The sequence below is a fragment of the Dromaius novaehollandiae genome, chromosome 21 (assembly GCF_036370855.1).
Source record: "Dromaius novaehollandiae isolate bDroNov1 chromosome 21, bDroNov1.hap1, whole genome shotgun sequence".
NCBI lineage: Eukaryota > Metazoa > Chordata > Aves > Casuariiformes > Dromaiidae > Dromaius > Dromaius novaehollandiae.
In genome coordinates this window covers 3,446,295-3,734,652 of record NC_088118.1, presented here as the reverse complement: position 1 = coordinate 3,734,652, position 288,358 = coordinate 3,446,295, and the positions used below count along the sequence as shown (strand labels likewise).

The 288,358-nt window shown below is 47.5% G+C and overlaps 1 protein-coding gene across 3 annotated transcripts; it reads left to right on the top strand.

The window, feature by feature from the left end:
• The first annotated feature begins 158,668 nt into the window (after positions 1-158,668).
• Positions 158,669-269,481, top strand: NECTIN1 (nectin cell adhesion molecule 1). 3 transcript variants are annotated; one of them, XM_064524257.1, is made up of 9 exons: positions 158,669-159,579; positions 208,392-208,742; positions 209,461-209,763; positions 210,192-210,309; positions 214,575-214,726; positions 248,708-248,855; positions 251,143-251,230; positions 251,745-251,855; positions 266,809-269,481. In XM_064524257.1, exons 1-9 carry the CDS (start codon positions 159,498-159,500, stop codon positions 267,025-267,027), a joined length of 1,572 nt encoding a protein of 523 aa, XP_064380327.1. In that variant the 5' UTR covers positions 158,669-159,497; the 3' UTR covers positions 267,028-269,481. The 3 variants fall into 3 exon arrangements, with proteins under 3 accessions (XP_064380327.1, XP_064380328.1, XP_025963985.1); XM_064524258.1 differs by lacking the exon at positions 266,809-269,481 and adding an exon at positions 257,561-257,716 and having other exon boundaries at positions 158,670-159,579; XM_026108200.2 differs by lacking the exons at positions 248,708-248,855; positions 251,143-251,230; positions 251,745-251,855; positions 266,809-269,481 and adding an exon at positions 224,376-231,865 and having other exon boundaries at positions 158,678-159,579.
• The last annotated feature ends 18,877 nt before the right edge of the window (positions 269,482-288,358 follow it).

Below are 288,358 nucleotides of genomic sequence, written 5' to 3'. Positions count from 1 at the left end.
ATGTCCTTGATCTATTTTGCTCTCTTCCCTCAGGTTGATGTAGCTTGGGAGCTTTTGGTCTTTTGTCGTGAAAGTTTAGAGTGTATTATGCCAGCATGCGAGTATCCCCAGGGCATGTTTCCAAGATTTGCTGTGTATAGAGGCGAGACTGTCAAGATGCTTGTGGACACCCCTATTACATGACTGTGTAGTTGCAAGGGAGTGTGTCTGATGAGCAAGGTGATTGTGTCCAGCCCTGTGTCCTTTATTATATCAGTGTTAGCTGAAAATTAACATTGATCATATCCAGGTGGTGCCTTCTTCTAACACTCATTCTATTCACAAGAGTGATCAGACTATCTCAGAGAGATGTACAAATAGGTATGAAAGAGGAACTTCTTCCATGGTAAAGGGAGAGAACTGTTTAATGCCTTTCCTAATTATTCTGTGATTCAACAAGCATAGAGATGTATACTACAATGGACTGAGGCCTCCAAGTCTAATTTGCAGCTTAATGAAGTCCTTTTTAGGAGAAAGAAGAAATCAAATGGGGAGTCTTGGACGTGTAATAATGATTTTTTTCAGCTTGAACGCAGCGCCTGGTGCAGCAGGAGGACCAGAACGCTCAGGCAGTGCTGCAGGGCCGCAGTGCTCTGAGGGCTAAACGTCAGCGGGCTGTGCAGTACAAAAGGGACCGAGCCACGGCGAGTCCCAAGCAAAGGATACTACAGAGCAAGTGGGAAGGCAGCGGTGAGACATTCCAGGCTGCTCTTCAGTCTTGCAAAGGGGTTGTACCCAGCCCTGCAAGACAGGAGATTGCAGGCAGGTGTCTGGTCCCTCACAGGAGACAGGGCGATAAATCCTTCCTGCCACTGACTGCTCTCCTGCACTTCACTGGCTCATTTTGACAGGGAGAGAATTGAATATTGTCACTAACAGACGGGGAAGAAATTATAAGGTTCACTTAGAAGGCAGTAGAAAGGGGATTTTCAATTTCCCTTTAGAATCACGACATAATAATTCTTTCAAAGTGGTTTCAGTGGGGAAGCTTGAGCCAAAGGGGACTGAGAGCGTTTCAGTATCTAGCTGTGCAACGGGGGCAGGTGCCCGTGCTCTGTCTGAGAAGCGGTGAGACCCCAGGAGGCAGAGAAGGACTTTAGGGAAACATATGGGTTTGTGCATGTTTTAACACCTACAAATTCCAGCTAAAACCATAGCCTCTTTGTACCGAAGCACGTTACAAATGGGTAAGGAAGAGACCCCCCTTCCCTTGAGGGGTTCATGCTGGCCTAGGGGAGGCAGAAGTCATACAGCCGCTCAGGGAACTAAGCCTGAAGACATGACCAAGGCCAGAGAGACAATCTGTGGCAGTACCAAGAACTGATCCCAGGCTGGGCCCAAGTTAAGGGTGAATGTAAAATCAGGTTTCTTCATTGTGTGTATTTACATATCTATTCTATAAAAGCCTGCATATGGGTGTGCGCTAGCACATTAGCAGACAGTAAGGAGGATGCCCGTGACGGGATTAAAGTCGCGAAGTTCTGCCATCAGCTCCCGTTGGAACCTCACATGAAATGACTGGGATTGCAGGGGCATTCCTGGAAAGCTGGAACAGGTATTAGGCATGTGCGCAAGCAGTGATAGGGGCCTGTGAGTCAACATAGATTGGTATGCATGAATGAAGACAGGACTCCTAAAGAGAGAATGAACACATGCACATGCCAGAGCTATGGAGTCACCAGTGGACTAGGCACATAAGCAAAGTATGGCTTTGTATAATGCTAAGCAAAGTAATCACAGGCTTTCTCAGTTAACTCGGTTTTCCTATTCTTCTCGCCATCACCTTGTAAATAGCCTCATGCTGGCCTCAGCTGGATATCCAGGGAGATGATTGATGCAATCAACTTGTACATAATTAGCGCCCAAAGCAATGAGGGTAGTCTCCTGGTGTTTTATTGGGATCTAATAATGATACATACATCATATATAAATAGAGACACATGCATACACATTTTTACACACATATATTTGTAGTTATTCCCATGGTTTGGTGATTACAAGAGCTGTGAATAGTCCTGAAGGCTGTGTTTTGCTGTTGTATTAGGGGTTGTGAGGGGATGCCAAGGGCTGATTGCTTCTGCAATGCAACAGTTCCTTTTTGGATCACACAGGCTACACAAAAACTTATGAATTGTTACTGAAATCCATTGTGCAGATCCCAGCTCCTCTCATTTTATTTATTTATTTATTTATTTATTTGGGGGGGGAGTAATATGGACAAGGCTTCATTTGCTAAAGCCAAGAGTGATGCCACAGAGATCAATGGCATAACGATTAATTTTGTGAAGCTCAGGATCTGATTCCCAATCTTTTGTCTGAATTACTCTATTGATCTGTGGAAAAAATGGATTGCAATTAAAAATACGAGACAATTAAGTGCTATGTAATTAGCACTAAGCCTCAACAAACATGACTTAAGGGCAAAGGGTACAACTCAGTAATCAGCTTTTATTCTTATTTTTTAAAAGGATATAAACCCTTATTCTTCAGTGGTCATGCTGGCTTCTAATTGGTGTGCGTTAGGAAGAAGCATCTCCTATGGGAAAAGAGGTCTTCTAATTATCTGCTTGTGACTTCCTTTTTAGCATCTGGAGTCATTTACTGTGGGTGGTAGATACTGCTCTGGTAGACCAATGGCTTGATCCTCTAAGGCTATTTCTCCGGGAAAACAGCCAGGCTTGAATACCAATTATCCCATTAGAAATCTCAAATAATTCCATTGACTTTAATAGGAATGGTTACACTTGGAATAACTTCATAAAGTGGGCTCACGTAGCCTGAAATGTACACTGAAGATGGTGCATTTTTGTTCCAACTAGAAGGACCTCTAAACCAGCACCGCTGAGAGCAGCATGCATGTTCAGGGCTGTTCTGCCCAGAGGACAGGGAGGACTTGGAAAACCCTTTTGAGGTAGTATGACGAGAACACTCCTCCATAGAAAACCCAGTCCAAATTCATTTAGATGGTTCCAGAAATCCCTTCCCTGTCACAAATCCTTAATGGTCTTGCCAAACGCAGAGAAGGAAAAAGTAAGGAAAAGGGGAAGGGCAATCAGATTTTTTTTTACTTTGCAAATAAGAGCAATAGAGCTATAAAAATCAAAGATAACAGAAAATCACTTGTAGCTAGTATAATCTTTGGAAAGCACTGGGAGGCTATAACATCTAAAGAACATGGGGCAAAATTGTATATAGGTCTTTATTTCCAATATACGAGCACCTCTAAGTTTGATAGCTCATTGTTAGCTAATCTGTGGCCATAGGTCACTCTCTGAAATCTTCATTTATGTCAGGTAGTGCCACACATCATTGATTTCAATTAAAGAGATGCTTATTAAGAAGATTTAGTGTATTGGATTCTAAGACTAGCACAAAGGCCATTTTTGAATCTATGTCATCATAATGATCCAGGAAGCTGGAATAACTCATCGCATCACTGTGCAATTTTTATTAGATGCTTGCTACAGTTTTCAGTGTTAACAGTTTGCTTAGGACATTACGGCTCTACTGCAGATCTAAGGGCCTGGGACCCATGTGGAAAATGATGTGAAGCTTGCAAAGGCTTCTGCATTAGAAGAGATTAAAAATATTAAGACTGGATTAGTTTAGGAAGGAGATGAATAGAAGGTGACATGATAGAGACATGCAAGGTAATAAATGGCACAGAGAAGATCAGCTAGAGGCTCCCAGTTTTTTCATACTACAAGAATCCAATTAAATTAAAAGGCTATTCATTTAAAAGTGATAGAAGGAAATACTCTTTCTACATGCAGTGCAATTAGGCAGTGGAACTCAGGGGTATGAGGTTATTACTGAGGCAGAGAAGTTAAGGACTGCCCCAAATGAGAGAGCATTTATAGAGACAGAATAAGTATCTACCTTTAAATCTTTAGAATAGAAAATAAAGAGGGGATATAGAGTCTCACTCATCAGGATACAAATCAAGTGCAAAGGACTTGATAGAAAGCTCAGGGAAACTGGCCTAAAGACTCCCTTTCACTCCAGAGGAACTTGTTCCTGTCGATAGCTGCTTGGGGGGGGGGGGGACTGGAATATCCTCATATAATTTCGTTACTAGCCCTACTGGGAATGATACACTTTCCATCCTCTGAAATTGTAGTCCTGGCTTAGGCTGCTGAAGGTCCTCAAACAAAGCAACCATCAGTTTGATAGAGTTTGGTGACAGCAATGGAGAAAAAGTACCCCTAATTCCGTTTTTGAAAGAACAATTTCAGAGTCACAGAGAAATGATAGAATTTTATGCATTTTTCTGGAAAAAATGACTAATTTTAATAAATCACATACCATGTTTTAAAGCAAACCTTTAGGAGGCATGTTCTTTAAGATCAGCAGCAAAGAGAGCACCCAGTTAACAAGTTTATGTGATGCCTCTTGTCTACCATATACTTGGGCTATGCAATGAGCAGTCACCAACACACCAGCTCCAATAATGATGCAATATTACTTCATCATAGTCATTGTTATTGATTTGCACGGCAGCAAATGCCATCCAGATTAGGCTCCTATTATGCTAGGAATTGCATATACACATGGTAAGATAAGAGCTGCTAAAAAGCACTTGTGATCTCAATTTAAATTAAGCTCAACAGGTAAAAGCAATAAACAAATGTAGGTAATAAAAGAAAATGGATAAGAGCTCTGAAGATAAGAAGTGCCCAGAAGACCTTCATGTTTGCTTTCTGTAAGAACAGTAGTAAATGAATTTCCTGGAAAGGCGTCTTAGACATTGTATTTTAAGTGAAACAAATTCTGAGTTTCATAATCATAAACATTTATACAGGGAATCTGATGCTATGATTTATGCTTATCCAATCAGGGATTTAAAATATGTTGTGAAACCGCAGACAGGAATCAAAGCTGCTCCAAATACACTTCCCAGGCACTCATAACTGACAAGCTTTAGGCCAAGATTTATCAGTAGGAATTATTTTTGAATATCATGTTGCCAATAAACATGTTTCAGAAAGTTGCAATCATGGAGTATTCACAGAAAGCAAAGTGGATGAAGTTGTCACCAAAAATTCATTTTGAGTAAAATGAATGTGACGATGATGAATGGAACTGTTTTACATTCGAAAATGTCATTCTTTCAAAATCAAAATATGTGTTGAAATTGTACTAATTTTGGTGGGGGGAATAAAATAATATCGACAATGATGAGATGTCTTGGTCTGTCATTTTTAGAAAAATAGATTGTGATGTTTCTTTGTAACATGATTTAAACTCTAAATTTTCACCTGATAACATAAAATATAAATACCAGCACTGAAACTGCCATTTTGATTTTGTCAACTGATCAAGTTCCACCTAAAAATCAGATATGTATATATTTTTTTTATCTGCTACTGTTATGAGGAGCTTTTTCTCAATGTGCTCCTTATAAACACCTTCTCATGTCAGAGCTAGGTGGGTTCATGGCCTATTTATACCCATCTTTTAGGTCCTCTTTTGGCTTAAATGGCAAAACATGCTATTTTCATAGGCTGAGACCTATGAAAACTCATGTCCGGAACAAAGTGTTCTTCCCTAGAGCTGGCCACAGGAGACAATCCATTTTGTGATATTTTTTGCTTAGAAAATTGAAAGACTTTGAAACACATCTTCCTTCCTCCTTCCCATTCTGAAATTTGGATATGTTACAGCATTTCAAATTGACAAAATCAAAGCTGCTTGTTGCAGGCCTGGGTTGAATGCTTACCTTGCTCGTGCTGGACATCTCCTGCTGCTTAGAGAAGTCTGGTACCCGAGGCGGTCTGCAGCCTCTTACTGCTCATTGAAGGCACACAACACTGCAGAAACTACATCATTGCTCCTGCTGGATAGCTTATTTGGCCAAAGTGCTTTGGTGCCCTTTTGTACGACAGAGAAACTCATTTGCCTCAGTCCCTGATATTAAAAACCCGTAACTGGGGAATCCCACTCTCCTCTTTTTTTATTTTTCACTCCATTTCTGAGCTTCTCCCTCCAGTCCTCCCAGTAATTAGCTGCCATCGTCCATGATGTGTGGATGCACAGTCACCTAGAGCCCACGAAAGGAGCTTTTGACAACAGGTCTGAGACAAGCCACTCTAGAAGTGACAAAAATGTAGAACCCTGCTGAGCTAAATGCGACACGAAAAGGGCAAAGCTAAATCAGCTCAGCAGACCCCCCTCCCCTCCGCGCTGCTCTGAGTACACTGCCCAGATGCAGAGACCAGGGCTAGCCTGCTGTTACTGCTCTGTTTTGAACAACAAGACTTTTAATTTAGCACCCGGGGGGCAGAGGGAAAAGGTCTGTGCCTGATGAAATTTCTTGTCTCTGATCCCATCTGTGGCCATCAAGAGCTCATTTAGCATCTCTGAACACAGTGTCTGTCTGGAAGGTGTCACACGGCCAGCAAACAAAGTCATTCCTAAGTGGCTTAACTGTACCGAGAGCTCAGGAGGGAAAACCTCTTGTGCCTTTACCCTGCACCTCTAGATCAAAATATAGGGCTGAGGGTGTAAGGTACCGTCCTTCCTGCTCTCCACTACATAAGCAATGTACTGCTTTAACCCATTAAACCAAAAAGTCATTAACCCCCCAAAAAACATTAAACCCAAAGTCATTTCTAGCAAAGGGAGAAGGATGTCTTACGCATAGAGTTACTGGGACCGCAGACCTCTGCGAAGGCATGCTTTAACTTTCGCACAGTCCGTTGTAGCATCTCTGCCAAAACTGCATTACCCACCCTCTTTCACAGGTCTGTTTAGGGCTGCATCCAGCCCTTTTTTTGTCAGACTCTTTTGCATTTACAGCAGGACAAATAAGAACTGAATCCGTTTCTTCTAGGTGTGTGCTCGATACAGACCATAACTGCAGAATTTCTTTTGCGGCCGTGCCAAAACACAAGGGAGATTGACCAACAGATTTGGGCCAGATGCCAGTCGAAACAAGAACGTCTGTGAAGTGCTACTCTGCATGTTTTAGTGTCTCGTAAGTGCAAGAAGGCACTTTTGAATTAAGCCCACTTGCCGAGCTTGAGGTATGGAAAGACAGCGTGTGGAGCACACCAGCTGACCAGGATTTCCTTTGCAACCTTCGCCCCTGCTCCCCTGTGTGGGCAAGCCATTGCCTCCCTCTCTGCCGCCATTCTCCACCTTGCATATGAAGATTATAGCTCTTGATTCACAGTGAGATTTGGAGAGCAGTAAAATGAAATATTGGAGCTAAATGTTGCAAAAGAAAAGCAAAAGTCTGGCAGTCATCAAGTAAAGCATCCCCTGAGAGGCTTATGTGCACATGCATGCCTGTGATCAGGGACTCGTAAACACGGTGAGGAGTGCGAATGATTGACAGGAGCCACTCAAAAACTACATGCCAGGCTCAGCGCAGAGGTGCTGCTGAGAAGGCAGCGGTGGCTGTGTGCGGCGCTACGTAAGGAAACCGCGGCAAAGGTGTGAATTCCACCCACGCGTGCTGGAGAGCTGCTCATCTCTGCGCAAAATAGGCTCTAAATGCTGTGAATTGCCCAATTCCCAATTTACTTCTGAAAGTTATTGAAGAGAGGAAGAAAAACAAAGGAGCATCTGTGCTGGCAAGACATACTGGGACCAGACACTGAACATTATTTTAGTGCAGTGTAAACCCCTTCCCCCCGATTCTTGCAATTCACAAGAATCTTCAAACAGCCAAAGGGAAGGAAATAGAAGCATTTAGCAACACCTTAGTTGCTGTGTTTTTCCCCAACAGCTGCCTGAGCGAGGTTTTTATCATCCCGAGGTCACAGCTGACTAGCTGCCCTAACGTCATCAGCACATAACACGGTAGCTAAACAAGAGGACACATCGTGTTTCACTAGTGAAGAGACTGCAGGCTCAGTTCTCATCTCTTCGCCTATCAGAAAAGCTTTGGCAAATCCACTCCTCTAGGGGATTATTTCTAGAGCTGTCTAGGCAGTTTCCACCAGAAAACTGCACAGAGGAAATGAAGTAGCCCTTCCAGGTGGGAAACACTCAGATTGAATATTTTCATTTTGATTCTCTCATCTCAGATGTTTCTCTAGAACTGTTCTCCTGAGGCCAAAAAGATCTTAGTTTTGACTTTTTCTTTTGATTCAAGGCATTTCCTCTCCTCAAAAGTATGGAATGTTTCACAGCATTGGATTTCATTTTTTCCAGCTTGCTCAGTTGACTCAACAAAGATCACAGAAAGTTTCCTGTTAGCTCATCCTGAGACTGCTACAGGATATCACCTGCACTCCTAACAGAAGAGCAGCTCTTCTAGAAAAACAAACATCCACCTAGCCCACTCCTACTCCCTCGAAGTGGTCACTGGCAGATGTCCAGGGAAGAATACAAAAACGGGACGGTCTGACTGTACCGCTTTCCCCACCCTCCCAGCTTCCCAGGCTGTGACTGCAGGACTTTGCTGCTAGATGAGGGAGCTCAGGCATGTTTTCTAACTCCTGATGGGAGTGTGCAGTCAGTGGAGTGGTAGCGAGGTGTACACCCTCCCTTTCCCACGGTCTGGTTTCCACGGCAAATAAAGCCCAGTGTGGGCCAGGGAAGAGCTGCAGTTTCTCCAGCAGGAGACCAAGTTGAGTGATCAGGGAGGCAGGATGCATGGCTGCATACTCCAGTGGCTCACGCTAGCTGCAGCTTTAGGGACGTCCCTTGTGTGACACCGAGATTTCAAATCCTATTCTGATGGTTCCTTGGGATTCGCATAACATTCTGCTTTGATGGCAGCACAAGACCCACGAGGGTCTCAGCACTGCCTGAACTTTCCATAGCAGCTACATCTTGAAAAACTCTCCAGCAAAATAAATAGAGAGCCAAGAATCTATATTGGCTGACTGGATTTCAGCAGAGAGCTTCATGAGACTTGACAGACTTAGGCAAAATGCTAGAAAGGGCACTTTAACTTGCTACATCTCCATATAGGCCTTTTTTGCTAAGGACTCAGGTGGAAGTCTCCTGTAGTGTTCTCCTGCGGTGGCCAGGCTGTTCAGTGTGAGATGCTGGTGCTGCTCTGCCAGGCCTGTTGCCTCAACGAGCTTGTGAGCTCTGAACCAATGGAGATGGGAACAGCTAAACCCGCAGGAGTCGGGGCCGGGAGGTGAGAGAGGCTCATCCTGCACATCTGCACTGCTGAGCAGCTCGGGGAGCTGGGACACGGCCTCGTTAGTTAATAATGTCACTCCTCTTTGCCTGATCCAAAAGCACCACCTCTTGGCTGTGGCTGTGAAAGGCTCTGTTCAGTCAGTGGCATGGGCATACCAGGACTGGTGGGCAGAGACACTCAGCTTGGTTACTGTGGATAAAGTGGGCTCTCCTGTAGGGTCCTGAAGAAATCCACAGGCTCTCCAATATCCCAGGGGGACCCTGTTCCCATCACTGCCCTGGGGGAGCAACACCCTGGGAGCACCTCTCCTATGCTGCAAAATCAGTGTTTTGCTGTCTCTGCAATGGCTGTTTGGAGGGAGGAGGTGTCCTCTCCAAACCAACACAGGCTGAGCATGCTGTGTTCTCCTTAAAACTAGTCAGTTAATAACGTGCTCAGAACTGGCCGTCTGCACCCTTAAGCTCATAACAGAATGTAAATGGCTAGGGCTTTAAACAGAGACCCTGCCTTGGCCTGAAGGGAATTCCTGGTTCAGACAGTGGAGTTATTCCTCTGAATATCTTCATCCAGCTATTTCCCTGTTAAGACAGAGCTGGCCAGCCTCTATAGTAGCCTTAAAGCTCTCATTTCTTGCTTGCCCTAACTTCACCTTCACCCCGGTTCTTTTATGCTGGGAGAAGTATAAGGAGACAAGGAGAGGTAAGGCCAGGTCTCTCACACCAGCTCAGTCCCTTAGTCTCGCTGGGTTTCCACGCAGTCTTGTGACAAAGTCTCATTCTTGCTTCCCCTTGCAACCTGGGCATATGTCAGCTCTTGAACGGTCTCACAAAGCTGAATTGTTGCTGCCTGGCCCACTGGGTGGTCGACAGGAGGACAGCAGAGCAGTTGCCCCCACAATAAGATTCCTCACTTAGGAACATCATTTTTCCCCATTCCCTTTTCCCTGTTCTACATCCTGACTGCTCCATTGCATCCAGACTTAGAACAGAGTCTCCACTCAGTCCAAGGGAAAGGAGGGGGAAAAAAAAAAACCCACACATCATTCAGCCTACAAGGACCCAACAAGCAAGCAGGATTTATCAGAAGAAAACCAGGTGGGAAACTATGATCAAAATGCAAGACACTAAGACAAGCAAAAAATTCACAGTCAAAAAGGCATGGTTATATCTAAGTGATAATAAGTAGCTATAAACTTTCCATGAATATATTTAGGCTGAGAATGAAAAGGTTTCTAACCGGAGTGATGAAGCTTGGGGCGGGGAAGCAACACACGCAACCTGCACAACCTGATTACTTTTAAGGTGGAGTCTGAGCAAGATATTTGATTATACTTTCACGAGAGCCCTGAAAATGGAAAAGAACTGCAGAGAGGAGATGGGGAGAAAGAAAATGGAGACAGAAGAATGCTCTTAGATCATTTTAGATGAAGGAACATCATTTTCTATAGTCGTATTATACTCAAGATTATATACTAAGGTACAAAATGTCCCAAAATTTCAGGCTGAGGCATTTACAGTCCTCGGTTAGAGATACATGGATGTTAAAAACCACATAAATTTTCATTTGCCAGTGGTCCAAGTCTGGACTCCTGGGTTTTCCACCCAGTTTTGATCTCCTCCTCTCTCAAGCCCTGTAATATCACACTGCTGTAATATGTTCTGGAAAACAGACTTTTTTTCTTTTTTCTTTTTTTCTTAAATATTTCAGGTGGTCCTTCCCTTCCTTCCAGCAGTGGGAAGAGAGAGAAGGGGATCTGCAAAGCTAATTGGGTTTTGAGAACCTGGGAAGTGAGAAGCTGCAGATAAGAAAATGAAAAGTCCTATCACTTTACTTGGAGCATCAAAAGTAGCTGGAGCTGGGCATGAACATCTTCACCCCCTGTCAGCCAGCCAGGGAACTGCATCTGAAACCCAGCCTGACACCAAAGAAACAGTAGCAATGACCTCTCCATTTTTCTATTGCTCATTTCAGTCCATCACTGTCACTGGAGCTGTCTGCTGCCTTCCCACCCTGTCTGCAGTAATACTGCTGCGGCCTCAAAAGCAGCCCTGTCACCTGCGAAGGGTGGGAATTCCAGGCGTGAGGGACTTGGACTTCTAAGTCACAAATTCTTTCCCTGCTGTCCTTTGTGAGCGACTTCCAGTTGTCCAGCATGTCTCATTTCTCTTTTCTCACTCGCCTCCAACCCTCTCAGAAGCTACTGATAGGGAATTTCCTTTTGGTAAAAAGAGAGAAATCACCTTCTTCCTTCCCATCTCTGAGCCTCCTGTACAGCTTAATTAGGCTCATTCTGCACCTGTCTGCATGACACAAAGTAAATTAATGGAACCAACAGTCACTTCCAACTTCCATGTGGCCTGTGGGAGTCTCCAATTACTTCCACTATTGGGCCATGTCAGGGAAAAGAATAAAGGACTTTAATTATTGACCCTGCTGTGCTGCGCAATGGCAAGAAGATGGATATTTGGCTGCATCACATGATCAGCACAGGATCCTGATAGGACAATTTGGAAGGGAATGCAGTAAGAGTTGTCAGGATCAAATAAATTCTGAGTGCTGAGCCTTCCAGCAACCCACAAAAATCACAGGTCTGTCTGTGCTGGCAAATGAGCAAAGGCAGCATGATAAACAGTACCACTGAAGTTCACAGGACAGCTACTGATGCATGTTTCTGAGCACTTGCACCACTACATCCTAAAATAGAGCATCTTAGTATCCACAGACACACCTGTTAACACAAAACCTCCAATTTCACTTTCCTTGCTTTAATCCTACCTAACTCCACCGACCTTGCTGAACGTAAGCTATTGCATGACCCGGAAGACAAGGAGAGAGAAGAGAGATTATGTGCAAGAAAGAACATGGAAGTCAATGTATTTCAAAGATGTTTTCCTAGAGTAGAATACTTTTTCATCAACAGAGAGAAGGAGAAAAAAAAAGCCAGGGAAAATAAGAGCAAAAGGTTTCTTACATTTCTGAAGAATCATAAACAGTGGTGCTGCGCAGGAAAATTTTCACAACAGAAATAATGTTTGACAGTGAAAATTTCTTTAGAACCACATCTTTACACATTCTAAAAAATGGCTGTGAACACTCCTAATCTCATGTGGGTGCACACTCACTTGAGGAATGATTTCAATAAAACCACTTTAAAAAATGACATATCTCATAGGAGAAGCAAAACAAACCAACCCACAGCAAAGCTTCCATTCACTGTTAGACACAGAGGTTAAAATTCACGCTCTTGCAAATTCTAACACAAAAACCTCATGTCATCTAGCTGCCAAGGTTCCTGCACTGCTTTAGACTGCATCACTCCAAGGCCACAGTTTGTACCTAGGCCCTATGCTAACCTTTGGCACACACATTTTTCTCTCTCTCTCTCTCTTTTTTTTAGCACCACACTTCTCAAATGAAAACGCTTAGCACCAATGAGCTAAGTATGTCATGAGGTTTATAAATAGACCAAGCTTTCAAGTCATAGTTTGCAGTAAAGAATTCACTGTTTCATATAAAAGAGATGACACATTCGTTACCTACATTTTTATGGGGGTATGCAATGAAATTTTATAGAAAGTATCTGGCTTCTGATGAAGCAAACCCCCCAAAAAGAGGATTTGTCATATTTCTGTTAATGCAGGTTTATATTCCTATCAAACAGGAGATGGGTCTCAGGCTTAGCTGTAGCCAAGCTAGCTACTCCCCAGCAACAGCAGAATCGCATTCTGCAGGAAACCAATGAAACCAGGTCTTCACGGACCTGTATCGCATACCTGCCGCTGTCGTGTTTCACATCTCCCAGCAATGCGTCACACCCAGTTAGGATAGAAAGTGTGTGGGCTGAACTCCATATGGAAGAATGCTAGGAATTTAGGGAGATTTGAAACATTTATTTGTAGCTGAACTTAGCCAGAAGTCAACTTTTTCTATTATCTTCACAGGAAGGATCTGTAACTTTCATCAGGAAAAAATACAGTGTAAAGAAACCTCATAATCTGCTCCTTCTCCCTATTTCAGCTCATTTCCTTATGTCAGTTCATAATATCAGATACAGCATCCAGCTTCCTCCACAGCTGTTGGGGCATTTAAAACCGAGACCCACTATAGGCTCTGTAGTTATGAAATAGCTAGACCAGGAGGACAACTTCATCCGTCAGATCGAGTTTCACAGGCTGTAGAACGAATAGCCCTTTTTCTTTACTATGTCATTCTCCTGCTCTAGGTCTGGCCACCATCTCCTCTGAGATCTCTGAAGGACGGTGGGAGCTAGAAGGGGTGCCCATCTTCCCAAATACCTCATGGTAGGAAAGCTGGATGCCATTCCTAGAGTCTGTGTCTCAGTTCTTTTTTCCCTTCTCAAATGGATATAAAACCTCTCTTAATGTTTTTAAGACATACAAAAACAAAGCTTAAAATGATATGTAGGTGTGTATGACGTATGAAGGACAACTTCACTCAATCCTACAGCTGAATAATGGATCCTTGGATAATTAGTTTCTGATATTTTTAAACAGATGGGTCCCTCTGGCTGAGGGCAACTATAAGGCTGAAATCAATCCTGAACAAGTATTATATTAATTTCCAAGATCCTTGTCTCTGTGGACAAAAACCCACTGTCTTCCTGTGAACATTGCAATGATGAGAACATTAATATTAGATAATTATGACTTTGAAAGATTAAATGAAAAATGGTGATGATGAGGAAAAGGCATTACGCTAAATAAAACTCCTGCCTGTGTAGGCTGTTAAGACTCAGCTGTTGACAGATTCCGACTGAAATAGTAAAGCCAAGAAGGGAGAGGTGGCGTTCCACTCTGCCAAAGTGGCTAAGGTACAACCCCGAGGAAAGGACTCCCAGGGAAACAGAGTTATTCAGACAGAAAAGATGCCTTTATTGATCTATAGTAAAAATGCATAGCCCATTTCTATAATGCTTTTCATCCTGAGAGCTTTTCATCTTTTCAGTGCATGCTCAGGGTTTTGATTTGCCCGATTATGCTTGCAACAATAACAGCACAGAGCACTTCCACAGCCTTTCATTGAAGGATCTCAAAAGCTTGGGGGAGAACCTCTGTTTAACCTGTGATGTGGACAGCTCTTCTTATCTACCATCAGAGAGACGGAGTTGTACAGCACTGGGGTGCAGGTGGGCAAGCCTTGAAGATAAACACTCAGAGTCTGAAACCACAAACAAGAACCAGCCTAGTCACCAAGGATCAGGAGCTGAAGGAAGAATCAGTGAGGGAAGCATCAGAAAATGGCACTGGAGCAAGCTGTGTGGTAGGAAACAGACTGGTTACAGCCATCGGACTCTCCAGCTCTCCGCCCAAAAAGCAGCTATTGTCTCACTATTGTCTTGAATGGAGGTACTGTCGGTCACCCACCCATGTCAGGCATGCCCAGGAACAGGAGGAAAATCCTGCTTGTCCACCAGACCACAGCTGGAGCTGGGCAGAGCTCCTATCCAGACCAGAAACCCTAGTAAGGATAGATCAGAGCTCAGGAAAGTGAAGATGTAATTCCCTGGGTCATTCCCAGGACGTTCCTTCCTTGCAGCAGCTACCATACGCCCTATTCTCCTGGCCAAACTGGTGTCACTACATGGATGGCTTCCCATCCTAGGGCGCATGGCTACTCCCCAGCACCCCAAAATACTGCAGCCTTACACATCCTTGACATCATCATATTCTTTCCTTACAAATGCAGATTTTTTCCTCTCTCTCACTGAATACCCCCAAACTAGGTAGGAACAGTCACTTGAAAGAGGCGGAGACCAACCTGTTCATGCCTGTGTCCTTTGCTGAAGGCTAGCACGGGGCATAATTTTAATTGCTTGCCCAGCCCCATTCCTGGGCGTGAAAGAGGCATGTTTTCTTCCTACCTCCTTTTATTTTGCTTGCTCCAAAGGAATTTTATGAATCTAAAGCCTTGCCACTGTGTAACAAAGAGCAATCCTCTCAGAGCAAAATCTGACAGGCACTGAAGGTTTCTTAATGGATGTATTATTTCAAACGTTCCTTTCTGTTTGATATCTGGCAAGCAGAGGAAAATGTGATTAGAGGATGCTGGGGATGCTGTATAGCTAGCCTTCCTCTCTACCTCTCCTATTCAGACTATTTCCTCCCTGTTGGTGACCCTTTGAATCCGGCTCTGAGCTGGCCCTGAACTGGAATTTCTCACGCTTTGATGAGAAAGGTAGAAGGGTTTGTGTGCCTTTTCTTTTCCTTTAAAAAAAATTGTTCCCAAATAAGGCTCAAAAAATCCTTTAAGCCATTCCCTTTTATCTAATTTTATATGGAATTTAAGGATTTGTCTTTTTTCCCCACCTCCCCCTTGCTTCCTTTTTGATTGAATTACATCAGGAGCTGAGAGTCACAGAATATACATCCTAGCCATAAGAAAACTCCTGTTACGCTCTGAATTTAAAGCACCCATATCGCACATCAGCAATGATTTCAGTGGCAATAGCTCTGGGTAAGTATACAAGCATCTCTTTCACTACCATTATCACTGAGATTTTGATGTAGAGTTGGACTGTAAGCTGGTAAGATGTTGTGTTTTTTCCAGCTGTAAGCAGGGACTAAAGTCCAGCCTTATCCAGCTATCAGCCATGCCTTCACTTATGCCCTGCCCTGCTTCATCTCGAAAACTGTTTGTAGCAGACCGCTTAATAGCCTCATGGTTTGGGCAAACCTCCTCACTTTTCTCCCTTGAGTGACATTGTGTCGACAGTTCATCAAATCACTGATTTTAATAATTAGGACAGGATGATCTAGCAGTTAACAAGCATGGTACCTGTTTGTGAAGCCGTCAGCTTCCTTATCCTTCATTCCACCTTCGTTTTACCCCCCAGCTTGCAGCAAAGGCTGCAAGCAGATCGCTCTCCCCTCCTTCCCCCCGCAGAAGCATGGGATTCAGGAGCTCTGGGATGCTCTGGTAACTGACAGGAGGGAGTTTCCCCAGCTATTCCAGCCTCTGTACTTTATTAATAGAAATAAATCAGAATGTCAGAGAAAATTTAGAGAAAATGCAACACAAGAAAAACTTGTGAACTCGGATACTTTGAGGACTTGATTGAATGTGTCCTAGACTTCAAATTTCATGGCCCTGAAAAACTCCTATTGATTTTGATAGCATGGATCAGGTCCTGACGCACATTGATTTCCATTATCGTTCTCTCTCCTTCTGTTCTGCCACTAACACCCATTCTCTTGGGATGCAACAATCCTATTTTTAACATATTGCTTTCTCTGCGGGGGAGAGAGCTTCATTAGCAGTCTCAAAAGGTGGGAGGAAAACAAGTTAGCTCTGGGAGATATGGTTGGGCCAGATCTATCCCTCACGTAAATTCAGTTAGCTCAATGCATTCGTGCATTCTAGAAGCAAATCTGGATTTGACCTATTTTCACGTGGGTTACATGTTTTCTAGTTTAATGCTGAGCAAAGTAGAACTACCTACCAGATAAGCCACTAGCCTGTAATGAGACTGAGACCAAAGGTCAGCAGTTGGCTGTTTGGAGAGTGTGGACATAGTTTCTCTTACTTGTCCTAGATGAAGATGCTCCTAAGATTTGCTGCTGTGTAAAGCAGAACATTTCTTGTCGTTTTTCCTGCATGGGATGCTGGCAGAGCTCCTAACCAAAGCTGCAGGGGGCTCGGAGATGACTGGCAGGGAGGGCTGAACCGCAGCAAAATGGGACTGCAAGAGGAGACCCTTCCCCTCCATGGCAGCACCAGACCGACATCCCCAGCATGGTGCTAGAAGGTACTCTGCCACTTGGAGCCCTACCGGCCAGTTATCCTGACAAAGCAGCATATTCCCTACCATAATGCTGCCCTGATGCTTTCTGCAGGATTAGGCCTGCAAGTGCTTGTGTTCTGACCTCATTCTCTCTCCCAAAAGCAGCTTCCAGGTGCCAGAAAGGCTTTTTCCTTGGACCTAAGGGCCCTGCTGAACTTTTAATCTACAATCTGATATTCCACAAACTTTGTTCCTCTATTATTGAGCAAGAAATCCAAAATACAAAACCCTAAGGAAAAAACAACAGATGGACATGCAGCCAGAAAAATAGGTGGATGAAAGGGCAGATCAAGAAACAACTTTTTATCCTTATTCTCAAGATCTAGAGAAGGAGAAGGAAGTGGCAAAACAAGGAAAATAACCATTATTTGCCTCCTCTCCTTTAGGTAATTCCTCCCCCACCCCCAAAAAGGTGACATAATGCTTCAAAGAAAGGAAGGAAAATTGCAAAGCCAAAAGAGCAGATTTTCTCCATTAAGCTTATTGATGATCTCAGCAGACCAGAGCAAGATCAGAGGGAAAGAGAGAGAACCTGCAGCTAATTAGAGAAACAACCGAGTGCAAGACACATATTGGAAAGTGAGACAAAAGCCTGAGATAAATGGGGAGGAAGCTACAGCCAAATCACACCAGTGCAAAGCCTTCAGCACTCAGTAGACTGCAGGGAGCGAACAGCCTTCAGTCTATGGGCCACAGCGGGGTGGCAGTAAGCTAAATTTGATCTGAATGTCTGTCCTGGACAAGATATACCTGCAATGTGTCTCTAGCAGCAAACATGCCAAATTCCCACAGGGCTCCCATTCACCAAAGCTAGAGGTTGATCCAGAGCTCACCAGTATCACTCATTCACTCTCCCCAGATCTCAGTACTCCTTAATCAGCCACCACCTCCTAGCTCAATAACCAAGCCTTTAGGGGAGTCCAGACATACAGGGTCCTCGATGCCCAGCAGCACCCGCCGTCTGCACTCACAGGTGCACTGCCAGGAGAGTGTGGCTGTGACCATGCCCTGCAGCTCTGTTTTGCTGCTATGGTCATTGGAGCATATTTCTTGATTTGCAGAGGTGCTAAGCAACCTGTGTAGCTCAGCAGGAACTGCTGTCACATCTGAAAAATCAGAACAAGAAACATTGGCTCACACCAGTGTGCTGGGTGCTGTACAAATCAATGGATCAATAGAACAAGATTAGTTCTGGGAGCACAGGTACGCCAATGTGTTCACAACTCCTGGCTACTAATAAATACATGCACGTCCCTTTTTATAAACAAATACACTCTCTTACGTGCAGATGCTCTTACACATGGATAAGCCTGCACAAATGCTCATATAAATTCAAATTAGGAAGATACTTTATTGACATGACAAGCCCTACAAGCACTGCCAAAACCTAAGAGGAGAAACCTGTCAGAGGCAGATACGATTCAGCAGGCAGCTAGAACGTACAAGGCACGGGACAGGGAGAGATGCAGCATGAAATAAGTAGGGAAAGCGATCCTGCATCACCTGCTACGCCAAGGCAAGCTGGAGTACAGGGACTGCATGCAGGGCAAGGTTGTGCTCCTGCACCATGAGGGGTGCATACGGGGACAGCAAATGGCACCCTGTCCTGACGGCGCTGTTGCAGGAACAAGCTGCGTGTACTGCTGAGACCCTGGCTAGCAGAATATAGACTCAGCCCAACCCTGTGCCTCCTCAGGCCCATGCAGTCTCACTCCCCTGATGTGTCCCTAGCATCTGCTCCCTGCCTCAGTGAACCTGCTATGGCAGAAACTCTTTCTTTTTGCCAGCATGCTTTTGGGAATGTTCTTTCCTCTCTTCCACGTGACATGTGCTGTCCCTTCCCTTCCCTGAGGTCTGTTTCCTTCTCAGTTATCACACATTCTTGTCTCCTCTCATTGCCTCACCTCTACAGCTTTTCGGACAGCAGTGGGTGGGAGGGAGCCAGAGTCTTTCAGCATCCCAGCAGAGCTGTTGGAGACAAGTCATCGGTGCGTTCTGCACACACTGGAAGGTCTGCAACCTGTTGAGACCTATGCTTAGGGAGAACACAGGTACAAAGCTGCAGGTCCTAAGAGATGTGGGTGGAAACTTAGCTGGGAAGAGTCCAGCACCTCAGAAAGTGAATCATGCAGAGATCTGAAGTTGGAATGGTATTTCCCCCCAGGTTATGAGGGTGCAGCTGATGGAGATGGCTGTGGTTGGGAAGGAATTTTCCCCAGCGGGACCTTGGCAAAGACTAAGCTTCAGGAAGGAAGACAGAGAGATACATGTTCCTCTTGAACACAAAAGCAAGAATTCAGTGAATGCGCTGCTCGACTTTTGGAAACATTCCTCTAACAATCCTCAAGCCCTTACAAACACTAATTTTGATTCCTCCCTGTGGTTGCGGTTCCTTGCTGTTAGCCTTCTGAGGTCCAGGAGATCTGGGATCCACTTCCAACTCTAACATAAATGTGCAGGGAAACTCTGAGCAAATGTCTTCTCTCAAGGCGCTTCAGCTGACCCTGGCATCGGTTCCACAATAACAGGCAAATGATTGAGCTAGTTCAGGCTGTGGGTCCATCTACCCCCTTGTTCATCCCAAATAGGGCTGCTAGCATATACTGAAGGAAAGAGCATAAGATACAAACAATTATTCTACAGATTAGGGAAATTCAGAGCCAAGGAACAACAATGCCAAGAGACTTAGTTTCGCATCTCCAGATAAAAGCCAAACTGTGGAAGAGCCAAGTTAAATATTTCTGTCTGCTGCATGCACATTGACCTGTTGTTCTGCTCTTTTAAGAGATCTCTGAGAAATCTCTCTGCTTACAGGAAAACCTAAGTTAAAAAAATTTCAGGTTTTGATAAACCATTAAAACAAAAGCTACTTTCTATTCCAAATGTTCACAATAGCTGTCTCCACAGGTGACTGCTAAGTAGACCTCTACTAAGAAAGCACATTTCATTTGCATAAAATGATCAATTCTGCAAATAAATCTAGGATATTTATGAGTTCTGGGATTTCCTTCTTCTTTCCTCCTCCCACAGCGAGTTTGCTGTGCATCTCCTCCAGCTATTGATTGAACTGTGAAGCATGGTCTTAGTCCCTGGACCGGGCAGCCAATATTTCCCTCGTGGCTTCCCCCATGCTCCTTTTCTTCCAGAGCGCTGGGGGACATTTGTCCTTCTGGCAGCTCGGCCCCTAGCGGCACCCAGCACACGGTGCTGCCAGTGCGCTCCACGAAAACAACGGACAAATAGGACCCCTGAGGCATGGAGATCTGTGTATATATGTATATACACACACACACCTAGCTCATGTCATTCATCTGTCTCCTGGGGTGGAGAATAGAAAGTATTTAAAACAGCGCACACAGACTACAAAAGGGGTTAGGCCAAGAAACCAAGGGGAATACAACATCCATTTGAAAGCGCAAAGGAAATTTTAATTAGGTGGCAAGATGCAATTACTCACGTTGGAGTTTTGCCAGCTAATTAATATCCATTCAAAATACCACAGGTCTGGCTGGACAAAAAGGTTTGGGACCTCTACTTTATATCAGTGAGGGCACACAGTTACCCTGCTCGAAGGACATAGTATGGAAAGCTAGGTGGAAAGGTAGACAGGCCGACGTCCCACCCTTGCGCAAGCAGTGCTGTTGGAAAGGTGGGAGGACAAGCAAACGAGGCCAGTTCTCTCCTGAACAAGCGCAGGCAGCACTGTCTCTGCTGTCCATGCTCCAGTGTGACGGAGCAAGGAAAGAGTCAAGCGACAGAGTGCAAAACCTATTCCCTCTCCAAGGACAAAAGGCTAAAAATCCCTGCTGGGCCAAATTCTTGACTTCAGCATGCAGCAACCCTGCCTGATGCTAGAAGTCTTTCCATCTGTCTCCACTCCCTGACTCTAGCCCTGTGTCCTGACCCATGCCCTGCTATGCCTCCACCCAGAGCCCCTCTGCACAACAGAGTACTGGAAGAGCTTTTCTGAAGCAGACTTATCCCAGCTTAGCCACATCAGGACAGCAGTAGAAAAGGATATGATATTGAAGGGAACAACATCCACTTCCATTTGCCCTGTAAAGGTAGCCTTGACACAAAAGGCAGGGGGGAAAAAAAAAAAAAACCCACAGAATCCAGACTCCCAGCCCACCTCTGGCCCCATGGGAAGGTTTGAGTTAAAGGAGCTTGCATTGCGTTGGCTGATTGCAATTATACCATCCGCTGTCTGACTGGAAATAAAATGAAATTGCAACAGAGTTCCAGCTTTAATTGAAATTTCCTGGGATCTGTTATTACATGGCAGCGATTGTTCTGCAGCACTAATGAGCCTTTGCTCAGATGATTATCCAAGTGTCTCTCCAGTCGCTATTTCATTATTGTATTATTAATGATCAGATAGGATTGTCACAGCTGAGATGAAACTTGAACATCACACAACAGACAGAGCAGTATGTGCAGCAGAGCACACAAATATGTGACTGCTCTGACATACATTCCCCTGCTGTACTGTCAGTGCTGGTACATGAAACACATTAAGTGCATATTAATTCCCGTGGGGTGGGGAGGGGATTTGTGTGTGTGTTTCATTTTCTTCTTTGTTTGGTGCACTGCACTATTAAATCTCTATGGACTCTGCCACGCAGGTGAGCAGGTAACTGTTTGTGTCCAGCTGTATGTGGACTGTTAGGAAGGTCGGTGCACTCTAGCCTTTACCTTTCAAGGAGTAATTTTGTCTGTTCTTTCTCAGTTTGGTTATTTCACAGTTACAATGCTAAGATTAAAATGGGAGCCCATGAGGAGTTTTGTCATTCAGTTAAATGAGGACAGTAACCTTTGCCTTATGTTATTGGTATCAGTGGCCTCCTCGCACGCCTCTGAGCCTCGAGCTGGATTTCATGGCCTGGCCTGGCCACTGGAAGAGTTTTATTTTGGGGAGCTGCTTAACCCAGACACTATTCTGTTGCTTTGAAGAAATTCAGACCTCTCACTCAACATGGATTGCCCAGTACTGAGCCCTGCGTGAAATCAGGCAGGATCCTGCAAGCTATCAGCTTGGTGCGAGGCCAGGCCAAGACTGGGAGCTGCTAACTTTGGCAAGAAGCGATTCAGAAGATTTGGCAGAGCAGAAAAAGAACCAGCCAACTACAGCCCTAGCTGCTTTGGGAAGCAGCTTTCTCCTGCCTCCAGAAACAGAGCTACACAGAGTGATGTTCCTGAAAGGGCATAGCTACATCTGCAGTTACGTGCGTCAAGGTTAGTGCTGTCCCACTGCTAGTTCACCGATAGACACACCAAGCACACGAGTGACCCAGCTGCACTGCCAGTGGAAGGTTTCTCCACCTCTGAATGCCACGAGTCACAAAATCATCATTCACAGAAAAGCCTGTAACAGTGCTGTCAGTATAAGCTTACAAACTCAGGTTAGCGTTGACTTAAAGATTTCCCTATGCTTGAAAGGCTTATTTCCCTTCCTAAATAGTGGTAAATTCCACATCTCTGCTTTCAAATAGCCCATTGCTACAAAACACCAGCCCATCCAAACCTCATGGCTCAGCATCACTTTATTACTAAATGGCCAGAACATTTCAAGCAGGCCAAAGGATTTCTCAGCTTCCAGCAGCGGCTGCGTGTGTCCCAGAGCTAATGCAACTCCTTGAAACACACAATCCTTTTCAGCCTGGACCAGAATCCAGGGGTTCTGCATTTTTCTTTCTGTTTCACACCCTCCTTATTGTGTAAGGCTGGGCAAATCACTTCTCTGTACTTCAGTTACTTCAAATGTAAAATGGGACAAGAAGTACAATCCCAGAGCTGGGCGAAATTTCAGCTTTTTGTGAAATGTAGCCAGAAATAGAAAAGGAATAGTTTTATCACAGCAGGAAATATTTGCAAAAATCAAGGTGAGTTTAGGGAATAGTTTCAGTCAATAAAAGTATCTGCAAAAAATCAAAATAGCCAAACTTACTTATTTTTGTCACTACAAATAATTTTGATTTTTATTCCAAAATTATTTTTTGTCGCTGTTTATAGTTTAGCAAAATGCGTTAACCCATGAATGAAAGATAATTGTTCCTTTGAGGCTGGCTGAGTGCTTGAGCTGCTATAAATTTTCTGTGGGGACTTTGTTGCCCAAAATCCTAAGCGTGTGTTAGTAAATGGACAAAGAATTGTATTCCACTAATGTTTAGTTTCGCCATTAAAAAAATCCAATATGTGAACTGCCTTCTTCACTTGGGAGTGCAAAAAGTTTTGGGATCTTCATGGAGGAAAATATGCTGGATAAGTGCTAGGTATTGTTCTTAATGCTGATAAACAATCTATATGTCCAGGATACATTTTCTTGAAATCCTAACAGATTCTTGCTCTTTCTTTTTGTTCTTTCTCAGAAACACACCACATGATTAGATCATTATGGGCTATCAATTTGTCATATTTCAGCAATTTTTTTCCCGTAAGGATCTGAGATAAGAAATCACTAAAAAGGTCTAAAACTAGAGAAAAATCATTTTACAAAAACAATTGCTCCATTTTAATGTCAAAACACGTAACACTTCTCCTTTGAAAGAACATTAAAAAAAAAATCACATCCCCCTTAGCAGCAATGATTTCCCCCTGTGATTTTTGCTCCTTGTGGTTGCAGCTATCTTTCTCAGAAATAGCAGCAAGGTCTTAATTTCTGTGGCAGTTGCCATCATGTTGAGAGCCCCCCAGTTAAATGAACCCCCCAGTTCAAAGTATTGCAGCCCTGTATGTTTAATGTAAATACACACCTATGGCTGATAATGTGGCTGGGATTACAGGGCAGACAAATAAGAAGCTCCATGGTAGCAAGGAGCTTGGCACAGGCAAGTGAGTCAAGGGTTTTCCCAACTTCTCATGCAAGCCTGGACTGAGCTCTGGGCTGTGGCAACTACGCTGCATGCAGTGTCTGAGCCAGTTTGGATATGTCCATCCAAGCATCACCCCACTCAGCTGCCAAGTACTTACGCTGGTAGCAGTGGAAAAGAGCGGTGGGACTAGTTCAGTGTGAAATAAAGAGGTGGCAATGAGGCACCACTACATTAAATTGCTGGCCCAGACATTGACTTCCGTGAGAGGAAAGCAGCCCTGATCCATATCCTCATCTATACGTTCTTCTGCACGTTCTCCAGCAGCACCAGCTTTTCCCTGAACCCCCAGGCCATTAACATGCCACACTAGCAGGTCAAGGAGGACAAAATGTCCCTGTAGCTCCCAGCTGCCCCACTAGAAAGGATGAGCTGATTATGTTCCACATTCAATCACAGCAAATAATCAAACTGTAATTAAGAGCCTTCTCTCTCACCCCTCTGTCAAGACTTTTCCTCTTCTCCCCTCCCATCCCATCCCCCACCAAACCTTCCAGCATGGAGTCACTTTAATGAGATTTCTCAGTAACAAATGACCAGTTTGTAATAATTATATTTTCTTCAGCAATTGCTGTAAAAATGATTTAAAGCAGAGAACGCTCCAATTTATTAAGCATCAAATTTTCTGCAGTGAACTTTTAACTATGAAAAGAGCCTCCGAGACCGAGGGAGCTCACCTCCCCCACTCTGGGCTTTGCCATAGCCCTGAAATATTGATGGTTTGTAGATGAAAAAGTAACTATGGAAATTTGACCCCTTTATGAAAATAAATGAATCCCGCAGCACCCAGAGCCCAGCTGCATTCTCTACTCTTTCATCAAGCCTTATAGCAGCATGGCAAGGGAAGCGGAGGAAGAAGTTTTATGGTGAAGACAAACCTGTCCTCAACTGACTCCAGCCCCATGTTTTGCTAGTCCATTTTAAGAAATGAATCTGCCTTTGTATCAAGGAGGAAAAGCTGTTCCCTGCAAAGAGGAAGCTCTAACTGCTGTGCAACTTTCAGGCTATAGGGGAAAGTCCAAAGCCAAAGGGATTCCGTTTCTCAGCTGTGGCACATCTGGGCTTGGTGAGTTTGCAGAGATGCCAAGAACACAATAGTCATCCTGAATAAATCCTAGCTTGGGGCTCCTAGCTCTCAAAGTACCAAAAAGCTGCTCCAGCTATGCTCTGATGTGCTCGTAGCTCAGCAACTTACTTTAGGGAAAAGCCTTTAAGATGGGGATTTACTTACTTTTTATTGTGGGAGACTGGTTTGGCTAGTCAGGCCACAGGGAAAGGCATGTAAGGACAGGTCATATTGTGGTCTTGCAGGAGAGGGAGAGCGCACCAATCTAGACAGCGTCTCTGAAGAGTTAACCTCCATATTGACAACACATTTAGTTGCAGATGTAACCATCCACAGCCAAAGGGGTTACTCTGTCCACTGAGGTTCAGGGACTTTTGATGGTCTTTGCTTTCCCACGGGCCTGCCAGCCTGCTGAGGTCCACCTTAGCATTAAGATAGAACTCTTAGGTCCAGAGCCCCCCTGAATAACTTGAACTAACTACCATCTGGACTTTAAAAGCAGTTGGGACAGAGCATCTGGAGGAGGCCTAGAAATGATGTTCTGATACTAATGCTTCATTTGAAAAGCACTTTACTGGCCCCAGTAAATCACAGCACTTGAATTCTGCAATTGTTTCTATTTTAGAGGGAGATCATAGATAAATTCAGGCAAACTCATGCAGAAATTTTCAAAGAGAGCTCGAGTCCAAAATTCTTAGTCTATGGCACTGTCTCTGTGGCTCACTCTGCCAGAGCTCAGAAAAAAAGCAGGAGTCCTGGTTCTCCATCTTATCCATCAAACACAAAGCTCTCTTACATTTGCCTGAGTGCCCATCTCCATTAGACCTTGATGTGGCTTGCATCCTAAGACTTTTCCCAGCATAGCTGGCTTTTTTTCACTTTTATTATGGCAGATTATTTATATCACAAAGGCAGAGTCACCCAGCTGTGAGGTGATAATAAAAACATCACTAATGCTAAAGAAATTGATCCCACATCATTAGTTTCCCCGTATCTCTCCTTTTGAGTCAGCAGTGTGTCCTGCATTTTTTGGACCTTTGATATGAGAGATGTGCAGAGAAGATCGTGGGGATTTTAGTATAATCACCAAGCACCATACAGGCATGAGAAAGCAGACATAGTAGTTGTCTGTTACTTATCAGAGGATGCATAGAGTATAAGATTTGAGTATACTACTGGCCTTGACACAGACTGGCAGAGTCCTGTGGGGTATAGCTTCTTGGTGTCTCAGTATCCTTACTGCTGTAGAATATCTGAACATCTATCTGAGAAAAAAGAGTGCTGAAAGTGGAAGCATCTGATGGGCTGATATTAAAGATACTAATTTAGGTATCCAGAGTTCAAGATTCAGTCCTCAGCTTGCCACAGATTCCCTAATTAGTGAAAATTTAATCCCAGTGTATGGGAGAATGGAGAATGACAGTGGTAGAGAGGATGAAGATCTTTCCCTCAGTTTTGTCTGGTTTTCCAGTGAAGTATTCATGACCATCTTTTATTAGCAGCTCCCACAAAACCCTGTGCAACCAGGCTATGTTTGTCTTAAGGACCTCTTGGGGCTGCTGCGATCTGCCAATAGCAAAAGAATGGAACATTGGTAGCTGACATTGAGATCCCAGTGGAAAAGGTGCCAAACAGAAAAACAGGAAGCCGATTATGGAAACAAATGAAACTGAAACTTGGAGAAAAGATCTGGAGAGAGGACAGGTGAGCCTTTCTTTCTGACTCATTTCATAAAGCCAGCAAGGAATGTTTTGATACGCTTGGGAGATGTCATGTCTCTAAAAACAGCAACTGAAGTCAACTGCAATGTCCTGATACCTTCCGATAGAGGTGCAAATTGTCCATTTGTTAGACTGCAAGGTTCTTACTCTGGTCCCAGCTCTCCTAAAGTTTGGGGTCAATCAATTCTAACACACATTTGAAATTTTTCCACAGCATGAGCAAATACTGTGTTTTAAGAACTGCTAAAATTTTTTTCCAGCTAAGTTGGGCCTACCTAGGACCCTTTTCAGTTTAGCCATCTGGGAAATGCAGGGTAGTTCACTGGTTAAAAGCTGCTAAGTCTCACTGTTAGCTGCTACTGTTATCTGAATAATACCCTAATCTTCTTGTTCAGGATGTGAGCCTGAGTGCAGGGAGCCTAAAAAGAAGTGGTAGAAGAATGAGACAATCAAGTCCATGCCATGAGATAAGAATATTTCTTCATAAGTAATTATGGTAAAAAGAAAAAGGCAATATTTCCTCCTTTTTTCTACTTAGCTCATTCAGAGGAAAGAAAGTGCATAATATCTGCCCTAATGCAGTACGCAAGTAGCTTCAGAGGACTCCCACATGAAGGTTTGCCTCAAGTTTTCTCATGTGTCACTTCAAGTTTTGGCAAAGTCCTTATGTTGTGCCATTTGGTTTTGCCCATCTCTGCATTTCAGAACAACTCCAAGAATGAAAAAAGCCAGTTTTCTGTAGCATATCAGCAATTGCTGAAACAGCTCTCAGCATGGAGTTCATTGAAATGCAGACCGCCTCGCTCTTTCTTTTACCTTCAGCTGAACAGAAAAGAAAATGGCTTCTACTAGCTGATTGACCTTTCTGCTGAACAGGTTGTCTTGCTCCAGAGCTACGATCCGTGACCCTGAGTGGTGTGGAAGGCCACGGACAATTATAACCCAACAGGGCCATCACTGCAGAAACAAGAGAGTGTTGGATAGTTGGTGCTGGTTTCATATTTAAAGTGGCAAGTGATATTCACTGCAATTTTTTCTTCCACTTTCTACCTCCTTGTCTTGCAAGGAGGAGAGAATGGACATATATGCTAGGTTTCCTTAGTTAGAACAAGGGGCAACATGGGGAGACAGTAGGAGACTGAACAAGTCAGGCTTATGGGGGAAGAGATTATCCTAATGAGACCTAATTCTATTATATGAAATATGATGAACAATCAATGTGCAATCATGCTGACAGGGAGTGGTTAAAGATTTTTGTCTTTGGTATGCATGAAAAAACAGATTTTCTATACTTAACAGAGAAAGCAAAAACAAATATGAAAGAAAAGAAGAAAGATAAAATGGGAGCTGTGTCCTTGCATACGGTAAATTGGCATTACTTGACTGTTGTCTGATTAATACCAGTGAAAGACATGGCCAAGAGAGTTTTAACCAGCACATTGTTTATCAACGGCTGTTGAAATTGAGCGCCTTGTTTCAAAGCGCACTTGTTACATGAATCTCCAGCACGCCTACAAAAGGCTGTTAATTTAATTAATTATCCCTGGTAAATGGACCCCTAAGGGCTCCCAGAAGTAACATGCATCTTGGCAAGGAAACAAAACAACTGACAGGAGCATCTGCCTTGCAGAAAATTACAGTGCCCACCTAGTGACATTAAGCAACAGAGACGAAGCCAAGTCTCCTTGCTCCTTCCTCAGGAGGGCGAGGTGCCCGTCGTGGATCCCCAGCAGACCTCCGGACTTGTCTGAGGGGAGATACCCGTGTCTGAGGTCAGGATGCACTTCCTTCAGCTAGAGGTTTCTATTGTCCTGGAAATAAGAATGGTACTAAACCTATTACCCCTTTTTCCTGGCACACTGCGTTACTATGAGAGCAGCTGGAGCGCTAGGCAGGACTGGTTTCAGAAGCAACTTTTGCAAACCCCCAAATTCAGGGTCAGGTTTTCAGCTAGCAAGAAAAAATGTCATTCTGTGGCTTCAGTGGCTCTTACTGACAGTTTGTCACATGATCTGTTTTCATTCTGCCAAGGGCCAAATTTTTCTAGTCAAGTGCACACAGAGGTGCATATCGCTGTCTGCCCTTAAATTACACACTTGGACATCTATTTGTGAAGGCACATCTAGAATTTGCACATGCACACTAACCCTGTGCATAGGCACACACACACTTAAAGACCTGGTTTCATGTGTACAGTTTGCAGATGTCTGTGCACAGTGACCTCCTACCTACTCCATCAGGTAAATGCTCAGCCATTCGATTTTTGCTTTAGAAGCTAATGAGACCATTTTTAACTCACTCGCATTCAGGAAAAGGGACATGGCTGCCTGATGATTTCCACCAAATTGACTAAAACAAGGCATAACTTTTTCCTCTGCTATTTGCAATTGAAGTACAAGCTTTGTAACCAGAGTAAATCAACTGCGGCCCAGTCTCTTTAGCAAACCTTTGCCAATATTCAGCAGCTGAAGGTCACACTCAGAAGATCTTAGGAAGGTCATACCACACATTATCTGCAAAGATCTTGTGTCCCGTATTTGGAGGACAGTCTCGTATATCACTTAAGGAGCCTATTTTATCACTGCTTTTCTTCCTCACATGCCATCCACACACTTCTGCAACTTTCACCTCTAAGGAAAGTGGAAAGGCAATAGCATAAGTCTGTCCTGCCAACATTTTAACACATTGCTGTTCTATGTTATTGCACAGAGGCCAAAGAAGAAAGTGATCCTGACCTGAATGTTACTATCACTCAGGCATTTTTAGTAATCCTTTCCTATTTCTGAGTACACTTATTTAAAATATATGCACTCACCAGCCACGCTACAACTCCATGGCTGCAGTGGAACTTTAATGACTAGAAAAAGACCAACTGCAAATGACTGATTATTTTTAGCTTAAAAAGTAAGAGGACAAACAAACAAACAAACAAACAAAAAAAAGAGCAGGGATAATGCATCATGAAATGTACTTTGTTCATTTATTTGACAACTGCAGTCTAGTTGTAATTAATTATGATAATACTTCATGGCATACCAGTTAATGCTCTGTAGTATAATTTGTTAAAGTCTTGGTAACATGAGGCCTCCCCTCCAGCCTTTTGCTGCTAAATCTCTATTATGTGGTAGGGAAAAGCTTGACATTTGGGGGGGCGAGAATTATGGAGGGCACTGTAGAAGGGAGGATACAAATTAAAAATTTGCTTTGGGAAATCTGTCAGGGTTATATGCACGAAGATACATTTTTTGGCAGCTTTGCATTTGACTTTCCTTAAGACAGTTTGGAGGGTCTGCACAAATCACTGACGCTATATCGAGAGGGGCTTCCATTGCCCTTTCTTGTGGCCATGGTATTGAGCTGTAGTTCAGGATTGGCAGTCAGTGCCCAGATCCGACTCCCTGGCTAACTCTGAGGTCTCAGGATAACAGCAGGCTTCAGCATTTTGTTCTCCGATCCCCACTGCTGACTGCTATCATGGCAATAGCCTGGCCAGTGTTTCCACCGCACGCAGATTTGGGTGCAGCAGACTCTGCCTTCCCTTGTGGACACAGACCGAGCCCCTGCTAAAACCCGGTGTGCCAGAAGCCAACCCCAGAGAGCGTCTATGCATGAGCAGCGCAGACAGCAGCTGCACGATGAGCTGGAAGCAGCCTCAAGCCTCCTTTGTTGCCAACAGCATCGGACGGAGCCTGCCAGCGTGAACCAAGCTGAGAAACTGCACAGGAGCTCAATTGCCCATGTGCTCCCTCAGCTACCACCAGCCCCGGGCACTGGGCAGCCAACATATTTTTCATGGCAGTACTTCTCCCTGCAAAAGCATCCAGATCGCAGTGGGAGCCTCTAGGTGCTAGCATAAAACAAACAATAAATAATTGTGTCTGTCACAGAGCGTGAGCAGCATGTACAGCATTGTAGACAGCTGCGATAGTTTTACACATTTGTCCTTCAGGCCTACAGAGGTTGGGCAACTCTTTCATAGGCTGAAAATATATTGGCTTCACACTAAATATCGTTTTTCCTTTTAAATCTGGCCAGACCAGTTCTTGTATAGAAACCAGTAACTGTCATGTTCATTTTACCTAAAAGTGTAACGGCTCTTTGGACAGATTCCAGTATAATGACAGATCCATTCCTTCCAGTCTGGGCTACAGCTTGTTTGCTCGCTTTCCTCTCCCTCCTCTCCTCACACAGCCACTTCCTCATGGAGGGAGCCTTAACGACCTCTTCCTTTCCCAACACTTCTGTCCAAACCTGGCTATCAGACTCTGCTCAAGGAGACGTGGAAGTAACCAAAACACCAGCATCTGGCTTCTGTGTTTCTTGTGACACCCCATCTTGTGGAAGGGCAGAGGTCTAGAGGTTAGAGGTTGCATGTTATCCTGAACACTAACGTAGCCCTTGATGGGATGGGATGGGGGAAAGGTTTAAAAAACAAAGAACAGAGAAAGATCACCTCTCGGGGTGGCTCTGGACAAGTCTCTAATCCCAGGGAATTCTCCTGCTGCTGTGAAGTTCAACAGGAGAGTTAAGAACATCACTGTAAACAAGTTTTCCTCCTCTAGGGAATTTTACAGCATTTCAGAAGCTCCCTCACTCTGCTCGTGCCCCCCCACCACCCCAATTAATGGTTTTGTCTGCATCAAATCAGGTAGGATAAAGCTTCAGCCTATTCTCTGAAACTAAGTTAGACCATTTTAGATGAATCCAGGGCAATTTGTATTCATTTACTGGTGATTTGCCAGGTTGCACCCATTCAACATCTGGCCTTGCAGACATCTGCAGAAGGATTTGCTCCTTCTCTGCCTGGCCTAGTGGCCTTGACTGACAAGGGCGAGTCTCCAACTTCAGCGGTCCCGGCAGCACCTTTCTCTGTTGCTATAGTTTTAAAGTGAGATGAGGGCTGCTTTTCAGGCACCTGTGCCTGGCACACAGAGATGTCGATTCAGGTTAGCTGCGGGTGAAAATGCTTCCCTGGAGCATTCACAGTTTGTCCCTGGAGTTTTCTGCAGGGCAGCTCAGCAGGGAGGCAAAGCACGCACCCGGCCACCGTGAGGTCCAGCCTCTCCGTCTTCCAAAGAAACCAGCTAGCGATTAACTGCTTCCCAGGCAGAAGAGACACAGGGATACGAATAAAGAGACCCTGGCTGTTAGACTATAAGAGCAATTGGAAATTACTGATAAGCCATGGGATTCAGAGAAATCTGTGATCGGTAACTGAGCATATAACAACTGTATCACCAGAGGAGCTCCCAGAGCGCCCATCTCTCCTCTTCCTCGCACCACTGCAGACGCCCACAGTGCCTGTCAGCTGCTGTGCTGAGGCTAAGGGAAAGCAAGTTTATTGTCTCTATTAGGATCTGGATGGAGATTTACACCTCCCTTACACATAATCTTACTTCACTGGCTCTGTGGGCAGCTTGCCTGCTCCCCACAGGCAGGGCCTGTCCACCTCCAGGGAAGGGGCAATCTCCCACGCAGACAGAAGCAGAAAGCTGGGGGTGAGGGTTAATAAATGTATTATTCTTGCATCTCTCAAGAAAGCAGGGCATCATAAGTGCCTTTTTGTTGAAAGGACACAGAGGCAGGCCTGTCTTCAGAAAATTTCAACTCCCTGCAAGAGCCTGCACCTGGTCAATATACCGAACTATATTACCCTAAAGAGGAATCCACAGGTCCAGGCAAGATCTTCAGTGAAAAACCAGGCAATAGACAAAACTACCTGCCACAGGGACTACAGAATAATCTAGACTATTTTGGCCAAGACACAAAGAGCTATCTTGAACCTACACATGGGTGATGCACTGAATGGAGAGCTGCACTCAAACCTTTCAGATATAGTATCTTATCCTCTAAATTATGCCTCTGCATCCTGAAACCCTGGTTGTAAACACTAAGCATTATGATTACTCTTACAGAGGTGCTCATTGTAATGAGCTTCCCAATCTTCTCTGGCACATGCCCACCAATAATTATGTTTATGGAGGACCTATTATTACTTTCATGGATCCAAGGAGAAACTTTTCCTGGAACCTTAGCTGCAGTACAGACATATGAGAGGAATTTGCTGAATGACCAGTTCAGTAACCCTTGTTTAATTACCAAAGTCTTTAATGACCCTGCTAATGAACTGCATCCTTGAGAGAGCCATTAACTACACAGCAACCTCAGGAGACACCCTCTGCTCATCAGGTCACGCAAAGCCCAGGACAAATTCAAACACAAAGAGACTAAACAAAATAAAATAATAAAGAAAAATCCAAATCCAACAAGTTTATTGTGCAATGCTTAGTCTGAAACACTGGCTGTTATTTTTAGGATTGCAACAGGAAGTAGCATCCTATCGTAGTCTCTTCTTATGAGATATGGAGTGGCCTTATGTAAGACCCTGATGTTCTTTTTCCTCAACACACTCCCTCCTCCTTCTCTTGCCTGAGTTTTTTGGATGTCTCTCATGATGCGCCTGCAGCAGCAGTCATTAATGAGGACCTGGTTTCAGTCTGAAACTTAAGCTGTTCCCATAACACAAGTAATAATAAATACAGGTAGATTTTAGTGTAGGAGAATTATCAGGTTTCAGCAGCTGTAACAATCTCTGAATTATCAGGTGAAAGCCTTATGGAAAAGCAATTAGGTAATAGCAGACTTGTATCAGAATCATCAGAGACTTCTCATAGTGTGCTAGAATATCAGGACCAAGAATGAATTTGATTGGATTAAATAAAAGAACAGATCTAACCTTCTCGTGATCTCCTAAGCAGAGCTGAAGCTTTAAAGGGCTTTGAAAAAGCAATCACAACATTTTGTTTCAAGATTTTCTTCATTCCTTCCTAGTTTTACAATAAAAAGGAGAAACAGGAATCACCTCTGTTTCTGTTCTCTCCCAAACACCTTTTGCTCAGCTCATTTTCCAGGAATTCACAAGAAAAAGCTTCAGACCCCAGCTCCAAATGCCACCAATAAATGCAACAAGGTGAGAAATGGGCCTTACCATTGTTGATGATGCTTTGACATGCAACAGTAGATGGGAATATGCTTCTTGCCCATTTGCAGGGTGCCCAGAGCCTTACAGACAACTGTGTTGTTGGAGGATATATGCTGTACCCCACAATCTGTATAAGCTGAAAGAAGCCTATGAGAACCACCTGATGTAACAGATGATGAGAATGAATTCCACATGCAAGGGTGGCTCATGTAAATATGGGCTTTAGCACAGCTGTGAAACATGACCATCCAAATGAAGAGCCAGAGAGAAACAGCAAGTCTGTAACTGAGCAGCTGTGTTGAACACCTGTCCATTTAGTGCCATAAGTTTTGTTCAGTGCTCCTTTTCCTTTGCCACATGTTTTTTGTTCAGCTCCCTATATCTTTAAGAGGACCCATCACTCCTTGGAAAAAAAACATTATGAGAAAGAGTGGTCCAGAAGGAGACAGCAGGAAGGTAGCTGAGACTGGGTCAGAAAGGGACTTTCCTGTGGAATTTGTTTGCATGAAGGAATGGAAAAGAGCAATGAAGAATGAAATTAGTTGTGTAGGGTTGAGAAAGATGAGAGAGCAGAGGTAAACAGGAGATAAATTGTACTGGGCCTTGAAGATAAGGACAAACCCATCAATACTCAGTGACCATCCAGGGACCCTGAAAATACTGCAATCATTTTGAGAAAGGGCTTATCAAAATAAAGAGAAGAGGAAGTTCTCTCCCTTTCTGTGCTGTGAAACCATCCTCTGTCACCTCTATGTATTCTGATCCCTCCTCTTCCTCCCTCCCCTTGACTTGGCAGGCTGTGCTGGAGATGAGTCTGGAAAGTGATCCAGTGGATGACTAATGCTCTAAACATTGATTTTTGGTTAAAAATTACACATTGTCTGTGGCTTTGGGGAAAGGATTCCTCATGCAAACAGTGAAACTGGTCTCTCTCTAAGTGGCCCCTGGGAAGACTGGGAGAGGTGGGTAGCTTGGCAGCTTATATTGCACTCTGCAGAGGGTGTGCAGAGTTAATCCTTCCTGATCTATCTGGAAGAGACAGGGACAAGCAGAGTGACAAGCATATCAGGCCTGGGCTTTTTGTAACAACCCAGCTTCTGCACAATTAGTGGCCAATATACAGAGAGGGCTGGATCCTGAGGCATATCAAAGGCATCTAGAACTAAAGCCAATTAAGACTCCACTGCAGCTTCACCATTTCCTGCCCATCCCAGTGCCAAGGAAATTCTCTGGCATAATTTAGTGCAGCTTCAAGGCTGTTGCTTTTTACCTTTAGCTGCAATGACCTCCAATAGTGTCATTCCCAAAGCAGAATGATGAGTCAGGAAACAATATATAATATTTGTTTGATGCAGATCATCCTCTGTGAAACATTCATAATACAAACCCAAAGCCATGGGAAACCTGGCTGTCTAATGTGGGAAATTTGCAAAAGACAACATGGATCTGGCTGTTCTTCTGCTGCAAGAAAGACAGAAAGCCTTTGGAAAGCAGGTTTTGCTTCTTATTTTTAAAGTAAACAATTGTCAGCAGAGTAGTCAGTGAAATGCACAACACCCCCCCAAAAAGGGTGGAGGGAAAGGAATGGAAAATCAACAGAAGTGAGGCAGTGAATGCACAAACCACCACACAATTTCCTTGTGAAGGCAGCAAAGCTTGAAAGTTGCAGAAAGTAGGTTAAATTTGCATGAAGATAACCTGCAGGACAGCATTGGAGGTAACATCTAATAACCTTAGATAAGCCAAAACATGTGCAAACTTAATTTGCATCTTTTTTTTATTTTGATGCCTTCCCTCTTGTTATTTCCATGCACCTGTGATGATTAATATCAAAGGAAATTATTGCATCTTTTTCTCCTGATGTTCAAACCAAGCAATTTCGGTGCCTGTCAGTCAAGAATAAGGAAGGGCAAGGGGTGAGGTCAGCTATCTCCCACACCCAAGCCCCTTTTCTATTTACACTAATACAAGGAAGAGCTGAACATATAGAGAACACACAGGAAATGTCCCCTCTGTTCATAGACTTTTGTATTAAAGGTAGGACCTGCATATTTATCCTCCCTTCCTGCCGCTGAACTTTAGAGGTACACTAGCTTAGAGGCAGTCACGTTTGGCCGTGGGGCGTAATGATGATTGTCATAGCTTTGGGATCCCAAACATCCACTGATCTTTCCCCCGGGTGCATATGTCTCTTTCCTCCCTTAACTAAAAGCATTAACACACTTCGGAACTGAGAATCAAAAATAATAAGAAGAGACAAAGTTTTTCCTCCAAGCTTCAGAGAAAAAGCAAGTAATTTACCAAACATTACTTACAACAAGGGTTTTATAAAATGACTTGTGCTCTGCCTGCTTTTTTTGATTGTTTCTTCCTCCCTCTCTCCCTTATTTATCTGCCACTGATTGACAGCTCTGTGATAATAAAGTCTCCCAGTTGGCAGGCATTTTTCATAATGTTTCATCTGTGGCATTGCAAACTGGATGGCCCCTCTATATCCATCCTCCAATTTCTCTCTCTTCCTGATTGCTTCTAGGAATGATGGCGGCAAAGACAGCAAAAATCAAAGAGAGTGCCTCTGCACACACTATGTGCCTGGTGTGGCAATAAGGTTCAAGAGCTTCCTAACCTCCAAATCCTCCAATGAATGCTTCCATGATGATAGCGCAATAGAGTAGAAAACTCAGATTAATGCAGAGAACAAATGACCATTTTGCTGAAAGTATGAGATGTGTTTCTTAATCCACACCAGCTCACTTATAGGGTGGGCACACTAGGCACTACCATCCCCACAGTACCCAGTGTGGACCAGCAATGCCAGAACAGAGGCAGCTCTAGAGCAGAGCATGGCTAGGTCATACCAGGAGCTTGGTGCATCATTTCTTAGGGAATCCCAGAGATTTAGACATTCAAGTATCAGACTAATTTAAATCAAAACTGATTGGAGCTGAGAAGATAACCATATAATTTCTATTGTGGGCAAAACAGCAATACTTTTTCAGCTTTGATCTCAATAAAAAAGTTTGCCTTTGTTGTGCAATCACAGCCTAAAACATAAATTCAAAAGAGGCTCAAAATAAGCCCATATTTTTGTAAGAGCAATTTGCATAGACACTATGTTTTCCATGTTTACTTTGTTTGCCAAAATTGGAAGTGAAAGCCAGAGCAGCAGGATGGGAGACACTCCCCTGGTTGGAATTACTTCCACTTTCCTTGGGGTTTCTTACTGACAGTGTAAATTTGGGGCTTGTTAACACATTACAAGACATCAAGCATCACACAGCTTTTGTTTTTCAATCTGCTAGTTTCTGTTGCTTAGCTGTGGTGACAGTCTAAATCTGAGCAGGAGGGGGGAAGCCTTTTCAGTGGGAATGCTAGCTGCCAGTCTATGCCGGTCTTGCTTTCTGTTTCCAAAAAGGGAAGAAAAAGGTTCTTTCCTAAATAATTAGAAGTTACCAAGACCATCAGGTTTGGAAGCTGGGATGGGACTGCAGAGAGGTCATTTGGCTCAGGAAAATCTCTAGTAACCAGAAGGGGAGAGCAGGAACTTAGGCTGCCCGTCCTGACTTCCAGGCTCAGTTGCCTAGTTTGAAACAGAGCCAACGAGATATTTCAGCCAGCAACTTTGAATCACCTCTTCAAAACGATTAAGCTTTTAATACCTCAGTAGAAATTAGGCACCTAAATGTCTCTGAGGATCAGAGCCTGGTATAGCTGGATGAGGTTCGCAAAGAGATTTCTGTGCCTCAGGATGTGGACAATGTCTGATGAGACTCAGAGCATGCACGTCCCAAGCTGCCAAACCCAGCCTGGTACTTTAGCTTCCCATCAAGAAAATTGGAGAGAATAGTACTCCCTTGTCTTATGAGGGTGGAGTGAGGAGAAAGACATTAAAGGTTGTGCGATGCTCACCTAATACACCCCTAGGGAGCACATAAGTGAGATTTTTCTTGAGTATTTTAACAGAGCATAGCTCTACTGACTTCAGTGGAGGATAGTGCAAAATGGAGCCAATTTGCACAGCCCAAGGATCTAGCTCTTGATGCTTATCCAAAGCTTCTAGGACTACAAATGAAGGCTGCAGGTATCACAGGCACATCCTGCTGTATGCTGCTATGAAGTACAATGCATAATAATATCAGTGAAGTTTCTGGCACCACTGCCTTCAAGGTAAGTAGCACATCATGAGCATTTTCTTTCTGGCAATGGATAATATAACGAGTAATAACTCTTCTGCTCATGGTCTTGGAGAGAACTGCAAAGTGCAGAAGCCCTTAGCAGGTGGAATAAATAATAGAGAAATTCAGAGTAAGTTCAATCCAGCCTCAAATCAGGTCCTATAGCCTATAGCCTACCTCACCTCTGTTGTCAGGGCAGTTTTCCCACCACATGACCTGCTGGGATGTTACATGGCCAAGAGAGCTGTATGAGACCTCAGAGCTCACTGTGCATCTCAAATGTAATCAGATTCCAGCTTTTTTACAATCAGAGCCTGCAGCCTCTACGGTCCCTAATCAAGGCAAATGCTCATTTTTCAATGTCTCACAATAGGTTAAGGCATTTTTTATCACCTTACCCCTCCATAAAACCCATCCCCTAATGCCAGCCTCATTCCCAGACTTTCATCAGCCCAATATGACCTGCTTGTATGATTAGCACTTCACGCTTCACAAGAAGTGACCTAGATCTTTCTTGGCCATTGCCAGCAAGACTCCTAGTACCCACCAATTCCCTGCACAAACTGCAGCTGGGCTTTCAGAGAGCTGCAGCCCACTATCAGGGGTCAAGGACAGAGGTCCAGATATTTCATATGACTGCAGGCTTGCATTTGCTGTGGGTTTGTAACTTCTTAGACTGATCAGGAAAAAAAGGCAAGGCAGGGTCAGCCAAGAAACCTAAATTCTTATGTGACACTGCTAAGCATGAGGCTGGCTAAAGAACATTATCTTCATTCCCAGGCAATGTGAAGCTCGTTTGCATGGTAGGTATAGCTAAATATTCAAAAGGAGAAAACAAGATCAACTCTTCAGTCTTGCAGTTAGAGACTAACACGGAAAACGTGAGTTCCAGCATTTTCACGTTCAGCAGGATCTCACACTAAATCCCGCATGTTATAACAAAATGCCTTAACCCTCGAGCTGTTAGAGGGAGAGGGAAGACAGGAAGAAATGGATTGGATGAAAACTTGGACCTCAGAAAGTGTCATCTAAACAGAACATTTCTGCAAAAAGTTACTACCAGTCGGCGCTCTTAGCCAACTGCGAGACATTAAGTAGATGCCTGATTCAGCGCTGAGTAGAAGTAGCATATGCATCCAAAGCTGGGACCAGCAGGGGAGATATGCTGCAGCTGGATAAGAGAAGGTTGCACTGGCTAATTACTAAGTAATCGGATCCAGCGTAGTAGTTTCTGAGTGGTTACCAATTTACCCTGCATAGAAGGTTTCCCCTGAGGTATCTCCTGCTCATATTGGAGATTACTTGATTGGAAGCTTTCCAGTTAAGCAAAATAAAAGCAGCTGCTGATTCAACTTCTAAAAAAAAGTCTGAAACAGCATCAAGGGCCCAGCATGTGGTTGGTGGTAGCAGGGAAAAAAGAAAGTCCATTCAAGCTCAAATACAAGGCTGGAAGGAACTTCAGAGGAAACACTAAAAGCTTAATCATCTGAAGCCCACCCTGCCCCTTTTCTGGCAAGGACCATTGTGACAGCTGTACCTCCTGGAAAGTATTCCATGCTCAGAGAAGGCATGGCTTAAAATCATCCATAATTTATATGCAAAAAGGTTAAAAAAAAAACAACGTACAAAATAAAATAAACCAGAGCAAAAATGACAGCTGGGAAAAAATGGAGACAATGTGATACATTTCCAGGCACTGTTGGAAAGTTCTTCCCTCTTAAGAGGAACTTCAGATCACCGCTTGAATAGGGTGAGTGAGAAGAAATGTAGCAAGCCTGGAACAAAACTGCTTCCTGAGAGCTGTCAATCTGCAGGCTGCAATGTTGGTGTGAGCTTCATATCAGAGAGACAGGACTCCTGGAGCAACCATTTTAGTGCAAAGCTAATATTCAAGCATGCTGGGGGCAGGTCCTCCTCCTGGAGAGGATCTCTACAGGGACAGAAAGGAGCTGAACTCCAGGAAACATGAATCTGTCTGGGAAATGTGGGGTGGATGGAGAACAAGATGGGACCGATCTCCAGCTGACCAGACTTTAGTGCTCACATCTTCATTCTAAAGCTGCTCTGGACTTGATAGAAATATGGACAGGATTTGGTTTAAGTATTGTGGAAAACTTGGAAAGGGTCTAATATCAAACTCAAATGGATTCAGGTTATAAATATAGGAGATAATGGGAAGGAACAAGTTGGTACATATGCTGTTTTACATGACACACATTTAATAAGATGCACGGCTTTTACTAACTCTCTTGCTCTGAAGGGTGAAGTCCCCCATCCGTTTAAACTTAGCTGCTGCTTCCGCCTTAAGACCCAGTGCGTGTGGCAGGCACGTCTAGATAAATATATATGTTCTGTCTCTGCAGCAGCCTGAAGCTCCCTGTCCCAAGTCAGCACACGCAGAGGAGCCCAAATGTATCAAGTGGCTCGGCTCTGGGCTGGCACAACACGAGGTAACAGCATTTCTCAGACAAGCAGACAAGGGCTGGGGAATTTTAATATCTTCTTCCCCTACAAGTAATTTCCAATGTTTATGCTCTGCGGAGCTCCTTACGAGTGTCAGAGCAGAACAAATGTCAGTTTTAATGGACTTGCTAAATCATAAAAACCACTTGCAAAATTGCATCTGATTAAAACATGAAAACGTTCCATTATTCACAGAGAGATTCCAGGCAGCTTCAACAGTGACAGGAGTGGCGATCTGAAGAGAAATCTTGGCCCAAAGGATTTTACCTCAGTAACGAAAAGCAGTGCTATAATGTACTCTAGCCAAATACAGAGGCATTTTCCTGGAGAGACTGAACAAAGCTTAGCATTCATCATTTCATCGTTAATTCTTGTAGCAACATATAACAACGTGTGACACAATGTGCATTACAATATGCATCTCAGCAGCCTGCATTGTCGTTGGTAATATTCAAATACTTCTGAGATGCAGATCACAGTTCCCTTTGGGAGCAGGCCAGCTCTGGAACAGGCCAAAGTACTTGCTTTCTAAGGAGACTGTCGCTAACAGACTTTCCTATTATTTATCCCCATTTTAACCTGTCCATGTCAACCAAACCCACCTCTTCTTCCATATGGAAGGAGAGTAAAAATGGAAAGTTTTTTTCCATATGGACAAAGCAGATGTGGCAACAGACTATATATTATAAAAAGGGGCTGCTTTAGAGCGTAAATAGCACTAAAACCAGAAAGGATACCCATCAAAATTATGATCTTATACCATTTGCTGGCAAGAACATAGAGGCTTAGTTCTAACTATACTCTCTAGATGGTGATGCAGAGTAATTATGCTTTAGTTTACTAAGCATGTAACCTTTGGTAACAATATATTCTGAAAAGTGACAGCAAGTGACTTAGCCAGACATGCCACATCTAGATAGCTGCCTATATCCTAGATGTCAAACAATACATCAATCAACCTTTTACTGTTAAGCTGTTATTTAATTTCCAAGGGATTCAGAAAGAGTGTTCTCCCCTCACCTCTTCCCAAAAACATACATACATATGTATCTTTTTTACTGAAGAAGGCAGTTTCAAGGAAAGAGGTAGGAAAGGAGCCAAATTTATTTATTTATTTTTTGAAATGCAAAAATGTAGCTTTTAAAAACATTTCATTTCAACAGGATCCAAGCTTTCCATTGTTCATGTCTCAAAACAGCAGGCTATCTTCTGGCTTCCCAACAGCATTTCTGTGATATAACTGATGTACACATTGTTTTCTAAGAGAGTAGAAGAGCCTGAATAACCCCAAAATGAAGTGGCTTGCTCGAGTTGGACTTTTCCCTTGTGGGTGCAGATACACCCTCCCATACCCATGTTGGGCCTGTCAAGTCTCAGGACTGTGACAAGGGATGCAGGGCTACCTGCTGCATAGAGGACTACCTGCTGGACTGACTGATGCTGATGCGAAGGCCGAGGTGGGGTGGGCTTTTAATGCCTCCACTTAAATCCGTAGATAGGGAACCCTTCTTGGACTCTGCTACAGCGTCCATGTAGATACCAGAAATGTCTACTGCAATCTCTACTGTACAGAGAAACTGCCCTGTAACTAATCACCCCGTAAAGAATCAAGGCCAGGTGTTGTTGTATGGATAACTTCATTATCACAAAGGTGCTTTGAAATAGCTAGAAGAAAGCTCTCAGATAACAGTAAAAATCAGACTGTTAATCAATGCTGCTGCAGGATTTTCCCCTTATGCCAGTGTCAGAGAGACACTGAAGTTCAAGTTAGGCAAATTTCCTGCCATGGTGCAGTGCAGGTTTCATGTAAAGGTTAATAACTCCTAATACATTATGTGAACTCAGCATTTCTCCTTAATCTCAGATTGACAGACTGCCCTTTTTGCCATGAACACATTTCTTCCTCCCTTCCTTCCCATTACTAATCAGTTTTATCAACACAGCCTCAGGTGAAGAATGGCTGTCAAGATATGTAGACTACAAGACAGAAATTCTTGTTTAATCCAAATGATAACAGTCAACAAAATCCTATTAATAAACTACAGAAATCCAGCCAGTGCTCAGAATCACAGCTGATGTAAACTCAAATAGCAATGTCAATTTACACCAGAAGAGAACCTGGCCTTGTGAGTTTATAAATCTCAATACTCTTTAAAAACCAAAACACTAAATCATTTTGCCTGAGAGATGAAAATATCAATTATATTGCTGTATATCCTTCCATTCTTCACTATAACCATTGATTTGTGCCTCCCTATTTCATCCTAGGATTTTCAAACACAGTGACAAATTTATGGCTCCATTCTATACAGAGGAAAGCTGAGGATCTTGTGAATTGTCCATGGTCATTCAGCTGTGGGAGAACAGAATCCAACTTTCCATGCTCCTATTCTCATGCTTTTCCCAACAGAGCACAAGCGCCATTCACATCAACCTGAATAACTTATCCTTTATAGCCTGCGAGCTCAGTTAGCAGTGTTGAGGGGGCTCATTTGCACAGTCAAACTACCTGACAGTGTCTTGGCAAGTCTGAAAAGAGACCCTGTATCTCTTCCTGAGTTTTGACAGATGCCAGCATAATGAGTAATCCTCTGGATTCCCTACCATGAATAGCTCCAAGAGAAGAAAATTCATTGTATTATCACACAGTTCTCTAGACATTAAACTTAATCTTTTGCTGTTACCTGATAAACAGTTTCTTCTCAATTTTAGGCAGTTTGGTGTTGGGACAGAGGAAAAGCGGCTGAGTGATTCATGTTGACTGCAAGACCTTTCCTCTCCTGTTACAGACTGGGACATGAGTACCCCGAATGCTGTCAAGCTTGTTCTCCAAAAGGTCACTGAAGAGCTCTTGCTTCACAGTAGACATATGCTGGTTTCACGGTGATTAATAAGTGTACATTTCCAGCCTTAAGTCTGCTGGTGCCAGGCATTCAGCTGACTTCAGGCGTTGCAAGAATCATGTATTCGTGTTCCAATATCCTGCACAGCATTCGGCCGCGTGGCGAAGACAAGCCCTCCGCTCTCTCAGGCGCACGCCGCGGACAGCGTAGGTTTCCTTCTCAAAGGACACTGGCAAAGAGCTGGAGGACCAGGCTGGTTCTGTAAAGACTGCCGTAGAGCACCCATGGCTGCAGTTAATTAGAAGTTTATATATAAAGTGCTTAGTTCTCACACAGTATTTGTCATCCTGAGAGTTGAAGTGATCACCATAATCAAACCTTGTTTAAAGCATAAGTAAGTGATTGGCTTAAGGCCATACAGAGCTTCAGGGGAGGGCAAGGATTAGATCAAGGTCTTTGATGGAAGATAGCACTGAAAATATTAAACTTCCTCCCTACTTAAGTTTTTCCTTCTAATCCTTCTCTGGATCTGCAATCAGTAGAGGACTCTTTTCTGTGTAACAGTTCTTAGCTTCCCGCTAATTTGTTAATGTAAACATGGTGACGAATGACTTTTTGGTTCTTCCTTTCTGATCCGAGAGGTACATACACTGTGCAGACACCCCCAAATCTAGGACAGCAGGTGAATGACTGGCATAGAGAATTCTCCTATATCTCCAAGCAATGTCAGGAAGATGTTTAAGAGGACAAGACTGGGGTAAGTGTAGATCCTTCCATGGTAATGCAAACATTCAAAAGAGCCAAAACAAACCAAAAAGGTAATCTCATCCAATCGTGAGCACAAAACTGTATGGAAATGCTCTTGTTCATCAGCTTGTCCAGCTCTTAATTTAGGGCAGGGGTCCCCAACTGTTTCTTTACATTGGTATGCACCTTTTCCCGAGGAAGGAAGGCCAGTCAACCTTCCTCGTCTGCCAACACCTCCTCTGTAAGATGCTGCTTCTCAGGTTAGAGGACACATTTCTCTTTCTGTGGTGGGAACACAGCAAAGCGACCTCTCACCCCTCAGATTCTCAAGACCGTCAAACCGGCACCTGACTGTGCGGGAGTAGATTCACTTCAGTACAGCATTAGTTAAAAAAAAAGAAAAAAAAAGCACAGGACAACAACTAACAGCCCTTCCCCAACTTATATATATTATCTATTGCAGAGCTACAGCTCTTCGCTTTGCTTTACACCGAACATGGAACAATCAGAGCTAAAAGCACAAGTCTTTCCCGGCAGAGCTAAGCAACCTCTCAGCTCTCTTGGTGACTCCTCCATGTTAGTCAGATGAGATGACATTTCCTAGAAACTGGATTACTCCTCCTTGATACAGAGATTCTCAACTATTGCAAAAAAAAATGTTATTCTTGTGACCCTAGTGTGTGGTGTCAGCTTACCCAGCTGAGAAGTTGTCCTGTTGCATAGGTTATCTTCAAAATACTGGTTTTCTTATGTTTACAAGCACTGAAACACAGTTCATGAGCAAATCAAAGTGAATCACCGCATTACATACACAGTTTCATTGTTTTCCCCACACACTGCATTCTGTATGGAAAGTTTAAGGCAACACTTATTTAAAATATCTCTCACTGTTAAGATCACTCACTGCAGTGGCTAGGGAACAGAATCTTAAAAGGTGCATTGCATAACATGTTACAAAAGGAAAATGTACAATCCATACAAAAAGAAAGAGCAGAAACTGCTTTGCTCTTTCAGGGCTACAGAGGTACCTAGCAAGATATGGAAAACCACTTTTGATTTGGAAGCTCCTGGGCTCTACACAGCAAGCAGCACCTTGAATTCTTGGCACAGTTTTAGGTTAGAATCAGAAAATAAGAAGCCAGAAAAAAAAAAGCAAAGAAGTTTTCCTGTGGAAAGGGGATCACAGCAAATGTATCATGACAAAGAGCTGTGGAAGGATTATCTTTGAGTGAGCACGGGTTGAAACCTGCACTGCTCCTATTTATGCCACAGTGTGATACTCTTGAAGTCGTGGCCACCTCATGTCGATTCTCCTGATGTCCTGGCTGGTGTGTGGTGTGACAGGAGCTTCTTCATGTGTGCTACAGGCCCTTGTCAAAGGCTGGCTCATCACTGCCTTTATAAACCCATTTGTTTCTGAGATTTCAGCACAAACTCTGGAGGCAGGAGTGTCTCCTTGCAGGAGAGCTCAGCAATGACTGCAGTGAGATAGAACTGAGAGCCAGCACAGGGCTTAGACATTGCTCACGTCCCAGCTAGCGACTGCAGGGGATGTGCCAAGAAACCTTTCACAAAAGGAATGACATAACCTCCATGAACATCTCAAAGATAAAAATCACTCAAGGACATACCTAAGGCAGCTTCGAAAGGGACTATAGCCAGAAGCGACAACAGAACCTAGTGGACAATAATTATCATTTCTCTCATTCCATAAAGTTTACAAGTCAATAGCTTTTCAGCTCAAGCTGCAGAGATTCATTACTAGAGATAATATTGACTGAAACTGCAAAAAATGAGAGACTTCTAAAGATGCAAAAAATTAATTATATGAGTAACTGCACTGCAGAAGGCATCAACAGTTTTCATTTTAACTTCCTGCCCTCAGTTCCCCAGAACTGAGGTTAATTTTGAGCCAAAGCATTTCAAAGCTCAATTCTTCTGCAGAAAAGCCTGATGGAAACTAATTGATCTGAGAGAAATTCAAGCATGAAACAGAAAATGCCTTTCTCCCTATGTATTACTCACGCTTTGTAGTAAGAGAACCTCTAAATGAGTAGTGGGAACTTCTGGTTTATCTCATTTGCACAGATTTGCCAAGTTTTAACTCACAAGCTAGGCTGTTTTTTTTCCCTGAATGGTCTGCAGCTGCAAAAAAAAAAAAAAAAGGATAGAGACAATCTCACAGGTTTCTGGTGGCAACTGACCTAAAGTGATAGAACTAAAGGTTGTGTAGAGGGAGAACCTTTTATCCAGTGGTCCAGCTAAGAGAAGTGTTTTCTAGAAATCACCACTCAAGTCAACATAGCTAATTCATGGCACCCAAGGATTGGACCTTTCCTTTTCCACCTCTCTGTAAGTGCCATCAGGGTAGGTAGGATGAAGTGACATTTTGGGGCTCAGGGAGAAATCTGGAACAATAGCTCGGTGCCTTCCACCAGGTACTGCTGATCAGAGCTGTGGCCTGCACTTGTGCTTTCCTCCAACCTCTTTTTGTTTTGTTTTGTTTTTTTCCTTTAGTCTACAGCATAGAAACAGGCAAGGAAAACAGATATAAATGTCTACAACGTGACTAGATTATGCTGCAGAGCTGAGGAGATGTGGGAAAGAGAGAGAGAGGGGAAGATGCACTGGTAACTCTTAATAGAGACCACAGCCGATAAACAGTAAGGAACAGAGAAATCTGTGCTTACTTCTCACAGCCTTGTTTATGCTAACAAAGGCTGGGTAATGAATTACTGGTAAGTGGCCTCCTTTAGTGGGAAATTATTCAAGCAAGCAGGTGCGGCTTAACAAACATTTATCTTCTTCAGGCTGCAACGCGCTCAAGGAGATGCAGTAAAGGGAAAATAAGACAGCAGCTACCTGTCCAGACGCTCGCAGTGGAGTGCCAGGAGGTGACACTGCACAGAGCAGAGAGACAGATGGGTGCATATGGGAGCGTGCGGTGCGGGGGAAAGGGAAGGATGCAGGTGCTTAAGCATCCATCTCACTAGGCACAGGAGACAGCTCTGGGATTCAGCATCCTAAGCAGTAAAAGCCTCAGAGCCTTGCTGGCCCCCATGAAGCTTATTTTGGCACTCTGAGAAGCCCATCCCTAGATTTCCTGAAGGACAGGAGAGTTTGAAGCACCAGGCTATGACTCAGGGGATCTGAGGTCTCTGTACCACAGCCCATGCGCGTGACTTTTAGCAAGCCACATAAGGCCTGGCTAGGATAGTTTTGTGATCACATCTTTCTGGGGTGCTCGCTCTGCCTTAGTTCCTCTGTTTGCTAAGCAGGGGAAATAGCTTTGCCCATAGAGGCAGCTAAATCCCATTTGTGCTTACAGAAGGTTCAGATACTAACACAGCACTCGTCATTTCAGTTCCTAGATGGATAAATACTCTCGTTGCCTCTCTAAGCAGTCACAAGGATTTGTATCTTCCTTTGTTACATCCCTTCCAGTCACAGTATAATTAAATCCAATGTTGCTTTAAGTCTCAGGGAGCAAAGAAAAATTCAAGAGATTAATCAGAATATTTTTCAAAAAGAGTTCTAAAAATATTCTAAAATAGACTAGAAACACAGATGAGTGGCATCCTCGTTTATTACTGAGCCAAGCTTTGGATACAGCAATCAATTGACTTGATAGATAATACAAATCCTCTGCCTCTCCTATTTCTTTCTAGAAGCTCTCATTCAGAGCCAGAACAAGACACAATTCTCTCTATCATTGTCTCTCTCACTTGCTAGAGTTTATTTTTGGATGTGTGTTTTCAGCAGTCACTCAAGGGGTGTGCTGTTGTCATGATTTTGAATTAGGTTTTTCCTTTCTTGCTGTCCCTATCCTGTAATAAATTTTTTTTTGAGCACGTGCCTCCCAGGATACTGTCCAATTCTTTCTTTCCTGAAGCCTATGAGAATTTTATTGATGCCTTCAGGGCAGTCATGATCTAATTGCGGACATGCAATAGAAATTTCCCATATGGTTCTCAAGACTCTTTCACACAAGCCTGGTTCTCCATGAGATGTAGCTTGATGCTTACAAAGCAGTTGCAGCCGTTTAAGAAGCCTTTCAGCTGTTTGCTCCCGGCCCTTCTGCCCTGACATAACTGATCACCTTTCAGCACAGAGTAAAACAGGTTCATCTACACCATCTTTAGGAGCAACTTCATGAGCTTCTTTGCAAGCTCATGTTCTGACTGTATCCTTGAAGGCTCTTGTCGCAATGGCGTAAGTCTGCTGCCTGGGCAGAACGTACGCCTGATTTACGGCAGGAGCACAAGAACAAACCCGGGCACTCTCGTCATTTGCAGCTGGGCCAACTGCGCCGCGCAGAAGGATGTAAATATTCCCACTGGAGCAACCAGAGATCTGATCCAGGCAAATTTCATTGCTTAGATCACTGTCACTTTAGCTGCTACCAAGAATATTTATTACAAATATATAAAGCAATAAAATAAGACACTTGCTTTTCATGGCGTAAAAGACCTTGGAAAGACATGACGGGGTGACAAAAGAAGGGCAGTTGCCTCCGTGCGTCTTATGTGAATTTCTGCTCCGGTTCAAAAATACTAACTGCCGATAAACACCAGATGCCCTTTGCTCACTGCAGGGCAGCAGTTCTGTGGAGCCCAGACTGCCAAACCTAGTGCCGCCGTGATGTCCTCTCCACACCTGCACACGCACTTTAGGTCCTGAGCATTTCTGTCCACAGAGAGGCCTCGGCTTTGACAAGCACCATCAGGAAGCAATTCACAGTCAGAAAGGAATTCAAATCTCCCGATGGATCTGACTGTTCACATGGCTGGAACATAGCCCCCAGGGGAGGAAATGCATTCAGAAATTAAGAAATAAACAAAACAGTGCAAGCTCCAGAGGAACCTGGCCTGCAATAGATTGCCTGGACACACTACAAGCAAGGGGAATGTAAGATGGGCAATGTGCCTGCAAGATGGAAATTAGATGGGGGAAGAGGTAGGTAGCACTGGAGGAAGGAAAGGATATTAAAAACAGAGCATCATGATTCAATGCCAAAACTATTAGAAAAGTGAAGGAAATATGCTAGAAAGCAGCATAATCCATATCAGTCACTGGATGCTGTTCCACTGGGGAAGACTGGAGGTGCCAAGGTTGAAAAGCCTGCCATTCATTATTTTTGATTTAGTGCTGCACAGACAAGAAGAGCTTGCATGATGCATTGGTTGTATATTCTTCTATTGATCTTTCAGACTCAGTTTTCTAAACTTACCATCCATCACCCCCACCAGCCCGGCTCAAATTCCCCTGGAGAGGAGGCTAAAGAGAAGTAACTGTCCTGTCTCTCAGGGCCACAATCCAAATGGTTTATGAGAACCAAGGACATACGTGAACTCAGGTTGATCCACTGTCTTTATGACGGATTGGCAGCATTTGCAGATATTAGTTTCCCCCTGCCAGGGTGGCACTTCTGAAGGGCAAAAGAAGCCTTGAGGAAGCTGTGCTCCTGAGCCAGTCTAGGTGAGATAAGCTCTAATGATAGAGGAGGGAGAATTCATCTCCAGATCATGCACTGTTCACTCTACCAGCATGTAACTCCGCCACCATGGAATATAGCTCCAAAAAAACATCCCCCAAATAGATATATATGTATGTATATTTATATTTATAGAGCATTGGAACCATGTTTTTCTGATCTTAAAGTAATTTCTTAACTCTCAGATGTTAGGATAAGACTTAACATGGAGGATAAATTAGCTCTCATCTTTTGAGGGCTTTGCAGACTTTACCCAGAAAAATTGAAAAACAGTCTTTACTAGAGAAAATGTGGCATCTCCCACAGTTCAGCTTTCATTATGGGCTTCCTGTTTGGTCTGTGGAGAGAGAAAGGCCTTTTCAGAGCATCAGTGGCAAAATGAGGTGGTGTGAATAGGTCTGCATATTCAATAGGTGTATTTCGCTAACCATAACCCCTTTGCCCTATCCTAAGAAAGAAAAACTCCCAAAGTTAGTACAAGACAAAACTCATCAAGAGCAGTGGCAGTTTTGTCCCAAGCAAGGACTAGGAAAGAAAACATTAGATTAATTCTTTCAGAATTCATATCCCAAATGTCCAGCTATCATTTACTTTTGCTATACTCTGCAAAAAGTCTCACAAAAGCACTGATGGCTCTGACAGACATAGCCTTGAATCCATCTCCTTAGGTCTTACAGAAACTCTACGAGGATCTTTACAAAAATTCTCACAAAGCTTCTCCCTGGCTCCTTAGTTGTAAGAGGTGCAGGTGTTAAGAACACAAAGCATTATTCATTTCCTCCCTTTCTGACATTTCAGGTATAAAAAAGGAAGCCAGGTATGAAGGCAATGTGTAGATTAAGAGCATTCTATGTGTGCTCAATAAGAGAGGGGAAAAAAAAGAAAAGTTGTACAGTATTAGACGATCTGCGGTTGCCCTCACACTGCAAAAAACAGCATTAAAAGACAGAGAGAGTTTAAAAACCCGTAAATGGCTCCAAGGGAACCCTGCTCACTGGGGAAAGAAAAGCATTACTGTCTGAGAGGTTACATGCCAGGAAATATCCAAGTTTTGAAAGAAGGTGAAGTTTTTTCTTCAGACAGAGGTCTTTAGGCAACTACACAGGCTGGGTCATGGTTCTGGTTTCTCTGTACATGGATTAGTTAATTGGCCTGCAACAGACCCTACCATGGCCAGCAGAGCATTCGCTTGGCAAGCATCCTAAACAAACACCTTGAAGCTAAGGCGAGCACCAAACAAGAAGAAAAGCAAGCAGATGCTATATGTGCTTTGCGATGCATTGGCCCAGAAACACATGGTGGGTTCAGGATGCAAGCTCATCCAAAACACAGCCAGAAATAACCTTGTCTGGAAGAACAGCCATGACACAAGCTTTAGGTTTAGAAAAAAAGATCTGTTTACCTCCAACCCAGCAGCTCTACTATTTACCAATTACTGAGAGGTAGCTCAGAGTAGCAGTGCTTGCTGGCTTGACTATTATGTTTGAATATTTCAGGGCCTGCTAACGGGAGATAAATTCATGTGTGGGAAATTGGATGCAATTAGAGTCATTTTAGCAATAGTTCAGAATAGAACTGACCTTTGCTTTCACATGCAGGAGTTCAACAGAGATATGTTTACTGTTTTTTCTTTCTTTTAATTTATTGTGGAATGAAGCTTTTGCGCTTGCAAGCACCAGAACAATAACCGATCTAAGCAAACAAAGACATAGTGTGAAGTGGAGTTTAGAGAATAGTCTAGGATTTAAAATTCCTAAATTCTAGTCTCATCTTTGTCATCAACTCAATGTGACAGTAATTTCACTTTTTATGACTCTCTTTACCTATCTTTACATCTTGGCTGACTCAACAGTCCTTTGTAGCTCCTGGCTATACTCTTCTTACTATTTGACAGTCCCCTTATTTTGTGTTGACATCTTCGCAGTACTTGCAGGCAATTATCAGAGTTTCCACTGAGAATCTACTTTACCAAGTCAGCTGAGAAGTCTAACGGGAAATCAAACCTCTCAAATGGGGAAGGTCCTTTATCAGGATAAAGATTTGGGGTCTTTCCTTCCAAGCCTGCTTCATACAGCTGATGAAGCATACTCTACTACAGTGAGCCAGCACAAAGTGATGCTTAGATGCTATTTGAAAGGCTTGTACTAGACTTAACCGGCAGTTGCATTTCATGGGTGACTTTTCTAACTAACATAGTCATAAATGAATCGTGTTGCCTGAAGCTGGTCAGAATTGGACAGAGGTCAAAAGCAACTCTCTTTGCATTTCCAGGCTATTATTTCCTTTTCCCATCTCCTCTGCTGTTTTGTGCACCCAGCAGTGGAAAGATGCCTCCCTAGTCATCTGCCTAACCTCAGGGTCTGTGGCTATCAGTCAAAACTCTTGGAAGTCTGGCATCGTGGGCTTAATACACAAAATGGTTATTTTAAACACAGACTGATGGCTTTTCTCCTAGATAATGATGATTGATTCTGTTTTCCATCCTTTGTCAAGGCTCAGCACATGTCTAGAATTTTAACTAGTCCTTCTTCTGATGCTTCCATACGTCCATCTGTTCCTCTGGATCGCTCTCATTCTCCTGCTTTAAATAATGAACTTTCCTACACTCAGAACAATCTATTAATAAATAACAATCTCAGAGATTACACAAGCTAATTAATAGTAAAACAGCATCAGGAATTGAAGTGATAGATGCCACTGAATGGGAGAAGTGTGGGAGGCAGTGGAGCTCCCATCCTATACATGCAGGATTAGCAGAAGTCTCTGCAATAGCTGAGGGGCAAAGTAGTGCAAACGGCATCATAAACAAACTCGTAGTAATTAAGCATGCACATACGTGCATACACACATGTGCGTGCAAATTATGCCCGAGCATTGTAAAGGAGGCATCAATACCAACACACACAAAATGTGAGAAGAAGCATGGTATTTGTAGATACAGTTAAGACACAGCAAAGAGAAAGTATAGCTCATCTAGCACAGAGAATACAGGGACACTGACAAGTCATCTCTGAGGTGTTTTCTTTCTTCAGCTCACTGTTTGACTGTAGCACTACTATCCTGGCAAATGAGATGGAGGATCTCCTTTTCAACTGCAGCAAGTAAGAAAAGTGGAAGTCAGGCCAGTCCAGCCTCAGTATGTGCAGTCTTCTTTTCCTTTCCTTGTTGTAGAAATGGCCCCCTAAATATATCTCCCCTCCAATACATTTCCCTGCTCTGATTATTCCACTTTATTCTACTACTGTCCTCCAACCGAGATCTAGACCCCATGGAAGACGTAACGTCAAAACATAGTCTGCATGCACAGTTGGCAGTTTGTGTAAAGGAGAAAAAAGATGAAAGAAAGATAAGATTAACAACTCTAAACTAGAAAAGAGCAATTCGAGCCCTGGAGCATAGAGGCCCAACTCCTCAAAGGGGCACAGATGTCTTCAGGGAAATGCAAAGTCTTAGAGAAATCAATTGTTTGAGATTGCCTAGGAAAACATGGGAACCGGACCCAGGTATCTTGGTCCAGCCACAAGACCCACCCTGTGATCTCTTTCATGCTTGCAGTTTAGCCCAGGCCGAGCTGTTTCACTTGCCTCGCTTCCCTCCATCTTCAAAAGAGACAAAAGCTCTCACGTAGGTAATTGTAGTACAATCACTTGCTGTGTTGTTTTGCCTCTCCCTCATCTCTAAAATAGATGGGTCCTGCTGCCACTCACTTTCCCTCCTCAGCCTCAAGCAGAGAGACCAAGGGCCAAATAGGCACCAGCAGGAGGGCAGCCAAACTAAACTGTGTTTAGGGGAAGGAAGGTGGAAATCACTGTGGATGTGGATTGAATAGTTCACCACAATCCTAAACTCTTTGGAAGGGAAAAACAGAAGTTGCAGAAACCTCTCAGATGGCAGTGAGTGAAGGCAGGACCAATACTAAATTAAGCGCTATTGAACACAGAGAAGAGTGAAGGCAATGCTCTTCATAAGACAGCAATCTTGCTAGGCACTGCAAGAAATCATTTTCGAGCAGGGTAGCTAAGAACTTCCTAGAGCTACTCTGTCCTTTCTCCTATCTCCTCTCCCTGCAGCTGTTCTTCTGCTCCCATTTGCACTGATACAACAAAAGGGAACCGACTGGCATGGCACCATCCCAGGCAAGGCCTGTTCACTTTCCTGCTTCCCTCCTTTTCTGCTTCCCACGCATGAAGTGAATGATGAGAAATAGGAAGAGAGAAAGATGAAGAGGGGATGTGGGATTCATGCCATCTCATTTTAGCTAATTGAGTCAATGGAGCTAACTGAGTTAACTAGCGTCAATGAAAAGGGACAGAAATCTCCATGGGGTGACTGAGCCCATCTGTGGTCTGGAAGTAGTTGCCACTGTTTGGCAACGCAGGGAGATTAAGTTTCTAACATAAACAGCTCTATTGGATCAAAGGAGAGTACTCACACTTCCTCGCTTTGCGTACTGATGCTCTGCAGGGGTATACATCTCTCCACAATTTTCAGAGTATACAGTACTCTTCCCTCCATCCTTCAGACATTTAGGAATGGGTCTAAGCCTTTGACTGGGCTGAATTTTTGCACGTTTAAAGTTAAGGTCATGGTTGAATATTTTGCTGACTGGTCTACCAATATCTTAGTTTACTGTTTGTCATCTTAGTTCCTTTTCTTTTTGGTCTTCATTCTTCTGTCTTCTCCTTTCCCTTTTATTTCACAGTCTAGCTCTTGTGGTTTTTTTTTCATTTCTCCTCCTCTCTGCCCTTCATAATGACTTAATCTGGCAGGCAGCGTGACAAGTGAATGAATCGAACACAGAGTTTTTCTGCACTCCAGATTCATTTGAAGATTTCGCCCAGATGCAGCTCTAAAGCCCCAGATTCAATTTCCCTTTGACATAATAACAGAATTAGTCTCATGTTGTCATACATAAATTACTTGCAACCCTGGTGTCAGGAGAGAAAGAAAGAGGAAAAAAAAAGGGGAAGAGAAAGATTCCAAAGAAGGTGTGACTCTGACAAGCAACAACAGAATAACAATAGGAGACCATAGGTGACATCTATCATATCTGACAAACAAGGAGAAAGCCATCTCTGTATCAAACATAAGAATTATTTACCTTCTTCTCTTGGCCCTTGAGCCATTAAACCTTATACTGAGGATTTCTATGTCTTGCAAAGGACACAAAAAGTCTAAATAACCCTCAGATTGAAAAATACTGTATCTGACTTTTAGGTTGTCCCCCCCCCCTTTTTTTTTTAATACAAGATACCATTCAAAGAAATAATCCTACTGCCTTTAGCAGCTAGGGGAAAGAGACTTCTCCTAAGAAAGTCATCAGAGATCAGAAGTAGGCAATGCCCTTCCCAGCCTCCTGAGCTAGTCTAAAGACCTTGGCTGCTCCCAGACAGAGGCTCACCCAGCTCTCTTTTTCTGGTGGCCTGTTGGCTGGGAGGCCAGGACACTACAAGCAAAAATGTCTCCTCAGTGCAGACTCCAAGCCTCCTGCACACAACCCCTTAGAAATTGCCTGTGCACTTCACACCAGGGTAAAGGAGGATTGGCTCAGCCTAGGACACAATGGTCTAACTCCCACTCTTTGCTGCCTAGCAGCCACAGAAAAGGAAAAGACAGGCAGAGCCATGCTTGCTGGTGACAGAAATATCCTATTCTCTCTGGTTTGGACTGGCAGTGTCAAACAGGTGCACAAAGCTCATCTCTTCCTGCTTTTTTTTTTCCCTGAATTTTTATATATATATATATTCCTCCTATTCTGCTCAAGAGGCTCTCAGTTTGGCTTCATTACCACACTTTGTACTCCAGAGCAGAAGAGGCTTAACCTTTTGCATATTGCATTACAATTTTCCTATCATCATAGTATTAAGGGGTACTTTTGTCACTTCTCTGTTCTCTGCCAAAAAATAAAAATAGCTTTTGGTCAAAATGCTTTTTTTGATCAAAAATGGAGCTCTGCCTAGACAAATCTGCAGTGAAACAAGATGGCATCCTTGTCCATGTTAAAAGGGACAACACAGATCCCTCAGCACTGCAGCTAGGGAAAAGGCTGTGAAGCCAACAGTGCTGACAAACTGTCCTGATCTTGATGATGGATTAGAATTACTGCAATGTGATAGCCATTGCTCCTCACCATTTTATTTGCCTAACCTGCAAGAGTCAGCAGCCCACTGTTTGCTGAGTTAGTGCTGAAGGGAAATACTCACGCTGTTCCCTCCCTCTTAAATGGCTGATACTTGCCTTCTGTCTAGGGAGCATGGCAAGGAAGGTGACTGGTCAGAGAGGAGGTCCATCTAGTCTGGTGATCTGTCTTAGACTGAAATTCCAGAAAGTTACTACCTGCTGTTAAAAAAACAAAAAAAACAAAAAACAAAAAACACCCCACTTTCTTTTACCTGCTTAAAACTGACCTCTTACTATTTTAAATAAGTGCCTCACTAGTTCCAAAATTGTTGGGTTTGATGAATAATAACTTGCTTTATTTACTGTCCTCCCATTTTTTGTAAATCTCTATCATAACACCCCTCAGCCTTCTCCTTGTCTCCCTTTCTCAAGGAAAAGATACTGAATTCAGAAAAGGTACAAGGCAGGGCAGCTGGAATGATAGCTGGTATATAGGTGAAATGGCACAGCTTATTACTGGTGTACAGGTGGAGAAAGTTAACAGAAAGGAGACTCAAATAGAGCTGTTCTGCCTTAGCTCAGTTTCCTACCGGAATGAGGCATCCAAGGGTAAAATACATTCAGAAAATAAGACTTTATATGCTTTTTTAAGTTATGGTTGCAACTACATTCCAATGAAGTTCCGGCCTGTAGATTTTAGGAGGCTGGCAGAAATATAAAACCACTGAGACTATATAATTTGTTGAGAGGAGGACTACAGGGTTCAAATGCAGGCTGATTTATAGACTTTGGCCTTGAGGCTACTAATTTGAATTCAGCCCAGAGGTTGTACTGTGTAATGGATGCTTGGTAGCATTTGCGGTATGCTTGTGCTGGGTTTGGCCAGGCCCTGCTGGACAGGCTCGGTCATCTGGAAAGCCTACCTCCACGACAGATGACTTTAGCGGATTTGCCAAGGACTGGCGGCTGTGCTGCGGGGGACAGAACACCCACATCCTTATACAAAACAGAAGAGTAGCAAACCAACAAAAACACCTCTGTGCATCTGCCCTGTCCTTTCATTTTTTGTCTGCTGCCTGCACTGAGGGAAAGTGGCAGGCGCTATGGCTCTAAAGCTGCAGCGAGATAGGCCCTGCGAGAGCGGCCTGGCCCTCGCTGCAATGCCGCACTCATCAGGGAGAGTTTCCTCACCCTAATGGACAGGAGAATTGACTCCGAAAGGCTCATCCGTCACCTCCGTGCTCTCCATAGCAGAGGACAAAGCCCGGCAGTACTCCAGCTGGAAGAATAAAGCCAGCCATTGACATAGCTCCTTGTCACACAAAGAAACACAGAGCATAAAATATTAGCAGATATGCTCTCTGTTTTATAACACAAGGAAGGCAGGTGTTGGGGGGCAGCGGTAAAGACTAACTGCTGACTGGAAGGTCTGGGTGACTGGTGACTCTGTCAGAGGACATGCTGTCAGCTCGTAGTGGATTAAATCTGCCACTCAGACCCGCCTGTCAGAAAGATATTGCTCAGGGTGGAGCTCACCCGCTCCTGCACCATCTCACCTGGCTAGCGAGGCACCCCGGGAAATGCCTGCCGGGCACTGATGGCACGGGAGGGCATCCAGAGCGCACACTGTGACAAAGCACATCTTTGGATTCATCTGACCCTTCATTTCAAAGGCTGTCTCTATTCTGTCATGACAAGGAGGAACTGGCCACTCATCATTTTTAATAGCTGATTATCTGAATTTTCAGGTACGTGTGCAAAATTATTGACCTATAGGATGAAGGAAGGAAGGAAGTTGAGAGAAGAAAATCACTTAGTTGCTATCCAAACACAGGCATCAGGGTCAGAAATGACAAACAGACAGACAGAGAGTGTTTTAAAAGTCAGAGCTTCTGGAAAATCTATGACATTTAATACAGCTCTATGAACTGCCTTAATAAAAGGCTAAATCTTAGACAATGAATAGGTACCTCACAGGTGATACTAGTTCTGGCCTTCTTCAAGCATTCTTCATTTTCCATTTCTTCTCTGTCTTTTGGGGTCAGACACCAAGAGTTGCATCTACCGATAACTTAAGCATTCATGATTCCCACAGTTAAGCTTTTTGTTCTCGCTAGCACTAATGCACACAATGTTCTTCCAGACTTAAGACAGATTTGGAACATAGACATTAGCCAGATTCTGAAGCCTGAGTGCTTGGACAAAGTCAGATAAGAAGATATGGGGATGCTCTTGTCAAAATTATTCACAAGAATTGTAGGTTATTTTTTCTTCATTAGTTGAAAGTCCAGGCTGGACCAAATATGGGAGCAAGCAGAGGATAAGCAAGAGAGTAAACATGACAGGTTAAAAAAACCTCCTTGCTAGAGGACTGCAAGCTGCCTACATCCATGCAACTCTTAAAGATTGTGTGCAACACTCTTTAGGTATAGTCAGTGTTTTTAGAATTGGCGGTACAAACACTTGCAACTGCAGACAGTGCCAACCACAAAGAGCACCCGGAACAATGTTGGTGATTGAACAGTGAATTTTGCCCAGTTTTTTTATGCCTGCCTCACTTCGCTGATGTACGATCATACTTTAGTGATGTATGTTAGGTCACGCACATCGCTGCTGTACGTCATTCAAACGTCGCTGTATGCCAGCTGAAGGCATACGACACAGTAGAAGCCTGAATTCTCTGTAATAGCACAGTCATTTGAAACTCAAAATCACATCTAGCTCCTCACCTAGCAGGCAGCTCCTAGTACTAAAACAGGCTGGCTCTACAGAGCCAGCTTTGAATTTTTAGGGAATTTTGGCAACATTATGTCCTTGATTAGGTAGCTTGCGCCCCTCTCTTTTGCTCTTTCAGCAATAAATTGGCAGTTCCAAGTTGAATATAGAAGGTGAAATGTGGAAGATTCTCAGCAGAAGGCTCTTGACTGAGCAATTCAAAGCAAAGCTGTGAGCACCTGTAGGCTGGGCTGGGGCAAAAAATCATGCTGTTATACTATAGCTATCAGTCTACTTTGAAGCCTTCCAATTAACTCCACTTCCTAGTGATGGGCAGCTGACAAGATGCTCAAGAAACCCCGAAAGCCCCAGCACTTGAGCATCACTCCTCGTGGGTCAGGTAAGGAGGGCTATTTCTATCTGATGCGAAGAGGGCAGCAAAAAGGGCCTGACACTTTTCTCCTGCCAAACCACCCTTTTCTTGGCTGTGTAAATATTGGATGCTAAATGACCCCCCTAAATGATACAGGGAGCCCCTGAGTTTATTAAAGCCTGAGGGAGGATGTCCAGATCTCAGTCATCTGCAGAGTGATAAGTATGAGCCTCTGGGATGCTGAACTTCAAACTGAAGCCAGGTTTTATTTGTCTGTTGACAGAGCGGAGGGGTTTGCTGGCCTTTCTAACCTGCCTCAGAGACAGTAAAGGTCTCTTTAATCTAGCAGACAAAGGCATAACAAGAACTGGTGGCTTAAAGCTGAAGCTAAAGCAATTCAGGCTGGAAGTAGGACGTGCTCTATTTATTTATTTTTTCCAACAGAAAATGAAATAAACCATTGGAGCAGCTGGCCTAGGGGATGCAGTGGATTCTGCGTCCCTCAATGTTTTCAGCCAAAACTGCCTGTCTCCATCTTAAACACAAAAAACAAATAAAGCAACCCCAAATCTCTCTTACTCAAGGAAAAAAATTATAGGCTAGATAAGGGAATAATTGATACATGTTTCCTGCCATGGCTATACCAGCAGGCCAGAGTATGTGATCCTGATGTCCTTTTTGCTCTTAAAAATCTGCAGAAAAATTAACTGATCTTTGGATCACCCACTGTTTTGGCTTAGGACCAGCTTGGAAAATCAAGGTTAGCAAATCTGAGCTATCAAATAAACAGCATTTGCTGCGAGTCCCGTAACGTGCACAGCCTGGGGAACTCTGAGTGGTTATTAAGTCTTGTGATGTTCCTGGCTGAAATCGTGGCATATGCTTGGGCTGATTTTAGGTCCGAGTCTTCCCCTACCTCCCATTCAACACAACTGGCACACACATGGGCTGCCCGTCTGGATGTGGAACATGTAGTATTTTGATGATTTATTATCTTGGCATAAGAAAGAGGCAGCTGCAGGTCTCCTCCTGGCCTCATCTCATAGAAAGCTTTTATACCCCAACTCCACCTCAACTCAGTGCGGGTGGTGGGTGCATCTCCCTGTCCCATCATGCCACCCCAAGGCAGCACTGCCTTGCTGGTTGCTGAGACAGGTGCAGCTGACTGACAAGGTCCTTTTCCGCTGTATCTGAGCCCTTCTTCCAGAACAGCCTTTATCACAACCAGCCCTCCTTTCCCTATCTCTGCTGATGGGCACAACATCCCTGGGCAAATCATCCTTTCATTTTTGGTTCTGCCTGGCTTGCAGCCACTGTGGCTAACAGGGCTGTGGAGGGAGAGGCACACATGGTCTCGGGGTCCACTCTGTATAGCTTAAGACATAATGCACTTAAACAGCAGCAAGACTGATTTAGGCTGGACATTAGGAAGCACTACATAATAGGGAGGAGAACTAAGCACTGGAACAAATTGTCCAGGGTGGGGGTGAAATCCATTGCTGGAGGGTTTTCTGTACAGTTTCACAAATCAGGAAGAGTTTAGATAGCATTGCTAGCCCAGAGTCCGCTTGCAAATCTCAAATCATGGGAAGTTATCAGAAATTCAGATAATGCTCTGAACAGGAAGGACTAAGGTGACTTTGAAATCGACCTTTCTTAAGCATCTGGTACTGTGTGAAAAACCCAACTCCCCTGTTTCCTTCCAGAAGTCCCTCTCAGCAGAAGGGAAGGAACTTTCCATAGAAGAGCCTGAGAACTCTCTCTCCCTCCTCCTTCTCCCTTCCCTGAATAACGTCAGCCATTGACCTTTTCGAACACGGTGCTTGCTGTAAAATATTTCATTACAGTTATCACCAGTACCACTGGAGGAAGGGGCTGGGGAGAAGTCTCCAGTCTGCTAGCACATCAGATAAAGGGCTCTATGGTTGCAACAATCTACAAGGAAATGTTATGACTCTCTCTGGCATTTAAAATTAATATAGTTATTAAGAGATATATTGTTTTACAGCATAATAGATTTTTAACAAGGTGAATGCCATGCACCCCCTGCCTCAGAAGAGAGGGAGGAAAAGGGAGTAGTGAGGGTCTCCATGCACCTATGTGTTCATGCAACATCTCTTGAAAAAAAGGGCAACTAAGGTTTAAGGACCAGTTGCACCCCTCAGTGAAACTATAGTTTTATTTGCTTATGTCACTTCCACAGTATTACCCCTCCAAATGCATACAAAGGTCCCTGAAGGGCCGAGAAACAGGACAGATTTAGCCCAAGGATGCTGCCATCATAGTGTGGTGATAGGCTGGCAATGGACTCTTCCAGGGCTGATAAGCCATAGTTTCATCTGTGCTTTCAGTCCTTCTCTGCTGCCCTGGTTTCCTCAGCTGTTCACATGGCATCTCAGCAGAACAGTACTTGCTTGTCTCAAAGGTTTCTGCCTACGGCTCCAAAAAGCATCCCTGGAGCTAGGGCATGGAGATGAGGAGCCTGAATTGATTTGACTTTGCTAAACTTTATGGCTGTATTTAACAACAAGATGATTTGTTTATAGAATAAACCAATAAATCAAGAAGTGAAAGAGACTTACTTTGCTACAGGCTGGACGGCTGCTGAAACATTCTTCTCAAAGCCCCCAGATGAAATTCTGCTAACCCAGGCATAGTCCATTTACAACAACGTCTGTAAAAAACACCACAGATTGTATTGCTTCTTCCAAGGGCCGCAAAAGTGACCTTTTTTTGAGTGGCTAGCAACAGAAACTGTCTGCACTCTGAGTATGCCTCATTCAGGGCGGTGAACTCGCCCCTCATTTACATCAGTTTAGATTAGAATTAGTTTGCTACAAACCAGATGCTCTCAAGCTAGGGTGTAATTATGTTCCTTCTTATGTAGTTAGGCTGCAACACTAGAATATTGTGTAACAGTTGTATGGTGGAGGCAGTGCAGCAGAATAGCTAAAACACTGTCTAGCAGGGCATGAAGGGTAATTTTGGGGCAAACTACTGAGCACCAAAACCCTGAAATCTTACTTTCTAGACACACTGGATGCTTTTAGCTATTGGAATGCAGTTTCTTGGATTGTGACCATTTAACCAGGCAATTTGCCTCACACAATAACAGTAACTACATTATTTACAGCATCACAAATCTTTACCTCATCTGCAATCTAGACCAGCAAGGGACATGGATCATCAGCTAAATCATTAATAAAAATATTGAATAGCTGTGGCCCAAAACAATCCGTCCCTGGGGAACCTGCTTGAAACAACCCTCTTCATTGATGTTGTTCCTTGAACAACTGCATTTTGAGTTCTGTCACTGAGCCAGGCTCTCATCCATCTAGCATGTGCCCTATTAATTCCACCTCGTGAAAGTTTTTCTTAATCAGAATGTCAGGTGATACCAAGTCAGATGCCTTGGAGGAAACCAAGGATATGCTACCAACACTGTTGCCTTTATCAGCCAGATCTGTACTCCTGTCAAAAAAAGACAACAGGTTTGTTCGACAAGACCTACCTTGGAGAAAACTCTGCTGACTCACATTAATTATATTTTTAGCCTCTAATTTGTTTGTACTGAAGTACCGGATCAGCCATTCTACTATTTAACTCAGGTTTGACCTCGGACCAGTGCATCTCTCACCATCTGGGTTGCCTCTGTTTACCGCTTTTTAAATCTTGCAGATCTCAGGGGTATTTAGAAGTATATTTCAGAGCAAAGACTGCAAAGTGTTCCCACCTCCAGCTAGACCAGGAGCTGTATAACTACGTCAACACGTGCTGTGCTCAAACATATGTAGCTTGTCTTTCAAAAGGCCTTATTAGCTAATGCAGCTAGACGGCTTCTCGACACCGGAGCTGGCTTGCATCCAGCCAGATCAGAACAAGGGCAGAATGAGCTCATGTCTGTCTGTACCTATCCATGTAGATGTTCCCAGAAAGGGGGGAGAATCTAAGTTAAAACCTTGGTTCCTAAGTAGCTTTTAACACCTCCATTTTTCACACCTCTGGGAGCAGACTACAGCCATATGTATACACCCGCTATCAGCTCTGCCTTGAGCTGGACAGGAAAACGTTGTTTGCCAGATCATCCAGGTACCCTGACCCACAAACCATTCATGAAAAAATCAGTATTGGGACATTATAAAGCAGGTGACACACTCAACTATCTTTTAAGTATGAGAAGCAAGCAATTTTGATTCTTTTTGTCCCTACATTGTGTACGCAAGACACTTGGGCAAGCAGTCAAACCTAACCTCACCTTAGATGTGTAATGAGGGGGAGAGAAAGATGCATTTAAATTCAAACGACTTCTGAAGTCTCCTGTGCTGCTCTTGCTCCTCCATAAAATAGATATTGCTCCGCTACAAAACCCAGGGCAAAGCTCTGATTAGAAGATCCGAAGAAGCCTCCCAGACAAAAGCCAAGAAAGCTGGAAAGATACGTCATTTCCAGACTATGCCTTAGAAGGATATAGCTTCCCTTTTGAGAGTGTAATCCAGCAGAGCAGGTAAACCTGTGGTTAAATTTCAGCATAATCCTTCAGAAAGAGGTGGGACTGTTCACCTCTCCAAAGTTAAAGATGTAGTTGTTGGCATTACTGGATCTGAGACGGTGACAGTTCTGCGCGTCCCTCATCCTCCCCTATCCGAGCAATATCTCCTCCAGCCTAGATGCTGCTCAAGCATTGAGGCATACAAGACTGCAGTGCTGCTCTCGCCCAGGACAGTAAAGCAATGCACCTCTTCGCTTTGCAGGCAAGAGACACTCCAAAAGTCTTTGCAAAAAGAGGGGATAAATAAGCTCTGAGTGACACAGTTTTTAACAACAAAATCATTCTATGGATGGACTGTGTAATGAGTTCCAGTCAGAGCAAGTTATGGAGGAATAATTTTCTAGTACCTGGAGCTAGCAACTGCTTCCATGGATGCTTTTTATTCCTAGGTTGTAAATTGATTTTATGCATCATTTATCAATGGAGGCCAGGCTATATAATAGGTATATTTTAATATTTATACCTCTCCACCCTCCTGCTCAGCAAACAAATGGGAACAATAGGACATGGTTGGTGTTACAAGTCACTGGGATATCTCCCCCTGCTCTTAGGTAAGGGTGATGAAAGTCTGCAAATGACAGATAAACCCAGAGAAATTTGATTATGTGATGCATAAAGAATGACTCCTGTGTTACTGAAGAGGATTAAAGAAGTGCTGAGGGCCTAAGTTCTGTGCTGCATTTCTATACGTCGTCTTTATAAACCAAAGGCACCAGCATCTGCAGAGGAGGAAAAAAAAAAAAAAAAACCACTGTGTCAATAAGGCAACATATCTGCAGCACAGAGCCAGCAATCATTGCATTTCCCCAGGATCGTGTTGTCTTGAGGCACTGGGGGAATATGTCTGCGCCAGCTAGGCTATTGCATTGTAATGACTTCTCCAGATCACGGTAAACCAAAAGGAGCTGAATGCAGTCAGTAGGAAAGATATACCCCTTTGGGTGGAGCGTGTGATTTCTGCTCTCCAGGCAAGACTGGGATAGCCTGCTGGTGTGACAATAGTGTAGGGTGGAAAGGTAGGGAGCAAACTGCCCTTGCTTCTCCTCAAAGCAGTGACCTGTCCCTCCTTTAGTGCTCACCCATTTATGGCTTTTCAGTTTCAACGGTTTACCTGCTGGGAAGCAGCTATTCTGAACGTTTTCCGAAACACTTCATGCCTCTGTTTATTTTCATCAAAACTGTAAGTAAAACCTCTGACAAGCTTCTTCATTCATGCTTGGGCTATCAGTTGTTTTACAGTGTACTCAAATAGGTCTCCAGCTGAAAGGTCTTGTGCTCTACCCCACTGCTCCAGGGATGAAACATTAATATTCAGCAGAGAAACTGGGAAAATACATTTACTCTCTTCTCGCAGCTAATACTGTTCTTCAGGCAGCTCCTTAATCTGTGGACACTGTGCTCTTTTACTTCCAGAAAGGAGATGAATACCCTGAGCTCTCACACTGGTTCTGCTTCAGAAAGCCAACACCTAATTCACGGTTGTGCAAGCCAGAGTCATGTTCACAGGCTGCGTACAAACCCCCTTTTCTGTCCCTTGGTAGAAGGCTGTACCCCTCCAGAGCCATAAACCGAGGGAATTACACTCCGCTGCTTCTGACTGCAATAATTATCTCCCTATTACTGATGTTGATTAGATGAAATATACTCTCTGCTGTGTTAAATACTGTATTTGTTTATAGATGTAGGTACAATCAGGCAGTATCACAACCTCAGCCAACTATAGCAAAGTAGGAGCAGCTAAAACATGTACCTGCCTTCTCCTTCCCACACACTCATAAAATATCGCAGTTAATAACAATGCTGTGTTAACATTTTGCAGCCACATTTAGCTGTGTACCTAGAGGCTCCTTTCTAGCTCCTGGATGGCAGCTAGCCTTGGAAAAGGAGCAGAGAGAGGAGTGAGGCAACTTGTCCGAAAACCATACAGCGAACCACAGCTACTGAACCCTTCTTCCTTCTGCTTTAGCCAGGAGCCCAAATGCCCTTTGAAGAACACACAGGAGATCAGAAATTGCACCTTGCAGGCCAAAGTGCAGAGCCAAGACTTGTTGTTATATCACTATAGCTTAATACATTACTGTGCGTCAGCCAAGTGTGCTTTTAGCTTGCAGCAAATGCAGCGAGCGAGGCTTAACATCACTCTAATTCCTTAAAAAATTAGCCACTAACTTATCAGCCTTTGCAACTGGCGATTGTGAAAGCTGTGAGCTTGATGTGGAAGTGGAGTGAAGGCTGTAGAGCGGAGGACAGCAATGGTTAACCAGTCAAGTAAACAACCACGGTTTGAAAGCATATCATAACTTCATTGTCTATTGCCAATAAAGGAGAACATCAGAGAAAATTGAATTGAAAGGACAAGGCATAACGTGGGTAATGGGATGTGCTCATCACAATCTCAGGCTCCAGGTAATAAGTATCTGACAAATACTCTGGAGGATCTGAGCACTGAGCACTGCAAGCGGGAGGCAGAAATAAACACGCTGAACAGTTCTCCTTAGTGGTGGGAGGAAGCCACAAAGACCCTGAGGCTCTGCTGGTTTTGGAGGCCAGCCTGAAAGTGCTTCTCCCTCTCTCTTTCCCATTCTTCCTCTTCGCTCGCGCTCTTCTCGTGTTATTCCTTCACTGATTTTAGTGAAAATCTCCCAGTTCCTATTACTTTGCAGGCCTTTGGATAGCAACAAGGCTTTGCCTATTCTCTTACCTTCAGATCTTAACATCCTGTCTCCTCACAGATGCTATCTTCGCAATGTCTAAGTGGGTGAAACCTGTTCATTGGTTTTTACAATGAGATAGATTCAAAGTTACCAGCTAATTAGACCACAGATAAATTCAACAGCATTTGCCTGGAATCATCAGTGGTAGTAAAACAGTAAAAGGCCAGATATGACAGATGGAGCTTACTCAAGATTATGCAACATCAAACTTTCTTTTACTTCTGGTAGTCCCTTCTGGAGATTTCAGAGGTACAGTCAGTGAAACAGCTACTCAGAGCTGCAGCGCTCCTTTGCTGGTTTCAAAAGTCAATGATGGAAGAGGCACAGTAAAGTACAGCAATCCATCCTGAAGTGTGATAGCAAACTGTAATTTCCAAGTAATAGGCTACTCCACACACCTGCTGTTGCCCAACCAAGGAAAACTGATTATTGTTGCCTGCCAAAGGGAAATGACTGTCAGAGGCATGAGCTCAGCACCCCTGACCCCCCAAACGTTTTCTGTGGCCAGATGTATTAACAAAAAAACAATCCAGCGATGAGAAGCAAAAGGTACTTGGAGATCCCATCAGTTCTTTCTTTTTAATGATTTAACTATCAGTGGGGATGCTGCTTTTTCAGATTACCCCATTGCCAGAAAGAAGGAAAGGACAGAAAAACAGGTGTAATTTAATCTATCAGTACAATAGCTAAATACTTAAATGCATCATTGGAAACAGAGTTACAAAAGAAAACCACAGGACAAGACAATACAAAGTTAGGTGATCTCAAGCATCCACATTCTCCCTTGTGGATGCAGCTTGCTCAGGGGTATCTGGAGGAAATAGTATTTCCAAAGCTCCAGACTGCACAGTGCTTCAGAACACGTGCTGGGAGAAGGCCTGCAGCTTTGCCCGCATCAGCTACCCAGAGAGGGCTGTCCTTCAGAGGCAGAGACACCTCTTGAAACCAGGACATCCCCTCACTATCCCCTGGAGCACCTCCTGGTTAGATGGGGGCATGGGAGAGAGCACAAAGCCATGGCGGTGAAGCAGGAATAAGCAGGACAAGCATTAACAAAAGCAGTAAAGAGAGACTTTGTTGGCAGTGAGAGAAGGAAGAGTCAATGGAAGCTGAGAGGAAGCTAGCTGGGCACGGTTTAAGTCAGGGAGACAGTCTGGAGGTTGAACAAGGCTGGTTTCGGAAGCAACGCAGTTTTAGCAGGCTATCCTAAAAAGCTTGAATTGTCAGGCTGGAACAACTTCCTGCCTTCCTTCCCTTCCCCACAGCAGCTTCCAAGGTCACTCCACAGAGTTGTTAAGCATGAGGAGCCTCCAAACTTATTTGACTTGACATGTCAATTTGCTCCTACCAGGCCAAAGGCCAATGTCTTGGAGGAGCTGCAGTCCCTGGTGGTGTTGAGACTAGCCAGAAAAGGAGCACCAGAGTTGCAGCTATGCCCTGAGCGACACCAGCCTGACAAATGCCATTGCAATGAAACTAGAACGCTGCAAAGCCAGAAAGGAGAGCTAGAAAGACACAGCCCTGTCCCTCCAGGAGCACAAAGAGTTTAGTTAGAAAAAAAGCATTTAACCATTCCGTTAAAAGAAAAGCCACAGTGCTGGCAAAGGAAGCTGGACTTGAAAATGGATCTTTTTCTTTTGATCCCCTTCAGCAACCAAGCTGATACGTGGATCAAAGTCAAATTTTTTTTCAAACGTGAGGTGGAATTTGATGAGCTTGGTTTTGCGCCTGCACCGCTGCAGCTGCATGACAGTGTGCTCTATGCATAACCTTGTCAGTCTGTGCACTTGACTCGGGCACTCTTGCAGAAAGAATGAGAGATGAAGATACTAGATGGAAAGCAGCAGGTCTAGTCTTGGTTCCCAGCTCTGCCACAAAGTCCTGCATGATTATAGGTAAGTCGCTTAATTCCCCTTGGCCCCTGTTCTACCCTTAAGGCAAAAATCAGCATTGTTGTTTTCTCTATGCTGTCCCTGGGTCAGGAGCTGTTTGTTCTTGTTTGAATACAGTGCTTAGCATGATGGAGGACTGGTATCCACCAGAGCCTGGGGCACTAGTGGAACAGAAGTAACCATAGCGATCGAGGCTAGAGCATGTATAAAGCTGTAGCTGGAATTATTGCTCCTTAAAAATATGGCAAAATGGGAGATCAAAGTCACAGGTGAAATCCTTTAAGTAGGACTGTGAAGAATCGCAGGAGACTGCCTGTAGACCTTCAAGGCTTTGTATTTCTCTAGCTTGTGTGGGGCCTTTACATATCACTGGAAGGAAACGTAAATAGCTTTTTTGGCCTAACTGCAACAGTTCGGTCTTTGAGGTCCTGATTTCACAGGTGCCCCAGACAGGCGTTCCTGCGTAATCCTCTGTCCACATTGCGTTCCCTGGCTCCTTTCAGTACTTTAGCTTCAGCTTTTGGCTCTTTGGTCCACATGGAGCATCAGTTCTCCAGGGTCACTGAATGTCATAAAGAGACAGCTAGGTTTGACGGGACAGTTAGAAAGACCAAGAGTTAGCAGACAGAGGGAGAACAAAGATACAAGGAGACTTCGCATGTGTCTGGGACGTTTCTCAGAGATGTACACCCAGTAACCTGACACGTGGAGCTGGGCTCTGGTCCCAGGAGCAACTGTAGATATCCCTTAGTATTTAGTCAGAAACATGCCTGGAGATCTGGTGTAGGGACAAAAGATACCCTGTTCCGCTTTCTCAGTCAAAGGAAAGGAGCGCCTGAAAGACTTCACTGCCCATGCCCCCAGCTGTCTTCCTCAGAGCCAGAGTCCCAGACACACCTCCTGGTGATTAGTGTCATGGGCAGATACCAAACGATGCACGGCTTAACAAGCAGCGGAGAGTGGGGGTTGTGTCCTGATTCTGCCTCTTTCCCGCAGAGGTCTCCATCCCTCCTGCTTTGCCTCCTTGCAGCATGAATTGAAAGGGACAGCAGAAAAAAGCAGCAGGCTTCCCAGCCCCCTCTCCATCCTCTGCCCTCCACATCCACTTCTTCCCCTTACTATTCCCTCCCCATGACCCCAAGCAATGCCACGTCTCTGACATGAGCTCAAATCCATCCCTTGACACCTCTGGCCAAACACATGACCTCACGTCTGCAGTACCCAGACCAACCTGGCACCCAAATGCTGTGATTAAGTTCTGCTCTTCCAGCCCCCACTGTCCCATTCCAATCCCGTTAAGCTCCTATTAGCCTCAGCTGCCGCTTTAGCCCTCAGGCTCTGTGGTTCCCTGGCAGCACTGAAGCCCCTTCTCTTGTGAATGGACTGTTTGGAAGCTAAGTCAATGAATCACTCAGATCAGTTAACATCATGACGACAAAGAAATATCCTGATACATAAATATACATATCTGTGCTCCTTTCTCCAGGGCATTCTGTATCATGAGGTGGCAGATCCCTGCACAGTCTCTCAGCTCTTAACCGAATGGGACAAACAGCTTGGTCTCATGTTTTGTTTGGTTTCTCTTCCACTGCCACTTTTCTAGCATCTCATCAGTGCTGTGCAAAATGCGCAAAGCTAAATAGGCCCTGATAACTCCCAGTCTGCCAGCCAGGGGGTGGTTCCTCTCCTTGCTGCGCCTGCCTCCAGAGATGCACTTGTATGGGGAAGCGATTTTGCTCCTGGATGCGGAAACCGTACCCCTGCCTTGAAAGTTCCAGCTAGCTGCCTGCCCATGCATTTGGTATCTGTCAGCCCACCCTCTGATCGGGTCACTCATCAGCAGGACTGCTACCTGCCTCCTGTTTGCCGGGCACCAGAAAGGGGTAAAAAGGAGAGAGGAGACCCCTGCATCCTTGCGCGCTGATTCAAGGTGCTGCTCTGAAGGAGAAGACAGCAGTTCCAGAGAGGGAACAGAACAGCGCCCTGCACTCCAGCCTTTGCTCTCTCTGTGCCCCAGCCTGACGCCAAGCAGGAAGCAGTCTGTATTGAAAACATTCACTACTACATTCAGCAGACTTTGTTACCATCTTAGTAAGCTGAGGGAGGGGTGGGTACAGAAGGTAGATTAGACATGCTGCCTCCGTACCAGAAGTTGGCCTGTAGTGCAGCGCCGAGCAGAATCTTAAATGCCTTTAAGCTACTGACCGAAAAATCACCTCTTCCATCGCAGGAACGCAACTATTTCTGGGGTAGAGCCTGGCAACCACCTAGCAGGGAAATGATGCTGTGATTTAGAGCTGTGTCTCCTTTTGATGCTATGGTGAATGCCAGTCAGAAACCCTTTGTGAGCACTAAAGCTCACAATGTGTATGTGTCTGTGCGGTTGCAGAGAAAGACGCTTGCTACCTCTTGATTGCAGGGCAGAACCTCTGTGTCTGTTCGCTACATGAGGAATCCCTGATAGCCTCATTCAACAAGCCCGCAGGAAAGAAATGAGGTTGAACCTTGTATTTATTGATTATGGTTTCTCTAGACCTTTAGTAACACCAAATGCTTGCTTCTCACCCCATCCCTATATCTTTTTTTCTTTCTATTTTTCCCCTTGAACTGAGCTGCCAGAAGTCATTTTTCTCAGCTCATAAACACATTTCCATTTAGGAAAAGAAAGTAACCTTTTCTGCAGAATTGCTTCACCCTTAGCCACGAGAGCTCCTATTCTTCTTTTTGCACAGACAAGAATCTCCCCAGGGTAAGCAGGAGCTGCAGGCAGGGAAAGGGGGCTTCCCGTACATTGCAGCTTCCTCCTCCGCTTCAAAACGCAGCCTGGTGTGTCACTCCGCTCACACTGCATTTTGATGCTCTTTTATTAATACTAAGTGATCATTTATTGAAAAATCATTACTGTGAAATGGTCAGTGATGTTGAGAAATGCATACAGAAATATGCAGTCTTTATTTTAAATACCATATGCGAAGTGGTATTATTCAGCTTCAGATGGAGAACTGAGGCACAAAGGTATTAAGAAACTGATCTATGGTGAAAACAGGGAATTTGTGTCAAAGCTACACACACATTCCCTCTCTGAACCTGTCTCCTTTCTACTCTCTCTATTGCTCTTTTCTGATGGCCTAATTGGCTATCAAAGACAGCATGTTTTGGATCTTTAAGTATTTATTCATATATTTAGCATCCTCTCTCCCAGGTAAAACTCAAACTTTTTCACAGTGCATCTTTTTTGATAGAGAAAAACATAGTACAGACCATTTTAAAGATTGTGCACAAAAGATGTTCTCTTTTATTGCATGGAAAATTGGGATTGCCATATATATCTTTCTTCCCTGCATCAGCCAGACTAAAGGAATGGAAGGAGCTGCCTGCCTCTATTCCACCACTACTTACTTCCACACAGGAAAGTCTTAAGCTCTGCATCCTTGATTCTTTGTCTTCTGTTGAGAGACAGTGATAAAATGCATTCATTACCTCCTCTTCAGTAGATGGAAAATGAGGGGAAAGTGGTTGTTTATTACATGTTGAGAAATACCAAACCCTTTTAACTTGTACTTTAAAAAAAAAAGGTAAAAAGGTAATTTTCCAGGAAGCTCCTGTCACTATCTGAAAGGAAAGAGAGAGTAAAAAAGAAACTGCTTTTATTATCAGCTTTATTTATGGTTACTTCATAACTACACAGACAAGTACATTAGTTGCTCAGCCACTTCTCTGCTGCCTTTGTAAAGGCAAAGGAGCAATCAAATGTACATGTTTGCTAAAAGCTGAACTCAGTCAGCCAGTGGTGGTTTTCGTGTGTCTGACTTGGGAAAATGGAACTGCAAAGCAGAGAGTTAATGGAGATTTACATGATGCCGGCACATTAGGCAGCAGGCTTTAGAGAGAGGGCGACTAAGGAGGAAAAAGAGAAAATGAGTTTTATAGAATTTCCTGCCTCTTTCTAGGCTTATGTTGGTTCTAAACCTGTCAAAGGAGAATGTCTTGCTGAGACAGGATGCAGAGATAGGCCTGCAGCACTGCCAGCCATAGAAAGAGAGCTGAAGCATCAGCCACACTTGCCTGTGCCATAGTTCAGGCTTGCAGTCTCTAGAGCCAAGTGGATGGAGGAAGCAGGATGGTTACAGACAGAAGAGATGTTGTTCCCAAATATGATCGACAGCCTCATTTCTCCTGACGGGCAGAGCTGTGGAGAAGAATCTGGCCAGTCAATTATCAGACACAGGCCAAAAGAAGTGGGCTTTGGATTCAGATCCAGAGCATTACAGTAGACTTGCTTCATAACGCTTCAGAAAAGGACACCAGCATAAGGCTAAGAGGTTAGTTCCTCCTGATACTTTCAAAGACCAGGATGAAAAGAGCTGGAAAACTGGGGCCCTTCCCACAAGAAATCACATACAGGGCCAAGACACTGTGAAGGATTTGGGGAGCCAAGGAGCTGGTTCCAATTTAATAACCCTGTCTCAGGTATTTACTATAAAAGTAGTGCTTAGCTTCCATGTGAGCAAATGCTAGAGGAGAAGACTTCCAAAAGAGAAAGACAACAAGCCTGTGTATCACTGTCCTCCTTCAGTACCGTTTATCTTTTTCCACATAGATATCTATGTACATAAAATTTATCTCACACAGTACACAGCCCACTTAACTGGTGCCAGAAAAACCTCCTAGCTGATACTACAGACGCATTTGTCCAGACAAGTGTGTAACATCGTACAGGGAGAGCAAGGGATGGGGGTAGGAGGGAAGGGGCACAGAGGGACAAGGTAATATTCCTTTCTGACCTCATTGAGAAGTCTAAGCCATGGCATTTGGCGTGGAGAGTTGATCCACTTAAATAAATCCAGAGGGATTTTTTTTGGTGTTTGATATAGATTTTTTGATCATCCTGTACACACACACTATGATACAGCACAAAGCTTTCTCGCTACCGGGCACAGACAGTTCTTAATTAACTGGCTTAACTGCGTAGTTATTTATACTGCACACAATGATCTCTGGATCCAGTGCTGTATCACTAGGGTACTGTTGGCTTTCAATCGCAAGTACTTAAAGAGATTGGAGGTCTTTTACACACTCCTGTTAAAGGTGAATAACAATACATCCCATGAACTTTATAGCAGCCAAGAGAAGAGGGGAAAAGCAAAATGGCTATGAAAATATCTGCTTCTAGTAATTCAGAATAGAGTCAGTACTAGCCCAAATATTCTGCTATGAGGCAGGGTGTTAATGTACTGTTAACCCACCACAGAACAAGCAAAGCAGGGTGAAATCAGGAGACTGATGGGGTGGTACAGCTCTGAAGGGAGTTAGGAGCAAGAGTAGTCCGGAAAACGTGTGGAAAGAGAAAAGAGGAGTGTCAGGACCTCTGAGACTGAGGCAATATCCTGTTCATAGTATAAAAGCTGAGATTTGTGTTACTGCCTGCTTGGTTCCCCCCACCCCCCTTTTAGCAAGTTTTGCAAACATCCTCCAGCAAAGAACTGGTAGCTGTCCTGCACCTTCCTGGCCCTTGCACCTACCTCAGAAGAAAATGCAGGTTTTTGTAGCAGGTATCATATGCTGAGAGAAGACTGCAACAGGTTGCTACTGCGTGGGTCACCTGGTTAATGTATCACTTCCCACCACAATCTGCTTGACACTTGTTTACTCAAGCACGGTAAGAGCCAAGCTGTTCCCTTGCACACGCTCCATCTGGCCTGCATAGCTGCAGACATGAGGTTTGGGGAAGGAAAAAGAGAAGTGCCCTCTAGCAGCTTGCAGGAAGGCATGGGGCATGGTGATCTCCCTTTGGTCTGGAGGAGTGGATGCAGGGGAAGCTGGAGAAGGAAAGAGATGGTGCAGGGGTACATGTATATGTGTATTTGCAAAGGGGCCTCTTCACAGAGCAAAAAAACTATCCCGGGCGTTTATTAGCAGGTGGGTGGTGCTTTGTACCAATTCTCCCATCCAGTTCAACTAGGAAGGTTAATAGGTGCTGAGTTGACTCCATAATAAGGTTAGCCTGTGGGAGTATTAATGGAATAACTATCCTGGCTTTCCCCCAAGAGTCAGCTGCTCTGCTGACTTGGACATAGTCTTGGGACACCAAATAGGATGTCATTTGCACCCTCCAGGGCAAAAAAAGTGGTCCAGGTTCTGTGTTTGTACAGCACCTGGCACTGCTGAAAAGCAGTGAGCAATGAAAGTCTGAGTACCATCTCCTCAGATGAAAACTGAGGCTAGATTATTTCTGCTTCTCATTTTGTCGCAAGTAACATTTCTTTCTCTGTGCTTTGGCTTTATTTTGTTCATAAATTGCTGCGTCTCATTACAGTACAGGTGAGTGCAATGCCTGGCTGAGTGGCACCCTGACCCCGGCAGGGACTCTCAGTGCTGCTGGAATACAAATGCACGGAGACACTGGCAGGGCCACTGTTTCTCCACACCGCTACGCTGTTACCCTCAGTGGGACGACTGCTGCAGCAGGAGAGCTTTCAGGGACAGATGATGCATCAAAGGAAGGTTGCATGGAGAGGGAGGGAATATTACCTACCAAACATTACATCACTTGTCTTGTTAGTGACAATAGTATATTGTGGCATTCAGCACCAGAGATCATAGTGGCAGTTATAGATAAAAGAGAATATACAGCTACCCAGCTGCAAAACTATGCACAGAGCTCCCCATCTGCCACACAGTCCTGCCCTTGCTGCCAGCCTCCCTGGCCTGACAGCACATGGATTGGCATTGAGCACAGAGAACACGGGTCCAGGGTGGGGCGGTTAAAGGCCCGCCATCAAGCCTAACAGCACCAAGGAGGCTGCCTTTATCGGTGGAAAGCACTGATAAAAGGTTTAGGCAGGATGGATGAGGAAAAAAAAGTGCACATTGTCATGAAGCCCCGCAAAGCACTGCAGACCCATCTGTCTCTGACACAAGCAGGTACACTGGGCGCTAAGGAGTCTGCAGTTAGGTGTTTTTCCTCTGCTGATTGATAGCATTTCCAGAGGATTATTAACTGCACTGGACTTTAACACATTGGGGTGATCTATGAAGCAGTAGCAGCTTTAAAGTGTTTGGTACTCCAGCCATGGATTATAGAAAAGAGTAAAAATTGAAGCAGTCACTCAGAGCATCGCCATCTGTCAAGGGGTGTGTGTGCGCACGCATACAGGGTACGTGTGTGAGCACGTCAGCGTGTACAAGGGAGCAGCAGAGGAAGGGCAGCTGGCTGGTGCAATGCATCACTTCCCTTAAAAATGAGGACACTTCAATTTGTTTCCAGAAGTCCCAGCTGCTCACACAATTGAGAAATAGGGTGACCAGGCTCAGGAAACCAAAACGAGGAGGAGAGCTGGGTGATGACAGCAGCAGCAGACATTTTCAGAATAGAGATGTCAAAGGAAGGCCCTGCCCAGGACATGCTGTCTCACAGGCTGAGGGCAGGAGAACCTCAACCTGAAGAAAGGCAATCCTTATTTTCCACTTTCCATAGGAAAGCCAGCACATGGCTAATCCTCATTTTTGGCAGCCAGCTGGCTTCCACTCCCAACTACATGGCATGACATTTGCAGAGAGCTGGTGTGCTGAGAGCAAGACATGGTAACTGGGCAGAGAAGCTAGTGTTACAGCCTGAGGTTCAAGTATTTCCCAAGGAGGGCCTGACCTGCCACTTAGCTCTGTTCTGAAAACAAATCCAGAGTCATGACCCTTGACCATGAAAAGAGCATGACTTGGGGCACTGTAATCACAACATCACCTTAAAGATGAATTAATCTTGTTATTAAACAGTTCTTGCTTCTGGTTTATGATCTACTGCAACACAATACAGTCACATTTCCAAGATTTTCTTTCTTTGCAGTGCCCTATATTTACCATAGCATAAAGGAGTAGAGAGTCAGCTGCACTCCTACTCAGTACTGGTGCTACTTGACTAGTTGCAAAAGACTGGATCCACACACCAAATTCCCTCCCACTCTTTCCCCCAGCTGAAAATATTTGCCAAATATAGCACTAATGTATGAATCATTTCAAGCAAACTGAAACTGTATTCCATGTTTATTTATGGAATATTCATCCACTAATAAACACTGCCCTGTTCCAGCTTCAGAGACCTAATTAAATCATGGGCAAAATGGGAAAAAAGCCACTCTTCTATCAGGAACTGAGCTGACCTCAACTCAATTCTTCACTGATAACCATCATCTAGAAATGATACTAGTCATTAATGCCCTGTTGCTAAACTCAGCACCCATGAGGGAAAAGATGCTGCATATCCCAACTGAAGCCTCTACATCCTGCTTTTCAAAACTTTTTCCCTGACTGATGATTTTCTCAAGATGCTTTTTTTTTTTTTTTTTTTTTTAATCTATTGGCTGCATTCATAGATCAGAACTTAGTTGAGCAGGTACAAATTTCCCCTCCCTCCTCCACCTCTCCCAAAGAGCCAAAAACTGTAAGAAATCAAGAGCGTGGGTTCAACTGTTCAAGAAGATGTGGGCAAGCCATGAAGCAAACTGATGGGAGCCCAAAGCAGTGTTATGAAAGGCGACAGCTACTGCTGTTGGACAGCATTTGAAAATGTGAGTAATCATCAAGGTGTCATTTGTATTCTCATTTCTCTGATCAAAGCAGGAAAGCAGTGGACAGCAAAACATCGGCGTCTGCAGGGGAAATATGCAAAGGTGCCAAAGAAACCACAGTGCTGACTGTTAGGAATCCAAAGCACTCCCCAGCTGTCAAAAGAAATTTAACTGTTTATGGCCTCCTGATCCTGTGAGCCATTAAAAAACAAACAAACAACAGCTGCTTCCTTCTCCTTCTTGGTATCTAGCAGGACTGGGCTTGCTCATTATTAATTCTATTTGGCATTTATATCACAGGGGTACAAGAAGCCCGATTCCAGGCCTTGTGCTAGATACTTTACACTCTTGGAACAAAAAAGTGCTTACTAACCCAACACGCTTACAGGGGCCGTTACGTGATGCAATTCATCTAGACATTTTTACACATCCAAAAGAAATCAATGCAGAAAATACATCATCTCTGTCCAGGTGGAGAAAGCGAGACACAGCAAAAGATCGGTGCCACTGCAAAGATTCATGCTTTCCTGGGGTTGGGGGAGAACAGATCCTAAAGGCTCCTGTGAGGGGGCAATCAGAGGGTTGAGGGGGTGAAATAGGGAAGAGCAGCCCTGAGGAGATCAGGCTGCATTTCTGACATTTTCTTCAGTAAAGCTAGCAATTACATGTGGGAAGGGGCACAGAAAGCCAATGGATCATTAAAGGCTCTCTCTGAGCTGGAGCCCACCTCTGATTGGGATGTGGCCACCTGATTCCCATAGGCTGCTTTGGAAATGTCATCCTCAGCCACTGTGAAATGAAAAGGCCAAAAGAGAATTTCAGAAGCCCGAGGCTCAACATGAGCACAGGGAGTTGTTGCTGCCTGCGCTTGCAAAGGATTTTGCCCTAAGAGGGGTAGTCTAATCTGTTCCATGGGGGCAACGAGCCTCTCCATCATTTTCCTGTCTGTTCTCCTATTCCTTCCTTCCTTGTCTGAGGAAAGGAAGACAATTTGTGTTCTGCCCAGAGATGCACAAACCCCGTTCCCCTCTGCTTCTCTCAGTCATGAGCACAAAATATTTAATCAGGGATTAACTGAGACTGCCACATTGTCCTTGTCCCAAGGAATGAGAACAGTTGCCAAATGAGAGTAATGAAAAAGAAAAAAAAAAAAGAGTATTGATGTGGCAGGGGGAAAAATCCCAGGTGCTGCCCAGAAGGAAGATGACTCCCCTGCACAAAAGCTCATTAGTCCATCTCCCCCCAGCTGGGATCCACCCCTGCAATGGAGCCGCAGAGCCTTGTGCCCACTGCAGCGCTCCAGCTGTGTCCCTGACTGAGCCTCCTGAGCAGCCCAAGAGGGGACAGTCCTTGAGGATCTGCCCCAGTTTCCCTGCCAAGCCAGCGGAGGCAGGCACAGGACTTTGGCATCAGCGTGCGCTAACACGAGCATCTGTGCAATGCTGGGGGAGGGACGGAGCCACTCTGCCTGCATTTTCACTCAGGCAACACAGTCCTGCCTGTGGGACACTGCAGCATCTCGCCGCACATGAGCGCATATCACACCAGCCATGAGACAGAACCAGCCTGAGTTTATGTTACACTGCAGCAGCCATGCCCGGGACGCCTGCAAAGCTGGGGATCCAGAACAAAAGCTGGCAGCATGCGGCAAGCTGAAATACGAGCTGAACTGCAGGACACAACCTTTTTACCCTACCCAGCAGAAGGGTTTTTGATCTGTCCCTAGTTAATTCCAGTTATCACACAGATGTGCGGTGGGAGAAGAATAAAGTAATCCGGTTTTATTGGATGGCCGTGGGTGTGAGTGAGCAGCAACACATCTCCCTCCTTTAAAATCATGCCACTCTGACACACACAGGCAGCATCCCTCCAATGTAACAAATGTCCCTTCGGGAAGGAAAAGATGAAAAAGAACTCTTTAGTGAAACTCCCCCTCTTTGGTCCCCTCCCTCCCCACAGTGAAGTCAGTCTTTGTCCGACTAAGCATTGCTGCACGATCTCCTCCTCTTCTTGACCCATAGCCATGCTTGGGGGAGTTTCTCCACTACTTTCTTCTGAGTCAGTTAAAAAAAGTCTTGGGAATATTCATCATTCTGACATACCCCTTTCCCAGAGCCTCTGTACAAAGCCTCCATCCATCTTCTCTGCTCTGAACCGCTCTCCTCTGCAGCCTGGGGGGTGGTCTAGGCATATATTACTTAAGGGGGAAAAGTGAGGCAGGCTCCCCTTAATTTGTCATTTGAGTAAGGGGACAGAGAGAGAAGTTAGGTCCCCTACTGGGACAGGCACATGGAGAGCTCTGCTTTCAGCTGATCAATCTATCTGCATCTCAGCACAGAGAAGCAAATTAACATCTCCTTTTCTCTCCCCCCCCCCCCCCCCCCCCCCGCCACCTTTAATGGCCCTCAGGCTGTTGCCTGGCCAGCTACATACCCATGCTTGTTTATCGCCTCTCCCCTGCTCGCCTGCCTCTTTGGAGAGAAGGTGCTGTATAATGGCTCTCCAGAATGGCTTTCTTACCCTAATGGAAAGCTACTTAGGAAATAAGCACAGCAGATGCTAAAGAGAAGCCTTCACGCTGCCCAGCTAAGACACCCATGACAGGTTGGTTTCTGGGGGCACACCTTCTACTCGGTAGAGACGAACAGCCCACATTTAGATCCTCTGAATTAGACTCCCTGTTTGGCTTTGTCCAAGCACCATACATGCACACCAACAGCATGGCAAGCAGAGGCTGGTCTCACCCTTTACATGGACACCAGAGCAGATGGTGCTGATACCTCAGTAAGGTTCAAAGAGGGCAGGAAAAAACACATGGGTGGGGATTTCTTGACTTTTTTTTTCCCCTCTGCTTCTTACCTTCTCTACCCTAGCAGAGAAGGCTCAGACAGAGCCTATGTAGTCATCTTGTCCTACAAGCTCTGCCTGAACTAGCACAGGACAGGAGCCTGCTGCAAACGCTTCCCTGTGGAGTTAGGCTTGTTCAGGGAGCTTGCAGGGCATCGTGTATCACAGTAACAGACATCTGCAGCCAGAACGGCAGGCTCTTTAAACCAGGCTGGAAAAAAGGCTGTTAACCTGCTCTGATCCTTAAGTTCTCAGAGCCTTCCTTACCATTTCTACTTTCTACATCAGTGGCTTTTAGAAACAAAGAGTAACATCCATTGCAAATAAAATGCCCTGGCGCACCAGCTCAGCAGAGGCTGAGGACAGCGTAAGCTGTAGAGACTGACCAAGGCAGCAGATCAGCAGACGCAATATGTGGTATTAGACAGAGCCTTCTGCCTTATAGGAATGCTAGTAATGATGGCTAGGAAGCATATGAATGCAAAGAAAAAATGAAAAAAGCCCTCATGCCAAGCAATTTCCTTGCAGTAGGAGAGGTATTTTCAACGTGCTGCTTCGACAGCGTATGTCTTTTCCCCCCAGGTGTGAAACTAAGCATACTGAAAAGAGGTGCAATGTAGAATCAGCTCTTCACTACTCAAAGACCTAAGTGCCATCAGCCAAGCACATAGCAGCATCCTCGCTCCTGATCAGGTACTGTGGGGGTGTCCTAGTGGGGTGGGCAGCCCACTTTCTAGAGCAGCATCAGGATTCCCACATCATTTACCTAAGCTCTAGTGTCCCAGTGAAACTAGCTCCATCTTCTAGAGACCCCCTAGGCCAAGAGAACCACACACCCGTCATCTCACTGCCATAGGATGTCTACCTGAGGGCACAAATTCATGCTCCCAGCCCAAGGGAATCAATATTATCACACACCTATGCAGCCCATTTAACAGAAGATACACATGGAATTGCCACCAGCCCAGTTTCCAGCCATAACGCATGCACCACAGTGGAGAGTGAAATACATTTATTCAACTGTCAGCTTTTATCTAAGCTGCATAGCTGTATTTCTGCACATAACCCAACCTTGAGGTGTAGCCAGAGAGAGCAGCTCATCAAGAATCCCAGCAAAGCCCTCTGACAGTCCCACTAATAAAAAAATCATCTCCATTGCATGTAGCAATCAAGAACAAGAGCAGATAGGTCCCTGCAGCGCCTGCCTCCTCTGCTCAGTGCTCTTGACTTCTTTCATTTCCATGCTCGCTGTCTTATCTCTCCCTCCCTGTCTGCTCCTTCCATCAGCACTGGCTGTTCTACAGCACACAGTTTCCTGGGGCCAGTAATGGAGCCTGCTAAAATTGGTGGCTATAGATAAGACTCAGTTGCAGCAGCTGCATGGCAAGAACTCATCAACATTTTGGATGGAAAGTCCCAAAAAAACATTCTCCAGCTTTGTTTCCATGCAATATATTTCAGAAGTTCCTAAAACAGAGTTCATTAGAGACCACCTGTACTTTGCTGAGCCTCACACCACTTCTCATTCTGCATTCTGCGTTTCCTGGACTACTCCATGCTTTATATTATGTTATTTTAAGAGCTCATAGATGAGAGCAAGGCCAATAAGCTGCATGAAACTCAGCCTGAGGACAATTCATTCCTGTGTCCTGGAAAGTGCACAAGGCTAAGCAGATGAGGAGCCCTAGGACAGAAGCGGAAACAGGAGCAAAGAAAGAAGTGGCTCGACCTGATCAGCAGTAAAAGTCTGTCCAGTGGAAAGTATTATGTACCAGGGTAATGCTCTTCAGTTTCTTATACTGTGGTCAGTCTTAACATCAAGACATAAAAGGCTTTTTCTGTGCACCACTGATCATTACACCCAAAAAGGGGCAATAAAACGTCTTCCCATTCCTCTGTGCTGTATCTATACAACACTTACCCCTTGGGGTGCTGGCCCATAGCTGGGACTCATGGATGCAAAAGCTATCTGCAGGTGTAAGCAGTATTATTATTACTCTAAATTCAGGAGGGGCAGGGCTCATAGCAGGAACATCAGGATAAACCATAGGTCATACCATGGGGCCACAAAAAGTCCACCCATGAGACCTGTGCAGGAGGATGGAGGCATAGCAAAACTGAAAAGTCCGATTAGATACTCTATCATGAAGTAAGAAAAGAGGAGAAAGAAGCTGTGCTGATTCCCAGCAGGCACTGAAGGACATGTTCCCCTGCATTAGAGAGGAAGGAACAGAAAAAGAAGCTGCAGTAAAAGCTGACTAGTGAAGGAAGAAAAAGTTTTCTGTCCTTTCTCTTTCAACCTTTACAGAGCTATGCAAGTTGGACTTGATCTTTTGTAAATCCTCCTTTCTGTTGTCAGCACTTGGAAAGTTAAAGTCATTAAGTCTCCTGCCCACACTATAGGCTGGTTGGATAATGTCTGTTTTATCCTTTCTGTAATGAATCCCATCTCCTCCTCTCTGGGCTACCATGGCTATTGATTCCAGCCTAACACCTTGGTTTGTTTTCTGTCAGCTCATTTTCCCCTCATCTGTCCAGGCAGCTTCTCCTCTTCTCATGTGTAATTTCCTCTCATTACTGCTGGCATCACTTGGTTTTGCTATAGGCTGAAATGACTCCGGGGGCTTTGTATTAACTCTCTGGTCTTCTCTCACCAGCCTCTCCCTGGTGGGAGTAGGTCACTAGAAGCAGTAAGCAAGGAGATAATGCCAGGGAGGGAGAAAGGTGGGGAACACTGTCCTTTTCCTTTCTTTCTCTCTTGCTCTGTGGAGCACAGTGGGTGCCTTTGCTCTGCAGGTCTACCACAGTTGCAAATTCCCTTGGGCGCTGATCTTTGCTTGCCGTTCATAGCTGGTATTGTGCAGCGGGTTTCAGCTATACTGCATAGCTCAGGCTCACTCTGCCACCTGCTACCAGGGCATATTTGCACAGAACTGAATTGGAGGCTGCCAGCTCACAGCGGGACAGAGCCTGCAGAGTTTAGGTGTTTCAGGAGCAGACCTTAAGGGCATTAGCACCCCAAGGGCAGTCACTAAATCATGTGTATGCCGCACAGACTGCAAAAGGCTTCTGTGCTCACATGGGGGAGCTCAGCTTTCCCATGGCTGGAGCTGTGCCTTGTGCAGCAATGCACCACAAGCCACCAGCTCAGGGAGAGCACATTCGTTGCCAGCTGAATGCAGGGAATCACAGGCTCACAAGGCAACGTCCTCTGTCTGAAAGAGCTCTTCTTCCCCAGGTACAGCTTAACACTCTGGTACTGCACTTCTCCTTCCAACTGCCACATGCCTTGCACACTGGCCCCTCATCTTACCCTCACGACTCCCTGCCTCAGCCACAGCAAGAAAACAATTTTAAGCACAGTGTAAGGACAGCAGCTCATGAGTTATTCACTTCATTAACACACACAGCACTGAGGTGAAAGGCAGGAACATCCTGCCCTGAAAATGCCAAGGACCCAGAGCAACACAGGAAGCAAAGCTGCAGGCCAGCTGCATCTCTGCAGGCCCTTGGAAATGTCTCAACACAGCCCCTGCCTGTAGTACCCTGCATTCGTCTCTCAAGGGACACTGCTAGCACACTGCAGAGAGGGGTCCGGGGAGTGTGCAAGGGAAGTGCCTAAATGAAAGACTTTGTGTGTGGCTGTGTAACAGCCCAAGTGTATCTTCGATGTTCCCTAGCTGGGCCTGACCCCCAGAGGATAACTTATTGTGCTGATATCTCCTCTAGCTTGCACAGTAACAGCTCACCCCTTCAGCCCTGGAAGTCATGGCCCTGGCTCCCATAACTGAATTAGAAGTTTTGGTGGAGTTAGACCAAGGAAAAACAGCAGGAACAGCAGCCCCTGCCATGAAATCCAGCACGGTGCTGATCATGACAGGGAAACCACACTGACTGCTGCCCTGACTACTCCACCTCGTGTGGGATTTCAGTGGGTAGACAGCAGCCATCAGCTGAAACACTAGGTCAGCAAATCCAGGCACACAGAGCTTATGTGGACACATCCCCGCTCTCTGCATTATTGCTGGTCCCCTCCCCTGTGGGGCTCTTTTGTGAACCATCTCAATCCCATCCACAAGAGACGCCTATTTTGGAGATAAAACCTCTCTTTGGCAGCTCCAGACTAAACAATAGAATCTATCAGTCTTTATGGATTCTGAAAATCTCTTCCAATGAACTTTTATCTGCATCTCCTCTCCTGGCATCTCCAGCAGCATCCTTTTCACTGCCTCATTTGTTTGCCTTTCAAGAGGTTTAGCTGTAGAAAAGCTGGGCCTTATTCTCATCACATTCACCCAAGGATAACTCAGGGCCTGATGCATCTGCTCCGAGGCAGAATTGAAGCTGGCAATAAGTTTCAGACATTGCCCTTGGGAGCACTAAATCTGTGGCTGAAGGCAGAAACAACAGGCAGCCATAAACACCACCGTGATGGCCAGAGGGTCACTAGAGATGGGACTGTAGCTCTTGCAATCCCCCTTCATATCATCTGTCTAGCCCCTGCCCAGGTACCCAAGCAGGTTTGGCCCCTGTCCCATGCTGAGGAACTCATTCCTGATCTTCCCTCCTCATTCAGAGCACACCCACAAAGCGTGCAAAAATGGAGATGAGTCTGCTGCTGAAGGCACTGAGCCCAGAGAGCTTATTCCCCACACTGCTGTACACTGTGAACAGTCTCCAGAGTGACTCCCATCTCCTTCACCTGCATGTTGTACCTGATTATCTATTTGCAGTTAGAGGCGCAAGCACAGAGCAGAGCCCCAACACCGCTTGTCAGGAGGCAGTCCTCACTCCAGAGACCTTGAGGGCTGGCTGAGGACATGACAAGTGGAGGAACTGGCCCACTCCCTTGCTCTGTTCTACTGCCAGCTCACCTTGCCATTATTTATAGATGTGGTATTTAAAGTTTTAAGTATCTAATAATACACTGCCTATTCCTGTGCTGCAAGCAGAAACACACTTAGCCCTGCCAGCCTCTACCTTGTCCTTAAAATGCAAGGCAGGGAACACGACCTCTGAATGCCAGGCTAGGATTCAGTAACTGATGCTCATCTGACACATGGTGGGGCCAGAGGTACAAGGAGGTAATTCCCTCCCACTTCAGAGCAGCCAGCCCATTGATCCTTTATCAGCCAATTCATGCAAAAAGCTACGAATTGACTGGGGAGATGAGTGCCTCATGCTTCAGTTCCTACAGCCACTTCTGGAGTCATTTTACAGTTCCCCCCACCTCTTTTTTTGATTGCAATATAAGGCTTAGGTCAGTTGGTTTTTTTGGTTTTTTTTCTGTTTTTTTTTTTCCCCAGGAATAAGTTAGACTCATTATCTGTTAAAATGTCTGACTTGGAGAGAAAACATGAATTTGCTGAGAAAAAAATAAAAACACATTAATGACATCCAAAAATATTAACAAGTCTAGAAACTAGAGGGAGCGTGAATGTGGGAGTGTTAATTAAAGATAATGGGCTCCAACACAGAAATTGGGGGCATTCAAATATTACTCAGAGGATGAATGCTTATGGGGTGGATTTTTCTGAGGCTATAGAACTGGGGAAGACTTGTCCAGTTCTTGGCCTACATTAGTAGGTATTCTGGACTGATTATAGGTCAGTCCAGAATAATAGCAGACCTGTTTTACTTCTCTAGGGCACTTCATTTATATACAGCAGCAGATCAATATCCTTTGGTCTCTTGCAGTGCGTAAACAGATTAACTGGAACTGAATTGGGAAGAAATAGATGACTTTTCCCAAGCCAGATAAAAATTCCAGGTCAGGAGGGAACTTTCCCTGTTCTCCTAGCCCAAATTAATACAGATGTCCAGCAGGATGTTTCTGAAAACCTCTGCTGTTTTCACTGCGAGTGTGCTGCCTCCAGCAACTGCCTCCCAAGAGCTGGAGTCTGGCTCTCCCTCTTCCCTGTCCTGCCTTCCCATCAAAAGTAAGTCTGAGCAGGCTGCAGCATTAAACAACAACAAAAAATGTTACCTTAAAACCTCCTATGATTAAAGGGCATTTGGTTATAATTCCACAGCTGTTTAAAGTAGAATCCGTAAAGGTTAAGTTTAATATCAGGGAGGTGAGATTTCACCTCACTGGATCTGTCAGTCAAACAAGGGCCGGGGATGTTCTTAAGACAAATCTGCAGTGGCCTTTCTGATGCCAGCAGTGCCCAGCACTCGCCGGGGTGGCTGAACACCCTGCAGCCTCTTACACCTAAGCAAGAACAGGCTGTTGAGAGAAAACTGCTGGCTGAGGACCCTGGGAAAGTGGCCTAGAAAATGTTCTCATCTCCAAAAGAGGAGATAGAGGGATCTGCTCATTTCAACTTTGGGATATTTTTTACTCTTCTAACAGGGCACTTTGCTGTCTGACTTCACCAAGGGAACTTTCTGCCACGCCTGTGCTTCCCCCCAGTGCAAATGCTGGAGAGGGTGGAGAGCTTATTCTTGAAGACCACCACTTGCCACAGGTTCCCACAGGGAAACCACATAAGAGCTAAAATCCCATGAGATCCAAGACAACAGTGTGGAGTGAAACACAGAACAAGGTAACCTGAAACCCACATAAAGATTAGATGAACTGATTGTAGCTCACTTCTTACACATATTTGCTGTACAGCACACAGATCACTACATCCTAGCTAAAGAAATGCTACAGACAGATGCTGCCCCCCTCTTTGCTGCAGGGATCCAAGCTGCATTTGCTCAGGGACATAGGAAAGGCTGTACAGTCAGCAATCTCCCAGCCATCCCCACCTGTTTAGATAGGGACAGTTTTTGAACCTCTACAGATGCACTTGTATTCAGTCTACTCTGCTAAGCCAAACTAATTCCTCCAAAAAATGGAGGCAATTCTGCCCCCACAACTCCCCTCCTGTCCCACAAATGGGACCTTTCATCATCATCTCCCATGGAAAGGCCCCCGGGCATTTTTTTCCTGGCATCAGTTACCACAGGAGCCCTCCCATTTTCAGTCAGTCTCCCTGCAGCAATAAGAAAACAGAAGGGGATGAAAGACAAACAGTAAAAAGAAAGTTTGAGAGGTCATTACCTGCAATGCCTTTACAGTTACTATATTTTAGAAGTGCTTCATGTTTTACAACCATTCATCCATCCACCTTGCCCTTGTAGCCCCCCCTTTCCCCTCCAACGCCTCTGTCCATCCTGACCCAATCCATGCTCTCTGCTGGGAATTGCTCTGCACCCAGCAGTTCAAGAAGTCGGAAAGCACTTGCCTTTGGATACTGAACTGCTGCAGCGTCACTAGCGCTGCATCACTAACACAGTGTGAAGCTGTCCAAGCCAATCAAAAAACCTAACAGGAGACTAGTGTCTCACATAGTAAACCAACAAGAGAGAAAACAAGAACAAGAGAAATGCCTCTTCCCCAAAGACAAACTGTAGCAGTTTGCCAGGGCTGCTGTTCCTGGTTTCCAAGCTGCTGCAATCCAGAATGGGAATGGGGCGAATCTGCAGATCAGGCAGAGGCTGCAAGGGAAGCCAGCCCCACGCTGAGGTCGTAAGTGATGGGACACATCCTGTGTGCAGAACTTGTGGCAGTTGCTGTTTGAGGAGAAATCCTCAGCTCCCATTAAAATTCCTTTTCAAGCTTCTGCCAGCATCTGATCAAGCTGCTCCTTCGGAGAGCCTGCAAGGACAAGTTTGTCTTGGAATTGTTTCCAGGCAATTGAAAGAGCCCTTGAAACACTCCGTCCTCAGAGCACTGCGGGGAGGATACAAGGGAGCAGCTTTTTGAAAACTTGGGAATCTGACAGAGGAAACCATTACTTTCCCTGCAGATTAGAAGAGGCAGGCTAAGGGAAGCTGTCGTCAGGTGTTAAGGAGTAACATTCATTTTCTGTGCTAACAAAAATGACCATAGGTCTAAAGCACTGCACGAGGACACAAGAGATTTGTGCTCTTGTCTCTAAGAAATTTCCTCTGTGACCATGACAGGTTACTTCATCTTCCCACATAACCAGCAGAATAGCCCTCCCTTTCTCCCTCCATTTGCCCACCCATTTGGGATTTCTCAGCACAGAAACTGCCTGTCTCCTGCCAAATGTGCAGTCAGCACCTGAAGCAATGGCTCTTAAAGGGAGAGCTACCTCTATCCCCAACAAATTGCACTTGCTCAGCTGAGGGTCTCAGGCCACTTTGCAGTGCTCAGCCTAGCACCATCATGTCCCAGAGCTGAAGTGAGTGTTGTTACACTCTTCCGTGATGTGGGTAAATGGAGGATGGTGTTGCCTGCAAAGTGGGAGGCAAACGCTGCAATAGGAAAAGGGCTGTCAGCCCTTACCCTCTACAGGATAAAACCCAAGCCCACTGCCTGTATGTCACAGCCCTCAGCCTCCAGTTAATCTGCCTTCAGTAGTAAACTGGCAGTTGTGGGCTCTCACCCCCTCTGGGATAAAATTCAAGCCCACTACCTTTGTGTCATAGACACTGTTCTGCTGCCCCTTAGAGATTCCCTTGGGGCTTCGTTGGCAAGATATTTTCCTAAAGAGCTAAGATTTCCAAGGTGATCAGAGCTCACTTTGCTGCATTCATAGCTCATTCAGAAATAGTGAAAGCCACAAATGTTCATGACATACTGGGAAAGCTTTAAGGTCCCGAAATTGTCAGGGTGGTTTGGATATGAGGCCCATTTAATCTAGTATACTCTCTCTGCCCAAAGCTTGTACCAACAGCTTTGCTAAAAGGCCCAGAAAGAGTTGCAGCAGGTGGATGCAAAGTAACCTTTCCCTGAGGAAATTTTCTTCCTGACCCTGATTAATTAGAAACTACCTGATGCCCTGAAGCATGGAGATGAACAGCACAGAGAGGAACCAAAGGTACACAAAAGGTTGTCCTGGGGAAGCAGCAACTACCTGCCAACTGACAAGCTACAGCAGAACCGTAAACCAGCCTGCAAAGGAATTTAAAGGCATTTTAAAGTGCATTTTCCACCATAAAGTGAGATGCTTTCTTCCCCGGGAACTGAAGAGGGTCTCCTGGGCTGAATTTCATTTCCTCTGTAATGAAAATTAATAGCAATGGGAAAGACTGAGGCGAGGAGAAGAGGCTGGCTTCCTCCCACTCTGTAGCTATGTGCCTGCCACTCCACTGCAAACCCACCCCACCCTCTCAGGAAAAACAGGCAGTCACTACATTTTAATTATGCCAGTAATATATTTGCAGCCAATATCCCCCTTGGAGTCTGCACAATAATCATTTAAATACAAGGTCAATTTACTTGCTGTAACAGACCACAGCGCTCTTTGGGATTCCTTAATTCCACAACATGTTCTGTTCCAGATGCACAAGCTTTCTCATCCTTGTCTCCCTTTCCTCTCTACTGTTACCCCTCTCCTCCTATTGAAGGTGGCCAGCAAGGATTTCTAGCAAAAGCCAAAAATAAAGGTAGAAGAAATGTAGCTTTTCCATAAAGATAATCAAAAGATACTTCTCTGGGAGAAGCATAGACTTCACAAAGGAAGTCCTTAGTTTCAAACTCCAAAGGGTGCAAGTTGCATCAGTCCTAGCATTCTTTCTGAATTAGGACAGATAGCTAGACATGAAAGAAGAGAAAATGAGAGAAAGGGGACTGAAAGTCAAAGCATGCGTGTGTCAGACATATCAAAGTGCCTTAGTAACAGACATGCCAGCCAGGGGCAGCAGTGAAGGCTCCTTATAGGAGAGAGAATGTCGTTCTTGGGGCCTCAAAGTTTATTAATAAAGATCATACAAGTAATAGGACTCATGTGAAGAGGATCAAACAGCGGAGCTAGAACAGCGCAGAGGTAAGGAAAGGGAACTGACAGCTGTCTAGAAAGCAGCAGGCAGATGGGCAAAGCAGGTAACTATGCCAAACTGTGTTTAGGGCAAAGTGGATCAGTTTTTAAGTTTTCACACTGAAGGGCCTGCATCTGCAATCCCAAATAAAGTGTGGAGATGGCATGGAACAGGAGGTTCAGAGCCAGCTGCCTCCTCCTGAGATGGATGGGAAGCCAGGAGAAACATCCTCTGACTGCCCATGCTGGTAATTCCCTGCTTATGGAAGGGGCTGTGCCAGATACATTCAGGGTTTCCTGGAGCTTGTTGCTTGCCAGCTGCTGCTATGAGTCTACGGTTCTGGAAGAGGCCTCGGATCTACCCTGAACAGCCACACACGGAGTCCACCGCACACCGGGGCTGCTATGCAAGAAGCAGAAGATGTCTGCCCACAGCTGCAGAACACACGTCCTGGCAACCGAGGAGACCCGACAACAAAGCAAACAGCTATCGCCCATTTTTTTCTGTCTCTCCCCCCCACCTCACTTTCCTTCCATTCAACAAGTCCACCTCCACATATGTTCAGTACTGCTGGTTCCCGCAGAGTCTCCACAAATGCTGCCATTTTTGGAATGTTTCTAGGAGCAGGGGAAAAGAGGAGGAAAAAAATGTGATATGTGCCTATACATACAGATATTGACACACAGTCCCCAGGAGATTACAGACTTCCCCCTTTCTGGATAAATGTCTTACTCTTGAAGGCTCATAGCATCAGGGGCATCTCCTGCCCAGGTCCAAACTCAAGGGAATCCTGTTTCCAGGCACAAACATCCCTCTGGCTGGAGCAGGGGCACGAAAGGGTGCACTTTGCCCTGCAGGAGATTGTGCACAGCTCCAGACTACACACTGCGATTTCTTCCTGACAAAGCAGAAACCTTTTTTGGGGGAAAATCCTTTGCAGTGCAACACTAATTTACAATAGGCCTCCTCTGCAGAGTAATAACAATACATGCATCAGAAGCAGACTCTGAAGACAGAAGAACTAGAGAGAGAGAGGGAAAGACGACTACTTGAGGCCCTATTCTTACTTCATCTTTACTTCATTCTTAATATTCATGAACCTGCCCAGCAGAGGACCTAAAAATTTTCCATCCTTAATTCAAATACTTTATAGAAGCATAATTAAATTCTTTGGTGGAAATAAAGTGACCTTCAGAACTGCAGTTTTATTTGCCATACAACATCCTAGAAGGCTCCCAGGAACAGTTCCCCTGACCCACAAACCTCATGGCATTAAATTGTGCCCCATCTCTCTTGCACAATCTATAGCCAGGTAATACCACAGGGACAAAATGCCCCATGCAGTAAAGGATCACATAAATGCTAATCCAATTCCTGACACTTTTGGATGAGAAGCAGCTTGAACCTTTGTTGGCTGGGAAAGAGGCAAACTCCAGCTGGTGCTGGGATTTGAAGTCATCATTAATCAAGGAACACGAAAAGTTCAGACGAAGTACAGACCTGAACCCCTAGAACTCCAGTGAAGGAGAAACTTTCCACAGAGGACAATTTTATACGTAACAAAGCCTGTGTGCACACATGATAGATCAACTCAGCTAAGACCGCTCTTTCTAGACCTATTCAAGTCATGTTTAACTTCAGGGCATAACAAGGACATGAAATTCACAGGTTTCTGACTAAGTTATTCTTTAGTGAAGGCAAGTTTTTGACCAATTTTCATTCAGGAGATTCTGCAATGCTGCTCTCTTTTAAGACCTGTCAGACTAGACTTAGGCATTTAGTCTGTGGCAGTTCCTGCTAGAGGAATGCTGATGTTTTCAGGCAAAAGACTAATATTGAACTTACCGTTACGATGAAGCTAGCCACCAATGCCAGCCCTAAGATTTAGACTATGGTTTAGCCTTATATTCAAAGGTGATTCATAAGCTGCTTGGATTTTCTTTCTTGGCAGAGAAAAGAGACAGCATTTGCTGAAGGGGCCCAGCGTACAGCTGTGTACTAGGCTGGCTCTTCTCAGAGCATCAGATGCATGCTGGTTGCAGGAGAAAGGTTTCATAAGGGAAGGTTCATCTTTTCATCTCAAATGCTGTCACAGCCAGACACTTCTGCAGTAAGTCACATTTCTGGCAAACTGACCTAACTGATAGTGGCTTTAGTGTCTCAAGTCAAATCATCTTGCTAGAAATGACAGCAAAAGGAAATCTGCAAGTCTACACACTAAAACCCTAGGACAGTGGGGCTGGATCTGCTTATTCTGCAGTATAATAACCCATTCTGCCTATGTTTCTAGGGAACGAGGTCAATTAAGCACTTGGGAAATGATTTGGTTTCACAGAAGGTAGTATAATCTCTGTTTTATTGTTTCCAGCTAAAGAGCCTCTTCTGCTGGAGCGCATTCAACATTGCTGGTAGAGGCTGCATTGATTGAAAATGGTTGTTGTCCAAAAGCAGGGAAAAAGGTATTCACCTCTGCCTATCTTACACGCCTCCAGCCTTTTACCAGCAGAGATCATGGCCAGTCCCTTCTCCACATCCTGAACTCTGCTGAAATAGGAAGAGTATTGCATGAAAGGGTCAGTCTGCAAGTGCCCTCTTCTTCTCTGGCCTCTGCTCAAAACAGGATGTTGGGCTACATAGATTTCAGTACAACAGACTACACCAGCTCCTGCTTCATGGGGAGTGGATACCAAACACACTGGGCAAGTTTTACATTTTGAATTGATACAGAACAAAAGAGATATCAGCAAAATGACAGGGATGGGTGAATATCAGGCACAGGGTGACTCAGAGCAAATAACTGCTTCCCAATATCCATATGCCCATGACAGTTCTAAAATGCCCTCTTCCTCTTTACTTATTTAGGTTGCAAATGCTTTAGGGCAAAGTCTCTTGTGCATGTACAGAGCAGGCTTTTCCACTTTTGTAATACAAAGTTCTCACTTTCGGTATGCTTCTAAACACTGTGATTTGGAGAACAGAGCCCAAAGCTGATTTGGTTTGCTTTTTTCCCCCTCTCAGTTGTCTATCCATCTCTATTAATCATGCAGTATGGTAAAACCCCTTCCAAGATGGCCTTGGCTGTCTCAAAGGCTTCCAGCAAAACACCTATTTCAATTTCTCTGTATCTTTCTTTTGCAAAGCTCCTGCATATTCTTGCTGTTTTCAGCAATTTTCCCTCCTTCCTTGAGAAAAAGATGCTGAATCAAATTAAATGTCTCTTCATGCACAGGTTCTTCCCTTTTTCCCAGCTGCTACAGCTAATATGCTGCTGTGATTCTGACAGCCTTGGGAAGCGATGGAGGAAGGTCAGCCCAGGGCATAGCTGTTGAAGGGAAGCAGCAGTGCTGCCGAACAGCAGAGCTCCCGGCTCAGCAGGTAGTGCTCCACTCTCCAGATCACTGCCCGCCCACAGAGTGGACTAGACAGAGAAGGGTTTGCTATTGGGAAGATGCTGTCTTTGTAGGTAGTAAGAAGAAGAAAAAGAAAGGAAACCTCCCTTCCAACCTCCAAGATCCATGTGCATTTCTATTAATTAAAGATCCAAAGGTAATTTGCCATGGGATTAATTTTGATGCTACAGCCAACTCCCAGAATAGGTAATTGCATTCTGTCCCCACTGTCACACTTCGCTTCCCTGCTCTGAAGGTTGCTCCCTCCCTTTCATTATCCAAGTCTCTAACACATTTGAACAAGTGTATTTGGGATGTCAGGATGCATTACCACGCTTTACTCAGCACATGAGAAATCAAGGCACAAAAAGATTAAGTGATGTAGGAGTTTGCACAAATTCTAAAATCAAACCTAGGGCATCCTCCACTGCAGAGGTGGCTGTGGGTTTTGGGGAAAGAGACAGCAAAGTGAGTCATGCAGAGGCACAAAATGCTTGTGCTTCCTATTGCCACTGCAGCCAGTGTCCCATCAGACACTCCACATGGACATTTGGCTTCACATGGGTTCTCTGCAAGCTGTTCCCGGGAACACGCTCCATCTTCTGCTCACCTTTCCCCATGTTTCAGACCATTAATTCCTAGCTACAGCTGACAGCTTTCTTTTCAGCACCATTCTCCCTGGCCCCACAAGGACTGACTCAGGCAGCTGGCTCGTACCACGCTCTCTCTGCAGCCAGGGTCAGGTTCCCACTTGGTCACCCACCTTTCAGCATCTCTCAGCCACCCAGGACAGGCCCCACCAGCACCAGGCATTGTAAGAGCTAAGCTAATCAATACCAGAGGAGCAGATTAAGGAGACTGGTTTGTAGCCATCAATCAGCACCATTTACACAAGAACTGTCAGGCCACAAATAGAAAAAGAGGTGACGTGAAACAATCCTGTCTGAAGGTTTTTAGCACTCTTTACAAATTGCTGTGGTGAATAACTTGTTGCCTGTATTTATCCCTTCTCAAATCGTCTCTTAGCTAGGGTCATCTATCTTCATTCCTCTCTGCTTGCTCCAGACACTCTTAGCTGCTACCTCATTATTTTACATTCGTACACTGCCGCTTGGTTGTGCCTTGCTCAGATACATAGAGCAATCTCAAGAGGACAGATTCATCCCTGGGGCAATGCCACTGGCTTCAGTGTCAATCTCGTACCATTTTTCATATATTTCCCCACACCACCTCTCTGACCAAGATGGCAAGTTTGCATAAGATGAAAGCACTGGTGCCAGGACAACACCACCTCTCTGACCAAGATGGCAAGTTTGCATAAGATGAAAGCACTGGTGCCAGGACACTTGCATTTCAGCCAGGATCACACTGCTAACAGCCTTGGAAAGCAAAGCACCTCCCTGTTCTGTAGCAATGAGATTTTACAGGGCAGGGAGGGGGGCTTTGCTGAAGCTGGGCTCAAAGATGTTTGGGTCACACTGAATCTTAGCAAGCCCAAGTTTGCCCTTGCACAAGAGCCAGCTCAGTGCAAAGCACCAAACATGCAACTAGCTTAAGTCCACCCTTCTTCTGCACCTTGGCTTCACCTGCCCTTTGCAACAGTCACTCTTGCATCCCTCCATGCCTCCAGCTGTCCTGCTTATTTAAAAAATAAAACACTGCTTCCTCCCATTTATCCTCTTGCACTGCATCATTTTTATTTGCCTCTGAAAAGTGTTTAGGGGATAGCGCTTGTATGAAAGATACTATACAAAATAAACTTGTATTGTGCTATAAATCTCAGCCAAAGTACGACAAAGATAGGTACAAAATTATAGGCTGCAAGTAGGTGGTTTGAGAGTGCTCACTTATGTAGGAGGGAAGAATGATTCCCTTCACAACAACAGTCACTGGGGAAAACTCTGTAGCTTGTATTATTCGAGTGGTCAGGCTATAGAAGGCTCTTTCTCTTCAAATACATAACTCAAAAGGGCAAGTTTTGTTAAAAGAACATTGACAAGATCAAGTCCCCAAAGCCCTAGAGACCGTACATCTGTCTAAGGAGGTGACCCAGTCACTTTAGAGAAAGCAGGGGAAAAAGCAGAGACAGAAATGCCTTGGTCCAGGGCAGCCTGCAAGGCAGTGTCAGGAGCAGGATAGACCCAGGGTCTCCAGAATATCAGTACTTCGTCATCTGAGGGAAGAAAGACCAGGGAGACCGCCCAGCAGATCTTTAGGCATAAAAGGGAGGAAAACAATCACATAGAACCAGAGAAGTGTTTTGCAAAGGGCACAGCTTTTAGGAAGGGGAGCTATCTTTCTTAAAAGGAAAGGGAGAAAGTGATGCTGAAGCAACCCTAAGGGCTCTCTTCTGCATTTCCCAGCCACCCAAGGGATGTGTGAAGGCCACGTGCTGCAGCCTCTAAACTCGGTCTCACAGTGTCCTGCACCAGTCCGTTCATCTCCCCCACAGCAGCCACCATGGGATAGCATCTCCATTTCAAAGCTCCCCTCTCAGCTTACTAACAGTGCTGGTATGCAGTCTTACTTTCTATTTTCATTTTTGCCTTTAAGGAGAAGCAGAATGCAATTTGAAATACCATCATTATGGGGAACAGCTTTCAGTCTCACCTCAAATTTATTCTCCCCCCTTCTTGCTCAAGCAATCCTGAATCTCCAAATGAAGTGACATCGGGTTGAAAGCCTGAGCACAGTGCCTAGATTTGCTCTGCAGCCTCTGTGCTGCTGGATAGCTGTCGCTGCCCTAACTTTATTCAGCACCAGTGCTGCCAGTCCACTAGCAGACAAACAGCTAATGCCAGTCTTGAGAGCCCTGCTCTTCAAACCAGGGTCTGCCATTTGCATTATGTAACATCTCTCCACCTAGAATACTCCCCAAGCTAAAAAGCTGTTCATATAATAGATGAATGCTCCGGCTGGACATTTTTTTTTATTATTATTATGTTTAATTCACTTTATCCATTGCTAATTTCCCTTTTGCTGTGTGCCTGTCAGGAATCCATGTCTCAGCAATTCGCCGAGCAGAGCAGCCTAAGCATATATCAGGCTTCACAAATAGCACCCCAGTGGCTCGGGACTGCTGACAGGACTGCCAAGCAACACTGATCTACTGTGATCTGCCACTGGAGGCACAGTCCTCTGGGGTCAGGTAGGGTAAGCGTCTTCCAGCTACATTTCCCTGTTTGCTTCCCACAGCCTCCCCCCTCCAACTATCTCCCCCATGCCCTCCCTTTCTGGCATTATTAGTGTTATATAGTAGCCACAACAGACCCCTGGCAAAAAACTGAAATCCCTATTTGTGCTAAGTGCTGGAGAAGCCTTTTGCTCTGAGACAATCTCTGAATAGATTGCAATGGGGAGGGTAAAAAGGGGTTGTGACCTCCTGCTTTGCAGAAAGGGGAGAGAAGCACAGAAGGATTAAAAGACTTGCCCATTGGCACTCAGTCTACAGTTGAGCCAGTTGTCAACTGATTCCCCAACTAAGGCTTTACTCGCAAAAAAATCCTTTTTGCCAGCAGAGGGAACAGAAGCATCAGCATCACATGCTCATTTGGAGGCAGGCTAGCAACATGACGCAGAATAATCTCAAGGAGGTTACGCCGAAGGTCACAGCAAGAGCTTCCTGAGAGGAGCCAAAGATAGGCGCAAGTCATCCACCATCCCAGTGCCTAGGACTGGCATTGCAAAGATTGCTGTTCATCTCACAGCTAGTTCAGAGCCCACGCTCCCCCAAATGGAAGCTAAAGAGGTTATCAGATAGAAACAAAGATCACTAAAATTTGAGCTCTGTGCAGAATAATTATTTTGATATGCTAGCCAAAACTGAAGCATCTAGAAAAACCCTTCTATTCACTTCTACTGGAAAAAATAAATCATTGTTTCTCAGGGAAGTAATCCCCTTCCCTACATGCTCTGATCCCTGTATATAAGCATATCATTTTGGGTTGAGCAAAATGTTACTTATATTTTTCAGCTGAAAACTATTAGTCCAGTACAGCATGAGCTCGTGAATGGTTCTAGTCAACATGAATTGCATTTTCCAGCAGAGGAATATATTCAGCCTCCCCTACACCCTAAATCAACTCTAATTATGAGAGTAGAGGAACCAAGATGCCCTCAGAGATAAGTGTTACTCTCAATACAGATAGACAGAAAACAGGCAGAAATAAAGCAAAAAGTCTCCACAAATAGGAATCCAAAGATGATGTCTCTGGTTGATTGGGCTTTGTAATATCTCAAGGGAAAGCGATTTATGCCCTTTTCTGAGGGCCATGTATGTAAAACAATGATTGCCCTTCCCTGCCACATGCCTCCCATTTCCTCCAGCAGTCTGAAAGAATCATCTCCTACATCTCCTCCGTGAATGCCGGGCAGCCAAACGTGTCGGTATGAAAGCAGAAACCTCCTCTCACTTTCTCCAACCTCAAGTGAGCACTGCTGCCTGCTGAAGAGCCCACAGGGCATTTGCAGCCTTTGCACACATACCCGACCAGCTTTAAATTAGCTAGAAGATGGCAGCAGCATCCTAGCCTATAAGGGTTAATCCTTGCCTCTCCCCTTCGTCATATCCCTCTATAGGTCCAGTAACCTTTCCTGAATCCCATGACACCAGCAGCATCTACATGGCTAACACAGATAATTCCTTCTGCAACCTCAGGTCTGGGAGAGATCTTAACCAGCAGCAGCCAGAAGAACTGACAGATAAAGCATAGCTTTCTGATGACTCCTATCAAACCAGAATGATCTTTTTAGAAAATAAGGCAAGTAATACTCTCCCCATTTTGTAAATGGAGAGATATGCAGAAGTACTTCAGCATGCCTGAAGCAGATCCAGGGATAAAACCCAGAACTGCATCTGTCTATCAGCCTCCACAGTTGGGAGGAAATAATCATGTAGCTCAACATTCAAACTAAAATGAAGCTCTACTCTTCTTGATGAAATGGTATATATAATTTTGCTAGCAGATTCTGAACAAAACATTTCCTAAAATCATTAGAGCTCGTAGGCTTTGTGAAGAGGTATAAAAATTGCAGGTAGCCTTTGCAGCGTTAAGATTATTCACTGTTCAGCACAAGACCCAGATAAACTGTATTTAATCATGAGGAGGGAAAATATTTGACCAAGTTGAGAGTTTATTTGTGTTTGATCCTATCTAGAAATTCTGCCTTGAGCTATCATTTGAATTTTTTTTTTCCCCAGACTCTTCCTGTCTTCCCATAATTACATTCCTTTTAATAAGCTTTCCCTTGGCATACAGAGCAAGGATGTCCTGTCTCACTGTTTCTCCTGAAAAGAATACTCCAATTAGATATTAAAAGAAGAGAGGAAGAGAAAAACCCATGATCAAGGGCATCAAAATATGGAAGCAATTAAAATTTATGGCCATTAGATAAACAGTCACTATGTGCTGCTGATTTATTTTGTCTTTCCCAAATCAATTTCAAAATGATCATAAATATGAATTCACATCTGGCGTTAATAGTTTCCTAATTCCACTTCAGACATTTAGAAAGAAAAGTCTTGGAAATCAGTTATCCTAATGCATCCGCAACAAAAGCAAAGTACCATCAGAAAAAAAGAATACTTAACTATCATCAGGGAACACACAAATTAACCAGATAGGTGGTTTTTTCCACCCTTGGACATATAAACAAAGCTTACAATTGAAAATTGATATTTTCCTTCTTTCTCAACTGTAAATGAACTTTTAGACCACTGCTTCTTTCTGCATTTATTAGAACCGTTAGTCAACTCTTGAAACAGATGTAAAGCCTGACTTATCTTCAAAATCTTCTGCTTTGAGGGAGCAAGTCTTCCTTGTCCCCAGTTTTATTTATTGCCGTCATCCACATTGAAGTAGTGCGTTCAGGCCCTAGCTGGGGTCAGAGTCACTCTGTGCCCAGCTTTGCACAAACATGTGACAAACCAGCCAGCACCTCTGGGCTGAGTCACACCCTGAGGCAGACAAGGGCAGGGAGAAGGTCCAGGACCCAGGAAGCCCCGATCTCACAGCAAAGGCAGCAAGAGCATCCCGGCTTTGCTAACCTTTTATAAAAGCCGTATTTCCGGCCAGGTCACGGAGACAGCCACTTCACTGGGCTCCAACTGGACATACCCCAGAATGGATTGCTGCATTGCTCACAGGCAGCTCTCCCCCAAACCGGCACATAGGAGTTGACGAGACACAGATGCAGAAGAGATGGAAAATGAAATATTGCTTGCATAGATGTCCCCTATTCAGGGGCACATGATAGATCTCCTCCACAGGACAGGAAGGGAGTTTAAGGCATGGAGCCCAGGTGCTCATCCACTGGCAGGACAGCAACTCCCAGAAGTGGGGTAGACTTGGGGGCAAAATTATGGAGCAGCAGCAGAAAAAGCGCAGGGTCTTGGACCTACATTCACCACCACACTACAAGGGATCGCATGAAGCCGTGGGCCTGCCGAGTCACATTTTGTTTCAGTGCTGCACTGAGCTGGTGCCTAAATCACCATACTTCCCCCCCCCCCATCTTTACCAAAAAAATTCCCCTTCCCTGTAGACAGGAAACATGTCAAGTACACAGAACAGTGCACTGAAAGATGAAGATTTTGACAGAATAAATAAAACTTCTTTGAAGATCTCACTAGAAAATCAATTATTTCAGGACAACCAACAATGTTTTACTTGCAAGGAAAAGAATCATTGAATTGCATTTTGCAAAACAAAAATTTAGGACCATATGTAGCAGATAATAAAGTGCACTGGTAGTTGCACAGGGCAAAAAAAGTTATTTCATTGTTCTTTAGCAAATTAAATCTGGCAATTAGCAAATCACTATGCAAATGTGATCAAACTTGACAGGCACAGCTACACACAGTAATAACACCAATGGAAAAACACAAGAAACAAGAATGATATTTACAAAAAGTAGAAGCAGCAGATAAGCATTTTTATATAGCATAAGCTGTATGCATCTTTAACTTTTGCATCATTGCTCTCAATGCAACTATTTACTTTAAACAGAATGTAACAGGTCTTGGAAAAAGGTGTTGTGCGAACAGAATAAGCATGGTACCTGCCACAAAGAGGTCAAGTACAGAAGTTTGAAGACAGTGTCAGAGAAAATTGTTGAATCAGTGAGACAGCATTGGTCAGTACCCTTAGCAGCAGTTTTAGCTTGTCCTTTGTCAAAAGTTATATCTATCAATGCTCATTGATATTGTGGTCACTTCCCAAAGCTCTAAATCAAGGTTTGGGTGTCATTATCCCTGGCACATTGCTAACACAGCAAAAAGCTCATCTCCAGCCAAATGGCATACGCAGACAGATAGGCAGAGGGGGAAGAGTCTGCAGAAAGGAAATCCAGCAGGTGAGGGAACAGTGTGGTGCTCACTCACAGGCTGCAGGCTTCTGCTTTGCTCATTGTCTTTTAAAATTGCTGAGCTTGCAATTAGGGAGAGGAAAGTAGCAAGCTAGTGGAGTCTCCTGGCTGGCATGCTGAGTTTAGTGGGCAACCTATCTAAATGCTACCTTAAAAAGAGGGCCGCAGCAATGGAAAATATTTTCTGAGGTCAAAATAAGCAGGTGCTCCCTGAAAAGTCATACCAACACTGCAGACTTGTTGGGCACAGCGAGTCACGAGGCTCCACCTAAGGACCCACATAACAAAGTTTACTGCCATATGACATTTTGGGTCAAGACAACTTGTGCCGCATTGTCACCTGGGCATGCTTGAAAAAATCTCTCTGCTCTTGACATCAAAACTGCTCAAAATAGGGCTATTTAATTACCTGCCTTAATACTTTAGCTGAGCTCTTCAGAAAATTTAGTCCTAAAGAGTGAAGCTAGAATAGGCAGTGAAATATCAGGGCAATGTGCTTCCCTTCATAACTATTACAACAGCAAAAATGAAGCCTGAATAACTGGATCATTGAATCCATATTCAGATAACATAACAGGCTCATCTTAAGAAAATACTGCTTCCCTCTAGACTGTTTTTTTCTGTTCTTGGGTTGGTTTTTTTTGTTTTTTTGTTTATAAAAGTAGGAGAAATTTTCAGGGGAAGCAAGCTTTGATACTAAAATATTTTGATTTCCTCTTTATTTGCTCTTGAGGGGGAAGAGGATTTTGTTCTGCATTTTTCGCAAGGCCGTGACCAAACAGACACAATCGGTATTATGTGTTTCTCTGGCTGATGCGTCTCAAAAGCTTTGCTGCTTACTTGGTAATGTTATCTGCAAGCATGCTAACAAAAGATACAATGTGTGAGCGTGTATACAGAGATGACTAAAAACAGTGGAGCAAAGAAATTCTCTGGGAGTAGCAACCCAAGTCAGAGTCAATCTCCTTTCACCTTATGCCTCATTAGAAGAGAGGTTCTTCTCTGCCTGAGCTAGGTTTTGATATTAGCTTTCAATTACCTAGTGTACATTTTAAACACTTCCCCAATTACCTTTGCCATCTCTCTCCCATTACAGTCCCACAATCAATATATGTGCTATATTCCTCTCCCCAACTTCAGTGGACTGTAAAAGGCAATGTGGATAACACCAGCCTGTCTATATCCTAGGGAGAGGGGACATGTTTTCTTTACCCTCCCATATAATGTGACCCCCCCACTTCCCCAAGCTGAACTCTCTTCAGTTGCTGGATTTCACTTCAGCTCACTAATGATTATTATCTCCTCTAGCAATAAATAGAAAGACTCTGTCTTGATTCCACAAGGATATTTATTACCCAGGGTGCCCTTTGATCCTGTTTAGTCTAATTGAGCCTGGCACACAGCTCCAGGTTGCTAATGTATTTCCTCCATAAACTATATTTGCAGACAGATGGAAGTTACATGATTGCCTCCTTTCGCTGCTATTAGCGAAGCAGTCGGCTCCTTACTTTTACTTACAATTTAATTACGAGGCATATGGAAATGTCGAGAGCACTGAAGCCAAGGCCCTTGCACAGATTCCATTGCTTCTTCCTTTCCACTTCAAGCCACACAAAAATTCAGCTGACTTCTAAAACTGAGCCTTTTCAGCAGCATTCAGGAACAGAGATCCCCCTGTGAGCTGCTCTGGGAAACTGCTCCTAACTCCCATCAATTCAGCATGGGGCAAGCAGCAGCTAGCAAAAAACATTTCCTTCTGCATTTCCCCAACTACAGGGCCAGAAATAGAGGCTTTTCTGGTGACAGCTGATCCCCACCCCAAGAACCTCTCTTGCACTGCTTTGCTGAGACAAGCAGCTCCGACAGACATGCCCCAGCTGTCATTAGACTAGTTAGCTTGGGCAATGATCTTGGCATAGCTGGAGGTACTTAGACCTCATCAGCTAATCGCCCAAGCATTTAGTCAACAAGAGCTCTCTGAAATGTCAGACCTAGTAACAAACGAGATGCTTCAACTCCTGCCTGTTTTTAAATATCAAGATGCCATTAGCTGTGCTCATTGCCCTCCAGGAAGTAAATGGAGAGAACAGCAGCAACTCCCAGGTTCTTTGCATCTGTCTTTCAGCATACCCCTCTCAGACACCCATAGGGGACTCAGTCACCTGGGAGAAAGACACAGCTCTCCAGGGACCCTTCTGTAAAGCAGCAGGCACCTGCTTAAGTACCATTGGCATCAAGGTGCACTGGGCCAAGAAGGCCAAAGCAAGCTGCAGGTTAGCTAGGGACATGGTGCAAATAGCCTCTCAATGTTTTAGGTGGCTCTGGTGCAGGTCAGAAAGCAGCAGCAGGCATGGATTGAACTGCAAAATTGAGATTCTTAAAACTGGAGCAGTTTTCCCATGCAGACAGACCCCCTTCCAGGTAGCAACTACATCTTCCAGTGAACTCACAGAAAAGACCCAGCAGAGAACAACATGGCCCCAATCCCATCAGAGGGCTCAGGGTACAGCTCTGATATGGAGAGCAATAGCCCTGGCTAAGCAAATCCCATTAACATAAGCTGTTTCCACTGCAGCTCAGCTTTTGCCTGCTGTCTCATTATCTGAAGTTTCCTTGTTTTATTTTACTCTTTTCAAATTGAATCAACAATAAAACAAACCTGGGAGGGCAAATGAAATAAAGAGAATGGGAAGTGGAGCGGGAGGATGGAAATGTGACATTCATTTTTTTCCTCAAAACATGCCTGACAATTCTGTCACTGAGTAAATGACAGGCATATTCAAGGGGATAATCGAATCCCTGTCAATTAAACAGGAAAAAAAAAATCAGATCAAACCCACAATAAGATCCCCATAAAAAAATAAAAAAGGAGCAGACAATGAAAGCAAACAAACAGTACAGAGCAGTCCACCGCACTCCTGGCCTCAACTATTCCACAACTGAGCTGCATCCTGCTATGTAAAGGGATAGACATGAACCCTTTGGAGGGTAGCGGGAAGATGGCCAACTTCATCTGGCTTGCAATCTCTCCTGGGCTTGCACAGACCTAACCCACCCTCCTGCAGCACTCTATGAAAGGTATAACACAGGTAGAAGAAATTTGACCTTTAACAGGTCTGAGAGGTGTCTAAATACCAGGTGACAAACACCACACAAGTATCTGGAGAGAGAGAAGATGCTCTCATTCTCTTCTTCACTCAGGACATAAGAAAATTGTCACATGCCACCCCTCTACCCCTTCTTGCTCCCCTTACCCAAAAGCTGAAAATCAGCGAGGTTGATGCTCCCTGTTCATACTGGTAAATTGGAAAATCCCACCCTGATAATCTTACTGTAAATTCAAGAGCAAAACTCCCATTCTTAGACAAACACAGCTGGGACTTTCATGTTCCTACCCAGCACCAGTGCCATACCTGTGTATCATACTCAACATTGATCTCAGCATGCTGGTTTCTGGACATGTATGAGTCACCACTCACATTTCAACACATTTTGATTTTCATCTCCTCTTGCTTCTCATTTCTTCTTTCTCTCCTTTGAGAAATCCATCTGCCTGTCTCTCCCTACCTTGCATTCTTCCTCCTTTGCTTTCCTTTCCCCATCCATACAAGCCTTTCTTTTCCCTTTCTCAATTTCCATTTTCTCTGTTTCACTGAGTTCAATTTAATTTAAGCCAAATTGCTTTATTGGTGCCACTGAAATACACGGATTGCAAAAGCCATTATGAACGTGTACAATACATGTTATGTAAAGAATATTTAAGGAAGGAATACTCCAGCAAATGGAATCAATATACTCCACATAAAGCATTACCAAGAATGAAGAAGAAAAAAAGAAATGAAGTCAAACTCTTGTTAAGTGCACTGCGAGCCTACTCAAAATTCAGAGCTGATAACATGTTAGCACATAATCAGCAGCATTCCTGTTCCCGTTGCTGTGTTGCCCTGGCAGTAACGCCCTGGTTCTAGCAGCAGCCTTTCCTCTGGCAAATCAATGATCTCTTGCTATTTCAAGGATTCTGGGCTGAGCCAACTAGAGCCCTTTCCTTTGGATCTCTTCTCACCGCACTGCTGCTGATAAAGCTATAGATCTCCATCTCTGTCACTTCTGAATCACATCTCACAGATGTAGTGGGCATGCACTGATGGTGGGGAAAAGATAGTTACAGAGTAATTTTAGACCCAAAAGGGAAATAAATCTACAGCCATTTTCAGAAGACAGTCTTGTAGCAGATCTGCCTCCAAACAAATGTGTTGCCTTTTTTGTCATTGTGTCTTTCCTCTAAATAACTATTAGAAGCCCAGGGATATTGAAAGCAAGAAAGATTCACACCCACGAGAGCAAGCAGATCCCTAATTACAGTCTGGGAGCAGTGCAGTTCCACCCTTCCTGAAGGAGTCATGAGTCTTCCCCTCCTCAAGTTCCATTTAGCAAAACCTTTCTTTCTACTTTATCATCACACATCCAGCTAGCAAACCCTTGGCTTCAGAGAGTCACCTTGAAGCAAATGGGACCCTGCGCAAAATGTGCTGCCTCACAGCAAAAGAAAAGCCTTAAACTCTGGTCCCCAGAGACCCAGGTCAAGGCTTCACAAGCTGAAAGCATCTCAAGTCAGGCTCATGTGTAAATGGACAGATATTCTGAGAAGCTGTGAGCAATCTGGAGGCCAAATCAGTTCATGTAGGGAGTGACAGCTAGCCCAGAATGGCACTAAGCGGGGAAACAGCCAGCTGCCTCTTGCTTGAGGACATTTACATCCGCTTACTCTCTTCTTTCTTAAATCTGCATTTCTGGTTTGCCCCCACGTACATGCAGCAGAGCACCCTGCACTATTAACCATTCCTTCTTGCTCTCCCCACCAGGCTGGGGAGATGCATGTTTAGAAAAGTGAGACAGGAGGTTCTTTGTTTTCCCTTCTCCCTTGCGACTGTTGTTGGATTATCGGGTCATTTTTTGGACAACTCTGAGATGCCCTGAAAATCCCAATATAGATAGGATACTCTCGCCTCTCTGAGAAGAAATTCAGTTTTCTCCGAGGAAGCAATCAGTCAAAGCATGTTCCACTTACTGTAGAGATTAAGAGCCACTGCTAATAGTTTACTTTCTAGAAGAGAACATGTCAGTGCTGCCTTCCTGCCACAGCACTGCCTTGCTTTGCCTACCAGCACCTCTGGGGCTGCCTACAAACTGCACAGCTTTTAAAGTTAACTTTCCTTTCAGATCAAGTGACACATATGAGGCCTTGTTTCCCTTTCTCTCCTCTTTCCCCTCAACACCCCCTCATAGTTTTGGGGACAAGCGATAACCCAAATGAGGATTATGATGCTAGAAACAAATCAGAGGTTACTCCCTTCACACATTGCCCTGTAGTGGCTTTGTCCCCACAGCAAAGCCAGATATAATTGGATTTTTAGGAACACATGTCTGACAGCTCAAGACTCCGGTAAGGGAGTATATAAGCCTTTCAGCTCTGCAGTGTGGATTTGCATCCTGCCTGTTTAACTGACCTGTCTGGGTATTCACACTGAATTTATCTTTGCCCCTTAAAAATCCAAACGACCAGTGATCCAGAAATATTCCCATCTGAAACAAGCAGGAGGTCTTGACTTAAAGGGCAAGCTTCCCTATCTTACATGCCTCACATGAGAAGTTTTCATGGAGTGGACAGAAAACAAGAGGATATGAAGAAATATTTTACTGAGTCTTGTGGAGAATGCTAACGAAAGAAAGCACAAATTTTGTGGGGAAAGTCTCTGTTCCTTGGGCATCCTCTGGAATAAAGCAGTGCCACACCGTGAACAGAGTGTGGACCCTCTAAAGCAGCTCTCCAGATGTGTTCACATACAGCCCTAACAAACATCATCTGTCCATTCTCTTTTATTATCAGCTGAGAACAGTGATTGCTGGCTTTTTCCTCCACTAAGGTAAAAAATCCTTCCTTGCTTCCCTCCTCATTCACAGCTTGCTGTCAGATGCAGTTGACTGAAGTGGAGGAAAAGACAAATCTACAACAAGCAGCCATTCATACAGCAAACCCATCAAGCAACCTGTTGACAAAAAAAGCTCAGCCTCTGACCTTGAACCTGGGCAGCTCCTACAAGGCACTGGATGTGATTTCATCTGTCATACAGCAGTTGAGCAGGATACCAGGGGAAACGCAGTCAATCAAGGAAAACATTATTGATAATATTTGTCAAAGTAAAGTTGGAGACAAAATAATGGTGATAAACACTAATAGCTCTTCAATTCTGAAGAGGGGAGGGAAACATGCATCTAGTGTTTGGCTTAAACCAGTATCTAAAGGTGTGGCTATCAAATGTAAGCCTTCTACCTGATCCAGAAAGCACAGGGGAAGAGGATCTATGGTGGGTGAAGAACAACAGCTGGGCTTTTTCAACATCTGACATACATGCCCACACAAAGCTGTTACCCTGCCAGGTGCATTTGAAGCACCCTGTTTCTCACTGGTGTCCTCAGCACACTGCCTTCCTGAGGATCATGGCAGCACCACCCAGTCTGCAAGTTAGCATTGCAAGTCAGGGGAGATACAGCTCTCTGCCCAAAACCTGCCCGAACTTTTCCCAACAACTCTTGGCCTCGCTTCTGGGAAGTCTTCCATGACAGGGACACTGCTATCTCCCTAAGCCCTGCCAAAGCTGTCCTTGCAGCATTCCTCACCCCTTCTCCCCCCCACCCCAGGATTCCACCTAGCTGGGTAATTCAGGGAAAGGAGGAGAGTTGTGGTTCCTCCCTAAGCCCATTGGGCACTCACTCCATCACACATCTCCTCTCTGGTTGATCAAGGCTGTCTCCATTGCCCATCACATCAGAAGAGCAGAGATAACAGTAAAAACTCTGATGCTTGGAGATTATTTGCCAGAACTACATCCCAATCATATCTTTATAATTTGTTTTCAGCCAGACCTCCAAGTTTTGTTGTAAATTACCACTTGTCAAAGGCGACCCAGTGGTTGTGGATGCAATGATTTCAGGACAGAATTCTCTCCCTTGGGGAAAATGAGAGCTCCACAGACTATAATCACTTTTTCAGCTACATAATGGACTAATCAATATTAATAGGGATAGTTATCTGCTTCTCTGGCTTATGTGTCCTTAACAGCAGATAAAATGCATGTAAAATAGTTTCCTATTCAGTGCGTACTGATTGCTTACTCCCAAAACACACTATTTCTCATTGCTATCGCTGTGTGGGACTCATTACCCGGAAGGTTTTGGTCATTTGACGAATCTGGTGGACCCTGTACTGCCTCGAACAAGGGTTTGTGATGTAGCCTTTGTCTGCACTTTTCTATAGCTCTATTTGTTTCCTATTGTTCTCCTCCTGGAAGCCTCCAAATAAAAATGGATTGCGTAGCATAATGCGAACAAAGCATGCCCTAGAAAGGCCTCAAATGAAATTATGGATGATGCTCTTAGTTTAAACAGCATCTTCATGGCTGCTTTTAACAAACTAATTTCTCAGCAGCTGGATGGATATTACAGAATGCTTCTCTGAAAGAAAGAGATCACAGACCTGACTGCCCCTGGCACTGAATAAAAGGCTGTCTTCATTAGTATAAGCTTTCCCGATATTAACTGTCTAGTCCCTTCTCAGAAACCCTGGTACCTGACCCTCAGAAACAATATCCACCCGCACCAGCTGCTCTTTGAGGTGAAGGCAGAAACTGCCCCCATTTCTCAGGTGTTCCACTGAGTTTCAGACCAATTCACCCATTGCCATCTGTAAAGGGACCAACATATGACTCCCACAGTGCCATCCTGGGCTTCTACCGTAAGAATATTTTTCCTCCAACATTTAAACGGTAGAAAGGGAGAGCAGCAAATCACATAGCACACTAGAAAAGTCCATCATCTCAATAGCCTCCTTGGATGACAGAGGAATATATAGTTCATTGGTGAGATACAGTCCTTTTGTGTTCTCATCAGGGGAAAGTAAAAGTAGAGATTTGCCAATATAAATGCTGCACAGGTCACTGTACTCCATAGGTAAATCTATTCAGACTGACCTGTAAATTATAGCCCTGCTTGCTCCTTGCTTTGTCCTTAGATGGGCTAAAGAGCCCTGAGCAGCATTCTCATGCCCATCTGACATGTCATAGCTGGAGGAGGTTAGAAAGGAAGAATCAACTGAAGGAAAGGAAAACAGAGGTGGGTTGCAGTGAGGAAAGCAGAGCCATCCTTGAATTTGAAGGATCATGTTTTCCCTTTAATAGCAATATCAGTGAGAAGTGTTCTATGCCTGCAGAGACTGGGATTTAGAAAAAGGCTGGAACAAGCCAACTGTTTTATCATGATTTACTACTATTTATTATTACTGCTAGCATATAGATCTGAGAACCTTTCCCTTCCAGCATTTATGGATGGAACACTGAGGAGGGAAAAAACCAAAATACTAACCCAGAAAGAGAAAGAAACAATAGTTCTAGATTAATTCTATTATTTTAACTCCCTTTACTTTGCTAATTATTCTGTACCCCAGGAACACTAGCTCTAAGAGGTAAGGACAGTTTGTCCACAGGAAGGTATGTCTGAACAAGAGAGATACCTTGCTGTTTCATCAGAGAACCGTGCGCAGACAGGTCATCTGAGGGCTGCCATCAAAAGACGAAACTAGAGATGACAGGCTTACCAGACTGCATGCATAGCCAAATATAGCTGTGATGCCTGTGTGTGCTACATGACAAATCTGAATATGCTTTATGTGCATCACCGAATTAGAAGAGGCAGGATGAATGTATAGGCAGGTAGAAATACAGCAACAGAACAAGGTGAGTGATACCCTTGCATAATTCCAGTTCATTCAGCAGGAATTTTTACTCAGTATATTTAGTGGAGAACACAAGAACAGCAGGGTAAGATTTGGAATTGAATAGCTATCAAGAGCAGTAGTTTCCTTGGAGAAGCTAATTCATCTGTTTCCTCCATGAGCAGTTTAATATTCTAGGGACTGCATTTTTAGCAGCATACCCCAGAACAAGAAAATGGGATTTGCTATTAAGCCTATGTGAGGCTACTATTTTGAAGGGTAGCATTCAAGCCTTGATAAACACAGCCTCTACTGTTTTTCTGTGAACCATGCCTCAGGCTCGGACAAGGTCAGTCAGGACCATAATGGACAACCCTCTTCACAGGAGTGGAGTTCCACAGAGACAGGATACTTAACACAAAGTTAAGGCAGTCTAGAGGGACTTCCTAATGTGCAAAAAGCCAGCAAGGGGCCATTACTAACTTTTAGAAAGGCCTTTTCCATTCTTCATGTCACAGAGTCATCTGTTGTCTGAAATAACTCCCCTACTACTCCACCATGTAATTGTTTATCAGGGCCTACTTGCATTAAAACTAGGGATCGAGTCTCTCCCCTTCCCTCCCACCAGCTTGCGAGACAGATAGCTTCCTAGACTACCTTGCAGCAGGAGGTACCCACAATTTTTCAAGTGCTGTCTATCAAGAGCACTTAGATGAAAGGCCAAAGCAGCAAGTTTCCTTAACTCCAGTGGAGAGACAGCTGCATATCAGCCCATTAATGCCATGATCTGAGATTTGTTTACTGTCTGGGCCAGAGAGAAACAGAACAACTGGTAGCAAGGAAAGCACGCTGGTGCTCCAGCACAGAACCCTGCAATTTGCCAGCTCTGTTCGTTTTTCCCTCCAGCAGTGAGACCAGAGACAGAGGTAATAGCTCCAGACAGCATGCTGTGAGCTAGTCTGAATTGATAATACAACAGAATGAACCAGCTAGAAGGTGTTTTCCCCCTTCTCCCTTCACTGACACAATGAGCTTCCCTAGCAAGCCCCTCTGCTGTTGAAAGCTGAAGACAGAGGTACTTTTAGACCCAGAAGGAGACAGGATAGTGTCAGGTGGCAATTCCGGGAAGCAGGAGGATTTCTGCATCTTAACTGAAGTCCCACATATGATCTGTTACTTATGCAAAGCCAAACTCTAAGAACCAAGCTAGCAAAAAAAGTCTCACAGACAGTAACTAAGTACCTTGTTGAAATCTGGCTAAAAATCTTTCCTTCTAAAATGAAAGCATAGGTTGCCCACTGAGCATTCATGCTCCCCCCACCCACAGTAAAATACAGCCATTCCAGAGATTTTAAGTTACTAGATAGCAACTAAAACAGTGAGAAACAACACTAAAACCCGGGCATTCCCAAAGGGAAATGCCTGCTGAGAGTACTCCCATTAGAAAAGTCTAACTTCTGAGTCCCCACTAGAGATGTAAGCTGAGACAAAGTTCTGATCTTAGCTAACAAGAAAAAGATATACTCTCTGATGTTATCGCATGCCTTTCATTTGTACATAATTTTTCATTTAGCTGCTTCAGAACACCTGGTATCCCACGGGCTAATTGAAGATGATTTTGAATCCTAAATGTTACCAACCACATTATGTTCATCACCTGTTTCTCTCCCTGGTCCTTGAAATCTCTAGATCAATCAATTAGCAGACCTTTGGTGAGAACCATTTAAAGGTACTCCAGCATACGATTCCTGTTGAAATCAGGCAACCATATCTTTGCAAATCTGCCCCCAAACCTAATCTTTCAGAAGCAGAAAATGGAGAAGTTCTTTACCAAGGAAATTGATGTAATGCCAAACAACACCAGAGACTCCATCCTCACTACGCAAACAGCCTAAGACTAAGTAGCAAAATGACACAATTAGGGATAAGGTCCCAGCATTTATCCTTTTCACTAAAGCTCATTGAAACCAACAGTACCATACTGAAAGTACATTTAACTTTCTTCTGTGGGGGGTGGGGTTGGAGGATTATTTCCTGGGGGGGGGGGGGGGGAATAGGGGGCTGGATGGTTATTTCCTGATTATCTTTCCCTCTTCTGTACCCAAAGAAGTTCCTTGGTGCAGATGTAGGTAATAAAAGTGAGTGGATACTGAAGGAAAAGCCATGAATGAAGGCCCCGTTTATCCTTCATGTCCTAAGTCCGAACTGCTGGTCTCGCAAGAGACTTCTGTTGTGTCCACAGGTGACAGCTGAGACCAGAGCCCACTGCAATAGATGTGATAGGAGCAATTTGCCTCTAAACAGAAAGCAAAATGATTGCAGCAGAAGTAAAGAAAAACCAAGTGTCCTATCCCAGCCCTAGAACTGCTCAGCTGTGAACAGACCCTCCCATGTCCCACATCTTTTGTGATTGAAGATACCCTGTGCCAAGTCAGGGACCAGTTCAAGTTGCACACAGCAAAGGGATACTGTTAAGAATAATGACAACTATTCAGCCTTTCCATAAACTTGGTCAACTGAATGGCATTACAGAGGTGCATTTAGCTTGTCAGCCCCTAAGGTTATGCTTTTCATTTTTTCTTTTCCAAATTTATATTTACCAGTATAACTCATAGCAATCTGGAGGGAATAAGACTTCTCAGGGATATTTTGCAACTTCCACTTCAGCTCAGTCTGTCTTTATATTCACTGTCATCTAAACTGTGAATATATTATATTTTTTCCCTAGCTTTCCAATTTTATCATCTAACATCAGTGTGTCATTTATGTGCAATACTGCCTAGATGAGAGCTTGAGATTTTTATTTATTTCTTATTCAGAAATTTCACTTTAATGTCTTATAATACAAAACATAACAGCAGTTACTGGGTTGAATAGGAAAGTTAGTATTTCATTTTCTGTGTTTTATGTCCTGATGGCTTCCTACTAACATGAGAGGTAATTCTCACATATTTCACTGGGAAATGTAATGGGGTGGAAAGATGTTCCCCAGCTCTGCAATCACTACACCAAGACACATATGGAAGAGGACTTGCAGAAATGCATTGGTGGTGTCTGTTCTGGGCTGGCCCTCTGCAATTTATATAAGCTATTAATACGTTTGTTGAGGAGACAACACCAGATTTTTTTCCTCTTTTGTTTGTTTGCAACACAAATGAGTGAAAGAATGGTTGCATTTTCTGAGATACAATCTTTAAGCTAGTGGCGTGGAAAATTGCATAGATGCTTCCCAAGTAAAATGATCAACTTTACTGAACAGCAGCAAGAGCTGAACATTTGCACAAGGCTTTTAGAAATCTTCATCTTCCCTGTATGACAAGTGAAACAGGAAGTAGAGCAATCTTATCTGGATTTTTTCCAAAGCCTAAGAACTTAATTGGAGGCCAATTTATTTTGGGGGGCAGAAGAAAATATATCCATAAAAGGCTACACAAAAGTAACAAGATGTAATACTGGAGGCAAATCAAGCTGAATGATCACTGAAGGAGATTTAATGGCTTAGGTGGCTAAAGCAGGCAGTATGGTTCTTTCAGCTCCAAGATGCCACAAACTAGCTCACACTGACTTGCAAATACAAGACATCACTAGGTGGGGTGAGCAGTTCAAAAGACTTCCTTGATCTCACTTCTCTTCTGGCCTGTCTACAGACTGTCCTCCTGTAATCACCAATATCAATCACACATGCAGTTTAAAATTAATCTCTGGACTATAGAATCCTATCAGTTCTGGTAGACCTCCTTTGCCCTCATTTTTACACATAAGTTTTTGACTCTCTCCAGGAAAGAGCACCTTTTTCTGTGGTTACAGGTAGAATACCCTTCCCCCTAGCTCCACATGGCTCTCACTTGTTTAACCTTGTCTCTAAAAAACAATGTGACATTGCCAAACTCTGGGTCCAAAAGTTTCCTTTCCTTCCTCAAACATCACAGGAGCAAAGAGATTTCTTTCATGAACATGTGTATGCAAGTCTGTCCCCGCTTCAAAAAGTCTTGCTATTGGGCATTTGAAGCTGCCGTCAGATTGATTTCCAGGAGCCCTGGGACCATATGAACCTCACATTCCCTGTTAGATCTCATCTGTGTCTGGAACATTGTGGACAGAGAGATAAGTCCTCTTTATTTAAAGAAAAAAGTAAAAGCACACAGAAAGCCACAGTGCTCCCAGGACTTTCATTACAATTCAAAGGAAGAGCTCCCTGCCACTGCTGTCAGCAGCGTGTCTGGCATTCTGAGCAGGCCTCTAACACAAGTTAAAAGGAAGCTCAGCAAAATGGGAGGGGGGGGACATAAATAATCCAGTGGGCACAACCTGCACCAATCAGCTGAAGCTGGTGTTTCTCAGCTCCCTTCAGATCAGAAGCAGCTACACTGCACACTCCAACATGAAAGCTGCTGGAGTCCTTTTCAGCTTGAAAGACTTGGTCTGGTAGTGTTCCCTTCTCCTTCCCCACCTCTACCTTTCCTTCTCACTTGCAATTCAGGCCCCTCCCTTGCTCATTGATTTAATTATTCATAAAGTGGAGTTCTAAGCACTCCAGTTAATCTCTTGCTCTCTTTTCTTCCCAGCTGAGGTGAGTGGCAAAGCCACTGTGATGCACGCAATGTTGATTAAAGTATTGATCAGCCTACTGCATTCACCATCTTAACTGAACCATCAATCAGTGCCAGTCAGTCCCCACTAGACCCCAAGCCACCTGGGAATGTAGGACATAGATGCTCTGGTCCGCTGGCACAGTTTCTCTACCTGCAGAAAGGCACAGGCATGACTTTGCTCAGTGCTAAGTAACATACAGTGAAGAGGCCTTGAATGCTTGCAGAGGCTCTCACAGCCTAGTCCTTCTGGTGGTGCCAGCCAGCTTTGTTCCTTTCAGACCAAGTGTGGCACACATGGAAGATGTGCATTTTGACAGCCTGTCATCCTTTTCTCATCCTCAGAGCCCTCACAACAGTTGTCTCCAGACCAACAGACCTTCAGCCAGCACTGAGCAATCAGAGAAACAAAGTCTCCTTAGGGCAGTCATTCTTTTGTCTTTTCTGGGGCTGCCTACTCAAGGTATTCAGCAAAAACAAAGCCTTACTCAGTTGCATCAGCTCACCTTCATTCAAGGAAGCAAGTGGGAAGCCTAGACAAGACAGCAGCATAGAGACAGAGCAGACAGCTTTAAGCCCCAGAGCATTAGATGAGGACATGTACACTACAGCAGCTCTATTTGTTGACAGATATGCTGCATGCTGTCTGCAGTGACACCAAGGGCACAGAACAGTATCAGGCTCTGCCACCCAGCACTCACCCCTACGCTTGTAGGGAATAGCTATTAAGGAGGTTAATGGGGCAAAGAAATCCTCAGGCTCAAAGTCTCTCTCTGAGAATTGGGATTGATGGCAGATATTTGCCAAAGGCACACAAGAGGATGGATGGGCCAAACTACTCTGCCCTGTAGCATTTCCCCATTGCGTGGCCAAACACATACCTACACTGTCCCAAGATCTGGAGTATCCTGTGCGAGTCATCATGAACAGACTCATGCACAGAAGCAAAAGTTGAGGTCTGTCTCTTTCAACACATGAGTCTCAGCAAATTGAGCTTTTGGTTCAGACTCTCTCTAAAGATGGGACATATCCTGATCAAGTTTGAGCATAACTCACCCTGAAGATTTAAGGAGGTAAGCAAGAGGAGGCAAAGGAGTGATGTGTTCAGTCCTAGGTTAAGAACAGCATCCACCAGCTATACCTGAATAACCATGACCAAATGAATTTAAACTTCATTTGCAGGAGGAACTGCTCTGCACCACTTGTGAGAGGCTGAGCTAGGCAGCCAGACAGCAAGCACAAACCTCTGCTTTCCTCCATCAGTGGTCTCCCAGCGCTCCCTCCTCCCCCACTGCCTCTTGCTGCAAGGCAACTTTTTAAAGACACATATGGCTATGACTAATGAAGCCACTGTTTTCACATTCATTAAGGGGCATTTGATCTGTCAGCTCAGGACTCTGCAGCCTTAGTACTTGCTGCCTGTGATGTCTGACATGAGAGGAAGGGACTGGACCCTGAAGCCAGCAAGGGTGGGAGAGGCTGTGGAGGGAAGGACAGTGCATTGTAAATTAGAGGACAGCAACTTATGATCATGATTTAGCTTAAAGCAGCTAGAGAATCTCTCTAAAGAATCTCTCCCGGTTTGCTATTTTTGACACCGGGGAGGCAATAATCTCTTGCCCTTCTGTGCTGCCTTTGTGCTTGTTCTGTTCTCTAAGGAGATTTTAAAGGTGAGCTATAAAACAGGGGGAAAACAACATGGTTTCAGATCCCAACTTAACATCCAGAAGTATGCGTGGGCCTACAAATCTCCAATAAGCAGCAATGATGAGGACATGCTGAGAGCCTGCTTCCCACTAGGGAAATGCCCTATATTTTTAGCTTGTCCGAGATGCCAGTGAGTACTTTCAAGACAGTATCTCAGGAGGCACTTGTCGAGCATCTTGGACTGACATGTGCAGGACAGCAAAGGGGTTGAGGCTACAACATCTTTGGCCATAAGGAGGCAGTTCCAGTGCTGTGCCACTCTGAAAAGCTGAATCTCAGCAGCCTTCCTGACCTTCGGTGGCCCATGGGACTAGAGCCACATGCCCATGTTTTAACCTGCACCCCAAACATGTTCTGGTCAGTGTGGTGAGGTGCATCCAACATCAGCAGCCAGAAAAACCCAAGAATCCTGACCCCCACTTGCAGGTTCTCCCCCAGCTTACTTTTTACATTTACCTAAAAAGAATAAATACCTCCTTTCTGTCAGGTAAAGGCACATGAACTGATTTCCCAATATTTGCTTTTATTTCACAGCACAAACATGTCATGTTCCCACACAAGCTGATTCTGAGAGGTAATGAACAATTCCAACACCCATTGACTTCAAATGAGAGCTGGCAGTGCCTCTTCCAGAGGTGCTCCCCCCATCAGCTGAAACAGAGCTGCTTACTTTCACACACACAACACTAAATGAGGGTTTTCTCAGGAAGGCCAGCAGGGCTGAACACAAAGCATGTAAATATTCTTAGCTTTCAATTCTGGGGCTGCAGGGCTTTTTTAAAAGAGGTATTCCCTTGCGAGATACTAGCTTTGAGATGATCCCCCTGGAGACAAGAACACACAAACATGCAGATACCTCTGCATGGCAGATCCTCCCCCTTTTGCCAGATAATGGCTGTGTTCTTGTCTTAAGCAAAGTAATTCCAATACACCATATTAAAAAATTGCTACCCAGTACAAGAAAACCCAAAAAGCTAAGGGCACAGTGAATTCCTAACAGTAATTTCTTCAGACTCATCTCAGACTACACTGTTGCCAACAGGGTTGAGATTGGGTCTCTCTGTACATGTATTTTCATACAATCACTGCTGAAAGAACAGCAAGGCTTTTCACATGTTTGAAAAACACCTCATCCTGTTGGCCAGCCACACACACAATCACTTCATCTCTCCATGCTTTTTTATTTTTTTTCTGGGGGGGGGGGGGGGAAGGGGGCAGGGGAGTCCATGGACACAAGCTACAGAGAGCACTCTGGAACACCTTTGGACCAGTCACTTGCACTCTCTGCCTCCTCATCTGTGAAAAAGGGCTGATAACCAATTCACCCCAAGATGAAGACAGGCTGCCTCCACCCCAAGGGCATTGCAAGCCCTTGAAACCAAGCCCCTCAGGACAAAGTCTGCTATTGATGTACAGAGCTTGAAAGAGATTCCCATGCTCCCAGGGTGTAGATGGACAGGGGAGAATGACTTGAGTGCTCTTCACCCAGACACTCAGCAGCATACAGCTCTGATTAAGCACACCTGTAACACCAGCCCTGCCACCTGACACTGCACAATGAGAGCTCACATTTTTAGACATTCTTTCCAAGGATATTTGTGCCTCACCTCTCAAGACAGGACAATCTCTGCTTCCCGGGATGTCTCAAGTAGTTTTCTATAGCCTGACGCCTGATGAATTTTGCATTGGAGTTTCAAGACAGGAAGCATGAGCTGAATATGCTACAAAGTCAGAGCTGATTCCCATTTCAATTCTCTGGGAACATACCAGTGAATCTCATTTAGTCATGCCAGATTCTGAGGACTCTTTCTCTCACCACTGTCTGAGGAGTGTTCCTCTGCATGCCAACACTTTTATATAGGAAAATCACCTTCAGTAAAAGCACACAGGTAAAAATACATGCCAGAACATGTCTCCCATCACAACAAGACAGTGCTATATATGTGCACTCAGTCATACCCTGCTCTGGAGGATTTCTGGCCTCCAGAAGGAGGGTTACAGTTGAGGGGTGGCACTCAAAATTTTCACATCAAGTATTGATAGAAGTTAGCAATACCCATCTCTTCAAGGCTACAAAGTTCCCTCAAGCAGGCAGGCTCCAATCCACTGCTCAAAACCTATTCTTTAAGCCTCAACTGTCTGAAAACTAGTGCAAAAACAGCTATGCAGTAGAAATAAAGATAGGTATTCAACATCACCTAATCATAGGTACAGTGTGCTAATGTTTCTGGCCTCCCTTGATGGGAAGAGTGAAAGAAACTCTGCAAGGGAGAGTACAGAACCTGTCACATGGTTAAAGGACCAGAAATAAGAAAAATAAAGGAAATAAGGGAGATGGGAAACAAATGGGAGAACTTAAAAAGAAAAGTGAAGGACAGACCAGGTTAAATGTGTAAATTCAAGGCTCTGACCAAAATGATTTGACAGTTGTGCAGTCTGTGGTCTCCGACACAGCATGACACCAGTGACCGTCTCCCCTCCTCTGGACACAGTTACTCCCAGCCCTGCTTGGACCCCAAGGGAGCCAAGGTCCTGCAAGTCCTCAGGTCCCACCAGCACGCAGGAGGCAGTGGGATGCTGGGGCCAAGGCTTTCCCTGCAGTCAAGCCTGGGAGCTGGTTCTCACCTGCAAGCTCACGCCTGCACTTCAGTGCAGTGCTCAGTCTGACAGCAGAGCACATGGGAGGGGAAAGGTGTAACAGAGCAATTGCCACACCTCCATCCCTGTGGCCACAGCCAGGAAAAATAAACTTCGTTTCTTTCACTCCTAGCATTTTAAGTCTGTCTCCTTGAGAGAACAGGCTGTGAAGCAGGACATTTTTTTCCCTCCTCCCCCTTCATCCATTTCAAATGTCAAGCAAATTGAGGCCAGCTCTGAAGGGCTAGAAAAAAAGCAGGCCTCTTGCAGCTCTGGAGTTCTGACTTGCATCACTTCAGGGATCTTAGCTCCTTGTTTTGTAAATAAATCAAGGGCAGCTGGAATAATATACCTGTCAAACAGTGAGCTTCCCATTTCCCTTGACAGCATCAGCTGGCACATGCTGCCTGCCTCCTACAAGAGTCTGCCAGAAGGAATCAATTCTTTAAACATATGTTGATGTATAAACACTCTGTTGCTTTGGTAGGTTTTATCCATTGACCACCAACCTGAGAGGCTTCACCTCCAATCTTTGTTTCTCATTTTGTTCTCAGGCCAGCTCTGGATCTGGCCTTCCACTGAGAGATTTACCAGAGGCAATGCAGGAGGCATGCAGGTAAGCTGCCCAGCACTTTGTTTTATGACCTTGTCTTCAGTTTATTACTTTGCCACATGTTAATACATCCAGCTGAAATCGTCCATGCTTGGGCCTGTCTCCTAGATGAAATCTTTGGGGAAAGTTTCTTTTGAAATACATTTGCTGCTTCTGAAAAGGTAGGCAGTTACTTTAGCAAGGAAAAGCACATTCCTTACTCATAGCAAGAATATTTTGGCTGATTTGTTGCAATGGTCTCAATACTGATACAAATAGAATTTCGTTAAAGCATTGGAATTCATTAAAGGACAATTAACAATTCATTAAAAATAGAGTTCTGCAAATAGAAAATCATTAAAGTCCGCAGAGCACTCATTTTGACTACTGCATCATGGAGAAGCTCTTGTGGCAAGTCAGTGTCGTGTAGTCAGTGCAAGGACTAGAGGCTGCATTGTAAATAATGCATACGGACAATCATTTAGTGACAGGAGTAAAACAAATGTTGAGCACAGCCATGCAGTTACCATCAGTTTTGGAGTACTGAGCTCCCCATCACTGACTCCACATTGATCAATGCTGCTTAAATTACACTGGGTGATACAACTCCAAAAGCAAGCCCTTTATCCACAACCATTCCACTCTCTGGGTCAATATGACATAGGCAACTGGTCCCGACATATCCTTGTAGCCTTCCAAATATCATCTGCCTGCTTTACACTTAGCAGATGGCTGTGGTGCCCTCCTGGCATGGTCTATTTCCCCCATGTCTGGGGGGGACCAAGTCCTCCCTCACCCTGAGTATGTTATGCTGCAGAGTGACTGCCATAAGAAGGACCCATATTCTGCTCAGAGGTCAATTTTCTAGGAAGTCCAAGTGCCCTAAATCCAAGTATATACCTGTCTCCAATCTGTCCCTTTTGAGGGCTCCCTACAAAGCGTATATTTCCCCCCAGCAGATCAAGTTAAGCATCTGCCTAGAGGGAAAATTTTGAAATGCTGCCTTCCTCAGCTTTATGCTCAAAAAGATCTCTTCCAAGCCCTGTGTTTCCCTATGCCATTTCACCTTTGTCAATTGATTACCAGCTCCATCTACCCCAAATTGCATTTTTATCTCTGGTTGTTATCCATTGTAGAGATCTTACTCATTAGCTTAGTCTGAGAGTGAGTAGCAGGCAAAGATCTGGGAACCTAGTGTGGCTAAACAAGGTGCAGCAAGTGTGCAATTAATTTGTCTAAGTGTAGACTTTGACCAGGAAAAGGTCTACATTTGAGCTTTTTATCCAGACACCCAGTGACACCTGGAGAAACAGGTGCTTCCAAGGAACAATATCTCCCCTCCACATCCTGAAGCCAACACCAAAAAACACAGAGAAGTTGCCTGATCTGTTCTTCTCTTTGTTGACTAAGATAATACAAACAGATCAGATGTAGCTAAGGGTGCTGCCTCTAGATCTGGCAGCGTAAGTGAAATCAGTCACAACCAAATGTCTCCATCTGGCAGCACAGAGCAGACCCCTGCAGACGAGGACTTTTTCCCTTCCTTTCAGTTCTTCTCTATGGCTGTGCAGACCTGAGGGGGAAGGATTTAGATCACATTGTCTAGCAAGGCCTTCTAATAAGATTGCTTTTGGCTGCAAGCACAGCAATAGATTTGTGAAACTGCTACACCACCCTGAGATGCCATCTGATTCCATTTAGGGATGTGAGCTGCAGAGTTCCCTTTTCACAGATATCTGAGGAAAACAATCCAAAGTGGGAGGACTATGAAGAAAACGTTCTGGCTCTCACAAGTGAGCCTGGGTCGTGAGTCACACTGGGATAGCATGTAGCAACAGAAAATGGGCAGCACTGCTTCCTCCCCAGAGCTGGCTAGATTTCAGTAGTGCGGAGACTGGTTCATGAAGCTTAGGGAATAGCTGAACACTTCAGCTGTTTAATGTTTCATAGTCAAAGGGAAATAATAGCAGGGGAAAAAAGTCCCTCTATGAACACAAGGAGTGAGTCCTGTCCATCTGGTGTTAATGGGCTTTGCTGTTTGAGAAGGTACAGCCTCTGGGGAGAGTTTTCCTTCTGACAGGGGAGAAGCCGTTGGCCATTCCACTATGCAGATGCTTTGTCTGATGTTTAATCAGGGTGGCCTTACGCTGCAGCACTTACCTCAGTGCTGATGTGATGGGATCTATCTCTAGCTGACTCCCAAAGCTCACAGGAATTAAATACTCTGGAGGCCTCCTGTCCTCTGCTCAATGTGGCTGAAATAGGGTAACAATGCAAAAGGTGTGGGAAACATGTACACACACTGATTATGTAAAGCCTCATTTCTTTAGAACTATGCTAAAGAGTAATGAAAAGCTATATTATTTTTCACATATAAGGTAAAGACCCTTATAAGCAGCACAAATATCTGCTCAGTTCCTCTTCACTCAAATCTTACAAGTTCAGCACTGGAATAGTAAGCTATCCTTTCAGACTATTTCCTTCATCTACAAGCAGAAGTTGTCTCGAGTAGTGACTGCTGGATAAACTTCACACCCCAAGGGGCATTACACCTGCAGGATTTTAATACAGAATAAAACAAATCACTCCAGGAAAATTAGCATCCTTCCAAAGGGAAGTAATTATGGTACAATAAAGTCACTTTTATTCCAGAAGAGTTTGTCCATGCAGGGAACTATTCTGGAAGACTTCCTGCTGAAAAGCTTATTCTGCAATAGCTATTCCAGTCAATTCCCCAGTGTAGGCGAGCCCAGAAGAATGACAATGATCTCTCACTTCCCCCCTCCTATAGGGAGGAAACCAGATTATGAAAGCCAGCATACTTCAGAAGATGCTTGAACCAATTTCAACCAATGTGACAGATATACCAGTTTTAGAGAAGCTTTTTTTTTCCCCCCACAAATTTTATGACCACTGGCAAATAATTAGAGGAGAAAGATCCAATTCTTTCCCTGCCCCTAAGGAAAAGGCAACATCAGGAGCTCAACTATGTTATTAGCCATCAGAGCATCCACAGGGAAGAGTGCTTTTATGAACTCTCCAGCCATGCAGAAAGCTTCAGAAGTGCACATTTTATTAGACACCAGAGACTCCAACATAAATCACTAGTCTAAAGGAAAGCTGGCTGTGTTACTTTCACAGCTCCTGGAACTGCTTGCTCAACTATTAAAAGGACATGAAAGAACTAATATTTGAATACATAACCACATGCAACCATGGGCAAAAGGCTATGCCCTGCTACCTGGCTCACAATGCAGAACGACGCCGCTGACACCAGCAATAACTGTCTGCTTACAGCAGTACGGGAGGTACCTCCCAGTCCCGTGTACTTGCTGAACAGACTCAACTGTGAAGGAGGCAGAAGGGTTGAGACAGAACGGCCTGGGATGATTGTACTGGAGGCTGGCATGTACTTTAAGTGCACTGATCTATCTTTGGAGCTCCTTAGCATATTTGCTCAGCTTATTTGCATACACAAATATAAACTGTACTCTCCAAAAATTGCTCAAGCAGAGTCTGGAGCAAATTAAACACTCAAACTGAGGAGGGAGAAGTGAAAAAAAGTAGCTATTCAGTGTTCTGGGCCCACAGCCGACACAGCTTAACACAAGGAGACTTGCAAACATGAAGGACTAGGAGAAAACATGGACAACATGACAGGAAAGTCATGTTGCTATAAGGAAAGGAGTTGCATGAGTGGTTTATTTCTGCATTTTTTTTTTTTTTGAACTAATATGGAAAGCTGTAGCTGTCTGCACTGACAGGGATTATATTTAACTGGGGAAAACACTTGGAGAAAGAGATCAAGGCAGAGTACCTGATGTGTGGTTCCTTGGGATGAGGGGGACTATTGATTTTCATGGCCTTCAGTGAAGCAATGACTGGCAAGGAGACTGAATCGCACTGGTCCTGCAGACACCAGCTTCAAAACACATGCAGACTAGCTGGCTGGACAGAGTGAGGAGTTCCCATCTCCACAGCTTGTGTTCAAATGGGAAACACATTTTGTGTCAAGAGGCAGATGGGGAAAGGCTGCCTACAGTGACTGGTCCATTTCCCTGCCAAAGTCAGCTGCTCTGCAGTCTAGTGAAACATGGCTCATTTCGTGGCTCAGCCATACAGGAATGGGCTGTCGTGACTTTTGGCACAGCTTTGTAAATACATATGATTTAACCATCCTGCTTGGGAAGTTGGGGGAATTGAATCGCCCAGTCAAATTCTAGCGGGCAAAAGCTCACATCATATGTTTTAACAGCTCCTATGGAGAGCACATGCAGGAGACTGATGAGAGGCTTAGGAAAGACAACCCTCAAGGAAAGGTCAAACGAAACAGGTATGCTCAGCCCAGATAAGAGTTTCCTGAAGAGGAGTTACAGTAACAGACTTCTGATATGTGAAAGTTTGTTTTGAAGGAGGTGAGCTATTATCTTCCAGGCCACTAGAGGTAGAACAGGGAAAACAGAGAAATTCACAGCAGAGTAAACAAAAAAATGTAGATTTAGGTTTGTTATTAGGATAAACTTTTTAATGCTGAGAATAATAAGCACTGCAACAGACTACTCAGGCAGGGGATTGAATCCTTGTCAGAGGAGGATTTAAAGAACATCTGTCAGGGTTGGTGAGATATAGTCAGTTGTGCAGAGGATCCGGGATGGATTAGATGACCTCTGAGTCCCACCTGCCCTATATTCTTGTGATTATACTTCTCCCTTGCATACACAGAAGAGCCAAGAACAGAAAGCGTTGCAAAGAACAAACCAAGGAGAAATTGAGGCTTTTGTCCACATCCTGAGGAACACATTACCACACATGATCCTAGGATAGGGGCTCTACCTTCTATTACAAAGGGAAATTCTCTAGTAGTTCCTATTCAAGGGTACAGATGAATGGGGGCATATTCCTTCCTGGCATCAGAGCTGGTGGTCAATACTCCCTGAGCATGTGAGCAATAGTCACCAATAAGACACTGCAGGAGTTTGTCACTGAAGAAAAAAATCTATACATCACACCCAGTATCTTGTCACTAGCAGGGACTGCTCTGATACTTCAGAAGAAGCAAAAAAAGCACTCTAGACGTTAGAGAAAGGGAAAGACAGAAGAGGGAGCAGATGACAGATTCTTCTAGCCTCCTGCAGAGAAGTATCAGAAGTAGCACCTGAAAAAGGTATTTATTTAGTACAGTGTGAGCAGCCACCAAATTCATTTGCTTTCAGTCTACCCTTCCCCACTTAGAAAATGCAAAACCCCCTCCATCAATTAGCACTGCAAAATGTCTCCCCATTTTCAGCTCCTCACCAAAGTAGCTGAGAATATCCCAGTTCAGCATTGCCTTAAAACCTGCCCAGTCCAGCAGTTCTGCTTTGCATTTAGGTTACAAGAGTTAAGAAGGATTTTCTCTGAAAGAGCTCTCATTTTCAGGGCAGAAATGAGGAGTAATCATCTCCCAGGAGCCAGTGTTTCCCTCCAATCCCCCAGCAAGCCACAGCTGGGGACTTTAAACTCATTTCTTGCTTCCTTTCCCCCACAACAGGTGCCCTCTAAGCCCTGAGAGGGTGCTGAGCTGCAGTGCCATTCTCCAGATGCATCACACCATGTAAGGACAGGAGGGAATATAGTCACAGAGGAGATTGAGGGGGAACTAATGGAAAGAGGGGGAAGAAAAGAGCTGAATTTGCTTTCTAGCAAAAAGTCACTTCAAGTCTGTTCCAGGAGTGATGGATTTATCTCATGGGGACAGGAAAGTGCTGGAGTGTGTCTAAACTGGCTGTGTGTACTGTCTCAAGGGGAAGGGATGGAAAAGGCTTTACGGAGACTGTCAGCCAGCCTGACAGCCCAGCTCTGTGCCCTGCTCAGCCCCTGGCTGCTTGACTTCACAGGTAGAAGTCAAGTGGGGTAGATAAGGCAAGAAGACAGAGACCTACCACAGTGAAATCATGTGAAACAGTTACAGAAATCAGCCTAGACCAGAACTCCTTTTTTCCCTGGCCTTTGCAAGTCAGTCAGGTCCTGGCTCAGAGCAACCTTCAGGACAGTACTGTGCAAAGTAATTTCCCTGCCCTTTACAAAGGTTGGAGCTTTTTCTAAGCAAGCCCTCCTAGATACTTGCTCAGATCAGCACAGATCCACACCCTCTCTGGAACAGACCCAGACCCAACCTATCTCTCATTAATGGGATTTTCATCTGGGAGATTTTTTTTTTGTGAGCAGTGGAAGTTTTGCCAATGAGAGCAGAACCAGCACTACAGCAAGCAGACAACCCAGGACTCTGGGTTATCCCATTATACCATGACATTATTTTACAGCCTTCCCTTAGCACAGCACCCCAGGGCTGAAGTAGCAACCCCACCAGCCTCTGATGGTCTCCACCACCTCATCACCAGGGAGCCTGTCTGCATCCACTGAGACGCAAGCCAAGGTTTTTGCCCCTGGATTTACAAATACCTTCTAACTATACATGTCTCACTCCAAAGGGAGACCACTGTCATACTCAAATGCAGTTGCAAACCTGAACTTGGGAAAAGTAACTAGACTAAAACTTAGTTAACTGTGGTCAGATGCTCAGCCTGCTTCCATCAGCAGTGATTCTAGCAGCATAACTTCTCCCCAGTGGGGATTTTTCTGAAGTTTCAAATCTTTCCTATTAAAAGCTGCCTGTTTTCTTTCCACTTGACAAAGAAGGAAACTGAGGCAAAGGAGAGACAATGGACATGCCTGGGGGAACTAGGGCAGATTCAGTGACAAAGGCAGGAAGAGATCCAAAAAATTAAATGCTGTTTCCCTTTGATCTACTGAGCAATTCTTGCAAGGCCAAGGAGCATCTTGGGCATATTTCTAAAGGAATTACTGGGAAATCCTGGAGCTGAAGTTCTCGGTGAATAGCACAGTTATGCACAAAAGATTCTCAAACATTTACAGAAGAGCAGAGTGAGGAATCCTCTTTGTTCTGGGCATGTAACATTAGAGAACCTGTCAGCTCTCATTTCACTTGATGACTTGGGTAAATCTGTCTCTTTGTCTTTTTCTGCTTTTCTTTCTTTCTTTTATTGTTTTTCCGAGAAACAGTTGACATGAAAAATGAGAAACAAGAATTGCGTTGTCAGTTAGAAATGCATACATGTAATGAATTGTAAGCTGGTTGACCCTTCTAGGGTATTGATTCTGCTTTTTAACTAGAAGGGGAAGCATGGACTGCCTTGCAGAAGCTGATAAAAGAATAAAGGAACCTGCCAAATAAAAATTGAACCCAGGATTTTCTTTTTTAAGCTTAAAGTTGTCACTTATGGGGCTGGCTGAAACACTGTAATACAATACAGCTGTTTCAGTGGAAAAGGCTCCCCCCAAAAAAACACTTTCTGTGCCTATGACAAGCTTCCCTGTTTTCATTTATCGTAATTTTTACATTTTTTCCACAGGTTTTATCATAAAGAAAATGTAAATAATTGAGACCACAAGCACACCCAATGCTCTAAAATAGAAAGCTCAAAATATTTTGCTTTTTAGGATTCCATCTCACACCAAAACCTTAAAGAAGCTCATGAAATATTTTCACTCACTGAAATAGCATTTTTATGAAAAAGCATATTTCCCACAAAAATTTGCATTTTTCAAACAGCTGCAGTAAATCCTTATCTCACAGGGATGCTGAGAGAGGAATGCAAAGCTTTAAACAGAATTTTAGCAATGGATCTTCAGCTGGCATAAATCAGCATAGTGCCACTGAAACAATAGACTTCGGAGCTGAAATACACTTAATGTGACTCCAGAGAAGCTATCCTGACTTACACCAGGTAATCATTTGGCCCTCTAATATCCCCCCCAACTCCAAAGCAAGAGAAGCAATTAGAAGTGACACAATCCTAACTCAAACAAAGCAACAAATGTATTTCTAATCATCCCAGCAGAACAGCTGGGTAAACCTGCTCTGCTCACACTTAAACCCTTAAGCGTATTCATCAGCATCACAGCTATTATTGTGCATTGCAAATGATCGGTAACAAGTTACAAAGCATTCCTGTAACGTCCCCTGTCATATGATGTATGTTGTTTGCATTGCAGAGAACAGCACCAAGATGATTGGCTGCCTACAGTAACACTGACTAAAGGACAGGTGCTTAAAAAAGCCTTTTAAATGAGAGGAAAAACACCAATTGAATTTACCATGCACATATATATTTAGACAACATTCCCCCCCAATCAGGACCCCAAAGAAGTGCTTTTTAAAGCTTCTTTAGCAAAGATTGGAAACAATGAACCTTCAATCTTAGCAGCCAGCAACAATGGGAAAAGGATAGGTAGCTTGGAAAAATATGCCGTGTCAAAGTAGACAGCCTGCTGCTTTTAATCATTGTTACCTGCATTAGTGATGTGTGCTGCAGCTTCTCCCTCTTTTTTAAAAAGCTGCTTTGTAAATAACTTTTACTGATCTTTCTTCAGTCAGTGTAACCCAGGGTGTCCGCAGCTATGAAACACTGCAGACGCTCTGCAGCCCTAAGGGGCAGATGTGTGGGGCAGCTGCTGAGCAAGCAGGCAGCGAAGACAAGCCTTACAGAGGCAAAGCCGAGTGCCTGCATCCACTCGGACAAACAGAGGTTGAGAAATGCAAAGGGCTACATGCCAACTCGCATTTGGTTGCCAACTCTGGAAGTCCCTTGCCTGTTCTCCATAGAAAATGATTTCAAATGGCCTCACCTAGAGAGAGTGAAGTTCCTGCTTTTAGCAGAGCCGTCCTGACTTCAGAGTGTGAAGTGGGCTTTGACAGGGGACTAGGGCCACTGCCTGAGTTGCTTTGCAAGTGCTGTTGTCACTGTCACGCTCAAAGGCAACAGGAGCTGGACAGTTCAGGGAGCATGATGTGCTAATGGAGATTTCTGGTACAGATGAGCTTAGCAGGCAGCAGGAGCAAAGAGAGAGCACTGGGATTTGGGAAAGCATTAGGGACACCACAGGGTTATATAAGGCTGCTCAGAGGTAAATTTGGCAGTCTCAGAAAATGCTGAAGGTTCCCATCCATATCTCCTACCCTATGAAAGCAGCTCATGCCCCACCTAATGTGGCCCTTTCCTGAGAGCAGCCTGACTGCTGCACACTACTGCAGCATCCCCGCCACCACCAAGGACTGAGGCATGCTCTGGAGCACATTTAGTGCCCCCAAACTCCTGCTGAGCTTAGCTTGAGGGGGAGGCAGGTGAGACAGAGGGACAGGCCAGAAGCACAAAGCCAGCAGACAGACACCTTTGAATGAATTTCTAGCTTTTCCCCTAGATACAGTTCATAGCAATGCAAGACCTCCTAAGGCAAAGCCTTGCTAAGCTGCCAGCCCCTGCACACCAAGGGGAAAAAGTCCAGGGAAGGATTCAAGGCAGGGCTAGAAAGGCATCCAAGCTTACTCCAGTTTTCTCTTTGTCCTTTTCCTCACTGCAGCCCCCAGATACACTGCAAACAGTGAGAAATCCTCACAAAACAAGCACACAGAGAAAAGTGCTGTGTCGACATTTCTGGGGCAGAGCAGGAGGCAGAGATAGAAATGATATACTGCGCAGCTGTTGTAGCATTGACAGATATCACTGCTCTTTAAAACACACTTATCTCACTGACAGATCTACTGCACTTTTCTACTGCCTCCCCTAGCATGCTGCATGGGTGGGGGAAGGCAGATGAAACAGAAAAACAAAAGCATCAATGAGTTTCTTTACCTTAGCCATACAGGTTGCAGGCAGAGCAAAGCAGCGTTGAGTAGAGCAGAATCAAGCAAAAATGAAAATCCTCTTGGACCTACAGCCAGAGCAAGTCTAGCAACTCCTGCTCAGGCCAGCATGGAACAGCAGAGAAGCAGCAGCACTACACATACAACCCAAAAACCAGGATGTAAGTTGAGCTGCTTAATAAATACCTTTCCTGCAAAGAAAGTGCCCCCAGCTGTTGGTACTAATGGAGGCATCATGGTCTTGATGGAAACAGCTGGGCAAATAATGCCTAAAACACGGTTTGTTCATAAACATTACAGCTCAGTCCAGTGCCACACAGAGATCTCAGAGAGAAGGTGGCATCTTAGCTGATTTTACATGTATTGACAAAAGTGAGGCATGCATAGGGGAGAAATTATTTTCCCAAGATGAAGCCTGAGGAGAAAAGTTTACTGTGCCAATTAACAAAACCAGCTGCGTGCCTAGGTGATGCTTAGCACTTTTCACATTCCTTTCACCTGGTTCCCAAGGAAATGTCAGTGCCGTCTGTGCTCCTGACAGCTTGCTAGCCTCCCTGCTGGACGCCCTGGCCAGCTTCACTCCATTTGCAGGACACGGGACAGTGTCAGAGGGTAAAGTTTTGACAAGTTTCTGCAGCCGAGGGGCAGGGGGAAGGAGATGTTCTTAGTACTGTCTCCACTGAAGGAAAGAGCACGGCAAGAGCCATTAGACATTGAAGAAGCTGTGCAAAAGCTCATCTTTGAAACTGCAAATCCGTAGGTTCTCCTGTGCAAGGACCTACTTCTATTTAATAATGCATTTGGCCTTGCCAAGGGGACAAGGAGGTCTAAAACTTGGGTTTCCAGATATTTATTTCCCAGCAGATCACACTGAGAACAATAATCAGTTTCTCTTTCTCCCCTAGATCTGCTGTTTCTGCCATTAAGCCCTGCCATCCTGGTGCCTCTGTAGCTAAACCCCTGCCAGCCTGCTCCCACTGGGAGCTCTGGGAATGCCCAGTCTTGCACAAGCAGTTGCCCCTAGTATTACCCAATTTGCACTGAGATGCAAATGATGACTGTGCATTTGAAGTTTTCCATCCATTAATACTTATAAAAAAAGATTTGAATTGCTTTAATTCCAACAAAAATCCCTGGGATAATACTGGCTTGAGCTAAGAGGGTCTCTCCCACACTGTCTCCTACTGGCTGAATTCCCAAACTACAGCTGCAAAATTGGCGACTAGACCCAAGCCTCAAATGAGTTTCTGTTCATGCCCATCTCTTGATCAAGCTTTGGAAGAGAGGGAAAGAAGAGCTGCAAAGTCTAAATAATATCCAGAGTGACAGAGGTAGTACGGGAAATGCTTTATGCTGATCACATGGAAAAAAACATCAAAGCCTGAGCAATAAAGGGAATTTATTAAATTGGTCAAAAAAAGTTTATTTTAAAATCAATTCATATTGAACCTCCATAACAGAGAAATCATAAACTCCTTCCAGTGTAATGAACTTGAATTGACCTCAGCCACTCATCCTGAAAGATGTGAAGCTGCTAGTCAACACCGACAGCCTGCTCACCTGTTTAATCTACACCCTGCTCAATTCATAAACGCTCTGTAATTTAGAACACAGTCTCTCTAATCGAGAAATAAACCAGCCTCTAAGCAATCAAATTCAGAAACCACTAAACGAGTCCCTTCTCCATTCTGAGTACATCACTAGTTTAGAACATAGTGACTGTTTTATCTGTAAAGTAGTAAATGGCATAAATCTCATACTCAGTAAGGACACTGTGCTATCAATTTGTAGAACCTACCAACTAGTGTCTAGAGACTCTCGCTTCCAGCCTGGAGTTTATCATCTGCAGACATTAGAATCAGCAGATGTACACTGGATCTAAACTAAAAGCAAAATCTACTCTAAAGCATAATGTCTGACCTAGATAACAAAGTGGATCGGCCTGGATCAGCTCTTGTTTTGGTTTTTTTTCTTTTTTCCCTATTTCCTGATTCTTTAGAATTCTCTCCTGGAATCGCAGATCCTTGTATAGCAAATTCAAGTCTACTGACAATTAGGTTTTTTTCATCAAACAATGAGAAATAGTCATTGGGTTGCCTGGAATCCACGGACTGCAGCATGAAAACCACAGCTCCAAAGTGATGTAGGACATGGCAAAACATCTCCCAGAGTATCTGCTAATATGACAATCCCAATCCTACAGAAATGCTCAGAAGAGACCAAAACTCCTTGCTCAGGAATAAAAGACATAGCTGGATTTGAATTAAATTAATGAAACAGAAATTTTTGCTAGTAACAAGTGACTTGGGAGCCTGCCTAAGTGTTGGTGTTTTCAAAATGACACTGGAACCTGAGAGAGTTAAAAACTTGACCCAGTCCTTTAGGTCTAGTATGGATCTGCCGAAATCAGCCAACAGGTTCAAACTGATTATGAGCAAGACTGGCAGGTGGACAGATACAAAGAGAGAGATGAAGGGAGCTGGGCTAGAAAACGCTGCAGAGTTTGACTGTAGTAAAGAAAAAAAAAACTGAGGTGGCAAATATCTGTACATACCTATATAAAAAGTGTTACCCACCTCCTTACATTCATGCATATGCAAAAATTGCATGGCGAGGCCCTGTCTCATGTTGCATCTGATTTCAGAAATCTGCAGAGAAAGGGAGGCGCTTTGGTGGGAGCAAGAGGAGCCGTGAGGGAGGATGAATTGCCAGTACAAAACGCCTCTGGACAGCTGAGGGAAGGAGCCAGGCTGAGGCCCTGTGACCTACGTCTGGCTCAGGAGCACCCCGGGGCTGTGAATACCGTGTCAATACCAATTTGAAGCACAGGGACAGAGGTTTGCCCTGCCAGCACTTCAGCATGTGCAATTAGTCTCCCTACCTGCCTTGTGGACAGGTGAGGCAACCTGCCGCTCGTGGCGATGGGCGGCGCGTGCCGTGCGCCCTGCAGAAAGCCCAGGCCTTGCTCTGGGCGCCGGCCATCCACAGAGCCACGTGTCTGCTCAAACCCGCGTTAGCTCCTTGGAGAAGGGCAACAGCCAGGGAAATTTGGAGAAAGGAAGTTGGCATCGCTTTTCCCCTTTCCTCCGGCTCTTCGAAGGCGCTTCCGCTCAAGGCTCTTCGACGGCGCTCTGGCTCGGCTTGAGCGAGGGCCTCCAGAGAGGGAGTCGCGCGGAGGCACGGGCTGCCTGGCGTGGCCGTGCGTGGGTGCGCACACGAGCAGGCGAGCGCTTCTGCGCGGAGGGGGCTTGCACGTGCAAGCGGAAGGAGCTAGCAGTTCACGTGTAGGCGTCTGCGTGCCCACGTTCGTGCTGCTCCGCAGCAGCAGCTCTCAGGAATGCTTCCCCTCACCCGCCGTGCAGGTGTCCCACCGAGCATCTCCTTGTCCTGCAGAGGTGGCTGGCAGCAGGCCGTGCCCCAGGGGAGGAGGCTGCCAAGGCGACGGTAAAGGCAGGAGCTTACGGATATTGAGAGGTTTCACTGAACAACCAGCAAACCTCCGCGTGCAGAAAAACATTGGAAACAAAAAATTCCACCCACATGCCCAGAACAAGTGTTTAGGGCCTGATAAAGCTGTCTTTTTCCCAGACATCTGTCAGACTTGGCTAGCTCTGCTTCCCAGGAAGTTGCTAAGAGTGGCAGCAAAAGTGGAATTTGATGAAACAGCTTGAAATTAAATACTAGACTTTTCTTCTCCGCCTTCCACCTAGCCAAGCGATCACAGATCTACCAGTTTTGCTCCTTCCTACGATCAGATCCTGGCCAAAATCTTTGGGAAGTGCTTCTCTAAGGACGGTGTCCAGATGGATAATTGCTGGAGGTCACTGGGGCCAGGCTTATGAAAACTGGCTAAAGGTGCTGATTTATTTTGCCGCATCCCAGGTGTTGGAACAACACCAGCATGCTTGGACAGATGGTTTTTTCTGAAACTTGTGGGAACTTCATACCTTGGAAACATCTCTATTTCTGTGAGATTCAGAGGAAAGTGGCCAATGAGACCAGAAGTTACTAGAGGAGCATGCTAGACAGACACACAGACAGAAAGCAGGTTGCATACACCTTTCTCCCTTAGGGAGTCAGGCTAAAATTTAAAAAAGAAGCAGACAGCAGAGCAATGTTTTCCCTACAAGCCTTATCTTTATTTTTAGAGCTGTAATCAAAAGAACATTTTGTCTCCCGATCGGATCAGAATGTCTGGAAACGCGCAGGAGGCGGCTCTGCTCCTGTTTCTCTTCTCTTTTTTCATAAGCAGAAGAGTGGAAACAGTGAAGAGCGCGGGCGGAGAGAGGCAAATGTGCACCTCAGTGCTTGAATGGCCCGGCATCATCATCGCGCTATGTTATCAGCCACCGTGGCTTTCTGTGAGTGCATGTGGAAGAATGGAGAGGCGTGCGAGGCGGAAGAAAGGCTTCATTTAGAAATGCATTTCATTTACATTTTTATAACAAAACTTCAAAGTTCTGATTGATCATAAGGGCTTCGCTTAGTACAAAGAGCAGGATGATTAAAGCTCACATAAGCAATGACTGTGAGCCAGAAGTGAAGTCATTCTCTCTTCCTGATGGAGGTATGTTTATCCTGCAAAGGTTTACACCTTCTCCTCAAATAAGAAAAAAGCTTCTCAGCAGTCTGTATTTATATTGAAACCACATGCGTGCAGGCAGGGTCTCCAAGCCTAAGGAGAGTAGATGCAGCCTCATTTCCAACTGTGTGTTTAATAAACAAACCTGCAACCAGAAACATAGGTGAACCCATGAGGGAAAAATTCCCATCCGCACTAATAAATGAGCACTAATCCAGGCTAAGAAACAAAGGCCAAAGGTCCAGGGAAACAGTGGGTGCAAGTAAGCATGGCTCCATTGGTGCTGTGTAGATTTATACCTGCTGAGGACCTTATCTGACCTTATCCTTACCTGACTAGGACAAGGAAAACCCAGAGGGCCCTGAAGGGCAGCCAGCATGGGAAAGGAGTAAAGCAGTGGACTGCAGGGCTGTGGGCAGCTCACTTAATCCTGCTGTGCCTCAGAGCCCCCAGCTGTACAACAGCGGGAATAACACTTTTTTCCACACACCTTTTGCCTCTCTTCTTCTCTGGGATTCCCCAAGGCAGCTGTAGATGCCTGCACAGCACCTAGCACCGTTAGGCCTGGCCCTTGTTTAAGTCTAAAAGCCCCAATGTTATAAAGAGGAGCCACATTCTTAGTTGGGTCTGCCACACTGGTACAGCCATCAAAGTATCCGGATATAGTTAACCACACACAATCTGGAGCAACGTGTAATTTGAGGTGGTCGTCACACACACGTGCACACACACACACACACTCTTGCTTGTAAGTCTGGCCTCTCCAGCACCGAGAGAAAGCACTATCATATTAAAGCCTTTCCCATAAGCTTTATCAGGAAAACGGATCAGAAGTAAGATAACTGCTCTCTTCAGACTCAGGAGTCAGTTATTTTAGAGAACTGGTTTGGAAATAATCCAAATGATATAATTAAGGGACCGAGATCAAGTTAAGCTAGATTTAAATAGCTCTGAGACATTATCAGACACGTTCAAGCACAAAATAGTTCTGCATTGCAGCACCATTTGGAGGTTCTGGCAAAGAGTTCCAGGCTCTGTTATGACATTTTTCTACATATTAACACAGAGCTTGAATTCCCCAAGCCAGACAGGTCTGCACTATTCTACATGGTGTCCAGACCTCTCTGGAGAGCCAGTCTGTGCCCTAGTGACTTCAGTGCCTAAATAGTTTTCACTCTGCTCCAGGCTGGAAATGTTTAGTCTGCACCAGGCAAAGCAAGAGTTAAATCATCCCCTATAGATCAATTTTATATGTGGGGGAACACCTTAAAACTGTTCAAAAGTGATGAGCAATATTGTGATACTGGAATTTAAGAGAGCTGGGGTTCAGCCTCATAATTTGAAGCATTCCAAATTACATGTCCCACTTAAAAATCTTGGTTTGTTCCCAAAGCTTCTCCCTTCAACATCAGTTCAAGAACTAACAATTGGAGACCTGAGTGATTTAGAAATTGCCCAGACTTTTTATCTTCCTGATTCCTGCACGTAAGCCATATCTTGATTTAGAGTGTATCAGATCTTGAATTACATGTATTTTTTTCTGATTGAGAATACATTTATGGTAAAAGGAGCACTCTGTATTTTATTTGTGATGCTGTGACTGGGTTTAAGATTGGCCAAATATAGTGATATATGCCTGCTTTGTTCTCCTCATGGCTTTTTTTCTGACTCTTTAGTGGGAGGTTTATGGCTTTTCTGTTCAATATGAATTCAGCAACCCGTGGTTTCTTTAAATAATAAATACAACGTTTACAAGAATAAAACATCAGTCCCAGACAGAAATGTGCACCTGCCTATATATGTCAGTGCCACCAGCTCTGATCTCTTCCCGTTGCTGAGTATCAGGAGCAAACTCACGGATGCACGTGCTTCTCGGCTGGTATAAACGGCTGGCCTTGGCTTGCCAGGCACAGCCTAGCGCACAGGGATCACGCGACCGGGAGGCCACGAGCTGGCATATATGACCTGTCACATTGCTCCTCTGCATGACGGGCCCTGCGGGGCGACGCTCAGGCCATCCGCAGCACCACGCGGCTGCCGGGCCCCTGGTCCGTGCCCCCACGCCTGCACAGCCCCTCAGGTGGGATGCGCTGGAGTTTTCCCTGAGCTCTGAGCCAGCATGTTTCCTGCCCGCTCCTGGTGCCAGATGACATTCCAGTTCCCACACCGGAGAGGGGGCTTAAGGCAATGTGATGCCACCAGGAAGGACCAACCTGCCGATAAAAGTTGGGTGTTTAGCTCACCTGGTGCTGAGCTGCCCAGAAGCGAGTGACACAGACACGGAAGCGTGCCTGCTGTAATGGACTTGTCACGCTACACGCAGTTATAACCCAACCAGCACAAACGTGATTGCCAAAACCACACCTAAGCCAAAACTGCAGATAGACTCTTCTACTGTGATGTCGCTTTAATAAATGCATTTAGAAAAACAAAGACAAATATATGATGCCGTAGAAAATGCCGCAGAGAGGCTGTAGCCAAAGATTAGAACTAATGGATCACTATTTAATAATAACGTTTAGCACTTCAATTGGTTTGAAGCTTCAAAGAGCTGTGCAAACAGTAGCTAATTAATCCACACAAAATCACAGCCAGGTAGTGCCAGATTCTTCCTCTCCTTACACCAGGCTCAAAAGATTACAGCCACTGATTGTCCCCACAGCCACAGCGCAGGAGCACGGATATGCTGAGACAGCAGGAAGCCTGTCCATGCTGATGTGAGCCCCACAAAACACAAGATGAGAGATTTGGGAACATTACTGGAACTAATGATTCATCCCATCCAAGTCATCCTAAGGCCTACTATTATTATTATCTTAATTTTCACAGGGAGGAGAGAATGGAGCATCAGAAGACAAAGTGCCCCTATGGGAAATGGGTAGAACTGGGCTGGTGAGTGGCAGCACAGCTCCATCGATCAGCAGAGAGCGCGGTTGAGTGGACCCGAAATCTCACACCAAGATCTGGCTGGGGTAGGGGGGACTCCACGTGCCATATTCCCCAGCCGCTGTGTTTGAAGGTAAATATTTAGCAATCCTCCATCCAGAAAACCAGCTGCCCAGGTGATAATAGAGCTAAATCCCTCCTCAAACATGCTCTGCCTGGTGCCTCCTCCCTCTGGAAAGGCCATTTGGCTAATGCAATGTTTGCACATGCTAATCTGGCACATACTGATGCAGAGCTGTCCCCGCTGGGGCAAGGGCTGCGCTGATGGGGGACTCGGTGCATAGGAGCTGCAAGTCACCCTGCTCCAAGAGCAGCACTTGTGGGCCGTGCGGGGATGTGTCTGGAGGAAAAAAGGAGAAAGAGTGAGCACAAACCCAGCCCTTGGGTGCCTGGCATCTCTCCTTCTCTGCTGAGACTGCACATGCCCTTGGAGTCCCTGTTAGTGGATGGGGGAAACGCATCAAGCAGGGAAGCTCGGACCCGAGAACCAGAGCAGTTTGTTCCTTATGCTGTGATCTGGACCAGCTGCCGTGTCCTGCAAACAGAACAGACAAAACTGCAAATGCTCCTGTCCCACAGAGAAACTTTCAGCTCATCTTGTTCCCTGGTTGCTCGTCAGGACCAACCCAGACCACTTTCCATTTCCAGCCTCAAAATACTGGGCTTGATAGATCACAATCCTGCTGAATCATCATGGATTTCTCCGGATCCCTAACTGTGTAGATCTATAGATCAAAAAATAGCTTGCTTTTCCTTTTTTGCATGTGGTATGTGACTGCTCAGTTGGGGGCTGCAGTACAACTAACTAATCTTCAGACTTCTAGGGCATTTTGCCATCAGCAATTGAGCACAGGGGAGGGGGACAAAATAATTTCTTTTCTTTCTCACTGGCCCTCACACTAACATCACAGTACCGAATGGGATCAATGAGAATGTGCTGCTACACTTCCTTAATGCTTTATTACAGGCACCAGGGCCCTGCTAAACAGCATAATAAAATATCAATAAATAGACTGTTTGCTGTAAGCGCTCCTTCTGCTTCTGCAATTTCTCCACCTCGTGCACCATTTCTGCAGCTCAGTATGTTTCAGCTTAGCCAGAGGGTACTCTGTTATGTGGGGAGAGAGGGAATGGATAGATGGATGAATGAATGGATAGACTGATGGCAGGCACAGGGATATTTGTTTTCACACACTGGAAAGAAATGAGCACATCACCAGAGAAACACTGATGCCCACGAAAATTGTTTTGCTTTCAGCCTCCCACAAACAACAAAACCCAAAATTGTTCATGAAAGCAAGAGTGATTCCCCTCACTTAATAAAAATCACGGAGAAAAAGAAACATACTAACTCTTTTCCTTTCATTTTTTAAACCAAGACTTTGGGGATTATCGTTATGAAGGGACATTCCATTGGGAAGATAGTTAATGCATGTGCAAAAGTAGTGAGAAAAATATAAAAGGCCTACATGAAACTAAATCATTGTGATTAATCTCATAAAAAAAATCAGGTTTGACGACTGATGAAAACCATCAAGATTTTGATTTTGGAAAAAAAAGATTTTCACCTTCCCGTGGAGCAGGATATCCTTTCCCCATACAGCTCTTCCAACCTGCTCCATTTCCAATATAACCTTTTCCTTGGCGCCACTGCCTACAGTACTTCAGCAAAGTTCCTCTGCTGAGAGACAGCTTGGTTTGTGATGCAGCGCGGTATAACACAGACCTCCTTTTTTCATTAATAGCTAGCAGTCTAACCAAACCTTTGGGTTAGCCAGCCTGAATCTCAATCAGCCTGAATCTTGATCAGTCTGTGCCTGAAAAATCTCTGCTGACCAAGGTCTCTCCTACAGCTTCCCCCGGGGGCTTTGGCAAAATACCTGATAAAGATGTCTTTAGCGTGTCTGACATCAAGCCATCAGGCTGTTTACAAGAGATCTGTCAGAGACAAGTGCGCTCTGTGCAGAAGCCGTCTCCTCCCCAGGCAGGGAGCAGAGGACGCTCTGACTTTGCTCCCGAGGACTGAGATACTCCAGCAAGCCCGGGCACAAACTAAGCCATGCTTCAAGCTGCGTGGAGCTGTGTCCTGTTACGAGTTATGACTTATAAATTCTCTCTCATTTCTCATTCTCTTCCTTCTTTGTTTGGCTTACCAATCTTTGAATTTATAAAGAAGTTCAGCTGGAGAGAGGGCAAAGTTTGGAGGGGAGGGACAGGAGATGGAGAGGTTGAGGAATGCCTGCTGGGAACGCTTTGGAAGTCACCCAAAGGTAGGAACCCATCACTGTTAACAGGATTGTTAATATGAAACAAAGAACTCAGGAGTCCTGCTTCACGGGCTGCTGCTGCCACAGCCCGCTGCTCCTCCCAGACGTGCGTGCAGAGCCCAGGTGTCCTGCTTCACACGTGTGGCTTCACGCGTGTGCTGTAGCCCCGCCATGGGCTACACCAGCCTGCAGATGTACAGACAGAGTCTGGGAGCCCGGGACATCCAGTCCTTCGCCTAACCCCAGAATACACCCTTCCCCTTGTACCTTCACTTCTGTCCGCAGTCGTACAAGCAGAGCCTCTGTGAACCCGGGTCACCCAAGGCCTCTCTCCCCGCTCCCTTGCTACAGTGCGGAGCAAAGCGAGGTGCGTATGCATGTGTGTATGTGTGTGCAGAAAAGGCGGCGGGGGAGCCAGCATGAAGTGGTGAAGGGTTCATTTCTCTAATCATAAATTCAGCCTCCCGTAAATTCAATTCCGTGATGCAGCACCTGTGACGTCAGTAAATCACAGCTACGAAGAAGGGAAGGCAACAGCAGCATACAAAGGGGATGTAAATGCGTCCAGGAAGTCGGGACCATCACTCACACGGGGCTGCCACTGTGCTCAGCCAGGAGAGGCATGTCTGGAAGCGGCACAGGCGGAGATGCCTACGCTGGCTCCTACCCTGCGAGAGAGGCATCCCACGGTGCTCCCATCAGCCACCGGCTTTGCCCAGGGAAGGCAGCATCTTCCAGACCAAACTGGGCAGTGTTGTCTCCTTGGAGGCTGACTCAGCTGCACGGATATTTGGGTTTGGTGCAGGGTACCTTGGCATCTGAGCAGGCCTTTAACAGCCAGGCCTCATCAGCTCTGTCTCTCTTCATAAAAACTGATGCTCCTCTTGTTTTCCTGACCAGATTTCCCCCCAGTGAAAAGCATTCACTGTATAAAAGACAGTGGATTACTCCTGCTCATAGCAGGTGGGGTTCTTCCTCCCGCAGCATCCCTATACTCCCATTAAAGGCACTCCCACACTACAGCTTGCAACACATGAAATGCCCTCAGATCCTGCTAAGCTGGGAGGGACTGCACATATTCATGGGGGTGAAGAATGAGGCTTTTGTGGCCTGGCACCTAGGAAGGATCTCCAGAGATTTAGGCTGGTGCTGAGACCTCTGCCTCCCTCTGTGCATCGAAAACATCCTGACCTGTTACCACTGCTGAGTCCACCCTGGGCGGATGTGCCAGGGCCCAAACCACCTGCTTCCTGAAAAGCAGATCCCAGCTGGCTTTTCACATCTGCGTGACCTTCTCCAGGGACACTGCCCCCACCCCCCCCACTGCCTGGCCACCAGCTCACCAAACAGCTCAGTAACGTCCCCGTAGTTTGTCATGATTAGCACAGAAAGCCTGACTTGCCCTCTGTGTGTAGAGGACTCCAGCCTCTTCCACCCCCAGTATGTCCTAAGCCCCCTGCTACCCCGCCACAACCCGTCTGGGATTCAGCCCTCTCTGCTTTCCCATGCTGCTGCCTTGCCTCCTCCTCCCAGGGTGGCTCTGAGAGTCCTCAGCTGCCACAGCAAGACTGCCAGCCACCTCCGCCCCACCAAAAGTGAGGCTAATGCTATGTGACATCTCATGCCGAGCATGTGACAGATCGAAGACAAGACCAGCTGAGGCTGCTCCCTGCTTCCTGTCCTGGAAAGTTTTAGTACCAGACACCCAAGTCTCTCTGCAAAGAGCTTTTATATGGTGATGGAAAGGTTTTTTAGTACATCTGAAACCAGCCTCTCGCAGGCCTTCCCTCCTCCTTTCTCCCCAGAGCAGGATGACTAGCTTAGCAGCAGCAGATTGGGTCACAGGTTGTTCCCAACCAAACCAGGAGTGACAACATTTAGAGGAGAGTCCGCGCTACAAGGAGTGGAGAGTCTAAACAGCTTCTCAATACTGCATGGCACTTGGCCATGCATGGCAAAAGTCATTACCCCCTCCATCAACAAGCTTTTTAGCAAGGAAGCTGGGTAAAAGTTTCTCCTCTCCCCTTCTGCTCCTATAAAAAATCTGATCTCAGTCCTGCAGGCTTCTCAACTGCCTCCATCCTCTCTCCATGGAGAGACTTTGTGCAGGAGTCCCAGACAAGCAAGAGCCATTTGTGTTTGCAGCCATCCCAGTGACTATGCCTCATCCTCTGAAATACCCCTCACCACCGAAACAGAGAGCAGCTTCTAAAAACATCTGCCCTCCCTCTGCCTCCAAACCACACTGCACTTCTGATTGACAGCTTGGGAAAGTTCCTAATTATGTCCCCTGGACACTTTGGAGGCGACCCACCCCAGAGCGTGATTTGATGGCTCAGAGGATGGCCTCGTTCGTACTGATTTATATTACAGAGCCAGATCTAGCCTCATCAGCCTGGCTTGACCTAGTTTCTCTCTTGCATAGGTCAATAACAACACAGCAAACAGAGCTAATCAGGGGCTGAGGACGCACAGTTAATCCGGGCTGTTGCAAACTTACAGGAACCCTGGAAACTCTGCTGTAATGAAAAAGGAGAAAATAAACCTTCCCCTGAAAAGTCAAAGGGATTGTGCAAAGAACCTGCCATTTCCAGGACAGCTAAAGCATTGGGGGGGGGGGGGGGGGAGTGTTATTTGCTGGCTTTCTTTGTGGTCTGTCTGCATCTGGTGGATGCTGCGTGATTCTCCTTCCCCTGAGAGGAGCGAGGACTGGTCCCTTCTCTGCACTGGGGCTATAAGCAATCACCAAAAGGGCATGAAGTCAGACAAAAAACAAACCAAAAAAAAAAAAAAAGTGTTCAGCTGGATCCGGAGTGTCCAAGTAAATCCTGGGTAAATGCCAGGCTGCCTTAGTCACAGGCTGTAACGGGAGAAGGACAACCTCTTTTAAACTGCCTGTGTAGCCAGGGGAACAGTAGCCACATTACAGGGCTGGCTGCATCGTGCCATTCCTGTGGGCGCACAGCCGACGGGCCCCAGGTCAGGGCTGGGTGTATGGCAAGCGGACACACACATGAATATGCACACTGCAGAATTTGCCTCATAGAATAAATGCATGTGTTGGGCACACGCAGCAGGCTAACCCACGCACGCATTCAGGGACATCCGAACCACATGCTCAGCTTTCATGTGATCACTAACTCACACGTGACATGTTAGGGACCTGCAGACAAACACGTCTGCAGACTGAGACGCAGAAAGACATGATGCCTTACAGCCACACACATGCCATCACTCCTCAGCCCATCACACCACGTGGACATGATGTCTGCACTCAAACTTCGGCATAAGTACGACCAGGGCAGTCCAGTATCACCCACATATAGGGATGGTGTGCAGGGACTTTCTGTATGCATATGGCCACTGTGCCTCTCTGTGATCCCTCTGCACACGCAGCGCACAAAACACAAATGCCTACCCCTGTGCAGCCACACTGCAGGTGCTGACTGTGCCACAGCAGATGTGCACGCATGTCGCAAGACAGAGGCACACAAACACACCCCTATCCCACGCAGACACAGTTTGCAGCCTACTTAATGGTTCTCTCTCAGCAAGACTGTTCTCTTTCCTCCATCCCAGTCTCAGTGAGACCAGTACGCTTCCAGCTGCTCCAGTAGCCCTGTTTCCTTCCAAAAGCAGCCCAGAGCTCCTGGCAGCGCTGACGGCAGTGCCCTCAAAGGACCATACCGTCTAAGGAGCCACAGCACTTTGCCCTGCCAGGGCTGCATGCTAGCCTGTGCCCTTGCTCCCCTCCAACCCTCCTGGCACTTCCCACATGTCAAGATTTGCATGCCTCAAGTTAATGAGCCTCGGTCTGAGCGATATCCTAATGAGGGCATCTCGTACGTCTGCCTGCTGATTATCTCCACGCGCAGCGGCTGGTGAACACAGCCCGTGGGAGTTCGGGGCTGGCTCAGTCGAGGGCTGAGGTCAAGAGTGTTCATTCCCCGAGGAAAATGAACAGTCACTTTCTCCTGTAATGGACACGTGCAGGTCCACGCCGCAGAGGCGGCAGGAGCTGGCTGCCTCTCCCGAGGAAGGCTGCCCCACAGCCAGCTGCAGGAGAGCCTGCGTCGCCCGCCTCCAGCTGCCGCTGCCGCTGCCGCTCAGGGACCAGAGGCTTCAGCGCGGTGGGTGCTCGGAGGCGGCCTGATGCGGGCGAGCAAAGGGGCCAAGGTCACACGGACCCAGTTCGCGCTCAGGCGAGAGCGGGCAGAGCTGCGCTCCCTCGAGAATAAAAGCTGGTACCGGCGTGCCAGCAGGGATGAGGTCTCCACTTTTGGATAGAGCTGCGGTGCTGGAAATGGCCTTAAATTGCCCTGGGAAAGAACATCAATCCCTGCAGGCACCGAGCAGCTCAAACTCCAGAAAGCAAACAGCAGGGCTGTCTGCATGCGGGAGGGAAGGGGGTGGCAAAAGGCTGGGCTAGTGTGGGGCGGGCAGAGGCTGGAACAGGCCCACAACGGGCTATAGGGCAGCGTGGCGGACTTCTCTGCTGAACAAGCCATGGAGGAAAGAGCAGTGCAGAGAGGGAAGGGCTCTAAGCAGGCAGCTCTCTGCAGGCTGTGCAAAGCCAGAAGGCTGCCCACATGCACGCTCCCCAAACGTGGCAACCAGGCTGCGTCCACCACCCTGGGGACAGGGCTCACCTACCAGCAGAGCCACACCAAACACCTCCAGCAGAGAGCAGGGGAGAAGCAGCAGGCTCCAGGCACGAGCCAGCTGCCCGTGTGCCAGCTGCTCTCTCAGGAGATGGCCGCGTGTTAGCAGTGAGGGAGAGACGGCAGCTGTCAAAAGTTAGTCCCAGGCAATTAGCCCCAGGAGGCTGGTGATTGCCACGCCGCGTCAGCGTTTTACCGCACCATTGCCAGAGCAGTGGGAAAGAGCAGGAGACTGGTGCGTACGGTGCGCTCGTTTGTGTACAGGCTCCCACTGCTCTCGATACCATGTGTGAGGGTATTTCTGCACTTGGACCCAGGCTTCTTCCAACTGCACAGGAAAACCACTGCTCTGAGACTTGATCCTTGGCTCCAGCTTTCTTCTTGTCATGCTCACTGCAGCAGCTCGAAAGAGCGTGGCACTTCTGGAGGCTCATCCTTTAGGGAGGAAGTTATGCCATCCCAGATGCTTGCCATGACCCAGCGCAGCCCTCTCTAAAGAACTGATTATTTGTAAGATTACACTACTTAATGTTAGTCCTGGTAAGAAAAGGTCTACAGCAAGGTTAAGCTCCTATGCCAATCTCCTAGCACTAATGCAGAAACAAGTGGGATATGTCCACCCCCAGCCAGTGTTTAAGGACACTGAAAATATCTGTTTTGGGTTTTTTTTACCATTTCACCCACCACACACCCAAGCGCTGGAAGATGTTAAAGCGTTATACGTGCATGCATTCCCGGCAGATACTTCTGCAGGAGAGGACTTGGCTTTAGTGGTTCTTTCTCACTCACGCCTTCTCCAATCACTAGGCTCTGCCACCCTCTGGGAAGCAGGACAGGGGCAGGCGCAGGAGCGCGGGAGTCAGCTGACGGGGCTAGCTGACGCCAGCATGCATGCCAGCAGCTCTAAGAGGAGCATCCCCTTCCACCTCCACCTCCTGGGAAACCCCTGCCTCCGTGTGCCACACTGCCAGGGCTCCAGGGAAGAGCCAATATTTGCGGAGCGAGCTTGTCTTCCTCCCTGCTGCCCCTCGCCGCCTCCCACTCTGCAGTGTGTCCCTGAGTCTCTGGTGCCGGAGCATCAGCGTAATGTGATGTGACACCTTCCCCCACACTTTGTTATAAATATCATGTGTCACTGTAACTGTGTCTGACACCCCCTTGGAGGCATTTACTCATGCTCCCAGCCAGGGCGTGGGCATGTGCAGATCCCCCCAGCGTCCTCCGTCTCCGATGGCACCGAGCAGCCCTCCATACCCTGTCCTTCCCCACCGACGGTGGCAGAGGGATTGGTGGCAGTGGGACAGGGTTGTCCAGGGTGAGCTGTCTGAAGCAATTCTTTCGTATTCAGCCTCTCTAAGAAATAACACTGCTAGATTACAGATCTCCCCCTTCCCTCTTTCACAAGGCTGATGCCAGTGCAGCGGACTGGGCCTTCTATTTCCCAGTGACCAAAGTGTGCTACTTACTTGCAGGGCAGAGCCATCTCTCTACTACCTTGGCCCACCACTTCCCCAGGCAACCCCTTCTTCACCACATATCCTTGTAGTTGTAATAAAATGCCACTAGGTGACTGTCAGGGTCCTACGGATTGCCCGCGAGGGATAGCCCTGGTAAACAAGGGAGACAAAGCTGGCATGTAAGTTGTGCAGAAAGCCGCATCTGTGGTTTCTCATTTCCATTCTCCCAGTCACCATTTCATATACTTTTTGACCTGTGGAAAATCTTGATCATCCATTTATTTCCTCCGAAGAACTATAAGGAAACTGAATACTATCTTTGTGTCATCCATGAGCTCCTTGGTTTTGTCACAGCTGTCTCTTCCCCATCTTTGAAAAGTGCCTGCTCAGAACATGACTGCTAGGTAGGTACCTGCATTAGGACCACGTGGAAATGCCTTCACCATATCCTGCCAAAAAAAAAGATGCTATTCCCATACCAGCTAAGGGCAAAACTAGCTGTGCAAGCACTGAATAAGCCCTTCCTTGTAGCAGGACTGGTCACCCCAAATCAGTCTTGCAAGGGTAGAAAAATATGTGCAGCTCAAGCCCTTTGACAAGCTGAGGATGCCCTGCACAGGCTACCTCATGCTCTTGCCATCCTGCCCCCGACAGAGCACCCCCTGTCCTCGGCTCTCCTGGGCTGAGCTGGCCTCCTGTCCCAGAGCTAGTCCTTCTCCCTCCTCCAGCCCCCTTTTAGCTCTGCAGTTCCTCCATCTGCTCACATCAGCCTCCTGCTTCTCCCCTTCCCCTCTGTCCAGGCCTCGGGGAGCTGTTGCCGTCCCGCTGGGAGCCACGTACCTCCATCTCCATGGGAGAGAAGAGTCTGGCCTCACTCTGTTAATGCTGCACTGTGACATAAATCACAGTGACAGGAGCCCTCAGTGGTTCCTTTGCCATTTATCATAAACCTAACCCAAGTTGCTCCGAGGCCACAAATGCCTGCGAGGGACGGCACACTCGGGGGATGGCAGCCCCTCTGGAAGCAGGAGACAGCCACCTTCGCACAAGCACACACGCCTATTTATTCCCCGATCGGCTCCGCTTGCCTGCCTGCGGGCGGATGATGGCCTGGCGCAGGAGGAGCAGATCCTCTGCAGGGAGGAGGGGAGCTGCCGAGGGCTGCATCAGCGTCCGCACGGCAAGTGCAAGGTGCAGAAATCCCGGCGGGGATGGGGCGGCGCATGCAGCTGCCTCCGCTCACGGAGTCGCCCTGCTGCTGGGTCCCATTGCAGGGGTCAAGCCGAGTCCCCAAGTGCCTGCCCGGAGGCTTGTTCCCGTGGAAGGACAGCTGCAGCTTTCCGATTTCACCTCTTGGGTAACTCTTCGCAGCGGATGCAACACAATTACCGTCACTGATGTAAGTGCAATTACTGCTCGAGCTGCTTGAGAAATGCCAGTTATTTTTCAGAAGAAATTTTGGAAGGAAATCATCTCTTTTTGTGTTGTGGGGAATTTTAAATTTTCACTGGCTTCTTTTTCTGTCAAAAGAAAAGGATGAGAAACACGCTTTTCTTAATATTGTTGATGTAAAAACACATTAAACAAACATATGATAAAAAAGAGAAAATCATAAGTGGGAAGCTATTTTTGGATGGCAAAGAGAGTATTTTACATATTTTACTTTTTTTTTGAAAGTTTTATCCAAAAATTCTTACTTTTCTGTTCCGAACATATTTCATTTCTAGGTAAAAAAGTTAGTTTGACAAAATTTTAACCAGCTTTACATCCAGGTATACCCTGCAGAGACAACGGGAAAGCCAGGACAAAGGACTTCTATACTCATCTTGAAAGTAGGGTAGAGAAGCTGGTATATTGAGTCCCATCAGCAGTCTGTCCCCTGAGCCGTGATGCCTCTCTCTGGCCCTGCAGGACTCCAAACCCCTCCGCAAGCAGCCCATGGCCCAGCACAGCACGCAGGGCCCCGCTGCTCCCCTCGCCAGGCAGCACCACGCAGAGAGGGGAGCAAGCTTGTGCCTGGCACCCCAGCCCTGAGGCTCGTCCTGGTGCAGAGAGCAGGACAGCGTAGGGACCTGCCTGTTCAGAGAGGTTTCTCCCCACGGCTGCATGTCCCAGCTCCAGGCCAAGAGCGGTGCATTTCCTTTCCCTTCGCTTCACAGCCTGATGGCCCAGCACAGGACCAAGGGACATCCTCTTAAAGTCCCCCAGAAAGGAAGCTGGCTGACTGTTGGCTAGGAGAAAAAGGCAAAAAACAGTTAACAAATAATGTAGAGGACAGAAGAAAGAAACACAGATAGGTATTTGGCTCCCACGACTGGGAGATGTAACGAGCACAGAGCTTTTGGGAACACTCAGAAGTTGTGTCTGAAAAGCTCCCCTGGCTGATGTGTCAAGGAGCTTCCAATCTCCTTTCAAGAGCTTCCCTTCTCCCTGCTGCCGCTCACTCCCTTTGTAATGGGTGGCTGTTTCTAATTATCTGTAAATGTTAAATGTTCCCTAATTCAATCAGAACAACTTGTTCACAGATGGCAAACCCTTCATCTGCTCAGCTTTCAACTGAGTCTCTGACTCAAGAGCCATTGATCCCTTCCTTCCCAGAAAGGCCGGCTTGAGATGTGGAAGGGATGTGGAGAGAAAAGGAGGATGTAGTGCACAGGATCAGTTCAGGGTCTTTTTTTATTCCTTTGGCAGTTCTTGTGTCATCCTCTGCCCCTGCGTAACCCAGTACTCTCCCCGAGCAGGACACTGTAATCATGACAGCTGGCACATGGGCTCGGGCTTGGTCTCTCCTCACTGCCATATTACAAGTTCTTGTCTCATCGGAGTGAGTTTTCCCACTCAGTACCACCTCCTCCCATCCTGCGATGGCTACAACTTGGGTCCTGATTCATGCAATTAGGGGGCATGGAGGGGAAGGGAGCAGGAAGACTAGGTTTTCTGGTTAAATACAAGGGAAACTCTCTCTACCACCAACTCTTAACGATTTGCTGAGGCATCAACTCTTCCCCACAGACCCAGAAGAGGGTCTTGCCTTTGATCAACCAGTGACTCACCATCTGCAGCGAGGTGATTTGTGACAAATGCAAGCTATTTCTGCACATGGATGGAGAGAAAAATAGGCCTCATCATCACTGAGAGGGTGGGAGGAATGAAAAACAAGCCACTCACAGGATAATGCTGGGCTAGACTGCTCCTCGCAGCTTCGCTGCTCCCGCAGCACCTTAGCGGAACTAAGGGTATTGCTCCCCATGGTAAAAATGCTGCAGCAAAGGGCTGCGTGGGGGAGACTTAACGTCTCAAACAAATGGCTCCTCGCCAGGATTGGAATAGAATGGCTTAAATTATACTTCTCAAGCTGCATTGCTGGGCCGGGCGCTGGTTCCTCTCCGTTCAGCCGGCACAGCCCACAGGGGCGGAGAGCATTGGCAGCCCCTAGCCGAGCCCAGCCAGGCGTGATGCATCTCATAGGCACTCCCTGCAGAGCTGAGGACTTTCCCCCTTCGTCTCTTCCACCCACAAGTAACGGCGATCCCTGTGCGCTGGGCCTGGTGGGCCACCAAGACGTGCCTGCCGCCAAACAGACGCTGGCCTCTCTGCAGGGCTCTTCGTGGAGAAGCGCCTTGCTGAATGGGGAAAGATGCTGTCTGGGGTAAAGGATCCAGAAGGACAGGAGAGCTGGAGCTGTGCTTTGCTCTCGCCCAGCTCCGGTGCACGAAGGAGGGTGGCTGTCCCCAGGCTGGGCACTGCAGTCCCCAGCTGCCCTCCAGCAGGGAAACGAGCTGCTCAGTGCTTGCGGCTGCCAGCAGGACCGGTCTAGATGCTTATGTGTTTGTGATCGCCTGTTCCTCATAATTAAAACTGGTGTTCCTAACCTCTCCCTGACACGTTTCATTCCTGCTCCTCTAACTGCCTTTAGCACAATGATAATTACTGATGGTGAATCCTGCTGCCTCTGCATTCCTGCTGTCAAATTCCCCGAAAGCATCCTTCTCCATCTTCAGTCCCCCTCACCACCTCCCTTGCCAATACAGCTTCCTCCATTCCTGCTTTTTTCTTTCTCTATCTTGCTTGTTTGTCTTCCTCCCTCCCTCCTATTTCGATAGATCTCTTTTCTCTGCTCCATCCCTCTACCCATCCCTATCCTGCCACAATTCAGTGGGGAGGGAAGGATTTCCAAGAGCATTTACTCGCATATCCTGATCACGCTTCCAGGTCTGAACCTGCTCTTTTTGATACCTAGCTTTTCTTCCTGCATGGGGTAGCCAAAATCTAATTGCTTCCAGACTAGGAAACTCTATTTCCTAGAAGCTTTTTTTTTTGCAGAACTCCTTAGCCAAATCCTGGCACAAAAATGGATTCCTTAAAGACCTCTAACCTCTTTCTGGGATATTCTTTACATCTGCAGTATCACCTTCACCAGCCCCTTAGTCTTCACATTCTGACTTGGCAAAAAAGCATTTAGCTAAAAGAACTGTGTCCTGTTTAGAGGAGGAAAATGTTTCGCTGTTCAGGTAGTGACAAGATTCCCAACTAACATCCAGCCACCCATGAGGGACTCCTAGCACAGCAAGCTTTGCAGAATCACTGCTCCGTATCCTCCAACAACTTGCTAAGGAGAAGCAAAGTCATTAAAGAAGCTTGCAGCATGCATTACGCTGCCTGGAACAATCCCTGGGCAGCAGCTTCATGCAGAGCCCCAGTGGGCAAAGCGCTCTGCTGCTCAGGAGCAGTGATTAGGCAGAGTTTGTTAATGAAGCAGATTTTAGTGACTAAAGGCACGTGGAGAGAGAGCAGACTTCATCAAATGGTATAATATGGGCTTGCTGCAGCTGACCTTCGGTGGATGTAAATCACTTCAGCTCTCCCAGCTTTTGTCAGCTGAGGATCTGACCCACTAGATGTGCCAATCATTTGAAGGGCATAGCACCAATCAAACCATAATAAAACTGCTCATCTTTGGCAACTGGCTGCTGCAGATCTCAAAGCATTTTGCAGACGTCCAAAGCTGCTTCAGCGCCATAAAGGTTTTGCTCACATTTCCAAACTTGCCTTTTTCATACACTCCCTGAAGTTTCAGCTGCTTTAAATCAGGGCAATCCCCCCCCAAAGCCAGGGCAGGGGGTGTGTGTGTAAAGGGACTCTGAGTAAAAGTATAGTCAGCCCTGCTGTTTTGATCTTGCTGGGCCATCCACCTCTGTAATGAAAATCAGCATCGCCCTGTGGAAGCCAGCAGAACAAGACCAATTTACGCTGTCTGAGGCTCTGTTCCCATCTCCACAGTACTTGTTTGCCCTGCATGAGGGACGAAAGGGCAGATCAGTGCTATTAAAAGACCCCACACAATTTCACCAGTGCACAGATGGTGTGCGCAGGAGGATTGCACACCAGCTTTTCACACCACATCCCCAAATGCAGAAAAATATACTTTCTCTTCCCTTCTTTCTCTCTTCTATCTTGTCATCCTCCTCACTACTTGCATACTTCCCCCTCAAGGAGGAGGAATGGGTCTCCAAAGCCACACAGGCCAATTCTCATTTCCTGAAGCAGATTGCCAGGTACCCAGGTGTGACCTTCTGCTCCCAAGCACTTTCCAGAGGACCCAGTCACCTGTTGCGTGTCTTTCCAAGCTGCTGTTAGTGCTGGCCTTTATTATTGGTTATTATCCATAGTGTGATAGCGTTCAGGAGCTCTAGTCTCCCTCCCCGTGCTGAATCATTTGTGTCAGGAGGAAATTAGGTTTGATGAGATTGAGGGTGGATGGTTTTGGAGAGACATCTCCTCCCCAGAGGGAAACCAGGAAGGAAGGGAAAGAAGACTTCCCGTGGTGCTAGGTGCTGTATGAGCATGAAAGAGAGAAGTAGAGAGATTGCAATCAGATCTGACACAGGCTTTCCACATGTCCTTCAGGCACAAGTACCTCAGTTTGGCAAGCCCTGCTAATCTCTGCAGTTAGCAGTAAAAATGAGGCATATTTCCAGCCCATGTGATCCTCTTCATCAGTCACAGCCCTGTGCTCCCTGCCTACCCACCCACCCCTACTCATCCTTAGGATAAAACCCTCTTAGCCAAGCCCCTTCCCATACAGTCCTTCATCACTAGGGATCGATTTCTTATATTGACTGAACAGGCCCGAGCCATTAATGAGTTCATTTTCCATCACTTAGATGCAGATGGATTCCCTCAGGATCCCTGGGGTCACCAAAGTTTCATTAATAGACACTGTGAAAGTATTTAAATACATGGAAAAAAAAATCGCTTGACAAATAGTGCCGCTCCTCTCAGGTTATCTTGAAAGATAAAACATACCTTAACTGCCCACAGAAGGACAGAAAGCCCTTAACGGCTCGTCCCTGCTATTATCCATCTCACAACACGTCACCTCTAAAGAGGTCCAGTTTCCCATAATGCTCCAGACGGAAACCATTTATTCACTTATCCGAGCCCTGGCTGAGCATGCTGCAACCACTAATGGCTTTGGCCTTCAGACTTCCCTGTTAGGTGTGACACATTATCTGGTGGTAAACTGAGGCATGAAATGATGAAGATTCAGATCCAGACCTGGATTTAGGTGCTCAGATAGATTAAGAGAATAGATATCACAGACAGCAGTTGGTAGCTCCTCTGCAAAGTAAATTCTGATCCCAATAGTCTGTATCAGGAAAAAACTTATAACTGAGCCCTATCTGGCCTTGAACAACACAGAAGAGTTTACACAGGAAAATATGTGCCAGAACTACAGGCTGAACTCAGGAGTCTATTTCTGCTGGTGGAAGATTTTTGCTTCCTCCCCCTTTCAGATCGCTGGAAGACACAGCGAATTCTGCTACCATGAAACTCAACATAGATGCTGCGTGAGCTGTCACTCCATGAGAGGGGGGGTTTGGGAACCCAGAAATATCACTAAATCTCAACCGAAAAAACAGCCATGGAAAATTCAGCCCCTGCAACAGTCTCTGCCGTGAGCTCATTTATGTCGGGAGCTCAAACTACACATTCAAAAATTTGCAAACAAAAATTCAGTGTGACATTTTTCTCCCTGCTTGGAAAGAGATGACTCATTAAGTCAGTCTGCAGTTCTCATTGGGTGCCCAGGATGGCAAGGTCTCACAGCTCTCGCTCTGCAGTATATTTACTGCCACATCACCCCCAAGCACTAGGACTAAGGTGTTTGTGGCAGAACAAATAAACCTGCCCCCCCGCCCCCATCCCAGACCTGTGTGCATCCCTTCCCCCTCACGGAAGGCTGCGATTTTGCACAGAGACCAGAAATCTACCAATTTTTTGCTATCATCTTTTTCCATCACACAAATACCAGCTAGCAGGAATTAGCAGGCAGAGCCTGGCTCTCTGGTTGGTTGAGTGAAAGTTCAGATGGACCTGCCGCAGGCCAAATGCCTGCCTCAGTGCCAGGCCAGCAGCCGCCCCGGGGAGAAAGGCAAAGCCTCCCGGTCCAGCATCTTTGGAAAGAGCCCTCGATGTCCTAGGGGCTCAGCACAAGGAAGATGACCTCTTCACTCCAGCATCTGCAGGAAGAAGAGAAAGTTCATGGATGGAGGAGAAAGATTGCTCCCATTAGAGCTTTAGACAGGAGGAGGAAACTGGCCTGTGAGAACAGGTTTGTCCTCAGAGAGAGCATTAACGTCCTCCCGCTGGCCCCACTGCAGTCACTGCAGGTTGACAGAAACATTTCCCTTGGAGCCCCTCCAAATTCACGCCGCTACCTCCTCAGACTGCAGCAGCATTCCTCTGAAGAGGCATCAGGCAGGCACAGTTTGGCATTTACAATATTGGCTGCAAGGGGGATTATTAAAAGGGTCACTAAAGCGCTGTGTGGAGTAAAACCTCTTGCTTTCCCTGGAAAAGCAGAACAGCATGCACAAGAGACCTCCACTGCACGCACAGCCGAGCCGTAGCCCCCCCACGCACCAACAGGAGACTCATTAATGCCAACAAGGTAAACTCAGGCTGTATTATTCATATCTGTATTTATCAAGTATTTATGCTGACAACCTAGAGGGCGATAAATCAGCATCACCGGGATGTGTTGATTCCTGCGGCCCGTTGCGATGCTGACGAGGCTGATGCCTGCCTCGCCTGGCGGGGGGGAGAGGGCCCTGCTCGCGGAGAGACTGCTTGTCGGTGACAACCAGAAATTAACGGCCTGCTTGAAAGAGGAGAAGGAAGGGAGAGAGGACAGACTTTGCAAGACGCCTCAGAAGCAAATGGCAAGGATTTAATGGGGAAATGGCTTGTGCAGCAGAAATGCTTCCCCACCCAGATGTGGATTTTAACAGGGTTCGCTGCCCAGTAACTGCACCATCCAGGATCAGGCCCTGGGCTACCTGCATCCAGCCACACCAGCACAGAGCTGGCAGGAGCCCCCACGCTGCTCGGGGCCCTACGTGCGGCCAAATGGGGCTACGCCGTGTTCACAGCAGCAGTTCGGCTAAAGCCACCCCAGATTTGCACCACAGGTTCCCATGCCTGCGCTGGATTTACTCCAGGTTCACTAAAGTTAATGCACTGGAGTCCCGCCAGAGGTACCTCCTGACAGGAGGGAGTTGATCTGATCTGACCCCTCCACATTCACAACAGCAACTCCACCGCTGTAGCATCAAATTTACACTCTTCTGCTATTGCCTTGACGGCCTGTAAATGAGACTGGCCTGCAAACTCTTGACTTCTCGCTCCATGATCCTGAGATCAGGTCCCAGCAGAGCTTCTGCAAGAAAGAAGCCTGTTTGTCCAACTAGCGAAAGCAGAGGGCTTATCTCTCCTTGGAAATTTACAGCAAGGTCTGATCTTGATTCAAATCCGTACCAGAGCGTTTGAGTGAATTTCCAGTTCAGAAGAAATCCTCTCTGTGGTTTTCCCCCATGGTTGGCTGCACAGCAAAAACCTTCAGTCAGGAGGCTATTCTGGGTTTTGGTCTGGGACTCTGTGTCCTGTCTTCCCTGCCATGCACGGGCACTGCCAAGGCACCAGGGAGGGCAGGGCTACAGTGCTGTTCAATAATGCATGTTATTTTCTAATACAATAACCACTGAGGCTTGTGCACACTCGTAGTGAGCGGTGCCAGTGCTGGAGCGCGTATCAGCTCAGATGTTGAAGCTGAGAGACAAGCCTTGAACAGAAGAGAGACACATTTCCCTTGCAGGACCTCATTAGCGATGCCAGGAACACATGCCCTCTGAAATGTTCCTGTTGATTTCATTTTTATATTTCCTCTCCATGTTTTCTTTCTCTATAACGTTGTATCTCGGTGAAAGCTGTGTTTAATTTTCTGCCTAGCGTTGGCCCTCTGTGCATGTATATGCATACATACACAATCCCGAGTGCAAGCCTGTGCGTTTGTGTGTGCGTGAGTAAAACAGACCTTTTCGTTCCTTCTTAGATGTCAGCTCCATCAAGAAAAACAATAACTCCTTCTATCAAGCACTTGAACAGCTTTGCCAAAGCAACTGTTCTCTGTTGACGTTAAATACATTCACATACACACAGACTCTACCATGAGGAAGAAAACCAACAGGGAACAACCATGCCTCGGCGCTTCCCGAGCCTGTGTTGACTGCAGAAAAGCTCTGGGAGCGGGAATGAGGTTGCTCAATTTGGCGTAAGGCAGCCCTGACCAGGGCTGAGCAGCCTGGCCTGCTAGCGGCTGCGTCCTCCCCGGGACCAGGGCTTGTCCCGCCCGGCCGAGGCTCCTGCCCAGACTCTGGCTGCCTCCTCGGGGCACCCAGCCGCACAGCCGGGCCCGGCCGACACTAGATGGTGCTCGGCGGTTGTGCTTGCTGCAGCCGTGGCTGGGGCCTGCTCTCCAGCTCCAGTGGGGAATTTCGAGAGAGGCGCCAGCCAGTTTTGCCTGTCCTTTTCCTGGCAAGGGGTTCAGGCCATCTGCTTCACCAGAACGGTCTCCTTCCATGCAATGGACATCCATCTGTCCAATTCCACCTCACCCATCCAAACTAGGCCCAATTTGTGCCCATCTTGAGAAGGGTGGGGTTAGATACACCCCTGCTCTTGCCCTGGCACTGCCTGCGCAGGGAGATGTGCACCCTGGTCTTGCAACTATAAGACAGGAACGACCTCAACAGCACTCAAGAAAAGAGTTTGCCACCCTTTGCGCGACCTATCAAGAGGCAGAGGCTCCATTCCTTCCTCTGCCTAGCTCAGAGAGGACTCAAAATTAAAAACACCTCCCAGAAGTAACTGTACAGTTGATGGCAGGAGTGGAAGGTGTGGGTTGGCACAGAAAACCAAGAAGAAAAGACTAGAGTGAAGACCTGCATGGTGCAGGGTTAGAGCTAGTTGTGGATGGTGTCTGCATTTGTCTCATCCATGCATGATCTATCTAGCCCAAGTTCGTCCCCACTTTGTGGCTAACTATGCCGAAAGGCACTCAGATCAGCCATTGCTGGGCATTTACAAAATGTGGGGCCCCCCAAATGCACCAGTCTGGCACTTCCTGGGCGTAGTTCTTCCCACCAAAACCAGTGGCACAACTCACATTGATTTCCACAGGACCGGGTTTCCTAATCTCCCTGGGCTTCTTCATGTATAATGAGGATTATGGCTTAATTCCTGCCTCGCAAGGGGGTGCTGTGGGGATTCAGCTGGGTAAGGCACTCGGCTGGCATTGCGGCAAGGCCATTAGAAACCCTCTGACAGGGAGGGACAGAGAGAACCTGCCGCTGTTTGCAGACTGCTCAGAACTTGCATCAGCTTCCATTAACTGGGACACAATTTTCTCTCCAGTTCAGATTTGGTTTCATCTCCAGCTGCTGGTGCTATCCAGAGAACGGCAGGACAGGAGTGACTGTCAGCACTGAACTGCCATCTGCAAGGATAGTGCTTTCCCATAGTGCTTCCCCATCTGAAGGAGTGTCTGCTGCCTGTGCAGTGTGTATGTGTGCGTATGTATGTGTGTTCATGTAAGCATGTAGGAGGCCGTATCAAAAGAGCTCAGGAGTGAAGCCAAGCAGAGAATCAGCTCTGGAAGCCCTTTGCACCTCTGATCCCTCATTGTTGACTGCGCTGCAGAGGCATTATGTGTGTTTACAGATGAAAAAGCAAAAATAAAACCGATGCTGGCTTTAAAATTCTGTTCAGCACAGCCTTCTGCACTGATTCAAAATGTTTATAAACACAGAAGTTAATGTAATCAGCACTGCAGCAAATACACCACAGGTACATGGTGGAGACAGGAGTGTCAAATGCTCACAGCTCGGAGTGACAGGCCTCTGCTGTGGGCTCTCCACCAAACAAAAGCAGCTGAAAAAAACCCACTGAGGAATGGTTTAAAGAGCAATTTCTTCCTCCCCCCTCTCCCCTCCTTCCAATCCCCCTGGTAATCATAATTGTAAAAAATAAGATAAGATATCCATTCCTACTGTGCCTGTCAAGCCCCAGGGCCATGCCAGAGCACGTGTGCGCAGGGAGCCACTGGACGCGGCCCCTGCTCGGGGAGGGGAGCAGCCTCACGCACCCGCCGAGCGAGCAGAGCTCACCACCGTGGGGGAATTCCCGGGTGACTTTTCCTCCTCCTTGGCAGGCAACAGACAGGCCAGAGGATGGAAACCCGTCGGTCCGCTGAGGGCTACCCATCAGCCCAGACCCATCGTCCCTGAGCACGTACCACCGCACGTCGCAGCGCCGACAGGAGCTGCATTTACAAAGATCTGGCCGAGCCGCTTTGCCCTGTCTCCAAACCAAGCAAACCACCTGGGAAGAAGGCGCGTTGGCCAGCTAGCAAAGACTCCGGTCCTAGGGAGTCATGCCATTGCAAAGCCCACACCAAGCCCACCTCTGTCCTTCTGCACATCACCAAAAGACCATGCTTGACCACGTTAGCCACTGTGAAGGGTTCCAGGAGGTGCACAGAAAATGTCCTGCTACAGCGGGTTGTTGCAGAGACGTTATCTCACATGTCAGCATCAGCAGAAAACCCTTGTGCTAGCTAAATAGCCGAAATGCTGGGCGGACAAAACAGTGCTTGGCTACAAGCAAACCATTTTATTTTTTTTCCAGCCAAATGTTGTTTCATGCTTTAATTGCAATTTCAAGAACTATATTAGCATGACAACTTATGTAAGTGTCGGCCAAGTTACTACACCATTCCTAGTATCTGTGCCTAAAACAGATTTCACAGGGGGAATAGAGGAGGGGGCCTGTATAACTTGTAGAGCTCTGTTCTTATGGCTAGTTGCCATCTACAGTGGGGCTTCTGCCATCCCTGAAAATGAGGAAGGGGTAAATGTCACTTCTGTATAGCATTAGGAATGACTGTCTTCGGGGAAGGAGGGATTCCTCATAGTCCACTCCTTCGGACTATTTAGAGCAGCAGTTAGGGTTTTATTTTTTTATCTTTTGCTCTCTGTTTCTAGCAGAACATCTTTATAGATTTATGAATGGTGTTTCTGAGCCTGAGTGGTGCATGGGCTCCTGTGCTAGGAGCACAAAGGAAAGGTTGTCTTTGAAACCTATTCCTTATCATTGTAGGTGCCATGACATAAATCTATACCACCCGCTAGCTTAGAAGGAGTGAGGGTCCCTGCTCCCCCTTTTCTGGCTGGGATGCTCTTTAAAAACCTACTGCTAGGAGGGTTAGAAACAAGAAAATAAAGAATCCGCTAAGCCGGCTGAGATAGCAAAGCAGAAGGCTAGCCTCATTAGCCCCTCAAAGGACATGCACACAGAGACCTCCCCAAACAATAAAAAAGTATGATGCAATTAAATATGTTACATATTATGATCTTCCTCCCTTAGAAATAACAAAAACTGCCAAACCAAAGTATTCTGCCTCTGCCTTTCTTGCTCATGCAGAAGTCCCTTTGGGCTTCATGGAAATTTTGGACTCACAAAAAGCTGGAGAACAGGGGCCCCATGGCACTGTGTAATAAATCTTAGAAGTTAACAGCCAGAACTGTGCCAAATGTGATGGGTTTTGCTTTGCACAGGATCATGAAAATAATACATTTTGGCTCAATAAGTTAGGCCTGATGCATCAAGGCTAGCAGTCTGCTGCTGCTGCTGCTGCTAACGGATTTACATTTCTGTCTCAAATGGTTGAGGTCTGTGATTTGGGAGGTCAAGGCCCAAGGCTCTATCAAATCTCCCCATATTCTTGAAGGGAAATCCTAAACGTACCCCAAATCTATCCTGTAAGTGTCACCGTGCTTAGATCAAACTATGAGCAATCCCAAATTATTCTTTCTGTGACTGGTTTCAGGCTTGAGCTTGCAACGAAACATGGGGGGATTTCACGTCATTTCCTGTGTCTGTTCTGAGTCACCCGCAAGCCCCCAGGAACGGCATTCCTCTTCCCAGCCCTGACAGTGAAAGACTTTGGGCAATTCCAGTGTTTGCCAAACCATCATTGTTTCCCACGGCCACCAAAGTGCACCAAAGTGTTGCCAAGGGTGAGAGCAGACCTGATGGCAAAATGCATCGCACAGCTTGGCCTATTCTGTTTCCTTCCACAGAGGAAAACCTCTGGCTGCTTGGCCTGTGGAGGAAACACAACTAAGCGTAGCCAGCTCAAAATGTCTTTGCCTGGGTTTGCAGAAAACTTATGACGATAGCACTGAGGTCTGACCTGCCCCAGCCACCTCAGCAGATGCTGCCTCAGGTGCCGGTGGCAATAGATTCAAAGGGAGATGGGGAGAGTACCGCACTGGGGAAAACACCAGCTGGAACACAGTGCAATGTGGGGGGCTTGATTGCAGCTTAGAGAGCCCTGACCAGGGAAGTCATCTCTGACTGGAGGTATCTCTTTACTGGAGTCAGGAAAACAAAAAAGGAGATTTTATGGATTAAAGGTGAAACTAGCCAGATAAGCACTCAAAGGACAGGAAAAATGACCACTGAAATAACTGCTGCAAGGATGCTGTGTCCTCTCCATCGCTTGCCTGCCCACCAGGACCGGGGTTTGCATTTCTAAGCTCTGTGCTGCAGCTTTACAGAAGAGGCAGGAAGCAGAAACCACTGGGTGCAGCTCTGCGGCCTCCGCTCCGCAAGCAGGATGGCCAGAGGAATCCCACCGGCCTTGAAGTCCATGAATCTATTAACTAAACCTCATTACTACGTAATAACTTTTTGTTATTTTAGAATAAACCTTGTATCTGGCTAATCCGCTTTGTTACAGAGCTGCCCATCCTTCCCTTGAACAGGAATTAACTTCTAAAGGAATTAAAAGGAGGAGGAGACTGCTGAAGGGGTCCTTAGAGGTATCTTTTTATAGCTGCTGGCTGCCCCCCCGCTTCCCTTCTCCGTGATGTGTGGTATCCTTCCCCACTGATTCTGTCCTTTTCTGCTTGCCAGGCATTGATTTGTTCCTGGGCTATTCTAATGGAGCTTGAAATCAACTTGACTTTGTTGTTGGTTGTTGTCATTGTTGTTCACATCTTTGTTTGGGGTTCAGCATCCTTGTCGAGGCCAGGGCAGCTCCAGAGCTGGCATTAGCAGCCTAAATACCTCCTTAGCGAAAGGGCCACAAAAGCCGGCTGTGTCTGCGTGCACATAATAAGGGCTGTTGCAAAGCACCGGTGCCTCCCTCCTCCAGCGTTTCAGCCCTTCCGCTGCTGCTGGATCCCCTCACTTACCTAGGCGCGCAGGACGCGTTCACAACGCGGTCCTGCCTTTGGTAGGCCCCACGACGACTCTATATATTACTCAGGATCCACATGCACAAATATTTATGAGCGTAAAGCGAGGTTCCATGTGATATCTATTTCTATTTTACACACGGTTTATGTAAGGTGCCTTTACATGTCACGTCAATGACTAAACGGGCAGGCTGCTGTCGCTTCCAGCAGACGCGGCCCAGCCGCTCCGCCACCACGAATGAAACCCAGAGCAGCAGCCTCAGCCCCGGGCGCGGGGGCGCAGGGTGGGCTCCCCTCGCAGGGGCGCCCCGCGCCGCGGCCGCATCCCTCCGCGCCCCGCAAGCGCGCCGCGCCCTCGCCGGGGAAGCGCGAGCCGCCGGCGAGAGCCCGCCGCGAGGCCACGGGGAGAGGCGCGGGGGCCGGCGAGGCGCCGGCGGCGGCAGAGGGGCGATGCGGCGGCGGCGGGGGGCCCGGCGGGGCCCGGGGGGCGGCGGCGGCGGCGGCGGGGCTCGGGGCAGGCAAAGAGTTAACGCTGCGCCCTCCCTCCGCTCGGCACTGACATCACGGAGGAGAGAGGGCGAGCGCCGCCGCTCCGCGCCCCGCCCGCGCCTGTGTGCGTGTGCGTGTGCGTGTGCGAGCGGGCGGCGGTGCCCTGCAGCCCGGGCAGCCCGCGCCCCCCGCCCCGCGGCCGGCCCGGCCCGCGCCCCCCGCCGCGGCGGCGCCCCCGCCGCCCAGCCCCGCGCCCGGCCATGGAGCGCCGCAGCCGCCCCGCCGCCGCCGCCGCCGCCGCCTGAGCGCCCGCCGGGCTCCCCGCCGGGCTCCCGCGCCCCGGAGCCGAGCGGCGCGGAGCCGAGCGCAGGCAGCGGGCGGGGGCTGCCGAGCCCCGCCAGCCGGAGCCACGGGACCCGCCGCGCGTCCGAGCGGCGGCAGCAGCCCGCGGAGGGCTCTTCCTCGCCTGTTGTGGGGGTTTTTTTCCCCCCTTTTCTTTCCTTTTTTTTTTTTTTTGGCTTTTATTCGGGTTTTTTTTTCCCTTTTCCCCTCCCCTTCGCACTCGCCCGGCTCTGCGGACGTGCTCGCTCCCGGAGGAAGGCAGCCGCGCTGCCCCGGCGCCCGCAGCCGGCCGGAGCGCCCCGCGCCCGCGGAGAGCGGCCCCGCGCCCCGCCGAGCCCCAGGGACCCTGCGGATGTGCGAAGCTCTCCTCCGGCCGCCCTTCCTCCTCCCGGCTTGCCTGCGGGGCGCACCACCTCTTTATCCTCCTGCACCTACATTTTTTTTTCTTAAGCAGACCTGAACAGCACCGCGGGCGGGGAGGCTGGGTGGGGGGCCCAGCGGCGCTGCCACACCGACCCCTGCCCATTTCTGCTAAGGAACTCTCATGGCTTCACAGCTGCAGACAAGTTGCCCTGCATCTTGGTGGACTATCGGAGTTTGCATCCTGGCGGCCGCGCTCCTACCAGGTGAGCAGCTGCCGGCCGGGCGGCCGGTGCCCCCGGGGGCGGCGGGCGGCGTTTGGGGCGCCGCGGGGCCGGGGCAGCCTCCGGGGAGGGCTGCGGTGGGCAGGGGGGGAGCAGGGGCGCGGGAAGTGCTGCGAGCGGCGGGGACGGGTGGCAGCGGCTTTTTGGGGGGTGCGCGCCCGAGTCTGGAGCAGGTGTGGAAGCATCTGCATGAGGATGGAAGAGAGTCGGGCCGATTTCATCCTTGGCTTGGAAAGGAACAACACGATCGTTTGTTTTGGAAGCAGCTGCAGGCAGTGGGCTCCGGCGTCCTGGGAGCTGAGGCGGTTTGTTTGCTTTTCGGATCGAGCAACGTCTAGCGCGGCATAGCAGCCAGGCTTCCCGGGAAAGGGAGCCACAAGGCTGGGTAATGAGCACAGATGTTTGGGAACGAGAGAGGGAGGTTTCAGCTGTCCAGCATCCCGAACATCCTCTACACACACATGCACACAACACACACGCTTCCCGCAGGCATCTTTTGCAGAGGGGCTGGACTGCCCCCAGGTTTCAGACCCTCCTGGCATTGCCTTTGCACTTGGCTTGCCTGGTTCTGGTTCTGATCCATCTCTGGAAATGAAATGGGTAAAGATTTGGACTGACATCTCCCTCGCTCTTTGGATCTATCCTGATAGTGGCAGAACAGCCCGTGTGTCTCCAGCCCAGTGCTTCATCCAGCCCTATGCTCTAGTACAGCTGTAAGAAGCAGGTGGGGGACACGATTTGCGAAGTGCCCTCGTGGGGGGACTCTCTTGTTCTGCTCCAGTGGAGAATGGGCTAATGTCATCCTGGAGGGCTTTCCAGAGCCGGCTGTCAGACATTCACATGGGGGGACCGGCAATCTGGCCTTACAGCTTTTGCAAATGAACTGGGAAGTGTATCTGGGAGGCAATTTTTTTGCCTTTTTGAGGCTAGGCTCCTGATGGCTGGCTCTGGAGCGCGTGGCAGCATGTGCGTGTGCCACCCCTAGGGCCAGGACGCCAGCCTGCTGCAGGGGTAGGAGGCAGTCCGTGCCCACGGAGGGAGGGGGTCTGCAGCTGGAGAGAAGTTGCAGTGAAGGCAGGGTGGAATTGCCTCCCTTTCCTCCTCTGACGGGGCTGAGGCAGCAGCCTCGAAGAGCAGCCGGGCTGGCTGGGCTGTGATTCAGAAATGTGGCTGCAGATGGCAAGGTCTGGGCTATCGGAGCAAATGCCAGGGCCCGCGGTACCCTGGTGCCTGCGCAGCAGGGGATGGTCTGGACCGAGCATGGGAGCTTGGCAAAGCCCACCGACTGTATGGTCCAGCTACAGTGGGTGAGGAGAGGGGTGAAAGGGGGCACAGGTTGTATTGGCAGGGGGATGGAAATCATGAGAGCAGGGAGACTTTGTGAGAGGGGAGAGGTTACGGAGTGGAGAGAAGACAGGTCTGGCTATGCCTCTGCATTCACAGGACAAAGGGATTTGCTGTGCACTGCGGAAAGCGGTGATGGAAGGGACAGCCTCGGGCTCCCTGCGCTCCTCTGTGTTTCCAGGCAAGTGCCTGGCTAAGCCTCTTGCAAGGAGGCTCAAAACTTTCCATGCAGTTCTTCACCTGGGCTTCCTCCCTCTCTTCCCTCCACCAGGCAGCTCAGTGTAGGAAACCCTTCCCAAAAACTCTGGGAAAGGCAGAGGAGGAGGAACAACGCTGTGGTGACTGTGCTGAAGAAACCCCCTCACCCCTGCCCCCCTGTCCCTGTTGGAGCTGCTTTCACCAAAGAGAGACATAGGCAGTGACCCTAAGGGCAGCCTAGGATTTCACCTTGTCCTGTTAAAGATGACTCTCATTCCCCACTTACTCTGTTTTTGGATATTCTCAATGCTTTGCTGCCAGGAGTCAGGCAATCATGTCTCCTGCCGCTCTACAGTAGCCCACTCATTTGTCTTGCACCATCCCGCTGACAGCTCTGCTGGGATAAGCCATTGGTGCATCTAACGGTGTCTTGCCACGCAAAGGGTGCAGCCAGCTCTGCAACGCTCTGGGAACATAATCCTTCCCAACCCCTGTCGGTGATCACCGAGTGCCCTGAAGCCTGTGTGGGTGAGACTCACAGCTGGACCAGTCCAGCACTGGATGCATTTGGGGGAACGGCTGCTCCTACAGTACTTATTCATTCAGTCATTCATTCCATTTGTTTGTGCACTTACTTATACTGCAGGCATTTCACAGAGCTGCAGCAGAGGACCAGCACAGTGCTGTGCCAGGTGCTGCACAGAAACACAACAGACCGACAGTCCTTACGAAACCGCAGGCCCGACTGCGATACTGAGGCAGGAAGTTCCACAAGTTGGCAATGCCTTGTGCCAAGAGCAACAGAGGGTGTATATATATATATGTATGCGTATGTGTGTGTGTGTATATATATATATATATGGCAAGCCATACGTAAGCTCCAAATGCAAACAGGCTTGCTTATCAAGGAGAATGGAAAAGGGGAACTGAGGTTCCTCTGTTATAAGTGAATTAGTGGCTGCAGACTTTGTTGGAAAATGCAGTTCAGTACCCAGCACGCAGGAAGGATGGGAGGAAGACAGGAGACACTTTGAATCTTCTACCTGCTTTCTGGGAAACCTTTCACGCGCCTCTGATCAATGCCACTTCATTCTGTTCCCATCCACGTATACTACCTCCTCTTTCTGACAATGTTAGCTTGCTTTTCTGATAAGGAAATAAAATTTCCCCGTCGTAGAAACTACACGAGGTCCCTTATAAAAAACTGCTTTACAAATTGCCTTTAATGTGATCAGCTCAGTCGTCCAGAACGGATTCAATTCAGGGTTCCTGCAGCCTGCCATGCAAATCTGCTTGCCTGTCCACTTGGAACCATTAATGAGGTATCGAGTCAGGCTATGGCATTAGAGCATCAAGATATTAATATGAATAGGGCCTGCTGAAAAGCCATGGGGTAGAGGGGATGAAAAATCCCAGGCAGCTGATCATCAGAGGTTAAGAACACTCGGGGTTAAATTTATGCTTTACAAGTTTTAACAACCTGTTTATCCCTGCCATGGAACTTGGTACAGGCCGAGATGTAGCCACGCAGAGAAGAGGCATTCACCTCGTGTTTGGACCCGCATCCGGAGATCTGGGCCTCTATTTCCAAACATTCCCCCCCGTCTGGGGACAAATTCCTGTCTGCTATTGCTGGGCTACTTCTCAGGCTCACAGTCTTTTTTTGCAAAGTGCTTTGAGATCCTCAGCAGGGGAGGGCTGGAGAGGTGTTAGAAGCTTTGACATAGGGTTTTTCCGTCACAGTGTTTGAAAGCAGCATTGACTGAGCTGCAGTGACCCAGAGGCCTCAGGTCAAGCTTGGCTGCAGCTGGAGAGGGAGTTTATTTCTGGGGAGACAGGACAGCTCGCTGGAGTGCCCGAATAGCTGCTGCAGGCTCTGGTCCACCTCTACTCTGAAGCACTGATTTAATATCCTGAAGCAGCTTCAAAAAGACAAGAAGTTGCCAAAGTTTTATTCAGTCCTCGATTTGAGCTGTTGGTTGTTATTTTTCCTTCCCCCCCTCTATGTCCACCCACCACTCAGAAACAGCAATGTCGGGCTATTTCAGGAAGCGAGAGTGTGTCTTTTGCTGGTATTTTCTCATTAAACCTTGCTTGGTGCGGTGGAAGCCACCAGTCGGGTTTTAACCTGGCGTGAATCTGTGAGCTCGTGTGTTTGTCAGTGCGGGTGAGGCTGCAGGCCGGGAGGAGAGGCAGCTCAGCCCCCGGGCAGCAGGGCCTCGGGGGAGCCTGGGGACAGCCCCGCTTCAGGCTGCCTGCTCTCTGGTCTGGGAGGGTTAATCCTCCCCGGGCTCCTGGCCCTGTGCACGTGGATCCCTTTGCGAAGAAGGTGCAGGAAGAGCAGCATTACCACGTGCAGCACGAGGCGAACGCTCACCACCAGCCAGTGGCTGACTCCACGCCAGCCGTGGCGGAGCCCGGCACCTCTCCGCCCGGGTCGCCCCTCCTCCGGGTGCATCGCGTTGTACCAGCCGCCCCGCCGGGTTTACAGGGAGGCAGCAGAAGGATCCTTCGGGCACCGCTCACACCTCGGCTGAGTCACAGCGGGAACCAGCAGAGCCGGTTGCCATGACCTGCTTTCCCAGGCCCACGCTACCATCAGCGCCCCTTGCCCTCTGCCGCTGCTGCTAAGGCTGGGTGCCGTGCAGGGACCGTCCATCCTAAGGGGGAGGCGCAGCTACGACTGGGCCACTGCTAGCTGCGGGGAGGCTCTTTTCCACCTCCGGCGCCCTGGGGAGTTGCACAGCACTGCCAGCAGGCAGGCGAGGTGGAGGCATGTGACGCATTGGCAGAGCAGAAGCCAGGTTGCCTGTGAATACTGCAAGGATGAGTTTGCAAGTCCTTGGACAGATACAGTCCTCAGGGCCTCTGAGTCAAGGTTTGCGTCTTGTGGTGTCATTGCTTGAGGTTGCAGTGGCTCTTTCTCAGTATTTCTCCTCACAAGCTGACAAGGTTTACTGGTGCAAAGACCAAGGAGGAAAGAAAAAAGAGGAAGAAGAGAAAAGGACAAAGGCAATCCAATCTGAGCAACCCCTAGAGATCTTCTCACTGTTTCAATACATCAGATTAAATCAGGGCAGCTCTGATGCAGGGTGAGCTGGTGCTGCCGGCTGCCAGCACTGGGACCCCGTTTGCATTTGAGACACCTATTGTGTTAATTACCAGAGCACAGCTATCCCAGCACGGAGAATTCGGAGCTCTTGGTGGCTGTGGTGAGGGCTCTGTAACACAGATTGTTTCAGGTGAAAACTTACTTAATTAAGGAAGGAGACATCTCACAGCATATCCCTCTGCTTTCCTCCTGGTGGCTGCTGCTGCTGCGCACCAGATGTTCTCCCGCCTTCCAGTTTTCTTTGCTTCTCTCAGGGCAGGTTTTGGTTCGGGCTGGGGTGACAGGCTATCCGCGGGCACGCTCTCCCAGGCAGGTTTCAATGTGGAACCTCGCAGCTCTGCAGCAGAAGGGGAACTCCTGCCCAAGCTGTTCAAATGCAGAAGTATCATCCAGAGGAGAAAGGAACAGCATCTTCTAGACTGTAAATGAGAACCCATGGGAGCCAGCCAGGCACATATCTGTCCTTCCACCGTGCAGGGTTTCAGGCCTGAGTTTCCAATCTCCTCTCCAACACACTCTTAAAAGCAGAAGCAAAAAAGTTGCAGGCACAAGGGCTGTCATTCCCAGCAGTCAGTTATTTCATCTGCCCTGTGCTGTCATTTGTATGTGTCTCTTCCTCCATGGGCGCCCAAGGAAGCGTGGCAAGTTTAACACCTTGCTGTCCATCTGCTCGTTCTTCCCATCCCGGGGGCTGATGCAGCTGTTTACACCGGCTGGTGCCATAAAAGCTCCAGCAGCAATCCCAAGGCAGATAAACAGCAGCTATGAGTATGAGAGGGAGAGAGACAGCTTCAGCCCCTTGCTGTTTGCCCACATGAGGAAGACGGTGGGTCCCAGGCCAGGGAGGCTGCTTGTGCCCTGCGTGGCACAGGCCTGGGGTGGCAGCAGCCAGGGAGGAGTCTGGCCAGCAGTCTCCTGGCTCTGCCGTTTCCCCATGGGGTCCTGGGGATGGATAGGAGAAACTCACCCAGCTTGGTGGCAGGTCTCTTCTCCATTCCCCCAATACAAAGCTGTCCCTGCAGGAGGCTTATAATCCTCCTTTGATGCTAGTTGGTGCGATGCAGAAGGAAAGCCTTTCTGAGCGCTGTCTTCCCAACTGTCTTCTGCTCCCTCTCTGGCTTTGAGCCAGTCCCAGTTTGAGACTGGTGTGCAGCAGCACTTTGTATCTTCATTAGACCTGCAGATGCACAGGGGGAAGAGAGATTAAGGAAAGGCATGACCTGTGCCAGTCTCCTTCTCCCTGAAAGATGTAACACAGAAAGGACAGTTTTACACCCCCACCCCAGCCTACCTGCCTTTTTAACTGTAGGATGGGAGCGGAAACAGCAAAGTGGCTCCACCTGCTCGTGGCCATGCAGGAATGTCACAGAAGGAGCAGCAAATCACATCACTGCCTTGATGCAGCAGGTACCAGCTGGGCCACCTGGCTCTGAGGCAGCAGGTGCTCCCAGGCCTGGTTGGTGAAGCGGACTCTGCCTCCATCTCTGTTCTTAGCACTTCCTCTCTACCTGGGAAAGCCCCACAAGTGGGCTGATCTTGAGTCTATTTTTCCCTTCCCATGGAAGATCAATTTCCCCCCCTCCTGCGACAGCGAGGCATCCGGAGGCACGGCCAGGAGTGGCAGAGGGCCCATGCAGCTCACAGCTGGTGGCCAGCATCCAGCGTCGCTCCTCTGGTAACAGGCGAGAGCAGTTCGGAGCACAATGGCCCGTCTGTGTGGGACGCGAGGGGGCTGGAGCCGAGCGCCCTGTGGCCACCTGAGAGCATAAGCAGCCTTGTTTTCTGTGCGAGGCTAAAGACACAGTGTACCAGCACAGGCCACTGCAGTGGAGGGTCAGTAGCCGCATCAGGCAGATCCGGGGGGGAGCATCGATTTCAGTATCTACTTTCTGTATTGGGGGTCCCATACTTGGCAGGAATGGGTTTCATTCCTTATCCACTGGCAAAATACCCACTGGACCCAGGGGCTTACCAGCTGAGAGGCTGTTCACAGGCCATATTGGCCATCCCCAGGAAAGGCAGCCCAAGGCGGGAGTGTTAGGGCAGATTTCTGGTCAGGGAGTCAGGACTGTATGTTAATGGGTAGAAGAGGCTAGTGGGGTCTGACAGGCTGAGCAGAGGCCTGTCATTAGAGGATGTTGTGCTGAGTATCCTAGGAAAGTCAGGGGTTACGAACTATCCATGATGTTTTAGACCTATGGGAGAGTTTAACATGGTGGGCAGGGATTACTGGGAGGCAAATATGGAGAGGTGGATAGGGCAGGAGAAAGGTCAGGGTCTCTGTCACAGTCTTCCCCAGGTTTCTGTGCAGAGCAGCTTGAAACCCCAGTGCTATACAGCCCTGCGAGATGTGCTATCACCCTCAGGGCAGGGGAGAACAGCAAGAGAGGAACGAACCCTGTTCCGTCCTTGAGCAGCCCAAACAAATGAGCCAGCGGATCCCAGAGTCTGGGGCTGGAGGAGTTATCAGCACACTATGGAGTCATAACTCACCCCCAAACCCAAACCCACAGCTGTGCTGGACCTTCCCCCTGCCTTGAAATACCTCCTCTGCCTCCCACTGGGCAGGGACTAGAAATGAAGGGCTGGTCCTGGCGTCCTGGTGTGCTAAAGTCCCCGCATTGCCTGAGGAGCTACAACCACTGCACCAGGAACAGCCTCGTGCTACTTGCCCAGCAGAGTAAATGTTGGGGGCAGGCAGGAGAGGGGTGCACAGTGGCACCAGTGCATTAAACCTCCAAGGAAAGCTTGGAGGCAGGAATACTTTGGCTTCACTGCAGAATTAAGCTGCAAGTCATGGCTGCTTTCTTCTCATTGAGAGGCAATTAATGGGCCTTACCCTTTGACTTCTGGGCTCTTGCCTATGTCACCTTGCTCAGTTAGCCAAGACGTGTGTCATTTGAGAACTGATGCTTATGAGGGCTAGAAATGAAGGTAGCAACTAGTGATTTATCAGTGTGCAGTGCAGACAACTGCACAAGCTGTTACCTGCTCGGCCTGCTCATGCTCTTCCCCATGTCAGCCACACCAGCGCAGCGGCTGGGGACCCCGAGCTGCGGGGAGCGGTGCCTTTCGGATGCAGGCGAGAACCAAGGCTGTGCCCATTTATGGTCATTGAGGTTGAGGGATGCGTATCATCGCAGCATCCTTGCCATGCTCTAATTGGTGCCAGCTGCCACGGTTTCCCTGGGACATGAGACCCCTCTCGGCTCCCCTGGCAATGCCGCTGGGTGCTGTCAGTCCGTGTGTTGCATCCCACAGCTGGACGCACTGGAGGACTCCTCAGTTGACCCTGGAATGATGAATTCATTTTTGTGTATCAAGGGGCTGAGACCTGGGTGATAGGTGCTGAAGAAAGGGCAGTCTCAGACTAGGTCTAAACCTGCAGGACACCTATCCTCACGACTTCAAATGCAAGTGCTGTGCTCATTGTGTCATATAGGAAAAGCACATGGTTTCTTACGAAAGGCTTCTGAAAAGGCTTCTTGCCTTTCTCTTTCAGGCCATGGTTATGAAAGACTATTCATGTGCACCAGCACGTGAATCAACACGCATGTTCCCAGCTGCCACTTCTGTCCTGGTGTTTGCTCCTGTGCAGGCACGTTCAGCCTGCTGCCAGCGCTCCCGTCGCCCCTTGCTTCGCATGGCTTCTCTGCTGTCTCCGGGGGCAGCAGGGACAGGAGTGCTTCGAGGGCAAGGGGACCTGCTGCTACTGCTTGTGACATCTGCGGCAGCCCCTCTCGCTGCCCAGCCCAGGTGCTGCCTGCCAGCTGCAGGCAGGGAAGTGAAGAAGACCCAGGCCTTCAGGGCAGCAGCAATGCCATCTCGGTGGCATCCTCTGAACATCTGCCGCATAGGGAAAGGGGGTCGGGGGCTTGCAGGGGAACAGGGAGAGGCCAGGAGCTCTGTGTGTGTAAGCTCTGTGAAGAGATTTTTACGAGTGATAGGACCCAGCTTGCCAAATGTCTCTCTTGTGCTCCGTTTCAACGACAAGGACCCAGAGATGGGGGGGGACTTACTGGGATCTCCTTGCCGAGGGAGTGATTACAGCATGCGCTGATCTTTGGAGGCGGGCTGTTTTGGGATTTGCTTGGTGCTCTGATGTCTGATGGGTGTGTTCACGTATCCCTTTGATTCAGGCTGAATAGGATCTTGTTGGGAGGATGGCAGCAGCCCGGGCGAGGGGGGGGGGAGGGATGGGAAGGAGAGAGGCTTGCACAGAGCACAGCTTGTAAAAAGGGGAATGTTCCCAGTGCCTGAAGTCCCAAGAGGAATTAGAAGCAGGACTGAATTCAGCAGGAGGAAAGCTGCCGCGATAGACAGTTCTCTGGTAGCATCCAGGTTATCTTTGGGTCCTCTGAGAGCAAGGCTGAGAACGCTCACATCATCACACCTCCTGTGGCAGAATGGTGCCACAGGGTTGCTTGACCGGGAATCAGCCACTGACAAGACGCTTTGCTAAGTAGCTGCCAAAAAAGCAGCTGGCCCCCCTCCCCACTCTGCACATAGACGGAAATGCACAAACCAACTGGAGGAACATGAAAGCAGCAGAAACGAAAACCGGGCTGGCAGTGCTGCGCAAGCGGATGTGTGGCTTTCCCTGCCCGGCGCCCCGGTGGCCTCGCCACACAGAAAGCCTGGGAAGCACCGCTCCAGCAAACAAAGCACCACGTGGGGCTCTGCCGGCCCTAACTCCGGGGACACGTCCTTCGGCCGACGTCCCTCAGCAGCTCCCTGCCCCTCGGGTCCGCTTACCTGCCTGGACCCCCGGCCCAGCAGGACGAGACTGCTGGTCCCGCGAGCCTGCCCCTGCCTAGAGCCGTGCGGTCTCAGCTCCCATGGGACGTCATCCCAGACACCAAGCAAGCAGGGCCGGTGCAGAAATCACCCATCAGGATTCAGAGGAGCTTATTTGCATTTGCTACCGATTCAGTTGGGAACTGAACCAGCAATTTGCCAGTGAAAGAGCCTTTATCCGCGTGCTCCCCCCCACCAGTCCTTCTGGGAGTCCGATTTCCCAGCCTACAACAGAAGGGTGGCGGCAGGAATGACTTCTCTAGGGCTAATACTTCTAGCTATCACACTATAAAAAGATCATTCTTCCTTTATTTCTTGGCATGGCAGGAACAGACTTTCAAAATGTATCCTGATTCTTAAATACCCTTTTTGCCTGTGGTGTAAATACTAAAATGTGTTTTTTCTTTCCCCTCTCTCTCAGAGTTTAAAAATATCGCTAGCCTGGGGAGGTGCATCTTTCAGGGAGATTTATAATGGCTGCTCTCAAGTGATGTGGAAAATGAGCCTCCCTCTGCCCCATCCAGCCTGGCACCTTCCAAGAATTTATTTCCTTTATTTGCGTGAGCTGAAGAATACTTAGAAGCGGCATCGCCGCCCAAGCACTCTAATTATTTAAGCTTTGTTTATGGCCAGTCTCGGGGGAGCCGAGTAGGTCAGGGCTGCCGATACTTCCCCTGTCTGGTTAATGCAGCCCTGCATTACTGCCGTTTGATAACGATCAGCAAATCACAACTGCTCTATCTATTGCCCGCTGTGTATCACCCCGGCTCCGTAAATTAGGCGAGCCTCTGGAGCCGGCGTGAGCGAGACGTGCACGGCCTCTCTCGCCAGCAGGGCTGCTGCGCGTGGGCGAGGAGCAGCGAGCAAGATGTGGGCAGGAGTTTGTGAGTCAGCACAGCGGGGAGCTTGCTGGGGCAGAGACTTCTTCGTGCGGCACCTCGTGTGGCAGGGAGCCTGACCCAACCGAAGCCTGCAGACGCTATCTCAGCTTTGCCTGCAAGAGGGCTAAGCAGGAGCAGCTTCCTATCCAAGCACCCGGCTTTGCCTCATTCCTGCCGAGTTCCCATCACGGCCCTGCGCCCGCAGCACTGCTCATCCCACGACGCCCCGTTCGGTTGTGTCCCTAGAGGCCAGCAGGCATCTCCTGCTCTGCGGGGGTGGACGAGCACCTCTGGGTGCGGGTCCAGTGCAGCCTCTGGCAGCAGGTGGTCCAGGCACCGAAACCTGAGATGTGGGAGGAAGCCAGGGCACTAGCAGGGGCTGCCAAGGTGGGGACCGGCCCATCCCGCAGAGGCGATGCCTCCAGGGAGCCACGTCCTGCCCGGGCACCCCCTGCTCTGCCTGGGGCCTCGTGGTGCACAGCCACGGAGGACTTCAGGAGGTGGCTGGCAGGGTGAGGAGGGAGGCACATCCCTCCCAGGGCCCCACGTGCAGCCCCTGCAGGAGGGCTGTTTTCCCACCACCGTGCCAAAGCTTCCCAGTCCCAGTCTGATCCACAGGAATCTATATTCTCCGGAGGCCGCGTGGCTGCCAGTGCCTCTGCTCCCGTCACGCTCTGTGATAAAGAGAGAGCAAGAGAAATTTTGATTACATTATGACAAGCAGCAGAGAGATGGAGTGAAAGCTGCAGTCTGCCTATTGTAATTCCAATTAGCAGGGGTAATGTGGCCAAAGCCTGACAGCTGTATTGATCCAAACTTTGCATGGGGAGAACCTATAATGCAGTCTTTGAAGGTCTCTGGGGCATGAGGCTGAGTACACGTACAGCTGTGGGGCAGGAGAGGAGAAGAAAGGCTTGCTTATAAGGGAGGACGTGAACAGGGACTCGCATCTCACGGTCTGAAATGCCAGACCCAGCCTGGCAGCTAAGCTCTCTCTAGGGTTGGATTTGCCTCAAACTCTGTGCTGCAAAATCCTCTCAAACCCCTTATTACCACTTGCTTTCTACTTGCACGATGGAGCATGCCTCCTCAGGGTGTGCGCGGAATGAGTTTGTCAGCACTCAGCTTCTTCTCCAGACAGAATGTATCCAAGCAAAATAAACCAGCAGTGATCTCCCAGCTGGGTGACAAGCGCCAAGGGCTGCATAGGAAGGGGAGAGGAAGGAGGAAAGGGGAGTTTCCCTCTTGCACTTCAAGGCAGCTCCTCAAGGTCAGAGCTGAGGCACGCTGGCAGAGGCTGTGGGCAGGCTGTTTGTACAGATGCTGTCTCAGCTGTACCCTTTCCGTGGCTAAGGGGAGGACTCCAATTTGCAGTTTTGCTGTTCTATCGATCTGAGACCTTTTGCTAGCTCTAAACTCACTTTCGGAAATATAAGGTTAAAACCATTCTTTCTAGGTATGTATTTTTTTGTATTCTTGACATCCCAACTGCTGCTGTGCCTGCAGAGTACCTTACGGCTCCTTCGCGCTTGTTGGAAATGGGAATACCTGCTGCCTCTCACTGATTTCCACCAGGCGTGAATCAGCTTTTACTTAAAGAATGGCCTGGAGGTGATGGCAAAGATGGGCTGAATTCAGAAGCGCAGGCATAATTTCTTGGCTTTGCCACAGGCTCCCTGGAATATCCTTGGCCAGCTCACTTCACCTCTCTGTGTCTTTTCTTGTCAGAAGCCGCTGGTAACAGTCCCTCTCTGCTCTGCTCATGTTGCCCTGTGTTTTCATAGGACCTTGCACAACGGATCCTGCAGACGTTACTCTACACAGGCAGGAGACTGTTTGCAAAGCACAGGGAAAGGTGACTCCCCTTTATTTTGTCATTTTTCATGGCAGCCGAGGTCAGCATGCTCCCTGCCCAGGGATTTTAGAAGGCAAGAAATTGTTTTACATGGATATATACACAAATATTCTCTGTCAGTGCAAACACTGGACCCAGTTTCCTTCTGCTCTGAGTTTGTGGTGTGAGGTTTGACTCAATGGAAGAGGGTGAATGTAGTCCATTTGCTTCCTTGCCTGTTTGCATTGCAAAGGCCTGCTATTTCTCACTCCACTGGTTTTGCACTGAGGTTATTCCTAATTTCCGATCAATATCTTCAGGGGGGTTGAAGGCTGATGAGAGGTGTGGAGTGTGGACAGGTTTCCCTGTGGCAGGATGCAGACAACAGTAATGCCCTGCCTGTTGCAAGCACAAGCACTTTGAAAACTCCTTCCGTAAGAAGGGACAGGTCGCAGTGCAAACACTGGCCCCGTGAACCAGCAAACCAGTTTCTCATGTGAGCCATCACACAGCACTCACTCGAGTTGCCTCTGAGAGCAGATGGATTTAAACAAGTGTCTTTATGCTGTAAAAGCTTTCTAGTCTACGTCCTGGGTAGATGAGGATTTTAGAAGTATGCACGTGTCTCTGAGGTAGTCCCGGACTGGGGAAATTCTTTGCTAGGAAGGTGTATGCCACAGAAAAACATCTGTTTTTGTGGCCAAAGGAGCTGCAAGGTGCACTGAGGAGGGGAAAGGAGACTCATGTGCCAGCTCCCTGCTGACTCGGGGTTGAGGTGCTGCAGCTCAGCGTGAAAGCAAGAAACCACCAGCCCCCCAGCTCAGCGACTGCCTGCAGCCCCTCTGCAGGGCTGTGCGGCTCCCCCGGGCCCTGCGCCTTGATCCCTCACCAGACTCACTGCATTGTTTCCAAGACCACCTCGGTGCTGGGGCTGTTTCCCCCAAAACACCCTGGCAAACCAGGCTGGGAGCGTTTCGGACTGGGAGGGATATTATAAAAACATGGTCAGGATGGAAAGAGGAATGGAGAGGTTTAAAGTTCGATAATTATCAATTATTACGCATGCCTCTTGTAGGACTTTTTGGAGAAAAAAATCCCTCTCTTTTGTGAAGGTGTTTCGTGGAACATTAGTCTCTGTCCTGGCCTCGCAGAGGCCTTTTTCTCCGCTGCTCTCTGCCTCCAGTGGGATTAATAAAGAGCTGCCAGCGAGCTCCTTATCTAGCTGCTGAATAATGTGTGTAATACAGGGAGGGGAGCAGCTTTGATCCGGGAAGAGAGCACGGAAAAAATAAATAAAATAAAAGGCAGGATATTGGGGCAGGGGGAGGGCACGGGCCAGGCCGGGCTGCGCGGGCGCGTGGGGAGCGGGCACGGCTGCTCTCCGTGCCGAACCTGTTCTGCAGGGAAAAGCTGTGGCTTTCCAGGGCTCGTCGGGCTGGGGGAGAAAGGGCAGCGTGCACTGGAGTCACGCCAGGGCCTTCGCACAAGCCCTCTGCTCCGCTGGGGAGGTCGTAGCTGCGAATTTCCTCCTTAGATAAGCCCAAGGAGAGGGCCAGGAGCTGCCTGCTCTCTGCGAGGCGGCAGTGCTTGACATGTTTGCATCCAGGAAAAAGCCCGGAAAAGGGAGCACAGACGAAGGGGTGCTGCAGATAACCCTTGTCTGTTGGGAACACGGCATCGGAAGGGAGCCCGTCTCTCCCCAAATTGCCGCCCGGGCACAGCCACCCCTTGGCAGGGTGCTGCTGCCCCACGGCTCCTGCCTCCCGTCTCGCGCCGGCAGAAGCGGCTGCATCCAGGCCGGCACCGCTGCTCCTGCGCGGCGGGAGCCCGGAGGCGCCGGGCCACACCTGAGCGGCAGCACGGGCTCCGGCGCTTCTCACGGGTGTGGGCGAGAGCCGGCTGGGCTGGGCCGGGCGCCCCAGGCCTGTATCCCTGCGAGCGTGCCAGGGCCACGGGAAAGGGAGCAGCTCGCCCAGGAACGGTTAGCGCAAGGAGGAGAAGCGCCCGCGAGTTAGCAGGACAGGTTTTACCCCACCGCCACCACCACGCTGCTCCACGCAGCCTTGGTGCACCTCTCCCCGGATGCTTTCTGCTTCCTCCCATCCCAGCCTCTTCTGGGCCCTCAGCCCCGAAACCTACTGGTTTTGTCCCCAGGTGGGACAAAGGCGCCCCAGGACTCTGTGGGCGAGAAAGGCGGCTGTGTGGCCCCTGCGGATCCGAGGATAGGGCTGCACAGCTCAGCCACGCTCTGCACACACGCAGCGTGTCTGGAGCTGAATACGTTGTGATAATGGTGGTTACGGCTCTGCCAAGAACCAGCTCTGGAGAACGAGTGTTGCTTTAGGTCTTTTAGGAGAAAATGGGTCTAAGCAGTTGAGACGTCCTGTGCGAGAAATTAAGGTTTCTAATGGAAAAGCCACTGGTTTTTTTCTTCTTCCTTGCAGCAATGGTTCTTGGCTTCTTTAGGCATCTTTGCCCTTTGCAGGTATCCGGATGGCTTTGTAAACTCTAAGCGGTGGTTTCATACCTCCCGCTTTCCCCCAAGAGTGCAGCTGGTTCTGGGGTTGAATACATGAAGTTGTAGCAGCCTTGTGGCTACCTCTGAAAATCAGATGACGAGAGAAAAGGCCTGTGTCCCTGCAAAACACCTTGTTTTCTCTGGGTGCCTTTGGCCCTCCTGGCTGCCTCCCTTAAACGCTCAAGAGCAGTCGTGGGTACCCCCAGGAAAGTTTGGATGTTGTTTGTGTGATCCAGAGCCCCACGGCATGGCCCCACGAGGACAGGCTTGGCAGTTAATCCCCGGGGAGATTAGTGGCTGAGTTTTATCGTCGCCCACCTCAGCCCTTGCTCCCCGTCTGCTCCGTTGGGGAGGCGGGCGCCCTGCGCTGCCGGCCAGGCTGTGCCGGCTGAGCCCTGCGCCCGCTCGCTTTGCACATGGAAAGGTCTGGCCCCTGCAAAATCCCGTGGTCTCCTGGGAGTGAGGTTTGGTGAAGGGAGGCTGGACAATTTGGGCGGATGTCTAAGTAACGGTGGCTTCTCCAGGGCGCAGGGGAGTGCTCTGCTGGGAGGCAACAGCGATGCCTCCTAGATACCCCTCGTGCCTCTCTCCACAGCCCCTCGCTCCAAGGGGGCTCAAAGATTGGCTCTGGCCCTGGCCCTGCCGGGTCCCGCAGCCCCAGGGACTGACCGGTGACCCCAGAGTCTTGCGAGATGCCCTTGGGGTGGGGCACGGGTCCGCCTGCCCTCCCTGCCCCTCCCGAGCCCGGGCCAGGCTGGGTGGGCGTGGGGCAGCCCCTGCCCCGCTCCCCCGCGCTCCGCTCCCTCTCTAATTGGGATTTGGCTCGCCAGGACCATCTGTTCCTTTTCGGCCCGTTGCCATGGTGACGGAGTGGCTTGAGACAGAGGTTTAGCAAGCGGCGAGCGAGGGAATGCTGGGGGAAAAAAAATGCAAAGAAAAGTCTTCCTTTTCCTGGGCGGAAATGAAGGGGAGAGGGAGGGATCCTGGAGGGGGAGGCCGCTTCCCTCCTCCTCCCGCTGCCCCTGCATGGCTGTCCTCTCCCCAGGCTCCTCCTGCTTTCCTCACTTGCCCTCCCCATCTCTCCCTTTTCCTCTGCTCACATCACTCGTGCGGTGCCGAGCAAGAGCCCAGTTCAGGACGTGGGGCGGTGGCTGGTTTCCAGCACGTTTGGTGCTCGCGCTCAGCCCCGGCAGTGGGAGCGGGATGTCGGGCTCTTGCTAGGCTGTGGCTGGGCCCCTCCTGTCCCCACGCAAAATCTGCAGTTGCAAGGGAACGCGTTGGCTGGTGGGCAAGTGTGGACTGGCAGGCTCGGCTCTGCAGTGCAGACACGACCTGGCCCTCTGCTTTGCCGCTGCACCAGCCTCTGCTTTGCTGCACCAGCAAAGGGTCCCGGCGGAGCAGAGGCAGCAGGGCACATCTCCTTGCCCTGCCTGGGTGTGCAACTCAGGGGAGGTCGGGGTGTGTTTTGCTGTTGGTTTTAATGTGAAGAGTCACTTGTCAGACCCAGTTATTCCCGGCCTTTCTCCTCGTTTAAAGTAAGCTTGGAACAAAAACTGCGCCTGATGAAAATCGCTCCCTACTCTTTGTGTGTGTTTGCATGTATCTGTGTATGTCTGTATATAATTCAAGTGGAAGTGGCTTTAAAAAGCAAACAAAAGAGAAAACAATAAATAACTATCTGCCTGTAGACAGTAGGATTCAGTGACAGATGAAAATGAAATGAACAGAGAGTGACAGATTGACAGACATGTTTTTGTACTCAGTTAGCTTCCTTACAGAAACAGAGAATAATTCAGGTTGGAAGGGCCCTCAAGAGGTCATCTACCTACCTACTGCGGCAGATGGGTGTGCTGAACACCTTTCTTTCAGGAACTAAACACCCCTTTCTGCTGCGGCAGGAACAATAGAGGGCTGCTCTGGTGGCAAGGCTTGCATGGGAATGGCAAACAGAGGCTGGGAGGTGCAAGCCCAGGGGGTTTCTTGCAGCTGATTGCTAACTGATTAAAATGGGGTTATGAGCAGCGTGTGTGCACGGCAGAGACGCAGCAGCGAGTAGAACAGTGGCAGGCTGGAGGAGCCTGAAGACAGAGCTCCTTTTAGGTACGATGCTTGCAGGAAGGCAGCCTGGGATTTTGGAGGACGAGGCTTTGTGTTTGTTTCTGCTAAATGCAGGGAAATGGGATTGATCAAGTGAGTTACCGCTGTATACCTTGGTGCTGGAGTTCTGTTCTGCCGGCTGCAGTCCCTGCCAGGAGACTTGCTAGTCTCTGGCTTTAGCCCTGCACTGGACATGTCTCTGGGCATGTCTGCTGCCAGAGCAGGAGTGCAACAGGAGGCATCTGGGGCCAGGGCGGACTGTGCTGCCTTGAAGATACTCTTGGTTTCCCAGGGCCCAGTGAGAGTTGTGGGAAGCAGAGTATCGACCCAAGGCTTCTCTGACCTGTTCTAGGAGCTGACAGGAGTAATTGGGGGCTTGCATGGCCTTTAAGAGTGTCAAGATGGCTTAAAGCAACCTTTTTTCCCTCTCCCTGTGTCCCAGATCTCAGTGCAGCAGGAGTGAATGTCACCTGCTCCCGGGCGACTAGCAATTTACAGGCACTCATCCTGCTGCTTGTTTGCAGAACAAATGCCCTTTTCCTGCTGGCTCTGCCCTCCCTGCAGTGGGGAATCAGCATATTCTGGACTTGAAGCTTCTCCCAGATTTATGAGCATGCTCTTCACCTTGAGAGGAGGGCTCCCTTGCCCTCACACAGGTTTGAAACCCAAAACACCAACTGCTCAGTTAAACGAACACCATCGATCCTCCAGCAAGTAAAATTTCCTCCTTTTTTTTAGTATATGATTTGTTGAGATTTTGTTGTTGTTTTTTCTGTGTTTCTCTTTTTCTCTGCAGACAGGAATCCCAAACTGTTCTGAGCAAAATCAATGTGATTTGAAAAAAACTCACAGATAATGCTAATGGGGGACATTGCTTCCTTGCCAGACACCAACAAAAAACTCACAAAAAACTCCTTTCAGTTTCTTCTCCCCTTGAAAAGCAACGTTCTTTAATTGGCTTTTAATCTGGGGAAAACAAGCACTCTTTGCATTGAATTGGTAATAGGGGATAATATCTTACTTCTGAGTGAGGGGATATTTGATCTCGGTGCATCAGAAACCCGAGCATATGTCTGTGAAATCAGGAGGGGAGAGGGACGCCAGGGCTGGCTCAGGGCCCAAATAGGAGCACAGCTGCTTTTTTATTTCCAATAATAATTAGAAATAGGATGGGGAACAATCACCTTTTGTCCTGTTGCTCCAGGACATTGAATGGCACTGGGACCTGGGGAAAAGCCTTCGAAGATGGCATGGAGTGTACAAGGGCTGTTGACATTACCTAGCCGCTTAATGGGACAAAGCTCAAACAGTGCTGCAGCTTTGCCCCACCTCAGCCAGGGTTTAGCTGTCAAGGGCTGCAAACACCCTCCTGAGTGGAGGCACGCAAGGAGAGCAGCTCTGCTCTCCACGGGCCTTGCTTAACTCTAAGCACATGAGAAACCCTATCAAGGGGCAGCTGCACGGGGTGACACACTTCATGGCCTAACGCCGTGGTGGCAGCAGCTGCGGGGACAGCAGCGAGCAGACGTGGACGCTGACCACGCGCCATCATGCTGCCAGGTGGCCGAGACAGCCAGTTTGGAAAGAACCCCACCTAGGTCTTGCACTCCTGCCCTTGCTGTCCCTGCACAGAGCCAAGCGTTGCAGCAAGCTGCACACGGGCAACTGCGTCAACCTCTGTGGTGCAGGTTCGCAGCACTGGCTGAGCATCTCTCTCTCAGACAGTCCCACCACTGGGCTCTGTGCCTCTTGCATCCTTCACCTCTGTGTCTCCCAATGGCATTGTCAGGCCTCTGCTGGTTCCAAACTGGGCTTTGAAAGGGGGATGAAAGGGGGATAAATCAGGCAGTCACCAGTTTACCCTCCCAAAGTGATATCAGCTCTGCAGGCATCACAGAGGTTTTGCAGTGTGATCCAAAGTGAAGATCATTGACGTCATTAGCCGATGGATTTGGGCCCGTAGTCAGTTCAATCATGCGGTGCAGGGAGGAGCGGTAGGTGCTGGAAGGCATGTAGGCCTAGGAGAGAAAGGCACCGACAGTGCTGGGTCCCTGCGCGCTGAGCTCAGTGAAACGTGCTCTTAAATGCCTCCTGGCTCCAAGCTGACTCAAACACACACAGGAAACTTGTTGATGTGGATGACACCGTTCATTCCTGGCTGGTTTTGTTTGTTTTGTTTGCTTCTTGCTGCAGCTGCCTTTGGAGCAATAAATAGCTGGGGACCTTGCTTGTGGTCTGTGCAAAGTAGTTAATATTTAATCAGAGGTCTGAAAGTGGATTTGTTTGGTTGGCAAAAAAAAATCTGCTTTTTCTGTTTTTAGAGCTAAGCAGATAGGGCTAGACTTTGCAAAAAGCTCAGGGTCAGCTTTTAATTATCAATTATTTTAAGATTCTAGCACACTGATCAGTGACAGATTTTCTAAACAGCTCAGTTCCCAGTGAACCACCTTAATAAAGGCCAAGGCATCTGAAATGACTTGACATTCAGCATGTCCCTGATGAGAAATATTCCTTAAAAGAAAAGTCCTGCTGACACATGCTAGCAAAGTGTTGTCTGTATTCACTCACCCTTCTCCGGTTCCTCCTTGGGGTTTTCCACCCTATCTGTTCACGTGGTTGACTTCTGTTCTCCCGGGTACTTTCCTGCAGTAGGATCTAGCCTTCTTGGGAAATCTTTCCTGCGGCTTTGTTAGTACTAGGAATCCAGGCCCTTTACAACCATTAGTGTGGATACTCTGCTGCAAATTTTTTGAGGACAGAAGTTGAGCTTTGATTCCCCCCTTAGCAATTCTGGCCACCTACAGAAAGGTTTGCAGCAGGCATCTGTGGCTGGAAGCCCTGGCCTGACCATCTGGATCACTGCTCTACTTCTCTTCATGTAAAGACGACTTCACACCAAGGTCAGCCAACAGCAGGGGCATATAGGCTTTTGAAGGGTCTATTGCTAAACTAAAAAGTGGGAGCTATAGCATTTGGAGAGAAGCAGCCGTGAATGGTCCTTGTCCCAAGTCTGCAGCAACACTGCAGAAGCTTCGTGTCTTCCCTGGTCCCAGTGGAGTTTCTGTTGTCCCGTTCATCCTCCGATTTGGAGAAGTTGGCATACCAGCCTTAGAAATTTGCTGTCTCCTTTATTCACCTCAGACTGCAAGGTCCTTTTCCAGGGAGAGATGAGTGAAGCCTGCCCGCGCTCTGAGCCAGCTGGACCCTGCAGCACTGCGTTAGCACCGGCCTGAATCCACGGTGATGCCTCTTGCCCCTCTGCTCAGTGCAGCTCCCTGGTTGGATCTCAGTTGCTCCTGTTTGCAACATTTCCATGTTGACTTCGGATTGCTGCTGCAGTCTGGCAGTCCATGGAGCTCTCCAGTAGACTTTGCAATGCAAGGGCTGTGGATTATCGTCCCTTGAGAGCAAGCAGTGGGATGGTCAAGACTTAGCCAGCTGGTGTTTTCATTGTGTAGGAGGGGGTGGTTTATTTGCAAGAGGGACCAAGCACCAGCACGACAGCACTGTTTCCTGATGATCAAAACATCATGCTCGCAGAAAAACAGTGACTGTACTAGGTCACGGAGTCCAGCAGTCCACCTCCAGGGGCCACTGCCTTGTCAGGTCTTGTTTTTGAAGGAACAGGATTTTGTGTGCCGGCCTGTCGGTGGACAGTTACGCAAAGGATGGAGAGACCTGGGTTCTGACCCTGCTGATCAAAGCCCTCCCTGCTGGGGCTCTAGCATGGAGCTGACAGAAGTGCCGCTGCCTTTGTGAGCTGTCTGGCAAAATGGGGAGCAGGGCAAACATCAGGAATGCGGTGCTGTTTAGAGGCACATCAGGTTGGGGTTTTCACAGTTGTCAAAGGGCACTGAGTACCTGCTTCCTCCTGCCTTTAGAAAGGAAGTGGCCTGGGACAGGCAGATCATGCCAGACACTCTCTGCCATCCGCGATCAGCATTTGCCTCATTATCTCCTTGATCTGTTATTCAGGCCATAGAAAACGCAATGGCCCATCTGAAGCCAGGAGAACAGAACTCCGCACAGGCGAGAGAGGCACTGCCCTAGGCACCAGCAGGCTGAAGATAAAGATATTAATAGGCTTCCATTTCCAGAAAGAAATAAGCCACAGCTGGCACCCATTACTGCCCCAGCAAGTTGGTCTCATGTCCCCTTAATTGGAGAAAACATGGGCATTTGGGAGTTCTGCACAGTTTGGGAGAGATTTTATGGTCTTTCCTATAAATACTTCTGTTGCTGGTGTCCTATGTCTCAGGTTCTACAGAGATGTTAAGGGGGAAGCTGGTAAGTTCCTTTACAGGTCATGACGGTCCTGTGGGACAGACCTTTCCCAGCCCGTCACCTTGCACTGCCACGTTCACCAGTGCGCAGGATCAGGAGCGCAGGATCCAGCCAGCAGCCCCCTCTGCACAGGTGCGAGGGAGCGCGCGAGATGCAGGATGGGGTTAATGCTCTGCCAAGGCCTCCTTTGTTCTGGGCAGGCTGCTGAGGTTTGGGAATGGAGCACTAAGTGAGCACCAGGAAATATATACGTCCGCACTTTATGATGCTGATTTTCAGTTTCAACAGCTGTTCCATTTGGAACGGAGGAGCGTGTACTTCGGCTTAGTAGGAGTCAATTAAAAATAAAACTCGGGGAGAAGGATTGGTGTTGGAACCCAGCGACGCTCATCGGACATAAAAGTTGCATCCTTTCAAGCCTCGACTCTCACTCCAATTTGCCACAGGCGGCAGGATCCAACTCCGAGCTCATTAGCATAGAAATGCCGCCGGTTGCTCTGCATTCCTGGCCCCGGCGCTTTGTTCCTGCTCATGGCGGGAGCAGTGATAAAACCACCTCCCCGCCTATCTCTCCCCTCCCCCTGCACACCGGGGGCCGGGAACGGCCGCTTCGGCCTCCCCTCTCCCCTTCCCCCGCGCTCGAGGATGCTCTTTATGCGAGGGAGGCCGGACCGGCGGCGGGCCCGTGGGAGGGGGAGGCCCTGCAGCCTCCCGCCGCTTGACGCGGCTGCCCGGAGCGGGAGGGGGGTTCGGTGCCCGGCTACCTAGGCGGATTAGGCCGTGGACATCCGCAGGAAGCAGGGGAGGGGGCAGGGAAGGGCTGCCTTTTGCCGTTGTCGTTTTCTTAGTTTATGTGGCCAGAATTACGGCCGTGGGTTGCGGCCATCCGCTCCTTGGGGGTTTTGCCTCTGCTTCAGCAAAGCGACGCGGTGAGAAAACTCTTTGCCTTAGCCCCAGACCTGCGTCGAGTAAGCATCCCGCTGGCTTTGGGGCGCAGGAGACGAGGGGGTTGAGAGGGAGCGTGGTGTTGTAGATAGGACTTCCGGCAGGACCCTGATCTTATTGCTGCTCTGACCGCAGATTTTTTAGCAATGAACCTGCCTTCTGCCTCTGTTTTTGCTCTCTTCCTCACCAGCAAGCAGTTGTAAGCAAAGTAGGGGAGCTCGGTCTCTAGGTACACGGTCACATAAGATGGGGGTGTCTTCCTTGGTAATGGAAAGGACCTGATGGACCACAACAGGATCTTCACTTTTCTCCCCTTCCTGCTACCGCCAATGGATGCTCCACTTGAGCGCCTCTCTTTGCTGAGGTGGGAAACATCCACAGGTCCTCGCAGCATCAGGCTGTCACTAATGCCTCCCCTGCAACAAGTAAAGCTGGGGTACCAGCGCCTCCGTCTCGTAGGCTGCGAGTTCAGGAGGGCAGCTGGGGGTGGGAGAGAGAAGCCAAGCATCATTTTACAAAGGCTGGACTGAGCATTGGGCTGAAATGCATCATCTTTAAGTGATGAGTAAGAAATTTGATCCACAGGCAGTGTCAGTTTTCACAGAGGGGTGGTTTGCAAAGGGAGAGGAGAAAAGGCAAGCACTTAGCTTAGAAATTTGGGCAAGGAGGAGTGTTGCCAAGGAGACTCCGGAGGAGGAGAAGGAAAGTTAGGCTGATGTTCCCCTTTGTGACTTGTGGTTCATGGAGTCCAGTTTAAAACCTTTATAGGCCCATACTTCACGAGTCATTCCTGAAATAAAAAAAAAATGCCATCATGAAATAGAGTCTCCAGGTAGACAGCCAAAAGCAGTAGCCCCTTTAGGAAAGGTAGGCCACAGTCCCCCAAACATCTGCTTTGAGCACTGCTGGACGCATTGGTGAAACCCTCCCTCTAGTCCAGGTTGGGTGAGAAAGGCCTAAATTCATCGGGGGCAGGTCCCTGCAGGCCTCACTTTCACATCGAGTGGGAATGCGGAGCTAAGCATCCAGACTCCTTTGTATCAAAGGAAATAAATAGGCAGTTTCACGCTAAGATTCACCCAGCCTAAGGTACATTTCTTATGCAGACTGAGCGAGTTATGCGGTAGAATTTTCTCCCCTCTGACCACACAGTTAGTGCAGACAGACAGCTCAGACGAAGACATCTGTGCTGTACAGTGTGAACTGTGTTTTTCCATGAGGGGGGCTGCTTGTGTGCAGGCAATGTTGCTACTCTTCTCCCCTTTCTGCCCCTGCAACTATAGGAGCCATTTCAGTAGCTTGGCATCATTTTCTGGAGATGCTTAGAGAGCTCTAAAGGGTGGAAGATTGTCCTTTCCCAGAGCCTTCTCCCCACCTGCCTGCCTCTCTCAGTCACTCTGTGGGCCTTCCAGCATTTTTAGGTAGTATGTCTGTATGACAGAAAGAGAAAACACAGGGATGGGAAATTAAATCTAGAGAATAAATGAGAGATTTATTCATTTATTAGTATGTCAGAACTAATCAGCATCTCCCCAGGATTCATCTGCTTGCCTGGGTTCCTACACATTGATAACTGTACCAAAAGTCATACTATTGAGGCACAGAGACTGAAAAGAGCCTCCTGAAAGGAATAAAGAGCAATGCCCGCAGCTTGGGAAAGCTGGGCACAGCAGCACCCCGGTGCTCGGGCTGGACACGTTCAAAAAGCTGAAGATAAGGCAGAGCACAAATGACTGGACAGAAGCTAAGCCATCACGTCCCTCTCAGCAGCTTGTGCTCCCTGGCTGTAACCGGGTGTACAGCCAGTACAGTGTTCATAGCGGGGGCAGAGGCGGTGGTGTTGCAGAGGACAACCAAAGCCAGTGCACTGGCTGCAAGCTGGTGTCTGCACTGCAGGAGTTGCTCTCCGTTCATCAGAGGAAGTGTTCACTCTGAAAGCTAACGTCCCCTGAGTGCATCTGGCAACAGCTTATGTGGTACTTTCAGCTGCTGGAAAACCTTGCAGTCCAGCTTGGACTTCTGCTCCTGTTAACATGATCTTTAATAGTGGGAAAGGCAGAATCCTGCAGTCCCCTAGGATGCCGAAAGCTACAACATGCTGATGAATGCCTGTGCTTCAGCCACTGGCATTATCAATGAAAAAGCCATTTGTCCTCAGTGCAGAGTTCGGCAACACCTCCACTAACTATACAGGCCCGCAGATCCCCTCACATAACCAAAGAACAGTGCTTCAGTTCCCCACATATCTCCATGCTTTGATTTAATTGGCTTAGGAGGATGCCAGAAAGCTGGAGGATGACTGCTTTTCCTAGAGAGTTTAGGAGCACCTTGATGAGGAGGCTAAGGGGAATCGGAGGGGAAGGGGATGCAATCCATTTTTGGGATGCAAGAGTGGATCACAGAAACCATCTGCCCCTTATTAGCTAGAACACAGAGTATAGCCCATAGCAGGATTTGATCCCTCCAAAAATTCTTAGTCCATTTTATTCTTCATCATCTTGTTCATCATCTTCATCATCTCAACTGTGTCAGGGCTTGGGTCTCTAAAATTTACTTGAACCTTTAGATCTGACAGTGTCCTGTGAGGAGGTTTCAACAGCTGTGTATCCAGCCAGCGACTTCTCTGCATCCCTCAAGATCTTTTGCTCTGTTTCTACGCCTCTGTAAAGAACAAAGGCAGTGCACTGAGATGAGTTTTCAAACAAGCTCTCTGCATACTGCAAGGACCCTTGGGCCTGGTCCTTCCTCGGTGCACAGTGGCTGCCAAGGGCAATGTGAGCTGTTTATTGAGTTGTGGCTAGAAACTACTCTCGTGGTGCTTTCTGTTGCTGGCAGTCTTTGCATTTGGGTTTATTAAGTGCAGATGTTTCAAGGCGGGGTCAGCAGGAAAAAGTTTCTACAGTGAGATGGGGTCAAGTGAGCTTCCTCAGCTTTCCCCATCTGCCCTGGTGCCTGTACTTTATAGCTGAGTTTTGCTGGACTAAATCTGCCTGTTCGCTCTTTTTGGCCAAGAAGGAAAATGCTGTTTTATGCAGAGGTGTCAGGAGAGCAGAGCAAAACACAGTGTGTGGGGATGGGGAAAGGAGGAAACGAGAGATAGGAAGAGTGCAAGGCAGGCCTAATGAAGGACAGTGAAGTAGGGAAAGTGTGAGCAGAGCAGGACTGGCATGAGAACAGTCTGCAAGAAGTGAGGACCCAAAGGCAGCTTTGGCTGCAAACAGCAGCGCGCAGCTTGGTGCGAACATGTGTGCTTTAAATGCAGATGCCTTTGCACTGGAAGGCAGGGGCTGTGCTGCTCTGCCCCTAGCTCTCTCCCCAGTCACTGCACTCCCCTCTGCTCCCCTCCTGCCTCTTTGTGTGCATTTCCAAGGCTGCCTGCCTGCTTCCCCGTCCTTCCTGCGAGGGGGAGCCCTGGGAAGGACAGCTGAGAGACGGAGGGGGAGCTTTGCAGCCAGCGTTTTGTCAGCTACCCTTAGCGCACGAGAGGGAAATCACTGTGCTGGCAGAGACCCCAAGGCAAGCAATTCCAGCACGGCTCGCCTCCCCCCCACGCCATCCTGTAAGAGAAAGCAGAGCTACTGCCAGCAGGCTCTGGCACCACAGCTATGCTGAGCTGCTCCGAAGAGAAGCCCGGGTTTTCCTTGGTGCAATACAGCTCTGGCTAAGCGGGCTCTGAAGCTTAGGACCCTGACACCACTATGCCAGCCCTAGCGCCCAGAAACAGCTGGAGGGCAGCTGGAGCTTTACTTTTTGGTACATCAGAGCTAAGCTGCAACACAGGTTGAAGAAAGCAAGTAGATTAGCCCAGCACCTCCTTCTTCTGCATCAGGATCTCCTGGCTTAGTGGGTGCTCGCGTCTCCTTCACTGCAGACATCTGTTTACAGGAGGCAGTGGCTTGGTGACAACTGGACAACTATAAATGCTTCTGTTTGATCAAGGTTATAGTCAACAGTGGGGGTTGCTCACCAAGTCATCCTGCACAGTAGCCAGCACCCCAACAGGATGATATGAGCTGTAGGAGCTCTCTGAAGCCTGTCCTTCATGGGATATAAAATAACCTAGCTGCTTGCAGGCAGCAGGATTTGGACCTCACTTCTGCAGATATTAGCTTTGAGTATAGCTCCTGCCTTTCAGCTAAGTGGTTGGTATTAGCAGTAGGAGAATGGACAGCAAGTAATATGCCTTGAAGGGGCATTTTCTCCCTGACGTGGCAAGCCGTGATCACCTCCCTGCAGCACAGGGGCTGAAATGCTGTCTGTGTTCTCCTGCTGGGTTGTGACCAAGGTCTCTGCACACGGTCTGCCTTGAGAGGTCGGGAGGAGCACCACCCCATCTAAGCTTGTGGAAGGAGACTCTGGAAAGAGGCTGGGGTATAGCTGTTACGACAGGAACCACTTCCAGCCTCACTCCTCCCTCTTCTCCAGGCTGGAAAGCAGGAGGGCAAAGCAGGCTGTGAGCAGGACTGCAGGACATGGCAGAGGGGGATCCCTGGGGAAGGGCAGCTCTTGGTCTGTGTTGGGGGGCAGGAGCTGAGCTGGACATGTCCAACAGAGACAATGCTGTATTTGCATTGTGCCTAGAGCAAAAGGGGAGACCTGCCTATGATTCTAACTTGCCTATAATCATAACAGCACTGGCTGGATTCCCCCCTTCTCCATCTGCCAAATCACCTCCTCGCTTGGTTGAGGGGTTGCCTGCCCTGGAGAGGGTCCTTTCTGCACTTACAGTATGTACATGTCCATGTTCACCTTGGCACCCAAGTAACAGCACATCGCAGGCTTTGCCACCTCTGCTGAAGGCCCTGTGCCTTCCCCTGGGCTACAGCCCAAGGCAGCTCCCATCGTGAATGAGGTCACTCCAGGAATCCACTGGCCCCGCTCTCCTCCTGCTCTGCCGGCTGCTCCGCAGGGAGCTGCGTCTGTAGGAAGGTTTCTCATTTATGGACTGGGTTTCTCTTCTGGCTGCTTTGTTTACAGGGGAATAAATGACACAATCAGGCAGCCTGATCTTATGTGTTGGGAGGGAGGAGAAGATTGATTCAGATCTTCCCTGCTGCTGAAATCAGCTTAGCTGTTCCCAGGATCAGAGTCTGTACAGACCAGCCTTGCTTTGGGACAGAGACCCTCATCTGCCTGCAATGAGGGGCGTTTTTATAGGGGTACGACTGAGCCCAACATCATGTTGTAGCTGCACACTGTATCCAGATCCCCTTCCCAGTTTTCCAGCCCTACTTCCTCCCCACTTCAGTACCACACTTCCTAAAGCCCATCGCTGTGGACAGACACAAACCAGCCTGTAACTTACTCCCCTCCCGTTCTGTATGCATTTGTGCTGGCTTTCTCCATATCCCTTGTTTCTGGGTGACACCTCTTCCTCTGCAGCTCCCAGCTCTCTGCCTCTACCTGTACCTCACCTCCGGTGCTCTTATTTTCTTAGTTTTGTTATGGTTTGAGGGGAAGAGCAGAGGGTAATAGGCACACTGGTTGCCAGCACCTGAATGCATACAGCCTGACAAGCTGACACAGTAGCCAGACAGAGAAGGCAGATAGGGAGTGAGCGTGGGAGAACGGGGCCTGTGTATGAAATATCCCAAGTAGAACTGGCAAGTTTGCTAATGCTATAAAGAAGGGGAGGCAGCTTCTTCTCAAGCCCTGGGGCAGATGCATAGGCAATAAAGGAGAAAAGCCACTAGAAATGAGAGCCGCCAAACTGACGGCCCAAGCAAGCTGAAACCTGTCTGGTTAGGAGGCTTGTTCCAACGGGGGAAGGGGCAGGTTCCCAGTCGGAACTAGCTCTGCATTGTCCCTTTCTCAGGGTAATGGGCTGCAAGGTTTCCAGGAAGGACTGGGCTTTCAATATCTGGAGGGGAACTTTGCCCCCCCACCCTTAACCTTTACTTCAGGCTGCTCCAAGCTTGAAGAAACCTGCAAACCCAGCTTATACCCAGTTTGAAAGGCAAGCCCAGCTCAACAGTTTTTCTCTGCAAGTCACAACTCACAGAGATGATCCGAGTCCCGTCTGAAGCCATGCTAGGGCCAATTTACAACGCCAATATGAAAGCGGACTCATTACAGCACCATTCCAGGACCTTGCACTTCTGCTCAAGAGCAGAGAGCCCCCCAGAACAGGCATCAGCAATAAAATCTTTCAGGTGGATCCTGCTTTGACAGCTGAATTTTTGCTCTACAGAGGACTCGTGCAGTTGTGACTATCACCCTACCCCAGATCTCCACTGGTTCACATCCAACCTTTGCAACTTTCCTCCATTCCTGCACCAGAGTAGCTGCGTGTTAGCCCAGCCACCCTTGCTGAGGCTGGGGAGGGGAAGTGCAATGCCTTTTCTACACTAAACTGTCCCTTGTCATTAGGGCTGAGAGCCAGAGCACATTCCTCCACGAGCCGGCACAGACCCCCTTTCCCAACACATCCACCTCTCCCTTCTTTGCACAACTCTGTGTTTATGATGGCCTTCAACTGGTAGGTCTCAAGCCACGGGGACAGATTCCCTGGCCCTTCTGCTTTCCGGCTGACATTTCCAACCGAAGCTGCTTTTCTGGGGCAAGCTGGAGCAGGCAGCCCAGCTACAGGTTGGACAGGCTTTGTCTGTGCTCTGGGGAGAGACATTGGCTGCAGGCCTCAGCTGGGAGGGGAATCACGCGGCTGTGGCCTGGGAGAGCAGGGACATGTTGCAGCTTGCTCCCCCTTGCTTCCCCACTCCCCAGCCACCCCTCTGGGTTTTGAACTTTGGAAGTGTCTTCCTGCAGAAAGGGGTGTGAAATGGTGCCAGAGGGAAACAAAGAGTGAAAATGGGGAAGAGCTGAAACAGGTGATTCTGTCTTACCTGAGTAACTTGCTGGAGTCAGCGCTAAGCGGCTGTTGAGGCGCCCTCCGAGCTCCTAAGGCCGTGTCCACCGGCCACGCCACATGTAGCCAGGTCGCTGCCCTTCCTGGGTCTAGTCTCCAGGCGAGAAGCCAGCCTCCCCCTTGCCTTTTTGTCATACCCACTGAGACCTCCCTGCAGCCTTCAGGTTCTTCCACCCATAGCTGGACAAACAGAGCTGCGCTGCTGAGGCCACCCAAGAGCACTCTTGGAAGAGGTTGGGTGAGAGCTAGGCAGTGAGAAGAGAGGAAAGAAAGGGAAGGAGAAAGCAGCTCTTTGCCCTTAGACCTGGGCCATGAAGTAGAGGGGGGTGAGAAGCAAAGGCTGTGCCCTCTCTCCCACGCTGTACCTGCCAAAAAGTAAAGGGTCAAGGAAAGCAGAGCAGCATCACGGTGCTCCTTGAACAGATGGCTGAGGGACCTGCTGCCCCTCCATCACATGAATCTGCCATGAGACAAGGCAGTGCTCACATAAGGTGATGAGAAGGAATAGGACTGTTTCCATTTCTCCCCTTCCCTCTTTTCCGTTCAGCTCTTTCTCCACTGTTAACCTTCCCTTTCAGCCCTTTCTCTTTCCATCCCTCTCCTCTCTCTGCTTTCTTTTTGTCTTTCTCTCTGCTTCACCCTCCCAAAACATGTCTGCAGGATGTCTTTCCCCAGACACAACAGATGCTGAAGGGCAAGACTAGAACTACTCTAGATGCAATCTCTATTTTGCTCAAGGATCATTAATTACCTTGACAATTAAATACAATTAAAGATCCGTAAGACCTTTCTGATATCAGAGCCATTAGCAGGGACAGCTTTTAGGAACCTTCACCTGGAGTAAAACAAAAGGAGGAGATATACCACTAAATCAAGGAATCCCAATTAAAATCCCGGCTTAGCTCATTAACCTAATTACACATTGTGTCATGCTAGCCTCAGTTCCACTGAGGGGGAAGAGAGGGAGCAGTGGGGGCAGGCTAGTTACCCATGTGTCAACTGTGGTGGGTTGTTTATGTTGGATCTTTATTATCTCTTCAGCTGAGAAAATGGCCTTTGGGGGAAATTTCTAGCTGGGCTGTGGAAGTCAGAGAAAGCAAGCTCTGAAAGGCGTGTGTGTGTGTAAAAAATACAGCCTGAACTTCCTCTTCCTCTAAATGCCCTTTCCTCATCCACCCTTCTCTGCTAGCATCTCCGATGGCCTCTCCTGTGCTAGGGCAGGAACCTCTGAGCCTTCCCACACCCAGTTCGCGCTCATCCCTTAGAGAGGCATTAACAGAGCAGCTATATCCCCAGAGGAAGGAAGGGTCAGAGCACCTGAATGGGACGATAATGGAGATGAAGAGAGGGGGTTGCAGAGAAGGGGAAAAGGCAAGGGAGTCAGTGCTGAGGGTGGAGAATAGTAAAGGAGATACAGGCACCTTTGCTGCTGAGTTGAGGTTGAATCATGCCAGGCCTCCGTGACCTGTTGGCTGCTCTGCAGGGTGCCTTGCTGCCTGTTCTACCTGCGGTGGCACCAGACATCCCTGTCCTTTCGCCCCTTCCCCTTTCTCACAGCAGGGATGCTAGATTGCATGAAGGCCTCCCCCTCACTTGTCCTAGGGATAGACACGTGGCCATACTGGCAGCTCTAGCTCAGATGCCAGCTCCAAAGTGCAGCTCTCTAGCTTTCCCAGCAAGCCCTGAGGTCTGAGATCCCATTCTTAAAGCACAGCATAGCCTAGCAGACAGAAGTCTATCCTTCCTGACAGCTAGTGCTAGGTATTGGTGCAGGAGGAAGGAGGCATGGCACTTTGGGATGAAGTCTGTCCCAAAGAAGAAAAGGAACATTTGCAGGCCCTCTCTACTGAATCCAGGTGACTCATTCATTTGTGGTTTTTCCACATGAAAATCTGAGGGCTGGATCCTGCAGTGTGCAGCTGCATTCAGCGTGCTACACTGCCTACGTGTCTGTGTTCAAAGGGATGGGTAGGAGGAGGCAGGCCCCAGCATGTTCTGCCCATAACCAGTAAAAGTCAGAAAAGCAAGTTGGAGCTCCAGGAGGTTTGGGTGCGGCTTCCCACACGGCAGTGAGAGAGAAGCAGGAACATACTGCAGACCCCGAGTCCCATAGGACCAAAACTGTGACTTTTCTAGTACCTGCAGACTTGGAGAGAGAAAGGAAGGAGGCAGGGAGCCAAGAAGGTTTGCTTCTCTCAGCAGAGCAACTCCACGTGGGGTCTATGCAGCAGAGCCATTTCTGGCTGGGATGGGACAAGTTTACTCCAGGGAACCAAGTAGAGAGAATCACTGGATTCCCACTGGCAGTGGTTGAACTGCTCCTTACAGTTTTTGGGAAGGAGGCAGGGGAGGAGCACAGGGGGTATTTGGGCAGTGCCATCCCTCCTGCAAGCCTTTGGACAGTGGCACAGGGCTCCTTCCCAAGCAATGTGTCACCTAAGGGGCATTTAAGCTCCTGATGGGCAACACTGCCACCTCCTTATGTGACTTCACAGGGCCAGGGCAATGCAGCCAGCAGGGACCTGTCCATCCCTCTACCGAGAAGAGCTGTCATCCAGCACCGACTCCCATCTTAGTCTCTTGGGAAAGATCTGCTCCTTCCCTTCCCTCAGCCCACATATAAACACAACCAGACATGATTTTCTTTTAGTTGGGTACGCTGAGGGCATGTGAGGAAGATGGCATGGACATGAGGGGACAAGAAGCCAAGGGGAAAGACTGGGAGCTAGGTAGGGCTCAGTAGGATGGGGACAGATGGGCTCATAAAGGCAGATGGAACTCAGAGATGTGAGCAACCTGCTGAGCTGGGTGAGATAGGAGCAATGTTTTGTGGGGCTGGTCTGGAGCTCTGTGCTGCAGCGGTGGGACGGTTTAAGACTTTAGCTTCTCCTTGCTTATTTGATCTAAACAGTCATTGAAAAGGCATTCCCAGAGGTGTCTTCTCCATCATGCAGTGCCTCTTTTCTATGGGGCGGTGGCTGGAGACTAGAGAATGTGGCAGGCTGCTGTGGCTCTTCCCTCTGGGGCTGCTTAGGGCTAGGTGCATGGCAGCTGTCCAGATTTCAACAGCTCTCAACATCGTTCGGAGGGAAGCTTGACTTCCGCTCTCCCCGACAGAGTGGGTCCCCTTGCAAAGCTCAGTGCCACATTCCCATTTAGTCCTGAGCCATGCCACTGTACCGGTAGCTGGCCTGGTACCAGGTGACTTGAGGCCAGTGTGTGTGAGAACAGCTGTTCAATCATTTCCACAGCTGGTGCCAACCTGACCTGGGACTGCAGAGGCAGCCAGGAGGCATAAAGGTAATCAGAATCCTTTGAACTTTAAAAAAACAACTGAAAAACACATTGGAAAGTTCAGGATGTGGTTCTGGGTTATTTTTCTGTGATCAATTTGTCAAGGAGCATGTCATGCTTTGGAAAGAAAGAAAAAACACTCCATCTGTGTGCCAGTTTTGGGGGGTTACTGTGCTAAATGCTAAATCCACTTTCTCTGGCCCAGCAGTGCCCTTTTCTGGCTATGACATGTCCTAGAAGGCACACTGTGATCTCTTGAAACTCTAGGGCTCTGAGAAAGTGGCATCTGCCTCTCTGCAATGATATGAACAGTAAAACGACAACTTCAAACCCTACTGAAGTCACGGTACTTGGGATTTTGCAGGGGGTATTGAAATCCAGATGGGAGGGTTGCAGTTGCTCTGCTCTGGGATCACAGGAGTTGCTCCAAACCAAACAATGGACCCTAGGGTTCAGGAAATAAGGTCTCCCCATTGCCATAAAGCTGTAGATCTGCTCTCACAGAAGAATTTAATCTAGCAGAAGATCAGCAGGCAGCCTTCTTGAGACATCCCAGCCCCACCGGGACAGCAGGGCTTGTTTTAAACATTGATGATTCTTTGGCTGGTGCTATGCTTCCAGGTAATTAAAATGGCTTAACCCTGCAGCCCAAACAGCCGCCTGCAGATAACTTGTCTTTTTGCACAAGAGACCCTTGCCTCACTGTCTGTCTAGAGAACTCCTTAGTTGCAAGGTAACCTTGGAGAATACAAGGATTTCATAAAAGTGAGAGAGGGAAGACAAATTCAAATATCCTGATTCTGAGGTGAGAGCAATGGAAAGAAAGAGAGCGTAAGAGAACAGGAAAAACAAATCCTAGGTAGAAGGAGGTAGAGGAGCAGAGGATTTTTAGCTCCTATAATGGGAGAATTTGGATGCTAATTTTCAGTTATGCCAAAAGTATGGGAAGTATTCCCAGGGCAGACAGTGCAATTACTTTAAATTCACACTACACCAGCAAGTTGTCAGGCCTGAGGTCCAGCCTCCCAAACTGCGCTGTGCAGGCTTGTGTATAAGCTGTTATGGTTTCCTAAGGGATTTGGAAGCTTTGAGAGAAAAGGCCACAATCGCTTTTCTGAGGGCTGTAAACTTCCTCTTCCTATGGGGCTGCCTATTGATTTCCTGTCTGATTCCTTTGCCTGAGGAGATCTGCAGCCAGAAAACCCAGTCCTTTCTTTAGTGCTTGTTCAATGTGTATAGACCACAGGGTTGAAAATAGCCTTAGGGATAAGACTGGGCTGCCCTTTCAGGTTGCCTTCAACCCAGCAAAGAGGAAATAATTTTCCCTTTCAGGGGTGTTATTTCTTTCTGATGGGATCTTTCCTGAGGAAGGTGTGTCACTCCCCTAAATGAAATCTCTTCATTTCCCTTTGGGGCACACCATTCATATCCTCTGGTGCTCCACTTATTCCCTCTCACTGTGTGTATTCTGCTGGGGCTAGGCATGGGATGGCTTCAGATGCAGGACCCATCACCTTTGCATTCCTCCATGGCTGATTCCAGTGTGGACTGGTCTGCTCACCACACTGTTGATCTGTGTGGGCAATGGGCTCAGGCCGTATTCCCTATGACTGGCACAGATTTAGGGCTGTTGGAAATGTCAGAAACAGGAGATTTCCAAGACTGGTGCCTTTCCAGAACCGGCAAGAAACTTAGCTTTTGGGTTTAATGAAAGATTATATCTTTCCCTCCAACTTGTGGCTGTAGTGCTTGTGACAAGGCACAAGGCTGTGCCTTACAGTGACGATAACCTTGCTTAGATCAACCAGGCTGCTTAGTGCAAATACAGTCTTTTACCAGAATGGCTGTACCATTTCCCAGTGCCTGACTTTATTCTTAATGAGCGAGTTAATCTATTGCTGCTTGACACTGTGCTGCACCAGGAGGACATGCCCTGCTCCGCTCTCTGTAGTCATGCAAAGCCAGAACACTGGTTCTTCTTTCCTCCCAACTTTCGCTTCTCTCAGAGTTTCTACAGACAAGTCTCTGCTGTCAAACACAGCCCCTGAGACCCATGCCCTTAACTGAAGTGACCCTTTGAACTCTCTAACCCACACACTAATAGGAGTTAATGACATTTATCTATATACTTATCTTTCTTTTTCACCGCCTACCCCCTTGGCTCCCCCCACCAAAGCATCTAGGTACCTCACAGTCACTAACAGCTCATGGCACCCAGATGACACTAACCATTTCCCTGATTGGGGAATTGCGGTTCAGGAAAATTAAGGAGCTCCCTTTAATCTCTTTTCCCTGGTTTCTTTTTTTTCATTTGCATTCATCCAATACCCATCTGCTTATTTCTAGAAGCCTTTCTCCACTACTGTTCCGGTGATTTTTTTTACAAAATTTAAGATGGGACTTTTTGTCCCCTCCTTTCTTTTTCTGTTAGCTATTTATAACCATCCATCCATCTGCTTAGGTACTCAGGCATCCAGCTGTGATACATCTATCACCTTGATACCTAAGCAACAAGTAAAAATGGTTCTTAACAGCTGTTAGCTCAAGCAATGGCTGCTCTAGAGCAGAAGTGGAAAACAAGTGACACCTGAGCTATCGCACAGCTTGTGAGCAATTCAGGCACAGCTCCCAAGCCCAGGATGGGTGACAGCCGCGGGGCAGGGGATACCAGGGGACCCACACTCCAGCAGCAGGATGTGGTGAGGCACCAAGGGGAGCTGATGCCTGTTACCTTAGGACAAACAGCAAACCCAGGCCAGGCTTGTCCTGTCCATTTGTGCAGGATCAGGACCACAGGGAAACTGTTCTTGTCTCCTAGGGACTAACTGCACAGCTCCTCCTTCCCATACCTTCCTCAGCTATGTGATGGGGTCCGTGGTCCTCAGCCAAACAGAAGCTGTCGGGCCTGGCTTGGCAGGTCGAGGTCTATCACATCTGACCTACAAGTCCTCCAGCTCCAGTGTTTCAGCTCAAAGGCCACCCGTCCCGACTGTGTGCGCTCCCCTGCCGTGGGACAGGGCCACCTCCATGCTGAGCGCAGGCTGCGCGGTGCCGCAGTGTTCGGGAGCGGCCAGCCTCGCTCCAGACCTAACGGGAGGCGGTAGATGGGGCCTGCTGTTGTGCGAAACAACGGGATGCTGTTGCGAGGAAGGTCATTGAGCTGAAATGCTGGCTGACATTGGGGGCACTGCTGTGAGGAAGCACACACTTGGCTGGCTGAAGGCTCCCAGCAGTGTATCTAAGAGCAGATGCTTCATGCAGTAGCCAAGCGTTCAGCCCTAAGACTATGCAGCCAGGTGCTCAGAGATCTTGCCCAGTTGTTTTCCACTTTCCAAGGGAAAAGAAGTTCTGCTGGAAACCTGAAAGACTTTTTTTTTTTTGCATTTTCTTCCTGCCAGGGGGCTGGCTGACATTTTGGGGGTAAAGTTTGGGTAAAGCTTATCATTAAAAATGTAGAATTTTCTGAAAGAACTGTGTGCATATTGTAGTGTCTGCTAAAAAAATGTAATAGTCTGGTTTGCATCCTCTCTCTCCCCCCCCCCCCCCCCCCCGAAAAGAACATGAGTGCTTTTAAATAGTCTCCCTTGTCTCTGTTAGCAAGTGGGAAGACACAAACAGCAGATGGAGGAGGAGGTGGGCACACTAGGCAGGTGGAGGGTGGGAGCGAATTCGTCTGTCAGCAGCAAGGAGAAGACAGGGCGCGTCTAGAGGGACAGGCGCTGGAGCAGGGGCCCCGCGCAGACCCAGGGCCTCCCCTGCCCATGTCCTGGGTACCATCACAAGGCTGCTCCCATTGGTCTCAGGCCCCAAATAACTCCTATCCTGGGGACAGGGCAGGATGATGCTTCTACAAAATGAGTCCAGATGGAGCTAGATACTGCTCAGAGGGAATGGTAGAAAATGAAGGTGGGCAGACTCACAGGCAGACAGGAGATCTTTCTCTCTGGGTGTGAGAACTATCAAGAAGGTCAGCATGAGAGATGGGTGAAATGCAGACTGAGCTTGCAGTGGGGACACTGGGCATTTCAGAATAAGCTTCCCTTCTGCTTTGAAGCAGACTGGCATTTGAAAATTTCCACAGAAATGAAATTTCAAAAGAAAACATTGGTTTGGCATAATCCAAAATGTCCCATTGCATTACAATCAAAGCATTTCATTCTGGTTGCAGCTCTGGTCAGTGTTTTAAAATGCAACATTTAAGAGAAATGGGAGTCCAAAGTAAAAAGTTGTTTTAAAGTGAAAAAGTATGTTTTAAAATAGAAAAGCCTTTGTTTTAAAGTGGAGAAAAAAACCACAAAAAAGGAAACGTTCTTTTCCAAGGCTAGCACAAAACATTTTGACCTTATCAAAAGGCTTTTTTTTTTTTTTTTTTAACTAATTTTTGTCAAAATCAGCATGTTCCAGTGGATAGTTTTGGCTTGGACTAAATGGTGCTTTCCAACAGAAAAATATGATGTGTTGGAAAATTTTCCACTAGCTCTAATTCTTTTCACATGCTTTCCATTTTTGTGGCAACTTCTTCTCCCCCCAGTTTCAGCTAGGACTGTGCACACAGAAATCCCAAGAGAGCAGCTGACCTCATGATGTTTGAGGACTAAGATGACTTACTGGAGCTCTCCCCCAGTGGCACAGAGGCCAATACATCTACCCATCTGAGCAGCCTACTGTTCCCTTCCACACAGGGAAACTTTTGAATATGGGTTATAATTACACAGGAAGGAAATAGGGAGCCTAATGCTGAGGCAGTTTCAATGAAAGTCAATAAAATGATGATGGAAGTCAATGAAATACACCAGCTAGGGCCAACTGAGCTATTTAACGCTCAATGTCTAGTCCTGTTTTTTCCAGCATCGTGCTGGAAATGGGATGCTGCCTCTGAGCCTGTTCCATCCTGCTCATCATTAACAGATCTTTATGGGAACCTGATTGCCTTGGGGTTCTGGCTCATCTCTATTGTGAAACTAAACTTTGGAAACAGTTAGATTTAGAGCAAATCTGTGATTCATGCCTGCCATAGGGATTCAGGCCATGTAGCTACCCATGATTCCTCTCATGGCTGTTGATATCCCTTGCCTACATAATAGCAGCCCGAACACAAGCAAACCAGTGTAGATCCTGGCTTAGGAGTCCCTCAGACTCTGGATGATGCATAGCTGAAATGCTTCCCAGGATGTGCTGCTGGATGAAACTCTGTACCCGGGCCACAAAATGCCCGGTGAGTGACTCAGCACAGCATCACATTCCACCTCCTAGGTGACATTTAACATCAAATCCCCTTGAATGCTCTTTTGCAACCTGAAACCTTCCTGGGGCTACCTGGAAGCACAAAGCCCCCCTCATCCTTCCTTCACCCCCTCCAGGGAAGGGATAATAAGGCCTAGAAATATTGCTAGTTTCTCTGCCTGAAAGTTTCCATGCCTGCCCTGTTACACTAAGTATATAGAACTCGTAAGTCTAAGTCCCCAGTTATCTCTGTTTACCCTACCAGGAGGGGCAAGCCTTGCTCCCTCCAGAAGGGTCTGAATTGAAATGGGCAATGAGTTGCATAATGCAGGGAGGAGCAAATCCCTGCTCGGATTAAGAGCCACTTCAGAGCCCTGGTTTTGACAGGGACGCTTTGAACTCTTCCCCAAACCAACCTGCTGAGACAAGGGGCTTACTTTTTTTTTATTGCCTGGATGGGAGCAGGAGGCTTCACTCTTCTCCCTTTCTCTTTTGTTCCTTCCCTTCCTCCCTTGTTCTGCTCCACCTTTTCCTTTGTTCAGCCTGCCACCATATTGCATGTTTATGAACAGAGACTTGAGAGCAATGTCTGGATCCTCTCCCAGATCTAACCAGCTCCCCTACCAAAAAAAAAAAAGAAAAAACACCCAAAACAAAAAAAGCAGAAGCAACAAAAAGAAAGGAAACCTCTAGCTTCCAGGCATTTTCATGTACACAGCAAAGCCTGCTGTGGTATGGTCCCTATCTTGTAAACTCCTCCCTGCAGGACAAATCATACTTTTTCTACAGAGGTCAAGCCACTTTGCATTCCTGCTCTTTCTGACTTGCCCTCTGCTCTGGGCTGAATGCTATCTGTCTTTACAATGCAGCCAACCCCTCACCAAGCGCCCTCACCTTTCCAGGCTGGTAGAAGCATACCTAACAGCATTGGTCTCACTTACCAGCTCCAGAAGGACAAAGCTGCTGCCCCATCCATCGCAGACCTCTGTGCATACCAGGCAGGACAAGGCAGGGAGCATGACCCCTTGTGGGAGGCCCCCTACTAGCCAATGACCCTCACTTATTGCCTTCCTTCCCCCTACAGATGCTCATGATTAGGGCCATCACAGGCAGCCTTTAATGGGTGGTCCTGTCACTTGTTTACAGTCCTGAGTCGTACAAGCTCAGCAGGCTCTGCTAAGCCCCCACCTGTGCAGCCCCTTCAGAGCTCAGCAATCATTCCTGAAACAGCCTGGATGGAGGCTGTGACCTTCCTTAATAGATAGGAGTGCTGCATCTCCATCCAGCATGGAGTGAATCTCTTTCCCAGCTGCCCACTGCTAAGCCCTTTCAGGTGCTGTGCAGCTGGTGAGCCCCGGCATCAAAGGCAGCCCCATTCACCCAATTTTGCCCATTTCCGATCTCCGTCCTTGCAGACGTGGCATTGCTGCTGAGTTGTAGCTGGCCATGCCAGATCCAAACCCAGGCAGGAGCAGTGGCCAGAAGGGTCACGGCAGCCACCAGTCTGGCAATGCTCTGCACCCCTGGGGTGTCAGTGGGGCCTTAGCAAGTGGCAGGGAGACAAACCTGGAGTGCATGTCACCACCTCGGGACAGCAGGACTGCAACAGTGAGGCTGGCTTTGCCCCGAGGTTCAGTGCATCACTGTCAGCTGCAGTGTCTCTCATTATTTGTGGCGTGTTCTTCACTCTTAACACAAAATTTTGTAGGTTTGGTCACAGCCTGTTTGTTCATGGTTGAGTGCAATTCAAACTACCTTTTGGGAACCTGTAGTCTAGCTGCTAACATGGATAATCTGCAAACTTAGGTTCTCTTCTGGGCTTTGTCAACAGAAACCTGTCCGTGCCAGTTTCCTCAGCCATAAAAAGGAGGGTGATCTTCTTTATTTGCGTGAGTGAGAGGTGGGGCTGTGAGGCCTTACCACAAATGCCCCTCTACCTCTGTACACCTCTTCCTTAGGTGAGAGTTGTCACCATGATGTGCAGAGACCCACATCCAACCCAAGCCCTTCAAAGGAGATTGCCACTGGTTGCCAGGGTGGCCTTGAGCACTCTTCTTTGTCATTCAGCACCTCTGATTTCCCCATCCCTGAAAGCAGGGATAATAATACTTTCCTGCCTCTCAGGGTGTTGGGGGATTAATTAGTCAATGTTTGAAAAGCCTTTTGAAGATGCAAAGCTTTCTATAAATACGGAGTATTATTCTTACAGGTGGGGCCCAGGTAGGATTGAAGCGTGGTGTCACTCTGCACTGTGGAGATCATAAATCCAGGGAAGAGGAGGAGTCCTGTAAAATTAGTCCCCTGCAAGGGGACTTTATGATAAGAAGGCTGAGCAGCAGCATGCTGGAAATCAGACAGGAGCACTGACTTTTTGTTTATATGTACACACTGTTCTTTATAGCCTGTTGTTTATGGACAGGAAGCCTAAAACAACCCAGATGAGCTGGGAGATCTAGTCTCTTCAGCTTTCCTGCAAAAACATCTCTAGGGCAAGAGCAAACATATTACAAGAGAAAACGCAAGCAGTTGGTCAGTGAGGGGTGTCAGCCTTTTGCACGTTGGGTGCCACGGTTGCAGTCATATTCTCAGAGATTTTTCCTAGTTTCCACCTCCAATTGGTCAAGAGCTGCCACAACTCCTATCACATCATTCTAGTCACACACACACACACAAAAAAGTTGTTTTTATCTTGGGATAAAATATAATAGTACAGAGCATGGCATCTCCACTTAAAAGGTGTAGAAAGCATTTCTCTTTAACTCAAGGAAATTGTGAAATATCCAGCAATAAATTGCATATCAAGATGATGATGAGAGGAAGGACAAGAGAAAAGCAAGACTGCAGTCAGAAAGCTGGTTAGCATCCCTTTAAACTACAGGAAAGCAGGAGCTGGGATCTTTTCCGTAACAAGTTTCAGGCCTAGTCAGTACCAGCACGGTTTGGCAGGGGTTCCTTTTTCACCATACCTTGGACAGAAGACCAACGTGTTTGTATTCTTTGGCAATTTCCTGCAACTGGGCATCTGCTGCTTTGATAAAAGAGGCTTGATTTGACTGGAGACAGAGGGAATTAGAGAGTGGAGAGGCAGGTGGGGGCAGCAGAAAGTGGGGCTGCCAGCCATTAACCCTGGCGCTGAAGTCAGGCCTGAGTCAGCAGAGTTTCGGCTTTGTCGTGTTCCCACTGTGGAGGCGAGTGAGTCACCAGCGGCGATGAGGCCTGTGAGCTCCCGTTTCCTGCTCCCGTTCTGAGCTGTCAGCCCGGGGAGGGAAGGATTTGCCTTTCTTTGCCATCAGGCTTATTTTGTTTTTTGTTGAATCTCTTCAGTCTGACATTCCCTATTTTGGAAATGAGACTCTCTAGGGATTACTAGCCTGATCCCCTCTTCACAGCTCCTCATTAAACCTCTCCTCCTTGGCCCCTGGAGACCTCTAATAGTGAGGATATTGACTCCTGAACCAGGATTCCTTGAACAATATCCTAGGCTAACACAGCAGGCCAAGAAAGAGGTGAGGCAGAGAAAATACTCATGTAAATGTGGGGACTCAGCCCATCAAGATAAGGTCCCAGGACAGTTTCAGTTAAAACAGTCTCCCCCTGCTCCATGTTTCAGCTTCTTTCTCCTCCTCCAGACTTGATTTTCCAGCTGTACCATTCTTTTCTGCCCTGGCTTCCCCACCCAACCACCAAAAAAGAATTGGTTCCAAATCTGGTCCTTTTTCTCAGGTCATCAGACAAGTCCAGGCCCAGCCTTCCCCCTTGTTTACAGGTCAGAGTTGGCAAGCAGGAGGACCCCAGGATTTTCCTTGCTGAAGGGCAATGGGATGACTCTTGGGGGAAGAAGGTTCTTTGCTTCCTTGTTCTTTTGTCTCCCCTTCCCATTGCCTGGCCACCTGCCAGCTTTTCCTCATGAAGAATTATGATCGTGGACACATTCACTGGTGCTGCTCCAGAGGAATGAGTGGCTAGGGATGGGAAGGGAAAAGTGAGTGGGCTGGGATGTGGAGACAATGTTGGAGAGACAGAAGAGGGGTGAGGAAATTTGTAGGGCCAAAACTGAGGGAGGACAAGTCAGGGAAACAAGCATTGCGGACCGGGTTGAGGAAAATCTTCCAGTCTGCTTCTGGGTTATGGAGGCAGGTAGAGAGGGCAGAAGGGAAGTGTAGCTTAGCTGTAATGAGTAGCATGAATCCATGGGGGAGAGGAGACAGGAGTTTTCTGAAGCCAGTCAGTGAACAGGGGTAGGTCAGTGCACGCAGTGGGAAAAGTGCGGAGGGAGGACCTGGAGTGAAGTTCAGTCCAAAAGGCCTGGAGGGACAGGATGCATCAGTGAGTAGGTGGGCCAAGTACTGAGCCGTGATGCAGGTCAGATAGAGGCAAGGGACAGTCTGGTTTGCTGCTCAGGTGTGTGGGAACCGGCGGCTCTCGCTGAAGGATTAGCTGACGTGCTTGCAAGGCGGGGCGGGCAACGGGAGCCGGCTCCTCTGCGGTGACTGAGGAGCCTTTGTGCTTTGTTGCTGAGCATGGGATTTCATAGCTTTATTGCAGGAAGGCCTTTCCCAGTGCTGTGTCAGCACTTGCAGCAGGAGCCCTGCTCTGCCAGCCTTCCTGCTTTTGCTGTGGGGCTTGTTCCCTTCCCCTTGACTTGGGGGGGCAACAAAGCTGCTGTGCTAAAGTCAGGAGAGGTAGAGCAAAGAGTGAAAGCTGGGAGCAAATGCGGTCATGGTATTTCTCTTCCCACTCCCCTGGTTTGCAGCCCTTTTCCTAGGGAAATAGGGGGTTGGTTGCAACTGGATCTACCTGCAAGGCTGAGGCATAGGTAGCAAGAAGTGGGGGTTCAGTCTGGTGGTCATGTTCACTCGCTGGCTGGTCTATCTGTGGGTGATCTTACCCTGGCTTCCGTTTTTCTTTCGTTTATTTAAATGAAGAACACCTACCACAAACATGACATTGGTCTTGGTTAGGGCCTGTGTGTGAAACCCATTGACGGCACAATAAGTAGATTCCTTAAACCTTGACAGGGAGGAAGGGAAGTGTCAGTGGATCACCCGCCAGGAAAGATCTTTCACTCAAGTTGCTCCTGAGACTGCTTTGTGCTCTATTTATCCAAAGAGGAAATACTGCATGGGCAGGAGAAGGCAACCCTGCTTTATCCCAAAGGCATCTCCACTGTCCTGCCCCAGCAGACAACCAATGGGGGGCTGGCTAGAGCTCCCACTCAATGCAAGCCATTGACCAGTCCTCAGATAATAACAACTCTGCTGTCACTACTATGTGCTGGCTGTGCATATGAACCAGTGACCTAGAGTAAAAGGCCCTGTGTTTTCCATTTGCAAGCCAGAGCCAAGCCCATTGTTTCTTTTTGAGAGGGATTTGGATGATAGCCAGATGGGCCATTGTACATGCTGCCATCTCCCATCATCTCCCATAAAGCTCCCAGCTTTCCACTGAGGGCAGGGATGCTTGGGCTTGCAGTTTCTCGTGATGTCTCCCTGCTGGATCACAGTGCTACCTCAGACCTTTCACATGCAGACGTGTCACCAGGAGCTGTTATCTTGCTTCATCTCTTTCCCTCTCATCGGCTTTCTGGTGCCCCCTCCCCTTGTGCTGGAATCTCAGCCTTCCCGCTCTCGTCTCTTTGGTGTCTAAGCGCCAAACGTGAAGTGGGGCTGAACTGAGTCAGCGTATGGCAACGAGACCTCCAGTAAAAGTCTGCTGCTGCAGGAAGTGGATGTTGGTGAATCACTGGAGAGTGCTCCATCTCTGCAATGAGCTGCAAGCCACTGACTAAGGGGGGTGAGGCAGGCACTGTTCCCTTTGGGAAGAACAGCGGAACAGTGATTTGAATGCCTGGCAATTGATACAAAGGCTCTGTGGTAAGAGGAGGGCTGACATCTTGGCCAAGTGCCAGCTCAGACCTTTGCTTCCTGCTACCTGAAATTCCCCTGCTTGTTTTTTGATGGGCTTTACGATCTTCTTTCCCATTTCCCACCCCACATAACACACCTGCGGTGTACCTTTGGGCTGTTGGAGGCTGGCTGTCTTCTGCCCCAAAAGGACTGCCTTTCAGACCTTGATCTCCACTTAAAAATAGGCAAGGCTTGAAAAAGACATTCAGAAGTTTCAGAAGGAAAGTTTAGTACCAGCTAGGAAGTTTTGAGCTCCTGTTCCATTTTTCTCCTCATGGAAAGGTTTTGGACATCTGTTTGAAGTGTCTCTAAGGCATGCCAGCCCATGTATAGAACAGAATTCCTCACAAGGTGCACCACGAGAGGCCATCTCAAAATCAGGTGCTTTGTGTAGGGTCTTTTGGAAATTAAAGCATGATGCATTGTTTTGTCCTTTTGTGAGGTTCAGCTATTGTGACCTTCTACATATACCCTTCAGTTTAGTTATAAGCGATGCAAAAATTATTAGGACTGATTCCTCTGACATTTGCATCAGCCATGATATTGCTACACCAAAGGGTGTCTCATCACACTGCTGCCAATGGCTGTTTCAATGCCCTTGGGGTGAGATGCTTATCAGGGATCGGGGAGAGAAATCGGTGAGAGGCTCGGCAGAGGCAAGGTTGTGCAAATCAGAGTGGAGTTCACATGGCTTGTAACAAAGAGGCATTGATTGGAGGCTCGTTGTTGTGACAGAGCTCACTGGTGCCTGAAGATCATTTCCAGAGCTTTCTGTATGGGGAAGCAAGAACCAGATCTTACAGTTGTGGGAGCTTAAATGTTACAGCACCTCCAGGGCTTTTAGGAGACAGGGTTTCCCAGTTTAAGAGCATCAGCTGCCTAGGCTGAGTCAGCTACCACTCTGTTTCATGGGGGTGTTGAGTGCATCTTGGTGGCCATGAGGAAGAGAGAGGAGACAGTACACCAGATGACAGATGATGGCCTCAAAAACTTTGGGTCCTGTGTAGACTTGATTGCTTATTGCTCATTGATAATGGCATAGTTCCTACACTGTCTGTCCCATGACTCTTCTCCCAGTTCACTCCTCTCTCTGCCTCCTTGCCTATGTGCCTCACTTAGTGCAAATCAACAGCTAGGAGCTGGTCTCCTTTAGGCACTGAACAGCATTGGTACATTTTGGAACCTCTTGAGGGTCAGCACGTTCTTCCTTCTCTTTCTTGGGAACTGTCCAGTGAAGGGAACAGCAGTCCTGACCAGGGACTTTTGGGAGGGCCTGTGGTGGTTGGCATCATTCAAGACGTGCGTTGAAGTAGGGTTGAGGGAACGAGGATTCCATAGAGGTCAGGGGTGCTTCAGTAGGGGTCGGGGAGTGATGGGCATGTCTGAGTGAATAACTGAAAATCCCTTTTTCCATCCTTACCCAGCACTCTCGCAAAGCCAGGTCTGCTGGCTGCACATGCCCATGCAAGACACTGAGATGTTCTTACCTAGGCAAGCCTCATACTTATTCTGTTCCCTCCCCAGTGCACCTCACACCCAGTGAGTCCAGACCTTCCTTCCCAGCCTGCTGCCTGCGCCAGAGGGCATCGCAAGTTCTGCACAGTGCCTCCAAGGCCTTGCATGACCTAGTAAATATCTGGGCTTGGGATCGTGGGGAAAGGCATTGACACAAACCACTTCAGAGGCCAAGGTGGAGGAGTGGAATCCCTGAGCTCTCCACTAATGAGGTCTTGGCACCAACATGTCTTTGGCACTCAGCTGGGCCTCTTTTACTGCTTTTGGCCCTTACCAAAAAAAAAACCCCCAACGATCTCAACAACAACAACAAAAAACCCTCATGAGTAAATCTCAACCTGGCGTGCTTCAACTTATACATCGAATCCTTCCTCACGTGCTGGCTGCCCTCGGGAGGAGTCAGAGTGGATTGGTGGGCACCAGGAGATCTGGCACAGGAACTGCAAATGGCAGGATAAATCCCAAGCCTTCTCTCTCTCATGCTGACCACACCCATCATTCAGCAAAGAAAAAGCAGGGCAGATCCCAGCACTGCACGTGCACACACACACTCCCTGCTTAATACGTCCAAGCCTCTCCAGAGGCTGATTAGTGATTTTATTTTCTCTCCTCTCCCTGGCTTGCACACTTATTGCCATCATAATCTTTGCATTTGCCCTGATGAATTATTGAGCGTGTAACGAGGCGAGGGAAGACTAGCCGTCCCAGCTCAGTCACCTTGCAAACACTCTCAAGAGCATGATAGGAGTCAATTTGCCCTCTGGCTTCTGGTTTAGGATGGGGAGCATGGGAAACTAATCCAGAAATTTGCAAAACCCCTTTATTCTGTCTGTTCCTTTTCCTCACCATTCCTTTAGATATGGGTATTGCCATGGCTATTGCCATGGTGCGGAGAAGAGCAGTGGGTGCGTTATTTCCTCTAACGGGAGGTCTGGAGGAGCAGAACTCAAGGAGTTTACCCTGCCTTGCAAAAGCACCACGAGTTATTCAGTCACCTGGAAAGGAAGCATGATTTCCGCACAGTGTTTGGGGTTTTTTTGTTATTTCTTCTGCTGTTTTCTTCCCTTTTCCCCTGAAGCCTCTAGAAAGTTTGGAATGTGTTTTTGTTAAAGCTGCTACATGTAGGGGCCTGAATCCCAGCTTTGGCAGCATTTTGTTTTTGGCAAGCAGTCCTCACCTGGCACTGGCTTCTTCCTTAGCCGAAAGTCGGACTCTTTGCACCTGGGAAGAGGCAGGTTCTGTAAGACCATTCTGGGATCTGCTGGATGCCTAGAGATCAGGGTCAGGTTCATAAGCTTTAAAGTCTGTTTTTTTTCCAAATTTTTGTCCAAGTACAGTCTGCATTGATGCATGGATCCCATGGCAGGGGTAGGGTAAGCATGGGAGGCTAGAACTGGAAATTGTTGCTGCTTAAGGTAAAGGAAAAAGGCAAATGAGTGGGACCCAGTGGCTTTCCTTCCCCTCGCCCCCATGGTGTTTGTCCTGTCTCCTGCTTTTCTGGCACTGCGAGGAGGCACAGGGCCACAACTTCCTGCTGTCAGGCTCCCAACCCGTTGCAAATGTGGCCTCTTTTATTGGGATTTTGAAAGTGTGGTTCAAAGGGACCAGCTGAGGCCTGTGGGGGGTCGTGGAGCTTGTGTAGAAGCGGAGCCAGCTGCGCCATCGCCCTGGCCCCAGGCAGGCTCTGCTCCAGGGCATGGGCCCTTCATGAAAGAGGTGGGGACCGGTGCTGATGAATCCGCTCTCCTCCAGCCTTGGGAGAAAGAGGGATTGCTCAGCACACCTACAGCCAGGCAGCCGTGAGATGGGCGGCAGGTTGTTCCCAGGGCCTTTGCTACGTGATTGCTTTTGCTCTCTGGCAAGCTCCCACACGCTTTGCAAGGCTCTAAACACTTCAGAGCCAGACTGCTTGGCAAAGCTGTTGCTCACCTCTGCAGGTGTGGGCAACTCTGAAAGAGGCCTTCTCACCTCCAGGGTAGAAGGAACAGAGTATGCTGCAAAGCAAGTTGGAGACATCTCCCCCCTCCCCATCTACTTGTTCTTTCCTCACATCCCGGCACAGCATTATCCAAATCCAGCCTTGCTCTGCACTTGGCGCCCTCGTTTCATCAGCATGGCCATTGTGGACCAGCAGATCCCCCAGCACACAAGCCACACTGCTGTCAGAAAGGTGCTCCACCATGGCTTAATGCCTGGACATCCTTTTCCCAAGGCCAGTGACTGCAGATAGCATGAAAGAACACAGTCCAGCTGTCGACAACCTCCGAGCAGGAACATCACTTCTCTCTGTTTTCAGAAAGGACGTTATTCATGGCAATACCCACCCTATCCACATTATGATTGGAAACATGCTGCTCTGTCAGCTCAGCTTCTGCAGGCTTCATGCACGCAGGCACATGAGGGCACCAGTGCTTTGCTGTGGCTGTAAGCAGTGCTGGAAAGCATTCCTCAGCACCCAGCCCCAGCGGTAGGGTGTGGGGCAAACCAGTACTTGACTCAGGGAAGGGGGCAAGTCCGCACAAAGCTCTAGAGACTGAGTTTCGGTCTTAATTGCTGCTGACTGTGGTCAGCTGATGGCGTCTCCGGGCACGCTGGATTGTTGAGGCTTGTCCTCAGGGTCACAGGCTTGGCATGGAGGGAAGGAGGAGCGGAGAAGGAAGAGGCTTAGATGAGAAGTCGAGAGTGAGGTCAGACTGCATACAGCAAGCATGGAGTGAGGGGGCTACATGGGAGCTCGCAGAGAGGATGGTAAAGATGTTGTTGTTTGTGGGTGAGAAGACTTGCCTTTTCCTACACTTGTATGTCTGTCAAAATGCATGAAGGAGATTGCTCTTGCCCATGTTCATGTGTAGAAGTCACAGTGCACATCTCTGTTGTTAGTGGGGTCCAAGACTGAGGAGTTAATTTTGGCCTTGCACTCCAGGGTCCCATTCATCCGCTGGAAGAACAGGGTAGGGGTGATAAACAGCAGTACAGATGTCATCACACTGAAATGAGACATTTGAGAAATGTTCTGTCTCCTCTCCTTTAGAAGATGCTGTCCTGCTTCTCTTGCCATCCCTTTTTTTCCCTTTCTCCAGACTCTTTCTTTCTCTTTCATCAGCCTTTTATCTTCCTCACTCTTTGTACATCTTTCCTTTTTCCTTACCCCTTTCTTTCTTTTCTTCTCTCTGTCTCCCAGAATACATCCAATTTCACATTCTGGCAGAAGGAGTGAGCAAAACCCGCTTTTCTTGTTCTCACTACTTTGCTTCTCCATTGTATTTCTCATATAAATACTGGCTATATAATTACCAGAGCATTATCTCAGAATCACACGGATTAGGGAAAAACACAGCGGCAGCCAAAGATGAATTTCAGGATTGGTCTGGTGGGAGACATTTTTCTCCAGTTGTCAGGGGAGGATTCAACTGAGACAGAGTAGCAGTCGTGAAGACCAGCCACCACTTTTCCAAAGCACCAGCATCTTTACTCCACAGTATCAAGATGGAGGTTTCCTAAATACGGCCACTTCTGGGCCACAGTCACATACAAAAGATCTAGACTATGCAGGCAGATCATTCAAAGTGTATGGAGAATGCTCTAATTCTACTCTTGGTCAGGAGCTATTGCTAGTCCGAAATCAGGGCCTTGATCTTTGCAACTCGTTTAATTCCTGATGCACCTCCAACAGGATTAAATGGATGTCTGAGTGTGTGTTAACATATGTTAGTGCATACTGTGCTGATAAATAGCTATGCCTTTGTATGCCTACAGATACACAGATGTTCTGAATATTTGCAATAACTGATTTAGTGCCTTCCAAAGTTGAAGGCAAAAGTGAAGAAAGTATTCTTTGTAGACTGTTCTTTGATCAGCCATGATGGGAAGAAGCAAATAGAATAAATGGGTTTGTGGGCCCAGTATTGAAGAAGCTTTCTTTTCTTCTCTTTCTCTGTCTCAGAAGTATGTGTATATTCATGTCTTTCCATGTCATTGCAGGGCTGCAAGCTCAGACTGTCATAGTCAATGACACAGTGTCGGGGTTCATCGGGACAGATGTGGTCCTGCACTGCAGCTTCACCAATCTGCTTCCCAATGTGAAGATCACACAGGTCACGTGGCAGAAAGCCACCAATGGCTCCAAGCAAAATGTGGCCATCTACAACCCTGCCATGGGGGTCTCCATCCTGTCTCCCTACAAAGACCGGGTGACTTTCCGGAACCCTTCCTTCAAAGATGTCACCATTCAACTCTCTCGGCTAGAGCTGGAGGATGAAGGAGTTTACATCTGTGAGTTTGCTACCTTCCCAACTGGCAACCGGGAAAGTCAACTGAACCTCACTGTGCTGGGTAAGATACTGGACAGACTTTTTAGTGTGAACCATTGCCTCCAGTTAAAGAGATCTGGTGGAATCTGAGACTCATGTCCTGGGAACTCAGGGCAGAGGTGAAGCTAGGGTATAGATTTCAGCTACAATGCTCTTTCAAGTTGACTGTAAGGAAGTGAAGAACAGGGAAACCAGAGTGGCTGGATTCACTCTCTGGTTCACTGAGCTATCTCAGGAACATCACTTCCTCCTTCCAGGTCTCAGTTTCCCAGTCTCTTATTGTAGGGACAATAACAGTGATCTATTCTCCAAGGGTTTGGTGAGGTTTCATGTGCTCATGCCTGTCAAGTGAACAGAGGTAAAAGATGCCAGAGAGATCCTAAGCACAAGTAGAGTTCCTCCATGGGGTTTAGGGTTATGAGTGAATTGACCCCATCCAAGATCTACATGGTTCACTTGCTCTCCAGTTTGAATTTCACATTCTAACATAGGGCTGAAAACCTGTGGAAGGAAAGGAATGACCTTCCATTCTGTAGCTATGTGTCTAGTGTATCTCCACCATTCTTTCCCCAGAGTATGTTGCTAGCAATTTGCACCAGCTGCGGATTGATCAGAAGGTCTGTCACAGGCTCAGTGGTACCAGATGTGTCTTGTGTTGGAGCAGAGAGGATAGCCTTGTTTTTCTAACCATCCCTTTGTGCCCTTTTCTTCTTCTCCTCCTTTCTTGCACCTCCTTGTAGCCAAACCCACAAATTGGATGGAGGGCACCACCCGACCACTTATTGCTAAGTCTGGCAGGACAGAAAAGATCTTGGTGGCTACTTGCACCTCCTCTAATGGGAAGCCCCCCAGCACTGTCACTTGGGATACCAAGCTCAAAGGTGAAGCGGAGTTTCAGGAGATCCGGAATAGCAATGGGACCATCACGGTGATCAGCCGGTACCGGCTGGTGCCAAGCCGGGAGGCCCACCGGCAGCAGCTCATGTGTGTGGTGAATTATCAGCTGGACCGCTTCACTGACAGCATGACCCTCAACGTACAGTGTAAGTGAGCGTGGGCAGGGCTGGAGAGGAACGCTCCATTGTTGATCCCCAGGGCAGAGGATAAAGTGCAGCAAAAGAGGATTTTTCTGAAGGGAGGATGCTGGTTGGGTGATGGGATTGAGTTGGGTGCTGCTCTTTTTCTGGGGAGTTAAAAATGAAGCTATCCCTTGGAATAATCATATGCTTTCCCTTTCTCACATCTTTCCCTCTCTGCCTCTGCCACGTCACTTTGTTCCTGCCCTTCTCTCTTTCATTCATCCTCTCTCATATTCCTTGTTCACCTTTTTTCATCTTTTCCACCTTTCAATCCCTCTCCTTCTCCTATCCCTGTTCCCTCATCTCTATTTAATTTCCTCCTCCTTCCTTTTCCATAACGCTTTCCTCTCCTTTTCTGTCCTGCTTTCTCTATCCTTTTCTTCCCCTTGCAGATGAGCCAGAAGTCACTATTGAGGGCTTTGATGGCAACTGGTTTCTCAACCGGAAGGATGTAAAGCTGATATGCAAATCTGATGCTAACCCCCCGGCTCACACCTATGAATGGAAACTGTAAGTGCTACAGTCCTCCTACCCTCAGCAGCACATTTAATCTTCATCCAGGGAGAAGGAGCCTCTATAGGAACCTCAGTCACCTTCCGGTCCATCCTTAGACTGAGGGCCCAGTCCCATTACTGTCAGTGGTGTCCCTCCAGGTAAAACCTGTGTATGTGAGAGGAGAGTTGGACCTTGTAGTGGCTGAAGCTCTGCTTCTTTGGGAAGCTCAGAACTGGCTTTGGTTCCCTGGCACATCCCTGTTAGGAAGCCTTCATTGCGAGGGGGATTGGAACTAATTTCTGTATTTGCAAAGTAGCAAAATTCTTCTCTTCAGCCTTGGCCTCTCCAGCTCACCCACTCCTGTGCTGGCCATCCTCTGAAGCTGAACTTGTCAGATCCAAACAACCCACCACCCCAGGCTTGCTCCCCTGCCAGCCACACCCAGAGGGCAGCTTGTGTTGGCGAGGGAGGCCATGGAGTGTTTGTGGTGACTGGGGACAGCAGACTTGTGTTGGGTGGATGGGCTTTATCAGAAGTTTCCCATGGTCCACAGCCTCAAGTTGACATAACTGGGACTGGAGTTTGGCTTGACCCACACACAGCCACCTTGCCTTGGGACAGACAGCGGTTATCCCCTATCCTTCAGCTGGTTCTTCCCCATGGCATCCTCCAGTTCCACTGGATTAATATTCTCCCCGGTGTCATGTGGGGCAGCTGAGATGTGGCAAGGTGAATGATTTGCCCAGAATCACTAAGTGCTTCAGTAGCAGAGCTAGAAAAAGAGCCAGGACTTCCCCTTCTTAAAAGGGCTCAAATAATGCAAAATTCCTTTGCATCTGAAAAAATCTTTCCCTGGAATCAGCCCTGGCTATAACCAGGGGCTCCCTGTTGGAGCAGTCATCCCCACATGTCAGACATTAAACAGAAGCAATTCTGTCTCCACCAGGGTTTCAGCTTTTGGCTGAATACACTAAAGGGACTGAGAAGTGAGCAAGAGGTGTCTGGGGAGTCAGATGAGAATTGATGGAACCTGAGGTGGTTCTCTCTCCCTCTCTTTCTTTTTTTCTATAAGCACTCATGTAGCTTTAAAAAAATGATGAAACGGATCCTTTCTTCTTTTCAGCTAGCATTTGTCATCGGCAAAGAGGCTCTCAGAATGGCTTTGCAAAGAGCCAAGCATATTCTCTCTCATTTCACTTCCCAGATCAAACTGTTCACAATACAAGTCTGAAGAGGATTGTTTTTCTTGCCTTTTTTTAATTCTCCTCCCCAGCTCTCTCCCTCTGTTGGTTCTGCCAGTTGTAGTTAAAACTCCAAGGGGGCTCTCTGGGTTCCTCGCAACATTGCCAGGAAAGTGTTAGAGGTAAAGATGCCCTTTGTAGCACCCAAGGCAGGAGAGATGCCACTTTAGGCTACTTTGGGATAGCTGGGCTGGCTAACTGAGCTGCCCCAAGCCCTGTGAGATGGAGCTGGGGGATTGGAGACAGGTTTTGTCTCTGCTTTTGGGCAAGTCCCTTTATTCCTTTGTTCTGCTATTCCCCGCATGCAGGGCTTTTGCTGGGTGCCTGAGCACCAAAGTCTCTGTAGCAGGAGCTCTCTCACTGTGCGTAGAGGCAGCCAGGAGCACAAACAGCCCCCGATCAGGGCAAAATACCCCGATCTCATTTGGGGTATCCAGCTCCTGCGACGGTAGTGATGCTGAGGGCAGGCTGAGAGCCAAAGCACAGGGTAACCAGGTGCTGAACTTCTCAGCCAGGTGATGTTTCTGTATCTCAGGACAGGAAAGAAGGTGAGTTACCAACTAGTCTCTAAAAACAACAGGGGATGCAGCAGTGAGGACATTGCAGGTCTGAGTACGACACTTCATTTTCACAGCTAGTTGACACACTGCGTTGGTAATAGATCCAGCTCTGGCAGAAACGATTCTTGGGAACAGTGAATCTTTAGGCCAGGCATCAAGTCAGCCCCTATGTGCTTTTGTGACTCATGATTTTTTTTTAACACTAGAAAGAAGAGTTTTTCTATTGATTCTCTGTGAGCTGTTTGGAAGTCTGTTTGTCTGTCTTCAGCTTGCTGTCCTGGCAAGGGTTTCTTGACTTATAGTTAAGAGGCTGGGAGCATCAGTACTTTGCTTTGAGAAGGAGCTGTGGGGAGAAAGAAGAGAAAAACGGAGAGAGGGAGAGAGCGAGAGAGCACAAAATTAGAAAGTACAGGCTTCTAAGCCTGATAACACTTCGATCTAATTCCCAAACCTCTCCCTTTCTGCATGCTTGGTGGGTCAGTTAGGATTGAATATAGGATTATTGACCTGAAAGAGGATGGAAAGGAAAGATGGAGTGTGGCTGGAGGTAAGGGGAAGGGAGGTGAAAGAAGAGGAAAGAAGTAGAGAGTGAGAGAGACTAATTGAGACTGAAGGAAATAGAGAAGGAAAAGAAAGGAGGAAGAAAAAGCTGGGGCACAGAGTTGCCTCCTGGCTCTTCCAGCCCAGGCTCCTGCTCTCCTCTTCTCGGCCCCAGGCTGCCTGTGAGCAGGGCCCTGGGAGGCAGAGGCAGACCAAGCAGATGGGATGAAAGCCTGACAAATAACTGCATAGCTGCCAACCACCTAGACATGTGGGGAGGAGGTGTAGGGAGATAAGGAATAGAAATAAGATCCATGGCCATCCTCTCCTTCCCGCAGTGCCACTTTAGTAATGTCAAACTGATTCCCCATTCCCATGGCAGGAGCCTGCTGGGCAGCCAGAGGAAGAGCTACCAGGGCTACTGGTTTACCCATGTACTCATGTCTGCCTCTTTCCATTGCTGGGGGGGGCAGGTCAGGCAGTAATTGCTGCTGGTGACAGTTTGCTCCTGCCCGGAATGTGAAAACCAATCCCTGTTTCCTCTTTGCTCATCTCGTTTGGATGGTAATGAGCAATAGTCAGGGGAGCTGTTAGAGGAAGGAATAGCCTTCTTTAGCATCCCACTGCCTCATCTTACAAGGTACTCAGTTTCTAGATGTGCCCTTGACTTTGTGGATTTACTCAGAGGACCAGCATTAGGATACCCTAATTTTCCACCAGCTTTGGGATCACTGGCTGAGTATAGCTGGGAAAGAATGTCCCTTTTTCTGCATAATGTGTTTGCTACGCATATGTGCACATGTGTATATATACACATGTAAAACATGTGCATGTGCAGTTAGGCCCTTTTTTACAAACACAATTATACCCCATTATTCCCTTTTGTTTCCTACGAATTGCTGACAATATGTGAACATTTTTGTTGGGAGGAGGGGAAAGAATTACTTGAGTAATTTTTAATTGCCTAACAGAAGTAATTACTTTACTTTGCTTCAGTAATTAAGAATAACCAGGCCATGTGTGTCTTTTCCTAATACACAGTCTTATTTATGTTTTTATCTGCCTTTGTTCATTTATTCTGTGCATCTCCAGATTCAGTTTTGCATTATTCCAGTTTTGCACTTATCTGACTCCTCTGACATGGGCAGGCCGGAGACAGCAGGGCTGTAAATCAGCAGTGCTCTACTCAAGCTAGAGTTGCAATTAACACTGGCTGATCAGCTGCCCAGGAGAGATATATGGGCAGGAAACTGGAGCAAAGCAGGGTCAGGTTGGTGTCTCATTCCTGCATTTTCTATGAAATGGAAAGTCAGGGATGGAGAAATGCTTTGAAGATGAGCCTGCCAGAGGTGAGCCAGCTGAAACAAAACTGTGATGTAGCCATCTTACCCGAGGCTACCGCCTATCTGGGGACTGTGCTGGAAACCAAACCACATTAAAGCTCCAAGTATGTTTTCTGGAGAGGGGAGAACATATAGACTGAAAGTGCTCCACACTCCCTTAGCCAAATCCAAGGGGCTGTATGTGATCCCATACCTCAATGTCCCTTGTAATCACAGAGAAGGTTAGAAAAAGGCTAAAATGCAAGTTGACCAGAACAGCAAAGCTGCTGTTGCTCTCAGCACTTCGCTGCTCTGAGCCAGTGGTTTATGGGCCACTACAGTAGAGAGTTTGAGGAGGGTCCATATAGACAACCTGATTCTCATCATGCAGCAATTTTACCCTGAAGACACTCCCCTGACTCTTTCCTGTAACGCTGCAGTTCAGGGTTTTGATTTAAAGCCTGACAACATTAACGAGTATTTTCCAGCCAGCAGAACTGGGTTCTGGACCTACCCAAGGGCAAGAACAGAACTAACATGTCACCGTCACTCTGCAATACTTCTTGACCCTCTCGAGTACCATCTCTGGGGTCAGCCATGATCTTTCTTCCCCCTAGGCCAAACGGGACCCTGCCAGGGAGCGTGGAAATCCAGAACAACACCATCTACTTTAAAGGGCCTGTTTCCTACAGTGTGGCTGGCACTTACATCTGTGAAGCCTCCAATGCCATCGGTACACGATCGGGCTTGGTGGAAGTCAATGTCACAGGTAGGAAAAAAACTTGGTGTACACTGTAAGAGAGAGGAGGAAATGGTGGGGAGAGGGGAGTGTGAGCTGCTGACAAACTACCAGTCAATTATAACTTCTTCTGGCTTGAACACCAGCTTCTCTTTGTGGGTGGGGAGTTTCTCGATGCAAAGTGTGCAGTGAAGTTCTTTGTTTTGCATTGGTTTTGGACTCATTTGGCTTGGATTTTATCTCCTCTCCTCTTGTTCTCTGTTCCTTTCTTACACCAAGATGCATTTGATCTCATTCCCCCTTGTCTTCTTTTCTGCTTTGGATTCACAGAGATCATTGAACTTGTTAAAAGCTAAGAAATGTCAGGGAGAAATTTGTTGGAAGGCAGGAAAAGTAATAGGAGCTTACTGCTGTTGAGGCAGTAAAGCATGAGGTGGACAAATCATTTGTTCAGGTGTTTTGTGGTCCTGACTTTAGGCAACTCAGATGATTTCTCATTTGTGCTTCTTCTAATCCTGTATTCGTCTGTGCACTCGCTCACCTGGCTGTCACAAATTGCTCAGAGGCAGGCTGTGAGGTCACAAACAGCTCTGGGCTTCAGAAAGGAGTAACATCACAAGATGCAGGGAGCAGGGAAGTGATGTTATGTGATGTCATATGGGACAGAGGGAAAGGACTTGATTACTTGCAAATCAGTGTAGCCACAAGAAGGAGAAAAAGATGTGTGGATATGCCTAGGTAATGTCAGGGAGAAAAAGTGATGTCAAGAAATGGGTCGAAGGGAGAAAATAATATATGGCAATAGCCTGATTTCAGAGAGACGAAGTAATATTGCAAGGCATCACCAAAGGGAAGTGGCTCTCAGCGCTTTCAGAGCAGGGAAGGAAAATTTACACCCCTCCTAGGGGGTAAGAAGAGTGACACCTCTTGTCAGTAGGCTAATGACAGCTAGGCAGTGACCAGGTCTCGTGAGAGAGATGAAGGTATCTATTGCAGCAGTGAGCTGGTGGCACAGAAGGGAAGCTGCCACGCTGCGGCGGGCTCTAGGCTCACGGCAGATACAGCAGGGAGCCACCAACTGAGTAGCCCTGCGCAGCTGGGAGGCTTGGTGGTGGCTGAGAAGACCTACTAGTGCTGGTCTTTGGCATCGCAGAGGGCCAGCAGTGCTGTTGGGGCTCAGCACTGACTCCCTTTGGGTGTTCTTCCGACACCCCAAAATGGGACTGCTCTCGAGAGGACAGGCAGCACAAACCGTGCTCTGCACGAGGCCACTTTGCAGCTGGTCCCGTGGTGGGGACTGCGGGGATTGCAGCCCCAGACGTGCTCTCTCCAGGGAGAGCACAGCCACTCTGACTGCCCGCAGGTGGTCTGCAGAGCAGCTGGCTTCCTGCGGAGGTGACACACAGCACGGGTGCTGCTCTGCCACTGGCTCAGAGGTGGACGGGTGATGAAGCACTCCACTGACTGGGGGCTTTCCCAAAGCATGAGAAATACAGAACTGATGTCATGAAAAGAAGCAGGGCTTTCTGCACTCACAAAGCTTGTCAAAAGCTGAGAGCAGGCTGGGTCACCTCTCGGCCAGCATCACGCACTGAAAGGCACAGGACTCCAGTTCCAGGACTGTTAGACCTTCTTGGGGTCTAGCAGAGGTTCTCACAGTGGGCCACCTCTTTGAGATGTCTTGTTCCTTGAAGAGCTGCCTAATCTCAGACAAATGAAACTGGCTTCCCAGAAGAGCTGGGCTCCAGCCCCGTTGCATCTGCTTTCCTGCAGTGGTGAGTGCTGAGCTAGCTTAAAAGCAAGGCCTGGGCAGCTGACCTCCTGAAATTAGCAATAACATTGTATTTGGCATCCTCACTGTCTCAGTTCTCCTCTTCTGTAACCAGGCTAATTTTCCTCTATCCAAGTGCTTGGAGGTCAATGGATGAGATGTGCTAATTAGATGCTAATCACCAAGTATTTATTTATGATTATTATCACTGTAGCAGGCCTTTAATTCACACCTCCTGTCCTGGATCCTTGCCTGCTGAATTGTTCCTAGTATATGCTTTTCTCTGGGGGATTTTTCATTTGCTAGCGAAAGCAACCAGAATGATCAGGTTCTTTGTTCAGAATAGCTGCAACCCAGCGTCAGAGCATCCGCCCTGCCACGGCACTACCAAAACACCAGAAGCCAGAGGATGGTCATGGCCAAACTCCCACTAGCCATTTCACGTGAGTTGCCCACCAAAGGCACTGTATTGCTGGGACAGAGCAGACAACTGCCTGGTACAAACTGAGCAGACTTGCTTCCCATCAGCAACAGAAAACCATTCAAGACAATAACTAGCACCTTGGGTCACATTTGAAACAGTGATCAGAGAGAAAAGGCCTCCAGCTCTGTCCTCAACTTAAGAGAAAGAGGTGGGATTCATCACAGATATTGCAGAAGACTTAGGGACGAACAGGCTCTCTTTAACAGTATCTCATTTTACATTTCTGTGTAGCCCATACATCTGTTTCTACCTGTCTTTCTGTCTGTGCAGCCACCTCCTATCTCTTGCTCTGTCAGGCCACACACTCTCAAACAGCAGATACAGTCCTCCCTTCATCTTTCCTATTGCCACCTGCAGTTGTTTTATCTGTCTCAGTGCAGCGATATCGCAGCAGCCCAAGCGGCTGCGCTGACCTTCCCGCATGGGGCGCAGGCCCCTCTGGGAGGGAGGCTTGTGGGTTCCCCCTCCGAGCCTCGGGAAATCTCCCCGTTCCTGGTGGCTTTTCAGGGGGTGACGGAGCATCGGTCTCACAGGGGATCTGCCCGGCACTGGCAAGGAAAGTGGGGGCTGGCAAGGTTTCTAGGGAATGAGCTTGGACTGGTGCCTGCCTGCCTGTAATCTGAATGTATTCCCAAAGGTCTGAGCTGTGGGGCTGCGGTTAAATGAGAGGGAAGGAGGGACACACCAGCAGCTGCCACGCTGGGAGGGATTAGCAGCCAACTCATTAGGCCAGGGCTCCACCAAGTAAGAAAAAACCCCTTTAATAATTCATGGCATCTGAATATGTTTATTCAGTTCTCCCTACGGCCCGATTAGGCCAGCGCTGGGGAGGGCTCAGCCGGCCTTGCTCAGCTATTACAGGTACATTTGTTTGGGTCTTGCAGGCAATTTAGGGATTGTCAGTGGACCACAAAACCTCTTTCAAGAGCTGCATGCAATAAATGGAGTTCAATCTAGTGAGCAGCCAGCCTTAGGAGAAAAAAAACAGAAGACTATTGCAGAGAAAAACCTGCAGTGACCTTCCCCCTCCTGCCTCCCCTGGTGCCTTTCTCACACACACGGACCTTCCCTCCTCCTCGTGCCGCGCCAGCATCCTTCCTCCCAGCCCCAGGCCCCGAGAGGAGGACCACGGGGTTAGTTCAGCTCCCCTCCTTGCAGGGATGGCGATTTGTTCAGGGAGAGAAGGCTGAATGCTAATATTAGAGTTATAGCACATTAAAGAGATTGATAAGTGGAAATTTAATATTTTATTCCTGCAATCTGTTCCTGTAATAGCTTCTCCTGCCTTGCAGGACCTTTGTCAGTCGCAGGCAAGCCATGTAGTGTGACATGTAACTATTTATTAGAGGCGGTTGGGTGGCACAACAAAAGGCTCTGGTTATGGACTACCCTGCCTGCATGCGTGTCCCTGCCTGTCCGCACAGCTGTGTGGCGGTCCTGCACGGAGACGTGGGCACGTCTGCGTATGACCCGATCTGTTTGCTGGCACACACACAGATGTGCGTCCCCAGCCTGCGTGGCTGCACAAGGGGCCCTGCTGCACAGCCGTGTACGTGCATGCATGAACATGAGAGCATCAGCGCGTTTGCATGTGTGAACTTGCATGTATTTATGAAGATGTGTTTGGATGTATGTGCCTGTGTACATATACATACTCCTGCACTTATGCCTGTGTGTACACATAAACATCTGTGTGTGCATTCATGCACTTGTGAACTGGCTTGAGCCAGAGCAAGCACAAGGAGAAAGATGTTAAAACATCTCCTCTCCCCACGAGCCTTCAAGCACCAGGCAAACTTCAAAGCCAGAGGAGAACCACAGTGCTAGAGCTAAGTGGTGCTGGGAGAGCACTGGGAGCAGAGCCTGTGCGGAGAGCACTACTGCTATCAGCTGCTGCACTTCAGGGCTCCTGCCATTTTCCCGAGGCCCAGGAAGGGTTCGTTTCCTCTGGGATATGCAGGGCTGCTTGCTTTGCCTACCCCTACCTCTGCAGCCCCCACATTTGAAGGAGGCACCGTGCACATGTGCACTGGGGAGCGGGTGTCCGGGCTGGAGGCTCGGTGTCCTTCCTCGCACGGGGGCCGCTGCAGCCTCTCTGGACCTGCAGGCAGCCTGGTTTGGAGCCAGGCGAGAGGCTGTGGCTGCGAGGGGAGGAGGCACTGGGAGAGCGAGGGGGGGGGCCGGCTGCCCCCCGTTTGCTTGGCTTGCAGCAGAGTTATTTACACACCACCGGTGATCTCATCCCAGCAAGGTCATTGCAAACAGCCGTGGGGCTTGCTGGAGCCCTCTGCCATGCGGCGGCAGGGCCTTTTGTTGCGGGCTGCGAGCGCAGGGCAGAGGCCTTTCCGGGAAGCATTAAACCCCAAGCCTATTAGCAGGGGCACCCAAAGCCCGGCCACCTGCCGGGTGGCGAAGCCGGAGCCGGGCCGTGCCCGCAAGCTCAGCGCTCCTCTGGGTGGGAAGACACAGGGCAGGCGGTGAAGGAGAGGAAGTCTGGGGGGTCCGTTTGGTGCGAATCTTGCGGATTTCTGGTCGGAGTGTCTACTGCAACCTGTCTGGTGGCATCTGTGTCGACGGCCCCTGCGGGAGCAGCGCTTGATTGACAAGCGATAGGTGACCTGACAGAGAGATTAAAACCTAAGACACATTTGGCTTGTGGCCTAAAAGCCATCACACTCTGAAATGCCAGCAGCAGCTGCTAAACTTCTGGATTAGTTTCCAGCGGTTTTTCCACCCCCACTGCCTCCTCTCCCCCCACTCCCACCTCGCTCTGGTAGAAGGGGAGCAGAAATCCCACTGTGAAGAAGGGAAAGGCAGGAGGGAGAGGGGAGGCAGTTTCCAGAAGGGCTGCCATGGCCAGCGTGCAGAGGTGCAGGGGCGTTGCAAGCGGGGCAGGACAGCAACGCTACGGGGCTCCACGTGTCACAGCCCTGTCCGTGCTGCGGCAGGCCTGGAGGCATTTCCCTGCCTTCGCCCACACACAAGTCTGTTTAACAGAGAGGGTCAGAGTTAGGGCATTACCTGCATGGTGAGGTGGCCATCAGCTCTCTTGTCTCCTAAAAAGAGCTAGCGATCACTGCTGCATTTGCTGAGAGCATCTGGGAGCCGGGAAGCTCCATGGACCCATCAGCTTTCCTGGTATCTTCAGCCATAGGCAGGAGCTGGCAATAACGGGCATCTCATAAAAATCAGGTTTGCAGGGCACATATCCCCAGGAACTCATCTGGCTGCGGCACTTGAGCCTGATCCAGGGCCAAATTCCTGGTGCCGCTGTGGGGAGGCTCCTGCTGCTGCCAGGAGCTGCCGCTTACCCCGGGCAGGGGCAGGGAGCGGGGCAGGAAGGCCCAGCTGCCCGTTGCAGAGCCCATTGCAAACTCTGGTGGAGCTCAGCATTTTCCTCAAGGCCCCACGCTCCTGCGAGGATCTCAGCTGGTGCTGGGTTTTCACTTAGCCCTTCTGATTGAAAGGAAAAGGATGGAAATGTGACTCAGGTCTAACAAAAAAGTGTGTCCGCAGGAAGCAGTATCTTTCAAAAATATCTAAGCAGTGTCATGAGCAGAAGGGCTTTTTGAAAAGTGGTTTCCTGTGGATTTACATCTCATGGAAGAATTATTCAGTATCTAAAAATACGTTGTTTCTGATCTGGGCACTTCGTGCCCTGGGAACTGCCTCTTGTCCATGTGGGTTCTCTAGTGTCTAATAATGAGGTTTAGGTGCCACCTCTGCAGGAGGTCCCACCCCAGTTCTCTCCAGGGGCCTTATGATAGGGATAATTTTGGCTCATTCTTCCTCTGGCAGATAGCGCTGAAATTGGCCAGCAAGGTTCAAAAAGCATTAGATAAGAGATTGATGGACAGGCAGCATGATCTGTGTAGGTCTCATTTTTATTGGAAACCATCCATTAAAACAAAAATGTGATTTAAAAAAATGTATTTTTGAAGCCACATTGTGATGGGGAGGGCCTGGTTTGTCTCTGCAGCGGCAGCGCAGCCATGCTCCTGGTTGCTCATTTCCTCGAGTGGGAGAAGCCCCCATGCCTCTCCCAGTTGTGCACTGGTAGGAGGGTGCAAACACCCCAGATAAAGCAGGTCCCCTCCCCTAGGAAACACCTTGCCCCTCTCCAGCCCCGGCGGCGGTGGGGACGCAGCAGAGTCTCCCTGGGGTGGAGGGGCAGGCACGAGGCGGGAGCCGTGGCACGGAGAAGCGCCGAGCCCTTCACCTCGCGTGGAGGGATCAAAGGGGATATGTGGGCTCGGCCCCATGCCAGAGCAAAGCCCAGGCGACCCCTCGTCTCCCCGCGCTCCCAGCTGCCGCCCGGAGAGGTCTGGCTCTTGGCACGGGGACGGGAAGCTGGGCTGAATGCAACAGCTGGCAGAGCGGGGCAGGCGAGAGATAGTGTTGCTGCTTTAATTCCTGTTCATACAGCACTCCTTGTTTTTATGAGGGCTGGGGGGTGGCAGGACGGGGAGGGGGGGAGGCTCTTTGTATTGGCATTAAAGCCTGGCTTGTTCCCCTCCCTCCACTGCGCTGTCTCCTGTTTCTTCAGTCCACTTTTCACAGCGGCTTTAATTCTCTCCAGACTCTTCCTAATGGATTTTTCATGTAGGGCCCCCAGCGCGCCCAGCACTGCTGCTCGGGCATCGCACCGGTTTCCGAGCGTTTCACGCACCCCGCAGACACAAAAAGGGGATCCTTTCCCACACTTTCCCCTCCCGTCTCTCTCACCCCCCAGACGCGTGGCAGAGGGGTGACCCCGCTCCGTGGGGCTGGCAGCAGAGCCGCGCCGGGCCTGCCCCGAGTCATTGATTAACTTGGCGGTTGAGAGCGGTGCAAGGAGGCACCGGGCCTGGCTGATAGCGCGCCAGGCGCTGCCTCCCAGCTGCCGCGAGGGCTTGGGTGGAGGTGGAGGGTGACGGCAAACGGCGCTGGCTGGCACCCCACTCGCAGCCCCCCACCCGCCCCCGCGGAGGGGCCTTGCTCCTGCACCCTCGCAGGGCAGCAGCTCGCCCGGGCACGGCCAGCGGCTGCGGTGCTGCAGGCAGCCCCCGGCGCGGTTTGGCTTGCGGGGCCCAGTTGCGCGGGGGCTCGCAGGGGAGAAGGGCAGAGCCCGCCGCCGCTGCCCACCCGCTCCTCCCGGGGGCGGCGGTGGTCTGCACCGCCATCCAGCGGCGGTAACCCTGCTCCCAGCCCGCCTTCCCTCCGCTTTCTGGGGCGCCAACTCCTCCTTTTCGTCCATTTTCTCTCCCCCGCCCCTCAGCGCCGTCCCCCTGCGTGCCCAGAGCCGCTGGCCTCTCCGGGCAGGCGGCCGGGGGGAGAGCAAACTCTTGGGGTGGGGAGGGGGTGACTGGCTGCTAGCTTGCAGTCTTCCCAACTCTTTTCTCTCTCTCTGTCTCTTCCCACCGTTTGGTTTTGTTTTCTCTGGCATGGGAACTGGGCCACCGCGAGGAGGATGGGGATGGGATCGGAGCAGAAAATAGTTTCTTCCTTGGGCAACGTGTGAAATCCAACACAGTGGCGTGTTAGTTTTCGTGTCCACGGCGTTGGCAGTGGCAGGGGGGTGGCATGTAGGCGAGTGTTATTTTGGGGGTGAGCAGCCCAAAGGGCACGAGAAAAATATATATGACAAAGGTAGAAAAACATTTCATGCCTACAACCTGGGCTGTTAATGAGGCTGTTAATGGAAAAATGGGCCGAGCTCCTTTGGAAGTTGCACGCTGAGCTTGCTCGTCGTCCTGTGTCTGTCCTTAGCAGCAGGGGTGAGAAGCCAGGGCCAGCAGGCTGCAGAGGACCAGGGACAGCTTGCAGCCACGAGCAGGGCCAGGAGACAGGTCTCAGGGTGTGCAAAAAGTGGCATAAGGGGTACGAGCAAGGTGCGCAGGGGCAGGGCTGGAGCAGCCTCGAGCGTGGTAGGAGCAGCCCATGCTGCCACATCGCTCGTCATACGATGCTGCTGGATGCTGCTCTCGGCCCTAGCCAGGGAAATCCAGACCAGCTCCCCTCGGGTCTGCCAGGCAACTCGATCTTCTCCCGTGTAACCGAGCGCGAGGCCTGACCCAGCGTCTCAGGTGTTTGCATGGAGGGATACATGCCGGTGCGGGCGGCGGGCTGGTGAGCCGGTGCGAGAGGGCAGGCAGGGCTGCCTGCTCACACAGCTGCCGTGTTCGCCCCCTCTTCCCCCTCTGCCCATCAGCAAATGCTGCTTTGGACGGCCTGGACCACAGCCGGGGAGGGAGGGTCAGGGCACAGTGGGGCCCCTGGGGATCAAACCCTCTTCCATCAATCCCATGGTCTATTAAATCAAATATGACCAGCACCATGCAGGACGGGCCCTGCAGCCTCCCCTCAGAAGTGCTGGAGACTGCCCAGGGGAGCAGGGTCAGGCCCTTCAGCACCAGGGATGTGCTGTCCAAATTCAGGGGCAGGCAAGGCCTGAGACAGTGTTTAACACCTCACGGCCACCAACAGGCAGGTGGTGAAGGGAAGCGGCTTGGCCAGGGGCTGTGACTGTGCCCAGGGAGCATCAGGAAAGCGATTTAAGTCCTGGATCAAACTTTCTCTGTGCCGAAATGTGTGTGTCGAACAGCATGAAAGAGAAGAGAGCTTCTTTCCCATTGCTTTTCTTCTTCTCTTTTTAGTTATTTATTTATTTTTAAATAGGTCAGGGTATCTGTAGGAACAAGATTAGCATCTGCAGTGGCACTGTGCAGGCCACAGTGATAACAGAAGAGAAGGAAACCGCGGGAGCTCTGTACCCGTGTGCTTCGGAGCACAGCCGGGTCAGCGAGCGGGCTCGGGAGCAAGCTGTGACCCTGAGTAGCACCATGCAGCCGCAAATAATTCGTGTGCGTGGGGAGAGGGGGACCAACGATGACAGGGTGCTGCTTCCTCCTGACCCCCCCTAGACTGGTTGGGGTCAGGCAGGGCTGGGATGCTGCGGGAGGTGCCGGAGCAGGCGACTATGGGAGGGACTGCGGCAGCTCGGTGCCGCCGTTGGACGCGGCTTGGGTCTGCTTCCCCGGGAGGGGAGCCCCCGGGCTGTCAGTCTGCTCCAGCAAACCGGATCCGAAATGCCGCCCAATAAGCAGGAAAGCGTCCAGGCTCCGGGGATGGTGTCTGAGCACTTTGGGAGCAAGCGGGCGGGCGGGGCGGGAAGCACCACTCCTGGCCGGCCGGGCTCCTGCATGCGGCTTGGCACGCTTGGCAAGGCATGCTGCGTGCCCCGTGCTAGCGCGGAGCACCTCGCGCTCATCCCCTCGAGGATGCACCCTTTTCCCCTTTCCCTGATTTTTCCCTTCCCTGTTCCTTACCCTCATCTTCCCACCCCTCCACCTGGAAAAAAAAACCGGCAGCGAGAGCACGGAGCAAGGGCGCGATTCCGCATGGTTTGACACTGTTCCCCCTTCCATCTGTCTTTTCCTACCCAGAATTTCCCTACACCCCGTCTCCAACCGATGATCGCAAATCCGTGGTGCAGCCGAACATCCCCACACCCGTGATTGGGGGCATAGCGGGAGGAGTCTCGCTGGTCCTGGTGGTGGCCGTGGTGCTCGTGGTGGTGCTCCGGCGCCGGCGGCACACCTTCAAGGGTGACTACAGCACAAAGAAGCACGTGTACGGCAACGGCTACAGCAAGGCCGGCATCCCGCAGCACCACCCCCCCATGGCCCAAAACCTGCAGTACCCCGACGACTCGGACGACGAGAAGAAGCCGGGCCCGCTGGGCGGCAGCACCTACGAGGACGAGGACGAGGACGCGGGAGGCGAGCGCAAGCTGGGCGGCCCCAACAAGTACGAGGAGGATGCTAAGCGGCCTTACTTCACAGTCGACGAGGGGGAGGCCCACCCCGAGCCTTACGACGAGAGGACACTCGGCTTCCAGTACGACACCGAGCAGCTAGACATGACGGAGAACATGGTCTCGCAGAACGACGGATCTTTTATTTCCAAAAAGGAGTGGTACGTGTAGCTCGGCCCCCTCGCTCCGCCAGCGCGCACACACACCCCCCCACGCAAGCGACGCCCCCCGCTCCCCCGCACCCCCGGCGCCCGGGCCGCTCGCCCCCGCACCGCACGCGCCGCGCTCGCGCCCTCCCGCCCCGCAGCCGCGGACTTCGGACGCTCCTGCCCCCGGCGCGGGGGCGGCCGGGGCGAGCGGCGCGGCAGGGCGGCTTTGCTTACGGATCATTTTGGGGGGGGGGAACAGGGGGAGGCGGGAGGTTGGGTAATTATTTTCTCGGTTTTGGTTTTTGCTTTTTAATTTCCCTGACAACTTTCGTCCCCTTCTGTGGTGTTTGTGTTGGTCGGTGGCTTAGGTGTTGCTCTTTGCTTTAACGACTGTTGCCCAGCCTGTATATTACACTCCGTTTGTGTCTTCACGTCTCGGACTGCCCTTCAGCCCCGCTTCCCTCCCCGAGTTTCTTCCTCCCACCTCCGAACCCCCAAAAACACTGGAATTTGTTTGTATGTTGTCGTCGTCTTCTGTTTTTAACCCCGGGAGGGGGCCAGGTGGGCTGGCCGTAGGACAGAGGCCAGAAGAGCCAATGGGGAAGGAAACTTAGGTGCTGTTATGAGATGAACTGATTTTTTTTTCCTGCTTGCTTGGTTTTCCGTGGGGTTTGGGTAGCGTTCCCATTGCCCACAGCCCGCCGGGGAGACCCACTCCCAGCTTTTAATAACTGAGTAAAAGGAAAAAGGGGAGAGAGGGGGGAGAAACAGCCCTGGAAGAAACCCCAGGTGCACGGGCTGATAGCAGGGCAGGGAGACGGAGCTACCATTTTCCTCCTGCAATTTATTATTTCCTGGCTTTTCATTTTCTGTCTTTGTTTGAGTGTTCTTTTAAAAGAAAGAAAAGGAGTATTTATTGCTGACATTTTTTTCCCCCGTGATGGCTCAGAGAAGTGCTGGCTCTTTCTGTTATTGTTATTATTGTTGCTAGTACTGGCCATGGAGCAGTTGACGCTGGCACATCTATTGTATAAACACACGCATTGCTGTGTACGCTGCACACACCTTGCTGCCCTTGCCCAGCGAAGGGGACCAACTGATACCGCTTCACTTCTCCCACAAACTCACGCCTTCAGCCCTGGTCCGCAGAGCCCCGCGGGGCAGTTTCTCCCAGGGTACAATCCCGTGTCTTTGAGGGTTTCAGTACGCTCTGGATCCAGCCCCCTAGGTTTTATTATACCACTAAGGCTTAATCGTCACGTGTTTACACCCTTTTTTTAATTTTTTTGGTCAGAGCATGGGGGCAGCTGTCTCTAACCTTTAGCAACAACCCTAGCTTTCAGATATATTGCTTAGTCTGCATTGATTGCCACTTTCCCAATATCCCATCCCTCTCCTAAGCCAAGCCTGGGCAGATAGGGCAGGCATGCGTGAGCCTGGGGTATTGATCTAATCCTCCTTCCCTCGTGCCACCGCGCTGTGGCGGGGAGGCTTGGACTGCTGCTATCTCTGCTCTGTGGATAAATGGGGTCCAGACTCCAGGGCCCTCTGTCTGACACTGACCGTCTCCAGATGAGATTCACTGGGTTGGGGTTTTTTTTTTTCCTTCTTGTGTGTGTGTGTGTGTGCGTGTGCGTATGTGTTTTAATTTGATGTATAAATAAATCTTTTGTTTGGAAAGAAATCCCCAGTTTTCTGAGCTGTATTATCATGCATATCTAAATATAGCAGGACTAATTCTCCTCCTGCCTTACCCGCTGGGTTTTGTTCCATAGCATCCAGCGGTTATCCTGCTAGAACGGGGAGGGTGGAGAGTCAGACCCATGCAGATGAGTCAAGGCCAGACCTCTGACCCATGCCGCCCCCGACGCTTTCATTGAGAGTGCAGTGCTTTGGCCAGACAACACCAAACTCAACCCAACCTCAAGCTACAACGTTTTGTAGCTTGCTTTTATTGTGTTAGTGGTGTAAGGGAATGGGAAATCCGATTGTTATACTGTAATCTTTCTGCTGTTCCTGCCAGCCCTCTGTGCTTCCTGGTTTCTGGCAGAAGAGACAAATAGCATAGGAAGGCTGTTTTGTATCCACTTGAACCAGGACAGACAGAGACTCCCGTGGGATCTCTAGGGCTGGACCTCAAGAAAAAAGGCTAAACCTTCCTGTGTCCGTCCTTAGCTGCCAGGAGTGTGGGGGCATCAGAGACCATGCCAGCCAAGTTCATCCTCATTCCAAATGTGAAAGCCCACAGCGTATGGATTTAGTTAGAATGGATTCTCATTTTCCACCTCCAGCCCCACTACCAAGCAAACCCCCCAATGAGGGAAATGAAATTTCTGACATTTCTCCATCTTTCTGATTAGCAGTAGGGGCTGATTATTAGGGGCTGTTGTAAACCTGCAGAGGGAATGACTTCCCTCTCGTGCCTTGGAAAACAGCATACACAGGGCTTTAATCCCCCACCACCCAAGTCTGAACCCTGTAATCTGGGTCAGGACAGAACAGCATTGCTAAGCACTGTACCTTTGCCATGACTTACTGTAATCTAACATTGGGGTATGCAGCAGATCCTGCATAGTTTGTAGTTCAGAAATGGGTCTTACCAAAGTTCTGCCCTGAAGTGAATAATCCTTTAGATCCGAATTTCATAACTAGGCTCTGAAAAGGCCTGTGACAAAGTCTCAAAGCCCAAATTTTGGGCAACCCAAGATTGAGCACAGGGTGGAAATCTGGTGGCATGGACCCTCTCTGCAAATTGTCCCCTGCACAGATACACACTGCAAGGAGATGGATGGATTTGGGAAAAAAACACAACCTTTTAGAAAATCCTCAGGGTCCAGCAGAAATTCTTTCATGTTCTGCGTTAGTCATGGGCAGGAGCCGCTAATCTCATCTGGCAAACTCACATTGCACTGAATACGCAGCATTGCAGCAGGGAGACCTTGATGTCCCAGCTCCTTGCTAGCCCCGCAGAGCCTTTAGAGACCAGCTGGTGACAGAGCCCCCAACTGTCAGTCGCGCTCCTTGTTTGCAGCAAATGGAAGTGGCAGATGCCATGGTCTGTGTGTGCAAATACGCCGTGGTGAAGCGAGGTTGTGCTTGCTAGCAGCCCCAGAGCGCGCTCTGGTGCGGGGGGCAGCTGCGTGAGGCATTGCATCTTGTGCATCTGGAGCACAAATCACTGAACAGGACCACTGTGCACCAGCACAAGTCTAGGAAGAAGCCCTGCCACATTAGCTCATTAGTGTGGTTCAGAAGAAGGGTCAAATGATTATTTTCTGCCCAGGATCTGGGGAAGCCTGGAGTGGAAGATCCATAATACTGCAGGGCATAGCAGTGAGGTACTCTGCAAGTTCAAGATTGGGTAGTCCTTTCCCTCACCTCCTCATCCCTGGGCCCTTCAGCATGTAATTGCCCCCCACAGCCATAGAGAAATGCCACCTCTGTGCAGCGGTTAGCTTCTGGCTGTCCCTTGCAAGGTCAGCTAATTGGCCAAGAGACTCTTGGGGTGGTAATTGGCCAGGTGATTAGCCCTTCAGCTACAGTGCGGAAGGAGAAAAAATGTGCGAAAGAAAATTAGATTGATGTTTCATCTGAGAGCCGCTTTGATACAATAACAGTATCACTCCCTTCTCTGGGTTAAGTTGCTCTGAGGGGGCCCTTGAAGGTAATTAGATGAGTTTTTCCACTAGCCTCAGGAATAAGGTGATACCTGTCTGTACCTGAATGTGGAGGGCGAGCTCATTAGAGATGCCAAATTTGAAGCCCATGTAAATCCTGCTTCCTGGGAGCTGCTGCAGGGGAGTGAAAGTGTTGGAGTTGGCCCAGCACTCATCCTGGTGCTGCTGTCGGCCAGGCGACTGAGAGCTCAGGGAGAGGAAGGATCTATTTATTCCTTTCCTTGGGGATGGTATCACTTGCCCCTTTGTGCTTCGCCTTCTCTGGATGGGCCAGATGCTGGCAGACTGGAGTCAAGGCACCACTTCTAAGTGATCCACTTTTTACCGCTATGTATGTTCGCTCACAGTCTGGGCCAGCTGGGCCACCTCTCTGAGTGATCCTCACGCTGACTTAAGTGAAAATTCCCTGCCTCTCCACTCCCCTTTTATCAGAGGTGCTAAGGAGGTGTAAAGGGTCCTTGTTGGACCTGACAAAGAGCAAACAGAAGCTGCCTTTTGGGAGATCAAAGCTGTTTGTTGTGGCATCCTTCCCTTCACACCCAGGAGCTGTATGCTGGTGTGGTGATTCCCCTGGGCATCCCTTGGGTGAGGCTGGAGCATGTTCCCATAATCTCTCAGGCCTGCTGGCACAGAGTTGGCCTTCTCTCCGGCTAGGTGCTAGGAAAATGCTGCTATCCAGGAAATTGCCCCACTTCAGGCTGGAACTGAACTTGTATATCCCATTAGTTGTACATGAGTTTGCTTTTTGCTTGGGCAGGGCACTCCTTGTGCTCCCAGGAAAGTGTCCACTGCCTAGGGACTGGGTGTTTGCCAAGTGCCTCAGAGGCATGGCCATTTGCCTTGCCTCCAGTTGAAAGGAGGTGCATTGTCCAGGTCCCTTTACTGGGTTCTTGCCAGCAAAGAGACATATCAGCATGGTGCTTTTCTCTTTGCCCTTCCCAAACCCTGATCCTGGAAGGCAACTTGAGGCAAAACCTGTGGCACTTCAAGATTAGGACAGGCAGATGGGGAAGCCTGAACAGGTATATGAGGCAGAAGTGGCCTTGGGTCAATTTAAGCCCTTGTGGTACATCACTGCGGATTTCACCGCAGGAGACGGCCCGCTAAAGGAAATGCAGGTGCATTTGGGGCGAGCTCCTAACTCCTTCCCTGTTTGTATGCAGGGAGCTGTACTGAAGCAGACACATCTGTGTCACAACCCGAAATGAGCATGTAGTTTATGTACAAAAACACCCCAGCTGTTTCCCTGCTGGGGCTTCTGTCTGGGATTATTCGTTGCAATTCACCCTAGTGATGTTATTTTCCCTTATTTAATTACAAGATCTTTTTTTCCCTCTTGTTAAATCATTTTCATTCAGCCAGGGGAAAAAATAATACAAAAAATAAGATTTCTTTAGGAAAAAAAAATCAGACAAACTCAAATGGTAGCACCAAATTGATTGCAAAGACATAAGGAACAAAGCAAGCCATTTTCCTAATGTTGAGACAAAAAAGAAACACAACAACTGTTCAGCAGAAATCACTGAGGGTTAGAGAGAGAGATTCAAAAGATTGATCTCCAGGCAATTAGAGAAGGGAATGCAATTAGAAGGGGGGCTGCTGGACTCCTTTGCTGTTTCTTTCTCATACACACAGACATACACGCACACACACACATACACGTGCACACACAGATTTTCGGAGCTTCAGGCTGTTGGTCATTATGCTGAAAGAGTGGAGGGAAAAGCTGCATCTTACAGCTTAGTGCTCAGTTGCTCAAAAGGGCAGGAGATGGGCAAATATGTCATGTTAGCCAGCTGCACAAAGCTCTGAGAAGTATTTATAATGTAGAAATGGGGGTGGGAGGTGGGGGGTATGCCAGGCCCATTTTTTCTAAGAGAAAAAGCAATAGGGTATATTGCAGGTGAGCTGTCTGGTAAAAAGGTTAATGATTTTTCTGGTTGGCTTGTGGTGATGGGTAGAGACTCCACTACCCCTGTGCAAACTGGACAGGAGGTGCTGCTGCAAACGCCTGAGAAGGCTGTTTGGAGGCGCAGACTTTGGTCTTGGCTTCTCCTAGCCACGGAGGTTCTGCAGAGACGCTTTTGAACCGTCGTGGTTTCGAACATGTGGTCTACATGAGGGCTTCATTCAAAGAGCCCGCGCGAGCTGATCAAGGAGAGCAAACCTTTGTCCAGCAAGTTAAAATTCACTGTAAGGTTCCCACTTCTGCCGTAGCACCAAAGTTACAGGGTCTGTGTTTGCTCTGCTGGGCCGTGGGCAGTGGGCCCTGGCGGGAAGAGGAGGAGACTGCCAGCATCGTGTGCACTGATGCCTGTTTTTTAGTCTACGTGGCTTTCAATAGCACTTTACCCTCCCCTAGTTCGCAAATCCCCTCCTCTTTCCTTCCCCTTTGTATTTGATGCAATTTGTTGTTGATTTGAGCAACTCCTTGAGAGAGGCAGGGGAAGCCTGGGGGTGGGGAAGGGGAGGGTGAGATGCCTTGGGTCCACACGCTGCTCCTGAAACTTGCCCACCTCTGCTCCGAGGGCTGGTCGTCCTGCAGCAGCAGGTCGGGAAGGCCAAACGCTGGGCCAGGCAGAGGAGCCAGGAGAAGGCCAGCAGCTTGCGGAGAGGACAGCCAGGGCTGGGGTGCGGGTGGTGGATGGCGCTGGCCCTCTGCAGCGGCATGAGGGGGAAGAATTCAGTCCACCAGCAAAGGAAGGAAACCCAAGCCTTAGGGGGGTGAGTTCGTACTTTGGACCAGCGTGACTTTCCATATGTTATGTACTTGAGGGTGAATGTAATAAGCATATGGAGTCAGATCCTCCACTAGCATAAACTGGCACTTGTGGAGCTACTCTCATTGAGGATCTGGTTTTTCTTTTTCTTTCTTTTTTTTTTTTTTTTGCATTCTTTTTTTTTTTCAAAGTGTGATTCCTTAACTCCAGTGATTTTATCTCTCTTTTTCTTCTTCCTCTTGCTGTAATTATCATTGTGGAATAAGGACTACAGACAGACAAACAACCCCAACCCCACTTTTTTTTTTGTAATCTGTGTTGTAAGTGCTTTTGTAAAAAATAAAAAATAAAAATAATAATAATGTAACGGACTTTTATGATTTTTGATTTTTTTGTTTTCCATCCTTTGTAATAATTTGTTTGTTTGGGGTCCAGGGGGGGCATTTTCATGGTTATAATTTGTGTGGGCAGGGTGTTGCATCACCCTTCCTTTTACTTGTATAAAAAACAATAGTGGCTCAGCTGTGGAAAAAAATGTACTTTTTTATAAATAAAGAATTTTAAAAAAAGAAACATTTTCCCCTTTTTTGTGCATCTGTGACAGCGTCGTTCTACAACCTGTGGCTGGTAGTTTTAAGGGGACTCACACTGGCAGAAATGGTGTCTGCTCTCCAAAGTCCTGGGTCTGTTCCCATGATATGCAGTATTTTGTAACGGGAGTTGCTTGCAAATGAAGGCAGAAGGCTAAGGGTTATGAGATCTGTGAAACAATAAGTGGTCTGGAGAAGGTGGACAGAAAATGGCTGACTGTTTTTTGCCAGTGACATTCGTGGTATTCTGTGAAATTCTTGGATGGTAGATTCAACAGACAAAAGGAGGTTTTTGTCCCCACCCATGTAAACTGTGAAAATCTCTGTCACAGGATACTACTGAGGCCAAGAGTTAACCTGGGCTAAAAAATGTTTAGAAAAACCTATGTAAGAAAAATCCATCAAAGGCTATTAAACATTAAGACGCTGTCTCCAGCTCAGGAAGCTCTTCAGCTGCAGATGACTAGCAAATGGGATGGTCTATTGGAAAAGTGTCAATATACACTTGTTCTCTTCTTACGTTTTCTCCAGGTATCTGTAATGAGTTGCTGTCAGGGACAGGATACCAGGCTAGGCCAACCTTTGGGCTGACGTGCTAGGATGTTAGGCTGTTCTTACTGTGCAATGCTTAGCTACTGTGGTGATCATGCATCAGGCATCCAAATGCTGCAGGGATGCTAAGGTTCCCCTGGGAGGAAAGGTCAGAGAGTCTGCATCCCTGCATCTCAGTTACCAACCCCTGCGCAGGGAAGAACAGTTTGCCTTTTGCCTTTCCTCCAATTTCCTGACTGTGAATGTATGGTACAAAGAAAGCCTTGTTCCCAAAGATCAAGGCAGACAACTCTGCAAGATGCAGGCTTTTGCAAGGGAAGGAGAGAGAAAGCAAGCCTGAGATCAGAGAAAGTGTGCATGCTCTTCCTCGCACTGATGTCAACAGGCACTTTGCCATGCCTCTGGCCTAGAGAGCAGAACACTCCTGGGAAGGGATCTTTGCACCCAGCTTCAGCACATGGATGATCTACTGGAGAATGATTTTCTCCAAGTGATCAGCAAAGACGCACTCCAAAGCTTTGAGCCTGTGGGACATGTCGTCTACCCCCTGGCCATGTAAGATTGTGGCTCTGACTAACAGTCTGATACAGCCTTGTAAATCCATAAAGACAGATGCTGCTGGATTTTCCAGTTGCTTTAACTCTGTTTGCTTGTTTTCTGACCGCAAAACATCCTTGAAATAGCTATGGATTTGAACCAAAACCCAGCACTCACCATCAGAAAGAAAGAGAGAGGGATCCTGACCCAAATCTGAACTTGGACCAATCTCCTTTATGAAGGGATGAGCTGGACACAGAGGAAGAGGTTCAGGATTAGGCTGGAAAGGAGCAGTTTGGTGCAAACTGTTCATTCTCTGTCAGCAATGAAGCAGGCATGGAGCATGCACCAGAGCAGTAGGAGGCTCTTTGGTACCAGGGTGGAATGGTCGATGCACTGCGTGCTGCTTGGCAAACAGCCTCTCTCCAAACACCACGACGCTAAAGGAGCCAGTTGCCTGTCACTCTGCCAAAGAGGGAGTCTGTTGGGGCACATCACTTTGGAAGGAGTTTTAGATGGCATTGGAGAGGCTTCCCCCAGGTGCAAATGGGGAAAAGGCCAGGAAGACTCTGTCCTGAGCCATTACCCAGACTGGATCTCCATAGCCATATATTTTACTCTTCTCAGCTTCCCTTTTCTGACAGCCTCTCTTGGTAACAACAGATGTTGGCAGCACAGCATTGCTCAGCTGCTGTCAGTCAGGTCAGTAGCCCTAGGAGAGACCACGATGCAGAGGGGCAGCTTCCTACAGAACTGGACTCACAGCAGCTGGCGCAGCCACGCAAGCCACGTTTGGGAGAAAGGGGAGAATGAAAAAGAGCACAAGAGAGCTGGGATAGGACTCTAAGATGGAAAGAGGGATGGGAGGGGCTGCCTTTGCCCACAGTCCTGCTAGGATGCGCCCCAGGGAAATTCTGCACTGATTTCCCAGGCCATGTCTTACAGTTAAGCGATGATGGATAAAACCCATTGCATGGGGCCTCTTCTCGGCAGCTCAGGTTGCAGAGAGCTGAACACAGTGGGAACTGACTCCCATACTGTGCCCCTAAGTATTGTGTTTCTCTGGAACAAAACAGAAACATGTTGGGGGCGGGAATGCCACTAACACATGTAGCCCATGGAAAAACAGCAGCATGGCTTGGATCTCTTCTCAAAGCCACATCTCTGCAGGCAACCACTGTGGGACACAAAAGCAGCTTCAGAGCCCTGTCAATCAGCAGAGGTGCCAGCAACTAGCCAGTGGAGAAGCTAGATCAGGGCAGGAGATGATGAACAAGAGAGGATCCTGTTTGCTCTTGGGCTGTACACCCAGCTCTGAGCATGGTCCAGCAGCAGAGTGCCAGTCCAGCCCCCACTGAAAACCATGAGATTTACCTCCCTAGAACAGGGAGAAGTATCCAGCCCTGAGAGTCCAGGGCTGAAATAGCCATGATGAAGATAGAGAGCTGGGTTCCTAGTAGGTGTAAGCACTTCCAGCTTTTCTGACTATAATACAGTTATGCTTATTTCCACCCCCATAGATTAATGCAGCCTAAGTAGGATTTGTAGTGAGTGAGAGTGAAACATAGCTCAGCGCAAGCAAGGAATCACCAGGCAATCTGCCTGATATCCCTGGGCACAGACACCTGAGGAGGAGATGTCTCCTCCATGCTAGGATTAAGGCTTTGCCCAACACTCAGAATCAAGTTGATCCCCCCAGGGATCCCCATGCATGGCAGACTCTGAACTGGCAGATAAAGGCAGCGTATCTGGGAGACGTCAAACCGAGATATGGCTTCTGGCTATGAAGGTGTTGGGAGCTGTAGGGACACTGGAGATGGGTCAGGTCACAGAGCATCAGTCCAAAAATACCTGACTGTCAATCTAGAATTCATTGAGAGATAAGTGTTAATCCATATGCAAGTCCAAGTCAGAGCAGCCAAGGTCAAACTGTACCACTGAGTCACCTAGAGCTAGTCCAGAATCACTGGAAAAGTAGAAGTGAGAGAAACCTGCCAGTTTAGTATAGAGCTGGGTAAATTATTTGTAGTAACAAATACGTTTGATTAATTTTTTTTCATGGTTTCAGATTATTTGCAAACCTGAGTTTGATTTGCATGAACATTCTTGTTTGAGGAAATTGCTTTATGCAAATGTATGCCAGACAGGGGACCCTGTGACACGGAGAAGTGCTGTTGAGCCTCAAATGCCCTCGATGATGTCTGACAGAAAAAGAAGGGGGGCTGTTTGACTCCTCCTCCAAGCAAGGCACTTCACAGCCTTCCCAGACCTGTTTAGATGCAGGCTTCCTCTTGCACAATGTCTGCAGAACAAGGATCAGCTTGTAAAGAAAAAAAAAAAAGGATGTGTGGTATACTCCTAAAATTTTACATTTTGGCAAGCAGAAATCAGACAGTCAGACATGGCTGTGCAGAAGCATGCACAGCATGATAAATGTGCACGTCTTTTAAATATAGGTTAAAGATGTTATATCACCCTCCAGGGGATGAGTTATCAAAAGGCAGTAATTTATTATTGCTACCAGCCATTAGAGTTGCTCCCTTAGCTTGAGCAGTTGAGATGAATGTTCTGGCCTCAAACCTGACTGAGTGCAGTCCAAGGTGCGTTAGGGACATTCCCTTCTCCATCGATTTCACAATTGCTGGACCAAATCCAAATCCCCAAAGCAAACATGCAGCCTTTTGACTGAACTGTGTGGGATTTGGGGATGAAAATGGCTTGGGTGCAGAACAGGCACTAAATACCCTCCCTGCCCCTTTGCAGAAAACACTGCCCTATAGTTTGCTGACGAGCTCAGCAGGAGCAATTCAGTGCTGGCTAAATCCTATGAGATCAGAGGAAGTGCCCTTTGGAAGGAGAAGGGGTTTCTCTTTCTTTATTTGATGCCTGGTTGTCAAGCTCTTTTCTAGCCTAGTGCTCGAGTGTCTGGTATATCTGGGGATATGCAGAGTGAACCCTTTTCCTCCATCCATCTGCCTGCAAACCACCGCTAGCCCCATGGAAAGAGGTACCTGAATGTTTCCACTTCTCCCTTATCTCTCTGTTCCTTTCAAACCTCCTGCCAGCCTGTTTATCTCACAGTTTTGAAAAGAAAATTGCCAACTTCACACCTGTCAGGCTTAACTGATTGCCTGTCCCTTGTGGGGGGGGGGGGGGGAACCCATCTGTATGGCCCTGGCCTCATAGACTCTGCTCACCAGGGGAAATGTCTCCATCCCTCAAGGAATGAAACACTTCATTTCCCATCTCCAGGCCTCATCTTGTCCTGCTGTAGATCCAAGCCCTTCCAATTACCTCTCTGCAATAATAATGAACAGTAGCTTTCTGCTAGCACACAGTTTCATCCACCCAGGGAGCTCATCCCATCATGAAACACTCATCCTCTGAGGACCACAATTTCCCTGCTGTGCTAAAGAGTGCCCTTCCTTTGGGGGTGATACAGAGAAGTGAAATGACTTGAGAAAAGGTGTGCAGGGAACCAGTGACAAGGCTAGGTGAGGGGCTTGGGAAAGCTAAATCCCCATCTTGCTCATCAGGGCACAGTTCTGCCTACGGGATATACACAAACATCCTCCCACTTTCCATCCCCAGCAGATGCCTTTCCATCTCCCTTTCTGTACCCACTCTGAATCTGCAGAGACGGGAAGAGACTTAGTTCTGGCTGTGCAGCTTAGCCAAGGAGGAGGTGAGAGGAGGAACAACAGGCAGGATAGGGACCCAAGCCAGCTGCTGCCAGCTGTGCGAGGTACACGGCTGCTCATATGAATGCTGCAGCTGTCTGGGCTTGTGAGTGGATACCGGAGTGGGAACGCAGAGTCTGAATGGCTCGAATAAACACTGCAGAGCGGTCCAGATCTAATGGCATGGGGGCTTTTGTAATAGGAAGAAATCATAATTAAACAGAAATTAGTTACTTAAATGGTCACTTCCTGGGGTTTCGTTGACGTCCGATTAACTTAACTTTTAATTTACATAAGCAATAAATGTTTAATTATGTTATTAATATATCTGAGTTGAGGAGCTTATGGGGTTTTATAATTGGCATTTAACTAGATAGTTCCAGCATATTAACTCACGTTTTATAGCTCCATGCGAGGTTTCTCAATTATAACTGACCTAAAAGTTTGCTTGGAAGACCCGCTTTGAAAGTGTTACCTGAGCAACAGGATGGAGGGAACTGAGGATGAGGAAGAGCAGAGCCCAGAGGAAAGCTCTCAGCACTGCGGAGAGGGTGCACAGGGCAGGCCTGCACACTCCATGGAGGTGCCAGGGCTTCTCTTCCCTCCCCAGGATGCTTTGCTTACCATCAGCAGCCTTCTGCTTGTGTGTGTGTGGGGGGGTGTCACCTCCCCTCTCTCAGCTGACTGCTGAGCTCAAAAGGCTGACACGGGGAGATTAATGGGAAAGGCTTGTCTGCTGGTTACAGCATGGCTTTGGGACTGGGGTCTGCTCTGGGAGTCCTGGCTGCAGCAGGCATCAAGGCTATACGTCCAACTCCCAACCCTTGCTTGGTCTCCAGTTTCTCTGCTGCACATTAGCACCTGTTTCTTGCTTGCCTTTGAGATGTTAAGGAACACCGTTTAAGGTCCATTTTCAACATACGTATTGAAAGGCTAAATCTGGGGGGGGGGGGTTCTATTTTTCTCTTCCTGGTCTTCTCCCTTTTAAAAGTATGGGTGCTTTAGCAGGGATACAGGATATTGCAATGGCTGTATTGCATTATTTTTAGTGTCTACTGGGTTTCTTCGCAAACCTACCACTGTTTCATCCAGGGATCGCTTAGGCACTAACGTGGTCATTATTCCCACGACTGATTAAAGCAATGAGTAGCATCAGGTCCACTACCCCTCCTTACAGACAGAAACATGCCCACTGACAGCGATTCCCTTTTGACAGCTGCTTCTGAGACCTGTCAGTTGGCCATTCTTAATCCATTTTCTATTCCATGTCTGCACTTAGTTTGATGACTGGTTTAGTAGGCAAGGAATGACATTGTGTTTGACTGACAAGACCCATTTCCTAGGAACCCTGTAGACCGGCATTGATTATATTCCTATCATTTAATTCTTTATTAACTGGGTTCCATGTTAGCTTTTCCTTTGGTGTCAGCAAATCAGTCTACAGGTTTTCAGGTAATTCTCTGTGTCCAGTCTTCTAGAATTTAACCGATTACTTCAAGAAATACTAAAAAACTAACCATAGTGAGTTAGAGGTCTCCATGGCCAAGTCTTTAAACCTATACACTTGCTTATAATAAGTGGAGTATCCAAATAGATGTGTTCAGCAAACTCTTCAGTTTTGCCATCCACAACCACTTGGAAATTGTTTTGTCATCTCAGAAGACACAAATTTCTATTCCTCTCCAGTGACACATCAGCAACAGTCTTTTGCCTTTTCTGAATTATTACTACCCTCTTGACCATCTCCACGCGGTAAAGGGCCTATATAGCACTGCAAATATTTTGTTTATTCCTGTTGTATTCCTTAAGCTATCTTCAGCTTCCTTATCAATTGCCTGTCCTTCACACCTTCTCTTTCATACCGACTGATCCCTGTCTTTGTAGCTTTTCCATCTGATCGGTACTGGAGGTAGGGGAAGAGAACTTGTGTGCATTTCTAATTGCCACTCAGTCACTGAATGAAGTACTTCTGAACCAAAGTTGTTTTACTGATTGTAAGACTGGCACTGTCAGGATGTCTTATGAAGTCATTTCCTTATTTAGATGGGAATATCACCTAAAAATCAAAGGTCTTACAAGTCATTCCTAGTAAAGGAAGGCAGTCTTACATCCCCCTCCTTCCCCAGTCTTGTACAGGTCAGGACTCCTGGCTTCTCTTTGGTTGATTAGAGAAATACTCTTCCGGGGCTAGAGCAAGTGTCTAGGAGCTTGGACTTCTGGGTTTTATGCCATCGGCAAGCCAATCTCTCTGTGACTCTATTTCCCCATCTGCCAGCTAACAGATACCCAGGTGAATAAGATTACATGGATAAATATTGGTGGTTAAACACTAAGACAGTGACTGTTCTCTAGGACCTGCAAGACATTTGAAAGACTAAGATGGAAGCTACAATAAGAGTCTTTTGCTGCCATTAGTAAGAGAGAGAAATCAGGAAAAGGTTCACGAAAATAACAACTGAGTTACCTTCTGTCTCATGGTCCCTCTTCTGGAACAGGACTGAACATGGGAGAGCTGGCAAACACTGCAGCTGCTTTTCCTGTGTCAGTGCTGGCACAGCGACAGTCCTGGCTTAGGGGAAAGGAATCTGACCCTTGGAGCTGTTGGATGGGAACGGTACGTGCGAAGAGCACGTGGGGAAGCAGCAACGCTGCTATCCAGGTCAGGGCCATCTGAATATCAAACAGCTTCATTCCCATTGCATGCCTGATCCCCAGCTCTGAGGAGGCTGCCTTCCTGCAAGGAATTCAACCCTGGATTCCCTGTGAAGATGCACATTTAATGTCAACCTCCAGCCCCTCAGGGGATGGAGAAACAGCACCTCACTCCAGAATGGCTGGTAGCAACTTCTGTGCACTGGGAGGCTACAGCCTGGACTTCAGCAGGTCTCAAGGGTTTCTGGAAAGCTGCTAGAGGGAAGGAGGGGTTGCACACAGTGGTAGCACGCAGGGCAGAGAGCCTGCTCAGCATGGCAGCCTCAAGCTCCCCTTGCTGCTGCAGTTGCCTACCAGTCACACGTGGCCCCAGAACAGGTCAGGGAGCGGGTTACCAGGGAAGATAAGAGCACTCTAGCCCTGTCCACACTTCCATTTGCTCTAACATCCATGTGCTTTTGGCCACAGGACAGAGAGGCAGAGCCGTTCCTTCTCTCTTTGCCTGCATACTCTGTGCCTACAGTTAACCCCAATCCGTGTCCCCGCACAGATACTAACAGAGAGCTGATCACATCCTTTGGGGACAGCCACGATACAGTTGCCCCTTGGTGTAAGCATCCTGGAGGCAACGGGAGGTAAGTACGGCCCAGAGCACATGGCAAAGCAGAGACTGAGATGTTCGCGTGAGTGCTGCTGAAGATTTTTGAGCAAATTAGCTCTATTAACACAAATGACAAGGGTCTGAGCTGCAGTCCCTGCACCTTCTATCTGACAGAACTCATTTGGTGGCTGCTTGTAACAGCATGACCCTAATGGACTTGCCAAGGGAGCTAACCTGTATCTCTGGCTAAACATGGATTAGGGGCCAGGCTCTGCTCTAGCCAGCTAGACCAGGCTACCAAGATCCAGAGAGACATCCCTGGTGTAATGGGGATCAGGATCTGGCCCCTTCATTCCTCCAGGAGAGGCAATTTTAAGTGTCATCACCTCCTCGAAACTTTACAGCAGAAGATATAAATTACCAAAGGGATTTGATTGTTCATTACTCTGCTGAGCTGCAAGGAAATGAAGCAGAACTAAAATTAAGGGCTGGGAGGAAGAGAAAATGTCAGATAACTCCAGGGCCCATCTTCTCCCCAAAATAGGCTGGGGTCCTTTCCATGCTGCTGCACTGGGCTGTAAAGCCCCTGATTCCACAAGCTGGGAATGCCTGGGGCCTGTGGAGACGGCCCAGCAGAGTGGAAAGAGGGCAGGGTGAGGCACGTGCTGGATTTGGATAGATGGGTTAGAGCCAACAGGAACAAGGTCTGTTTCCCTCTTTGCTAGAGCTGATGAATGCAGCAGAGAGATGGGAACATAACAGAATTCAGAGTTAATGCAGGTATTTCTTGACTGAGTCAGAAAGCACAGGGATGTAGCGTGCACCATGTGTATACAGAGGGGCTCCTTGCTGGAAATAATTCATTGCTGTTGCACCCCCTGAACAACTGGCTCTTTCTGTTGCACAGTAACTTCTTTGCTAAGCCAGCTCTGCCCTTTCATCCAGAGAAAAGGCTTCCTTCCTAAGCTGTCAAACCATCTTTCCAGGTGCTATTTAACTGCCACAGTCTGCTTCAGAAGTGGAAGAAAACCCAATCCAATAAGAGGGATCTGCTGTGGGGCTCCCACTACAACAGACACTCTACAGAACTCAGTCCTTGTCTCTGCTGGAGCTCATGGGGTTAACACCCAGTCCCTATTGCTGTTACCCAAACTGTATCCCCATTAGAGGCAACTGGAGGAGACTCAAGGAGGAATTGCAAGCAGAGGTCACTAGGGGTTAAAGCTGCATTCCAGACATGCTGATGCTTTTCCAGCCAGCAGCTACTTAACTGGGGATGGCTCCTCTGCTTCACATTCAGGGGAGAAAGCTGGTCATTAGCAGGCAGAACTGAGCTGCCCCCATTCTTGGTGAAAGGCAAAGCAATTGCTCTTGCTGGAATGTGTATGAAATCTCCACTAATATCAAGCACATCCATGTGTCCATTTGCAGTTGGGTTTGCTCTTCAAAGCAGGAGCCCTGGGGAGGGCTGGCTCTGCATGGCATGTCGCCAGGCTCTCCCAAAACCTCATCAGAGACAGGCGAGTGGTTTGCAAACTCTTTAAGTGCCAGTTGGGCTAGTAAAAATTGTTGAGAAAAGCAAAATGGGCATGACCTTAAAGGGATGCTGTAATTAGTACCTAGACAGTGGGAAAACCCATGCCCCAGAAGGCTCTCTGGACCCAGAGGATACCCAGTAGTCGGGCTTCAGCAGAGAAGAATTAGAGAGGGGATATATCAGGTCACTCAGAGGGATTTGGGAGTCATGAGGGCTTCCCACTTGTGGGAGGAAGAAAAAGGACAACCCAGACAGCAGTCAGGAACATTACTTTGTTTAACTGCCCTTGGCCACGCTGGCTCTTGGGGTGAGCTAGCTGTGTATGTGGCAATGGGGGAGGATTTCCAAGGGCATGAGGCTGGAACTCAGCACAACGGCAAAGTCAGGCTTGGAGCGCTAGTTTGGCACTCATGTGTGGCAGCTAATTGCATAAATGAGAGTTACATCAACAAATACCCGGGCTGGAGAGGCTGCGATGGCTTTTAAAATTCCTCCTGACTTACATTAGGGCACAGAGGCAGAATAGCAGCTCTGCCTTCACTCTGGCCTTTAACCTTTGCTTGGCTGGCTGTGTCTTCAGCTCCTCATCTGACACCAAAAGCACCCTTTTCTTGCTAGCAATAGAGGTCTCAAGCTAATTCTGTGGCTCGAGGACTTTGAGACAGAGCTGGGAAAAGCTGCTGGATCCACTCTGCTCACACTATATTTTTGTCACCGAGTCAAGCTCAGACACTCCTCTTGCTTGGAAATCCCCACCAGCCACCTTTGCTAATCAAACTGTTCCCCTTCTCCCCATGCTAAGGTCTAATTCCCCCCTTTTCTCCCACTTTGGGTCACCCGATGAACAACCGGTAACAGAGATGGTTCTGGATACTTCAGGGGTTAAGTGGTGCTGCAAACTGCAAATTGACCATAGAGTATTGATCTGTGCTGTCACAGGATCCAATTCTCCTCAATGAGAAATGCTTTCACAAGCATCTGTTTGCAGCCTGGCCACTTGCACTGGCACTTGGGTGAGGAGCTGTACTGCAGCAAGGTCCAAGCAGTGTTTAGCAGGGAGGAGACCTGGGTGTCATGCTCCCCCTTTTCCTCTTTACTTTGGAAGCTGCCATTCAGGCCAGGGCAAAAGGAAGGGGCAGGAAAGCGGCGGGCCCAGCACTGATCGGATGAAGGAAGTACAGCTGCTGAGAGCGCAGAATGGCACTTCAGCCTCACACCCTAATGGGCCAGTGCCACAGCAGTGTGCAGGGAACACTTTGAAATCAGTGGAGCAAGGCCGAGCCCCTTGCTCAGCTTTCCAGGCAGCATCTTTCCCTTCTTAATCTCTCTTATCCTCTGGATACATGGCTCTTCCTACAAGGGATATACTTGAGATACAGAGTGAAGGGAACTGCCCCCTGAGAAACCTACACACCCTCTCTCCTCCTCCAGGCCTAAGATCCCTTTAAAATCTCCAGTGACTTCCAAGCCCTGCTGTTTATCCTACCCTTTGGACCATCAGCTCTACCAGCCCACATTTCTGGCTCTCCTGAGAATAGCATTTCATTAACCCTTTGCAAACACAAGGTGTCATGAGGCTCTGAACCAGTTTGTGCCTGGGGGTCTGGGGGTGGATATGCTATTGAAGTATGTCTCAAATTAGCCAACACTGCTCTCGCCTTTAAAACCAAACTGGAAATGTATTTGTTCTGCCAAGCTTTTCAACTCCGTTTAATTTAGCTCTGTGAACTTGCCATGTCTCAGGCTCCCTGGAATGTGTCAGGCAGGCTGTATTATAAATATGTATCATCTGATCTCGTTGTCTTGCTTGAAGGTTCAGGGAGGCAGAAAGAGTCCAGAAAGTGCTAACCCCTTCCACTGGATCAGGATGGCGATCCAGGTCACAGACAGGCTCATTTTGAGCTGGCACTGTACTGGGACAATCTGCTTTAACACGCAGGTCGTACATGCCTCTGAACAGGGATGCAACCCAACAGCAAGAGAGCATTAACTCTAGCAAGGCTGGCAGCTAGAAGAGCTTCAAAGCTGCCAGCATAAAGGAGAAGAATCACGATTTTGTGATTCCTTCCCATTGATTTGCCATTTATCTGTGAGCAAAGCAGCACATTGCTGAGTGCCTTGGCTAGCCAGCCACGAAATAGATGGGGATTTGTTTTGCTGGGGGAGGGGATAAAAGAAAAGGGGACTCTACTTAGCAATTGGTTACAGATGCAGGCAGATCTCTGAGCAAATGGTTTATCAGAGATGGGGTGTATTGCTGCACTGGTTATCTGGGAAATACCAAGGAATGAGGTTGACAGAAGGAAGAGGCAAAGACAGGAGAAGAGTGTGCAGTTCCCTTTGAGCAAACTAGCTTCGCTCAGAGCTGCAGTGAACCAGGCCTAGAGACTGACTCAGCTTGCAGATTTACCTGGGGGATGCAGGTTAGTGCATCACCAATTAAATAGGGCTCAGGCTTTCTACAAGGCAGCTGAATACATGGTGAATAGTCAGGGTACAAAGAGGACAGTACTAATCTAGGGCCCAGCCCTCTTGTGTGAATGAAACCATCCTGCCTGCCAGCATCTGTGTCCTATCATCACAGCTCTCTACGCAATTCCTGCTGGACCCCATTCCACAGGCCCTCTCCTCTCCTCCTGCTCAGGCTGAATATCACACTTGCATACACTGCAGAAAAGGCAGAATTGCCTGGCTGACTCCAGCTTGACATAAAAAAGAATCCCACAAAGGCACAGACCTTCAGAAAGGATGGAACAAACCCAGTTTTTAAGTCTTGACCCTAAGAACAGCTGGGCTCCTTCATGATGAAAATGTCCCAGCCACACAAGTGGCTTTAAGAGAAGAGACTTTACTCCCAAAAGTATCACAGATGCTGCCTCTCCTTTCCTCTCCTTTTGCAAAATTCTCCGAAACAGCCCCCCCACACCAAGAGCATCTGAGTCATTTCCTATGCTCTGGCATACTCTACTCTGGAAGCTTTCCAGTTTCTCCATCTTTGCCTCACTTCAAGTTCCCTTTGGGAACACCTCTTTCTTTCTCTCTCCTTTAGCTGGTTCTCCAAAGCCATCATTGTTCCTCTGCTATTATTTACTACTGAGCTCTGCAGCTGCACTATTTCACCCCATGGGCATGGCACGTGTGGACAGCTCTGTCCGTTTGTTACAGTGGTTTGAAATGCTACCATGGCTGTTTGCACAGACAAGGCAGTAAATCTGAGCCACGGCTCTATCAATGTAAATGGAGCCATCAGCCCTGTGGCTGTTTGGACAAGGGTGTTTGCCATCACAGGTTGCGCTACGAAACTAGGCACCAATTGTGAACAGCAGTCGTGCCTGACACATCTCTGGATTCGCTCTTCCTAGTGGACATTCTTCACTTTTGGGGGGAGATATGAACAACTGACAGCACTGGATGGCTCAGTGTGATTTAGCTGAGCATTGAGACTGGTGAATTACGGGGCCAGGACCTCACAAAATGTTCTAATTGATTCGGTCTGTGGAAAGATTTTCATCTCTTTGGCAGCGTGACTAACATAGTGCCACACGCTTCTGGTTGAACGTGGTTCACCTCGCCTCATAACCTGGTTAATTAAAAATCTTGCTCTCACAGAGTGCTTTGACTGGTTATTTTAAGTCTCCTGACTCATGAAGGGTAGGGACTGGCTTTTTATCATTTTTCAGTCCTGACAGTTCTGACTGGGCAGGTAAGAGTCATCATCCTCATGTATTTTCAGTAGAGCCTTGATCACACAACGTGACGAGCAGCATATCTGCTCTCCCTCAGCTAATGATCTTTAGCTCCTAGAGTACAGAACAACAGTTGAGGGCCCCATGGCCGAGCTGGGGGTCTTGGACCCCTCTTTTCCCTTTCTGACTCTACCATTGAATAGCGTTGTACTTTCTCTCTCTTGTGCCTTACTTTCCCATCTCTAAAACAGAATGACTTTTACTGAGTAAAGACTTTGGAAACACAAACACTCACCATCAGGTGCCTGGCAAGGACTCTTTATGGAGAGATAACCGCCTTTCTTCCTTTTCTATGTCTCCTTCCATCTCCAGAAGAGCTGTGGAAGAACAAAGTAATGAACCAAACTGTACTGAAACTAGGGGTGGGGTGTCCTTCTTTACTCCTTACTTGTAATACTTTAAATGAATTCCATTTCCAACAGGAATTAGAGTTTCCAGCAGCCCTTAGACATCCAGATAAGGCCGAGCTGTTTGTTCAGCCCCTTTGGGTTCCTTGGTACCTGCCTCACTGCCAGCTGCTTCACAAAAACTTTTTGGAGAGCTTTAAATTATTCAAGCGTGACACAGAGCAAGCAGTTTTGCATTCTTAATTGGAAAAGTCTTTTCCCACTCCAATCTGGAGGCCCCTGAGCTGTCCTGCCAATTTATTCTGATCCTGATTCACAAGCCTTGCAAGTATCTTTCCAGGGCTGCCTGAAAGCCCTGTCAATGCAACCAAATCCTCATCTGCCAGTTCTTAAAATCTTGTCCTGAAGCTTTCCTCATGCCCTCCTGTTTCACTTATAATACCCATTCTTGTAGCCACCTTGTCCTTCAGAAAAGCACTGCTGGTGCTCCTCATTTTACCTGTTCAAGAGGCAATACATGCAGGGGAGAGAAGGAAATAGCATGGGTTGCAGGTGAGCCCTGCATTAACTCAGAGCCCTCTAGGCAGATACAGAGGCTGTCAGAAGACATCTCAAAGCATTTGGGTAAGCAGTCCTCCAAAAAGTACCAGCCACATTGCTTTCCCATGAAGGGGAGATGGAAGAAGTAAAAGGCTAGGGATATAGATGAAAGAGAGGCTTAAAAAAAAAAAAAGAAAGAAAGAAAGAAAAAAGAGAGACAGACAGAAAATACAGAAGGGAAGGTCTTTCTCCCTCTCTTCTTGCTTACTTCTCCTCTGCTGTATGGTTATGATCCATATATAGTCTCTATATAGATATATATATATATATATGTATACACACACACGCACACATATATACATATAGTTCTCTGCCTTTTCTTGCACTCCCCAGACCTTCAACTCTCATTTATGTTCCTCACTTCCTATCTTTTCCTCTTCCTCTCAGCTCTCATCCCTGTTGGCTTTCACAGTCAACTGGTTGGACTCCTTCAGTGATGTACCCAACACCTGCAGCAGCGTGGCTTAGCCCATTCTCCAGGCAAGATCTACACCTGTAGGGGAAGGGCTTGTTTTCATAGGGATTTCTCTTTGCTTGGTACTTGCCATTATGTCAAAGCACTGCATCATCACACGGCCCTGCCTGAGGCAGATGGTCAAAGCAGCAGGCTGGGTAACCACACTGGGAAGTTCATACCGTAGTCTCAAGCATTTGGCAAGAGAAGTATACTGAGATATAGACACCCCAGAACATCTGCATTTCTTTGTTCTCCTCCATTCCTTCCTCATCACCTTACTGTCCTTTCCCAGTGCCCTGCATTTCCCTCTCTCTCATTTGCCAATTCATGGCTGCCTTTTACCCTCTCTAAATCTCACTGACCACTTTCTGCTATCACACAGCCCTGTTCAAATTCCCAGAGATGAGTTTTATTATTTCCCTTCCCCGCTTTCTCCTTCTGCCCCCTCTCCCCTCCACCACCACACACATACTGATTTACAGCAGTAGCAGGAGGCTGATGTTCTCTGCTCGCTACCTGCCATCCAAAGAGCCATCTTACGGAGAAGGCAAGAGAGAGAAAAGTGACTGCCACTGCTGAGGAAGGTGGGGAGGGGGCTCAGGCTCTGATGACTACAGCATCCTGCCACTTGAAGACACACAGCTCTGAGCATTTAATTAAGGAACAGGGGAAGGCTGGGCATGGGATGCCAACTGATGGAGGCATCTTGTGAGGCAAGAGAAAGGCAGGTTCACAAAGAAGTCTCCAGGAAAGTCATGGGAGATCAGTGTCAACACCATTTCCAGGGCAAATTCTTCCCTGGTTGGTCTCCACAGCATGGTGCTAGGAGTTCAAGTGTTTTGTACTGATACAGTAAACATGCTAGCTCTCTGCTGTGCAATTTGTTAGTACTGACTAGAGAGAGGGGATTTCCCTGGGAAATGTTTCCACACCTCAGTTCACTCGTGGATGACAGCAGCAAATCTGAAAGGTGAAAAAGGCTGGCTGTAAGGTAAGATCTGGGAATAGTCTGTTGGCAATAGTTCAACACAGTCAGCTCTGCAATTGTGCTTTGCACTTAATATCGCAGAGTCCAGCCTTCAAGCTAAAAAAGTGCTGAATCCATGGATGCGGGGTGGAAGTAAGTGGCAGATTTTCACCCCCCAAAAGTATGCAGGAATGGGCATGTGTGTAGATACATTTTAGACACATGCACACAAGTAAAATGGGTATCATTTTAAGATGCTGGGGATGAGTAGTTTAGCAGAGATGCTGGCTGCCACGATGATAATCAAGGCCATATTTATTGCCAAATACGGTTGATATAGTCTAGTATCTAGTCTCCAAGAGTGGCCAGTAGCCAGTACATTAAGAAAAGTACAAGAATTAGGCATGACAGATAAGTTCCACAAAGCACCTTTTCCCCTCATCCCTGTCTCCCTCCCTTCCCCTGGATTTCTTTCCCTTCTGCTCCTCCTCCTTCTTCCTCTATTCCAATTATCTCCTCCTTTCATCATTGCCGGAGCTGTAAGTACAAAGTACCAATTAGCTAGTTTTCAAGTTTAATTAGGTTGGAAGGTAGAGCAAATTAAATCCTTTTATCGTACATTTCAAAGTGCTTTCCCATCAAGCCCATGGGATTGGTTTCCTTTGAATGAGGTCCACATTAGTCACAGAGGAGCTGGCCCAAGTCACAAAGCTCTCCAGCCACAGGGCAAGCAGGAGATCGAAGATAAAAAATAACCCCTCCTCATCCCTAAATCCTACAATCAGGTCATCTGTTTTGTAAGGTTTAGGGGTGACAGGCTCTGATGCATGCACCTCTGCTCCACTGCAATAAATTAGGTATCGCTATCAATTTTGAGTTCAGAAAAGCTGAGGATCAAAGCTCTCCTTCATTTCAATAGGGCTGCGATTTTAACCCAGGATTTCTACCCCTCTCGAGCTCTGACCACATTTCAGCATGACCCATCTCCCCCAGTGAAGCTGTCTGCACACAGGACTACCGGAGGCAGTGTCAGAGCGGGCTGGCGTGTTTGCTCCCGGAGTCCCTAGTTCTGCCAGTCTTTGTGCCTTGCCCGTCGTGTCGTCTGATGCTTTAACCCTCTTCTCTCTTGTGTTTCCCTGTGTATTGCAGATAAGCCACTACCTCAGGGTGCCCCAGGAGGCATTATTGGCATCGTGGGAGGTGTCATTGCAGCAGCTCTCATCATCGGTGTGGCTGTCACAGTATTTATTGTCTACAGGCGGCAACAGAAGAACCGCGCTGAAACAGACAGCGACTTGTAAGTAGCTCCGAGCTCATATGAAGTACGTGCGCTGATGGCACAGGTGCTATTGCATGGGACAGCAGACAGAGACCGAGGCACACAGCAAAAAACAGAAACATTTCTTTGTTTTCCTGCTGTTCCTTCCTGTCTGCCATCCTCTGGCTCATGCCTCTGGCTTGCTTCCCTTCCTTGGGGCCCCTCTACTGCTTTCCATCCTGCTTTTGCCTATTTTTGAACTCTTATCACAAGCCTTAAGTGGAAACTGAAGCACTGTGATGCTCACCCAGATTCTGCTTTCACTGTAACATATCCTTGGATGTTGTGCAGCTGTTTTGTGCAGGATGACAAACGCTCCATTAACCCCTTCCCACAAGTGGCCCTTCTTGTTCCCACTGATAGGGTTGGGGAGATCCAGGTTGATCTTTTCCACCAAACCTGGCCTGGTTAAACCAGCCTGCCTAAGCAAGTGGGAACGGTTAAGATCAGAACTAAATGGGAAAGCCAGGCCCCTGTGAGCTTCCAGCCATCCCCTCAGTTCTCCACCTGTTTTCCCTGTGGCCTGGTTTTTGCTCCCAATCTCAAGCCATACACAGATGGGACTGCCACAGTGCTGACTGGCCGCTTGCACCTCCAACAGTAGGAGAAGATCCTAATCCTCCCTTTTCAGAGAGATGGATTCAGGCTGTTCAATTAGGCTGAATTAGATTCTCTCAGAGAAGGTCTCTGATAGACCCTGAGCAGCTCTAATGATATCCCAGAGTCCAGAAAGGATTTATATCCACCCACCATTCCAGTTTCTCACCTATGTAGTCAGCTTGAAAACATGAACTCTGACAATACAAGAGCAGAGAGAGGTGATGCCCCAAGGGCTGCTCTTTGACAGGTACTTGCTTTGCTCTGCCCCATGCTGCACAGCACATATCCCAGGCAGGGCATTTGGTGGCACGGAGTTCAGCACATAGAGCCCTCTTCAGAAATGTTTATCCCAGCCTCTTCCTGAAAAGCCCCATCCTGCTCTTGTCACTGCCTTTTCAAGGGCACCTGCTCCCTTCCCACATCAGCAGGAGAGGCACTGAAAGCCCAAAGGCTAGGAGTACCTTTTATCTTCCCCAATCTCCACCTCATTGCTGTTACATCTTGGCCACATTTTGTGCTCCATTTAATCCCATTTGAGAGAAGGCATTGGAGGATAGCAGCGGGAGGGAGGAAAGAAATACAGGGGAAAACAGAGAGGGAGACAGAATGGCACACACCAACAAAAAAGAATAGCACCACAAGGTGAAATTGCATCAACAGCATCAGCCCTATGATAGAGACACATTCAGACAATTCACTTCCCACAATGGCCCTCCAGGCAGGCACAGGGAAGGGCCACTTTAACTGGGAATAGAAACACAACAGTGCCCTCGTCTGCAGAGGTGCTGCCTCTATTGTGGAGTCTGCTCCAAAGCCTCTGAAAGTTAACAGCATTTCTTCTCTTTAGAGTCATAAAGTCAATGTTTTGCAAAGGCCTGGGTCTCATTTTCCCTTCCCCTATAAAGTCTGTCCCATCTCGGAATCCATTGGACTGTCAAGAAGAAGATCTGGTGAAGTTTGTACAGAGAGAAAGGAGGGGCAGCCAGCTAATTAGCAGACCAAAGTTTTAATAAGTTTTGTAAAAGGATTAGACACATCTGTGCCTATGAGCAGAATGTGCAGAGACATTCTCTAGGCTGGAGATTATAATGGCTGCCAATCCTTATGCTTTGGGGCAAAAGTTGATCCCCTGATTAAGGGTCAGGGATAAACCTCCCTGCGTGGCATAACACGTGTATGAGGAAGGTTCAGACTCCTAGTGGGAAGCCTGTGGCATCAGCTCCTGTTCCAGATAAGCTCCCAGACTGGGTGTGACATTGCCTTGCTGATTGATAATGATCACTGCCAGAGACTTTCTGGTACCCTACAGCCATAAGATGAGCCACCTCCAATGGGATGATTTGGAGCCATTCCAGAACAGCTCTAGGAAACTGGTATCCCAGCTTCACCCTCAGGATCTGCAATGTGACATGGAGATTTGCTTGGAATTATAAACAGAACACTAGGAGGGCGTTTATTTCTAATAACAATTCTAATTGGGGTGAAAGGGAGGGCAAGGGGGTTGACTGAAAATAATCTATATGTTTATATCAACAGTTCAGTGACAAACACAATCAAATCTTGTCATTCGTTTTGGTGCATGCGGGATCTTGTCTGTCATGGTATGCCAAACCAGGCAGACCCCTTTCTCTTGCTCTCTAATCAGCAGCCACTTCTTTACCTACAGAACTGACTTGCCTCCATCCCACAAACCTGCCCCTCCACCAAAGAGGAAACAGGAGATGAAAAGCCACCTGACTGCAGAAGATATCCAGGTACGCCTCCCCAGTCTTGTTACAAGCTCCTACTTCTGGCAAGGAAAACTGATTCCCAGCAGTGCCCACGCTGCCTGAATTTTGGAGCACAGGGTTTGCCAACACAAACAAGCCCGTGGCCTAAGCGTGAAGGGCAGCAAGCTAGGACTTTCCTGCCCAAGAATTTTCAAAGACTGGCAGTAATCTAAAGCTATAATTTGGATCCTGTTTGCTCCCTTTCAGGAGGGGTTGAATTCTGAATGAGGTGGTGTTCAGATGGCCTCTTAGCTGTGAGGGTTTTTTGAGCATCCCCACCATTTTCAATATCCTGAGTGGTAGTGGTGAGCAGAGAAGCGTGAGAATGAAATAGAAAACAGGAAGCAAGTAATATGGTAGGAGCAAGGGAGAAGGTAAAATGCACTGCCTTTCATGGTGATGTCTTGTGGTGTTTTCACTTGAAGCAGATGTCGCCCCAAATTGTGGCAGAAGGATAGTGCTTGCTCTCCTCATCCCTCTTCTATCTCCTCTAATACAGGTTGTTCACTTAGACAACATGAAACACGAGGAGGAAATCCAAAAACTCCCTCTGCAGACTCCATACTATGACATGTCAGCCGCTGAGCCCTCTCCCTACTCCGACAAACTGGTAAGGAGATCAGGGTACTAACAGCGTTGCTTGACCTCACCCTTGCCCACCAGCCTCACTGCCTTTCAACACAGCATTTCTCACTCCACGAAAGGAGCAACCCCAACCATCCACCAGGAGTGGACAAGCAACCTTCTCAGTCCAGGAGTATCCTCTCCTAGAGGAAGGCAGACTCCACACTCTTGATCTCAAACTACCACTCAAGTACCACTCACCCTGCTTCAGCTCTTGCCTTTTTGGCCCTCAGGTTCCATAGGTCCTAGAACTGTGGGTTTATGGGTCATTCCTCACTAAAACACCCTGCTTATTCCAGTTCTTCATCAGAGGACAGTCAGAGCCTGTGGTAGTCTCATCTTTACTTATACATGACAGCTAAGCCCAGTCACTCTTCACCTCCTGCAACTGAGCCCCTGTTAGAGTTTGCAGCTGAAAGAAGCAGCTCTCAAGGCATGGTATGCACTGCAGAGAGCTTCACAAAGCACTTATCTGCAGCGTAGAGTGTGCCAGTGTTTGACTCTCACTGCAGAGAGCTTCACAAAGCACTTATCTGCAGCGTAGAGTGTGCCAGTGTTTGACTCTCAACTGATGACAAATTCTCCAAAACCCCTTGTTTTGTGTGGATTTGTTCAGCTTCAGATAGAGAGATGGTAATGCAAGGCAACAGCAGCAGGGAGATTAAGGGTCAGGGAGAGATGTTACCAGCCATGCAGGAAAGATTGTTTTACAAAGACTGAGGCTGACTGAGGAAAAGGTTAGATATCTAAGGGCAAAGGCATAGGAAACAGAGCACATGTATGACTAGAGCAATCCACTGAGCAAAAAACTGAAACCCTTCACTCTCCAGGCCTTGGATCACATCCTTTCCCTCTCCCACCCTACATGGAAGGCACAGGACTCCAGTGCAAGTGCTGCAGGTCTTTCTCCAACTCTTCCTCCATAAGGGGTGGTTCAGAGAGCTACACATATACCCTAGTGCCTCTACATCTTAGCAATGTCCATCCAGTCATTTGAGAAAGGAATATAAATATCAGATCAGGACAGGGCCCAGTAACCTCTAGCTAGCAGAAGTCTGCAGTGAGAAAGATGACCAAAGCATCAGTAATAGAAAGGCTCAGCCATAGCTCTGCACTGAGCTGTGCTGATATGATCCTATTTACTTTATCCTAGCTAAATGCAGCTCATGTTCCTCAAGAAAAACTTCCCTTTAGAGCCCTCTCTCAGTCCTGGGGCTTGTCTCCAGCTCTTTACAAACCTTGCTGAGCAGTGGGTGAGTTTTAAATGAAAGACAGGATGCTAGAACCAGACGGGCTGCTCTGCAGAGAGCATCTGAGAGCTCAATTTCAGGCAGGCAGGAGAATGGAGGCAGCTCATTTTGGGAAATAATGAGCAGTCAGTTAATTAAGTGGCAGAGTTAGTGATGTGAGATCGGGCCTGCTGGGTAGCTGCTCAGTAACCATAGGAACAGAGTTTGCTCCTCTCAATCCCGTTCTGAGAAGATGCATTTCCATGTCCCAGGCTTGGCACTTGCTGCTCCTTACCAGAGATTATAGCCAAGAGGTGATGGACTGTGGAGCCCTCATTTCACCTGACCCACATAGAAACTCCCTTCACAGTAGGGATGTGCCTGGGTGACTCGCCCACCGCTGTCGCAGCTGTGCCTGCTCTTGGCGCAAGTCTGGCACAGCTCTGAATTGTACCTGTCCTCTGGTCAGCCTGGCTGACAGTCCCTATAAAAGGTATCAGGCTCCACCATCACGCACACGCACCACACTTTGGCTGCTTGCCACAGGAAAGAGACAAGGCCTGCTCCCATTCCCTGCTAAATCACGGTACCTTTAGAGCATGCAGCAGGCTATTCTAGCGCGTGACTGGCAAGGGGAAGGAGGCTGTCACTCTTCTGCCAAGGAGTGCCAGTTGTGCTAGGTTCTGCCCAGATACGGCAGGCAGTACGTGCTGCCGCAGCGAGGGACAGGCTTGCATCACGCTGCCCAGCTGCGCTTTGCAAAGGAGCTAGCTCTCACTCTCCTTCCTGCAGGACTGCTCAGAGGTGTCAGTTTTTCCCCCTAAAGCACTGCCACAGCCTCCTGCCCACAAAACAGAAGTGCAGTTCCCCGCAGAGGAGACGCTGCGGGGGGGTCTGGTTGGGGTAGAACTTGCATGGAGATCTCCAAGGAACAGCCCTATGGATAGTGGTGGTACCACCAAACAGCACACAGCTCAGACCCAGCATCCGCACTCCAACATCATGCTAAGGGGAGTGAACAAGCTAAGCTAGATCTGTGTAGTCCTTAGCCAGGGAGATAGGCCAGTACGAGGACGAGGAGGGAAACACATTCCCTTCCGTTTCAGTGGGTCTTTGCTGACCTTGCTGTGATACAGTCCCACTCCCATTTATCAAGTTGTATCCCAGAAGCAGATGTACGCAGCAGCTCTGCTGTGCAGATGGTTCTGGGACCCTTTGGAGGGGAAAGGCTCCACAGAAAGGCAGGATATTCTTGTTCTCCGTGCACTTCCTCTGCAGATTTGACTTGGGAGGGGTGGTCAAAAAGACGAGAGTTGAAGGAAACCAATTCTGCATGAAGATGGGGCGGGAACATTTGGCTTTAAATGAATTGTGTGAAATCTCCTAATTTGGGATAAACTAGATTCATCACAAGGCTGCATGAAAGCCATTGCCTGGGGTTGACAATTTCATGGCAGTGAAAAGGGAGTGGGAAAGCGATTAGAGATGGCAAAGAGCAAGGGAGGGGGGAAATGGGAGAGATGCCAGGTGAAAAGGAAAGAGGCAGGTGGAGGAGTAAGGCAGGAACCCATGAGGTGGGTGTGCAGGTGTATGTGTGCAAATGTATGCAGATGTGTACTGGCAGGTGAAGGGAAGAGGCTGGGCTACATCTGCAGGGATGGGATGCTTGCACAGTGGAGCAGTGGTGGGCCTTGTGTCAGAGGCTATAAACAAATACGTATGCTTACGTGTTGCAAAGTGTGGGCAGGATAACACGAACATAAAGCCAACAGCACAGAAATGTGCAAGGCCACAGCAGTGGGCACTCACAGGCACAGAATTGTGCACATGTGTGATGGGGTTGCCTACAGCATTTGTCTTTGAGCTCTTTTGGGGCAAAAGTTCTGGTTTACATGAGGGTATCTAAGCAGGAATGAATGTGATGGGAAGGTACACATGCATGTTTCAGATCACAGCAACAAACAGTATGCGTGTCTGAGCAATGGTACATATGTTTGAGTATGAAGAGTAAGATATGCTTGCAAAAGAGCAGCAGTGTGCTCTGCGTGCACATGGCAGCACGCATTTGTCATGTAGATGCTGTGTGTTTGGGTGCGAGAGGGAGAGTGAGCAAGAAAGGTGAAGGTACAAGAGTGTAGGAGCAGAAGTGTGATTAGTGTATGTGTCACCCACACCCATTTGCACAGGTAGAACAGAAGGTTTCATTGCTGTAGACAGAAAAATAATTCCTTCCAGTTTACAGGGCAATTACCAAGATGCCGATGCTGATGATTTACACAGAGCGCTTGCATGCGGCAGCGCTAGACCTTGTATACAAGTCACATTATTGAAATTGTAATAAATTTTGTTCCAAACAAGCAGCAGGGAGCAGGAGCAAGCCCAAGAATGGCAAAGCATAGGGGAACTCCATGGAGAGAATACCTCCAGAGGGAAGGAAGCACTATTTTGGACAGGAGAGGTACAAAATGGACAGTGTATGAAGGAAAAAGCTAAAGACTTGGTCTGCCTTTCTCTGAGGCTATAAAGGGCATTGAGATACAAAGTTTAGAGACAGAGAGCCCTACAGGGCATAGGTTTAGGTCTGAGGCTAGCATTGCCATTGCTAATTCTCTTTGATGTCCCTAGATGCTCAGTCCAGGTCCAGCCAGGAAGCAGAGAGGCCATACGATATGCAGCTTTCATACTGAGAACTTGCCATTGCCATCTGGTCATCTCCTCGAGGGCAAGATACAGGGTCACCTCAAGCCACATGGTTCTCCAAAGTCTAGCCTGGCTGGGCACCCACAGGGGGATTTGATAATGGGAACACGAACTAGCATCATGTTCCTATCTCCTCTCATCCCCACAGCTGAGGGACATAGAGCAGGGAGCTAAGCCCTGCCACAGAAGAAGGCAGCAGTCAGAGATAATTGCTCATTGAATAACCCTTTCCAGCAACAGGCACTAAAATAGCTCATTGCAGGGTTATAAACGTGAAAATGGCTCTGCCACAGCTGGTACATGGCTGAGGAGAATTACAAACAAAGAGAAGAGAAACATTTTCAAAGTAATCACCTTTTTCCATAATTTCCATGTGACACAGCCATTTTGGAGAAGGGATGAAGAAACAGGAAAGCTCTTTCATCTGGAAGAGACAACTCTGCCCTCTCAGAGAGGCTTACCAGACACACCAGATAGATGCCAACCACGCTCAAGAGAGTATTACAGAAACTCTACAGGGCACAAAAGCAGGGTACCCACTCACACCTTTGCTGCTGCCACTACAGCTGTCCCATAACACATCATTCCTTCTCCTGGTGTCATTTTCCCCAATGAGCAATGAGGGCTCGTTGCTCAGGCCATCCTACCTTCCAAGGTTCTCTGGCTATTCTTATTTGCAAAGCATGGGAGATGTCTGGATAGAAGTGATCAGACAGATTGGATAATATTCCATTCATGCAGTTCCTGCTGACAGGCCCACTTGAAGACGGACTACCCATAAATATTTTCGTGCCAAAGAAGGATGCTTTTAGCATCTATTAGACATTATCACAATGACAGAATTATGCTGCATAGGTAATCTGCAGTAACACAGTGTTCTGTCAAGCCTTGTGCAAAAAATGCAGCATGTAAAAACATTACAGCCCCCACTCTAGGACAGAAAAACAGCCTACCTAGCTGGCAGCCTGCCTCTAGCAATGACCAGGAGTACTTGGGTGGTCTTCAGAACAAAAAACAGTTTAGCTAGAGGAGAAATCCCAAGCAGAGAAAATCTGGGGTAGGTAGCACTCTTTGCTAAACAATATCATCTCCTTATGGTTGCGTGTCTGACTGCTGCATCACCCTGCCCTTGGAGTTATGGTTTTGAAGCCCTCCCCCCTCCAGGTATCTCTTTCCTAACACCTAAAACTCAAGCCTTGCCCATGACTGGCACTTACACCCCCAGTCCCACATTCACCTCCAGAGTACTGCGATGAAACCCCAAGTTCCTGAGTCCAAACTGACCAAGGCTCTGGCATCTTGTGAGCTTTGAACCCACAAAACAGCTCCTGACTGAGGAAAATGCTGATCCCCAAGGGGTTAATGGGAAGCCCAGAGCAGCAAGACACTGTGGGAAGCAGCCCCAGTAAAAGGGGGAAATGGGGCTGTTGCTGTGGGCCCTGCCAGCCTGGGCTGGGTCACTCAGAATACTGGTGGATTTGGGGAGCAATGCCCTTGGGACCTCTGCTTTGATTTGGGATTTTACCTGACTGATTGTTCATTGCTACCCTCCCTCTTTTTAACTGTTTCTTCTTCCTCCCCCTTTTTACCCTTTTCTTCTTTCTTCCCCTCCTTTCACATACTCCCTCTCCTCTTTTCCTGTCTTATTCACTCACTCCCTGCCTTTGGCACGGATCCTCTGTTCACGCTCCCATTTCCTACCCCCACCTCTCCCCTTCCTCCCCTCTGTGTCCCCACTGCCTTGCTGGTCTCTTCTCTTCAGAACTCTGGCAACAAGGACTGTGATGTCCACTATGCAGAGCTGGACACGTCCGCTCTGGCCTCGTCACCCAGTCCTCGGACCTCCATCCACGCTGGCGGAGACCTAGTCGAGTATGCAACCATCCAGCCCAACTTACGCTAGCGCATGTCACTCTAGGCCCTTTCCCCTCAGATTCTGGCCTCAAGGTACACAGTCACACTCTGCCTTCCTCACTACCCTCCTCTGAAGTCAGTGCTTCCCTCCTGCATCACCTCCCCTTCTTGTGGAATGGCTCCTTTGCAATCCAGTCTGTCCTCCCTGCAACTCCCTCACCCTCCTGCATGCTGCTCCCTGACTGCTGGTCCCTTTGCTACCCATCCTCCTCAGGGTGCTGACAACAAGAATGCCTTTGCCTTGCCTTCTGTGCATGCTCTTTGCAGCATATTCCCTTTTTTCTGCAGTGAGGTGAGGTATGTGGGAGGGAACAGAGATAAGAGGTTTGTTTCTGGACAGAGGTCTCCTCTGCAGCCGATGTGGCTGGCAGCATGGGGAGAAGCAAGGTGGGTTTGCAAGGTTCAGCTCTTGGTGTAGGGTTTAGTTTGAGGGGCTTTTTTGTATGGCTTAACAGCCTGAAGCAAAATAACAATATTACAACGTGCAGAAGCCGAGGACAAAACCCTTAAGGAAATGTTAAAAGCAGATTTCCAAGGACTCTTGGGTCAGAAGAGGAGGAGGATGGGTCAGAGAAAACCTAGCTCCTCAGTGCAAGTAGGGGAGCCAAACAGAAGGGCAGTGAATGAGAAAAAGCAATGAGAGACTTAGTCTAAAGTACTAAAAACCAAGGATACACAGAGAGAGGAAATAAAAAGTAAGAAAAAGTCAAAAAAGGAACAGAGCTGTCTGTTTGTCTGGAAAGTGGAAGAACTTCGTATCTTAGCACTTGGAAAAGCCCCAGCCTGCCTCGTCAGCCAGAGCTGCACCTTATAGACTAGAGGCTGAAAATGGTGACAAGCCCATCTGCACAGCCAGGACACGTGAAGGAAAAACTACTGTCCTATTGGCAGGATGCCTAGGTGTGCACTCAGAGTATTGCCCAAAGCAGCGTGCCCAGCAGGAGAACAGGGTTTTGGAGCAGGGAGGAAGTGCCCAAGGTTTGAAAGAATTGTTGTCTTGTTCAAAGATCTGCTCTCTGTCCTTCCTGTTCAGAAAAGGATAAAACCCCTCAGTGCTCGCTCCCCAAGCGTTTATATGTGAGAGAGGAAAAGCAAATGTGGACGTTAGCACATGGGTGGAAAAGAGCTTGTGTGTGTGAAAGAGACTATAGATAAGAGGGAGCATATGTGTATGTGTGAAAGAACAAGGTGGGAGAGTATACGAGAGAATATGGGAACATGTAAAGGTTCTCTGCATCCAAAAGAGCCTGTGAATAACAGACAGTAAGAGAGGGATGGTGCGTGCAAAAAAGGAGCTTGTGTTGTCTATAGCAGATACAGAGAGCATCTGTTTAGACGTTTGTGAGAAAGGGAGAAACATTATTTGCTCTGATGTTCTACCTCTAAGAATGGAGATCAGACTGAACTGCTTCCTTTGTTCATGTGTTTCTCCGACTTCTCTGTTTCAGTGTCCCCAAGCTCCTTCGAGCTCAGCCCCCGTAGCAGGGACCACAGCTTCCATTTGAACTGACAGGAGGCTGTTTTAGTTCATTTCTACCTACCAGTGACCCTTTGAAGTAGGCTGGTGTTTGCAGAAGAGGGGTCCTCAGGCTTTCTTACATTCCCTTACCCTTTCTAGGGCATTGAAGTGTAGAGGCCACCAATTCCCTAGCTGAAAGGGAAGTAACTCTCCTTTCCTGCCCATCTAGGAGATCAGGTCCTGCTGGGCTCAGCAGTTCATGATCTGAACTCCAGCCTCTGCACACACACCCAGATCCCTTGACACCCCTTTAAAGATCAGCTGGCATTTCCACCTGGAGCAGCATAGTTTGTGGCCAGAGACATTCAAGCACCACAGGGATCTGAGCCACATAAAGATCTGGGAAAGCACCAACAAATTAATAGGACCTGGGTAATTACAAGTTGATGGGCAAGGGCACTGCGTGGTACAGGTAACTCCTTGATAGTCAAATCCTACAGAATGACAGAGAAACTGGGGCTGCTGCTGAGAGATTCTGGGAGCTGTTCACACAGCTATGAGCAAGTGTCAGAGGAGCCAAGTTTGGCAGCAAAGGGGTCACCTCCAGGACTGAAGAGAGAGACTAAGAAGTATGAAGAGAGAAGGCAGATAGAACCGCTTATCCCAGACAACAGGCTGCACACAGGTTCGAGCCTGGCTCTCCTGTTCAAGCTAAAAACCCCAACCAGATTACTCCCTCATTGCTGATGCAGTGACAAACACCCTTAGTGCCAGGTGCCCCCCAACCAGTGAATATGCCGGGTGAGGCCAACAGCCTTCGGCCAAGAAAATGACATTGGCAGCTCCCTCCTTGGTTGCCACTTCCTTCACTCAGTGTCTGTGTGTACTCTGATTTGTGGTGACTGCAGCTCCTTCCCTGCTCCTTCCCCTTCATCTTGCTGCCTTTCAAACAGGAGGAAGGGGCTGTGGGCTTAGCAGAACTACAACCCCCCACACAGGGGTGCTCCACAGAGAGGCACAGCAAAAGGTAGGGAGAGGCAGAAGAAAGCAAAGGGAGAGCTGGGGTCTTTGCAGCTCGCTGAATTGCGGGTCACCCAGCATAGGTCAGAGAAGGACCACTGAGAAAAGCAGTAGCTCAGAGATGGAGAAGGGCTGGTTTGGGGAGAGAAGATAAGAAAAAGCAAGGGAATTGGATCCTTGGGAAGGAAGGGAACAGCTCAGTGCAGAAGGATGAGCAAGAAGGAAATGGCTTTTTAAAAAGTCCCACTGGATAGTCCCATTGAAGCAGTGCCTCATTGCAGACAAGAAACATCAGTGCCATCAGGTGGGTAGCAGTGGAGTGGAGATGTCTGGGTTGCAGGTGTGCAATGAGTTAGTTCAGTCTGCCTTTATCCCTGTGGTCCCTGGTTTTCCTGCATTGGAAGGAGCCCTGTAGTTCCCTTGCTGTAGCAGAGGCCTTCCTAGGTAAGTGTCTGCAGCAGGCCTGCCCCAGATCTGAACGGTAACCTCTCTCTCTTGCGGTGTCTCACCCATTCCTGCTCTCAGAATGAGGATCAAGGTCTTCGTAGACGTAACGAGCGAGAGTGGACAGTAAGTTTTGTTTTTTCTTTTCTCCGTTTGGTTGTGGAGTCCGTTTGTTGCTGCAAAGAGGTGTCGGTCAGCTATCAGGCATCTGTCTGCCCGTCACCAATGGGCAGTAGCAATACCAGCCTCCTACAAGCTAAGAGATACAGGATGAAATCTCATCCCCATGCACCGTTCAGCCTGAAGCTCCTCTGCCGAGATGAACACCAGCGTGGGGTGTGTAGGAGGTAGCTGTACTGACAGGCTTGTGATCCTCTGAGCAAAGCTACCGCACACAGGGCAGCAAACAGCCCTTGCTCCCGGGCATGCTGGGTCCTCGTGCTCTAGACGCCCCTGCTCACATGCCATGCCTGCAGCACAGCCTCTGGACCCTGCCCAGGCTGGGGTGTGAGGAAGGGGGTCAGTCACCAGCATATGCTCCTGTCACCGGCCCTCAGCTAACATTTCTCCATCACCCTGAGCAGAAGCGCCAGAGGAAGACGTGGTTGAAAGCAGCCACCTTTCCCTTATGCCTTCACTCCTCCTTCCTCACAGTTTCTTGGGCTGCACTGGCAGGCCATTCCCACTGTTATAAACAAGGGGAACACTCCTTAATCCATCTTGGGAGGTCTCGCCTTGTCCTCCCTGGGGTGGGGGATTTTATTGTCAGCAAAAGGACAATAATCCTCCAAATCCAAATTTGAAAATCCTCCCAGTCTCTCTGAAGTAAAAATAAAACCAGTCATATGGTGCTTTGAAGGTGTAATCTCACCGCCACAAAATCTCCCTGTTAAGACACACCACAGATGAGTGATTTTTTTTTTTTATGCTTTTTAATTATTTCCTCCCCCCTCACCTCCACCCTCCTGCTCTCGGTTTTCTGGGGGAATTTCTTGCCTGTGTTACAAAAAGAATAGCTGAAAGCACAAGACAGACTCTGAGATCCTAGCAAATCAGTGACCAGGATTCAGTTCCCAGCTCTGTTTTCCAAACGTCGCTATAAAATCCCTAGAATCTGCACCACTTACAGATTTGGTGCAGCTTTAATGCAGATTTTGAACTAAGGATACTGGAAAACCATCAGCTGTAGCAGTCTTGGTTCAGTCTGATTCCCACATTTTCTTCATATCAACACCAAAGTTACTTGGATATCCCCCAGTTCGATAGCCTATTTTTTTCCAATTTACAAGAGAAATAACAAAGCAAAGAACCAAGATGTCTCCTCATTAGTTTCCAATCTGTAAGATGAGGATAACAATCCTGCCCTGACTCTGAAATGGTAGAGAGGAGAGCAGAGGGGAGAAACAGCATGCAGGGAAATGTTTAAGATAATTGACAGAGACAGTTTACACTGTAGGAAGAGACAACAGGTAAGTAAATATAGCTAGTAAGAGATAAAAAGAGTTAAAAGTATAATGTAAGAAAAAATGCAGCTTCATGAGCGAGTTTCCTGCATAAATAATATTTGCATGCATCTGTGTGTGCATCCCTCATCACAGCTCCTTGCCCTATATTTTGGGAATTTCTGCTTTCCTCATGCTCAACCCTTCCTTCTTCTCAACCCAAAGCTAAGCCTCTCTTTCTGTCCAATCTGCCCTCAGTCTTGTCCTCATAAAAATCCATCACTCCTTAGAGCAAGCTGCCTCAGGGCCTCCACTCCCCGCTCATCTCCAGTGTGTTATTGCTTTTTTTTTTTTTTTTTTTTTTTTACCTAGCACAGTGATTATTCCAAGAGCTCCTGCATAGATAAGGTGTCAAACAGAGCAGGAGCACACTGAGAAATACCTGAAGTTGTTGAAGATGAAAGGTAGTACAAAAAAGCAGAGTAGGATGTTTAGAAACAGACAGGAGATGCAGATATGAGACTCCAATATCATGATGAAATGCTTCTTAATTTTGGTTTCCATTATTTTTTCTATCTTCTAACACCTGTATTGTCCCCACTGACTGGTCCACTGGGTAACACTCCTCTGTTGCTGCCACTCAGCAAAGCTGCTTCTTTCTCTCCATCGGCTTGTGCTGAATTCCAAAAGTCAAAAACTAGCGTTGAAGAGGGTTAGGGAGGTGACAACACAAAGTCTGAACAGCTTTGAACTGTAGGGGCTTTTCCCTGCCAGGGACCAGACTAACACATTAGGTGAGAACGCAAGTGTGAGCACTGTGTTTGCTACCTAGAATTTGGCAAAGTAGAGAAAAACAACCTATATCTGTTAGTCATGCAGCAGGCCTAAAGACAAGTTTAAACTGTGCAAAAGGTTATTAACTGACCCTTGGGCTTTTAAGCAAAATCAGACACCTAAGCCTCCTGTAGCAATATCGATTTCCCACATGTAATATAGTCTTCAGATTTTCCAGGGAATAGAGAAGATGATTCCTCAGGGCCCTGACAAGGAATTTTTCACTTTCAGCCCATTTCTCACTATTATTTAGGGATGATTAAAAGTATAGGATATGGTCAGATTGGAAGGAAAGCTGTTTGTGGCATACCTAGTTGTATCAAGAAATAAATAAAAAAAAAAGACGAAGAAAAGCTTGAGCCTAGTACATAGGGAAATGGAGAAGGGTTGAGAGTAAGTCATAGCAGAAATGAAAGCTCTCTAATTTAATCAAATAAAGACCATTTAAAGATAATTTGCCAGGCTGTCTGAAATGGATAGATTGCTGACATCCTCTTTAATCAGGTTCTTGAAAATAAAACTGGGGGAGGAAGATGTAACCCAGATAACAAAGAATTGTATGGAATCATGTTTGAAACAAAGGCAAGAGGGAGAAGTCAGGTGGGGGAAGGTGGCAGAATTGTGTGCCAGTTCAATTTAATTAGTTCATTATCCCTAATTTAATTTCAAACTTTGTTAAAGATAAATTAGATTTGGGAAAAGTCACAGTGGGATTGGGGAAGGAAGTCAAAGGGCACCGGCTGTTAAATATGTTAATAAACATCAGACTGATTTGGTTCTCTTCCCTTTTGCTGCTTAGAAATAAGATCAGGGAACAAAGCAAGAGCCATCTGACTTCTGGCTTCACATGCTGAAGAAAAGAGAAAAGAGACAGGGAACTCTCTTCTTTTGACCCCTATGCTTGCATTCTCCAGCAGCCCTGCTCTAGCCCTACTCCCAACTGTGAAAAGCAAACATAAAACACAGACACAAAAAGAAAGCTTGTTTGTATTCACCTGGCCAGATCAAAGTGCTGACTGAACTCCCCTGAGTTTCTCTAGCCCAACTTCATGGGCACTTGTTTCATGCCCATGTTAACAGTTAAATAGACAGAAAAAATACACTTGGCTAACTCTGTGTATCATCAAGTAGGCAACCCATGAAACAGCATCTCATAACTCCTTCTACTTCTTTCATTGCTCGATGTTAACAACCAGCTCAGTCTGCACAAGGTGTCTACTAATATTAACTGAGAATTCCTCTTTCCTATTAGATCTTTCTCTCTGTATTTTCAATCCTCATAGTAGTGTGAAGTCCTATGCTTTCCCATTGCATGCCTAAAGAGCACATATATCTACTGTCCCATTTAATAAAAAATAAATAATAGACCACTAACCTGGAGAAAAGATACTTCTGCCTGCTACGTCTTGCTAGATTTCCAGCATTGAGGCAATTTTCTTCACAGGTGAGCTTTAATAGCTTTAATCAGGAAGCTCAGCTGTCCATTAATGACTACAGCTATTAAAAAAAAAAAAAAGAAAGAAAAAAAAAAAGAAGAAGAAGAGTAGCCCTTCTGCTTTTCTTTTTTGTTTTTTTTTTCCCTCTTCTCAGTTATGGAAAGGAGATCTGTTGTGTTTGAGATTTGTATAACAGCAGACAGGGGGGAAAAAAACCTCCCATGTTCTATGCAGGTTTAGACTTTCCTCAGGTTTTGGTATTTCTTCTTTCTTCCTTTTTATCAGTTAGAACAATCAGAAGAACAGCAATCAGCTGCTCTTTGTTCCCTTCCTCCTTTATGGTATGGATCCTATTTATGCTATAAAATCTGTATGAGGATAACTGTCTCGATCCTTGAAGTATGCATCTCACAGCCTGCCTAGTTTTCCAGGTACAGGGTTGTGTCCAGCACAGTGCATATTTGTAAAGGCCTAAACTTTTTGTGGAAATATAGCTTCTTCCTAAGAAGGGGAGAGCTGTGTGTCAGGGTTGCCTGAACAACCTGGGAGGCAATTAGAGGGGCTAAGGTAGAGTTAGTCCAGCTTCCTTATGCTCCCTAGCTGGGGTCATTTCAGTTAAACAGCTGTAATGCCACGCAGCCCCTCTTTTTCTTTTAACTTTGCAATTAAAAAACAACAGTGGACACAAACTTCAGGAGGCAGGTGTGGGATTGAACCACATGAATTTCAGAGAAACCAGTGCAGCAGTTCTAAACAGAATGGACCTAGAGTGGGGTCTGTGATGTGACCCTTTGCTACCTGCCCAGATCAAGATCATTGCCTTTTAAAAGCTTAAGCAGTGGGGTACACAGTTCTGCCAAGCAGAGGAAAATGAAAGTCGGATTAACCTTAGCATTGCACTGGTTTTCCTGGTGATCAGACAAACTTCCATCCTCTAGTGGCCTTCATTGCTCCTAGCTAGGCTGTTCCTGAAACTGCCTCAAGACTGTGCAGCCCTCCAACTTGCTTGCTGCCTCTCATAGTAGTCTGAATCATCAATAAATCCTTAGCGACACTTTGTTTTCTATATGATTTTTTTTAAGCATCCTAATGAAATATTTATCCAGGAACTGGCAGCAGACAAGCAGAGTGGATTGTTCTGTTCCTTCAGGATTTTTCTCCTGAGGGTCAAATCCTTGTCCTCATCACTAAACAGACTGTTTCTCATATTTTCAAAGAGAACAAGGAAGAACTCAAGAAAACTACTTGCTTCAACCAGACCCAAACCAAACCATACAGATAAAAGATGATTGCCACTGGATCTGCTGTCTCTCAGGGAAGAGATTTGCCCTTGGTGAGAGCCCATGAGTGTGGGCTGATTTTAATAACAACAAGAACCTATAGTACTGTCCTCGCTAGATGTTCCTCCTGCTTGGGTCATCTCACAGGGCTTCAAGCCAGGGGAAAGGGTCTGTGAGCAAGCAGGAATACTTCCCATCTGCTGCCACCCTCTGGGGAACCACAGTCCTGGGTTTGAGAGAGCTCTGCATCCCTCAGCTTAAACAGACATACCCTGCCTCACATGCACAAGATGAGAGAGGCAAGGATTGCCTCTGATCCTCCTGTTGCTGCTGTTTGCACTGAACTTTGTCAGGGGAAAGGGATCTTTAGGAATTTTGCACTAGAACAAGCAGTGTTTGTTCAATATTGGTTGCTGCACCTCTGCAAAATTATCTCAATAGAAAACAAAGCGCTTTGGACTTCAAGGGCTTTTCATTTCATTTGGCACTTGAAGAGAGAGAATCAGATTTTGCAAAGCATCCATTAGAATAAACTCCATTAGAGGGAAGATTGTGGGTTCACAGGTTGCTCTCAGTCTTGCAAGTGCTTTACATTGTCCATAGTTGATTTGACTCATAAGACTGGTCCCAACGCTTTCAGCAGAACTGCTCACACAAGCGAAGTCTAGCACATGCATGCATACCTACTAAATACACATTAGACACAAAAAGTTATTTTTACCCCTGAAATCCCTGGCCAGACAAATGTGCCCTTTGCTTAAAAGAGCATGATTCTCAATTAAAGTAACAATACATACAAGCCCTGCTTTTTCAAAACTACGGTGTAGAAGACTTAGGAAGATTGAAAACAAGCTGTTATTCTTACCTCACTGTTTATTATATTTAGAGAGAGGCATAGTACTGACAGGTTTGGGGCAAAAAATGCAGAATTCTATACACATTAATTAGAAGAATGGACATTTCAGGAAGTGAGACAAACATTTCTTATTGACAAAAACAGTCCAAGGTGAAATGTAAGGATTCATCACCTGGGTTTCTGTTCTTCCGAAGCAGTAAGCAGAACTATTTAATTTTCCATCCTACTTGTTATATGTGTGTCTCAGCAAGGAGCTGAAGAGTTGTATGTTTTATGACCAGTGATTCCAGTGTTTTTATCCATTGACTTTTGTCTCTACTTGCAGAACTTTGGAAAGCATCACTCAGAGATATCGAATGCGAGTGATTACCTAACCCGCTGTTACTCACACGAAGATCGATATCTGGAGAAGATCCCTCGTGTCTATACTCCTTTGTCAGATCTCCCACAAGATCTTTACCCTCATCATTCTGACATCTCCTTCTGCTGCCCACCACCCGGCTCCCGGGCTCCTTACATCTGTCCTAAGGAACAGTATGTTTAAAGTGTCGACACAGCAAAATGAAGAAGCTAATTTTTTCACTTCTCCTGACCCTGTCACTCAACAACCAAGGCCTTTTAAATCCTCCCTTTGCCATTGCTTGTTTTATTTATTGATTTTTTAATTTTGGTGCAATTGTAATTGACAAGATTAGATTAAGTATCTGCCTGGCTTGCTAATGCTCAAGGGAACTTTATGCCTTTGCCCCTGTCTCATCCAGTTCTTGCATCTTTTGTCATGCTGGCCCTCCTGCACCAAGCTGGCTATGTGCATGCATGCATATACGGGTGGACAGCTGCCCTGTACTGGATGGGACATGCCCAACCTGATTAAACGTCCATAGGCTCCCCTGTGTCAATCTCTACACTGTCTGCAACCGGGTATGGATTCCTTCACAACCCTTGTTCCACCTGGTGTGAAGTTTTAAAGCCCAGCCAGCGCCCAAATCTGAGTCTGTAGTGCTTTTTTCTTCCCTCCTTTTGAGAAAACTGTTTCCCCCTTGGCTGTGGGGACAGCAAACCCCATTTGTGAAGAGCAAAACAGCCAAAACTGCTGAGCCAAATAATAAGATGCTTATAATGAAAGATGCTCAACACCAACCCAAGAACAGAAAGAAGGACATGCTTTGGGGGTTTTCTTTCTTTCTCTTTTTTTTTCTCTCCTGCTCCCATTCTCAATCTCTTGGATTCATTCTTTCTAATCCAGAGGGCATGGGGGCATATTTTGAAGCCAACACAGTCACACAAAGCTTCCTTTAAATAACTTTCTTATAATGTGAAACCCAGAGGGGAAAAAAATCAGAAAGAAAAACATTCTCTCTAATTTTCCTTTTCAAAATCTAACATGACCCACCACTAGCTTCCCCCCTACTCTTCCTCGCACCTGTTGATTGGAATTTTAAAGTGAACTCAGGCAGAATATGAAGAATAAATCATGATTTCAGGTAATCTTCTTGCTCTTAATGAAGGATAAAGCCAACAGAGGAATCTGGCCTTTTAACTTTTTTTAAAGCATCTTAGTTTTGGGACTACAATTTTTTTGATATTTGGAATGTCTGTGGGTGTGTAAATCCAAACGTCTACATTCCTGCAACCACAAAGTGTTTTAGATATGGGAATTGATCTCCACATCACATTTGTGTTCACTCGTATTAGAGGAAAAATAAATATAGATATACACAAATATATATATGTATAAAAGCAAAGAAGAAGAACAGGCGAAAAAGGAATGAAAGTCCTGTAAAAGAGCTTGGCTTCAAGGATAACATTCATCTGTTTCACCCAGGTATGGCATAGAAGAGATGAAGTCTGGGACCATTCTGAACAAGGGGATGTGCCTTCCTGGCAAAAGGGCATTTACCTTCCTTTGCCTTGGGTTGGGTATTGTACCTTCTGCAGATGTTGCACAGTTAACATCATGCTGGAGACCATGAGGATGTTTGAGTGAAGTGCATGTGGGAGGGAGAGAAGGGGACCACACATTATCCTGGTGCCCAGACACCAAGTTTCAGTGCTACTTGTACAAACGTGAATTGAAACTATCGTCACAATGAAAGCCTCCCCATAAGGGGAGGTACGAATACCAGGTTGGATGCAATCAGCCCAGCTCCTGCCATGCCACAGACTGAGCCACTGTTTTATTTTTGTATATCTGATTCTAAGCAGCTATAGTTATTCTATGCACTTTCTTTGTTCCCATCACCTCGAGCAGCCTCAAGACTCACCCCGCTTGTTACGCGTCCTCCGCAGAGAAGCACATCTGTGTTCACACTACCTCGTGGATTCCCTGCAGGCTAGTAAATAGACCTGTGTGTAAGAGAGAGATTTATACTTCAGTTAGGCAGTATATGAATATAGTACTGTGAATATAGTACTGTGTGGGGGTGAAGCCCCACTCACAACCCCCCCGGCCCCTCATCTGCCATACAATGCACACTTGGAGGACCCACACTTCCCAGCCCTCTCCCCACGCTTCGTGGCGCACATTGCCACTTAGTGCTTTGTGGACACAGCACCGTAGCTGGCCGCAATGACGTGATTTCCTCTCTGTGGTGGGAAATGGCTGAGCAACATGGCAAGGCGGTTTCTGCTGGACTGACAGGTTCTCGTATCAGCTAGGTTACCTGGCTCTGCTTCCTGGGGTGAGGTATGGATGGACGTGAGGTATAGATGTGCTTCCTGGCCAACCTGAAATTGCCAGTGCCTCTAACTGGCATGGCAGCTTTCAGTGTGTGCTAGCGCATGGAGCACTCTCATTCCCAGAGAGGACAGCGGACTCTACAGGCATAGCCTTAGGGCATTACATGTGACTTTTGAAATACCATCCTTTTGATCCTGACTCACTGAACCCTTTCTGGAGTCACTGGGATGCACATTTTCTCTGTCCATCTCCAGAGAATTCAGCCACCCATTTCCTTTCACCAATGGTCTCAAGTACAACATGTCATGATTTAAATAATGTATTTCTCTCTCTTGCTTTCTTTTCAATATACCATGGGGTACTTTCTGGTTACCACAGAGATGGAAGTTTGGTTTGCTTTGAACCGAAGCCATGGTCAACACATTCATGCCAGCAAAGAAACTGTATTTTGTACTGCTAAGTCTGCCTTTGGTCACCCTGCTTGGAAAGGTGATGAGGTGTTGGAAAACCCAGGGGTCTCTGACATCCTGGAGTCAGCACAACACTACTGACCCTGGAGAAAAAACAAGCGAAAGTCCATTACACATTTCCCTGCTTGCATGCCCGTAATAGCAGGATGCTGCCAGGATGGCAGCAATTAAAGTAGATTTGATTGGGAACCTTTGCCTGGTGCAGTTTCAGACAGATCTAAAAATGTGAATGAAAAGCAGGATATGGTCTTCAGGTACATGAGGAAACAAGCTAGGTAAAATGTTTGCTAGAGGAGGCAGAGAACAGAGGTGGTTTCCCCTGTGGCCCTTGGTTGCGGGAGGATAGTGCTCTGATGAGGAAGGGGAACGCAGAGATACGGAGAAATTCCAGTTGCCTTGTGCAGCTTTGCATTTGAGCTGCCCACAAAAGACTGCCACAAAGGGTTTTGCTGTGCTTTTCAGCAAAGCAAAAGGATTTCAATCTTCCTTAGAAAGGAAAAAAGCAAGAAAAGCCAAAATTCAGCCTCTGAAAGCAGTCGTGTGACTTATGCCAGCACATGTACTAAGCTTAGGAATATCTTGCATCTCTTTGCCCTTTTACATTCTCTCTGCTCCTTAAAAAATGGCACCGAAAAGGCTGGTCCCCCAAAAATGGCAGAAGAGAGGCTCCACATACCACCAAATTCCTTTGTACCTTAGAGAAAGGGACAAAATCCTACCTGAAGAAAGAGACAGAGCGAGATTCAAGTCAGTTGTTTTGGTTTTACAAAGCTGCATTTAGAAATGGTTCTGATTCAGGGCCCCCATTCCTCTCTCCCTCCCCACACACGTGCAGGATGCTTCCCTAGCGGCTGTTTCCAGGCTTCGCTGGACCTGTTGCCCTGGCTTGCTCCATGACAAGGTTCCTGGGTCTGCACTGACCTCGCAGGCGCAGAAATCCTGCCACAGGACTGCTAACGGGAGCTGCTCCCCTCCTGCCATCCCATAGATCGGTTTGACAAGACACCTTTCCCGTGAACACAGCCATCCGGTAACACTGTTTGGGGTGGATTGCCGAACAAGTTGAAGAGGAAACTGGTCGAGTGTGATCATGCATCCAGTGTGCCGGCAGCATGTGGGAGAAAGTGGCGTTTTATTTCCGTGTCTTAGCGGTGTGAGACATGAAGCCACTCTTCCCGTTCACTGGGGTGAAATGTCGTTACTCCTGTTCCCCGTGGCGGTGGCATTGACACAAGAGCTCTTGCAGATGGAAAAGACTGATCACAGAACTCAAATAAAAGTGAATTGAAGAGTTATAATAACTTCTCTCCTTGCTGTGAAGCTTGTGTGAGGTGTTTGATCTGATCCCTCTCCCAGTGCTGACTTCTTTATGAGTCGTTCACTGCATACGCCGTCCCTTGCACACCCCCAAACGTACACACCGCACACACACTCCTGCCTTCCCACTGGCTCCCAGGAGTCACCGGCTGAGTTCTGCCCTGTTTGCTGTGGCTGTCCTCAGGATGAGACTAATCTGCATTTCATGTTGCATTTTTCATTGCAACATGCCCTGTTTGCCGTGGCTGTCCTCAGGATGAGACTAATCTGCATTTCATGTTGCATTTTTCATTGGATACAGCACTGGTGGGGACACGCGACTTAAATACAAGCAGAGGAGCGGTGCTCTGGTGACCAGCAAGGCAATAACTGGAGCATGTCACTGTTACGGCTCTGCCCGCAGAGCAGTACAGACACAATTACAATGCCCCTTTCACCCCACTCATTTTATCTTTTCTTTTTGGGGGGAAGCCTCCTTCAGTCTTCTCGGCAAACCAGCTGGGCCTCCAGGCCGGTGACTACGCAGGGAAGGTGCAGGCAAAGTGGTCCCTGGAGACCCCCACCTCGCTGGCCCGCGTTTTTTGGCGGGCGCTCTGCTCTCCTGCAGTCACGCAGCACTGCTGGTCCCACGCACAGGTATACGCTGGAGATTTTAAGGCCGCAAATGCATTGCACCCACCTTCGCTCCAAGGGAAGCCTGGCCTGCCAGGCTCTGCTCCTTCCCCTTCGGGGCACTTTTCCCTTTAACAGGAGGCCCTGCAGCGCGCGGCTGGGGGGAAGGACACCAAACAGTCCAGCCCTAAATCCCATCCCCGCACAACCCCGAATCCCATCCCCGTGCAGCCCCAAATCCCATCCCAGCGCAACCCCACATCCCATCCCAGCGCAACCCCAAATCCATCCGCACGCAACCCCACATCCCATCCCAGCGCAACCCCAAAGCCCATCCCCGCGCAACCGCAGCCGTGGGCCTCGGCCCCCTCTGCCCCACCGGGCTGGCACCGGTGAGCGTGCTAAAACCCCCTGGGCCATGGAGGATATCTATGTCTGTATCTATATATACAGATACACACGTGTGTGTGTGCACGCAGTCATGCGCGAGGTCATGGTGGGTGGGCGGCGGGGGGAATTGTGTGTGGATCCGGTACGGCTGAAGACAAAGCTGGCGCTTTCTTAGGAGCTGCCCAGTCAGATGGATTTGATCGATATGCAGTTAGGGAGTTTTTAGCACGAGCCACTAACTCTGAGAATGAAAACGCCCTGGGATATTTGTTAATAAAACAGCTGCACCACGCATGGAGTGAGCCTCCGCCTCTGGGTAGAGACCTTTGGGGACAATTTAGCTGCAGACCCAGGCAGGCAGGTGGCAGGTCGTGAAGGGTCTCCCCCTCGCAGTCCCTAGGTCCAATACAGCTGGGGTTAGCAGCCACCAAAGGTCAGCGTTATCCTGGCACCGTTGCTTTCCTTGTGTGAGACAAGCTGCCAAAACCACAGCCTGCTCTGCGGGGACCTCCAGCCTTTCTCCTGGTTTCCCAGCAAGGTCCAGGGAGGGCCAGGACTCACCCTCAGGGACAGAACGTCCCAGGGCAGCCAGGAGATCCAAGAAATAGCACAGGTTGGTGAAAGCAGACTGTTGGCAGCGTTATCCTAGCTTGGCACAAGGCTGATCGTCTCCCCCTAGGACTGTATTTGCTTTCAGAATGGGAGAAAAAAAAAAATCTGGATTTGTGGCTGCATGGCAGGTTGTAACCCATGTGCCATTTGTGCCGACTCCCGCTGTTGTCCAGCTAAGGCTCTGCTCATCTGAGCTGAAAACGCCCAGGCTGACAGCAGAGACACCGGGCACAGATAAGGTGGAAAAGACGCCTGCTCAAACAAAGGTGCTCGGAGACACATATGTTGCAGCTTTTCTTATTTCCCCACCACTACCAGGCGTGCAAGCAGGGTCAGCGCTTAAGATGGGTTTCTAGGCATCTTCCTCCAACACCACATGTGCTACGACCTCTGCCGCTCTCAGAACAGAGACCTCCTGCTGGGTCACTTTATGTATATATAGAAATTTGTATATAGAATGCGGAAATGTGTATATACAATAGATAATATTCTATAGAATATTACAGAATATAAGAAGATACATAGAACATTATAGAATATAAAAATTAAAATGCTGTTACTGCCTCTCGAGCCACACTAAATATATAAAACCTATATCAAAATACTTATATAGCTGAAGAGCTCTTGTTTCATCCTTGGAACCAGTCACCTTTATAAAGAGCTTTTCCTACAGAAGTGAAACATAGGGACTGTGGAGGCAGTGGTGGGCAGACAGCATACCACAAGTATGGAGTGGAGTGGGGGAGCTGCAAATTAAAGGACAGCACAGCAAAGAGCTGCGTTAAAGATGCCACATCTTGGCTGCAAACAGGGATGGCAGATCTCTTTTTTGCTATACTGTGTCATGCTCTATTTTCTTCCTCTTTATGGCGGATGGGAGGTGAGGTTTTGAAATCTGCCAGGAATGTATCCAGCCCTGCTTCTCTGGGTGAACAGCACCACAGAATGAATGAACTTTCTCCAGGCTTCCTCCCACCCCCAAGTCCCCCCTCCCCCTTGTAATTCAGGCTCAAGTACCATTATTTTCATATCAGTACTAATTACATTAATTATTGTCCTCAGTATAAAACTCATTAAGCTGGAATTTATGGTTCATTAACTTAGACCCAGAGTGCTAGCTACTTCCTCGGTGTGGTGGTATGGGGCTAGGATTATTTCTGTCCTGGCTGGGGGCAGGTTCTAATCCGTGTCCCTTGGCCACACTCAGCATCATCTCCTGAAGTGTGAACAAGGCAGCATGTGCTCTTACAGGGATATCATGCCAGGCAGGGAAGGTGTTTCTGAACCACCGAAGGACTGGAAAGGTCAACGCTCTTGGTTTAGGCCCACTGTGAAATGCGTTTTGTTTCAGTTCAGGGAAGACCAGGTGTGACTATCAGAGTTAGAGCAGCCAAGGGAATACATGCAGGTGGGCTATGTGCCAGGGTGGATCAGGACTGAAAAGGACATGTCTGATGGTGCGGGGAAAGGTTTGTGCTAGCCCTCAGGAGATCTGGCCTCAAGTCTGAAACAAAATTGCTGTGAGTCTCAGGAAGCCACTCATAGCACAGGACAGAGAGGATTTACACTGCCTGACTTAAGGCAACCTGTTTCAGTGCTGGATACAATCAGGAGTAAGGTACTTCCCCCAAATGACATCACAACATCTACTTTGAGGGCAGGCTGTAATCACTCCCTTAACGTGCTGTGGACAGGAAAGGCCATCCTGGCTCCGACATTTGGGGTGGGACTCTCCTGGTATCACCCCACACTCTCTCTTCCGTGTCAGTTCTCCATAAGCCTTTTCCCAGAGTAGAGGGCTAAACCAGCCATAAAGTCGCACCTGATCTCGCAGGGACTCCCTGTCACTCAGTCGCAGAGCTATGATGGGCACTCGCCCTCTCGTTGGGGATGATGATAGGAGAGCAGGCCTCCGTATCGCCATCTCTCCCAGGAACGCCTCTCTACCCAACAGCGTCCTTGTCGTCCTCTAAAGAGTAACCCAGGAGTGGTCTTTCGCTGGTACTGAACTTGGAGTGTAAAAGAAGTCAGGGGAATGGGAAGGAAAGTAATGAAAAGTTACACATCCCCTGCCTAGGACACAAGGTCCTGCCCAGCATGTTTCAGACAGGGCTCCCAAGCTCTCCAGATTTGAGCATAGGCTGCCACAGGAGATGGAAATGACAGGCACGCTGACCCCCTAATGGACCCAACTGACAGAGAATCCATTTCCTGAGTGCAGTGCCTCCTTCGCACTGCGCAGGTTTCTACAGCGCTCCCTAATTACTATAATTAAGCAGTCCTGCTGAGTGATGTTAGACAGGAGGTTCAGAGCCATTACAGTCCTGCAGAAGATTAAACCAGTGCTGGCTTCAGTGTCTGAACTCTTCTTGGTGATGGTGATGATGAAGATTAGAGCAGGAGAAAGAGCTTTATGGCATGGGGTCATGTCATTTGTCATGGCTCTTGGGTCTGCCCTTGTCAAATGTGGCCAGCGCAGGAAGGGATACTGCAGTGGAATCTATCCATCTTCCATCTCCCAGAGACAGATGACTATCCTGAACGGTGGTTGTGAAGCTCTGGAAGGGAAAGGTCATTGTGACTTGCCCAAAGATAGTGACGATTGGAGCGCAGATGTCTGTTTTATCATTTGTTAAGCGTAAGAATAAAATATGGTTGGATTCACGTAAGCAAAAAAGTCCTGTGAAGCAGAGGGGAGCCCAGTTTCACACTGCTCACTTGGTACCGACCAATTTCTCTCTCTTCTGGTACCCTCGTGCCAGGATGTCTAAGGTTAGTCTATACCTACGCACAACAATACCATGGTGATCATGTAGTTTATGTATGGTTTTATGTAGGAGCCTGATTAGTTTAAGAATGGCCTTCCTTAAGGGGCTCGTTGACAATAGCAGAGGACTAGACTGGGCAGCCTTTTTAATTCCATAGCCATACTCTGCCTTTTTCACCTTAGGGGCACCCACTGTTTTGTACACCTACTTCTAGTCACACAGATAGTGAGACACACTGTATACAAGAGACAACCACTCAGTTCACATAGAATTGGCGTCTAATTCATTTCTTTGTGAATGTGAAAATCAATACTAAAATGTCTGTTTATAGAGTCCACAAAGACTCTTCAGTCAGTCAGTGTCCTTGTTAAAGTCATTTCTGTCTGATAGAAGATCCTTACAGAAGGAGATTCTATGAGATGAAGAAGAAAAACGATGGTCCCCATTTCCCTAGTGAACCCTGAGAAGAGTCTGACTTTGTCCCCCTCCAACCCCCATCAGTAGAGGTAAAGTATTTCTTGCCTTGTCCTGGAATTTTGCCTGTGTAGTCAAATTCTGGCCCTTGGTTTTGCTCCAATTAAGGAGGAAAAAAAAAAAGCAAGAACATGTATTTCTTCAGCAGATGTTAACTGATTTTCAGCTCTGTTTGTGCTTGCAGGTTTCGTGGGCATAGCCATAGAAGCCAAGTTCGATCTACCCCAGAGTATCCGAACTCCACAGTTTTTTGCAGTTTCCAGTGCCTTTAATTTTACCTCTAGCAAGTATCTTCAATTTCATATTTGATCTCTGCATCCTGCTCATTCTGCATGTGCTAGGAACAATTCCAGCCCTGTGGTCAGCTGGTCCAGTGAGAGCTTCTTTCCATCTGGAGATGATCCAGGGTCTCGTACAGCTGTTGACTGCTTTCCCATTTCCATCTGTTTATCTACTCGATGAGTCATCAGTTCAGTCCGCAATTTCCAGTATGGCTCTCATGATATAGTTACATTGCAACACCACCTGGAGCTGTTGAACAAGTGAGTTAAGCAGACCACGAAATCCAGGTTGAGGTCTCCAATTTGAAACTGCTCCTTCTTGCAGTGTTCAATTTCTAAAACCTGCAAAATTGTTTCTAATATTCCATTCCCGCTTATTGATGATAAAGCAGCTGGAGCATGATTGCTTGTTATATCTCAGGGTCTACTGATAAATATCAGTGCTAGGCTGGCCATTTTCCAGTTGTCAGGATCTCAGTACCAGAAAACCTTTATTTTTCTTTCCCCTAAGAAATAAAAACAGCCCAAGATTTTAAAACTATCATTAGTTTTCACCTTTTTCTCTTTCCTCTGCTATCTAAATAGGTGGTTGTTGGCTAGGGCAAATACAAGCCACACTTTTTACAGCTGTTTCTGTCTTTGTTTTTTACCCCATGGGTTAAATTTATTTATAGTGTATTACTCTGGGTTTACAGCCATTCAGAATAGGACTGCCGTGTTTTGGGAGGACATGCAGTTATATGAAAAGGGCTCAGCTGCACCTTGCTGGGAGTTTCAAGACTTTCCTGAAGCTATTCAGATCTTCCATCGCCATATGAAATACAAATGCTTTTGGGGTTTAAGGCCACCTCAACCCACTCTCAGATGATAACAGCTGATGGGGTTAGGGATAGCCCTGGGGTAAGGGGCTCTAACCCAGCTTCACTTCAGGAGCAGTAGTTGAAAAGGGGCAGCTCATCCTCCACTGTGCTAGTTTGAAAGGGCTGGCTTCTCTTTCCATCACCGGCGATGAAAGGACCCTGACACCACTCACTTTTCGTCTGCCAATCTCCAGTGGAAGCCAGAGCAGTTAGCCTAACGTGTAAGTATTTCTCTGGATCGAGCCCAAGAGTAGGACAAACCAAAAGTAACAAGACTCTGTCTGTGGTGTCCATGTTTGAGAATGTCATGGGGAGGAATTTATTTCTGTGCAGGGGATAAAAGACAAATCACAGCAAAGAAACTTCACAGTAAACCCCCAGGTCAAATTAATTCTTGTTCTGTTCTGTTTTTTTCCTCTCTTGCTGGGGGAGGGGAGGGAGGAATTTTCTTTTTTTTTACAAAAAGCTGCAGATACAGGCACAGAACTCCACAGAATTTGTAAATTATTTTTGAGCACTGGACTCTTCTGTTCCTGTTCGCTCTGCTAATTATCCTTTTTAGCTTGCTTTTGCTCTATTTCCGTAGATCTCTTGGTTTATTTATATCTACCTATCTATAATGATTTCAGAACCATTACTCACAGCAGCACCAGGAAACATTACATTTCCCAATTTACAATTGCAATTATGATATCCGTCAGAAACAAATGCAGCTGCCTTTAATTTTAAGCAATATTTTGATCATAATAATTAAAAAAAGAACTTATGGCATTGAACACATTAGAGAAATTAATATAATTTCCTAGCTGCCTTAAAAGGCATGCAAAGTAGTGGTGGCTGGGTGAGAGATTTAGAGGGGGGAATTAACCCTTTAGGTTGCTTTTAGCATTCTCAAGGGCATCCTGAAAACCTTAACGATTTTGTCATTAAGAGTTAACTTCTCTGTAGAATTTAATATGCGAGTTTCTTTGTCCTTCAACTTATTTTTCTCCTACTTTTCTCCTTCTGAAATTGCTAGTTATTAAAGTATTTGTGTGCAAACAAGAACATTTTCCTGTCACTGTTCGTTTCAGCTTGCTTGTTTGAATGTGCAGGGACAGATGAAATCCAGTTGGTGATATTATAATCATTCCCACAATTGCATATTACAAACTCAATAACAAACTGTGGCAGATCCTGGGTCTTGTGTGTCTCATTGTGCTTTATAAGAAAGAGCATATGCAGCCCAAGTTCAGATTAATGACACAAAAGCATCTTTGTAGGAGGCAAGGATTCAGATGAACGGCCATAGAAGAACATCCATTTCATGAATGGTAGGGTTTGTTCAATTAATTTTAATTTGTTCTCTTAGTCATGAAAGGTGAATTTTGACTTGTTGTTGTTGTCTTAGTGGCAGCAGATTCATCTATGCATAATTTTTCTTCTTCTAGCATTTGCGTGCTACTTTGAATTTCCCTCTCAGGAGTCGTCTTGGGTTGCTCCTCAGCCCAATGCAGTGACATGCCACAGAGCCCTGAACCTTTGAAAAATCTGGCCCAACTTGACATCTTCATTTGGAGTATTGACTGGCAGACTAACACCAGAGGCTGAAGCCCTATTGCGATCAGGATGAAGTGAGAAAAGGGCAGCTTCACACAGCTTCCTTCTCCATCTCTTCCAATCTGTCCAGGGAGCTCCAGGATAGAAAACTTTCAGTCCCTGCTTCAATCCCCAAGATCCATTTCTGCAGATACTATCAGATAATGCAGTTGTCAACGTGTTTTTTTTTCCTTAACGTTAATATTCTTTTTCAGTGGGGATTAGGTTGAACCTATGGACTGAGTCCAGTAGCATCATCAGATGCCACCACCTCCTAACAAACTGTCTCGTTATCACCTTGTTATCACAGTCCCTCCCTGTCACTCCAGTATGCCATTGCCATGCCTGAAATGAGTGAGTCTTCTTCCAAAGCAGTGGCAACGACTGTCCTGTGAAACGAACAGAGCAGAGCTAACACACAGGCCAAGACTGCGTATGCAGCACAGAGACTGCCCGCTCTTTCAGAAGAGCTTGTCTGCCATTTAGAAATACTGTTTTCTGCTGTTTGTGTTTTGCTTGCCCTGGAGTTCAGCCTGCTGGGCAGTGAAATGTTCTCAGCAGAACCGGTCTGTCTGTCGCAGTCTGCATGGCTGGGATTGAGCACACCACAAAATCTGGGACTTCGAGGCTTGAGTGGGAACTGAGCTTTTAAAAATATTTGTGGGTGCTGAGCAGTCGAAAAAATCTGGCTTTGAATACTGGCAGTCTGAGTTATTTGGGTCCTGAAGTGCCTGTTATTCCCTCAAAGGTGAAGTCTGTAGTCCCTCCAATAGGAAGAGTGATCTAGCCCGTACTCTGCAGAAGCATGATTGCTAAGGAAATGTAGTCTTGTGCAGAATCAGATCAGCTCTGTCAAAACTAGAAGAATCTTTGGAGCATTGGCAGTGCCCTTTGCTGACATGTTGTACTGTGAAAACATAAATAAATCCCAAATCTGGCTTCTTTCCCAAGATGATTTTTTATTTGCATATAGTGTTTCTTTCTCAACCTCTCCTTGTTTTATGAACTGTGAAAAGAGGAACTCACATATTATATTAGCTTTGTGAAATTTCTCTCTTTTTAATGTATTGATGTAAATATGCAATGCTTACTGACCCACAACTAAATGCAGATATGCTAGCTGAAACTGCTCAGAGGGAGGAGAGTGAGTGTGGAGCTACTGGGTCGTGCTTATAGAGACAGAAGAAATGGTTTTCCTGCCTGTTCTTTTGTAGTATCTCCTCTGTCCCTCCACTATATTTCCACACGTGCTGTCCCTCATCTCCATCAGACAAGATGTCTGCAAGGTTTTCCTTCCTTCTCTCTTTCCTTTTCAGCTATTAGCTTCCCTGGCAGGATCAAATTTTCCTCTTAGACTCTGAGACTTCAAACACTTAATTATTTCTTTATATATCCATCTGCCCATCCATCTGCAGGGACTTTGTCCATGTGAGAAACAAGCCCCAGGGGGAGAATTGCTCACCTTACCAACCACCCAGGCCGCAGGAAAAGTCCTTAGCTCTTCTCCTGAAAGTTTCAGCTCCTAGGACTGTCAGGACACCGGCAGGATTTGACCCTCATGGGAAGTATTGTCGCTTTTCAGAAGCGTTTCTGCAGAATAGATCCCAAGGTGTCAAGACTGACTGAGGGGGTCCTGTGTCCACCCGCGGGGGCCCTGTGTCCACCCGCAGGGGCCCTGTTAGCCCTCTCCAGTGAGCTGCCCTGTGGCCGCGGGAGCTGTCTGCATCGGCAGCATGGCTTCAGCCTTGCCTGCAGCCCTGAACGGTGCAGACTGTGCCTGAGCCTGGCGAGGCTGAAACGCTTTCTTTGCTCCAGTCCTCCCAGCAGAAATACAAAACTGGAGCCTACAGTCAGGCTGCAGATCAGCGGTCCATCTCAAACCCTTTGGGACTGAGCACTTTGGGTCTAATTCTCAGTTTGCTCTCGCTCATTGGCTTCTAGGGAATGACTCCAGATTTACATTTACACTCAAAGAAGATGCAGTCAGGTTTACCTCTTCCCCCACAAGATGCAGGCTGATGCACATGACCTGCCAGATAGCATGCAAACTTCCAGATAGGGTGAAATCTGGGCTTCCCTCTTTACTGGCTACCCCTGCTCTGGAGACTTCGTGATGCTCGTAATGTGTGTGCATCTCATTCTGTCGAGCTGTGCCTCCACAATACTCATTTTAACACTGGATGCCTTTCTAAGCAGGGAGCTTGTTCTTCAGTAATGAAATGTTAATAATAGGCACATAGGAATTGCTGAATTTGATCAAGCCTCTGGTTCATCAAGGCTAATAGCCTCTTTCTGAAACTATGCTTATGTTACACCAAAAAAGAAAGCCCTTACGGTACGAAGTTGTAGTTAAAACATCACATTGATGGTAAGGCTAACCTGACACAGAATAGATTTATCCATTGCCCTGGACTCAAGGGGTGGGTGGAGGTGAGGAGGAGAAGTGTGTTCTTAGTGGACATAATTTAGTGGCCTCCGGTTGTCGTGTTTGCTCATTGTTTGTATTGTGATCATGTCTAGAAGTCAGGTCCCGCTCGGTTCTGTACCTAGTAAGACGTGTCCCCTGCTCTGAAACTCTTATGGCCTAACTAGACAAAATGTTAGGAGAGAGGAAGAGTTTTGGTGAGTCGATTTCCCTGGTGTCACCTGGGATCATAGTGGCACAAAGCAGGAATTGCCCTTGCATCTCCCATGTTCCAAGCAACCTCCATGGCCAGAGCATTAGATCACAGTGTCTTTTGCAAGTCTGGAAAGCATTAGCATGTTTGTAGGCACTAGCAGTACGGTCAGAGAGAAACGAAGCAAAGAGCATGAAGTGGAGCCCAGGGAAACGGGGGTAATGACCAGAGGGCTGTAGCAGAGCAGATGGCATTGAGCAGATGTCCGTCGGTGTCTGCTGAGGTTTATGTCCTCTCCGAAGGACCTGTGTGGCTGAGCAGGATTGGCCAGAAGAACAAGCGCTCCTTACGCGTTCCCAGCCAGCGGACACAGCACTAGCAGGCCTGGTATACCGCCTGCAAATGTATCCCATGGCCTGCCCCTCCACTCCCAAATCGCTCCCAGCAGCGTGTCTTTTGTTCTGTATGAACAACTTTTCTCTTGCACTGGCAAAACAAATGCACGGGAACTGCGACTGCACAGAAGATGAAGGGTGCTTGAGTATCTCATCAGATTAGCTGGGGGAGAGCAAGCTGATATTAAACTAAATGATCCCATCATAATTCCCTCCACTCAGCTTCCCATTTCTGCCAGGGCCTGAAATCAGATAACTCATCTGACCACAGATTTCCATCAGGTGCAGGATGATTTTGAGATAATTTGATACCTGTCAGTAACAGTCAGGAAGACAACAGCCTTTTTTGTTTTTTTTCCCTTTAAGCACAAGCACATATAGCAACACTGTGGAAAGAGACAATCCTCTCTCAAACAGAAAAAGTGAGTGCGGGAGAGGGAGGGCTGATTTCTTTTATGAATTCTCCTTTGGGTTGGCACCTCATCTTACCGGCCAGTATGATCACGTTCTTTATTTCAACTTCAGCAGGTCAGTCCAGTTAAAGAAAATCAAGCCATAGTCAGTTCTCTCTGCACATCAGTGCTTGGAGCAGGGGACTATAATCACTCCCTGATCGGAACTTGTTTGCCATTATTTGCCTGGTGTTGGTCTATGATATATGAAGCAATTTTGGCTGCGACAGTTCCGTTCCGTGTGCGTGCAGCTCCTTCCTTGTAAAAACTATACAGGATTGGTTTTTTTTCTTTGTGCTTTCTTTTTCCCTTACAAAGGAGCAATATTTTAAACTAAAAGGAGTTTTCAAACTGGAGTCACCATCATTCATCTTTACAGTCTCGAGGTACGAACAATCCCTTCATTAGACACTGAATTTTTCTCCATTACAGCACCATCTGAATGCATTTATTCAGCCATTTATTAGAAGTCATTTTGATGGGGTGTGGGGAAGGAGAGAACTAAATTAAAGCAAAAGGGTCATGTTTGTGTACGCAGGCTTGTACATTGTAAGTGGAGAAGTCTATAAAAATATCCAAACTTAATAGCAACCATAACTCTAGAGCTCAGACAGATACACAGTAGACACATTCCACTTGCAGCATTGATAGGGAAGGAGGTAAAGGCAAAACAGGAGGCTGTCATCAAACCTCCCCTGCAGTGGCGAGAGCTAGCGGACTGGAGGCAGGGCTGGGGAAGAGTGATTCCTCTTTAAATGTTGCAATCAGCAGCAAATGCTTTGTTCTCAGGTAGCACCGGCGGCTGCTTTGTCTGTCTCAGGACACGATTGATTGTCTTGTTGGCTGTACTTTGTTTTGAAAGATCCACAGGAAGACAGGATTGAAGTGTAACAGGGACAGACAGGTTTGATCACGCTGAGCCTGTGCTTTTAGGATTCCCTAGACCTGCCCTGCACTTTATATTTTAGTAGTGCCTCGGGGCCATCTCATCAGAGGCTCAAAGTATAAATTAAGCCCCCATTCACAGCACACATCATAATCATATGCATATGCAATGGACAGACTAGATATCTCAGCTGATCTTTCACCAGGTAATCACACGTTTGCAGGTTAAGTCCCCTCCTGAAGCTAAGGGGCTAGAAGTGCCTCACTAACGCAGGAGAGTAAAGCGCAGGAGATCCTGCATGGCCGTGTGAGGCACTACCAAATTAAGGGGGGGATTTCAGACTGGTCCTTTATGGAAAGGGAGAGTGTATGTGGGGGGGGGGGGGGGGGGATACATCTCCTTCAAGCCTAGTTTCCACTCACACCTCCTGCTCATCCTTTTTTTTTTTCCCCCTTAAATATCTTCTGTTAGGTATGGCCTCACACCTAAAGGTGTCCACTTTGCCCTGTTTCAGGAATTCAGCACTTTAGTGTTGTGCTGATATAGCTGTACTCTAAAAAAGAGATCACTCCATGTCTTGTGTCTGAGTAGAGTAGGACCACTGCATTTCTACCCATCGTTGTCCTTGGAGCATGTCTGATGAGATAAAAAACCTCTCCCCCATTTCTGTGAATGAGAAATAGTCCCGCCATCATCCGCAGGTTAGTTCTAGAAGGAAGCCTGTAACACTGCTAACTTCAGGGGATTATATAGCTGTTTCTGGGTTTATTTTGTTTTGCCTTCTCCCTATTCTTCAAAAAGACAAGTCTTTTTGCATCTTCCTGGAGGCTGCTATGGTTCCTCAGAGGAGACTTGTAAAAACCAAACCAAAAAATGGACTATTTTCGTCCAAATACTCTTAAAAATTTAACAAAACAACACAGCAGCTCATAGCTCAACAGGAGCATTTAGTCTTTTGTGCTTAATTTCCACTGTGAATCTTTCCCACAGAAGTGTGCTCATGTAGCAATTGCACAGTGAAAATGCCAGACTGAAAAATAAATGCATACAGGCATTTGGCCTATCCAAGAGATACCAGGCCATAAAGCAGGATTATGATCCCACAATGCAATAAGAAGAGATAAAAAATTCAGAAGAGATCAAAGTAATTTCAGAAGCAAATGAAACATTTACATGGGAATCATGCCTTACAAATGGAAACGTATGAAATGGTATTAGCCTGTATTATTTACAAGTTGTCTAAGGCCAGATACCCCTCCAAAATATGTTTAGGTGCTAGGTGCATCCTAAGAGTTAAAGCAAGGCCAGGTGAAAAAGGAAGAATTAGCAATCAGGTCACCTCAGGTCCCCACTGAATTTTGGATGGGCTCTTAGTAAGTAACTAAATAGTGAGGAAATGGCAGATTGCAGCTGAATCAGTATTTGTATTCATTTAGTTAGGCATTAGTTGGATAGCCATGAGAAGGCAGTTCATGGCCTAGAACCTGGTAGACACAAGGGTCAGAGAGATTCTTGGCTCTCACTGGCAGGAAATCCTTCGTGTGTAACCACACCAAGGGGGGAACTGCCTAAGGGCTAAAGCAACACTTCTTTGCTACGGCTCACAAGTGCTATGCTAGAGAGGGGGAGCCACAGTCTGAACCAGGAGAAAACAGCATGATTTCATAGTGCAAATTAAGGAAACAGCTGTTCAAATTACATGGGTGAACAAAGTGTAAGCAGTTGGAGATGAAGATACTAATGTAGCCATCTTCCAGCCCTTCCCTCAAAATCTCCAAGCAAATGGGAGGGTAGGCATTTTTCATTTTCAAGGTGCTAAACTGCACAGGGAGAAAGAAATGACATGATCCTGAATCAATAGCCAAAGCAAAAGAGGAACCTGGAGTTCTGTCTCTTTGCAGAAAGAGGAAGGGGAAACAAAATGAACACGAAGGAAAGAACCCCGGCACCAAGTTAGAAGAAGCAAAAGTCCTTGGAGGAACTTTCCCAAGAGCAGTTCTTTGCTGAGATTGTTCGTATTCTAATGACAGCAGAATTGCTGAGGGCCAGTAGCCGAGGGTTTAAGAGGTGCTCAGCACATTGTTTACTTTGGGCTGCATATCTACACATAGAAAGGGCCTGCCTAAAATTGATGGATGGGGTCTGTTGGCAGCCAGAGCTGAGCCTCTGAAACAAAGGCCTTTGACAAAGTCTTTAATTAGATTCAGTGGCCTTATCACCAGGCAGGAGTTGAGAGATATTTCCCTACCTGAGTTAGAATATGCCCCAGATGAGAAAGAAAGAAAAAAAAAAATCTCAACCCCAAACCGAGCTGCAATCAATTCTAATTTGTCCAGGGCATGATACATTTTTGTCTCACCTGACACAGGCTCAGAGAGAAGCAATTTTTTTAATGTCACAGCTCGTGACCTCATCCTCTCCTGTCTGCTTACAGGATTCTTCCCTGCCCAGGCCAGGAAATGAGGCTGCCTAAGAAGAAGGTGTATCAGCCCTTGGGAGTTGGTTTCAGTTTAATGCCCAGCATGTTCAGCTTCGGATATTCTATTGAATTGGAGCAAATTTGTTAAGCTGATGAAGGAAGGCTGCAGTAGAGAAACACAATAGCAGAGTGGGATTAGGCCTGGAGTAAGTGTCTGTACTTTGGAGGATTAATGAGAAAACTGCAATGGATTTTACATGGTGAAAAGGATTCACTGAATGCTTTAGGTGAAATGAAATTAGTCCCACTCATGCTTTCTGAGCCCTCAAGCAGGAGAAGAGGCTGGAACCTGCCCATCACATGTAATAACCAGATCCCCTCCAGCTGCTCTCCGGTATGGAAAATTCCAGTGCAATGCTGCTGGCCATTTATTTCCTCACACTAGCAACCCGTGCTCTCTCTTTGGGCAATGGGTCTCCCAGTGGATCATGGGACGCTGCTGAGAGGTCTCCCTGGTCCAGCCAGCTGCTGACACCTCTACTGGATGTGGCAGCTGGACTTCTCTTCTGAGGCCAGGCCAGCAGCACTGCTGTAGGTGCCCTGTCCACACTAGGACAAGAATCCCAGGGGCGAATGGCTCTTCTTCCCATCTCCATTGCCTGCCAATGGACTACGAGTTCCCTCTGAGCAGCTTGGCTTTCCAGCCTCGTAGGAGGCCGGGAACTTAGAGGCCCCCTGAGGTGGAGAGGGAGGAGAAGTGTTGGCCTCAGAAATTCCAGGTGCTCTAGATTCCAGCAGGAGAAAACTTTAGGAAATTAAAATGCAGACAAGGGAAAGGAGAGAAGAAACAGAAGTTCTTTAATGCATCGATTTTTCGGGGGAAAGGTAGATGGAATAAATAAGTGTGTGGAGGGGTTAAAGCTTCTCGGGGTCATTCTGACAGATGAGAGTTGGGAGAAGAGGGCTTCCCAGGTCCCTGAGTGAAGGGACAGGCCGCAAAAAGGGGACTCCTGATGTTAGAGCATTTATGTTGTATACAGCTGACACTCCTGGAAACACAGAAGAAGCCATTAAGAGAGCTTGGGCTGGCTCATGCCTCTTGTGTGTTGCCTTCCAGTCCATCATTCTTTCTAATTAGGCACCTCTGACACACAATTAATCCTATTTGCCTTCAGGCTTTTTTATCTTTCCTTCTGCTTTTATCGGACAGGGAATTAGACTCTGTTAGTATGTAAAGTGCATTGCATGGACCTGGCTTTTCATGGGGATTTGGAGACTTTTAAGAAAGCAGAGCCTAACCCATGATCCTAAAACTTTCTTATGAGTAATTAATTTCTTTCTCTTCTTTTTTTTAACCACACTGCTTATTTCATCTGTGCTCATACAAGCAAAAAGGCAAAGATGTGGCAGTGGGGCAGAACACAATTCAGTGCTGCAATGTCCAGTCAGTCTCAGCCTTCAGTCTTCTCTCTGCAGCTCTGAGAAGCCAAAATCAGTAGCTATTTCAGGCCTACTGTTCCCACCCTAAGTCTGCTCCACATCCAAGTCTTGCAAAAACCACGGTACCCAGTAGTGCAGCAGGTACTGCACGTGCAGCCCCAACCCTGTGGGACAATTCCACAGCAGGTCCAGCTTCAGGTCTGCTTCTCCTCCAGATCGACTCTCCTGAGTCCTACTGTCACTGTCCCAGGTCTAGGGGAGGAAAGGCAGCCCAGAGGAGCCACCTTATGAACCTTTAGCCATGTCTCTGGCTTGCTTTGTGTTCTCTCTAGTCAAAATGCAACATGACTGCTGACACCTCTCATCACTAGGAAGTTAATAAAATAATGTTAATGAAATGCCCGCTCCGCTCAATGAGTTGTGAGTGCAGGCAGCAGTGGCCACTATGCCAACTATTTATCACTGTCAAGGTCCCCTGCAGCCTAAAACCAATTCCAGACCCAAATGAAGAAGGCTTGGCTCTACCCAGAGTGTAATCTGCCTGTCATTTCTAATACATATTCCTTTGCATTAAGTGATGAATTGCAGAGGCTGCCAAGGCTGAAGGGTTATGAACCACTAAGAAATGAAGTGCTCCATATCCTCCACAGCTCACTTCAGTCAGTGATGGTCAACATAACATACTGCTGCTCTCTGACTCTTGCTTTACTTCGAGACCACAGAACTGTACTTTCAGTCACAACTTCGCTAAGGGGAAAGGAGATGGGGACTGGGACTTCTAGGTGCCTCAGACTATTCAGCCCTGAGTTTCACACCCTGGAAAGAGTAACTCCACCTGCTTCCAACCAAGAAAAGAAAAAAAGGAAGAAACAGTCCTAGCCTTGAGTTGTGGCATGAGCTTTGTTGCAATGAGACAGGGTTAAATCTCACTCCTTCCTGGGCTTTTCCCAGAACATGCCTTCCTTATAACTGAGAAGGAAGGAAAATCTTTCTGCACTAAGGCAAGGAGAAGATGGATTGGAGATAAGCTCTGGTGACTGACACTGAAGTCAATATTCACTCTTCCCATGGGCTAGGTCAGAGGCAGAATAATGCCTAAATGTAGCCCAGTTTTTGTATTCTTGGATACACCTATCCAAGGGATACTTGCCCTTCTCTTAGAAGGCTTGATTCCTACCAGGCAAACACATCCTTCCCAGCCCTTTTCTCCACCAGCATAATACGTCTCCAAATACATTTCCAACTACATCACTCAGTCATTTTTTTTGTTTTTTGGAGGGAGGGTTGGAAAGCAGAGGGTTAATGAGTATTACAGGCTTATTTAGGAAATGGAAAAGCAGAAAAAAGTCATTCTGCTCACTCTCCCTGATCTCCTCCATTCAGCAAGATTCTCCTTCCCAGTCAGCCCTATTTCCCTCCCTGCACACAGCCACCCTAGAGATCAGACCTGTTAGTCCCTCTTTATACCAATGTTCATTTGATTCCTGTAAAGCAATCATTAACAGGATACTTCTGACTTAGCAGGTACTGCAGAAAGCTATACCTTCTTCTTAAGCTTCCGCTGCTGCCTTTTATATATCAAACTGAAATGTAATTATCTTCACGGTGCAGGGTGTAAATCAG

Excerpts from the sequence above, each read along its gene's own strand:
- NECTIN1 (XM_064524257.1), top strand. The coding sequence starts at position 159,498 with ATGGCTTCACAGCTGCAGACAAGTTGCCCTGCATCTTGGTGGACTATC. Across the intron at positions 251,231-251,744 it reads TGACTGCAGAAGATATCCAG|GTTGTTCACTTAGACAACAT; the intron begins GTACGCCTCCCC and ends CCTCTAATACAG. Across the intron at positions 251,856-266,808 it reads CTCCCTACTCCGACAAACTG|AACTTTGGAAAGCATCACTC; the intron begins GTAAGGAGATCA and ends CTCTACTTGCAG.